General features: G+C 40.7%; 2 protein-coding genes, 1 long non-coding RNA gene and 1 other non-coding gene across 12 annotated transcripts; 3 read left to right on the top strand and 1 right to left on the bottom strand.

Annotated features, from left to right (window-relative positions):
* Window positions 1-20,221: 20,221 nt before the first annotated feature.
* On the top strand, window positions 20,222-159,063 carry STON2 (stonin 2). 5 transcript variants are annotated; one of them, XR_011504721.1, is made up of 9 exons: window positions 20,222-20,391; window positions 50,297-50,579; window positions 52,665-52,913; window positions 72,014-72,211; window positions 102,126-102,296; window positions 142,764-144,602; window positions 150,057-150,259; window positions 151,802-152,322; window positions 157,763-159,063. XR_011504721.1 is itself a non-coding variant. In XM_070514149.1 (8 exons), the coding sequence occupies exons 2-8, from the start codon at window positions 50,492-50,494 to the stop codon at window positions 151,883-151,885; spliced, it is 2,760 nt and encodes a 919-aa protein (XP_070370250.1). In that variant the 5' UTR covers window positions 20,222-20,391; window positions 50,297-50,491; the 3' UTR covers window positions 151,886-159,063. The 5 variants fall into 5 exon arrangements, 3 of the variants coding, with proteins under 3 accessions (XP_070370250.1, XP_044630077.1, XP_044630075.1); XM_070514149.1 differs by lacking the exon at window positions 102,126-102,296 and adding an exon at window positions 129,757-129,855 and having other exon boundaries at window positions 151,802-159,063; XM_044774142.2 differs by having other exon boundaries at window positions 151,802-159,063.
* On the bottom strand, window positions 158,911-185,251 carry LOC106834798 (uncharacterized). 4 transcript variants are annotated; one of them, XR_011504724.1, is made up of 4 exons: window positions 185,068-185,251; window positions 177,527-184,282; window positions 172,287-172,384; window positions 158,911-162,629 (listed from the first exon to the last, which is right to left on the bottom strand). It is a non-coding gene; the product is annotated as an uncharacterized lncRNA (long non-coding RNA). The 4 variants fall into 4 exon arrangements; XR_011504725.1 differs by having other exon boundaries at window positions 184,049-184,282; window positions 185,068-185,239; XR_011504722.1 differs by lacking the exon at window positions 158,911-162,629 and having other exon boundaries at window positions 171,475-172,384.
* A 93-nt stretch (window positions 185,252-185,344) lies between these two features.
* Window positions 185,345-230,724, top strand: GTF2A1 (general transcription factor IIA subunit 1). Of its 2 annotated transcripts, none has more exons than XM_044774139.2 (9): window positions 185,345-185,843; window positions 189,697-189,798; window positions 204,241-204,445; window positions 206,185-206,249; window positions 210,142-210,217; window positions 211,929-212,062; window positions 214,885-215,205; window positions 219,220-219,309; window positions 228,961-230,724. In XM_044774139.2, exons 1-9 carry the CDS (start codon window positions 185,814-185,816, stop codon window positions 229,066-229,068), a joined length of 1,131 nt encoding a protein of 376 aa, XP_044630074.1. In that variant the 5' UTR covers window positions 185,345-185,813; the 3' UTR covers window positions 229,069-230,724. The 2 variants fall into 2 exon arrangements, with proteins under 2 accessions (XP_044630074.1, XP_070370253.1); XM_070514152.1 differs by having other exon boundaries at window positions 185,355-185,843; window positions 210,142-210,181.
* On the top strand, window positions 205,478-205,621 carry LOC123287503 (small nucleolar RNA SNORA79). The gene has a single exon (XR_006530827.1). It is a non-coding gene; the product is annotated as a small nucleolar RNA SNORA79 (small nucleolar RNA).
* Window positions 230,725-241,625: the final 10,901 nt, after the last annotated feature.

Below are 241,625 nucleotides of genomic sequence, written 5' to 3'. Positions count from 1 at the left end.
TGCTCTCTGTCGCAGATTCTTCATCCTCTTCATTTCTGCAGTTCTCACACTGGGTAAGATCTTCCAGTCATATCCGTGGCAGCCTTCATGCCATCTCCCTCCTCTTACATCTCCCCTGTATGCTAGACTAATCTTCCTTAAACAATTTGCAACAAACCTGCATTTCCTCTGCTCAAGAACCCTCCATGGCTCACCATTACAGGCGAATGCCCTCCCCAAAATTGCTGCTCATGATTCTAACAACCTGGCCCTTCCTTCTCTACCTCTTTCCCATCTAGCCAATCCTGTGTTTTCACAGACATTGTCACACTAGAGGTAAAAATATGATCACATTGACAGTAACAAAAAGGCTATTTCTTTGGCTCCAGCTCCACCCTGCCTGTGAGAACCCTTGACCCATCTCAAATTCCTTCCAGTTACTTCTTCGAGTCTCCAAACAGGTTCAGACATAGTCTTAGAATCTCCTGCTACCTAGAGTCGTGTCCCCTGTCTTCTCCAGTGGGTGTTTCTTTTGTGTGATGTGGGCCCCTGCCCCAGCATGCTCTAAGGTACGCCCCATGGAGAACGTGAACCTCAGCCCCAGTCCCTTCAGTGGCTCCAAAGCAGCGTCACCACATGCTCTCACCAGACAGGGATGTTCATGAAGCCGCTCCTTCAGTTTAATTGTGGCCCCTTAGACTCTTGCAGAAAACTGGGACATCGACTGACATCCAGACCCCGGGCTCTACTTAAATTTGTCCCCTTGTCCAACTCTAGCCGGTTATCCTTGGAACACATCTTTATGCTTTGACTGCTAACTCGCAGTGAGTTCTTTTCCGTGAAGACCCTGAGACAAGGTTGGATCCTCAGCAAATACAGCTCAGCTTCTCAAACTGAGACCGCCCCCCCCCCCCCCCCCCCCGCCACCCCCCCAGGCACATCTACATATCTGGCCCTTAAAGGGGCACGCTGAAAATGCTCCCTGACCTTCCAACCCACGGTGATTTTCCCATCCTCCCAATTCATTTATGTATCCTCTGGGCCTCTCTTTGGCATCTTCACTGCTGCCTCTTTGTACCTCTCATGCAGTGTTTTGTTCTGTTTTTTAAAACACTGAGGTAGCGGAGGACAGCAACCCGAGAAGTCATCCTGTCTACCCGGCTGCTAAGTGCGATGACAGGAGAAACAAGGATCCACCCCCATAGGTCCGTCCATAGGCCGCTCCCCCAGACCTCCTTGTCTCCCACCTCCCAGTCTCACTCCTTCCACGCCCCTGAGAAGCTGGGAGGCAGAGAGAGGCAGGCACTTGATGCCGGAAGCTGATGGTGTGCACGGGAAGTGTCTCTCACTGCAGGTAACTCAGATGTGGGCCAGGTGGAAGTCTGCTGTATAAGACGACCCCATTTTCCCAACAGGATCCCCATAGCCGCTCAGTGTGGTCTGAGTTTGCATTTCTTTAATGAGCGAGGTCGATCATCTTCCAGGTACTAGAAGTCACACGCAATTCTTTTTCTGTGACCCATCAATCATGTCATTTTCTCACTTTTCCTGTTAGTTTGTTGATCCTTATTGATTTCCGTGAGCTTTTATGGAATAAGGAAATGAACCTCTTGCAGTAAAATGAATTGCATTTTACAGTTCGATGTTTGCTTTCTGATTCTGCTCACACTGGTTTGGGTCGTGCATACTTTTTTTGTTATGTAGCGGAATTTATCAATCTTTGTGGCTTCTGGGACTTGAGTGGTAATTAGACAACTTTTTTCTTTTTAAATGCATGTTTCCAGCAAACAAAGAAAGGGTATCTTAGAAAATATAACTAATTAGGAGTGGACCAAGACACCGAGGTGCCCTGCGGAGGCTAATGATTGAGATGTTTCAAGCTAATGTTCTTTAAATATTTGTTCAAATTCATTAAGAGAACAGGGTGGAGGATGGAGAAGGTGTTGGGGAGGCAGTGCAGCCTCTCTCCATTATCCTAAGCAGTTCGGCTCTCCCCCTGAACATGCATACCTCACGCAGAACCAACTGTTCTGTGTTAACAGGACCCACTTCTTGGAGGAGAGCTGGCAGCCAGCCCGGGCTCCTGGGCAGGCCCTTGGAGTGGGCGCAGATCCTGGGCTTCCCCCAGACACACCTGAAGCAGCCCTTCCAGTCATGTGGCGACTCTCCATGAGAGGAATTCTCGTAAATGCAGTTTTCTTCATCTGGTTGAACAGTCAGCCCTCCTTATTTGAGGTTCCGCATCTTCTGATTCAACCAACTGCTGATGGAAAGGCCCACGATGGGTGCATCTGTACTGAACATGTACAGACTTTTTTTCTTGTCATTATTATCTAAACAGTACAGTCTAACACTATTCACATAGCATTTACATTGTATTAGGTATTATAAGTAATCTAGAGATGACAAAGTAGATAGAGATGACAAAGTAGAGGATGTGCATGGGTTATATGGAAATACTACACCATTTTGTGTAAGGGACTTGAGCATCCTGGATTTTGGTATCCCTGGGGGTCCTGGACCAATCTCCTGTGGATACAAAGGGACAACTGTATTTCAAGAGTGGTTTTAGTATTTCAGTTGCTTTTTCTTGTTCTTTGTGTCTTGAGGGATCCGCCCAGCTGGCCAACCCTCCAACCTGGCTCTGCTCCTGTTGAGCTGTAGGAAGAAACTGTCTTCTCAAGTCAGACGCAGGAAGCTGGGCCAGCCCCAGGAAGGCTGGGCTAGAGTTGGCAATCGTTTGGGAGGAGGAAAACAAGTCTGATGGACTGCAAGGGGAAGCGGCTGGGTGTGGTGAGGGCAACAGCTTCCTCATCTCTGTGTGAGCTGAAGAAAGGGGTTCCGAAAGGGACAAGGAGCTATGTGTGAGCCTGTATGTCGTCAGGGGATAAAACGCTGCTGTATGTTAATCACCCCTGAACTAGAGAAGGACTCACAATATTTTTTTTAATTTGAGTTTATTTTTAATTTCAGCTTTATTGAGGTATAATTGACATATAAAATTCTAAGATATTTAAAGTGTACATCAGAATGATTTAATATATGTACACTCTGTGAAAGGATTCCCCGTCTAACTAACTAACACATCTATCGCCTCACAGATTTATCTTTCTTTTTTTTTTGGTGAGAACATTTCAATTCTACTCTCTTAGCAGATTCATCATACCTTCATGCCTCTTTTCCTCAGACTGTCAATTGTAATTACATACAAGGGAAGTGAAGAGTTATTTTAAAATATTATTGGTGCCAAATGAGTAAATGGGTGGGGAAGAAGGAATAGTCTTTTACTGAGGGACAACATTTGTGAGGACTTTAAAAAATCTAGAAACTCTAAAATCAAGAGAAAACTGCGTCAATAGTTCAAATGTTTCTGAATAAGTCAAGACAGAGGCAAGATTGTCATTGGAAAGCCAAGTTCACTCATCCATCCTAGGTCCTGTGCCAACATTGAGCAGAGCCTAAGGGAACCTTGCTCGCAGGGTCCCCATGGTCCTGCTAAGATGCCCCCCTGTCCTGGACACCAGTGGTCCCAAGACGACAAACCCTGAGAGATCCCTGACAGTCACCCTCTTCCTTCTGCTACCAGCGTCCCAACTTTGCTCCAACATCAACACGAACAGTTCCAGAGGATGTGCCATCTGGGTCTAAGCCACTCATTGCAATCCTGTATCCTTTTGACATTGGGGATTGGATTAAGGCAGCATTAGGTTATGTCAATCTTTTTTTCATTGTTGACATCCTAAGGAACTATCTTAGCTATTTTTTTCCCTAATCAACCCTCTCTGCCCCATGACATTTTAATACCACAGATATTCTGAATATCTGTTTATGTAGTGTATGGATATTATGGTTTATAAATAAAAAGATTTCTTTGCCCCTGCCAAGAACTTATTTTTACCCCTTTGGGGGTGATATGGTCCCTGCTGAGAATGCCTGGTGTAAGGGATTGCAACACTGTTGATAATAGCAGACTGGAAATCACTTAAATGTCCCTCAGTAAGGACTGGTGAAATAAACTATGCCACACCCGAGGCATATGACACTATGTAGCCACACACACACAAAATGAGGAGTCTCCTATCTACTCATATGGCAAGATTTCCAAAATATATTAAGTAAAAAATGTAAGGAACAGATGTGCCATTCTCGCAAAAACAGGAAGAATGGATATATGTATTTGTATGTGCCCAAATTATCACAGAAAAGATATATGTGGCACTAGTGACACTGGTGACTTAGAGGGAAGACAACTAGGTGACAACAGGATGGAGATGGGAGATAAAACTTTGACTGTCTACACCATGTGATTGTGCTACCTATTAAACATTACATTAAAAGTAAAAAGTCTGAATGTAAAGTTAGCGTTTACACTTTTTGGTGCATCTTCTTAAAACAGTGCTAGCAAAATTATAGTGCCCCACTTTTATATCACCCATCGAAGGATTCTCTTATTAACTGGATGTAAGGACCCAATAGAACAGCAAGTGGCTTTTGCCTGCACTTTCTGTTTCTGCAAGAGTAGAGTAAGGTTTTATGACCGAGGGGTTTTCCATAGCACCCCTATAAATGGAACAAAACTCTGTGGAGCTCGAAAATGGAACTTCCCAGACTCCCCGTTTTCATCTCGCTGTTCAAATACACAGGTAACTCCCACTTAGCCAAATGTGGATTCTTCACATTGTGGTTTATGTAACGACTTTTCACACCTGCCACAGTAACTTCTGTCCTTGGGCAAAGTGCCCCAGCCTGATTTGGTGAACATTCTGTGGCCAGAATTTACCCCAAACATTCCTGCCTTCAGTGACTCATTTTCTTGGCATGGAGAATCCTAAGTCTTTCCGCATTCAATTTGCTGGATCCTTCCCCTTTCTGTCATTAAGGTTGTGACTCAGTTGGAGGAAGCCTCACTTAAGCTCTTGTCTGAATTAGTCATCAGGTTGCTGTCAGCAGGTGTTGAGTGCTAAGTACGATTTCATGGACTCAGTGCTGGTTCCTCTCTTGATGGAACCCTGGCTTGATCCAATGTCATGGCCAGGGCGTTTTGGTGATGATTAACTTGTATAGAATCGTGGACAAAAACCAAGAAACCACAGAGGACCACTGACATTCTTTCCATAGGGTGTGGAAGCACTGTGAATATGTAGCATATTCACAGCTGTCAGTCAACAGTGGCGACATCATTGTGTTGGTATTGTTGTTATTTCCTCTTGAATTCATCAAAATTCAATTTTTAATGCTTGCAAATATGATCTCCAGAATAACTCAGTACTGCCACCTTGGCTTTGGTGGAAGGACCCAGGTCTCCCTCTGGTCAGTGTAGCCCAGCCAAGAGTAGGGACACAATCTGAGGATGATCTGAGGGTGAAGGGCAAGATGTGGCCCCTCTTGTTGAGGTCTTGAGGTTAGTGGGGTGAGGAGCATGGGACTGGTAGTGAGGGAGGGGTCATAGGGAGTGTGTAGGGGCTGCAGGGTTAGAGGGGCAGGTGACCTCTGCGGGTCTCTCTTGCGTGATGGAGGACCCGGTCCCCCAAGTCAGCCTGCCGCAGTCATGGTTAACACCCAACGGGGGTGTGATCTGGGGCTCCAGCACCAGAAAGCTGGGCTACTAGTCCTCCAGCTTGAACAGGCACCACTTTGAAGCCATCCCACTTTCTTCACAAAAGGCCCCTCCATGTCCTCACCTCACAGCTCTTGCTCGTGCCCCAAACCCTTAGACATCGCCAAACTGTAGGATAACATCTTTAAAAGACAAATTTCATCAAGTCAGTTGTTGGTTGTCATTTTGCCCTGGGGAGAAAAGGGCTACCTGTGCACTGAGGACGTCTTCCACTCCTCTGATGCTTAAGAAAACTTGTTCAAATTTTTAAATTAAAGGGGAATTAAATTAAAATGAAATATGCTAGGGGTCAGCCCTGTGGCCCAGTGGTTAAGTTCGCGCGCTCTGCTGCAGCGGCCCAGGGTTTCGCTGGTTCGAATCCTGGGCACGAACACGGCACCGCTCATCAGGCCATGCTGAGGTGGCATCCCATATGCCACAACTAGAAGGACCCACAACTAAGAATATACAACCATGTACCAGGGGGCTTTGGGGAGAAAAAGGAAAAAAGTAAAACATTTTTAAAAAAATGAAATATGCTATATTTTAGATTTATTCTGGAAATAATGAATTAGGCTATGGGGCAGGTCTCAGAAGAAGCAGACAACTCTAAACTCCAAGGATCTAGCTCATTAAAATTGTTAGCCCAGCTGTTGGAGATGAAGCCACACTCCACATCACTCTATCAAGACCCAGATGTCTAGGCCAACCCCTTAGGTGGGGGAGGCAGAGCACTTGATTGACAGCCTCACTAAGGCTGGGGGCAGGGGGAGAGAAAAGGATTCCGAGCAGGCAAAATCAATACATTCCACTAGAAACAGCCTATTTGTTTTGTGCTCGTAACCCATTTTTTTTTTCAGGCAATCAAGGATACTCATTCAAGTGCCCAGAATGTCCAGAGCCTTAAACTAGGGGTTCAAGTCTTTCCCCATGAGGAGCTGACAACATAGCTGGAGTACAGACACACGAACACGCCCGCTAGTAAACTGAGAAACTGAAATATAATCAAGTACAATTAGACACACACACACAAAAAGACATATCTGAAGCAGAACTAGCCTCTCGTCACAGTTTGTGACTGTCCCTCTGAACAGTCTGAGACTGAGGAATCTACTGCAGTGAGTCCAAATTTTTCCCAGTACAAGGAATCAATTTTTTTTCTTAATTTCAAGGACCTCCATGTGAGAGTCATACTTTTGTATATTCGGTTAACGAACTAGGAAAGCCCACGTATGCCACTCGCCAGAGGTTTGCAATAACTGCAACTTCCACGAGGGGGCGCCAGTGCACACGTTTTTTTGTTTTTTTGTTTTTTTTTTTGTTTTGTTTTTTTTGTTTTTTTTTTTTTGGTTTTTTTAACCATGGGTCTACAGAATGGCGCTCCACTTAGATGGACGATGTGACTTCTAACAATTCAGTTAATTTGTTCACAGCTCCCCGTCCATCACTAATGTAAAGACAGACTTAGAATAACTGTCTTGGAGATATCTATGGGATAAAAGACAAGCATAGACCCTCGAACCTGAAAACTTGATTCCAGTTCTGCCTCTGTTTGCTGGCTGTGCGATGTTCACCAATGATGAATGTCAAGGTGAAATAATAGGCATTACCATCACCCACGCCTTGCCTTCTTCATAGAATTGTTCTAAAGAGAAAATGTCTTTAACCTAAAGTATCATTCAGCATAATCCTCTGCAAAAATCTCACCCCTCTCTCCGTCAAGCTTCTCTGTGAGCACTTAAAAATAATGGATAAAGCGCCCCTTTTGGACAAGCAGATTGTAGCTGCTCCACAATTGTTTGTTCCTCGTCCCCTGTAAATATCTCCCAAGTAAAATGAAAGGTCTAGATCTGCGCTGTCCGCTACAATACCATTTGCTCCGTGTGACCATTGAACACTTGAAATGTGGTGAGTCCAAGGGGAAGTGTGCTGCGAACTGTAAAATTCACACCAATTTTCAAAGACTGAACATGAAAAATAGATGTAAAATATTTCATTAATAACTTTCATTTGATTATATATGGAGATGATAATACTTTTGATATATCAGGTTAAATAAAATATATTATTTAAATGAATGTAGCTACTGAAATTTAAAATGATATATGGACTCACATATTTCCGCTGGACAGTTTTGGTCTTGACTGTGCAGGTTTGCAATTCCTCCCTTGCTGTGAGGTTCCATGATGCAAACATGAACATCTTAGAGGGAAAAGAAGCTCCAGGTGAGCCTGGGACTTAGGTCTTCCATCCTTAGGAACTCAGGAAGCACACAAATGGGGCCCTGTACAATGTATGTTTGCAGTATTGTTTATAGCATGAAGAAAGAAGCTGGAAATAACCTAAATGTTCAACAATTGGGAACTGGCTCATATATGATGGTACCCCCTTATATTGGACATGTGCAACCATTAAAAAGGCAAGACATTTCCGTAAGAACCACCTGGGATGCAGTACGCCTACAACTAAGACAATGTAATATGTCAGTTATACCTCAGGTTTTGTGTGTGTGTGTGCGAAGAAGATTGGCCCTGAGCTAACATCCGTTGCCAATCTTCCTCTGTTTTGTATGTGGGATGCCACCACAGCATGCCTTGATGAGCGGTGTGTAGGTCCATGCTGGGGATCTGAACCTGTGCACCCCAGGCTGCTGAAGTGGAGCACCGGAACTTTACCAGTACGCCACTGGGCTGGCCCCAACAAATTTTTTTTAATTTAAAAAAAGAACCACCTGAGAAACTTATTAAAAATGCAAATCCAGAGGCAAGCCTGACAGTGTAGTGGTTAAGTTTGCACTCTACTTCAGCAGCAGGAGTTCATGGGTTTGGATACAGGCTGAGGACCTAGCACCACTCATCAAGCCACGCTGTGGTGACATCTCACATAAAATAGAGGAAGATTGGCACAGATGTTAGCTCAGTGACAATCTTAAGCCAAAAAACCCCCAGGAAGATTGGCAACAGATGTTAGCTCAGCAAAAAAAAAAAAAAAAAAAAAAAAATCTGAAAAAACTCTTAGGCATCTCTCTGAGAAATTCTGATTCAGCAGTTCTGGGGTGAGACCTGTCAATCTCTACATTTAAAAAGTGCCCCCAAGAGAATCTTATTTCCAGACAACTTTGAGACACACTAAAATAATTCATAAGTTGTGTAACTACATGGAAAAGATAGCCAAGATAGTATTTGGAATGTTACATAATAATTTTTGTTTATCAAACAGTATTACACATGCATGTATGTGTGTATAAATATATATACTCATGCATAGGAAGAGGTTTGGACAGATATGAACCTGACTGCGCCCTGTGGTTGCCTCTGGGAGGTGTAAGGTGAAGAGAGAGGACTTTCCATCTCTCCTTACATCCTTCAATGTTTGTTTGTTTATCCATCATTAAAGGGAGGAGGAAGAGGACCGCGTGTGATTTCATCAGTTCCCAAGTGTCGGGAGGGGGAGCAGGGAAGGGCGGCTGTCAGCTGCGCTCACAGCCAGGGCCACGCAGCCGTGGGGGTGGCCCATCGTGCGGTCCCCGGGGTGGAGCCAGGCCCCTCCCAGGAGCCCAGCCCAGCTCGCCTGGCCCTGCCGCTCCCCCTGCGCTCGGGCTCTTCTCCCCTCGCTGCCGCGACGCGCAGGGGAGCCCGAGGCCGACTGGAGTAAGTGACTGGGAAGACGGCTTTCCAGATGGCAGCGTGGCCCGTGGCAGAGCCAGAGCGGTGAGGTCACCCGGCACAGCTGCGAACTATTTCAAGGAAACAGGTGGCGGCCCTGGCCTCTTCCTAGGCTGGGAGTTTGCTGAGAGAGGCCCCTTCCAGAGCGACCTCAAAGCCGGGCCACAGCCACCCCTGCCGTTGGGAAAGGGCGGCGCAGGGTCACCTGGCGTCCTCGGGAGACTTTCAGACGTCGCCTCCCTCCAGAGTGGCAATCTCAGCCCTGGCGGCACATTCACTCACCCGGGAGCTTTCTCTGCGCGGCCCGCACCCCAGATGTACAAAATCCGGATCCCTGGGATGGGGCCGAGGTGTCAGCATGTTGAAAGCTCTCAGATGACTCCAGTGTGCAGCCACGGTCCAGACCACTGAGCTAACCCTTGAACTAATGTCCCGGGACCAGAAGCATGCCCTGGAAGTTTGTTAGAAATGCAGAGTCTCAGGCCCCACCCCAGACCTAGTGAATCAGAATCTGCATTTCCACGAGATCCCAGGAGATTTGTGAGCACTTTAGGGTTTGGAAGTGTTTCTGTAGGCAGGGGTTAGGAGATAAACACGCAGGCTCTGGGGGCTTGAGAAAGGGGTGGAATATAGCAAAGCCCCTGACTCCTGTATGCTCCTGAGGAGCCCCTTAACCTCTCTGAGCCTTTCTCCTCATTAATGTACTGAAGATAAATGCTGCTCTTTGATTGATGTGATGATCAAGCTTGACAACACCTGTAAAGTGGCTGGTCTTTAGCACTCAGTAAACATGAGCTCCTAGTTTGCTAGGAACGTACTGTTTTTAATCCTGAAAAGCAACCTGCTCAGTTGGCCAGCCTGGTATGAGCATGTGCTGGCCGTCCTTCTTGTTCAGCTCATCCCCCATCCTGCCAGCATCCAACGTCTTTTCTCTCCAGGGGCTCAGACACCGAGACCAGAAAGTCCGTGGCTCGATCCAGACAGTCTCCCGTTCCAGAGTTGTTTTTCCTGTTGAAATCATGTGATTGCTCCATCGTTAGGAAAAGAAAAACAATAAAAGGGAGTAGGTTCTCGTAATTGCCATGGAAGCCGCAAATGTGCAGTGTTTTCGGTGCCAGCTGGAGAGGAGAGGGGTTTGGGGAAGGGGCTTGCCAAATCCCCACCTGCCTGGATTTCTGAACTGCAGATTAACCTCGCATTGAGAGTCTGAGAAGCTGAGAGCAGGCCTCCGTGACGATTCGGGGAATGGTACACTGATCATGACAAGGGTTGGACGACACTGAGCAATGCTGTGCTTTCAAGGATGGCACAGCTTCAGCCAACAATGAAGCCGTCTTCATTCACTTAACAAACATTAACTAAGCATTTTCACAGCGCCAGGCATTGCCCTATTATCTCTTTTCATCACCAAACTTACCTCTTGAGGCTGAGATTGCCCTATTTTGATAGGTGAGAAAATAGATGCAGAGATGTTTGGTTCGAAGGCCAAATAGCCATGGAATGACAGAATTGGGATTCAGGCAGAGGCTGTGCTGGGTCCACAGCCCACTCTGGTTCCCTCTACCATTCTACCTCTTCCCCAACCCAGGAGGATGCAGCCGTGGGGGCTGGAGGTCTTTCTAGTTAAAGATTGGGTTGTTTGTTATAATTTGTGCTTTTTCCTCCTGGCGTTGAGAGGCACCATCTCCCTAAGCCCTCCAGCAATCGCTTCATCCCCTGAGAGGGAAGACATTAGTACCACATGAATGATAGTTCTGTATTTGTCTGCAAACTGCAAGAGTATACACTCATCCCCCTTACTTTCTTTCACCTTGCCATTGAAAAAGCGTTCCTTGAGGACGTCAGGAAGTACGCAGATGAGTAAAAAGGAGAGAGGAGTCCTGTTTGAGGGATGGAAGACTGAGAGAACGAACTCTGGCCTCTGCAGGGGTGGAGAACATGTGGTGGTTCTCTGGGTCAAAAAGGAGGGATTTCGGGCAAAGGGAACATCTCGGGTAAGGGCACAAAGACATAGTGTATCTCTGTGCCCTTTTTGTCCTCTCTAATCTCTAAAATGAGGCTCATTGAAATAAAAGCCAAGTGGGATTTTTAAGAACAAATTTTAATTTTAAATGAATTCAAAATAATAATATTGATATAGCCAATAATTCCTAACATTGTGTGCCAGATACTGTCCTAATTGCTTGATGTATGTTAACTCATTCACTCCTCACAAGAACCCATTTTAGAGATGAAGAAACTGAGGCACAGAGAGGCTAAGTAACTTGTAAGGGTCTCACAGCTATTAAGTGGTTGGGCCAGCATTCAAACCCAGGCCTCCTGGCTGCCAAGTCTGTGCTCTTATCCACCTGCTAGATTGTCTGTCAAATGCCAGATACTCTAACACTGCAGCCTCTGACAATCTCACTCTGAAAATATTTTCTTATAACTCATTTCTAGTGCAGAGCAGGGCTGAGACCCAGGAGACCTTTAGCTCTGCTGCGAATATCTATGTAGTAAAATAATAACAATAGTGCCTATTATGTGCCATGCACAGTGCAGAATTCTTTATAGGTGTCTCCTTATTTAATGCTCACTGAAACCTCTGACACAGGTGTATTATTATCTCCACTTTATAAATATGGAACCAGGGCTCAGAAACCCACCCAGGATCACACAGCTAGGAGTTGGCAGAGCCGGGTGTCAACCCCAGGCCATCTGAATTCAGAGTTCTCCCTCCCAACAATACTCCCCTGGTGCCTCTTTATCTTGGGGGGGGAGGGTCATTTAACTTTTCTCTTTTTTAGTTTTCTAATCTGCCAAATGGGGCTAATAAAAATAACTAATATCTGTGTACAACTGTATAGATTACAAAGGATTCTCAGGTGGATAATCTCATTTGAATCTCACAGCAACCTGGTCAGGTAGATCATACATCTTCCACCCAGGTCTTCTCTTAGACGCTCTAGGCTCTGATCCCTGCATGCCTAGAATACGATCTCTTTCGCTGTTGACCGCACCCCTGCCTGCCACACACTGCCACCAGTGAGGAGGACAGGAGGGACGAGAAGGGCAGTCTCGTTCACACAAGGAATGTCCATCCCTCATCTACACAGCTGAAGACTGACCAGGGAGAGCATGAGGTCACCCATTGGTCAGAGGCAAGAGAGGACATCAACCAGAAGGGCCTATTGGCACTGTGGAGCAATGATCTGGAAAGCCCTGGGAGGAAGAAGGTGTGACCACCCTGTGGAGAGATGGGATAAGTGCCCTGGGTGCCAGCACAGAGAGAACTCCTGCCCCCACCCCAGCTGCCCTCAGCTAGACCAGAGGCAGCACTGCAGTTGGAATATGGCTGCTCAAGACCAATGCATGAGCCCAACATGCAGCTCAAGCCAAAATTCGGCAGTGAACTATCAGTAGCCCAGAGCCCTGAATTCATCCCGTGTGCAGTGTGAGTGAGAGTCATCAAAAATCAATGTGCCAGCACCATTCTGGCAGCCCAATCTTCTGTGATCCTGCAAAAGAGATAGTGCACAGGCCAGTGAGGCAATCTACTCTCCAGCTCACCCTCCCGGATGGAGGACCCAGCCACAGGGTACTCAAAAGGTCCCATAGGTATGAATACAAGAGCTCCGGGGGCCTCTGATCAATTCCATGTGCAGCACAGCAGATCCAAGAGTGCCTTGAAGGGGAGAAATGGGAATGGGTGGGGAGAGGTACATTTGGGTCCTGACCCAGGCTGAGGATACCCCACCTAGATGGCACTGTCAGCCCCAGCCAGTCTAAAGCATAAAAGAGGAAAATTATGAGGAAGGCATTCAAAAACAGGCCTCTGAGGCCTGGGGCCTGGGCCAGTGCCCCATTTGCCTGGTCTAACGGCAGTACTGCTAGTAATACTCCTACTTTTCACTGTTAAGTGTGGAAGAGTCATATACTGGACTAGTTTTCCCTGGCTCTCTTGCAGCTAGGAATGGCCATGTGGCTCAGTTCTAGTCACTGAGATCTAAGGGGAAGTTTACCAGATGGGGAGGAGGGGGTGCTTGAGAAAGATTTTCCTCCCTGATATAAAGGAAAGCCTCTTTCCCAGCCTAGTCCACTTTCTTCTTTCCTTGAACATACTTTTCTGAAGATGAGATAGCTGGAGCTACAGCAACCATCTTGCATTCACAAGGCAACAAGCCTAAGATAAAGCCAAAAACCCAAGCCTGGAATAGCAGAAAGAAAGAGTCCAGGTCCTTTTCCCACCACACAGCATCATACCTCGGGACTGCCAGCATCTAGACTTTTCACGTCAGATCACTAAATGTCTTACTGCTTGAGCCACTATAGCTGGTTATTCTGATACTTGCAGCTGGAAAGCATTCCTAACTTAAATTTAGGCTGTGGGCATCAAAGTCCAACTCAAGAGTGGGCTAGATGCGGATGCTCAGCATGCAAAGATTGAAAGAATCTCTTTTGTAAAGGAGCTTCCAGTCTATGAATGAGATAAATACACAAATAGATGTGACCCTGTGATGCTTAGTAACACCCGAAAGGACACATAGTTTCAATCAATTACTTAAAAGAATTCAATCTTATTTAGCCAAGTATGATCAGAGCTGCAAGTTCATGGATGCTGGAAAACATTTCTTAATGGGGTTGCCTTTTAATTCACAAAGGTTCAGTGACAGATGGGACTCCTTTTTTTCTCTGGCCCCTCGCTCCATGTGCACCTCAGTCTTTCCTGCCTGCATCTCCAGCTGCTGCCTCCATCTTGGTGGTTGCTGTTTGTGGGATCAGGGCCACGAACCTCTCCATTTCTGGTTCCATCTTGATTGGAGAGCAAAGGAGGGTTCTTGTAGTTGATAGATTATTAAAGTTCTTCTTAGGATTAAGCTTAGTTTAAAAAAAATTCTTCATAGTGGAGCAGCTGAAACTCAAAGGTTTTGATTGCTAAATATTGACTTCTCTTAGAGTATAATGTGAATACGTTGTTATGTCCTAATGTTCCCTTCCCATTGGGGTGATAAATGAAATAATCAAAGCAGCCAAAGACAGAACACGCTGTTCTTCACACGAAAATGTCAAGGTCTCAAAGATAATGGCTCAAAAGGGGGTCTGGTGTTACAAATGCAGGAAGGCATAAAGGAAGGGATGTCTTTGTCCACTTGGGAGACTCAGGGAAGGTTTCACAAAGGAGTAGCATTTCTGTTAGGAATGTATCAGGACACTCGGTTGCAAGTGACAGAAACTCAAGTCAAACTAGTTTAGGAAAAAGAGATAATTGTAAGGACACTGGAATCTCTCTCGCAAAATACAAGGAAAATGACCTGGAAGAAAAGGAGCAAGGAAAGTGCTGGTCTGCAGCACCAACTTGGGGGAGTCCCTCTGCTTTGCTGCTTCTCTCTGCATCTTAAAATACAGAAAGCGTGACTCCAACTTTCTGCTCCTGGCGGGACCTTCTCAGGAACTTTGAGAAGCTCTGAACTCTGTTCCGTCATCCACATGCAGGCGGATCGGCTGCGATCAGGAGTGTGGAGTCGTGTAAGAATTTGTCAGTCCCCGCCAGAAAGATGTGGCTGAGGCAATGGAGGAAGATCCCCCAGAAGGTGTTTCCAGAAGGAATGCTGTTGTGGTTGGGGGGTGTGTGTGAGTGTGTGTGTGTGTGTGTGTGTGTATGTGTGTGTGGCACTAGGCAGATAAATATAAATGAGCAGAGAAGGGAAATGAATAAATTGGGAGTGGGGTAGTTGAGGAACAGCATGCCAGGTAGAGGGAACGGCATGTTTAAAGGCACAGAGACATGAGGGTACATGGTACATTCCGGAAGTACAAATAGTTCAGCATTGGTGGAATATAAAGTTAAAGAGAAGGATGGCAAAAGTTGAGGATGGAGGTCCAGGAGGATCTTGTATCGCGTGGGAAGGTAACGAAGAATCCTTAGGTGATGAAGAACCGTTGAAAGATTTTGACTAGGAGAGAAATGATAACTTCTCCATGTTCGTTCACACTGATAACTATGAGAGGGATGGATCAGAGCAGTGTTTACAAGTATGCGGTACCCAGGATGAGCTGATTTTAACTTGATGCGGAAGCTGGTTTTAAGTGGTATGCAAAAGGGCATTAAATTTCTTTGGCTCACGGAGTGAGAGAGTTATCCTTTTTTCAATTCTCCTCCAGTCTGTTTGATTTAACCAAAAAGAAATGATCAGTTTGTTGCCTGTGTGTCTTTAATACCCCTCTAAGGCTTGATAATCTTCCTTTGTATCAAAGAAAGAGCAGAACCTCAAACTCAGAACTTTCAGGAGCCAGCAGTATCCAGCTAAGGTTAGATAAGACAGTTTCATTTTCATTGTATTATTTTTGTGGCTAACCTTCTGTTTGTGGCAAGTGATACCAGCTTTTCATTGATGATAATCATATAAAAATTCCTTTTCAATAAAGCTGAGCAAAATGAGAGCCAAGTTAAAGAAACAATTAAGTACATAATAGTGCAGGTGATACACGGATATGGTAAGAATGGTGACGGTGGGACACAAATGACTGAAATTTGGGATGCATTGGAATAGAAAAAAATAAGATAAAATACAGGAGACCTGTAAGAAGGGTATTTAAATAGTACAGTGAGAGATTTGAAACTCCTTGAGATCAGAGAGCCTTATCTTTTTATTCTGTTTTGCTCTCACGAATAAGCCTTGAGGGCAGCAAGAATGACTGTCCAGTTAGTACCCTCATCAGCAATGCCAAATGTTGTCACAGATATTGAGCTGGACCTTGATGTTAATGCAATCTTTCAAACATTGGTCCCCACAACTCCTCCTGACATGCTACCTTAAGTCCAATTTTGGAAGGTGGACAATATAAATGAACTAAATTTTTAAAAATGTTCTAAAAACTCTTACTTGTCCTTCGAGTTCCTTCAAGTCAAATGTCACCTCCTCTGAGAAGCCTTCCCTGATTCCTCTGTGTACAGACAGCTGCTCCTTGCCCTGTGCTTTCAGTGAAACTTCCTACACAACTAAGTCAAACACTATAGACGGGTTCCTTTGTGTGCCTCCTCACCAGTCGTGCAGCTGTCCAGTGACCCTGTCTTTCATTCTTTTCATCCACAGCCCCTAGGACTGTTCTGGTACAAAAATAAGAACGTGTTCAATAAACATTTGTGCAACAAATGAATCTTGCTGTGGGGACACCACGTTACAGAAGAACACTTAGAAAGTCATTACATTCTATTGATTTCAAGTTCAAAGAAAGTTCATAGAAGGGAAAGATCAACACGAACTGAAAGGTGTATTCAGGGAGTTAAGGACGTTGCAAGGCTTTTGTTGGAAACAGGAAATCTAAGTAAAGATTCTTCGCCATCACTTCAGCATCTTAATAGCAAGATTTCCTACCTGGAAGAGTATGTGTATGTGTGAGCAGGGGATGTTGGCGGGAAGGATGGAAGGAGCCAGGTCCTTGCAAGGGATTTCTCTTGTCCTTCTTCCTCTCAGCCCTGTCGAGATCAACGTGTTGGAATTTGGTTGACATTGACTTTGATCTTTTTTCTTCCCAGAAGTCCATAGTGCTTGGTCCATAAATACCTGTGGAATGGAAGTACCTAGCCATAAAGACTGCATTATTGACGGAAGTTCATTAAGAGTTCATAGAAGGGAGAAGGATGGAAGCAGTGAAATCTTATTGAAGGATTTCTAGTGGAAACAGGGTTGAGCTGGGCTGTGTGACATAAAGATATAGACTCTCCTGCTCCCATGCCCTCCAGCATTGCTCCAAACGGCCAGTTAAGATGGCTCTAGTCCTCTAAACCATCAAAAGCTGCCCTGCCAGTATAGTAGCCACTAGCCACATGTAGCTTTTTAAATTTAAATACCATTTAAAATTCAGTTCTTCAGTTGCACTAACCACATTTCAGGTATCCAATAGCCATATGTGCCTAGCGGCTTCCATATTGAATAGCTCAGATAGAGAATATTCCCACCATCATAGAATGTTCAAATGGAGAATGCAGAGCTAAGGAGTAAATCCTCTCCAGGTTGTTGAAGGCGGGAGCATGAAGGGGAGCTAAGCCAACTTTTAATTGCTTTTTACAGGACTTTCTGTTCCTCCACACTTTTACACTTTTAGCCACTTCCTTCATTGATAGTTTCCACACTCTCAGAATGCATGCTGTGGACTTTTTTTTCCCCTAACAATTCAGTGGTTTATAAGATGTTCACAAAGGTGTGCAACCCTAACCACTATCTAATTCCAGAACATTTTCATCACCAAAAGGAATCTCCATATCCGTTAAGCAGTTACTCCCCATTTCTCCTTCCCCTGACCCCTTGGCAACCACTAATTTGCTTTCCATCTCTATAGATTTGCCTATTCTGGATATTTCACCTAAATGGAGTCATTCAATATGTAGCCTTTTGTGTCTGACTTCTTTCACTTAGTGTAACATTTCCAAGGTTCATCCATATTGTAGCGTGTACCAGTATTCATTCCTTTTGGTGGCTGAGTAATACTCCATCATATGGACATACCACATTTTGTTTATCCATCCATCAGTTGATGGACACTTGGGTTGTTTGCACTTCTCAGCTATTACGAATAATGCTGCTATGAACATTCGTGTACAAGTTTTTGTGTGGCATACGTTTTTAATTCTCTTGCGTGTGTACCCAGGAGTGGAATTACTGCATCATATGATAACTCTATGTCTAACTCTTTGAAGAAATTTCAAACTGTTTTCTAAGTCAGCTGCACCATTGCATCTTGTGTACATTTAAGAGAGAATTATTCTTCTCTTTACCTGGCAGTGCCTGACATCCAGAAACTACCGATTCAGTGTTGGATTGGATGAGTGATTACTTTGACCACATGAAATGTCCAACCAGCCTGAAAGTGGAAGATGTCCTGTTGACCAGGATAGGGTTGTGGCCCCAGTCTCCTTAATGCCACCCTATTAGCCTTTCAGAGATTTTAGTCAATCGATTCATGTTTGAGTACCCACTGCCTTCCACTTATAGGCCAGGCATTGGGGATAATTAGTTGGATGGGCGACCATGTAAACTGATCACTAGAAGGCTGTGAGGATATAACACGGGCAGGGGAATCATTACCTTTGCCTGGGAGAGTTAGTGAAGGCCTCGCGGAGGAAAGGATATTTCAGTAGAATCTTAAGTGCTAAGTAACTACCAGAGAAGAAATAGGATGCAGGAGGCAGAACTAAGCAAAGCATTTTGCTGGATGAGACAGGGGACAGATGGAAACATAAACAGTTCCTGTCCACAAGAAGATTCCAGAATGGATGTGGTGGGATCTAGATTCTTCTTTCACTTTTCATCTTTCAAGAGGGCTGAGTTCAGTGTGATGCAACCGGGGTTGACCAATTTAAGAATCTTCTTGGGTCAGCCTAGTTCTCTGGCTGAAATAGCCTTTCTTCTTTGGAGTGATAGTTCCAATTCAAATGGAACTTCTGCTTTGGCAAAAGCTACAGCTATGGCAAGTGAGCAACTAGAACGGTGAGCTGATATCTCCATGTGCTTCTGATGCTTGGCGAGGGATGCTGGTGAAAGAACTTCCTCACACAGTCTGTTGTGCTCTGGTGTGCCTACTGGGTGACGCTTCACCCATGCCCGGTGCATCTTTTCAATATAAAATAAATTGATTGTTTGTCTATTGATATAAACTGGAGAAAACTGAGTTAATTTCCTCCTAGGGTCTTGGGCTCTTCAAACTAAATGACTTTAGGCTCACTCCAGGGCAAAAATCAGGCTGTTCAGAGTGAGTCAAGTGGGTTGTCACCAGGATCTTTACTTCTCTACCACAGTAAATTTCTTACTCAAGGGTTCTGTCAACATAGGAGAATAGAACCAGGGGCAACATACCTGTAGGAAAATGGTTACATACTAGCTTTCAAGACATTAGAGCAACCTAAGTCAAAGGTCCTAAAACATAAACTGTGCTATTTATTTCGACTCATTGTCTATCTGAGGGGAGTCTTTTTATGAGTGGTAGGACAAAGTTCTAGTGGCATCTTGATTTATAGCTGTTGTTTCTATTCTTTAGAAAGGTTCAGTGCAGGTGGAAGAAAATGTTGCGAGGATTAAAGACTATGGGGGAAGAAATGGAGGATGGGAACAATTTTAATTCCTGACAATCCTTCTCCATTCTAACTTGTGCCTCTTTACCGCCGTATGGACTGACTGAGTGTGTCTTCCGGATGAAAATTTCTCCATACGCAGAACTGATGTCACTTGTCCACACGTTTCAAAGGACATATGGACACCCTTATGACAGCTGTTTCTGTATTTCTGAATTAATATATGTAAAGCACTTGGAAAAGTGTTCAGAAAACAACGTGCACCACGGAAATGTTCCGGTTATTATTATTATTATTATTCAACCTCATCTCCCTAGCTAGGCATTAAGTTCTTTGTAAATGAAGATCTTACCATCTTTCTCGTTCTTAATAATTTGTTAAGGTGATTAGGCTCTTGGACAAGTCACTTCTCTTTTGCGAGGTCCGGTTGGACCACATAGAGATTGTGTGTAAAGTCCAATGTGAATCCACAAACACAATTTTGCGCCCACTGTTTACAAGCCACTGCCCTACGTCCTAAACCCTTTATTTATAGCAAAAGTATCAAAATGAACACGAAGTCATAGCTCCATGTAGGCGTGAGGCCGGAGAAGCAACGATTCCCCCACCGGCTAGCCTTGGCGCGGGGTGTGGGAGAACCTCCAAAGCTATCCCCACTCCCCGCCACCCCGTGTTACTCTCAGAGACGCTTTCCGCTCCGCCCCGTGCCCGGACAGCAGGCCGGCCCCACCCGGCGCGGAGGGGCAGGACCCAAGTTTCAGCGTCTGGATCCGGGCCCCGGGGTGCAGCAGGGACGCGAGGCTGCGTCGCCGGGGGCGCGGGGAGCAGGTCCAGGCGGCGCCCGGCCCGTGCCCCCGCCCCGGCTCCCGGCTGCCCAATCAGGGCGCGGCTCGGGCGCGCGCGGCGGCCAATCAGGAGCGGCGGGAGCGGCGCCCGGAGCCGGCGGGCGCAGAGCGAGCCCGGAGTCGGGAGCCGGCGGCGGCGCTGCGGCCCGGAGGGAGCAGGCGAGAGCTGTGCGGCCGGGGGATCCCCGGGCCAGCCCAGCCGGCTCTGCAGCGGCCACCTTCTGGCCGACACTCGGGCCCCTGCAGGCGGCGTCGCAGGTAACCGCGCCCGGTCCCTGTGCGGAAGGGCGAGCGTGCCCCGCCGGAGGGGCCCCGCAGGTGGAGCGGGCGGGGGGCTGGCCGGCCGCGGGGTCCTAGCGCCGCGGGGGCTGCCCCGAGCAGCTCTCGCCTGCCTCGGCGGCAGCCCAGGGGAGGCGCGACATTTCCACCCGCCGCAGGCGTCCAGGAGTGGGAGGGGGAGGTGAGTCCGCCTCGGGTGGGCGGGGCTGGGGTGGGGGAAGACACCTGCGACCCCCGCACCCATGCACAGACGCTGTTTGCCCGCGGGTGTCTTCCCCGAGATCTGGGTCCCCGGGACGTCTTCATTGGCCTCAGTGGGGAGGGGACAACAGGTGTCCCTGGGGACGGTGCCTTTCCCCCCACACCTGAAATCTCTGCTTTGGCGTTCTGCCCCACCTTCGGGGCGTCCGGAGACAGGACCCCAGCCTGGCCTCTCAGGCGCGCTGCCCGCTGGACAGCGCTCAGAGGCGGCCTGGACCGGCCGACCCGGGCTTTGGATGGAGTTTCCTCTGCGCGTTGCCAAGCAATTTGCCAGACACTCGCTTCTCGCTGGGATGGAGAGAGTTGAAGATGAGTGTGAGCGTGAGCGTGTGTGTGTGTGTGTGGTGCAGCGCCTACTGAAAGGAGCTGCCTGAGTGCTGTAAGTGAATCATTAACTGTGGTCTTATGCAGCTCCTGGCCTCTGCCTGTCTCTGTTCCTTAGGCAAGTCCTTCATGCTCTCTGCGCCTCACTCTCCTAATTAGGAAAGTGGGCAGAAGGATTTTACCTGCCTGATAGCGTTGTTTTGAGGATTAAATGAGCCAGTGCCTGAAAAACACGAACACAGTGCTAAGTACGCAATAAATGCTGGCTCTTGTTATTTATTATACGGAGTGGAAGGTCTTTGAAAGAAGTAAATCAGACGTGTCCGAACTAGCCCAACGACTATTTGGAGCTCTGAACAGCTTTCTACACTTGAAGGGGAAAAAATACTATTATTAATGTTACTGATGGTATCATTTAAAGGTAATATATCCTTTGAAAGGTAAAAAACTACTTCCATGAAATAGTGAGAGAGAGATGGATTCCAACTCGTAACTGAGAAAAGCTTTGTAACCCTTGAAAAAATTGGTATGAATGTTGTGTGACAAGAATATCATATACTTTATGAATACTTGTCTTTCACTAGTGTGGCTGATTTGGGGGAAATATTTGAAGATTCTTATACTGTCTACTCCTCCCTTAAACAAACAAGTAAAGTTTTAAAAGAGAGAGAAAAAAGAAAAACAGAAAACCCAACCACACAACAAAATGCCAGCAGCTCATAAAACCTAAAATTGCAGTTCCCGCTTTTGGTGGTTTTCCCTGTGTCTGACCTGGGTGGTCTGGTTCAGTTCTTTGCCACTGTGTCACTTTTCTTGTTTAATCTGAAGAGTCAAATAAACATTTGGCTCCGTTCATTTTTCTTGTTAAAATCTAAAATATCGTTATGTAGCAGACCTGCTGGGAGTTCTGAACCCTTTTCTGCTCGCCTCCTACCCTGTGACAACCCCAAAAGGACCTTCCCGAAGGTTCTCTAGGGCTATGTCAGTGGGAATCTGCCTGTCTTATCACACCACACCACCCCCATAGCTTGGGAGTTGGGGAAAACGCACAGGGAAAATGCCCCAGTTCTCCTAGGGTCTCCAAGTGCATTTGCCAGGAGCCTTCGAATGGAATGCATCCACTTAGAGAAAGTGATTATCTTCTCAGGGGGTCAGAAGCCCACTTCCAGATGCAAATCTTTCAAGTGTCAGATTAATTCGACAGCCTTTTCAGTTGTTGATAAGGAAGCTCACTCTCTCCCCCAGAGTGGGAGGATCTGCAAGCTTGCTGCTGGAGGAGAGAGAAAGGCCTGTGGGGCAGGGGGAAGATCGCTGAGTTCAGAGCCAGACCCGCGCCTGGTGAGAGCTCTGTCTCTGAGGCTGATGGCTGGGAAATGTGGACAGGTTGCTTTGCTTTTCTGAGCCAAAGTCTCTCACTCTGTAAAATGAGGACTCAAAAAAATAGTTTTAGAGGAGTCATTCTAAGGATGGTGCTCATGAATGGAAAGCCCCTAGCACAGTTCCGGGGACATAGTTACAGATCTGTAGCATGGAGAGGAGGTCCAAAAGGTGAGAGTGATCAGTCAGACCTGGGAAAGAAAAAAGATTTGGTTGTGGGGATATCACTTGATCTGAGTGTAGAATAATGAGCAAGTCTCTTGTGCAGACAGGGTTTAGGTGGGGTTGGAAGGAAGGGTAGAGCAGAGGGGAGAAGACATTCCAGACAGAGAGGATATGGGAAATCAGAAGTGCTATAATATTCATCATAGGCAAAATAACAAATAACCCCCAAATCTCAGTGTCCTGCAACCACCCAGGTTTATTTCTCACCTACACCGCGGTTGCTTTTGGTTCTGCTCCTCGTCTGTCTTCATTCTGAGACCCACTAAGACTTGAGAAACAGTCTCTTTCTGGGATAATACTGATCTCGTTTATGGTAAAGGGAAAAAAGAGTACATGACAGAACAAAACTGTGGCACTCAGTGTCTGCTTGGAAGTAGCAGACGTCTCTTCCACTCTCATGCCATTGACCGAGGTAAGTCACCTGGCTAATCTTGATGTCGGTGGTGTGGAGAAGCATGACCCTCCTGCAGACAGTGAGGTATGGCCGTGTAGGAGGGAAAGTGTGGAAGGAAACAAGGCCAGGGAGGTGGCCTGCAGGCAGGTGATGAAAGCCCCGGTCGTGTGCCAGGGAGGTTGGACTTTATCCTAAGGGCGGGGAGCAGCCTCTGAAGGGTTTTAAGCTGAGGTTTGACACGGTCAGGTTTTCAGGTCGGGTACGCATCTCTAGTGGCATTGTGAGGAGATTGAAGTAGATGAAACTAAAGATAAGAGATGATGAGGGCCTGAGCTAACACAGCAGCCGCAAATCTCTCTCTCACTGTCTGCCACAAGACTGGAGATTCCACTACTAGAAAATGACTCACTAGGTGCTTGAGTGACTTATCTTTTTTACAAGTCCTCTCCTAAAATGCACAGGCTCTCTCATCTTAAAGTCATTATTTTTTAATACTGAAAGCAGCGGTTCTTGAACTTTAGTGTGCATCAGAATTACCTGGAGGGCTTGAGGAAACACAGATTTCTGGGCCCCACCCCCAGAGTTTCTGAATCAGTAGGTCTCAGGTGGGCCTGGGAATAGCATTTCTGACAAGTGCTCAGGTGATGCTGATCCTGCCAGCCCAAAGACTACACTTGGAAAACCACTGAACCGAAGGGAGAAATTAAGACATGGTTGAGGGGAAGATGTGAATAGATGGGCCTAATGGAAGGAGGGAAACGTCTGGAAGGTCCCAGCATTCTCCATGTGGCACTTTTGCTGACAGCTGGCTCTGGTCATGAGCAGTGGGGTCTGTAAGAGTGACTGAGTCTCCAGGTTTATATCAAACTGCAGATGCAATTCTCATAGTGAGAAAATGAAAAAAATCCCGGATTCACACAAGTAAGCATACAAGTGCTGCTTATCCCCTCCTGTTGTAATTCTGCCCTGACTCCCCATCCTCTCGTTGAGCACACACCCTTTTGCCTGGCTCCAGACCTCTCCTCAAGCCTGTCAGCATGGTCCAATCCTGATCCGTCACACTTCTTGTCGTCCCAGTTTTAATTTCTTCTGCAGCTGGGTGTGCCCACTGGGTGGACATTTGGCTGAATTTTAAAATAGTCAGACCAAGAAATTTCTCGCCTCACTTGAGGTCACCTTCATGAATAAACATCTGTACCATGTGATCATGCAAATTGTGATCAAGCCCCTCCCCAAGATAAATAACCCCTGAGAACCCAAGATCGCCCGTGGTGTGGCTTATACTCTTGGGTGGAGCAAGTCGCAACAATTCCCTTAGCTGTGACTCACCCCTCCTGTCATGAGAGAGCATTCCAAGAATGGACGGTAAGGAGAAAATATGTTGGCGTGTACTACACGACACAAGAAATCAAACATAGTGAGGGTGTGTTTTCTTTTCACTGTATTTTTCTCAATCCTGGATATGGCAAAAGTTTCAGCTCTATCAGGGTCCAGATAATCAAATGCCTGATTATCTGGCATAATTATATGCCTGTCCAACAGACACCATGCGAATGTGTGACATATTTTCAAGGTCAACATTTTGAGTGCTGGCTAGTGGGTTGCAATATTTCTTTCAAGGTGAGATGAGTGTAAAACAGTCTATTGGAGTGTGGAAGAATATACTAGAAATTCTATATGTATTAAATTTGATAGAATAAGAAGTGTTGTGGTGGCCCAAGCTATAAAATGAAGATCCTTTTTCTACCTGAGATTTGACCAAATCAACCTTAAAGTTGAGTTTTCTGAAATAGGAGAATTCCCTTGGATTCTGCCTACCTTGAGAGGTGGATGAGAAAGCTCAGAACCATAACCGCTTCTAGGAGGCCTCAGGCCAACTCCGTTGGTCAGATCTGTCTGTTTCCTTCTCCAGGTGATTTTGGAAAGCCAGCTGCTTCCCCTCCTCCCATAGCCTTGGCCTTAGTGCCACGTTCCCTTCGTCAACTCTGCAATGAGCTACCACGGTTCCCTCAATTTCAGGTCTCCAGGAAACTTGGTCTAAAGTTTCAAAAGATGCAGCAAACAAAACCCTAGATATGAGTGAGAGCCAGTGAGGGAAGGGACACTTAAACTGACCAGGATGGATTTGAAACGCTGAGCATTCTCATTAGAAAGTGTTACTATTTCCCATTGGATCACATTTATCCAGCAATTTGATATTTAAGAAATGTACATATCAAATCACTAGAAAAATAATATCCTCCCTATATGTTTATACTGAGTAAATGCTGTCATATAAATCATATATATGTATATATTTACATCTCTAGCAATTTCAGGAGGTAGGTTTCTAGTGTTATTGCTGTCTTTCTGAAATGCAATAACTAAGAAGCAGTTGGCCAAAATTCAACAGACAAATGATAGAAGGACAGGATTGAAAACTCAAAGTCCCTTGAATTTTTTGTTCATTGTGTACACCTCTGTCACCCCACCTGGCCCCATACTAAACTAGACTTGTGTCCTGAGGTGGCCTCATTAGCAGGCAAGAGATGGTCCATGTTCTTTGTGGTATTTAGTTAAAATGAGTGTAAAGCTACTTTGCAGATTGCTGATGGCCCAGTAAAATCTTTGGAAGGTGGCTTCATGCGAATGGCACTGAACATCTTCTGGGTGCAAGGCTCTGAGGAAGATACTATAAGGAATTCAGAGAAGTGTAACAGTCTTCTGACACAGCCTCTAATCTGAGAGAGAAATGGCATAATATTTATGCAAAATTAATAATGGTTAAACAACAATGAGGGCAACAGTAGGCAAATAATCAAAGGGGGCATCGAGTGCTGTGAATTCAGAGATGGGGCATCCTTCTGAGGTTGTGCTGGGCTGGGGAGGGTCGTGGAGGCGCAGTTGCACTGGACAGGAGGCGGAAGCAGGATTGAGATGGGAGCATCGGGTTTTAGGGAATGGCGCTAAGTGAACTGAGGTCTCGTGGTCAGCATAGGCTGTTCCAGGTCCGTGACTAGTCTTCCGTATTTGGAGTGAAGGGATCAAGTAGGAGAGGAGAAGGGAAGTCAGAGCTGGATGAATTTGTAGTAAAGTCTTCCTTTCTTAACTGCCGTCTGACCATCTAATCTGAATATTCTGATGGCTTGCATCACCTCCCGACAAATGAAGTCATTCGGTGACTCATTAGCAGATGAGTAACACTGGGCTCTGATTTGACCTTCTTAACATGTTCATTTTATTAATAGGAAAGAACTTTGGAGCTGAGGATATCAAATCTCTTTATAAATAAAATCTAATCCTATCATAAACTCTGTCAAACTGGCAGACAATCGGTCACTCTCCACTTGCAAAATGACCCGGGAAGGTCAAGTGACTTGTTTAAAGTCATCCAGGAGTTCCCTGGTACTTCTGTGTTCCCTGATCCCACTGCCCCTAACATTTGGTGGTCTCCAGCTTAAGTTGCTTCACAGATCTCCATAGGGATGGTGGTACTAAGAACTTAGGGCCCCTGTCATCTAGTTAGGATTTTCTCCCTCTACTATTAGTTGAGGGCCCATGGCGGCGCTCAACTGTAACCCCAAAAGGTCCTCATTAATTTTAATTTGGGAGTGAGATAATTACAGCCTTCTCTTTCAGGCTTAACCCTGGCTCTCATTGAAAGAGAGACCATTTTAGTGCTGTGGGTCTGTGCAAACACACTATCTGAATGAAATGGCCATCTCAGCACTTTTCATGCCAGATGCCAACCAAATGCCAAGGATAGCAGGACCATCAGTGGCTTTCAATCGGCCTGAACTTTGAAGTGAGACGCCAGACCCTCACCAGCTTGATAGAATCACTGCATTGGCTCCCTTTTGAAGTTAGCTAATTGCTTTAAAAGAAAAAGTGAGATGCTTCTAAATGAAAACAGATTTTATTTCTGTTTGCTTAAAAACGGAATATATTTGTCTGTCTTTCCTGACTTAAGTTTTTTTTAAAGATTTGACTTTTCCTTTTTCTCCCAAAGCCCCCCAGTACAGAGTTGTGTATTTTTAGTTGTGGGTCCTAGTTGTGGCATGTGGGACGCCGCCTCAGCATGGCTTGATGAGCAGTGCCATGTCCGCGCCCAGGATTCGAACTGGTGAAACCCTGGGCCGCCGAAGCAGAGTGGGCGAACTTAACCACTCAGCCACGGGGCTGACCCCCATGACTTAAGTTTTTAAAAGAGAAAAATTATAATGCCGTGGTTAAGTGGATAAGTCTGGGGTGATCTATTGACAACAAGCTTATTCAGTTGTACATTGTTTAAATGTTGTCTATTGTGCGAACCCAGAGCTGTCAAAAATACAGTTTTACTTGTATATTTCCCCACCTTTGTGGGAAAACTAATAAAATATTAATAAAATTAATTTTTTTCAACATCACTCCTTGTTCTTACATTTCCCTCCACTTCAGACTCTGAACAGTTGGAGGGTGTGAAAAACTTTTATGGTTGAAATGATAAAAGTCACTATCAATAGCTATCATTCATTGAGTTTTACTCTGTTCCAGGTCCTCTGTTGGCAGTCGATGCCACATTCTCTCAATTTCCACCTCAACTCTGTGAGGTTGGGGAATAGTGGTCCCTCGTTTTACAGATGAGAGAAACAGAGGCTGGGGCTAAGTCATGTGTTAAAGGTTGTGTAGACCTGGGCTTTGAACCCCTCTTCTAGTCTCTTAACTCTAGAAGCTGTGCCCTTAGTCACTGTTGTATCTGGAAACAAAGGGAAAAGCGCTCTAAAGAGTTAACAGGGGCTATCTGGCCACACCCACAGAGATCCTGCTGTCCTTGTTTTTGCCCTGTCAGTTCCCACTATCAGCTGAGCTCTTGAAACACACTTCCTTTTCTTCTTTCCCTTACTTCTTCCTTCTTAATATTTTTGTTGGAAGGTGACATCTAAAAAGCGGATCGATTGGAGGGTGGGGATCTATTTGAGTAAATTCAGCATGTCTCTCAATCACTCCCCATCAGCCTAACTGGCACCGGTGGGTGGCACCCCCTGCAGCAGCATCTCCAGCTGCGCCATCCATCACACTCCAGGCCCTAGAGCTCACATCCTCTGCTGTTGGTTGGTTTTCAGTTCCAGAGCCCTGAGCAGGCCTTGGGGAGTCAGAGTCATTTGCTGTCACATATTAGACTTGGGTGGTCACAGCACAGTGCTCATGGGACCAGGGGCTTTGATCCCCTGTCACTGGGTTGCCTCTTTCCTGTGAAGAGGGTGGAGAATGTGCCGGGCACTTGGCAGAGTGGGTCCCAGCCATAAGAAACCCGGATAAGAATACAGGTTCATTTATGCACTTAGAGGGGAGAAAAGTATGTCTCATGGATGGAGCATGGTGAAGTGGTTAAGAGCATGGACTCTGGAGCCAGACTGTCTGGGTTTGAATTGTGTAGTCTTGCGCATCATCCCTGTGTCTCAGTTTCCTTATCTAAATAAATGGGATAATAATGGTACCTACTTCATAGAGTTCTTATGAGGATTGCATATGAGTTATTTAATTGAGTGAGTTGTAAAGCACTTTGAGATCAATGTCTGGGAGAGAGGAGGGGTTACATAAAGATAGAGTGGTGGGTGAACATCGTCGTATGTAGGTAGACAGTGCTATGAGAGATGAAGCTCACCTAACTGCATTAGTAGGGGTACTCATGATGAGTTACATGCAAATGAAATCTTATTAAATATACTAGAAGAGTTGGCCATTTTAAGGATTGGCACCTGGGCTAACAACTGTTGCCAATCTTTTTTTTTTCCTGCTTTATTTCCCGCCCCCGCCCCGCCAGATATAGTTGTATATCTTAGTTGCTGGTCCTTCTAGTTGTGGGATGTGGGACGCCGCCTCAGCGTGGCCTGACCAATGGTGCCATGTCCGCGCCCAGGATCCGAACCCTGGGCCGCCGCAGCGGAGCGCATGAACTTAACCACTCGGCCACGGAGCCGGCCCCAAGAGTTGGCCATTTTAAAGAATCATATGAGAAATATGTTTGTAAACTGCCTTTTGTGAAATGAACATGAGAAAAACAGTGTAAGAGGAAGAGGGAAGTCCAGGATGATTTGATATTTTGGACAAGGCCTACTGGAAAGATAGAGCTGCCGACATCTTGGGTGGGGAAGTCTTGCAGTGGAGTGGTTTTGGGGGAAGGAGAGCACTTGTTCAATTTTGGATGTGTGAAGTTTGAGAGGCCTGCTGGCCGTTGGAGTGGAGGTACTCAGTGGGTATCAGTGGAGTCAGGTGAGAAGTCAGGGCAGGAAACATCTATGTGGTGGTCTCTGGCTATAGATGGGATCTAAAGAGTTGAGGGAATGAAAGTAACCCAAGAATAGGAGGAGTCCTAGGGCTGAAATAGGGGTCATCCCAGCTCGAGTGGAAAAGTCAAGCTGGCCCTGGTTTTCTAGTTTGTTCTTTTCTTCACTTTGCCAGTGTAAAATAAAATGTGGACCTGTTTGATGCTGGCCTTTTCTTTGATAGTTCATCATTTGGGTTCTGTAATGCTTGGCTTTCAGAGTCCACAGATGAGGGTCAGATACCACATGACCCCTTCCTAGCTTTGAGCCGTTGGGCAAGCCACTTACTCTCAGAGATTCGGTTTCCTTATCTTGAGATGGGCACTCGTAGTAAAATGCCCCTCTCAGAGGTTTGAGGGCTCAGCACATACGGCTGCATTAATGCTGTGAAACTGTTAATCGTTTTATCACAGTAAAATTGTCACTGTTTGTGCCAAAGTGTGAGAAGTGAGGAGTGGTGACAGCTCACACGTTTTTAAAGCCCTTTGAATTTTCCCTGAACTGAAAACCACACTTGAATTTAACCTATACCACTACTATTTCCATTCTTTTATTAAAAATAAAAAAGAGAGGTCAAGGAGATACTGCAATAAATTCTGCGCACGTCAGCCACTTATGCTTCCTCTGTAATTGAAATACTGTGGCCAAAGATCAAGTCTGGCCTGTGTATGTGGCAGTTGGTACAGGAATCACAGATGCACAAGCATTCAGAGACCTGAAAACTGACACGCAGAAAAAATGCTATCCCTGGCAATGACAGTCTTTCAATATTTTATACACTAACCTCGCATGTGCTCTTTACACTGCGAGCCAGCTACGAAATTCTCACTCTTTTCTAGCAAACTGATCCTCCCGACTGTTTTAAATCCAAGTTTTACTCTCGGTTGGAAAATGCATCTAGGACACTTGATTTCTCTCAGCAAATAACGTGATTCTGAATCTGTTTTGTAAAAGTCTCACTCTCAAAGCGAAATAAGAGTCTAAAAATATGGAGAATCAAGTTCTGAAGCCTTGCCTCTCAATTCTCTGATGAGTACGTCTGCTGTGTTTGCATTTGTGGTTTATATGCCTTGAATTTGTGGCTTCTCTGTTTTGTAAGAGTTACTGTCAGTGAGACCTCTTCCAAAAGAAATACTCCTATTAGTGGTGGCGCGACCAAGTCTATGTAACGGTGCGGTTGCTTCCTAAAGCCCTACTAGAATTTTTGAGAAGCCTCCAGATGGAGGTGGGTGGTGTGGGGACTGAAAGAAAACATTAGAAATACCAAAGCAGAAAAATTAATCGGAGAGAGCTTCCAGTGATTAAATTTTTATTTCTGGTCTTTCAGGTTGAGGAAGTAAAGAGAATAGGCATAGACTGTGGGAAATTTCCATCAACTTAGAAAAACAATAGAATAAATAATTCTTAGCCGCGAGGTGAGAGCCCAGGGAGTGACAAGGTCAGAGGATCCTGTCCCATTTGTCTGTGGTGACAGCATCTCCTCCAACAAAAGGAACACCTCACCCTTAAACAATGGAAGTGTCCCTGGGAAGCTGAAAAGGGGCATGCGAAGGGAATTTTTAGAAATCAGATCATTTCAGAAGTACACCAGTGGTTATACTTTTCTATGTTTTCCATATTTTCTTTAGTAAGAGTGTATTTCTTTTATAATATATATATAAAAATTTGAAAAAATGTATATAGGAAATATATATATGTGTAAAATAGAAAAAATATATAAACTAGAAAAATAAATTTAAAAGGAGGAAATACACTAGAAGTGTGGAGATGGGTGAGTTGTCACCATTTAAAGGTGCTGAGTTGCGCGCCTTTTATATCGTGAGGATTATTTCGTCTTACAAATGATAACACTTCCTAATATATCTGCTCTCTAAATTTACAGTCTATGAGAAAGTACAGGGCGTCAACAGTGCGTGTCACCCATCAAAATCCAAAACTCCGCTCTACCAAAGCAGAGCCAGCCCTCAGTCAACAGATATTTATTCAACTGTCACACTGTGCCAAGCCCACCCAGTGTATCCCCGGTCCTCGTGCTGTCCCTGGCAGTTGGGGACACCCACATGCCCCTGCCTTCAGTCAGCAGCCACGAACTTGGGATGTTTTTTGTTTGGGCGAGGCCTGCTTCCCAAGGATACTGTCCTAATCGTCCTGGGGCCCCGCTGCAGCTGCGGCCCGGGAGGCCCACTGCGGCAGCCTGAGCTGTAGTGTTTGGCTGGGTTGTTTTGGTTTTATGCCCGTATGTCTGCTTTGTTGGGGGAAGAGGGAGGGAAGGGATTCTTAGAAAAGGGAAGGAGATATCCTCCGCATTACTGAAAACGGAAATAAGGAATTATCAGTTCAGGGTCAGGAGAAGCCACATTGCCTGGCTTCCTTCTGCTGTGCTCCTCTGGGATGATTTTGTTTTGTTTTGAAAGATCTGAAAGTGACCCGAGCTAGATAAGTTGTTCTAGGGTGGAGCTTGTAATAGGGAGTCCGGAGATCCCAAGGAGATTCTTGGAAGGACTTTGGGAAAGGTGTCTATGAAGCACCTGAAATGATAAATAATGTTGCATGTGTGCATGTTTTCCCAGGGACAGGGGTCTCTGGCTTAAATTATTATCTCAAAGAGATCAAGAGATCCATACCTTTTTTAAAAAAGGTTAAGAACTCCTAGGGGGAGGCGTTCAAGTTCGGGTTGTGTATCTGGGCCTTGGCCCTAACTAGAGAACTCTTCCTGATGGATGACGTGTATGTAGTGGAGGTATGAGTATAAGGGTGTCAAACATCTTAGGTGCACCCACAGAAGCCCATGCGGCAGAAAAGTAAAGAAGGCGTCACTTTTTCAAGTGTTGGAAAGCTGAACTTCCAGAAATGCACAACCCCCACAGTTCTGTCCAGTGCTTCCTGTTCTCGCTCTTGCCCTTGAGCCTATGCAGAGCTCCCTTAACTCTGTATTACCTGAAGATTCACCAGTTGAGTGAACACTAGTATCTCTTTTACCTGATTTTTCTCTGGATTCTAGGTAAAGGAGGTTGATTTTCCCTGCAATGGAAGGTTGAGTTTGGTCCAGGCCTCCAGGATGGTTGCCCGAAGAAGGCATTTATAGTGAACTCCCAAGTGGCTACCCTGTGCCCAGCACATAAGTGTTGACCTTCCCACCCTTGGTTCTTGTTTTTTCTCATGTTATACATTCTCTTTGGGTGACCTAATCCAAACCTGTGGCTACCAATGACTTGTCAATCTAGATTATCAACACTCCTCTCTCTTCTTCTGAGCTCTTGACCTGTCTATTTAACAGGCCCTATAGACATCTCCCATAGGCCCATCAGACTCACTGGGTCTAATTGAACTCTTCATATCCTTACCAGCCATATCCTACCAACACCATTCTTCCCCCTGAAGTCCTTGTCTTGGTGAACGGCGCAAAAATCTATCCAGTTTTCCAAGAATCTTTTTTGTCCATCTACCAACCTAAATGAGCCTCCAACTGACTTTATCCCCACGTCTTAATGATCATACATCTTAAATGGCTCATAAAAAATATCTCTTCTCTTTATCCTTCATCTTGCCATGCCTATCACTTCCCACCCTCCAGTCCACTTTCCTCATTGCTTCCAGAATGATGTTTCTAAAACACAATTGAATCATGTTATTTCCTCACTTAACATTGTTTAATTGATCTCCATTGCCTTTATGGAAAAACCCAACCTTCTTGGTATGGCCTACAAGGCCATGTCTGACCTGACTCCTAATCTTTCCATCCTCCTGTCTTACTACTCTCCCTCTGACTCGTTGCTTTAGTCAAACTGAATTACTACAGTTCAGAAAACACAACATGCTTTCATTCATCTCCTAGACTTTGTGTGAACGTTCTACATTTATTACAGTTGTTTTGAATGGGAGCCTTACAAAAAAATTATTGCACTTCAAGGTTCTAAATCATATACAAAACAGACTTCCTCACTCCAGCTCTACATTACTTCAACCCTGCCTCTTGCCCCATTCCTAACATGAACCCTGAATCTCAGGCCATCCCTAAACTCAAACCTCATTTCTTAGCCCTGTCTTCCACTCACACTGTACCTTACTCTTATCTCCAGATCCCACCCCATCTCTGATACCTGCTCCAGGGTTGGGGTCAGTGATGGAAGATGTTCAGGAATGGGGTTATATAGCGGGGAAGTCTGGGGATGAATATAAGAGTTGGAGATGTCTGTTATACACACTAATTGGTAACAAACAGTGATTTTGTGTGTTAACACAACCATTTAAACATGGCTAAGTAAAATAGCACCCTCTAATTGACCAGATTGTATTGTCCTGTTCTGTTCTTATAGATGTCATACTGCCAGCATGGAATGTCCTTTTTCTCTGTCCCCAGCTAATTTGTGTTCATCTTTTGAGCCCCTGCCCAGGTCTTACCCTCCTTCAGTTATTCTTCACTGACCCAAAAATTAGGCAAGTGCCACTCCTCTGTGTGCATGGCACTGTGGGGTTCTCCGGGGGTAGCCCTGATCACTCTGTGCTGTGATTGTATCCCTGAAGTTTCATTAGAATGTGCCTAGCAATAGGAGATGCTGAATAAATGCTATTGAATGAATGAGGAAATGAATAAATGAAGAGGTGATGTCTTGTGGCAGAATTCTAACAACCTGTAGAAGCTCAATGAGCAGAAACAGCCCAGAGTCCAAAAAGACCTCTTAGACCATCTCTTTTATTTTCTGCATATGTGGGAGTGCATACAAGCATTGATTCCTATCTGTTTAACCTTCCTGTATTGGCTACCTCTTAGGCACCACCTTGTATCTTCTTAACCCCACGTGTCTCTGGGCTGCTGGAGACACCAGCTCTGCTGGGATCTACCGTTCTGCCATCCAAGGCCATGCTGGAGTTCCTCGGAGAAGCGCCATCTGGCTTCCCCAGCCACTGCTAAAGGGGCTAGACGATACCCCAAAAGTATGGGGAAGTTGGGTCACCATGGAGTGAACTTTGACCACTGGGGAAGAAGAAACAGACAGGAGCTGACAGATACATCCCCTCTCCTACCATCACTTCCTCCAATGGAAGCTTTTGAGAAGCTGCAGTTCCTAACAGGCCTCTCTGGGGATGTCCCATATAACTGAGCAAGAAGCTAGGTTTCTTGTGAAGCCATGGCCAGTCCCACTCCATCTTATATTTGCTTTGGCTGTCTCATTTCTTTTCTTCCCTCATTCTAGCTTCCCTAGGATTGCTATAAAGCACTGGCGTAAAAGCTTGGCCTCAGGCTCTGTTATCTAAGGAACCCAGCCTAAGACGCATTCAAACCTATGACCATTTCTCTAGAGAAGCAGGGGCCAGTGAAGGTGGAAGGGGGAGGAGCATCACAGGTCAGGTAGTCTCTCGCGTGTGGATGGCAGGGCTTAGCTGGGAGTCTGAGTCTTCGGTCGGGCATCCCCTGTCCTTCCTTGTCTGTGCAGCATTGGCCACCCTCGTGTAGGGAAACTGATCAGATGGGTCCATTAGTAGAAAAAGACCCATCGTTTGGAACCTGTGATCTGGTCCCTGTGCAGGGTGGCCATCTGTTCCATGATTCCTATTTTTAAAAATCTTTTCTAATTAAAAAAATCAAACATATATCTTTAAATGTCAGTAATGCAATGGAATATTATATAGTCGTGAAAATTGATCCTTGTGAGGATCTGTGGTATATTCTGGGTTTAAATCCTAGCTCCACCACATACTGCTTGTGTGACCTTGAGAAAGTTAGCTGACCCAAGCCTCAGTTTCCTCATCTGGAAAATAGGCATTAACAACAGTACCTTATTTCATGGAGCTATAGATGAGATAATGCATGGAAGGTCCTCAGCACTGTTCCTTACAGAGGAAGCAATCAAAAGATATTTGCAGGGGGCCGGCCTGGTGGCACAGCAGTTAAGTTCACACGTTCTGCTTTGGTGGCCCAGGGTTCACCGGTTTGGATCCCGGGTGTGGGCATGGTACCACTTGGCAAGCCATGCTGTGGTAGGCGTCCCACGTATAAAGTAGAGGAAGATGGGCACTGATGTTAGCTCAGGGCCAGTCTTCCTCAGCAAAAAGAGGAGGATTGGCAGCAGATGTTAGCTTAGGGCTAATCTTCCTCCAAAAAAAAAAAAAAAAGATATTTGCTATAGTTATTATTATTCTCTTTTTAAAGTACAATCTGAGAATGACAGAGTGTTAACCTCTGTATAGAAAACAAATTTAAGGTGAGATTTTGTAGTCCTTAGAGGTTTTATTGGGTTTTCAGGAGGTGTTTTCCTGGTAAATCTCAGGACCAGTTTCAATCTTGCTTAAACAGGTGGGAAGCCATGCTGAAAAGTTACCATGGATGTAGTGTTTACCTGCCAGGTATTTTGTTGGAGAATGTGTGAGAAACACATAGTGTTTGAGACTAGTGAAGTTTGTTTCCCATCTTCCAGGTATTTTTAAGGTCTTTGAAAATAAAATTTTTTTTTTTTTTTTGAGGAAGATTAGCCCTGAGCTAACTGCTGCCAATCTTCCTCTTTTTGCTGAGAGAGTGTTGGCCCTGAGCTAACATCCATGCCTACCTTCCTCTACATTATACGTGGGACACCTACCACAGCATGGCGTGCCAAGCGGTGCCATGTCCGCACCCAGGATTCGAACTGGCAAACCCCGGGGTGCCGAAGCAGAACGTGCGCACTTAACCTCTGTGCCACTGGGCCGGCCCCTGAAAATAAATTTGTATCAATCTCAAATTAATAAATTTGTGGAAACAAACATGGAAGGGTTTTGAAATTTTGCTATGGTCATTCAGAGAATTTGTGGCAGGGAAGATTCCAGAAATAGCCTCTTGCCCCTCACTGCAGGTGAGTTTCAGTTTTTGCCAGGTAAACGGAAAAATGCTTTCTCCATAGACACTTGTAGTTGGGATGAATAATGTGCATGCTGGTAATTTTTTGCCTTTTTTTTTACAAAGCTGTGTTAAGAGTCATTAAACTTTAAACTGCAGTCAGTTTATTATTAACTCCCTGCAGTCGGCTTCCAGTCCACTTGTTTTACTCTATCCACAAATGCTTGTTCCTTTCCTTCTGAGCTTTGGGATTCTGTGAGAAAGGGCGTGGACCACTGTCAGGGAGCTAACAGCCCAGTTAACTTTCTTCAGGGTCAGCAGTGACTCTCCAGGCCCCCGAAATGTCTCTCTACAGCATGTGACACTAGAGAAACCTACCTATTTGAAGATTCCCTCTTGCCTTCATGACCCTGGAGACCTCTGGTTTTTCTCTATTTCTCTGTCTGGCTCTGTCACTTTGGGGCCCCCTTTCTTCCTTCTCGCTTTCCCCCTCCCACTCATGTAGGCATGCTCCAAGAGTCGGCCATCTTCCTTTGTCTATCTTTTTATTTCCTCTTTTGATAACCTATTCATTCCCTTGCCTTCCTATATCGTCTTTTTTTGCATGACTCTAAAATCTAACTTTTTCCCCCTAATTTTTCTCTAGGCCCCAAATCTACATTTTCTGTATCCACCCTCTTTTTCACAATCGTTGAATCCTAACATATCCAAAATTAAAGCTCACTTCCCATCCCCTACTCCCAATTAATTCCACACTCCTAATTTCCTTAGGATATTTACTGGGACCTTTTCTGCCCTCAATTCAGCTACCATTCTGCTAATCATCCCAGCTTAATTGCTGTTTCCTATCTGTTATTTCTTTTAGTGAATGAGGAATAACCCCAGGGATTCCTATGGTGATAGGAATTTACTTTCATCTTCTTTCCCAGTCAGGGTTTTTTCCTGAACATTAACATTTCCTGACTTTTTCTTAAGTGTGGACCATGGACCGTGGGGTGGGAGGGCGTGTGCTGTTTCGGGGCTGCACTGTACAGCTCCAGGGGCAGCATTCAGTTAAGGGGGCACTGTTCCCATTGCATCTGACATGAATGGCGCCTGCCAGAGTTGTGCAGCACACTGCTGTGGGAGTGTCAGGGTGCAGGGGATGGCATGTTGGCCAGGGCTTCTGGGAGGGAGGGATGCTGAAGACTGGAGTGGCAGGGAAAGAGTTAAGGGGAGTTGGCAGTTCAGCCCAGGAGGAAAGTTTCATTTCTATAAAAGAAGGAAGGATGGGGAAATAGTTTTTATGTTTGTCATCTACCTGGGGAATAAAGCTCTGTGTTTTTCTAGACAAATCTGCATTGAGCTAACTTCATCGTAGAGCCATCCACCAAGCTTGAGATCCGTGGCCCAGAGCTCTCTTTTCCTCTGATCTTTGTTATTCTTGGTATAGTCAGCATTGGCAGGAGCCTCTGAAATGAAGGCTCCGTGTTCCTGCGGTTGTTCTCATATACTGGGATTATCCCTGACTCTCTTGTCACAACTTGTCTCCTTCAGATATGGTTTCCGTGTGGCCCAAAGAGGTGGATAACAGCTCTGATCACACTGTTGCCACCTATTTACTGAAACAGCCCAGCTGATTTGGACACAGCAGCAGTGGGACACTTTGGCTGGTGCCTATAAGGAGCAGTGTCTGCTGTTAAGGGACCCTTGGAACACCGGTCCCGACAGGTTGCTGCCTTCAGCAGTACGGGTTGTGCAATACACACTCCATGGACACTGCTCACATAGATGATCTTGCAAACGGAGTCCCAAAGTTGTCCAATGTGGTGTCCTTTCCTCCAGTACCTTCTCTCATTAGGCATTTCCAGGCCAACTAATGCTGTGCATCTAGCTGGCTGAGCCATTTCCTGTGTCAGGCAGAAGCTCACACCACTACTTCCTTTTTTCCCAAATTTCTAAGATCTCCCCCTTCCTTCCACTTTCACTTCCTGAATGCCATGACCACAGGAATGAAATCAGCAAGTTCTTGCCTTGTTTCCTTACCAGGCTAACTCCTACTCATCCTTTATTAGGAGACATAATAGTGGTAATAGATAACATTGATGGCGCACTTGTTGTTCACTGTGCTAAAAGTCTTACATGCAGCATCTTTTTTCATCCTCACAGGAATTTCTGAAACTGTTAGGTTAAATTCAGGTTGACAGAGTTTGACATAGTCCCATGATTACAGTTGACAGTAGGGGCTTGGCCTGCCTGACTGCAAAGCTTGTGCTCTGAATGAGTGTGCTATTCATCTTCCTAGGACGCAGGTTCCATACAGCCTCTTCTGGGAAGCCTTCCTGGGTTCCCCCACCCCACCCCATCCCTGTGACCTTTGATCCTCCTCCATAGTAACCCGTGCTATCGTTCAAGTTCAGGGCCTCTTGGAGGTGGTGGAAAGAGACCTATGTCCCTTCCTTTTTCTGAGGAACCCAGTATATTAAAGATTGAAGAAGTTCCAAGACAGGGTTAGAAAAATATTATGACCTTTTTTGTATATTTGTATTTAACTAAATTAAAACCTTTAATGTGTACCCATATACTTATAAGCCCACAATATAATATTCTACACACAAGATAACTATAGGATTTATAAATTACATTTATTGAACTCTATACAGAGTGATTTGGTAATGGGACGTGAATTTAAGGTTGTAGGTGGCACGTCTTTCAATCCTTTCAGCGATTCCTGTGACTAAATGTAAGCTTTCATTTTTAGTAATATTTGAAGTCTTTCACGAGTGTGAGACCATTGCCTAATTGGCCTTTCTGGATTCTGTAATATTTATTTCTCCATCCCTAACATCTAGCACAGAGTCAGGGCTTGGCTCACTGTCGGCTCTTAATTCGTGTTGGTGGGTTGAATGAATGAGTCAATGAGTTGTCTGAGAACAGTTTCCAAAGTCAGAATGATTTTGGTTGGAAACCCACCACTACCATTTCCAGTCATATGCTGCGTGGTGACGTTTTGGTCAATGATGGACTGCATATATGACGGTGGTCTCGTAAGATTAGTGCCATATAGCTTAGGTGTGTAGTAGGCTATACCATTTAGGTTTGTGTAAGTGCACTCTCTGATGTTTGCACAATGATGGAACTGCATAATATATTTCTCAGAACATATCCCTGTCGTTAAGTGATGCATGACTGTACTAGCTCTCTGACCGTGATCAAGTTACTTAACCTCTCTGGCCTCAGCTTTTGTCATCGCTGAAATGGTGATGTTACTAACAGGACCTACTTCAGAAGTTTGGTGGGAGGGACGGAGGAGATGATGTGCCTCATCTATGGGATCACAAGGTGAGGCCCTCACCTCCTTAGTGCTTGGGGCCAGGGTTGGGAGGTAGGAGATAGGTCTGCGGGCATCATTGTTAATCAAGTGCGAGCCACTCCAGCTGCTTCCGGGCCCTGTGCCTCTGCCTCCCCGACCAGCCATGGAGAGGGATTGGTGGCCGCGGGAGGGTCTCCAGAGCGCCTGACCTATTCTCAAGGCCCTGGCTCCTTTCCACTCTTCTGCTGCTTGATTAGCAACACTGTGCAGACTTACGTTTTGAATAATGCTCTGCAGTCTACAGAGCACGCTCACCCACGTTATCTCATTTAGTAATTATTCAGAATTGTAAAATTTCCTGTGGTTTCAGGAAATTCCTGCCCTTGTTATGACATGCCTAGTACCTGCCCCTCTCCTGCTGACAGAGTTATCACCAAGGATATTTGCTCCTGTGTTTACTGAGTTCTTTAGCAGCATTTTCATTTTTTTTTTTTTCTCCAAGCCTGGGATTCAAGGAATCTCATGGAGAAAAGCCCCATTTCAAACTCTTTTCCTGTTTCCAAATGGCCAGATAAGAGTGGCCTGCTGGTCCTGGACCTCTGCCTTCTGCATGCCTTTGTATTGGAGGGCAGAGCCTGGCAGCACTCCCTACCTTGGCTTGCCTCCTCTTTTCTGTCCATTTGGAGTCACAGGGTCCTAGAACTCGGATGGAGCTTCATAGTTCTGCCTCCACACTGCCCCGGTGGGTGAGAGTATTGCCACTCTCCTCTTGCCACCTGTTTTCTGGAAGTCAGAATGTGGTATAGTGGAAACAGTATAGAATTTAAAGTCAGGAGACTTGTGAGCCTCTCCTAACTCTGTCATGGTTAGCTGTGTGACCTTAGACTAATCAAGCAACCCCTCTGAGCCAGTTCCCTTATCTATCAAGTGAGAGAAATATCTGCTTAACTTATCTCAGGGTTATTATAAAAATGAATTGGAATAATCCATTAACTTCTTTGCATCCTGGAAATATACAATAATTGTAATTTTTGATAAGTATTTGGTATAAAAATAAGAATATAGGGGCCGGCCCGGTGGCGCAGCGGTTAAGTTCACACGTTCCGCTTCTCGGCGGCATGGGGTTCGCTGGTTCGGATCCCGGGTGCGGACATGGCACTGCTTGGCATGCCATGCTGTGGTGGGCATCCCACATATAAAGTAGAGGAAGATGGGCACAGGTGTTAGCTCAGGGCCAGACTTCCTCAGCAAAAAGAGGAGGACTGGCAGTAGTTAGCTGAGGGCTAATCTTCCTCAAAAAAAAAAAAATATATATATTTCATTGATTCTAAGAAATGTATATATACATATTTTTAAATATTTTATAATCTCTGAAATTAGATTCATTTTATAATCTATGGCATCTTAGCATGAATGACATATAATAATAATATTTTGTTAAAGTTCTTGGAAAGTCTTAGGGTTATGCCCAGGAAATATGGCCACTGTTAGGACCCACAAGAGTCCTCTAGTCTCCTAGGAAACTGACAATCTCATGATGGGACATCCAAAGTGATAGACTCATGGCTCTAAAATATAGACAAAAAGAAATCATCCACACCAAGTTTCTGCTTTTGTATAGGCAAAAATATTAGTATCCCTATCCAGATAGAAACTGAAGTAAGCCAGGATGAGTGTACCAAGATGGAGTGAGCCACCGCCTTCTAAAAGTCTGAGCTAATAGAAAGTGTTCTGCAACTTTAAAATGTGACCTCCTACCAAAGTCATTCACCAAATGTGACACACTGTTCAGGTACCTGGGGATGTCATTCAGGGTCACTGCCTCAGGAATGCACCAAAGATTAGAGGCAACCTGTTTTTTAAGCCAAGCGTGACTTAGATCCTTGACTCTAAATGTGGAGTGACAGAGTTCTTGGATAGCACAGCTATCAGGATTATTTATTTTGAACAATATCACACAATGGAAGATTTGTAATTATAACGTTGGGATATACATATATGTGTGCATGTCCATATATATGTGTATATTTACATGCGTATGTATTTATATATATGAGTGCATTTATACACACACACACACATGTAATGTGACTTTAGAGGGGGCAAAAACAGACATCCAGAGACAGGATATTATGGTGTGTGTGATTGATAGAAATGGGGAACGTTAGTAATGGAGAATCATGGATACTGACTATAGTTGAAATATGACATATGTTTCTTTTGGAGTTCTTTCTCATATTTGTTGACTTGAGGCTGGGGTGTTCATTCTTTTTCTTTTTTCTTAAAGATTTTATTTTTTTCCTTTTTCTCCCCAAAGTCCCCCAGTACATAGTTGTATATTCTTAGTTGTGGGTCCTTCTAGCTGTGGCATGTGGAATGCCACCTCACCGTGGCTCGATGAGCGGTGCCATGTCTGCGCCCAGGATTCGAACAATGAAACACTGGGCTGCCTGCAGTGGAGCGCATGAACTTAACCGCTCGGCCACGGGGCCGGCCCCTGGGGTGTTCATTCTATTCACCAACTTCAAATGGAAGAAGAATGATGGGCCTCTTTTTATTTTTAAAGAATGAAATATTTAAATGAAAAAAATGAAAGAAAAAAGAGTGAAAAGATGGGAAGAGCAAACAACCAGGGCCGCTCTACTTTTCCCTTCCAGGAATACCACGGTGCCTGTTAATTAAAATGTGTGCGTGTGTATGTGTGTCTGTTCTCCAGTGAACTCAGGTTCTGTTGCAAAGGAAAAGAATTTGGAAGAAGGAAGAGCAATAATGTTGCAAGACCTTAATCTGATTTAGGATTTTGTTGTAGGGTAATCAGGCCTTCCAGGCTTCTGTTTATTCTGATAATTTAGGAAGCAAGTAGCATGGTTACTTGAACTCCCTGATTAAGCTTTTGTGATTTTCGTAGCCCACTGTGACAGAGGTTCAGAGTATAAAACCAGGTTTGATGTTATTTTGTATCATTGTACAGTGCATAGATCTGAGTGCATAGTACATGCTCGGTAATTCTTTTGATTCTTCTGTTAGAAGAAAGCTCTAAAGAAATATGTAGAATCCATATAGTCTTAATTTTCCCATTCTTCCTTTCTTCCTAGTTTTCCTTTTGCCCTTTAGATGCTTGTCCTTGATCAGGAAAAAGCAGAGGCCTTACTTTGGGGTTTGGAATTGGCACTGGGATCTAGTTTAAGATGTTTCTGCAAAGACCCCAAACAGATGCCCGGATAGCATTTGCCAGTAGCCTCAAACCCCAACAAGTGGATGCAGAGATTTTGAAAGTAGCTGTCTAGTTGAATATGTATGACAAAGAGGTGGAAGATGAAGATGGCTGAATTCTCAGATTCAAATAACCTCTGCTGGATCACTAACCAAGCAAGAATTATGTTATGGCACTGTATAGCATAGCCAACCTAACAAAATAAAACGTTGTTCCAGCTCTGAAGGGATAGAATTAATCCACGTGGTTGTATGGCCTCCTTTCCTTCTCACATGATTTGTAAAAGTTCTGTAAAACTTCTAATTAATATATCCAGGACATCAGTATAAATCACCCTAATTTGGATGATCTGAACTGGTCTCTTTTTCTTTTTGGTGAGGAAGATTGGCCAGTTGGGCTAACATCTGTTACCTGTCCTCCTCTTTTTGCCTCCTGTCCCTGAGCTAACATCTCTGCCAGTCTTCCTCTATTTTGTATGTGGGACACCACCACAGCATGGCTTGACAAGTGGTGTGTAGGTCTGCCCCCGGGATCTGAACCCATGAACTCCAGGCCACCAAAGTGGAGTGCAAACTCAACCACTATGCCACCAGGCCAGCCCTTCTTTTTTCAAAAATGAACACAAGTCAGAAAGGTATGTTTCAGGGGAAGACTTCCAATTCTGGTTTTAACTGGTAACATACTAGTCCTTCTGTAGTAAACAGCCACAGAGCTGGACAAAATGTATCAGGCAATTGTATTCAAGTATTGGTCCCCGGAAAGCACAATATTCAATCCTAAGTGAAGGAAAACTCCTAAGGTGAGCCCGATGATCTCTCTTCCAGGGGAGAGTTTCCTGACTGCAGCATAGTAAGCTGGAGTTTGTGCCAAGCACAGCAGTCCTGCTGAGCTAAGGAAACAGATCAGAGTCTGGGGCAATTGAAGCAGCTGGAATCTGCAAGGCGGGCGGTAGAGAGGAGAGAGTTGCATGGAGAAGGGGAGAACAGCAATGTGTCTGGGTGTACCCAGGGAGTCCTTGGCTGAGCTGGTGTGCATGGGTACAGACTGAGACCATATGAGATTTACCAAAAGTGGCAGCTCCAGGGTTGTGAATGGGACAGAGCTATTAGAGGTCAAGCAATACGGAGGGACACTGGCGGTCTAGCCCAGCCGCTGTAGAAAGACCTTCTTAATGCCTTATTAACATCCCAAGCATCCAGAAAAGACACAGAAAGTCTGTGTCTTAGGGATAAGGTCTGTGCTTTCAAGCAGGGTGGGTATTTTTTTTTTTAATAAAAGGCTAGGTAGTAATTATTTTGGGCCCTGTGAGCCATACAGTATCTGTCACAGCTCCTCAACTCTGTATTATAGAGCAAAAGCAGTCATGGACAATATGTAAATGAATGGGCATGGTTTGTTGCAGTATATCCTTACTTAGAAAAAAAGGCAGAGGGCCAGACCTGGGTCATGGCTGTAGTTTGCCAAGCCCTGCTCTAAAGTATGGCCTACTTTAAACCCACCCTAACAAAGCCTGGAACCAAGTGCTGTCAAGATCTGCAAGGGAGACTGAGTTTGGAAGTTGAGTCCTGGAGTAGTGAGAGGGGCTTGAGAAACATCTTTGGCTTTTCACAAATCCGTCCGACAAAGTGGAAGACCATGCCCATGCAAGATCAAAGTGAGCAGGCAGTTTGACTTCTGGCAAAAATCAACTCTGCAGAGGAAGATCAAATCCAGAGTGTCTTCAGTGTATTGCCAACAATTATTAGGGATGCAAAGAAATAGGAAAATATTACCCACAGTGGAAAAAAAAAATCAACAGAAACTAATTCCCAAATGGCCCAGATATTGGATTTGGCAGATAAAGCCTTTAAAGCAGCTATTATAAAGATGTTCAAAGAACTAAAGGAAAATATTGTCATAACGAGTGAATATATAGGTCATCTCAGCTGAGAAATAGAAACTGTAAAAGAATCTAATAAAAATTTTAGAATGGAAAAGTTGAATAATTGAGATGAAAAATTCACAGGATGAGCTTAACAGGAGAATGAAGATGACAGAACAAATAGTCAATGAGCTTGAATACAGGTCAATAGGAAAAGAGATAGAGAAGGGCTGAAAAACATATTTGAAGAAATAGTGACTGAATTTTTCCAAATTTAATGAAAAAAATTGACATGCAGATTAAGATACTTCACAAACTTCAAGTAGAATGACTTATAAGAAAACCACATTTAGACACGCCATAGTTAATTGCTGAAAACAGAATATAAAATCTTGAAAGCAGTTAGAGAAAAAAGATATTACAGCAAAATATGAATTACAACCAACTCCTCCATCAAAAACAAAAGAGACCAAAAGACAAAATATAGAAGGAAAAAAAAGTTGATGTCATATTTTGTGTCTAGTGAAAAATATCCTTCAAAAACAGGGATGAAATAAAGAATAGACTGTTTTAGAGCAATGCTGTCCAATAGAAATATAATGTAAGCCACAAATGTATTAAGTTTTCTAATTGCTCCTTTAACAATAGTTAAAAGAAACAGGTGAAATTAATTTTAACAATATATTTTATTTAACCCAATATTCCCAAAAGATTATTGTTTCAACATATAATCAATATAAAGATTACTAAATAGATATTTTACAAATTTTTGTACTCTTCGAAATCTAATGTGTATTTTACACTTGAACAACTCAGTTTGGCCTAGCCACATTTCACTAGTTACCTGTGTCTAGTGGCTGCTGTATTGGAATTGGATAGCACAGGTTTAGATCAAAAAGAAAGGGGAGTGAACATGTTGCCCTATATCCAGATTGTCTCTTAAGCTATGTTATATATAGTGTTTAACCTTCCTAAAACATTTACTAGCTCAAAAGACCTGAAGAGGCTACCTTCTGTGTGGTAAACAAGCTAATTTGTTCATTCATTCAACCGTCTACTCAACAAACATTTACGAAATGCCAGACCCTATGCTGAGAGTTGGAGACATCCACAAGGAAAAGATCCAGTCCGTTTCCTCAGGGAGCTCACAGGCTAACTGGCATGATAGACACATTAGTAAATGTGTTCATTATAATGTGAGAAATGAGTATAGATAAGATACTGTCAGCAAACAGAAGATGTGAGGAATAAGGGACAAGTAGGATTAGTGGGAGTCAAAGGAGGGCACCATATATCAGAGTTCTTGGTTGCAAGCAACAGAAACTGACACTGGCTAACGTAGGAGGAAAGGATTTTCTGGCTGTGAGGAGACATCGAGGAGCTTTTGAGCAGAGCTGTGGCATGGGCATTTTTGGGTTTTAGGAAGACTGCTTTGGTACAGTAGATTGGTTAATAGGTTGGGAGGGAAGATGCTAAAGGCGGGGAAACAGCTGGGAGACTATTAATTGTCTGAATGAGAGACAATAAGGGGCTGAATGAAGACGCTGGCAGTGGGAATGGAAAGGGTAGTTTTAAGAGTTCAAACTCATTCTGAAATTTAGAGCTGTCACTGTTCCAACCCCTCCTTTTCCAGCGCATTCAATACTATTCCCACCCTCTTGAGATAAACAGGATACAACTCATTGTCAAGTAGACATGCCATTCCTACTCCCTCTCCCTAAAATGCCTTTGCCTCTCCACTCTTTTGCTCAGAGCCTCCCTTTCAATTTAAGGTGTAACTCATGACCACTTGACTGCCCCCAGCAGTCTTTTAAGGCCCTTACTCTCTGCTGTTATTGTTTTCTGGGATAACCTGTCACAATAGATTAGAGAGCCTATTGTATTATTGTTTTACGTTGCTGTCCTACCTCCCTGCAAATCTATTGTAAATTACTTATGGCCAGTGATGCTGTCTTATTCTTCCTTGTACCCTCAGGCCTTAGAATGGGTCCAGCACAGTGAACCCAGTACATAGTCCTGGTGATGCTGGCTCCTCACTTTGTGGGACACACTCAGGTCCTATTGTGGCCAATAGCTTCGATCACCAGGCTCTTGCTCAGTACAGTCTGAGGAATATTAATCTCCCTTAGGCACACTTCTTGAGTCACTCTCTACTCTTAGACCTTTAACAGCTTCCCATTTCCTACTGAATTCTTCTCCTCAGCTGTTAAGGCCATCAATCCATTCTCCCCACATTTCCTCAGTAGACACCTTAGCTCTCATCAAACTGACCTCTTCACTGGCCCAGAAACAAGCCCCACAAAGGTCTGCTTCTTAATCTTCACTTAGCTGATCCTCTATCCCAAGGATGTCCTTACTCTTCCATTCTGGCAGTCCAGACCCAAGAATGTCCTTCAGATCCAACAAACTTGCCTGGCCCCTAATGGTTCCAGTGCTTGCAGATCTCTCCATGGCTAAAGATTACCAGTGTGTCCTCTAGCAGGCAGTTATTCCCACATTTCTTGTTTCCTATTCTGTGTATCTTCATCTCCCTGGCTGGATTGCAAGCTGCAGGTCACTATCTCCAAGGGTGCCTGGTACATTTCCAGACACATAGGGCTCATGAATGCATATTAGAGGATCAACACAAGACAACTCTCTTTCTATGGCTCCCATCTCATCAGCCAACTGCATTCTCTACTCTCAAATTTTAGTGTGTAAGGGACGCTGAGAAGGAAGCTTCTCTCTGAAATGGCAACTCAGAGACTTCAATGAATTTTTTAGTGTCTCTTGGTCAGTCATGCTGCTGATACTGAGTCACTACTCATTTGTGGTGATTCTAAGTCTCACTTTATGATTCATGTTCTAAAAGTGGGGTGAGGTTTTTACAGAGAAGCCAGTTCCACGGTGAACTTAGCCCCACAATTATTGGGTTCCTCTGTGGTTTCCAGCTGCTAGCACAGCACTCCTCAAGGTCTAGAGTCTCGTGGCTTTTTGGACGTGGCTGTTTCATGGCAAATATCTGGAATCCATTTCACATTTCATTTATGATAGGGGTTTCCTATAATAAATTTGTTCTGCCAAACTTTCTTGGGATTACTCATTATCTGTAACCGGCCCATGTCTGGATCTGGATGGACAAGCTAAGGAAGGGTAGATAAATCTTTGGGGCTCTTCTTTTATACTTTCTGAGTAACAGTCTTCGTTCCTCAGCCAGAATGTACCTGTCTCTGTAAAGACGAGGCTGAGTGCTTGACTCCACTTAACATCTGGGAGAACTGCTCAACAAATGACTGAAAAAGGAAATTCACTAAAATCAGAAGGTATAAATAACAGAAATGGGGTGGTTTCATAAAATTTGCATGCTAGTCCCAAGATTTCCACTAACAAGCTGTGTGACTTCGGGCGAGTCATTTAACAACAGCCGTGATGGCTACTGTGACATTTATAAAGTGTTTGGAAGGGGCTCCGGCACCTAATAAGCCCTCTGTAAGGTCACCTGCTATTATCATCGTCGTTGTGACAGTTTATTACTCCCAGTACTAAGCACTTGGGGTATATTATATCACTTAATCCTTAAAAGTAGGCAGTGAGTTTTGTTATTCTTGCTGTGCAGGAGTTAACTTAGGCTTAAAGACTATACAAGACTCTAATGTGGACAGTCCAACTCTGGGGCCCGTGCTTTCCATCTCTGTTGCTATGCCTGATTTCCTTGGGCCTCAGTTTTCTCATCTGTAAAACTTGAGAGCTGGACTAGTGGTCCTTAAAACCTTTGAGCTCTAAAATTTCTAGGTATTTTCCCCATTCGCCCTTTTCCTTCCCTTCCTCCCCTGTCTCTTCCCTCACCCACACTCATCCATGAATTTTGCTGGATTCATCATCACGGGATCAGCAGGATGTTTTCCCCATTGAGCTGTGACACTGCGTGTGTCAGCACATGGACTTGTATTCTGGCTTTTTTGCTATTGTTGTTGGACCTGGTTTATATGCTGCTGTTGTTGAAAGAGGAGAATCCAACTCTTCAATTTTACTGTCTTCTCTTGGCCTGCAGCCATTACCACAATGAGCGACACTAACACTTGACGAGGCTTGAGAAAGGCTTTATGGGAGAAGCCTGCGGGTATCAGCTCTTTGGGTCTGCGGGCTCCATGTGGTTCTCTGGTGCCATCTGGTTTCTGGGCATTGCACTCTGCAGGCTGTTTGCACACGTCTGGTCCCATTGTTGGTGAGAATCTTAGGAGAGAGACTTGGAAGAGAGATTTCTAGGCGTTGCATTCTCTGTACAGCCTGGATGCCCTGGAGATTTCCACATGGGGAGTTTCACAGATGATTTCATTATGGTTCCATTGTAATTGATGTTTGTGTAGTACATAGTTGGGTGATAGTCTGTATATATTCTCTAGTACTTTTTGTGGCTGTGACCCAAAGTTTAGAGTGTGTTGGCATCGGAAGACCTAGGTTCAAGGGTTATATCTATCACTTCCTAGCTTGGTGCATCTAACACACGTGCTTACTGTGGCCTCTACTTGATCATTCTTTGGGTGGGATCTTATTTTGGAAGAAAAAGAGTCCATTTGTCACTGTCCTGGGATGTGCCAATTCTTCCACTTAGAAGCCTGGAGGAAACATCTTAGGAACCTTAGGGCACCAAACAAGGGCCTGGAAATAAAAAAGTGTTGGATAAGTCACTTAACTTCTCTCAGCCCAGATTTCTTCATCTGTAAAAGAATTATATAAAATCTGTCTTATCCAACTAAAATGGCTATTGAATCAAATGAAGTATGATATGAAAATATGTTTCTGAAAATTATAAATTATATACAAACTGTTGTTTTTAGGAAGTATTGTACAGCAAAACTGATTGTTTTAATTACGAAAAAAGCAAAAGCAATTAAATGTTTCTATTCTGATTTTCCCAAGCAAAGATTATTTACTGCAGATAATAACCTGTAGCAAAATTTCCTCAACATTTTCCTTTTCTTGTGCACCAGTTAGCAGGCTATGAATTAAATTGTTCTAGACTAAAGTGAATATTGTGAGTATTCAGTGAATAAGAACTGGTATTGTGTGAGGTGGATAGTAGCTCTTTTGTGGAAACACATTAATTTTGCATTAATTCAGATTTTATTAATTCAGTATAAGATCAACAGCTAGATTCAAGTTATAAATAGTACAAATAAGATTATAAGTCTATGAAGTATCCTTCTGTATACCTGGAACATAATTGCAATGGGAGTAAAGGCTAGACTTTTATTTACTAATTCAAATTGGCCTACATTGAAAATATCTTTCTTTAACTCACATTTTTCACTAAAGCAAATATTCCCAACCCCCTTACTCCAAATGAACAAGATGACTCCATTTCTACTTTTCCTGATTGGTAAACCATGCTTGGAGATACCATCTGGAGATAGTTGGGTTTCTGCCAAAGATTTAAATCAGGCTTTCGAAGAGCTACCTGCCTAAGGCAAGAAACTGCACTGATTTAATAGGAAAGAACATGCTTTTCTTTCACCATCTGGGAAAAGAAAGTGAAAGTACTTTGCAAAGTTTTAATATTTGCTTTACATTGACGGCATTATATTATAGATAAAAGTATTTCCAAAATACTTGAGGTAATTTGGGAATCTAATTGCTAAAATTTGTGTGATTATTTACACACACAAGGCATATGCAGAAACCTTGATGCTCAAGGCGGATATTTCCATACGAGAAGTGAAGGCAAGACAAGGACAGAAAGAAGTAAGGCGAGTTGGAAACCACTCAGACCTCCTCGTGGGCGGTGTTGAGAGCCCTAGCCCTGTGTGGATTGGGTATAATACAATGGTTATCCTTTTTAATTTTTACTATTTTTTTAAACAGATTTCTGCTTGGCTGATTAACCAAAGGCGGGAAGGGCTGATCTGTCAACATTCTGAGAGCTGCCCTCTGCAAGACCCCCCATAACAGACCCCAGGCCCAAGTCTACCGTACTACTGTACGCTTACCCCACCCCAGGCATTACTCTGGGGTCTGCCTGAGGCCAGCAAGTGTGAAGATGACCAGCGCCTTCTTAGCATGACGACCTTGGACCATGTGATCGCTACCCACCAGTCGGAGTGGGTCTCCTTCAATGAGGAGCCACTCTTTCCTGTCTCTTCTGAGGGTAAGGAGTGCTTTCATTTCCTAAGTGAAGAGATTGGCAGAGAACCACGCCTGCTTGTTATGGCTTCTGCTTGATCATTCTTTGGGTGGGTTCTTAATATGTAAAAGAGAGCCGGTTTCTCACTTTCCTGAAGTGCAGATTCTTCTGCTTAGAAACCTGGACGAAGCATCTTAGGAACCTTAGGGTCCCAAACAAGGACCTGGAAATGCCAAAAGTATTGGCTGCTTTCTTCCAAGGAGCATAGACTTGGTACTTACCAAGTACTTTACACTCAGCCTTTGTAGTTGTTACTCCGACAGCAGTTTCGATTTTCTCCACTTTTAAAGCGTGGTTGTGCAGAGTAAGCAGGCTCTAGAGCTGGATTTCACGGGCTCAGATCCTGGCTCCAGCACAGATGAGTGATGTGCCCTTGGGTAGATGATTTAACTTCTCCGTGCAGTAGTTTATCTGTGCGATAGGGGTAATCGCAGAACCTACCTAACAGTGGTTGTGAGGATTAAATGAATAACAGATGTAAAGTGCTTACAACAGTGACTGGCACATGGAAGGAGCTCAGTAATTGTCATCCGTGATCATGATGAAGATGGCCAAATTGACTTCTAAGGAACTGGTGCTCAGGGATGAAGGTCAAGGTAGGACATGGGAGACAGTTGCTGAGCCATGTCAGCTGGTTCTGCTCTACTGCAGCTGCCTCTGCCAGCCGAAGTCAGCCCAGCTTCATTTACAGCACCTGGAAAGTGTGAGTTGACAGGTGTGCTGTCCAATATGGTAGCCATGTGGCTATTGAGTCCTTGAAATGTGGCTAGTCAGAATTGAGATGAGCTTTAAGTGCAAAATACCCACACTGAATTTCAAAGACCTAGTAAAAGTTAAATATTTCATTAACAATTTTTATATTAATTACATGTTGGAATTGTAAGTTTTCAACATACCGAGTTGAAATACGTATTGTTAAAAGTAGTTTCACCTCTTTCTTTTTATTTTTTTAATGTGACTATTAGAAAAATTACATATGTGACTCCCCTTTTAGTTCTTTTATTTTTTTGAGGAAGATTAGCACTGAGCTAACATCTGCTGCCAGTCCTCCTCTTTTTGCTGAGGAAGACTGGCCCTGAGCTAACATCCGTGCCCATCTTCCTCTACTTTATATGTGGGACACCTGCCACAGCATGGTTTGTCAAGCAGTGCCATGTCCGCACCCGGGATCCGAACCAGTGAACCCTGGGCCACCAAAGTGGAACGTGCGCACTTAACCACTGTGCCATCGGGCCGGCCCCCCCTTTCATTTCTTTTTGCACAGTGCTAGTCCACAGGCTTTGATCACCTGCAGGTAGACCAGTTAGTTTGGCTTGTGATGGGAGAAAGGAGTTTCATATTAGTACTTTGATTTTTTTAAAGTTTTCAAACAGTAAAATTGACAATTTCTGGTGTGCGGTTTATGAATTTTAACACATGTATAGATCTATGTAACTGCCGCCACCATCAGGATATAGTTCTTTTTTATAAAAAAGTTTCTTGAAGGCTGTTAAATGTTCCAGGACCAATAAAATGATGCAAAGCTAGCGAAAGAGTGTGCCATGTTCAGCTGGTCATTAGTGCAGGGTTTGCATGGCGGCCTGCAGATGTGGGTAGTTTGGACTGCACAGAGTTTGAAGTTTGAATTTGAATGTCTTTAGTCTAGACAGAAACTCTCCTGTTCAGCCCCAGTCTCTACCAGTCCCTATTGCCTTTTCCTTGTCTCATTCAACTCAGTTATATTTGTTTCTTGGCTTCTGAAGGCATTTTAGTTTGTGAGCCCCGAGCACTGGCGTAGATGCTGGGATAAGAATAGTGAATAGGACTCCCAGTCTCAGCCTGCCTGGATACTGACTGTGGACATGCTGAGGTTATAGTGTCTACGTATTTTTAGGAAAACACCCGTTTAGTGTAGAGACAGATGGTGATGGCTGTTTCTTTGCCCTCACCTACTGTCTTGGTGAGTCATGTTTCCCGCCTTGCCCATCTTTCATTTTTGCCTCCATGAGACAGTTGAGAAGAGTGGCCTTCCTTGCGTGATGTAATGGTGGTGTCTGGTATCTGTTTCAGGGGCCACTGAAGAGCACCTTCCAGGACTGTCTTCCTCAGATCAGTCCGAGAGCTCCTCTGGGGAGAACCACGTGGTGGATGGAGGCTCTCAGGACTCCTCTGAGAAGATGGGCCTCATCTCTGAAGCAGCCTCCCCTCCTGGGAGTCCTGAGCAGCCCTCGCCAGACCTGGCCTCCGCCATCAGCAACTGGGTTCAATTTGAAGATGACACACCCTGGGCCAGCACGTCACCACCTCATAAAGAAACAGGTGGGACAGGTGGGAGGTTGAGAAGGGTTCGGCTAGGTCTCTGCTCACCAGGGGTGCTTTTCCATGGGAGGTCTGTAGGGCTGCCAGCATTCATCTGACCTGCTCCAGAGCCCTGCTTGGAGCATTAGCTGTGCAGGAGAGAGCAGGCGGAGAGCTCATCTGGATTAATTCTACAACTAGTTTTTGTTAACATAAGCATATGGAAGGATTTATGTGTTCTGGACCATTTCTAGCTCTTGTCCCTGGCTGTTTACCTGTCTTTAAAAGTATGCATATTAATCTATCTATTACGGATTGGAATTATATTTACTCAGCACCTAAATTGTAAGCTCCTTACAAGTGGAAAAGAATCTCTCTCAAAGTGTAGACCACCAAGCATCTCTAATAGAGGCACTGGTTAAACATGGATATTCCTGTGTCCCAGACCTCTTGAATCCACATCTGCAGGGGTGGGACTGTCATTAATGGTGAGTCTCTTACTTGTAGCGGCTAAATGGTCAGAAGCTGCCCTGGGGATCTTAGGGAAGCCAGAGGAGTTGTTAGTCCCCACCCTGGTGACCTGGCTACTTATGTTATTGTGCACTGAAGCATACTTAGGGTGACTGGATAAGCTTTGGGACTGTATTAGTTTTCTAATTAGTTTTTGTTGCTGTGGCAAATTACCACAGACTTAGTGGCTTAAAGAACACAACTTTGTTATCTTATAATTCTGTAGTTCAGAAGTCCGACATGGCTGTCACTGGGCTAAAATCAAGGTGTTGCCAGGGCTGCATTCCTTTCAGGACTCTCTAGAGGAGAATCTGTTTCCTTGCCCTATCCAGCTCCTAGAGGCCACCCACATTCCTTGGCATGTGGCCCCTTCCTCTGCCTCCAAAGCCAGCAATGTTGCATCTATCTGTGCCTTTCTTCTATAATCACATCTTCCTCTGACTGACTTCTTCTGCCCCTGTCTTCCATTTTTGTTTTGTTTTGATTTTTTGCTGAGGAAGATTAGCCCTGGGCTGACATCTGTGCCAGTCTTCCTCTATTTTGTATGTGGGTCAGCGCAACAGCATGGCCACTGACAAGTGGTGTAGGTCCACAGCTGGGAACCAAACCCAGGCCGCTGATGCAGAGTGCACCAAACTTAATCACTAGGCCATGGGCCAGCCCTCCCTCTTCCATTTTTAAGGAAGCTTGTGATTACATTGGGCCCACAAGGATAATCCAGAATAGTTTCCCTGTCTCAAGGTCCTTGACTTAATCACATCTGCAAAGTCTCTTTTGCCACAGAAGGTGACATATTCACAGGTTCTGGGGATTAGAACATGGACATCTTTGCAGGGGCATTATTTTTTCTACCACAGACACCTACTAGCAAAAAGCAAGGTTGATATGTTTTTCTGTTGGTGGGTTAAATGTTTTGCTAGTTTTCTTTTTCTTTTTTTTCCCAAGGAAGATTAGCCCTGAGATAGCATCTGCCAATCTTCCTCTTTTTTTCTGAGGAAGACTGGCCCTGAGCTAACATCTGTGTCCATCTTCCCCTACTTTATATCTAGGACGCTTAGCATGGCTTGATAAGCGGTGCGCACTTAACCGCTGTGCCACCAGGTCGGACCCAGCTAGTTTTCATTTTTAAAAGCAATTCCTTTGTTTTTCAAACGTTTTTAATCAACAGAAAGCTTTAACACCGGGCAGGGGCCCCAGGACCTTGGAACAGCGTAGGGAAGCTCTGTGGTACATTTGCCTTGCTTTTCCTGCTCCTGCTGTGGTTTCCTCCGCTCCCTCATTCCTAGGAGGCACAGGAGGAGGGTGTGGGTAGAGTGGTATTTCTCCGCTTAGTTGCCTAGAGGCCGTGCCTTCAGATTATTGATTATATGCATGGCATGCAGATTCTTTTTACGTCTTTTTCATACCTTGAGCCTCAAAGAATTCCTGATTGCTCAGAACTATTTATATGACGGATGGGTCAATTTGCTTTAACTCTTCACTACTTATATTTGCAAAACTGACTTTGGGGTAGTCGTCATTATATGGCCCCCGTCTGACTGAGGATCTTAGCTTGTTACTGATAATGGTTTTGGCCTTTAGTAGTTTTAACCTTAAGTGGTTAAAACCTTGTCATTTAAGGCAGCAGTTCTCAGAGTGTGGTCTGTAGATCTCTGGGGTTTTCCAGGACCTTCTCAAGGGATCTGTGGGGTCAAAATTATTTTCGTAATAATTCTAAGATGTTTTTTGCCTTTTTTTACTGTATTGGCATTTGCACTGATGGTGCAAAAGTAATGACAAGGAAAACTTCTGGCCACCGTGTACTCCTAGTAAAAAAAAGTCAATTAATAGCCTTGATGAAGTAGTAAAGATTATTAATTTTATTAAATCTTCATTCTTAACTACGTCTTTTTAATTATTCTCTGAGATGAATTGGGAAATAAGTATAAAGCACTTCGGCTCCATACCAAAGTGGAGTGGTTGTCTTAAAGAAAAATGGTAATCTTGAAAAAAAATTGGGTTTAAAATTTTTTTTAATTACGAAAAATCAATTTAAAAATCAAAATTATTGAAGAATTATTTTAAAAAGTCAAAACAATGCAAAAAGTTCTTGAACGAAACATCAGTATTTTAAAGACAAGATCCACCAACACTTGCGTGACTGCCACACTTCCCTGGCCTTATCCTGGTCCTGGTTCCAGTAAGACTTTATTTATAAAAATAGGTGGCTAGCTTATGGGCCATAGTTTGCTGTTTTGTATTTTCTAAATGTTGCATTTAAAATGTTATTTTATTATTATTTTTTAAGATTTTATCTTTTCCTTTTTCTCCCCAAAGCCCCCCAGTACATAGTTGTATATTTTTAGTTGTGGGTCCTTCTAGTTGTGGCATGTGGGACGCTGCCTCAGCATGGCCTGATGAGTGGTGCTATGTCTGACTTCAGGATCTGAACCAGCAAAACCCTGGGCCGCCAAAGTGGAGTGCACAAACTTAACTGCTTGGCCACGGGGCTGGCCCCTAAAATATTATTTAATTACTGAGCTTTTTGGCACCCCCTTAAATTTTGCACCCAAGCTGAGTCCTTACTTGCCTCACCCTAGTTCCAGCCCTGCACTGTACTAAGGATATGGGATTGATTAATGTTCCTAGAGAACAAATCAAGAAATGACAACTTTCAAATGCATGAAAGCATAATTTTGGCTTGAAAACTCCTCAAACATTAATAATTCCATCTGTTTTCGCATATGGAAGTTTAACTCAGCCCTGTGGAGATGGAGCTCTCTGCCTCAGGAGGAGCCTGTGGGCTGGTTCCCAGTGGACGTGAGGTCCAATGTTCAGGCAAGAAGCAGGAGTAAATCATGTATAGGGCCAGCCCCACCTCAGGCAGTGTTTCTAACCCAGGGACCCAAGAACCATGGAGGAGTGTGCAGAGCATCACGGGGGAAAGAAAATGGTAATAAATCCAAGGGCCCTGGCCTTCCTCTCTTGCCAGTACCCAATCTGACCCGTCAATGAACCCACTGAGTAAAGGGCTGCAGGGTACATTCCTGTTACCCGAACTACCTCGCCCACGTAGGCCAACTCCTTCATGAGCGTCCTTGCATGAAGTGTGTTTAGCAATAAGGAATAGGGGTTGTTAGACTTAAGCCAAAGTGATGAGCAGGAGAAACTAGACCTCAGCCCTCTCAACACAGAAAATGCAGACATCCCTCAAATCAGACAGTTGTTCCACTCTGGAAGCTGTTGGGCAGCTCAAATTTTAATTTGAATCCAAAAGGTTTAGCTACACGTGCTGTGTCAATAATATCACATACGTGACTGCAGCATTACAGCAAAATAACAAGATGTGTGCCGCAAGTATACACACAGTGATGGAGACAGGGTGAGGCTTCACCTGTAATCACTGCTGCCTGCTCTATTCTTTTGGTAATACTAGGTTTTCCTAGTGTGGTAGGCCGAATAATGGCCCCCAAAGGCATCAGGTCCTAGTCCCTGGAGCCTGTAAATATCTTATTTGGAGAAAGGGTCTTTGCAGACGTGATTAAGTTAAGGATTTTGAGATAGGAGATAATCCTGGATTATCTGGGTGGGCCCCAAATCCAATCACATGTGTCCTTATAAAAGGGAGGCAGAGAGAGATTTTGCTCACACAGAGAAGACAATGTGAAGATGGAACTGAAAAGGATTTGAAGATACTGGCCTTGAAGATTGGAGTGATGAGCCTATAGCCAAGGAATGCCAGTAGCCACCAAGAAGCTGGATGATGCAAGGAACAGATTCGCCCCTAGAGCCCCTGGAGGGAGCGCTGCCCTGCTGACGTAGCGATTTCAGCCCAGTCATTTTGATTTCAGACTCCTGGCTTCCAGAACTGCGAAGAATAAATTTCTATTGTTTTAAGCCACTAAGTTTGTGGTAATTTGTTACAACAGCCACAGTTAACTAATATACGAAGTTTCCAAAATCTTAAAATGGATCCATTTGTATAAGGCTGAGAATGAGTCCTTCTGGGTTAGGGGAACATCTGGAATAGTGCAGGCCATTTATTAGGGAGATGTTCCCTGCCAGCCACTGTGCTTTACCTCCAAAGTTTATAGCCCTTTATAACCTTTTTTACATTTACGCCACCATGTATACAGGTCGTGAAGGTCAGCCAGAAAGAAGCTTCCATGGAAACTGATTTTTGGCCTCAGCTATCTTCCCAGTCACATCAGTATCACCAGAGCAAACTGACTCTTTCCCATAATGTAGTTAGAATTTCTCAGTTTCTTCCCATTTTATACCCCATGTCCTGTTTGCTTCTCATAAATACCCAACACTTTCTGATCAGATGTCTTTGTGTCAGGAGAAAGAGCAGACTGTGTGTCTTAGACCTGTCTCATGCAGCCTCTCTACGAATATGCTTTTATGAGAGGATCATGATCTTGGCCTAAAAGAAATAGATGAGAGAACAACAAAGAAGGGTGCTTGGGACTGATCAGCGCTGTTTCTAGTCTGGATTTCTGGAAGCAAAACGTGGAGCCTTACTTAGCCAGCTGTTAGACATCTTAACATCCTGGCTTGCAGAGAGAAGTTAGGAAAGAAAGGATAGCATGCACACACACACACTCACAGGCACGTTCGCACACGTGCGCACACGTACATAGGGAGCAGCTAGGTAGAGAAATGTTATCTGGGATACAGCTCTTCCCTCCCCCGTTCCCATTCCTCTACTCTTCACAGTTTTTCTGGCAGAGGAAGAGCGAAAAACAAAAGAATTTATCTTTTAAGCTGTGCCACCTAAGAATAAAGCCAACAGAGCATTGGATTTCAGCCTGGAAGGGGATTGTACTGTTTGCCTTAATTAAAATGCAAGGAGGCTGAAGGCACGGTGGAGTAAGGGACAAAGAGACTGTCATTAGTGGTAAATCTCTTATTTTTGTGGCATGTAAATGCCAGAAGCTGCACTGGGGAGCTTAGAGAAGCCAGGGAGTTGTTAGTCCCCACTCTGGTGACCTGGCTACCTATTTTATTGTTCACTGAAGCATACCAAGGTTGATTGGGTAACCAGGAGCAGCTGCTGGTGGGGAAAGCAGCTCCAGAAATGCTTAAATCCATCAAGGGAACAACTTTCTTTGGGATTTCAACTAGAGCAGGATTTGAAGTGCCTAAGTGCCATCGTGGTTGGTCTGGGAAAAAGGAAATGCGTGATCTCCCTCAGAAAAATATGAATAAAGTCAATTGAGTGACAAAGCCTTTTTATAACCACATGTATAGGAAAGAGAACTGGCATCAGTTCTTTGGACCTGAGGATACTAGGAGTGAGAGGGCATTTAAATCATGCCCCTTGAATCTTTCATAAAAATTGTTTCCTCCATGAAAACCCCTGAAATTTGGTGGAGGTCAAATGTGGAATTCATCTCTCTTTGACTTAAAGACCTTTTTGGCTCAGGACACTTTGATAAATATTCTCTCCAGAAAGATTTTTATTAGAATATTAACTGTCAAATACTTAAACTTAAGACTTAAATTAGCCACAAAATACTATTCACATCTCCGGCCTGAAGATTCCATATAATCGATCTGGGTTATGTGGTGGAAAAAAGGTCAAGAAATTTAACTGAAACTTCTTGGCCGAACCCTGAATGAAATGCATAGATATTCTACTAAACCATGGGCAGAAATAAAGTGTTAAAAAAAAAAAAAGCTTCTGTTCAAATCAAAATTGAATCTTTACATTCTCTTAAAGAAATATTTTTGAAGATGAACCTAAACCCACGTGATGTTTTATTCGCCTTTAGCAATAGTGTTCCTGCATTTCCCTAGTTGCAGAGTTTTCCTAATTTAGGATTTTTGCCTTCTCTGGCTTTAAAATTCTACCAGGCACCAGGAAGAATGTAGCAGTCAGCTTACCTATCACCTAAAATCTTTATAAAGATTCTGTCAGAGTAAAGGCTGATATCGTGTATGTGCATTTTACGTGTGTGTGTGTGTGCAGTGCACTTAGAACATGTTTGCAAATGCATGCAGACAAGTTGCCTGAAAGAGCAAAGTTCATCTCCAGATTAAAAAAAAAATTAAGGCACTATTATTGGCATGAAGCTTCCTGTTCACTTGTCATATTATGCACTGACCTTCCTCAATGGACATGGCAATTTTGCAGCAAGGCCAAGGCTGAATTGGACCCATTATGCAGATACTGCAGGATATGCATAATTACAAACATAAAAAAACTTTCGTTTCCGGAACATTTGTCCCACAGCCCAAGGAAAACACTGGTATTCCCTTGTGCTTCAAATGTCTTCCCTAACAGCTTGGGCTAAGGCCTTCCCATTGTGTCTGGGAAGCTAATTATCTGGGACCAGAGAAAGAGCCACTTGTTTAGGGGAGGACCAGAGATGATGTCAGCCATTTCAGAGGGAGGCGGGGATGACAGCTGAGAGACTTAATCCCAAAGAAGAATAGCCCAGTCGTTAATTTCTGTTATGTTTTTCATCCTGGCTACTGGGAGTGAGTAGTGGGTGGGGGTGGAGTAAGATCCCAACCATTGGGCCAATTTGTGGACAAGGTCTACTGCATTGGGCATGCATATGTATTTCCCTCCTCAACAGAGGCGGTCTTATTTTCTTTTAATACCTTGAGTTGTTCTCTGTTTTTAAATGTAATTAATGACCTTTCTGGAATGTGTCTCAGACGGTGATGTACTCAGGCGTGAAATTCAACAGAGCTCTTCTTCCTTAGGGCCTGATGCCTCTCTACTCCTCTCCACTGGGCTCCACTCTGCTCAGATCGCTGCCTCTCTTGCTGTTCCCGACAAATTGTTTTCTGTTCTTGCTGTTCCCTTGCCTCCTAGAGCTCTCCCCCTACTTTTTCACCCAGAGCACTGCACAAGCATTACCTCTCCAATAGCTTTTTTCTGCTTTAAATATCTTTACAGCCCATGTCTCTACCTGAAGTTAGGTTATATATTTATTAGTTTGTTTCTTGTTTCTCTTCCCCACTAGAGGAAAGGGATGTTGTCTGTCTCGTTTACTCTCTATCCCAGAATATGGTGCGTGGAACTTGGTAGGTGCCCACTTAGTATTTGTTGGGTTAATGAATGAAAAGGTGAAAGATGTGTGTGAGACCTATTGCAGAATGACTGACTCCCATTTATGAGGCTAATGAGCTGTTAGGTAGAACTTGAAAGATGGCTTCTTCAGTGAAGTGCATTTTTTTTAACAAAATAGGCGAAGAAACTAGGTCAACCTCTTCCCCATCATGCCTTTTTCTTATCAGCTGACTATTATCAGTTTTTGACTTCCCATTGTTATACACACAATGTATATACACAGACACATGCATACATATACTACATAGATACACACAGATACAAACACGCATACACACAGACATAACATATATGCTTATGTATACACACATGACATATATGCATAACATATACATTTTTATATATGCACACATAATACATATAGATACATAAATACACATCTATATTTTTAACTGGGGGCTGCCTTAAAAAGCACACTTAAAACTGTGCATTATATTTTTATTGTACTTGAAGCTACCATCATGCCATGCGAGGCTGGGGAGGGGAGCTCTTGAAGATGACTTTCTCCAGTTATCTAAAAGGGACCTTAAAATATATATTTTTTAAAACTCCAATATTCTCTTCTTCCAGAGAGTATGCTAGCTCACCCAGGGGGACCTTGTGGCCTATCTTACCCTCAGTGTGGGACACACAACACAATAAACTGCCCAAGCATGCATTAATTAACTAGTTCATTCATGCAAAAAATATTTTGGTGCTGGGAGTGCAATTATGAGAAAGTTGGCCACAGTCCCTGCTTTCCCCAAGCTGAGGTTCCCTAACGGTTGAGCAATCTGTTACCAATGAAGGCTGCTGGGTGAGCAAGAGCTCCTCTGAACCACTCCTGGGGACAGCCACTTTGTATTGCCAACTATGAAAGAGCAGTGGAGCCAAAAATGAAGAATGGAACTAGATTCCTTTTGTGTTCAAGATGGACACGTCTACTGCATTGGAAAAAACCACACAGCTGTAGTGGGTAGACATTAAAGTATAAATAAAGGACATGACATCAAAACATATATAAGTATTTAAAATCCCAATCTACTCTGGATCCCAGAGAATAAACAGAAAGACAAGTAGTGTATTTGCTGTATTAATTGTTTTAGCTGACAATTTGTAAGTTTATTGTTATTCAGCCAATGGTGCTTTGAGCCCCCACTGTGTGTCAATCACTGTTCAAGACCCTGGGGATTCAGGGGACTATTCCTGCCCCATGGAGCTGGAGGAGCCGTACCAGAAAGACGATAAAGAAGTAGATACAGTGTAAGTGTGTTAGATAATTTGGTAAGTGGGAAGGAGAGAAAAATGAGGCAAAAAAGGGGAGTAGAGTGAGAGAGGATTGAAATTTTACACAAGGTCAGGGAGGGATTCTCTGAGCAGTAACTTTTTTTAACATTTATTTTATTTTTTTTTAAGATTTTATTTTTCCTTTTTCTCCTCAAAGCCTCCTGGTATATAGTTGTATATCTTTTGGTTGTGGGTCCTTCCAGTTGTGGCATGTGGGACATTGCCTCAGCATGGGTTGATGAGCAGTGCCATGTCCGCACCCAGGATCCGAACCGGCGAAACCCTGGGCCGCTGACGTGAAGCACACGAACTTAACCACTCGGCCACTGGGCTGGTCCCGCTGAGCAGTAACTTTTGCGTGAAGACTTGAGGGAAGTGAGGGTGTGAGCTTGCAGAAATTAGGGGAGGAGCCTTCCAGGTGGAAGGAACAAGTAATGAACCTCTGGGGGGCAGCCGTGTTCACGGTGTGTGACGAGTGGAGTGAATTGGGGAGAAGAGCAAGAGACAAGGCAGAGAGATCGTGGGGACTCAGAGCACGTAGGTCCTTGGGGATGGTGAGGCCTTTGACTTTTACTATGGGTGAGATAGGAAACTATTGGCTGGTTTTGAGCAGAGGCCTGGTATGATCCAACTTAAATGTGAACAGGTAATTCTCTTAAAACTGTGTGGCTGCTGTGTTGAGAACAGAAAGATGTAGAAGCAGGGAAACCAGGCAGGAGAGGATGGTGGCTTGGACCCGGGAGATAGCTTGGAGACGGTGGGAAGTGATTGGATTCCAGACATATTTGGAAGGTAGGACTAACAGAAGACGTGATGGACCCAATGTGAGGAGAATCAAGGATGACCGAAAGGTTTCATTCTGAGCACCTGAAAGGCTGAAGGACCTGGTGTGGAGGGGATAACAGGAACTTAGTTCTAATATGTGAAGTTAGAGATCTCAGTGGAGATTTCAAGTAGATTGGATATAAGTGTATGTCTGGAAACAGTAACTGCCACTTGCCCTTTTGAAGGACTTTCTTTGTGCCTGGCACTTTTCCAAGTCTTTTGTCAGTGTTAACCTAGTCCCTTTGTGACTCGGGCACACTTTTTAGCTCCATTTTACAGGTGAAAACCCAGAACAGGTGGATTAGGTGACTTGCCCCAGGCTCCAGGATTAGGGCCAGGATGTGAACCAGGTGGTCTGGATCCAGGGTCCTTGCCATAACCTCCTGGGAAAGGAGGACAGGTGGATTTCTCTCTCTCACTTCATTCCTTGCTGGATGGGTGTGGCTGTGAGGCATCGTGATGACAGCAACCTGCTGCTCTCCGGCCCAGCTGTCAAAGGTCTGGCCCTGGGGGAAGAGGCAGCTCCAGGCTCCATACTTCTCACCCAAACTAATCTCGTGGCCTGAGGACATGCAATGCAGAACCTAAATAAAATGATTCCTCCAAGATTTCTAAGTGGATAAATAAATAAAGTGCATTAGCCCAAATGAGAACAGTTTGTGAGATGTAGGGACATTGCCTCTCCCAGCTGTGTTATTCTTAGTTTCTCTTTCAAAGGAAACATTGGAGTTATAGCTAATAAATATGGAGAGCTAATGTGAAAATGCAAATAATTAAAATGGCTTTCTTTCTGAAAAATTGGAGTCTTTTGATATGTAGTTTTGATAAACTTTATTAACTGTTGAATAAATACAAAGGAACATTTAAAATGTATATTAAATTATAGGGGGCTGACCTCATGGCGTAGTGGTTAAGTTCTGCATGTTCCCCCTCAGTGGCCTAGGTTTGCAGGTTCGGATCCCAGGCGTGGACCTACACCAGTCATTAGCCATGCTGTGGCGGCAACCCACATATAAAGTGGAGGAAGATTGGCACAGATGTTAGCTCAGGGCTAATCTTCCTCAGTAAAAAAAAAAAAAAAAAAAAAGTATATTAAATTATAAAGAACAACAGTACAACCCATTGCCTAGTTTAATAAATAGAATATTGTCATCCCCCAGAAGTGCCCACTGATTACATCTTCCTGCATTCAGACATCTCCTCCCCTCCCTCCTATATCATCACCCTCCTGGGTTCTGTGACAATAACAGCATTCTTTTCTTAATAGCTTTACTACCTACACGTCTATCGAGACTGGTATAGTTTAATTTCACCTGTTTTTAACTTTACATAGATATGATAATAGTGTGTGTGTTATTTTGTGGCTTGCTTCTTTAACACATTATTTGTGGGAATTTTTCATGTCATTACCTGTAGCTGTAGTTCCTTTAGTTTTTATTGCTATGTATTCCATTATAGTAATGTGCCACAATTCATTTATCCATTCTATTATTGGTGGATATTTGAGTTGTTTCTACCTTTTGCCAATTAAGAACGTGCTTCTATAAGCATTCTTTTTGCTTTTTTTTTTTTTTTTGAGGAAGATTAGCCCTGAGCTAACATCTGCTGCCAATCCTCTTTTTGCTGAGGAAGACTGGCCCTGAGTTAACATCTGTGCCCATCTTCCTCTACTTTATACGTGGGACGCCTACCATAGCATGGCTTTCCAAGCAGTGCCATGTCTGCACCCAGGATCCGAACCGGCGAACCCCGGGCCGCCGAAGCAGAACGTGGGCACTTAACTACTGCACCACTGGGCCGGCCTGTCTTTTTGCTTTTTTTATGAGCCATTCTAAACGTAAATGCTGGTGAATATGTGTAAGTGGTTCTCTTTTGTAAGAAAGATAGAGGGGAATTACTGTGCTGTAAGATGTGTTTATCTTCTATTTTGTCAGATAACACCAAGCCATTTTCTAAAGTGGCTTCAATTTACTCTCCTATCAGCCATATGTAAAAGATGCTGTGGCTCCGCTTCCTCATTTGCACTTGGAATTGTCGCATTTTTCTATCTTAGTGTGGGCAGGCAGAGAGAAAGGGAGAAGAGAAGAGTCGTGTCTCATGTGGTTTTAATTTGCATTTCCTAGATTACTAATGAGACTGAGCAATTTTTGCCATTGGGGGGATTTTTTTCTTTCATAAAATGCCTGTTCAACTATATTCTTGTTGGTATCACTCCCTTTTTCTTGCTGATTTCTAGGAGTTCCCTGTGGATATGACGTGTGGCAGATATTAGCTCCTACCCTGTGGGTGAGCTTTCACTCTCTTTATGGGGTCTTTTGGTGGAAAGAAGTTCTTAATTTTAATAATATGAAATTTGTTTATTTTTCTTTTATGCCGCAGTCCCTGCTTTCCCCAAGCTGAGGTTCCCTAATGGTTGAGCAATCTGTTACCAATGATAACTGGTTTAGATAACCAGATATTTAATTGTGTTGTGATCAGTATTCATGGTCCATTGGTGCATTCTGTGTCTTGGTAAAGAAAATCTTGCCTTGCCTTGAAGTCCTGAGATATTTAGCTGCATGTCTTCTAAAATATTTCTTGTGTAGCCTTTTATCCTTTGACATTCAGTCTAGTTAGAACTGATTTTTCTACATGGTGTGAAGTAGGAGTCTAATTTCATTTTTTTCCATACAGGATTTTCCCAGTATTATTTCTATTATTTTATTTATTTTAATGTATATTTACAAATATATTTATATTATTAAAAATTCAATTTCATTCATATCTAAATAGTGTGATTCTGCTTATTAATATGAGGAAGAAACCATGCTAGGATTTTGATTGAGAATGCAATCAATCTGTAAACCAGTTTGGGAAGAATTGACATCTTTATAACGTTAAATCTTTCGGTCCCTGGTATCGAATCTCTCCATTTATGTAGATATTCTCTACAGTGTATTAATAAACTTTAGAAGCAGCTCTTCCGAGGCCTTGCACGTCTTTTCTTAGATTTACTACTATATATGATTCATATTTTTTGTTGCTATTATAAATACTACCTTCTCTTGTTTTATTTTCTAAATATTTCTTGCTGGTTAAAAACTTTTAAAAACTTTTGTTTTGCAAAAGACCCTGTAAGAGGATGAAGAGACACTCATGAGTGCTGGTGGGAATGTAAAATGGGGCAATGACTTTGGAAAACAGTCTGGCAGCTTCTTATAAAACTAAACATGTAATTACCGTATGACCCAGCAATTGCACTCTTGGGCATTTATCCCAGAGAAATGGAAATTTATGTTGCTATAAAAACCTGTACACGAATGTTCATAGCTAGGAACCGGAAACAGCCCAGATGTCCTTCAGCCAGTAGATGGTTAAACTACCGTGCAAGACTGCTCAGCAATAAAAAGGAATGAAGTATTAATGCATTTAGCAACTTCATTGAGTCTCAGAGGCATTCTTCTGAGTAATAAAAGTCAATCCTAAAAGGTTACATACTGCATGATTCCATTTATGTAGTATTCTTGAAATGACAAACTTACAGAAATGAAAAACAAATTAGTGGTTGCCAGGGATTAGGAACAGGGCTTGAGGGAAGAGGTGGGAGTGGATATAAAAGGGCAGCGTGAGGGATCCTTGTGGTGAGGGAACTGTTCTGTGTCTCGACTGTGGTGGAGGATACACAAACCTACACACCAATAACATTATATGGAACTCAAGTCTCACACACACACACAGAGCTGTAAAACTGGAGAAATAGGAATAAGATTGGTGGATTGTATTAATGTCAGTTTCCTAGTGTGATATTCTGCCAGTGTTTGGGGGGGGTTCAAGAAAGGGGGTGATTGGTGAAAAAAAAGTGAAAAACGCTCCTTAGAGGAGCCATAATGAAAAAAAGTTGAGACACGCTGTGTTAACCAACCTTGCAGTCGTTAGAGAAACTCAGTTTAGTCATGATTTATCCTTTTCAAAAATCACTAGATTCTCTTCTATAATGATTTGTTTGAGATTCTTATATCTATGTCTGTGACTGAGATTGGTCCGTCAGTCTCATTTTTGAGAATCTAAGTATAAATGAGATGCACTTTGTCAGGTTTTGAGGTCAGGAAATGCTAATGTCATAGAGTGGGTTGGTGAGTGGTGTTTCTTTTTCTGTAGTCTGGAACAGTCAGTGGAAGATTGAAATATTTTTTTCCTTTAAAGTTTAGTAGAGCTTTTCAGTAAAACTACCTGGGCTGACGTTTTCCTTGGGGGAAGGTTTTAAGGACTGATTCATTTTATTTCATCGTTATTGGATGAATCAGGTTTTTTTGTTTTTTAGTTAAGATTGGCACCTGAGCTAACAACTATTGCCAATCTTCTTCTTCTTTTTCTTTGCTTTTTCTCCCCAAATCGCCCCAGTACATAGTTGTATATTTTTTTTAGTTGTGGGTGCTTCTAGTTGTGGCATGTGGGACGCCGCCTCAGCATGGCCTGATGAACGGTGCCATGTTCGCGCCCAGGTCCTGAACTGGCAGACCCCCAGGCCGCTGAAGCAGAGTGCGTGAACTTAACCACTCGGCCATAGGGCTGGCCCCTGAGTCAGGTTTTTAACTTGTTTTTTGTATCAGTTTTGAAAAGTTATATTTTTCTAGGACCTCTGCAGTTTTATCTATATTTTCAAATGTGTTGGTAGAAAGACATTCATTATTTCCCCTCATTGCCTCCTTAATATATATAGCATTTGTAATTGTGTACCCTTTTTCATTGTTACTGTTCTTTATTTGTGGTGTATTTTTTTCTCGATTTTTCTTCACAGTTTTTCAATTCTATTAGTCTTCTCAAAGAATCGTTTACCTATGTGTATTTTAAAATTTTCAATAATTTTTTTGTGATTATTTCCTCCTCTCTAACATTCTTTGGTTTATTTTGTTGCTCCTTTTCTAACTTGACAAGTTAGAAGCTTATTGTATTAAATTTAAGTTTTTCTTTTCTAATAGAAGCAATACAACTTTCCCTGATAGTACTGCTTATCTGCATTCCTGAAGTTTTCATATACTGTATTTTCGTTATTGTTTGGTTCTGAATATTTTCTAATAGTCGTCAAGATTTCTTCTTTGCCCAATAAATCGTTTAGAAGTATGTTTTTTAATTTCTAAATTTTTCACATTGTCTTGTATCTAGTTTAGATAAATGGATACTGGTTATGTAGATAACTGGTTTAGATAACTAGATATTTAATTGTATTGTGATCAGTATTCACGGTCCATGTGATACCCATTTTTTGAAATTTGTTAAAACTTGCTTCATGTCTTAGCGTGTGGTCATTTGTCATAAAAGTTTTAGGTGTGGCTGTGAAGAATATGCATTCTTCACCTGTTGAGTGCAGTGTTCTGTGTATAACCATTAGATCAGCTTGTTCACTTTGTTGTTGATCTATCTTCTGTTTCCTTGCTGATTTTTTTGCCTGTTTGACCTATACATTAGTGACAGAGGTATATTTTAAAATCTCCCAGTATGGTGATAGACATTTCTTACTTTCTGTAGTTGTGTAAATGTTTGCATTAATAATTTTAAGCTATGTTATTAAATATATACAAATTTATAATTATTATTATTATATATTTCTGATGAATTAAAATTTTTATCATTTTCTTGTAATACTCTCTCTCTAATAATGCTTTTTACTTTAAGTCTATCTACAGTCTATAATATATCAGGTTTCTTTCCATATTTTGTCTTGTATGGCTTTCCCATCCCTTTAGTTTCATGGTCAATGAATCCTTGTATTTTATATGTGTCTTTTGTAAGTGGCATATTTGGTTTCATTTTTTTATTCAGCCTGACAGTCTTTTTCTCTTAACTGGAAATTTAGTCCATTTATATTTATTATTAAGTACTGATACAGGTTTTTTTGTTTTTCTTTTTTTTTGGTGAGGGAGATTGGCCCTGAGCTAACTGTGCCAATCTTTTCTCTATTTTGCATGTGGGTTGCTGCCACAGCATGGCTTGATGAGCAGCATAGGTCCACACCTGGGGTCCAAACCTGCAAACCTGGGCTGCCAAAGTGGAGTGTGCTGAACTCAACCACTATGCCATGGGGCCAGCCCTTGATATAGTTTTATTTCTATCATCTTATGTTTCTTTTCTCACTTTTCTTTCCTTCTTTTAGATCAGTTGTAGTTTTTGTTTGTCTAAATTGTCTTTATTTTACCGTTGTTCTTTGAAGGTCTCTTCACTGAGCAGACAGTCCTATTTGGTAGTTATTTTCTGTCAGCACATTGAAGTGTGCATTGGTTTCTCTTGCTGTTGAGAAGGTGGTAGCAGTCTAATCATCATCCCTTTGGAAGTGATCTTATTTTCTCTTTGGTGGCTTTTAAGATCTTCTCTTTGTCTTTGTCTTTATATAGTTTTGATGTCTGCTGGTGGAGTTATTTTTGGTTACTGTCCTTGAGATACCTCTGGATTTCTAATCTGACAAATAAAATCTTTCATACATTCTGGGAAATTCTCAGCCAACATTTTTTTACATATTGTCTCCCATTCTCTCTCTCTTCTCATTAGGAACTCAGATTAGATACCTATGAGACCTTCTCATTCTGTCCTCCATGCATTTTAATCTCTCTTTCATATTTCATCTCCTTGTCTCTCTATGCTATCCAATCAATTTTGTATTTACAGTATTTTTTCTTCTCCAGATGTTCACTTAGTTCCTTTTCAGTTCTACATGCTGCTTTCTCATATTTTTGATTTCTTTTCTTCTTATTTCGTTAAACAAACTTATATTTTCTGCTTAATAATTCTAGTGTCTGAATTTTTTGCAGGTCTGATTCTGTTTGAATCCTGCTCCCCGTCTTCCCTGCCTCCCCCTGCCCCCACCCCCCACCATACACACCTTGCTGGCTCTCTGGCTCTTGTTCATGATAGCTTGATTTCTTACGTATTTCATGATTTTTTTTTTCTTTTTTACCATGTGCGCATCAACTGAGGAACGTTCTGTCTGGGAAAGCTGGTTTTAAGGTGTCTTTCTCCAGAAAGGATTAGCATTTGCTTTTCTCAGGTGCTGGAGGCCACTACCAACCTGGAAATACTTCAGCTAAGTTCTCATACTGGAAGTTTTTTAGACCACACAAGTAGTTTTGGCTGCAAACCCCTCTGTGGGACAGCTTGTGCTTATAAATTCTCAGGAGATTTTTTTTTTTCCTCTACCTGGCACCCAGGCTTAAGGCAGACCATTTTCTTTCCTATCTTTAGCTTGGGGGTCCGGGTTATTCCTAATTTGCCCCTTAACTGAGCCCTTTGGGGATTCTAGCTTAATGCATCAGATCTTCTGTTAGATTTCTCATCTTGGGTTGGTCCTAGGTTTTTTTCCGCTTTGCCTGCTTCACACGAGATTTAAAAAACTCAAGAGTCTCCCTGGTTTGTTCAAAATACTCAGGATGTGAAAATCGGGTTGTGAGCTCTGCTTACCATTTCACTTGTCCTCTGATAAGTCTTTACTTTCTTGCTCCTCCTGTAATATATTTTAAATAATATTCTTACATTTTATCTAATATTTTAATTTTATTTTCATAGTAGTTCAAAGTTTCTAATCCAGTATACTGTAGGAAATGGCAGTCCTATAATAAGCTTTTGCCAGTACAGCTTTGCTTTTTGGTTTTTTCTTCTTTTTTAGAGTTTCGATTTCCTTTTTGTTTGTGTGGGAGTTTTGTAGGTAAAGGTTTAGTTTAACAGTCTATGTTTAATGTAGACTGTTGTGGAATCATTTGTGGTGCTTCTGTTGACGTGACCGACAAATATTTATTGAGTGCTTACTTGCATCAGACACTATTCTAGGAATGGGGTACAGAAATGCACCAAATGGACAAAAGTCCCTGCCCCACAAGGAGCTTGAATTCTAGCGGAGAAGACACTGGATATGTGATACAGTAGACAGTGATAATGCAAAGGAGAAATAAAACAGAGAAGGTGCTTTGCATCTTTGGAGGGAACAGCTCAGGAATACCTTACTGAAAGGGTGACATTTTTAAATAAAAGGGGATGTGAGCCATGAGGACTCCAGACGGAGAAAACACCTAGATGTCTTATAAATGCCTAAGGGAATATGTAATGAAAATTCTCTATAGTTTCATATTTATACCATGTCACAAATATTGATATTTATTCTTGAGTGTTTTTTTTTTTTAAAGATTGGCACCTGAGCTAACATCTGTTGCCAGTCTTCTTTTTGTTTTCTTCTTCTTCTTCTCCCCAAAGCCCCCCAGTAGGTCGTTGTAGATTCTCGTTGTGAGTGCCGCTGGTTTTGCTATGTGGGATGCCACCCCAGTGTGGCTTGATGAGCTCTGCCATGTCCACGCCCAAGTTCCAAACTGGCAAAAACCTGGGCCACTGAAGCAGAGTGCGCAAACCCAACCACTTGGCTGTGGGGCCAGCCCCGCTGTTTATTCTTTTTTCCCTCTTAAATCTCAATTTTCCCTTCCTATTTCTTAACCCCGCGCTATAATTTTGATTCTCCGTCCTGGAGAACTGCCTCTCCATCTTCTTGGACAAGCTGCTTGACTCTCTGAGTCTGTTTCCCCCTGTGTCAAATAAGACCACTGCCCACCTCTCAGGATTGTTGGATGAAATGAGATAACATTTGTAAAAGTGTCTCACATTTCATGGGTACTCAATAATTGCTAGTTTCTCCCTTTTTTATTTCTTCTTCCCTGTCCATACTCTTTTCAGCACTTGTTTTTAGTACCTGTCAGCAAATTTGCAATGAGGTTCTTATGCAACACCATGGAGAAACCATGTGGTAGGCAATTAACTAAAGACAAATTAGGAACATAACTTGATTTTTAAAAAAGAAACTTTCCAGTGGTTTTGAAAGGCTGAATTTGGTGCTCAGGGTTAAGGAGAGAAAGCCATGCCCTGTGCATTCCCCATTTACAGATATCTTTCATTGTATCGCAGATCAGCAGCCCTAGTAAATCTCAATTTGTATATGTGAAGGTTTGCAGAATCTCCAGCTAGAGTCAGACTCAAAGCAAGGAGAGGCATATTGCATTCATCTGCAGATACATACGTATTCACATATCTTCCCTTTCCCTTAACCCAATCTGGCTTTAATTTTGCAGTGTAAATTGGTGAATTTTCTTGAGATGGTTTGCCTTCTAAAAAAGGGAGGAAATATAAGGGTAAGGATGAAACTGAAATCTAAGTTTAGAAATAAAAGTAGAGCCTAAAATCACTTTTAGTCTTTAGTGAGATTTTGTTTGATTTGCGGGTCATGAGATCTTACTTGTAGTACTGGTTTCCATACTGACTCACCGTGGGCTCTTGGTCAATTAGTTTTCCCTGTCTGTGTCATGAGTGGTACTTCCTATACTTCTTTGACTTGTACAGCTGTTGAGATTTCATAGGATCTGAACAACATCAAAGTAAGACAAACACTAAAGATAAACAAAGTACAACTATTTATATTGCATGCTTTTGTTTTTTGGTCTATCCCCAGCCCTACCTTTGACTATGCCCTGCTGGATGTGCCCTTCCTTCAACTCCTTGGGGAGATGCCCTCTGACCTCCGAGAGCAGCTGGACCACACATTCTGAAGACACCAGTAGTCCCAGTTTTGGCCCCTCATACACGGACCTGCAGCTCATCCATGCTGAGGAGCAGATGAGTGGCAGGGCTTCTGGGGCTGACTCGACTGGTAAGATGGAGCACCAAGCCAGAAGGCTTTGCAAATCACTTTTGATGACCTGTTACCACTCTTAATATCTCTGTAGCCTGCTTTGTTTAAAGAACAAATTCAGGTGTAGTCATCTTGTCAAAAAGCTAGAATCCAGAGTGGTTCAAAATTGCACTGGGCAAAAGCACGTGCACAGATTGGCTGATTGGTTGGCAGATTATTAGTATGGGGAAACCATTTGACAGTATATCTTAATGTGTTATTTTCTTACTGTTCCGTGCAGGTACTGTTCTCTGTCAGTTTATTTCTCCTTGGATAACTGAACTATGTAATATGTACAAGGCTGAATCTTTCATCCTACCACCCACACAGTCTTCCCTCTTCAGCAACAGGGAGGTAGATTTAAGCAGAGAAAAAGCAAATGTTATGTGTCAGTGAGAATCAGGACTCAGCCACTGTGTCCAGACTACAAATTATTTTGCAGTTAATGCTTTTTCTCCTGTGCCTGAATTGAGCTATACCTTGGTCTGTAACATCCTGTGGTCTCATTTATTAAATTTCCCGTAGGTGTAGGATGAAATGCCAGCTGGCTTTGCCATTAGACTATGGGCCTGTCACCAAGCACTGCATCATGGGTTAGGTTTAGGATGGCATTGGAAAGATGTTGTGTGTTCTTGGTGTTTTGGTTATTTCGTCTAAGAGATTGTTTTCCTTTGAAAGTGATGGAGTTACTGGTAGTTTCTCTCTGGATGAAATTACCCAGTGTGTTTAATAATATTTGTTTTTCCTTCTCAAAAATGTTAGGATTTGTCTCTGGATCATTTTTCAAATTTGGGTAACATTTGCCCTCATGCTGTGTGCTACTGGGGGATTCCACAAGTAGAAAGAGAGATCCCTCTTGCAGACTAAAGGGTTCAGACAGGATTTGGTTTGGTATTTGATAATATTGCAAAGAATCCTAGTTTATCACAGTCTCTCTCTTCACAAGTCACAATTCTTTATAGCATTTTGTTTTCACAGATGCTGTCTCAATTCTAGTTGATCCCTGTGGCTGATGATCCCAGTAACTGGCTGAAATATGCCCTCATGACCTCATCTCCTCCGTAAGGAGCATTTCATGGATGGGAAGACACCATCAGAAGCTGAGGCGGTTAGGAAGAGAGGCTGTGCTTGCCTCCCCCTCACCTCTGCTTGCTCTCAACCTCCTTGCCAGGCCTTCCCTTGGAGGACGCAGATAATGTATTGGTTGAGAGCACACAGACTGTGGAGTCAGACTGTTCAGGTTCAAATCCTCGTTCTGCCATTTACCAGCTGCGTGACCCTGGGCAAGATCCTTAATATCTTTATGACTCAGTTTCTTCATCTGCAAAATGAGGATAATGATATTACTTACCTCACCAAATTGATACCATGTCCAAGTGAGACAATTTATGGAGAACAATTTATACAATGCCTGATGGAATAAGTGATCATCGAGGATGCAATTTCTTCCCTCTCCTGCCCCAGGATTCTTATTGCTTTAGAGAGCTTCTTATTGCTTATTCTTCCTTGCTATAGGAAAAGCCAAGATCTCTAGGCTCAGGCTGCTTTTTCAGTGGCCTCTCCACTTAGGTGAAAATTGCTTGAATTCCTTGAGATTCAAATGATGAAAATCAGAGTCCTAGCCTGAACTGGACATTATTAATCTGTCTCCAAAGCTTATGATTATTTTTAGTATCTCCCTTTTCTAACAGTGTTGCAGTTCTCATTGGGAAAGCTTCCTCCCCTGTTGTTTTGGTCAGGGTCCTGGCAGGAAGCAGATGGTACCCTCCAAAGCGTTGATCTGAAGACAGTTTAATGAAAGGACTGCTGACAGAGGCAGCAAGAGCTAGAATCATGGAGGTGGGGCTGCCCCACAGGTGCTGTGGCTGCAGAAAGGACAGAGCCACTGCCAGAGATTTGGCAAAGTGGGGAGAGAGGGGGAATAAATACCAGGATCTTGTGCTGGTGCTGCCCATCGGCAGATCCCAACCGGAAGGCAAAGGGCACAGAGCCCTGTGTGGGGGGAGGGCTGCCCACAGAGGTCAGCCACCAGGCTACAGAGCAGGTGGAGAATGGATTTGGGGTGAGGGGTGGTGGTGAAGCAAATGGAGAATACTTTAGTTCCCACGAGGAACTAAATGGCCTCTGGGCTGGGGTCATTTCAGAGACTCAAATGCAAAACCAGGACTAGAGAATTATGAGTGATGCTCTTAGTTCTCTCCTTCAGCAGGAGGCAGTTTCTATGGCTACAGGGAGGCTAGAGGTACGGCATTTTGGCAGCTGTCCTCTTTTGCCGAAGTAGTAACCATCATAGCCAGCTCTTACCGCATGTGTACCGTAGGCCAGCATCTGATGGGTATTATCTCTGGCCTTCACAACAGTCCTGCCAGGCAGGTGCCATTCACCCCATTTCCCCCTGTGGAAGGTTAAGAACCTTGTCTGAGAGAACACCACTAAGAAATGGGTGAACCTGGGTTTCAATCTGAGTTCCAAAGCCTTTTCCAGTGGTTCCTAAACCTGCTATACCCCTGCGTCATCGTGGTGATTGGTTACTGTGTTACCTTCCAGACTTTCTGTACAGATAGGTACAGAGGATGCATGTAAATATATCTACAAATATTGCCTTGGGGGCTATTTTTGGGGGGTTATTTTTTAACTTAAATAGGATCAAAGGGATTTTAAATGTGTAGTAATCAGAGCTTGAGGATATAGCTCATGTTTCCTTAACAGATGTGAGAGCTTACAGAGAATGGCTATGGGCCCATAGTATTGTATTATGTAAACAGATTTCTGGACACTGCATTTTGAAAAGAAATCTCCTATTTCTTTAGTAATTCGGCAAGTGCCCAGGGTGGCCCAGGTGCGAGGGAATGCCTCCATCTGCTTCCGATGGAACAGTCTTCCTTCGCATCTCACCTCCACCCGCTCTTCTAGGCCAAGAGGTGGCGAGCAGTGTGCCTCCAGGGCCCTGGGAAAATGAGAGACAGTGGGGTGAGTGGCTCAGAGAGCAGGTCCCGAGGCTGTGTGGACAGGGTCTGGATATGGCCCCAGCTGTGGGAACCGCATGAGGCTCTTCTTGATCATCCTGACCTGTGCAGTCAGGGTGAAGTTCTGGCTTTGAAAACCCTTTAACTCATCCTGGATCCCAGGATAGAAGGTGGATAAGGAAAAACAAGGTTTAGGAGAATGACCAAGTGTTTCTGAGCTGCTGGCATTTATCTGTCTACCCCAGCAGTGGGGCATTTATAAATGCTTTCAGTTGAGCTATTGAGAGCTTCTAAGAAATCTCTACACACTGGAAAACCCCCCAGCCAGGTGACTCTCTGTCCTCTGCCTGGCACCTGGCCTGAGGCAGTGGCCAGCCTCTGGGAGAGCCCTCCTTCGAGGCTGGACGACCGCTCAGTCAGTGTAAACTGAATCCCTGTGAGGCTTCAGGGCAGATTCTCATCTGTCTCTGCCTCCTCTGGGCATGTGATCTCCCCAGAGCTTCCCCTTCTCCTCTGTGAAATGGGGCTGAGCGGCCCTGCCCAGGCAGGGTGACAGGGTATGTGTGAAGGTGCTTCGTACAAAGTGCTGTAGGAATAAAAACATTTATTCCTAATTGAATAGCTCCGTGCCTCATTTCCCTTTGATATGGGAAATAAGGATCATTACTGCCTGCTCCTTTATTGCCCCAAAGAGGTCTGTAAACTATATACGTGATGGGATGGGATCCGAGAAGGGCTTTGCAGTTCTCAGCAGCAAGCCACAGGTAAATGCAGAGGCGCTGGGGCAAGTCTCGTGTGATTGGTTTCAGTGCCAAGGGCTTGAGGGTCCTTGGGAGGAACTGAATTGGGGAGACTTTTGTCATTTATCTGCCCCCCCCCATGCCTTTTAGCACTGTGGAGGGAAGTAGGGGTGAAGAGGGTCTGCAGAATTGTGGCCTCCGTCAGGGGCTCCCTCAGCCCAGCCCAGCTGGCCCAGCTCCCCCTGGCAGCGCCGTGTGAGGATGCGGCTGGGGCAGGAGGGCTGTGATTCATCTCCTGTGTGGACAGGATTCTGGTGGCCCAGGCCCAGGCTGTTTGCCTTTGCCCCCTTCTCTGTGCTAGGCCGCAGCAAGCAGCAGCCCCCTCCCTGTCATCAGGGCAGGAGTTCTGCAGGGATTGGGCAGCCCCACAGGGCCATCTCGATTCCCAGCATAATTGTGGAGGGAAAGACGCTATGATCAGCCTACACTTTCTTCTCATTTTCTCACCGAGGGGATGATTAGGAGGAGGAAGGCAACCCATCCCCTCACCTTGGTTAAATCACAGGGTGTGGTGCAGAGCTGGAGAGCAGCGTTGTGTGTGCTCAGCGTTCAGCTCTCCAGTATACGTGGCAGAACTGGGAATAACCAAGATCCCAATAAGACTCACTTCCTCTCTCACTCCTGACCCCCCAGGGCCCCTTTCCCTAGAGATGGGCACACCCTGTCACCTTCACCAGTCAGAGCAGCTCTGTAAGGCCGCTAGTTTTATATGGGTTGAGAAACAGTAAGAGGTTTGGGGGAATAAAAAGAAACCTTCTGCCTTTGAAGTCCTTGCAACCGGGAAGATAAAAAACACAGAAATGTTTGCAGTAGCACAAGCTACCGTTAAGTGGTCGCTTCCATTTTGGTTTTCTTTTAAGCACAGGAAAAGTGTAGATTTAAGTGTGGGATTAGAATGCTCAGGCACATGTGCAAACTGAGGAATGTCAAGACTGGGTGAAGCACATAGCAGGTGTTTAATAATTGACTGTTGAATGGATCCTTGAATGAAAGGAGTGAGATTGCAGGTGGCCAGACATCTGTACCCCATTTGGGTTTAAAAGTCCAGCATTTCTCCCATGTGTGTCCTATGCAGCAGCCCAGGAAAAACCAGGATGCTGGGGGCCAATGTGTTAGGTCTTGACACTCCCCCGCTGTTGGAGATTCATAACATGTATTAGCTTCTTAAAGACTTTGGAAATCCTGAAATTATATATATGTATCTACATATATGTATAATTTATCTTTATATTTTATCTATTGTATTTTATCTTTATATCTTTATATTTTATATCTTTATATTTTTATATCTTAATCTTTATATTTTATCTATTATATTTTAATATATAAATAAGTTTAGTCTTCCATTGACTCATACTGCCTACCTGGTCACCTGGTCAGATCCCAAGGTACGGAAATGCAAACACACATAAATTGGCAAATTTGACTTGGAAGTACATGCCATTGCTAAAGTGTTGGGAAACCAGAGAAACCAGAAAGAAATATTTTGATGAACTTTCCTGAATTTGCAAAGTTAGCCTTACTTCATCTCATGCTCTGCTGTGCCTCTTGGCCTTCCTTCCCACCCCCCAGATTCAGCAAACCCAAGACTACATTTTGCCAAAGTTTCTTTGTATTTAAACCCACATGGGCTTTAAAACAAATGTAGACCAGATGTTCTTGATTCATTGGCATTTAACTGATCAGTGAAATTCTGCCAGAGTAGAAGGATAGCCCCAGTGACTTTGGACTCATTTTTTTCTCAGAAACAAGTGTTTATGTTGGGTACAAAGCTATGGACGTGAGATCTCAGAAAGTTTCTCTTGTCATTCTTGGTTAAGAATGGTATGAGAACATCATGTATATCTCTTTACTAGATGTAACATGTTTCTCTGTTGCCTGTTTTCTCATAATCCTGCTGCAGCTGATAGAGCACTAGACCAAAATCAGGGACCCAAACTCCCAGTAAACAGTAATTATCACTGTGCGTGATGGGGTTACAGGGGATTTTTGTTTTCGTTTTTTTTTTCTTGAGGAAGATTAGCCTTGAGCTAACATCTGCCACCAATCCTCCTCTTTTTTGCTGAGGAAGACTGGCCCTGAGCTAACATCCGTGCCCATCTTCCTCTACTTTATATGTGAGACACCTACACAGCATGGCGTGCCAAGTGGTGCCGCGTCTGCACCTGGGATCCTAACTGGCAAACCCTGGGCTGCCGAAGTGGAATGTGTGCACTTAACCACTGAGCCACTGGGCCGGCCCCTATAGGGGATGTTTATTATTCTTAAGGCACATTTGTATTTTATGATTTTCTTTGGCCTTGAATATATTTTGGTTGGAAGACAAAAATAAGTTTACTTTCAAAAAAAATTCTTTCCCCTAGCTACAAATTTCAGTGATATTCATACTCTTCCTCAACAACAGGCTCCTCAGCCTCCTCAGCAGTCTCCACAGTTGAGGAAGAGTAGGACATAGATTTTTTAAACAAATTACATTTTTTTCCTCTTTCGTTGACAAATATAAATTTGGCCTCATTTCTGTTCTTAGGATGCCCGGGGTCCTTGATATTCTTGTTTCCATTGGTTGGACGCTTTGAATTTTAGTTAGTAAAACAACCCCGAAACTCGAATGATTTCTTTCTTTGAAAGTTTCTCCAGAGAAGTTCAAAGGTTTCTCAGCTATTTGTTTCTCAGTTGAGAGTTTCTCAACTATTTATTGAGTAAAACTGGTATTGTACCATTCGTTGCGAATGTGTAAGTTATATGATATCTGCCTATGAAGAAATGATAATCAGCAAAAAGATTTTTTTTGCCATTCAAAGAATTTTTATGTATAACTTAAAAAATAATTTTTATGTATAGAACATCTGTTGTGTGCCGGGAATGTGTGACACACATACACACGCACACATGCACGTCTCATTTAATCTTCACAATCTTAAATGTAGATATTACTATCCCATTTTATGGATGCAGAAACAATGGCTAAAGAGGTGAAAGGATTTGGCCAAAGCCACACAAGTAAAAAGGCTATGTTGGGATTCAACCTAAGTCTCCTCAGCTCACCCACCTGGTGTTTGGTATCTTGAGGAGCTGATGTTTGGTATCTTGAGGAGCTGGTGTTTGTGAACGCGGTGAGTTGTGGGAAGCTGTCTTAGAGGGCTTTCCGCAGACCCAGTGCTGCCTTGTCTGCATTCCGTGGGAGCTATGTACAAACCTCCCTTATGAGCTTATCTCACTGGATGGCAGTGCCTCTTTAGGAGTCCCCACTAGACTGAGCCCTTCTTGGAAGCAGGAACGACATCATCTTCATTTTATATTCCCAGCACGCTGCCTGGCACATTGAAATTACACAGTGGACCTTTGTGGAATAATTTAACTATTCTGATGTAGGGCTGGAGAACCCTCCTTCCCAATCCTATTCTCCCATTTACCTGGGCTTAGGGGTATTTGCTAACTGAAAGATAACTTCATGATGGGGAAGAATTTAAAAAGTTACAAATAGGTGCAGATAGTGTGGAAATAAGACTCTTTTTCTGTGTTTTCAAATGGTAGCAATTATCCGGCAGTCTCCATTCATTTTGTTTTCCTCTTCTTAAAAAAATTGTTAATGTGTGAGTGCAGCGCTGAGGTGCTCTCTAAGTTTGGGTAGCTCAGAATATCACCCTATACATTCTTTGACCAAAGCAGCCATATTTTCCTTCCCTATTTATTTACCACAGAGAGTGCAAAGAAGGTGAGTTGGAAAAAGCTTTTCTGTGACATTAAGTAGGTTCTTGTGGTTATTGAGCCATTTGCGTGGAGCAAAATCTGAGAAAGAGCAGCAGAGTTTAAGATGTTCTGTTCCAAATGGATAATTTAAACTAGGTATTGTGGAACCACTTAATAAAACCTGTGGCCTCCAACCAGAGATTTTACATTCCTTTTTAGAACTGCTAATGCCCTAGTCCTGAAGAGGAAGTGACAACTAGTATGCCTCTTATTGATTACCTTCTATTGTATTCTTTTTAGTGTTCTGATCCCCCTTTTACAGATGGCAACGCAGTGCCCAGAGTCACACATTAGTTAAGTGACAAAATTAGGATTGCTGCCCAGGCTTGTCAATGCTCTCCAGCTCTGCCCCTCCTGTGGCTGAGCTCTCTGGAAGGACCGCTTCTCCGCACCCAAGGCCATAGGGCAGAATTTAAGATGCTAAGTTTTTCCAGTTCCAAACAGGTGATTAAAATTAGATGTTTGGCACCACTTAGAATCCAGAGGGTCCATGAACTTGGCTGATTGATGTCTTTATTATTGCTAACCTCTAGGGAGGTTAGTGAAATGAGCATTTCCCTCAATTATGGATGGAGGCAACAAACCACAGTAGTATTAGCAGTACCTCCTGCTTAATCATCAGCAGAAATCCCAGGTGTTTCCATAGTACACTGTAGTTGTGACAGATATCTCAGGATATCGTTTATGTCATTGCCACTTGGAAATCATGGTAGTTATTGGCTGTATTAATGGTTGATAAAAAAAGTACAGATTACTATATCAAAAAATTGTGAAGTTGGTTTTTAGTATTTGATAAGTATTTCAATATAGATAGTTTCTAAGTCCTATGTACTTGTTCATGCATTTAATATATTGGCCTGGGGAGACCCTAGGCCTCACTACACTGATAAAGAGTCTATGGCACAAAAATGGTTAAGAACCTCTGGTATGGTGACTCCCTGGCGCTTGCACAATGAAGCACAGACTGCTCCGATTTAACCCCAGTTGATTCATTCATTCAACAAATGAGGACTTACTATGTACCAGCCACTAGGCTAGGACTGACTGTCTCATGGTGAGCAAGATAGACATGGTCTCAGCCTTCAACAGTTTGCATCTAGTAGGGGCTGTACGAATATTTGAGAGGAAGTCAGGGCAGTTAGATGGAGTGAGAGAGGTGCTCCGATAGGGCAGGCCGAGAGCGTTCCAGGGACGCAGCCGAGGGGGGCTGCTCCTAGACCTGTGGTCTAGGGAAGGATCCCCAGAAAGTTGACTTCAGAACCAGGAACTGCTAGCTGAGGTTGAGGGAACATTTTCAAAATCCCAAAAGTCACAGAAAACAGTGGAAGTTCAAATAACTGAAAGCACCTCAATTTGACTAAAAGATATTGTTCATCCTAGGAATGATAAGAGATTTGTCCAGCCAGGGCTGTACAACGGTACTTTCTCTGATGATGGAGGTACTTGCTGTATCTGTGCTGTTCAAGATGGTAGTGCCATTAGCCACACGTAGCTAATGAGCACTTGAAATGTGACTAGTGTGACTGAAGAATTTAATTTTTAAGTTTAATTATTTTCAATGTAAATAGCCACATGTAGCTAGTGACTCCATATTGGAGAGTGCAAGAGCCTGGACTCTAGGAAGGGGCAGAACATACAGGACCTTGGGGGCAAACTCTCTTATGGAGTTTGAAATTAGCAGAGAACCATTAAAGGTTTTAAGCCGGGGAAGGAATGACATGATCAGATGTGGAGTGTGGAGGGGATGGGGCGAGAGAGGCTCACACCAGGTAGAGGGTGAGGCAGTCATCCAGTAACCTCGATGGTGGCCTGGACTAGGTTAGAGGAAACTGAACAGATTCAAAAGACATTTCGTGTTTAGAATGGACAGAATCCCAATCACTCTATTCCGTCCATTATGCTTCAAAATGTTCCATCTCTCTGCCTCTACTGTTGCTTTTTACCCTGAATAACTCCCTTTTTTTCCCACATGACAAAGTTCTACTATTAAGATGAAATTCACGTGATGTTTTCTCACACAAAGTGCTTACTTTGTACGAAGTGTGGTCAGAAAGACTGGGCATTCAGAGTAAGCTGCCTTGAGCAGGTTGTCTCTGGAGTTGAACTCTAGGTCATGGTCCCTGGGCCACCTACTCTTCCTTTGGTAGGAGGGTTGTTTGCATGGAAATCATCTCTCTACTAAAGTCAAGTCCTCCAGGACAACAATGATGTTTTCATATTTGGGTTCTCCCCACAGTCTGGTCTCCAGCAAAATGCCTGGAACTAAGGACGTGTCCAGTGAATGTTTTTAGTTACATCTCCCCTTTTTGTGACATTGCATCAGCATTATGCCCTTGCCGCTCACCTCAGAAAAAAATAAAAGCTTGCCTCAAATTACCTTGGTCTCAAGTCCTCAAGTCTAGAAAAAGAATTGAGAAAAATAGAAATGAGTTCCTCTGGTTGTAATTGTGAATTATTTTACTATTTTAAATATAGGGGGCTTTTAGAATAGTCATCAAATTCCCCTGTGGAGGATAGTGTCTTCCACTTGAAGTGGCTTTCCAAGTGAATGATGAAACACTGCTGATTTAAATAAGATTAGAAATTGCTCACTAAAGCTCTTGCACAAACCATTCAACACCCAGCAAAGTCAGGCCTCAAAGAGAATTATGAGCTATGCTTTTTTTAGATAATAACATGTTAACTCAACCTCAACAAAATATCAGCGGGCATAAAGTGCTCAAACCACAGTAGCTGGCATGTAGCGCCCTCTCAAGTGTTTATTGTCATTAGCCCTGAAGCTTCTGGAAATAGATGTCTTCTTATTTGGTTTAGGATCATAGTGATTGGTCTGGATTCTTGAACTATCACAGACCTTTAAGGTAAGATATTTAAAGATTATTTAGTAGAATTTCTCCTATTTTATGGGTGAGAAAACCAAGGCCTAGAAAGTATTAGCAGCAGAACCAGACCACCCATTCTGTGAGTCATTTCAAAACCTAAGAGATTGGCCAGGAACAACTGCTTATTTTTCATTTCATTCCTCTCTGAATGTTTCATCTGCTCTCTTTCTTTTTTTTTTTTCGCTGAATTAAATAATGGATCCTCTTTCTTGAGGGTTCAGTTCACTCATGAAAAAGTTAAAAGCAGTGGAGCCAATGGAAATGGAAGCCCTCAGATCCAAGAAAACTTTTTTTTCCTTAATAATAAGTTTGACACCTTAATGAGATGTGGGTATAGAAAGTCTCTTAACTTTCAAGCGAATGTATTTTAGATCATACATCTCTTTTCCTGGCCTGAAGTCTGGGTGGAGCCGGGTCTGGGCTCTGTAATTCTCTCTGGGGCTCTTTGGCAGTGAGCTGCAGGCCATCTTCTTAGAGATGTGTTCTCACCCACCTGACTTCACCTCAGGGGTATCTCTTCCTTCCACTCTCAAGTTACGCAGAGCTTAAAAAGCTTCTTTGTTAATGTTACATTAATATAGGCTTTCTTAAAAAATGGGAATTAACTTTTCATGTTTGCTTCAAGAGAGAGAATGAATTCACAACTTAATCTTGGGTAGACTGAAGAAACAGATCATGCTATTGTAACAGGGCCGCTGTCTTTGGTAGAATTCACCTCTGCCATGAGCCTCAAGAACAAATTCATGTTACCATGTTGTGGTTCATGTGGAAACACAGAGAAGTGCTATACACAGGGTTATAAACGTTGACAAGATGTCAGACCTTTTCCAGTGTGAATACCAAGGGTGCTCCTCGGCTCTTTTGCTGTGAAATGAACAACTGACTTTTCCTTAGTCGTATGTGGAGTGCTGTGTGCATTACTTTGTTAGGGCTGCCGTAACAAAGTATCACGGACTGGCTGGCTTAAAGGACAGAAATTTATTTCCTCACAATTCTGGAGGCTGGAAGTTCAGGATCAAGGTTATCAGCAGAGTTGGTTTCTTCTGAAGCCTCTCTCCTGTTTCTTCACATGATCTTGCCTCTGTGGGTGTCTGTGTCCTGATCTCTTCTTATAAGGATGGTCATACTGGATTAGGGCCCACCCTAATGACCTTGTTTTAACTTAACTACCTCTTTAAAGACCCTATCTCCAAATACAGTCACAGACTGAGATCCTGGGGGTTAGCATTTCAACATATGAATTTTGGGGATACACAATTCAGCCTATAACAGTATGCAAACACAATGTAGACGTCTTCTCCCTTGCCTGCTCAAGATAGGCAGATTGACATTATAAACCCGCCCTATATAGTCTTTCTGGAGCCGTCACTAGTAGTGCCACTTGCTATAGAGACTGGATTTTGGATCTGACACAGCCTACTTCCCACAGCTATGGTAAGGAGAAAGGAGTTGTTTGTGCTTAATGAACGCTCACTCAGCCTTTTCACCTGCTGATCTATGGAACGACTGGCTGGTTCACCAAGGGGCTGGTTATCCTGCTGGACTCATTGGTTGACATGCTAATTCAAAAGTAAATAAGTTAGTTCACTAAAGAGGAAATGCAAAGAGTGACGTGAAAAGATGATTAACCCCCATAATCAGGTGTGCAGATTAAACAGTAATGTCCATCAGCTTGGTAAAGTTTAAATGATTGAAAGGATCTTGTGTTGGGAGTGCAGAGTTGCGAATTTGCATACAAGGATGTGGAAGGACCTTTGAGGAGGGCATTCTATCCATGGGTGTCAGTTTAAATGTCACACTCTTTAAAAATTAGTTTATCCCAAGGAAATAACTAAGACATGTGCCTGTGTGTGCAATGCAGCATTGTTTACATTAGCAAAAGCAAACAAAACCCAAATGTCAAATAAAATGGAATACTATACTGCCATGGAAAGTGTCCCAATTATATTGTTAATTGAGAAAGGTAGGTTCTGGAATAGAACGTATAATCATTTTGCCGTATTGGCCTATATATAGTTTTGCTATGTTAGTATATATGTATATTTCTAAATATATAGAAAAAAATTTAATAGCTTATATCCCAAACTGTTACTATTGGTTATCTCAGGGTGGAGGATTTTCATTCCTTACTGTGTTTATGTCTATAGGATCTGAATTATTTATAATAATCATAGATCACCCTAAAAATCAGAAAAAATGAGAATGAAATATTTCCATTTTGAAAATTAAATACATTACTGGAGCTATTTTAAAGTTTCTTTTATGATAGCTGTGTTGGTGTGGGGCTGGTCTGTTTGTTTGGGGGGTGACTGCTGGCCTGTTTGCTTTGGGAGGGGGCTAGTATTTCCAATATTGCTGTCATGTACTTATCTTTAACTTGTTACTGGCATAATGCTAGTGCTTATTCTTTGCAGGAAGCAGATATAGTGTAATGGAAAACCATAGTCCTCTGAGTTTGACCGACCAAACAACAGCTCTGCTGCTCCCCTGCTCTGTGATATTTTGCAAATTATTTAACCTCAGTGACCTTTAGTTTCCTCAACTGTAGAATGGAAATAATAATGGTAATACTGAGATTGTAGGTTTGAGGGGTAAATGAGACCAGGTACACAAAGTTCCTGGAATATAATAAGGAATAGCTATTATGACGATAGCAATATAATGTAGTTTTCAGAATTCCTTTTATTTTAGAGCTAGGACTTACTCTGTGGAAAGAAAATTTTTTGAAGTTGTGGAAAAACAGCTAAATCGAACCCAAAAGAAGTTCTATTTTATGTCCTTGGCTAGTTTTTGTAAACCGCCTTTACAGAAAGGCAGTTTCTTTTCTTCTTTCCATACTCATTGACTGGCAGGTGGGATCACTCAACATGGAACCACGTGTGTCTATGGCATTTTTCTGCAGAATTGGAATTAGGGAGAAAAGCTTTCCTGAGAAGAGGTGGGAGGGAGGGCTGGGTAGGGGGAGGGAGCACTTTCATGAGTTGCCTCCCCCCTCCTCCTCAGGATTGGTTTGTTTGTACAAATTGGTTGCCTCAAGCAACACATTATTAGTTTCAGCCAGAGTGTATCCCAGGAGACTTACTGCTTTCCCTTTGCCAAGTAATTGTCCTTTCCCTGCAGAGGATGCTGGGAATGTGGGGGCATTTTCCACTTTGGCATATTTCAATCGAGTTCCCCCTCTTCACTGAGTGTCTGCTATTTGCAAGGCACCATGTCATTTCACTGCCTTTAGAAAGCAACCAGTTGGGAGCTGTTAGTCTTTATTTTCAACTCCTAGATTTTTCTCCTCCTTCCTAAACCCTCAGTCCTAGTGTCTAAGGAAAGAAGATTATATTACTGGTCAAAACATTCTCTGTTCCTCCCTATGATGAAGGCCCCCCCCTTACAACAGGATGATGTTCTTGCCCCATTGACATCAGGTTTGGCCATGTGACTTGCCTTTTGGCCAGTGAAATGCAGGGAGAAGTGACGCTTCTGGCATAGATTTCCATGTGCTCCCACCACCACTCCTTTTTCCTTTTGTCAGAGTCACCCATACTGCCCTACAGGCCATCCTCAGACCCTGGCTTGGACTCTATTCTGGTGCTCTTCTGGCTTCATTTTTCCCCCTGCCTCACTTCTGAGACCTCGGTGTGTATACTCAGGACTCCAGAATCCTTTGCCTGGACAGCTGCAGGCCCACTTCCTGGCCTCTTCCTGGAGCTGTGCACCAAAGTGCAGCCTGCGCTGCTGTGTGTGTACCCCTAGGCCTGCAGGGGCTGGGAATAGAGCTTGGACATGTGGACAGGGGTAGCCTTCAAAGTGCAGGATGGAGCGGGGTGGAACTCCAAGGAGTCCAAAAAGTTGCGAGTCCATCTTGGCTTTCTGGGTTGTTTGGTCAAGGAGGATAGGACATACTTTATTTAACAGTTTTTGCCTTGGGCTATACATTCTTAAATACTTAGACATGCTATGTGAGCTTGCGCCTAACCTCTTATGGCAGTGCCCTTGAATGCTCTGGATGAGTCTGATATTCTAGAAAGGAGCTGCTCTTCTGGTCTGGGACCTGGAATGAAGACGTGGAACAGAGCTGCAGCGAACTATTGATGGATGCAATGGGGGAAATAAATCTTTGTAATTGTAAGCCACCGAGATTCTCAGGTTATCTGTTACTGTGGCATAATTTAGATTAAGGTGACTACTTCCGAAATGAAGAGGTGACATTCACTGAAGGTGTCTGACTTCAGGCACTTTAAATGTGACATTGGCAGACCCTTTGTTATTGTATGCACAGTAGCGCTACCCAGAAGGGTCTGAAAGAAATCCCGGGAGTGCACTGGAGTTCTGTGAGTGGGGGTGTATGTGTGCCATACACACCCAGTTGCTCTCATTGCTGCTCCTGAATTGCTACCAAATTAACACACTTTGAGGCTCCCTTTCCAGAAGTGATGGGTTATCAATACATCTGTCTGGCTTCACTTCCCTTGTGACTCTCCAGAAATAGAATTCAGGGCCAGACCTTGGAAAAAAGCTTAGAAAATGAGAAAACATAAATGAAGCCCCTAACATGAAGAATAGCTGATAGTACTTTCACTTTAAAAAATGTATCCATTATCTATGAATTTACATGTGAATATATCCACCGAACCATCTCCCATTTAGGCCAAAAGAACTGTCCCAAGGAATGGTTTTCAGATCACGTCAAATATGAGGCAGTTGCTGAAACTAAGAATACGTTCCTTCTGACTCGGAACAAGGAAAAGTCACGTAGTCCTCACTGGAAGTAAAAACGTGAACTTCAACTAAGGAAATCAGATACAGACATTTGTAAGAGCAGTTTTGAAATTATGTTTTAGGTGGAAAACCCACTTGTTTTCAAAAAGCTTTCAAATACATAATTTTATACATGCTTTATTTCAGCTTGTGAGATAAGCAGAAAGATGTTTTCCCTGTTCACAGAGAAGGAAACTAAGACTTACCAAGTTTCAGTGATTTGCCTTCTGTTCTGCTACCAATGTTAATATTGGTGTTAGGCATATTAATATACCAATTAATATATTAATATGTGTTATATAATACATATTAATGATATACTTTAAATTATATATTTAATAAACTTTATATTATATATTGCTATATAAATAATATTTAAATAATTTATATAATGTCGTTGTCTAGGAGGCTAACTACTCTAACAACTCCAAGATTTCAGTGGCTCAACACAGTTCATGTTAATTTCTCATTCACACCACTGTCAGAGCAGGTTGGTGACAGGGCGTGGTCTTCCAGAGTTCAGGGACCCCAGCTACGCTGCGTCCTCAGAGTCTCCTCCTTTCAGGTGCTGGGTGCGACATGGAGGTGCACGTTCTGTTGTCCAGAACTCAGGGCCTGGCCACACCTTACTGCCAGAGAGGCTGGAAAATGTGTTCTAGCTGTGTGCCCAGAGAGCAGGAAACACAAATGTTCATGAACACGAGAAATCTGTGGCACGAAAGTTACAGAGATTTATAGTGCTTATCTCACCTGATCATAGGGGCCGTTTCTGTTTTCCCCCAGCTTTACTGAAGTATAATAGACACAATAAACTGCACATATTTAAAGTGTACAGTTTGATGAGTTCTGACACATGTAGACACCTATGAAGTCATCACGATAATCAAGATGATGAACATATCCACCACTCCCAATGGTTCCTGGTGCCCATTTGTAATCCTCCCATTCTCACTGTCCCCTCCACCTGCCATCCTAGGCACATACTTCTCTGCCTACACAGATTCGTTTGCATTTTCAAGAATTTTGTATGAATGGGAATATGGGGTAGGGTCTCTAATTTGGCTTCTTTCGGTCAGCATAGTTGCTTTGGGATTCATCCACGTTGCATGTATCATTCCTTTCTGTTGATGAGTAGTGTTCCATTGTATTGTTATGTGACAATTTGTTTTGTTTTATTTAAACAAACAAACAAACACATGTAGTAAGCCATTCCTTCTTGATACTTTGCCATACTGTTTGAAAAGGCTAAAAATGCCCAGCCTTGTTTGGGAAGGTCAGAAAGAACAGCTGAGTGTCTCCTGTATAACCCTAGTCACAGAAAAAGGAGGACTGCATTGAGCAGGGTGTCCTTTCCTTGTTTCTGAACTTCAGATTGGGCAGGCTGTCAGTCAGGTACCGGCTGCCTGAGATGGACCTGGCATTGTGCCCCGTGGCCTTGGGAATACGAAAGAAACTAGACAGTTAATCCTGGAAGCCGACAGTCTGAGATGTGCATTATCGTTTGCTTGTCCTACCCCTGGAGCTGTGGTCCACACTGTGTGCCCGGTTCATCCCTGGTGGCATAGCACTGCCTGTGTCCCTCCTGTGCTCACAACCCTTCCATGATTTCCCCTGCCGAAACGCTGACCTCTTTACCCTGACGTCCACGACTCACTCTCGGGTTTAACTTTTCCTAGCCTCGGTTTGTCATCAATAACATGAGGTTGACAATGTGTATTGGGAACTATTTACTAAGTGGTAGTAACTCAATATTTATTTCACTTATTGAAAGAATTGATTATTTATTGAAATAAATGATAACTAAGTGAAATAATGCAAAGTACCTATCCCCATGCCTAGTGAATAGTACATGTTCAAAAATTATGTGCTTCCTTTCTTTCTGCCCTTTCTTCCTCCCTCCACCTTCTGGTCTTAACTTGCTTTTCCTGCCTGATTTTCAACTACTTCCCACTATCAGATGTGCTCTCCATCCAAACCAAACTCTTTGTTCCCCACACACACCCTTTGCTTTCCTCCCATTGGACCTTGGTTTACAGTGTTCCTTTGCCATGGTCCAAATAGTGTCCTTCCAGAAGTCAAGGCCCAGTTCAGACACCAGCACCTCCTGGATGCCTTCCTTGATTCCTCATCATGCTCTCCCCAAATACACTAACACCTCCAAGTGGGAGTAACTTTTCTTTCACAGCAGCTCCTCTGTGTCACTTAGCACTTTCTGCTTTATCATATTCATACAAAACTGGCCCACTTGCCAATCTTTGCCTCAGGGCTCTTTCTCTTGCTATTCCCTCTGTCTGGAAGACTGTTCTTTAAGACTTGCACACATCTTATTCCTTCACTCCATTCAGGTCTCTGCCCATTTGGCACCTCCTCACAGAGGCCTTCCCAGATCACCCTGTATAACATGGGGTTGCCTGTGCCCAAATTACTCTCTGTCTCCACACCCTGCTTTATATTTCTCTATTGCATTTAACCCAACTTGATAATATTTGTCTAATTGATTGTCTGCTGATTGCCCACATGAATTCCATGGGTACAGTGACTTTCTGTCGTCACTGGTGTATCACTACGTGCCTAGCACATAGTAGATACTCAGTAATTATTTGCTGAACAAGTGAATGTTCACCACCAAATTACACCATAGTCTCTATCAGATGTGCCTTGAGGGTAAAAGCAATGTCAATGTCTGATTCATTATTAGATCACCTCAAACATGTTGCAGTGTTTAACAGTATACAGTAAATATTTGGCTGAAAGGCAAAAGTCAATAGTGAGGAGGAAATTTCCCAAGATCCCACATGACTCAACTTCAGTTTCAACCAAAGGTTATGGAACATCTACTATTTGTCAGTCACCATCAGATACTTTTACATGTGTTGTCTCATCTAAAGATCCCAGCAATTTTCACATCCTCACACTAATATTTCAGTTGGAACCTTGGGACTAGATCTAGAAACCTTGGGAAAGTTCCACAACTCCTCCTCACTTTCTTCATCTGGAATGTGACAGTTATGATACCCACTCTACCTAACTACTTCACAGGGTTTATTGAGGAGTAAAGTGAAGTATGCAATGTCAAGTTAACTGATAAACCATGAACATTGTATAGATGTCAGGTATTTTTGGAAATTGCCCTCTAGGCTGTTCTATGGCATGCTAAACTTTGGATCTCATTTCCACCTGGAATTTCTCTCAGGAATCTTCTGGCTTCACTTGCCTTCCAAACCAGCCTGGACTCCAAAGGCAGTTCTTTCTTCAATACTCTACCAACAGCCTCAGGCTTCTTTAAGTCTTTGACCTGCCACCATACTCCTTTGGTTCTCAATCCCGAGTAACCCCTAGCAGATACTCATAACCTCTCTGCTGCTGAGCTCTATAAAAGCAAAAAAGTCATGAATTAATCCTATTGCGTCTTCAAGAACCTTGCTCCTTCAGTACCCTCCCTTGCATGGTATGTGTATCTCTCTCCCCCACCCCCACATTCTCTTTCCCCTAAAGATATTCCATTAATTCTTACTCTTAACATATATTTCTTTGATCTTGCTTCCCCTCATGTTGACATTTTTCAATGACTTTCCTCAATTAGGTTTCAAGTCCTAGTGTATATTTTGGCAGGACTGACTCCATAGTTAATCAAAGAATATTATTTATGAAGCTTGTGGAACCCACAGCCGTGATCTGAAAGCCTGGCCTTCCTCCAATTTAGATCTTTGTCCCTCCCTTCAGTCTCTCCTTTATCTCTCTTATAGATGCAGGATTTTTCATGTGTGATTAGACAGTCCAGCTATGTCCACAGAACCACAAGAAAAAACAGCTCTTGAGAGAGGTCAAGCAGTGGATATTCTTTACGCAGCATCTTCCTCTCCTGTCTCATCCATCTCTGCAGACCATCCCTGCACATCTCGTTGATGGAAACCACAGGAAGTCTTTGGAGTGAGGAGGGACATAGTTGGTCAGTTTTGAGAGGGTCATGATTAGGGCTTGTGCTGACACCTCTTTTTCTTTTCTTTCTTCTAGATCTTTCTCTCTTTTTCTTTTCCTTCCCATAACCACACAGAGTCAGTTCTTGGATAGTATCTTGGAGAGTGTCTCTGGTCAGTCTTCATACAGAGTATGCGTCGCCATTTTTAGTGCCAACTCTTGTAATTAAAATTGGCAGCAAGTCTTTGTTCGAAATGGCACACCAGGCTACTGTAGGGCATCTCTGATCCACCTGCCTTGCTCTTTCTCAGGCTTCCTTCTGCTCTGCTTCTGCCTTCGGCTTGCCACTGGTTCCTTGCATCAGCCTCAGTTGTGTAAGTAACAACAGCTGAAGTGCTTTAGATCCCTAAAAGAAGACACGTCCAGAACTCTTTACTTTCATGTGCCCAGAAAGGGCATGGAGATAGTTGGCAGAGAACTGGAAGTAGAAAAAGAGGAAGATATGAAGAGCTTGCTTGAAGCCTAGAATTCCAGTTGTTGGCCCTCAGAATAATAAAAGGTGGTTGTTGTCACTGTTTTAGAGGTTCTAGAAATTTGGTCAAGATTCCCATTTTAATTATTTCAAGGCTGGATGATGAACTTAGTACATTACCCAATTATTTTGTTTTGAAAGCTCCATAGTGTGTGGTGGGACTTGAATTATGTCCTAATATTTAAGTAAATGAAGAGAAGGAAAAAAGTAGTCAAGGGAGACAAAATGAGCAGTCTTTCAACAAATCAAATATTTCACTTCTCCTTTATAGATGCACTTGCAGCAGAGAGGGAGAGGATAGTGGATTTGGCCCATTATTAATGCCCTGGAGGTGGCACAGAAGGCTGGTTTAATGGAATCGTACCTGGCCTCAAAGTGTTAGGATCATCTCTGCCCTCATTGCCATGCTTGAACCTTGACATCCGTTCTAATTGGGGCTTAAGTGGAGTATGAGCTACGGGCTCTATGTAGCGTCTTTCTCACTTGACAAGCTTGTTAGCTTTAGAACAGAAACTCTGACAAAGATGTATTTTACCATCTGCTTCCAAGAAAAAGAAAGGGAAGCAGTTTTGGAACGAGCGTACACAGCTAAATCTTTTCTTTAGACAGAAATGTGAACATCACCTGTGATGACAAACTGATCCTGTACTTTTTGAATGACATGCTAACTTCATGACAAAGATGAAAAATGTAACTATAGAATCTGTTCAAACCTAGAAAAGAAAATCATGTTGATACTAAGTAGCTCAATACAATGGAATTTAAGAACTGAGCATCACCAGGGGCCAGAGTGGGTAGCTTGCCAATGTCTCACTAGAGCGTCAACACCTCTTATTTTGAAAGATGCGCAGCCGGTTCCATCAGCATGCAGTGTTGCAATGCACTAGGTATCACTTTACCATACCCACTAGTCCTTTGGCAACTATCTGCCTGATTTGAACACTGACTTCCCTACTTATTAGCAGTCTGACTTTGTACAAGACACAACTTTTCTGAGATTCAGTTTCTTCATCTACAAAATTAGAACAGTCATAATAGTTTCATAAGGTTGCTGTGAAGGTAAATGAAAAAATGTATTTAATGCTTTTAGAAAAATGCTTGATATAATAGATGTGGTTAATATCAGCTCCTCCAATAAAATGATAATTATTATTATACTTATTATTATTGTTATTATCACCATGTCTTGGATCCATGAAGAACAAATCTAATCTTTTTTTCCATACAACAACTTCTTCCCTATTTGAAAAGAGCTAGACATCCTCAGTCCCAGAAACAGTCTACTTGTCAGCTTAGTTCTACGACAATGACAAAAGAAGTTCAAGGCACTGAGGTAGGTGTCATATACTCAAGCTCATTTGGAGTGTTCAACAGCAAACTATTTTTAATATCTGAATAATGATGACTTCTTCGCCGGAATTTCTGTCCCTGAAAGAGATTTTACAGAGTATAAATAAAATAAGTCTAACAAGGAAATGGTTTGATTTTCTTTGCTGGATTAAAAAATAGTGTTTGCTCATGATGTACATAAAGTACTTACTTTTATGTGTCATTTGCGTGCTAGAATCTTAGACGTTTTAGAGTGTGAATGTGACTTTTTTCAGAATCATCCCAAATCTGCAAAGAAAGCTGGATTCCTCGTTTGCTAATAGAGGGTATCAGACAAATACTCCCGTAACTTGGAGACCACAGAGGACTTGGCCCACCCAGGGCCATCTGTGACAGCAGTGGCACAGTGAGAGCCATGACTCCCACCAGCCGTCCCCCTACCCAGTGGTGACACTGAGGAGCTTCCTCAAGAGTTTGGAGTTCTCCCGGCCCAGGGACTGGGAGGAATCCAGTTGCCTTCTCTAAGGGGGTTATAACCCCATATACATGTTTGTGATCCATTTTATTGCTGACTTTTGGTTTCAAAGGAGAATCTGCTATGTTGTTTGAGAATAAAAAATCAGTCTTTCTCAGACAGCTAAGGAGTTTGTTCCCTAGGAAGATGACAGGCCAGTCTTCATTAAGCTGCTGAGGAATGAAGGAGGGTGGGGCCCCCTTTTCCCTTCCCACAGTGGCTGGCAGCAGTTAGGCCAGGCTCTGTCAGCTCCTGGGAGCCTTGGTTTGGTTTCTATGACTCTGATGTCAGTTAGCTGCTCTGCATGGAGAGGAGGGAGAATGCAGCTCTTAACCCAGTTCAACGGCTTCAGTGGGGTTCTCTTTTTCTCCTCTGTTCAAGGCTGGAGACGTGTAGAGGCCAGCTTTGTGGAATCATTTGAGGGTCTCCAGTCAATGGTCATTGCTTTTATTGGTGAGCGATGACTGCAGGTATGTGGGAAAAATGGCTAGGGACTCACAGTTTTGCTTGAGACTAGTTCCATCACTCCCCCCCCACACACTCCCAATAGTGTTGAACTGTGGTCAGGCAGAAGTCTATGCTGGAGTCACCATGACATGAGATCCACTCCTGGCTCTGCCCTTTCTAGGCAGTTTCCCAACCACTGAAACAGAGTTAGCACTACATGGTAGAGCCTCTGAGTGGAATAAATAAAAGAGCAGTTATGAAGAACTTAGCACAGTGTCTGGCACATCATGCTGCTATCAATGTTTCCAAAGGTGTATGGGGCCGAATTCTCCTTGTTGCTTCCAGCAAGTATCCAAAGCATCTGTAGCAGTCATGAAGGAACAATAAAATTCTAGAAGTCACTGAGAAAGCCTGGTTTTTTAATCTCTTTGTAAGAAAGGCTTTAATTTGCTTTAGCCTTCAGGTGTTGTACACATGCCAGTGTGCCTGCACACACACGTGCACAAACGCATCTGTTTCCCAGGTGCTGGTGGCTCATGGGTGGATCTCAGTCCCACTTGCATGTTTTGCCCTGCAGTCTTGGTGGTGCCATTTCAGGATGAACCAATACAAAATGATTAAGCAGACCCTACATTTGAGCAGAACTCTTAGTCATAGTCTTTTCTGCCCTAACATAATCACTAGGCAGCTTGTTATGGCTTGTTTTCCAGAAAGGTAGAGAGAAATCTATTGCATAGTCCCGTCTGTAACGCCAGCTAATCCTGGGGCATGGTGGGCTTTTCAGTAGATGCTAACAGATGGTGTGAAAGGAAGTAATTCCTGCCCTGGGGGAGCTAATGTGGGAAAATAAAACTAGCACACCTGAAACAATTAGCACCAATTAAGTGCTGAATCATGGCTACTGAGCCAGTGTTAGATGCAGTGTGGGTGAGGGTAAATTGGAGGGCAGACACTGTCTCTCCAGGTACGTAGTGCTGTGCCTTGCTGAAAGATTAAGCTGAAGTATGTCGTCAAAGAAAAAATGTGTATATATATATATATATATATATATATATATATATATATATGCACATAGCAGCTTTTCTCACATCTTTTTAAAAAATTAGATCAGAGTTTTAATTTTAAGCATTTCATTATAAAACAGTATTATAACATTAAAAGACACATTAAGAAAAAAAAGAAGATGCCATCCCTAATTCCACATCCATAACACAATTTATCAAAGACTGTAGCTCGTTCTTAGTCTCTCCGTTGTCCAACCCAGTGCTTAGCCTGCGAAGGGGGCTCAGGGAATGTTTATGAATGGCCACCACCACTAGTTACTATCACAGATTTGCAGACACTGGCTTTATAATGAGTGCCAGACCAGCACCTCTTGCATGCCTGATTCTTTACCACATTATTGCATTGAGTTCTTGCAGTGCGAGGTGGGTGGTATGCTGAGGCTCAGCAGGGTTAGACAAGTAGGGGAGTGCTTAGGAGCATCTCCATTAGACCATCGAGACTTCCTGAGACAGTAAGGATGGAGAGGTGGGTGCCTACGATAGTATGCTTCCCGCACCATGCCTGGACGGTGTTACGGTGTTAATGTTTCCCCTTTACCCTGTAGAAGAGGATGTTAATGTTTCTCCTCCCACCGCACCTCCCCCCCCCCCCCCGCCCCCCGCCAGATTCCATAAAGAGCATTCTCATTCCCAAGGTGTCAGTGCCAACAAGTTCTGTGGCTTCTGCCTACCTGCTTTTCAGGTAAAGCAGGCTTACCTGCTGGTACTTGCATAGCCTTTGAAGAGTGGATCATGGGCCCAGTTGATGCAAGACCTACGAATTAAAACTGATTCAGGTTCTTCTGTCTAGGACCCCTCCCTCCTCTTTCCTCTCTCTTTCTCATTAAACAGTTTAAGCCACAAGTAGGCTGATTGATGCATATCTTTGGTCTGGGTTCACTGGATATATTCATTTTCTAGGGCTGCCGGAACAAGTTACCACAAACCGGGTGGCCTAAAACAAGGGAAATTTATTCTCTCACAGTTCTGGAGGCTAGAAATCCTAAGTCAGTGTGTCAGTAGGGCCACGCTCCCTCAAAAGGCTGCAGGGAAGATTTTTTCCTTGCCTCTTCTGGCTGCTGGTGGTGACGAGCAATTTTTGGCATTTCTTGGTTTATGGAAGCACAACTCCTATCTGAGTCCGTCTTCCTATGGTCTTCCCTGTGTATCTCTGCGTCTCCCTCTTCCTCCTTCTAATACTCTAGTGATTGGATTTAGAGCCCACCGGAATCCAGTGTGACCTCATCTTAATTAGATTACATTTGCAAAGACTTTTTCCAAATAAGGTCACATTCACAGCTTCTGGGAGTTAAGATTTCAGCCTCACTTTTTGGGGGACACCATTATACTAGGTGAGCCCTCAGTGCACCTCAGGCCAAGTCAAATGTAATAACAGTACTAGTTTATCTTTCTGTTGGAGAAAAATATTTCCATTCCTACATACAATTAAATGTAAATTCTTGATCAGAGACTTTGTTTTGTTCACTTCTGTATTCCCAGCATCTTCGAATGTTAAAGCCATCATCAGCTTGGGACAAAGTAAAGCCAATCACTCCTTTATTTATTCACCTAACATTTATTGAGTGACTACTGTTTGCCAAGCAGTGTGCTCAGTATCGGGGAGACAATGGTGAAACCGGTAGTAACTACAATCTATTGAGCACCTGCTATTTTTTGGACACCAGAACAGGCTCTTTGCATACTTTATCATGAATCCTCACAAAGCCCTAAGGGAGGTATTATTATTTCCATTTTATAGGTGAGAAAACTGGGGGTAAGAATTTTAAAATTTTGATCGAAGTCACAGAGCTCACAAAAGACAAAATGAAGTTTGAATCTGAACGATGTGCTGTGGACCAGTCCTCCTCTCCCCTTTGATTGAAGGTTTCCGAATAGTGTTTCCCAGTTGTTTTCCCCAGAAATCTAATTGAGTAGGGTTTTTTTGTGTGTTAAACTGCATCATCTTTTTAGTATAATAGGTTTTAATGAAATATGTAGATAGAAAGGAATTGATATATCATCTAACATGACACCTCATGGCGAAAAACAGAAGTGGAAACATGTGCTTTCATTTCAGGTAAATATCAGCTTTTAGTAATAATAGTATCCCAGTTAATAAATGAAGATGTAGTAGGAGAAGATCATTTTCCAGTCCATATGAGCTAATACCTAGGCACTGATTCTTAACGGCTGCTAAGCACACAAAAGCAGAGGTCATCAAATATGAGTTGCCTCCTGATAGAAGTACACAAGGCCGCCCATCAACTAACTGTTCTGTCCAAAAATCAAATCTGAATTTGCCCAAGCCTATAACTACAAATTCATAGGAAACACAAGGGGCAGAGGAACATATTAAATCACACCGTCATGAAAATGTGGCTTGTGGGACAATCTGTATAACAGAAGAACCAGGTCAATTAATTTAACAAGGAAATTACAAGGAAGAAATAAAGATAGGAAAGAACTTTTAGATTAAAAAAGGCAAGGTTTATCAATCAATTGCAGGATTGATTTGAATAAAGTGCCCCAAAAAACCCCTTTAAGACATTTGGAGAAATTTTGATACTGACTGGATATTGGATAATATTTAAGTAGTTATAGGTCATTTTTTAGGTGTAATAACATCTTAGTTATGTTCACAAGCAGAATCTTCTAGAGAGACGTGCAGAAGTGTTTATGGATAAAATGATATGATACTGGGAATCCAGAGTGGGTAGGGATATAGGTGAAACAAGGTTTGATAGTTGTTGAAGCTGGTGGTGTATGTGTGGAGGTTTGTTACAGCTTTCTCTCCACTTTTATATGTTTGAAATTTTCCATAACAAAAGGTTTAAAAATAGTTTCATAATTATGCTGAAAGGAAGTAGTTCAGAAGGTCTGATAAAGCAAGAGGAATGGAAGAAAAGGTCTGTGTCCACATGAGACTAATCTGATCCATTTTCCACTAGCGTTGTGCTCACCTGCTAGTTAGTATTCTGATGGACCTACTTTGGGAACAGCAGCTGAGTAGACCGTGCGCTGGAGGATCATGAACAACGGAAACAACTCGGTTCCTCTGTTGAAGCAGTTACCACGCCGCACTGCCAACACATTTAGAGAGCCAGAAGCAGAGATGGTCACTACCTGGTATTTGGGCGGACTCCGCTGATTACAAAATGTTTTACCTACTCGTTTCAGTTAATCTTCAATTCCAACCTTGTGACGTAGATGATATTATCCTCACTGGGGAGACCAGGGAGCTAGAACTCCAACCTGTGACTTGGCTGGAGCCGAAGTAGCAGAGTGGGGACCCAAGTGCCACTGTTCCTTCCCCACTCCTGACTGCTGAGCAGCCAAAGCAAGCGTTTGTATCTTCTTAGTGTGTGCCTGTCAGAGCAGGGCTGCACTGTCTATGTCAGGTGCAGACTTCTTTCTGAATAGATGGACACGGTTGAATGTACTTGAGAATAAGAAACAACACACTGGACATGAAGATTATGCTAAATTAGTGAGTAGCTTGGGGGACAAATAGCCCCCAAAGTGAGTAAGCTCCTACCACCTTCTAGGCACTGTGCCAAAAGTTATAGTCTAGTGTTGGGTGGGCATCAAAGCTGGAGGAGGGAATGAGTTAGGTTCTCTGTTCTTTTGATTTTTTTTAACGCTTAGAGTAAAATGTGTAGTATCCACTTAACTATAACCACACTAAAGGAATGTGAGTCTGTCTCCTTCCTTCCTTCTCTCAGTCTGCCCCTCTGTGACTTCCTTCACCTTCAAAGCTTTCCTTGCTTGGGAAGGTGGATGGGGAGCAAAGAAAAAAGATAAAGAGAAATTGGCTGGAGGATCATGTCAAAGCATGGGCACCCCAAACCAGGCTGAGGCCCTGACTGATGTCTCAAACGATGGAGAAGCTCCTGCAACTGTGTAAGGGGGAAAGAACCCAGTGGATTGATTTTGAAGGCCTCTTGGTCTTTACAGGAAAATATGTTGAGAGAATAAGAAGATATTGATTTACATTATCCCTGGACAGTTTTTCTAAGAGAAATGTCAGTCAAATCATTCCTCAAATGACCTTTTAAATTCTAAGGGGGGCAGGGGAAGCTATTTCTAATTAAATGTTTGATGCTTATTCTAACTTGTATATTAATATTATGTCAGGTCTGTGATATGATATGTTCTGTATGTGCATGTGGAATATGCTGGAGTCCCTTGTGCATCATATGGGGTTCAAATGTATGCACCTTTAGAAATTGTTTCCTGAGACAGGATGACAAGATATGTGCCCTTAGAGAAGACCCACAGGTTTTCTGAATATTATTTCATTTGTCAGTAAAAAAGAGGGGTTGTAGGAGCCAATTTTTATATCTGAGTCAGGAAACATCATTTTGCTATTTAAAATGATTGTGGGATTTGTGGTATCTCTGTTTTACAAGATCTTTGGAATTTATAGAAAGCCAAGGTGAGAGGGAACAGAACCCCCAATTACAACATTATTCCTAAGGGAAAATGGGACCTACTTTACAATGCCACCTTGAGGAATACATAGTAGCAAAGATCAGGGTTGCCGACATCAGTTGACCTCATTGATACAACTTCATAAAAACTTCGGTTTATTATGCACTTGTGTGCTGGGTGTGCACTCTGAGATGGCTCTCTTGATCTGTATAATGGGGCTAATAATAATACCTGCTTCATAGGGTTGTTGAGAATAAGCCTTCGTCAAATTAATACATACAAAGCATTAAGAAAAGTGCCTGGCACAGAGTAAGTGCTCAATAAGTGGTGGCTGAGGTGTCATTGTCGTCATCATCTTTGTTATGCTCCTCACAACAACCTGTGGTGTGATTTAGGTCTTAGGGTCCTCCCCATCCTATACATGACTGTCAAGTTTGGAGGTTACACAGAGCTGGGAAGGGAAGCCAGGTGTTCTGACATTGAGTCACAAAGCATACTGTGACCCATGTGGGGGACCTTTTTATAAAGCAGTAATCCCATATTATAGATCTGTCTTTTACTATTCTTGTCTCTGATTTGTCTGTAGTAATCCTATATGCTGATATGGAAAATCTCAGATACATTATTAAGTTTAAAAAGAAAGTACCAAATAACACATCATGGTTGTACTTTAGTCCTGGTTGTGTTATTTTTAAAAGGATATTCAGATATGCTTTAATGCATAAACATTTCTGAAGCAGATAAGAAATTCCTAACAGTTATTACTTTTGGGGAGTGGGACTGGTTGTTAGAGAGAGTAGGTAGATTTTTACTTTTTATTTTATATCCTTATATACTGTTGGAACTTTTTTGTTATAAATTATTTTTATAAGTTCAAAAAATTTAGAAAAATAAAAGGGCTAGAGGAGATGTAGTGTCTTAGTCCATTCAGTCTGCTGTAATAAAATACCACAGACTAGGTAACTTAGAAACAGAAACTTCTCATGGGTCTGGAGGCTGGACGTCTGAGATCAGGGTCAGCATGGTCAGGTAAGGGTCCTCTTTTGGGCTGCAGACTTCCCTTGTATCCTCACATGGTGGAGGGGGCTAGGCAGCTCTGTGGGGTCTCCTTTATAAGAGCGCTAATCCTATTCATAAGGGCTCCACCTTCATGATCTAATCACCTCCCAAAGGCCCCACTGCCTAACACGATCACATTGGGCATTACGATTCCCACATGTGGATTTGGGGAGGACACAAACATTCAGACTGTAGTAGCGGGGTAGAAAAAACAACAATAACCCATCTCTGTAACAGTGTTTCCCAAACCCAGAGGATCCCCTCCTTCCAAGCAAAAAGCTTTGGGGACAGAAACCTGGCATTCTTTAAGTCCTGGGCCTCAGATCCACATATGTATTAGCATATTAAAGGCTGTGAGAAGCTACAGTAAAGAAAGTTTTATTACACCTGTTAATATCCTGCAGAATTTTCTTTCAAGGCATAGCAGTTTCGGGAATGGTATAAAAATTCTTCAAAAGGTGACTTAGCCTTAGGTCAACTACAAGTGGAAGAAAAGTGAGTATTTCTTCAAGAATGGTGGGAGACATGCCTGGTGGTTTCATGGGGTCTTATATTCAGGCAAACTTGGGTCCAAATCCTGGGTTTTCCATTCATTGGCTGTCTGAGCCTTAACCAGGTTACCTAACATCTGGGTCTCAGTGTACTCACATGTGAAAGAGGAAGACTGATACCTCCCTCATAAGGGCATTTTCAGGATTGAATGAGCTAAGCGCCTGGTCCATAGTTGTACTCAGAAGTGTTGGTTTCCTTCTCCTCACTCTCGGCTCCATCGCTCCGTCTCCTTCTACTGTAATACTGCTGTGCCTATACTGCTGTGCCTTACCCACACTTACCAAAACAGACAAAAAGGATTCCCTCCATTTATGAAAGGCTTCATTTCAGGATTTATCAAAGGCCAGGCTATCCAGTAACAAGTTCTTGCATTTTCAATGTGGATCCATTTCTAAAATCTTGATATTTCCAGATACCTATTTCAAGAATGTGCCTCTTATACAAGGCAAACGATCCTGTTTCTCTAAAACTTAGAGTCTAAAAGATAGAGAAATTCATTGTGTAAATCACCTCCAGGTTTGCTTGCTCCAGGCCATTCCAGGGCCCTGCACCAAGGTTGCCCCTCACTCTCATTTCCTGTGCCAGTGTTAATGCTCAAACAGTGGAAACAAATTTCAAGGTTAAATCTTAAAGTATGTGTGCTAAAAAAGCATTGCCTTTTCAAAGTAACCTTTGCATTAAGCTCTTGGAATCTAATTATCCAAGTGTTATTTGCCTCCCTAAAGTACCCATGCCTGTGCAGACTGAGTTTAAAGTTCAGGAAGTATTAACAAAAGGAATCAGAAGCAAGATCTGGCGCCCAGCCTCTGAAGAATCTCCCTGTCTGCGCCCTGCCTCTCCCTCCTCCTGGGTGTGCCTGCCTGCGAAGGCCAGTGAGTAACCTGCACATTTTTTTTCATCTTGGCCCTTCCCACCCAGACGAGAGGACGGAGTGGCAGACAGGCAGGCAGACGGCGGTGAGTCCTGTTCAAGCATGCACGGAGCATACCTCCACCCGCACCCACATCCCGGACCCCTCGCCACCCTCGCCTCACCCCAGGAGGAGCCAGAGCCCGGGCAAGGGTCTGGAGGGGGCCTCCTCCCCCAATGGTAAGGGCTGCCAGCTGCGGGACTCCATTCATTTTGTTTGCAATGGTGTTGGCTTTTCTTTTCCATTGTGTTTAGATGGGAGAGTTTCTGATAGAGTTGAAGGTGTTTTGTTTGGTTGATTGGTTAGTTCTCGGTGGTCCCAAGACAAAGAAATGTCTTTTCCCAGCAGGGTTTATTAGAACTTGTAACCTGATACCCTAGCCTTCAAACAAAACTTAACATACTAATTACCTCTAGTTAGTGCAACTTACCCTTTCAGCCCTGTAGTAAAAAACCCTACCTTGCTTACCAAATAGGTTTTGAAGAAGGAAAAGTGCTAAGGATTGTGGGCCTTTAATACATGGCACCTCTGACTAACTGAAAAGTCAAGTAATTGTTATCATAGCTTTAAAATAGACTAAGATGACAGTTTGTCTCAAAACAAGCAAACAGAAAACCCTATTTAAAAGATTTCAATGTTGAATGAAAGATGCCAGCAGAGGGGTCTGAGTAAAAGAGTTAATGGATAAGTTGGTCTAATTAAACATATATGAACTTGGAGGTATTGAATTAAATCTGTGGTGCTCTGGGACAGAAAAAGTCAGTTCAATGTGGGATTCATGTGGGACTTCAGGGAGAAAACTGAGATCTTTGTATAGTGTGTGGAGAATTCTTTGAGCCGAGGGTCGGAAGGCAGATGGAGGAGGCTGGGAAGCAGGTTTTCTGCGTGGGGCTGGTGCCAAGAACTTCTCCCTCAATTGCTGTGGGTGAGAGAGTAATTCAGAGTAATCTAGGCGCTGCATTGTTAATAGCCTTCTGAGTTTCAAATATTTATTCTCAACACAAGCCGTTGATTGCACTGGCATGTGAAGGAATAAAGCTGCTGCCTCTGGTTCCTGGCCTAGCCCAAACTTTAATACCTGGGAGATTTCACGAAAAATGCTGTAGGAAAGATCAGGCTATGCGTAATGTTAATTTGATACTACACTCCTACAGTAGATTGAGACGGCCCTCTTTTTTTAACAGCCATGAGAAATTACATTGTGATTATATTAGTGTGTGTTGATGCTGAGCTTAGGTGTTTTGTAGGAGAATGGCATAGGCAAGTGCAATAGAAATTGCCCAAACCAGAGGCGCTCCCATGATACATGTGAAAGTTTAGCCTGTGCCCAGGTGTCTCTGTAAATGCAGCACGTGTTCTTTCTTGGCACCGTGGTGCAGGCAACTTAAGGATGCTCTGTAAGGAACAACCTATACTTAATATAACATAGGTTTTTAGAGCAGCAGTAAACAATAGCCCTAAAAAATAGTGTACCAAGAAGGATGTGAAGTCGCTGTGTGTGCCCGTGCGTGTTGAAGTGGGAGGGGCACAGGTAGGGTGACAGTCCTCTTCTTAGAGTGCATACCTCTAAGCGTCAGGAGAGTACAGTATGTCTTCTGCTGAAAAGAAATCAGTAATTCTCCTTCATTGTCATTATCAATGTTCCTGTGGTGATAATGCCAGTAGTTTGCCTTCTTATAGCTTTGGTTTCCCCTTGGCTAATTAATCAAAAGCGTAGATTGACTCCAGCCCAGTCAGCCAGCTTATTAGAAGATGATCCAAGGATGCCACTTACTTTGTTGCCAAGTGAGCAAGAGACGGAGGTGGGAACCATTACGATGATTTTGGCTGGAGTTGAGACGTTTAAATTTGTGACTCTCTTCAGTTGTGATTGAAAAACAAATGGATGCCACTCCAAGCCACCTGCGGAGTGAAGAGCATTGATAGCCATTCTGGCCCTCAGAAGCATTTGCACTTTGGATAACTATGCATTACGGTATAAAAACATCACCATACCTACCAAAACTTTCTCTCCCAGATCCAGTGCCCAGGAATAGAATACAGTTTAGAAGAGTGTGGGTGTGGCCTGTTCTGCTTGTTTTTGGAACTTCCTAGGGTTTCTTCATAAGCTAAATTGAATGCAATATCTTCTTTAATTTGGCTTTTTTGAGGTGTCTTTATGGTGACTTTTGCGTTTCTTTTTATTTCATTGTGTTTTTCATCCACTCCTGTTGTTTAGTCTGTTAAGTAGTGATCCTGCAAAGCAGACTGAAACTAACCACATAAAATAGGCACTTAGGGGCCAGCCCAGTGGTGCAGCGGTAAAGTTCACACGTTCTGCTTCGGCGGCCTGGGGTTTGCCGGTTCGGATCCCGGGTGTGGACATGGCACCACTTGGCAAGCCATGCTGTGGCAGGTGCCCCACTTATAAAGTAGAAGAAGATGGGCACGGATGTTAGCTCAGGGCCAGCCTTCCTTAGCAAAAAAGAAAGAGGAGGATTGGCAGCAGATGTTAGCTCAGGGCTAATCTTCCTCCAAAAAAAAAAAAAGCACTTAAACCTTGCATTTCAGCTGTGTGTGCTTTCTCCTCCTCTCTGCATCCCCTCCAGAGAGCCTTCAGGCACTCCCCAGCCCTGGCCACTTCTCTGCTATCCTATTTTCTGGTTTCTGGGATTCTGTTCTACCACCTTCTGCTGTCCCAAGTAGATGTTAAGAGAATTTGAGTGGAGCTGACCAGAAGGTCATGGTCATTTTTCTAAAAAACAGAAAACAGCACCTTAGTTGTAATGATGCTGTAATAACTGGTGTACATCCCAACCAGGCTGCTTCCATCTTAGGGCCTGGGTCAGGGGAAATAGTTGTGGATTCAGCCACTGTAGTTTTAGTGCTTTTCCTAAGTGGTCACAGTCGGGGCAAGGGTGTGTGGAGTAGGGAGGTGGAGTGAGGAGGGCATAGCCAGCAGCTGGTGGCTAAAATATAATTAGCCTCAGCCTGTAATCTTCAGTGAGCTCCAGTTTCCTGCTCCTCAGGGCTGTTTTCTGGTCTTGTGTGTTATCTCTTTCCTGTAATATTTCTTACCCGTTGGCGCTCCTCATGTTAATGCTGTGGGGTCAATTGGAGAGTGTAGCCCTAATGATCGTTTGGTTACATTTCATCTGTAGACACGTCCTAAGCCAGGAAGAGACATCACAGAGAGACTTGCTTGGAACAAGTACTCATAAGGATGACGTGTCATCCACATCATTTTTAAAAAACCTCGAGGGGGCCGGCCCCGTGGCCGAGTGGTTAAGTTTGCGCGCTCCGCTTCAGTGGCCCAGGGTTCGGATCCTGGGCGTGGACATGGCACCACTCATTAGGCCATGTTGAGGCAGCATCCCACATGCCACAACTAGAAGGACCCACAACTAAAATACACAACTATGTACTGGGGGGATTTGGGGAGAAAGAAACAGGAAAAAAAAAAAAAGATTGGCAACAGTTGTTAGCTCAGGTGCCAATCTTTAAAAAAAAACCTCGAAGGGTAATATAAAATAGTGCTGAGAGCAAATAGATTTCTTTTGCTTTAGTTTGAGACCAAGATCTTGAGGATTAAGTCAGGTGTGTGTGTGTGTGTGTGTGTGTAGCCAGGAGTAGAAATGAGGAATATCAGGAGAGACGTCAACCTGAAGATGTTAGAACTTTTGAGATTAGGGTGGAAGCTTTGGCCCACACTTAGAAATCACGTGTGTCCGGAGGCGATATTTTTCTATTAGATTATGTAATAGATTGATTGCAGAAATGGCCCCAATTATTCTCCTCTTTGCATTTAGTCTCTTGTGATATCACTTTGTAGCTCCTCTTATCAAGAGTTAGGGTCTGTTTCCCCAGCCCCTGAATCTGGGCTTGGCCTGGTAACTTGCTTTGTCCAGTAGAATGCACAGAAGTAAAGGTGTGCTTGTGTACCGGTCCCCAGCCTAGATCTTAAGAGGCCTTACACACTTCTGCTTGCTCCCTTGGAATCCAGCCCAGTCATCATATGGACACTCCCGGCCTCACTTGCTGTGGCTCTGAAACCTTTATCATCCCAGCTGACAACGATCTTACACCAGGCATGTGAGTGAGGCAATCCTAGACCAGCCAGCTGACCTCAGACACATGAGTGGGCCCAGGAGAGATCAGACAGACAGATCCAGATCCACAGATTCATGAGCAGTAATCAGTGCTTATTGTCTTAAGCTGCTGAGTTTTGGAATGGTTTGTTATGTTAACAGTAACTAACGGATACGTGTGGTCACCTGGAGATGATCCCTCTGTGTTCACTTTTGGGTCTATTAATGTCATCACAAATGCTTAGTGGAACTCAGTGTAAGAGATTCAGTCATTGGATGAGGGGTTGTGTGAGATGGGACGGGGTTCCCCAGTTCTTGTGATGATCAGCATTACTTTGAGACCTTTTTAACGTGTTGCATCTGTGTTAGATGCCTGGGCCTTGTACCAAAGTAGTCAACTAAATGTCTATAGATGGGGTCTAGGAATCTGTAATTTAGAAAGCTCTGGTGATTGGCTGGGATTTAAAACCAATAATCCAATGGTCTTGTCAGTCCATTCCGTTACTGAAAGATGCAGTGATTGCAGATCATCTGTACTTAGGCAAATAACACTCAGGTGGTTCAGAGTTCATTACTGACTTGGTACTTCCGGCTGTGTAAGTAAACTTTATAATCACCTTTGGGCAAAAGTACATTACTGACTTGATCCTAGGTGGGAAAAAATTCACAGGTGCAGATTGATGGCTGGAATTGTGTATTGTTTACCATTGTATTCCCTGGGATTTAGAACATGGTATGGACTCTATGAGTAAATCTTGGGCATTGAGGCTGTGTTAGGACCCTGCTTTGAAGACTTTATAGTCTAATAGGGAAAAAACCTCAGTGATCCATTACTTGTTTCGTATGAAGAAAACAAAACACAGTGTTTTAACGCTTAAACTACAGGTGAATTTTTACTATGGTGGGTATATCAGTTAGTTGTTGCTGCAATAATGCTGTGTTACAAACAACCACAAAATCTCAGTGGCATACAACAATATGCTTTTAGTAACCCCTATGTCTGCAGGTTGGGGTGGGGAGAATCAGCTGTTCTTGGCTGGGCTCAGTTGGGGATGGCTTTACTCCATATGTCCCTCACTCTCCTCCTAGGACCTGCTGTTAGCTTGAGCATGTTCTTCTCATGGCCATGGCAGAGAGACAAGCAAGCTCATTTCAAGCTTCTGCTTATGCCATTAACCTGTTAACATCTTGTTGGTCAAAGCAAGTCACAAGGCCAAGTCCATTGTCAAAGGGCAGGGAAGTAGATATTTGCAGGGAGAAACAGCAAAGTCATGTGGCAAAGGGCATGGATTCTGAGAGGGGTGAAGAAATAGGGCCATTATTGTAAGCTTCTGTAGGGGGGGAAGGGCATGGCACGAAATTGCACTTTGTCCTGCTTAGAAAAGCTGGTGACACCATAGCTGGAGCCCAGAGTAACCAAGAGGCAGAAAGTGTCCATCTTCTGGAAGTAACCTATTCTTTGTAACGTGGAAGTAAGCATCGGACTCTTTGCTATGATCTATACAATGGAATTTTAAAGGGAAAAGAATTCTTGCAAGTACCTCAAACTTGATAGGTACAGAGACATCACTGGAATCCCAACAGAATGCCTCCATTTCTATTCTCACACCATCCTGCAAAATGTGAAGGGTCTGGGTCACTGGGCTTGGTTGTCCACTGTCCACTTCCAGGATGGGCATTAATTGGAGTGGAGTCATTACTTTAGATCATATAACATCCCTTTACTAACATCACTTCTTTCTTAGACAAAAAGAAACCAGTTTCCATCTATTCTGAACATTTGAGACCTTTACGCAAACCCTGGCCCAACACTGCAGAGGTTAAAGGAGATTTGAGTGGACATTCCTCCCTGATGGCCCGTCTTCCCTTGATTTGTTTGGTGAAAGGCTTGTAGCCTGTGCCTCTGGTTGAGATAGGAAACCAGTGTTCTAAAATAGGATTGAGGGGTTGGCCCAGTGGCGCAGCGGTTAAGTGCACACGTTCCGCTTCTCGGCGGCCCGGAGTTCGCCGGTTCAGATCCCAGGTGTGGCCATGGCACCGCTTGGCAAAAACCATGCTGTGGTAGGCATCCCACATATAAAGTAAAGGAAGATGGGCATGGATGTTCGCTCAGGGCCAGTCCTCCTCAGCAAAAAGAGGATTGGCAGTAGTTAGCTCAGGGCTAATCTTCCTCAAAAAAAAAAAAAAGATAAAATAGGATTGAGGTTCTCAAATATTTTCTGGGACAGAAACCGTGTTTTAGAGTGTTACATAGAAAAATAATGGAGTACTTGATTCCAGGCCACTGATTTATAGGCATTGCTATAGATCATTCTGTGCTTTTGAATCTGCATGGCGTATCAAATTTACCTCTGAGGAAACTGAGGTACAAAGGATTATGTAACTTCCCTGAGACCACATCTACTGGCCAAATGAGATTGGCAACCTGTCCTCTTAGTTTTTTAGCTTTTGCTTGGCAAGCTGATCGATGCTGCCTTGTTTCACAAAAAGCCTATGAGGATATCATTACCTACTGAGTTTATCCTCCTGAGAAACCCCACCCTCCTGGTATTTATGCTCCATGGGAAACAAGGAATCTAGCAGGAAGGTGTTCAGTAATATGAGATTTCCACACCACAATGTTAGGGAAAGTAAGCTGGATTGTAGGTCATTTCTAAATTGTATTTCCTTCGTTACCATCTTGACCAGAGAAATACATCGGAGTAGAGATTGTTTAGCAATCTTCCCAGGGTCCTCGTAACTGTGCTTCTTTTGCATATTTTCTGAGCTCTCACCTGCCATTTCTGTTGCTTGGTGACTGTTCAGCAGTTGCCTGCAATCGTTCTCTAACAAGCTGTTTGTATTTTATGTGGAAAAGTGATTTGATTAAACAACTCATTTAAACTAATGCTTTGTAGGAGGCATGATATGATTGGAGCAGGCATTTCTAGTGGTATTTTTGTCAAATTAACACATGTGAACATATAATTACAGTGGTGCCGAATATATAGAGTCTGCCACAATTCATGTATGAGCTGGTTATCTTGGATAGGTGGTCTCCATTCTGGTGATGGCTTTGCTGAAAACCACATGTGTCTCCCATGTAACACTGATGCTGCATAGTACATTGTTATTTGAGCATTGACTTAATATCCTGCCCCTCCTCTTGCTCAATGCCAAGGGCCATGTCTGCATTGTTTACCACTGAAAACCTAGGAGCCAGCATAATGGAATCTAAATAAATAGCTATTGGATGAATGAATGAGTGATTGAATGCTAAGACTATGACGTCCAGCTCCTAAGAAAAATGTAGGCTTCTTCCCAGGTGTTTCTGCCCCTAAGAAAGGGCAGTGAAGGGTTAATGTTCTCTTTGGAAGCTAGAGGGATTTGGATATGGATCAGAGCAGAGCTGCTTGAATCACATTCTTTCTGCTACTATAGCAACAGGTTGAGAATTCTGCCGGCATTGTCGCCTGCCTGCCTGCCTGCCTACGTTGGAAATGCCTGTGTGCAAGCGACTTCATTGTCTGGGGGGACAACTGTTTTTTTCTATGATGTTTCAATGAAGCAGCTTCTTTGCAAAGACAAAGAGGCCAACACAAAGCAAGGGCTAAGAATCATGAAAAGGCAGAGAAAGATCTTGTTTTGATTGGAGGGACATTTCCAATCTTTTGTCCCCTGAAGACGTATGGGGTGGGGAAGGAATTGAAGTTTAATCTGTAGTCAATAGCATCTTTTTCTCCCTTCTTAATGAGGCCTCTCTTCTGAGAGACACCCCCTGGCAACATTTGGAAAACCTTCTCTTACTATCATTGCTTAATGAATAGTGATAATTAAGCCCTTGGATTATTGCCCGTATGCCAGAATGGACCAGAATGTAGGTTTTTCCCTCTGCATTTCCTGGTTCTTCTAATCACCACTGTAGTTGCGTTGTTTACTGAGAAGGAAGGACAAGCTAACTGAGAATGAGAAAAGGAGGTGTTAGTTTTTACTTGGTGTAGCAGTGTCGTAAAGAGAGGAAAGAAAATGGGAAAAATGCTGGGGAAAGTTGCTTAGGCGGTATTAACTTCCCAGAAGGCTTCACAGGCTTTTAAAAAATGCCCAGCCTGGTACTCAAGGCTGCTTCTTGTGTCATCTCAGGTTTGGTGATGATCAGAGCTCAGGGGTCTTGGAGTTCTTGCTGGGCTCCTGGATGAAATCAGTAGACCTTAAATATCACTTTGGGTTGATTTATCACATTGCTAAAGTACTGTTGTCACTTTGACATCTTGTTTTCACTTTGTATGCAGGCGGGGAAATCAGCTTGGCTCACTCTTTGTTCCTGGTTTACAAATACATTTTGGTCAAAAGTACTTGAACATATCGAGCCATTCTTCAGAAGCAGCACTGAATTCTTTTATTAAAAGTTCAATTTTAAAAACCTTTTGTCCCCGACCCACAGCATTCTATTTGAATATGGGATAAGCCCCTGGTCTTTATGTCTCAGAGGCCCATCATCACTGCCTTTAAGTCTGTTGTGGCCACTGAAACTGCCGTTCTGTTGCCGTGTGGTCCAAAGGGCTCTGGGCTAGGAGCCAGGAGCCCGGGGGTCTAGTCCTACTGGAGTGGCCTTGGGCAGCTCATACGGGATTTTAATTCCTTTATATGTAAAATGAAAGATTTGGATGACATTTCTAGGATTTCTTTCACATCTCTCCCACACACACAAAAAGTGGTACTCCAGTTGTTTTAAAAGTAGAAAAGCCTTTGCTTTGTTGAACTTCTTATGATGTGCAACTCTGTTAACTCCTACTCATTCTTCAGATCTCTGCTGCCATGTTGCCTCCTCAGGGAAGCCTACCCTGACCCCCAGGCTGGATCAGGACTCCTGGGCATATGTTGGCTAATAAGTGTGTTCTTTTTCTTCATTACACTTATCACAGTTTGTACTTATCTATTTCTTGGGGGCTTTTTTGGATCAGTTTTCTCTCTCGTCATGACACTGAGGACTCTGTGAGAAAGTACCCAATCTGTTTTGTTTACCATTGATTCTACATGTAGGAGCCACTCAGTAAACATTTGTTGAATGACTGACGGTGCTGCGTTCGGCTTTATGGAGAGTGCAAAGATAATTATATCACAGTCTCTGCCCCGAGGATCTTCAGATTGACATTGCCAATTTCTCTTCTCTACCATCCCACCCTACACCCAACATATGTTGCAAGCAATTGAAGCAAAACAATTTTTTGTTTTGTTGTTTTGTTTTGGGTTTTTGTCATTGATCTGATCATTAGATAGGTTTAAACTTTCCTTGATTGGACTGTTTAGTCTTTTGAGACAGAATCCATGAAATGAAGCAAGGTCCTGGAAGGAGATTGTGGGAGATAGTATATAGAATGGAAGTGGTGGACAAAAAAGAAGGAAGAAAAGAGAAAGAGAGAGGGAGGGAGAAAGAGATGAGAAGGAGTGGGGGGAGACAGAGACAACAAGAAAGACAGTGAAAACATGGGCCTATGTCTTTTTAATTAATTTGCCTGTAAGTGTCCTTTTTTGACTGCCAGGCTTTACAAGCAAAGACATGTTTCTTAAATAGAATTCTTACCTGAAGTGTTGAGTAATGGCACAAAGAGTTTGCTACTAAAGGTGATTATAAACACACAAAAAGTAGACTGGACTCCAGAAATCTCTTTGCTTTAAACACCAGAAAGTTACTGTTTTCAAAAGGATTGGCAGGTTCCTGTAAACCAGGACAGTTACGATGAATACAGGCAAATGCATCATGAAACCAGAGCCAGCCAGTACACATTTAAACAGTGAGGGGCAATTTGATTTTAAACAGCAAGCCTAGTCTAGATGCCGCCAGGAAGAAAGAGCAAGAATTCCTTAGGTTGGAGGTGTGATGGATGTTCATGAGCCAGGTACAGAGGCGTGGGGGGAAGTTGATTGAATTAGAAGATAGAACTCCTTTTGGGCTCACTGAGTTTGCAGTTTGTAGGAGAAGTGACTTAGGGGAGTTTTACTAATTAAATTAAGTTTCAGTAGAAAGCATGAAATCTCTAGCTTCAGAAAGCCAAAGCTCTGAATTTATCTTGAGAACAGGTATAGATACAGAGTATGGGTAGGTGAGATATATAAAGTTTCTCTTCTGACTCTTCTCCCTAGAGAGGTTCAGCTTTAATGGCAAAGGACGGCCTTTCCCTGCATAGTTGTCCCTGCTTCCCTTTCTCACCAATACCCACAGGCACAGAGGGTGTCAGTACCCTGCCTTTGTGCTTGGTCCAGCTAGGAGCTTAAACCCCAGCCAGACGGTATCCCTCGCAAAGCCATTTCAGGAAGAGAAGAATGGCTAACACAATCACATAATCTCTCTTCTTTATGGGGAGGAAAGAATTTTAGCCAAGAATGCAAGGTGTGCCTATAGGCTTTGTGCCTACACTGCACAAATGCTAGACACACACACTCACACACACACGTATGTCCATTCTGCTTGTTTGCTTACTTAGGCTGAGACAGTGTGGTATGCCATGTTGGCCAAAGACTAGGAAATAACTGTTGGGTTGACACGTAGCCAAACCATAAAGCTCTTATGCCTCACTGGGCAATATTAATTGGCTACTCCTTCATTTACAAAAATATACACAACAAAGATAATATGTGGGAATATGGTGCTTTCCTACTTGATGTCCCCTGGCTAGTTAGGTCCAGAGAAGGCCAGCTGTCAGCCGTCTCTTGGTTTCCTAGGGCTTGGCCTCTTTCTAGACCTGTCAGGAATAAATAACACTGTAACAAAATTCTTTACAAAGCAAATCCCTTTGTTTTTAGTGGCAAAGCCTCTCTTAAATCTCAGCTCTTCTATTTCCTAACTGCACAATCTGGGCATGTTATTTAACCTCTTCTGCCTCATTTTCTTCATCTTTATATTATATAGAGTTAATTATAGCTCTCGTAGGGTTTTTGTGAGAAGCAAATAAAATCGTCTAAGAAAAGTTTTTTGCAGGGCCTGGCACAGAGTATGAATTTAAAAATTGTTATTGTTTTTAATCCAATAAAGAAATATTTCCACCTTTTCTTTTTTCCTTTGCCCCTCCTGTTAGAAACACCCCTTGACATTTGGTGCTTCTCAGTATCAGGGTCTGTTTCTGAGTAGGGAGGGGAGAGCAGAGCAGAGATTGTTGGGCAAGAGTTGGGGTGGTGGTGACCTATTGCCATATTCTTCTACTCACTTCTATTCCATTGCTCTTTCCAGTATACCATCCTATTTCGTTACCTGTTGATGACCAGATACAAAACTCGTTGCAATGCAAAAAGGAATACAAATTTCATTCTGCTTTTCAGGAAGTGATCATTTAAGTTCCAGGCTCACATTCCTCTGTTCTCCAAGTCCTTTACATGCACTTGCTGTTCAGCTCAAATCCTCGCTCACACCAACCACGTGAGCTGATGCCTAATACAGCACAAGTGCTCTAGAGATATCAGTGGTACCAGTTGATCTGATCATGGAAGACAGAGGTAGTTGTTGAACCATTTGGCGCTTAGAAGAAGACACTTTTAAAGAGTCAAAAATCTCTGGATAAATACCCAGAAGTGGAATAGCTGGATCATATGGTAGTTCTATTCTTAATCTTTTGAGGAATCTCCATACTTTTTTCCATAGCGGCTGCACTAGTTTACATTCCCACCAGCAGTATGTGAGAGTTCCCTTTTCTCCACATCCTTAATGTGAAAACACAAATGCATAAAGATACATGCACCCCTATGTTCATTGCTGCTTTGTTCACAGTAGCCAAGACTTGGAAACAACCTAAGTGCCCATCAGAGGACAAATGGATAAAGAAGATGTGGCATGTATATACAATGGAATACTACTCAACTGTAAAAAAGACGTAATCTTGCCATTTGCGACAACATGGATGGGCCTTGAGGATATTATACTAAGTGAAGTAAGTCAGGTGCAGAAAGTCATATACTATATGATTTCTCTCATAAGTGGAAGGTAAAAACAACCACAACAAACAAACACATAGCTACAGAGACTAGACTGGTGGTTACCAGAGGGGAAGGATGGAGGGAGACGGGGTGAAAGGGGTGATAGGGCACATGTGTGCAGTGATGGATGGTAATTAGTCTTTGGGTGATGAACATGATGTAGTCTACACAGAAATTGAACTACAATGATGTACACCTGAAATTTATGTAATGTTATAAACCAAAGTCACCTCAATTAAAAAAAAAGTCAAAGAGCAGGTCAAGTATCCAACTTTCTGAGCCATCCAATCTCCCGGGACTTTCAGACTTGAGAGGAAGAGATGTGAATCACAGACCTGGAAGGAAGACACAGGGGAAAGGAAATAGGAGATTTCCTGTCCATCTCTGTCGTGAAAGAGCTGTCAGTACAATTTGGCTGAAGAGCATGGCCAGGATCCTGAGCTTCTGTAACCCTAGTTTCCTGACCCCCAAAATAGGGGTGATAATCAAACATTAAATGACATAATGTATATAAAGCACATGGCTTAAAGGCCTGGCATATAGTAAGTACTCAATAAATGTTAGGCATGATTAGCTCATGAACAATATCTGGATACTCAGCTATTTGGACACCAATTCAACTTCTCAGTCCAGTACAACTTAAACTTCACTGCCTACTGCTGGTGCTGCCCACTGCTCACATGTTGACCACAGTGAGTGGGGAGGAGGTGCCCTATCTGTCTGCAGCTCTTGTTAGTCTTGACAGTTCATAAAGTTGGAATTAAATGACCCAGTTTGAGGGTTCACAGATAATTGTTCTATTATTACCATAGATGGTGAGAGAGAAAGAGCATGTGATAAGCAGGCACATCTACGTGATGAGCATGCAGCTCTCTGGTAATGACTACAGGATGACAATATATATATTTTTATCTTTAACATGAATTCATGTTTTATCATTTCTTTGTGTTTCATCAAAGCAATATCATATTCTTAGTTCATTCTGGTGAAAGTGCAGTAGCTTACATTGTCATCTTTTACAATAAAAAAGTAGAAGAATAGATGTGAATAGGGTTTTAAAGACTGGACGAATTCGGAATCATCTAATTCAACCCCTCATTTTACAGATGTAGAAACTGAGGCCTAAAGGTATCAAATGGATTCTCTGAGTGGCAGAAGGACAGGTCTTCCAGCCCTAATTCAGGCTCTTCCATATGTGATCTCTTGGTTTATTGCTCTTCCAAAGTGACCATGGACATACAACGATTTGAGAACCATTGTTTTGAAATGTCAGGGAAGTCATCTGTGTGGAGGATTCCCAAACAAGATAATGACACCTTTGACCCAGTCTCTTCCTGTCTTTGGCGCATTATCCTTGACTCTGCATAGGAAATACACATTTGTCTATTATGTGAAAGAGGTGATGATGACAGAATGAACAGTTCCTGTTTTTTCCCTCTGAAGGATAACTCCTCCACAAACTCTGTGCCCTTAGATACACAGCCATGATCAAAACAGATTCAGATTCCTGAGCTCCATACATGGTCCAGGGGATTAATTGAAAGACTATTTCATCATGGAACCTCATCCTCTAGCTCTGCAACTCCAAGGAAAGGTCATATCTGGAGAACACAAGACCTGGATATTTATGAATAGATTTTCTCAAGGGTAATTGATTAAGTGATTTTTTATTCTTTTAACTAAGTAAAATTATAGGGTATATGTAGATAAACAAGAAGGTATAAAGTACTTGGAGAAAATGTACATTCAAGATATAATAGCAATTGTTCAAACCAAGATTCAGCAAACTGTGTTATTATCCAGACTAGACTAAATTTTTCTCTCAGTCTATAGACTATCTTCTTAATAGTTCAGATCCAATATTTGGCATCTCCTTCTTTGTTTAAAGCCAATAATAATAACTGTTCTTCATCAAGCAACTGCTATGTAGCCGACAATGTAATGAATGCTTTTCATGAGATCTCATTTAATTTGCATGGTCCTGTAAGGTAGGTGTGATTTGCTTCATTTTATTGATAAGGATGCTGAGGTTCAGGGTCAGAGGTCAAGGTAACCAGATTTTTTTGGTATTTGACGACATATTTCTGTTCCCACAGAAGCAGGACAGAGCAAGGTTTTCGCAAAAACTAAGAAAAGGTGGTTAATCCAGTTGCTGAACCAAATAAAGCTCTTCTATTGAGCAACCAGCCTGTGTTCCCTGCCTAGCACCACCCCAGAAACCAGCCCTTCTGAATTTTGAAAACATAGCCCTTAAGCAACCTTTCTGTCCCTGATCCTCCCACAGGCCCTCAGTGTATTTGTCTATGAGTAAATCATGTCCTCTGGGTGAACCTGGTTTCCCTCGAGAATTTCTCATCAGTTCTTTCATTTTTCCCTTCACCAAAAGCTGCCCTGTCTTCATGGCGCCGTACACCTCCCACGAGTTGTTGGAGATGGATTCAGAAGTAGAGCATGAGTGACTAGGCTTTGTCCAACACCAAGAGCCACACCTGTGAATAAATGCCCCATCTACAGTCCTTGGATTCTGTGATTGTGTGTTGTCTGCTTAGAGTCCTTTTGAAATACTTTCTGAGTCTGAGCTGGATTGTATAAATCCAGAGACAGGGCAAGCCTTGACACTCATTAATGGCGCTGCCTGAAAATTGTGAACTTCTGTTTGGAAAGTCCTTTCAGAACTGATTTACATTCAACAGACAAAGCCATTCTCCTTCTTTAGTCATAATAATAAAAGCTAAAGCTATAATAGCTTCGGATACATTATCTCATTTATCAACCACACCTGTCCGATAGAATATTAGCCCACTCTTACGTATGAGGAAATTGAAACTCAAGTAGGCTGTCTTGTGTTCAAGATCACACACCAGCAAATGTCATTTAGAATCCAGATTTCTCTGACTCTAAAGTCCATGCTCTTAACTGCCATGTTGTATTGTCCTTTTTTTTTTAAAAAAAGGAAGACAACTTATAGAAATTTATTTACCACCTGACTCCAAGTGAGTTTTGACTGTTTTGAGAAATCAAACCCAGTAGACCTTAAGGAATAAAAATTTGCCGCCACTTAGGTCATGCTGAAGAAAATGTCACAAGTTCTGAAAACACTTCCAAAAGATATAATCCAGAAATGCCTGATGTTATAATTGCATCAATGCTCTGTGTGTATGGCTTGCCAGCTTAGACTTATTTGGAGGTATAATTTCTGTTTGTTTTTTTAAAATCTCGCTTGTTAATGTTGGCCTGTGCTCATATTTTGTGAAATGTGAAGGGTCTGAGAGGGCGATTGTTGAGCTGATTTCCCAAACACTCTTCTAGTTATAACAGTGTTTCTGTAGATTGTCACCCCTCCCCCAATCCTGGCTATTCAGGATAAATTTGATTTTTAGAAGTACTCCTTATTTAAATAATATTCCACGCAAAGTATTGTTTGTTCTTCCATTTAAATTATCAGTGCTCATTATTATAGCCTCTAGCTAAAAAAGATAGTAATTATCATTCTTAAGCACAGCTGCAGAGCTGTCTTTGCTTAACAATTGGTTAAGGGGTTAATGCCTTTTTGTACCTTTTTACTGTCTGGTTTATTGGAGAATGTCCAGTTTTAACTAGATTTCCCCTTCTTCATTTCCCTAAGAGCCAAAGAGTTGAAAATGCCATTGTTTCTCCTAACGTGGTGAATGTCAAGCCAGAGCCAGCTCTAGGATGTCAGAAAGCTCATAGTTTTAAAAAATCATACTGCAATCATGAAAGGATGAGGACTGAGTTTCAAGAAGATGAAATTTCTTGTTTGCACAGTGTGACTGATCAAGCTGTACTTTTATGTTTAGTGCCATGTATAAAAGTAGAAAGATAATGTCAATGTAGAGAGAGTGAATGAAGGAATCAGTAGGATTCTTTGATGCAAGCAACAGAAATAGACTCTAGTTAATTAGAAATTTAAAAAGAGAGTTTATTGGAAGGATATGGGGGTGGAGGTGGCTCACAGAATTGAATAGAAAGCTGCAAAATCAAGCTGAAAAGCCAGATTCAGAAAGGACAGGAGCTAGAACAGCATTTGGATCTCTGGCAAGGACTTCCAAATGGTTTCTTCCAGTGCTACCATCATGACGAATGAATGACAACCGTCTTTCATTTCAGTTTCATTTTCCGTAAGAGTCAAATTCCAGGGAAAGAGCCTTTGCTCAGCTTATTAGCTCATGTGGCTACAGGAAGGCAAGGAACCTTGACTAACTGTCCCACCAGTCAATCTCTAATGAGGCAGTCCCTAAAAAATGCATCTTAAACAAGACCCAAAAAGTACTAACTATTAAAGAAAAAAACTGATAAATTAGATTACATCAAAATTAACGCTCTCTGTTAATCAATAGCTACTATTAAGAGAGTTAAAGCCACATCGTAAGAGGAGATATTTGCAGTAAATGCATCTGACAAAGAATTCACATCCAGAATATATAAAGAACTTCTACAAATCCATTTCTGCAAAACACCGGACCATCCAATGGGCAAAAGGCTTGAAAAGATACTTCACAAAAGAGAATAGCTAAATAACCAATAAACATATGAAAAGGTGTACAACTTCATTAGTCATCAGTGAAAGCCCAATTAAAGCCACGATAGACACCACTCCACATCTACCATCATAGCTAAGATGAAAATGACAGGTAATATGAAGTGTTGACAAGGATATAGAGCAACCAGAACTCTCAAACACTGTAGATGGAAGTGTTAATTGGTACAATCGCTTTGCATACCCAAGGACAGAACAATTCCACTCCTGGGTATGTACCCAAGAAAAACGCATGCATGTGTGTACCAAAAGGCACGTATAAGAATGTTCACAGAAGCACTAGCTGTTGTTACCCAAATCTGGAATCTATCAACTGTCCATCAACACTAGAGTGGATAAATCACGTTACATTCACACAACTGAATACAATACAGAAATGAAGTTAACATACCACATGCAACAAAATGAATGAATCTCATGAATATAAGAGGACATACTGTATGATTTCATTTATATAAAGTTCAGAAACAAGTAAACTAATGTATGGTGTTAGGAGGCAGGATGGCAGATACCCTGGGGGGAGCAGGGAGCTGTTAGTGACTAGGACAGGCATGAAGGGGGTCTTCTGGGGTGCTAGCCATGTTCTGTCTCTTGATCTGGGTGTGAGTTAACCTAGGTGTCTTCACTTTGTGAAAACTCATTGAACTTTAAACATGTGATTTATAGCTTTTTTTATACATGTGTTTTATACTTTAATAAAAAGTTGATGAAAAGAGAATAGAATAATGAAAGGCCTCCAATCCATGCATGCCCTGGAGTAACAATGCTGAATTCGAATTCTGACTCCATCCTTCCCTAACTGTCTGACCCTGGGCAAGTTACTTAACTTCTTTGTGCCTCAGTTTTGTCATCTGTAAGAGAGAAATAATAGCGGTACCTACCTCATTGCACTGTTGGAAGGATTAATAAAGATAATCCAGGTAAAATGCTTAAAACAATGTCAGATACACAGAAAGCAGAAGATAACTGTTAGGTACATATATTGTGGAGTCATTACTCCATACTAGATGTGCTAAGGGAATGTAAAGAAGTACAAAACCCTGGCCTCAAGAAGCTTGTAATCATAATTAGAAAGACAAAGATCTTGTCTTTCTAGAGTCTTTAGAAATTCCAAATGGGTAATACGGATATGAAAAACCTAAGAATTCAGTAGAAGGAGAGAGTACGGTAGTTTAGGGTGTTCTGGGTGAAACTCGTAAAGTTGTGAGAAGTCAGAATAGTTGCTACTTGTGGAGGGGGAATTAATGAGATAGGAGTACAAGGGGTCTTGTTTCTTGATCTGCATGCTGGTTACACGGATGTGCTCAGTTTGTGAAAATTTATAGCTATACCCTTATGATATGTGTACCTTTCTGTATGTGTGTTATACTTCAAGTAGATGAAAAGGGCATTGGTTTTGAAACCTGGTTGATAATTGACCTCAGGCAAATTACTTCACCTCTTTGAATTTTATTTTCTTCACCTATAAACTATGAGCAATACCTCCCAAAGGGTCATCATGAGGCTTAATGAAAGCAGTGTATGTAGAACACCTAGTCCAAGGTGGGACAGCAAAATATTTTGTACACTTGATCTGCTCACTAGGGTAGAGGGTGACAAACTGGGCTCCATCTTTCTCAGGTAAAGATTTGGAGCCTCTATGTGGGGTTTATTGCTTTGTTGGAGGAATGACCTCGTGTCATTATTGGTGTTGTGAATGAAACCTGTCACAGTGTGTCAGTGTGATGGTGCAATGACTCAACCGCTAGGACAAAGGGCACTTCTGCTTATCAGAGCCACTGCTTGACAATTGTCCCACACCACTACTACTGGTTTCCTTTTCCTGTTTAGTCACAGCCACACCTGCAAGTGAGAGTTCAGTGCCTGCTCCAAGTGTGCATGCAGTACGTGTTTACTGAGTGCCTGCCGGATGCCAAGCGTTATGTTAAACTGATGGAGCATGTGGTAATGACTAAAAACAGGGTAAAGAGTGAAATAAAGTAAAACATAGGCCTTGCCTTCAGATAACTTAGTCTAGTGACAAGCTATACTTGTTTCTTCTGAAAGCTACTCTTTTTCGTTCCTTCCCCTCTTTCTTTCTTCTGATCTCCTCCACTCAGCTAGCATGGATTCTTATTCTAATTCTCTCTCTCTCTGTCGCACACACACACCCTTCACTGAACTCCACTCCATGTAAGCAGGCTAAAAGCTGTTTAACATGGCCTCTATCCAATAAAAGCAATCAACTCATGCCATATATCTTCTCCTTGGCTCTCCCCAAACTATAGATGACTGTACTTTACATTAATTATAATAATGGGAATGACCATTTATTAGGTGTCTGTTACATGCAAGGCACTATGCCAGGCACTTGCCTATGTATTGTCTGTAGCTCTCACAACCTCCTGCAAGGCATCATTATCCCATTTTATAGGTGAGGGACCTGAGGCTTACGGAGCTTAAATAACTTGCCCAACGTCACCCACAGCCTATCTGTGGCACAGTGCAAGCCTGCTCCCTCTCCATGTGCCATGCTCCTTGTAGAGCTGCTTGCACTGTTTGCCCTGATGATTAAATAATGTAAACACCCTCCTGCATCAGTTCTTCAGTCAACTGTGCACATACAAACCCATGTGGTCAGGAGAGGTTGGCCCCCTGGTGACTCCTCTTGTAATTATTCTAGTTTGACTGGAAATGTCAATAAAGAGCCAGTCAGCCTTGCAAACAACTTCTGAGCTCTTGTTTTGTAAATGCCTCAATATTCAGCAGCACTAACCTGTGCCACCAGAAGGAGTCCTGAGCCTATTTCCTTATCTATATTAAAATCTCAGATGCAGGCTCCACAGAAAGAGCCTCTGCATATTGAGAAAGTTCTGCCATCTAGGTGGTACCTTACTGAACTGTCTCTCTCAGATTAATACTTATTGCTAGCCTCTGTTCTAGAAATTTGTAGACTGATAGGGGTATCTGATTAAAGTGAGCATTGCTGTGAGCTGGACACAGAGGAGGCAGCTCATAAGGTGCACGTTCGGAGTGATCCTGTACCAAGAGGCACAGTACAGAGGGGCTCTTACTCCCACTAGTCTGAATGTTTTGGGGTTCTGGCCCCTAACCTTGTATTGACTGCTCAAACTGAGATAGCCAACTCCACTTAATCCACAGTCTCATGGTGTATCTTGGGGCTCAAGTCCTGTTCAAGTGAGGAGGCAGGTCAAAAGCCAGCAAATCACCGTGGATTTAGGATGTAGTTTTAAGCTTCCCAGCCTCAGAAAATTAGTCATATTCTGGTTTTAAGGGGTGACCCTTTCTGGATATTGACAAATTTACAATAGGAGATATATGCTGGCAATATGACTAATACCAGTTTTCGTTCAAAAACTAAAAGCTACTGGGGCTGGCCCCGTGGCCGAGTGGTTAAGTTCGCGCGCTCCGCTGCAGGCGGCCAGTGTTTCGTTGGTTCGAATCCTGGGCGCGGACATGGCACTGCTCATCAAACCACGCTGAGGCAGCGTCCCACATGCCACAACTAGAAGGACCCACAACAAAGAATATACAACTATGTACCGGGGGGCTTTGGGGAGAAAAAGGAAAAAATAAAATCTTTAAAAAAAAAAAAAAAAAAAACTAAAAGCTACTATAACTTGAGTTTCTTCTGCATGTGCTTAGATCTTTACAGATATTACTTCCAGTTCTCACAACTCTTCAAGTTGTTGGAGAATTACATTTCACAAATGTGAATACTGAGCTGGCATCTCAGCCATGTGTATTTAGTTCCGAATCTTGAATGCTTTCCACTCTTCCTCAGTGCCTGAAGATGCTCTGTCTGCTGTTATATTACCAACTGCTGTTATATTACCCTTTGCCAGTTTGGCTTCCATCAACTCAGGCAGAATTATATCAGTCATTTCCCTTTTTGGGTTCACTCAGCACTCTGTATATGCCAGTAAGAGTACTTGGTATTGTATTGTAATTACTTTTACTGCACTGTAGTTGGTTGTTCATCTACCTTTCTTTTGCTAGACTCTGAACTTCTTAAAGGCAGTGACGGTGTTTTACTCATTTTTTTGTGTTTTTTTTTTCTGGTGAGGAAGATTGTCACTGAGCTAACATCTATGCCAATGTTCCTCTGTTTTTTGTATGTGGGACACTGCCACAGCATGGCTTGATGAATGGTTTGTAGGTCTGCACCTGGGATCCGGGCCTGTGAACCCTGGGCTGCTGAAGTGCAGCATGCAAACTAACCACGGCCGCCAGGCCGGCCCCCTTGCTCATTTCTTTACATTAGACCTATCATAGTACTTGGCAGTGTTGTGTAGTGGCAGGACTGGGTTTAAATCTTGGGCCTAGTTTTGCTAACATTATATCCTCAGCACGTCGTACATTGCCTGTCGGCAAATAGTATATGCTCAGTAAATAATGAATTAATGAATGAATAAATATAACTTGGATATTATTTTTCCTCTGTGAATCTTTTCATTATTAAAACTGAGGGATAATAGTATCTACTTTATAGGGTTGGTATGAGATTAAATGAATGAAGGAAACCAGGGTGAACGATGGTGTGATAGTAACTTTTGAGATTCAGGTAATGGTTTTAAGATTCATCATGTTGCTGCATGTCTAAATATTTCACTTATGCCTATGCTATAGTAGTATTCTGTTATATGAATATGATACAATTTTCTTATCCATTCTTCTACTGATGGATGTTTGGAGTATTTCCAGTTTTTTACTATTATGAATAAAGCTGTTATGAACATTCTTGACCAAGTCTATTTGTGGACGTATTTTTCATTTCTCTTACACACAAGCATAGGAGTATAATTGCTGCGTCATAAGGTAGGTGAATGTTTAAATTTATTAGAGGCTGCCAAGCCATTTTTCAAAGAGATTTTACCATTTTATACTCTTACCAACAATATATGAGAGTTCCAGCTGTTCTCCATGCTGTAACACTTGGTATTAATCATGCTTTCTAATTTTAGCATCCTAGTGGGTGTGTAGTATCTCAACGTAGCTTAATTACACTTCCCTGGTGTCTAATGATGTTGAGCACCTTTTCGTGTGCTTCATGGCCATTTATATAGCTTCTTTTATGAAGGGCCTATTTTTTTTTAATTAAGGTTATGATAGTTAACAACCTTGTGAAATTACAGTTGTACATCATTATTAGTCATGTTGTAGGTATACCACTTCACCCCTAGTGCCCTCCCCCCACCTCCCTTTCCCCTGGTAACCACCGATCAGTTCTCTTTGTCCATATGTTAACTACCACCTATGAGTGGAGTCATATAGAGTTCATCTTTCTCTGTCTGGCTTGTTTCACTCAACATAATACCCTCAAGGTCTATCCATGTTGTTGTGAATGGGACGACTTTGTCCTTTTTATGGCTGAGTAGTATTCCATTGTATACATTTACCATATCTTCTTTATCCAATCATCAGTTGCTGGGCACTTAGGTTGGTTCCATGACTTGGCTATTGTGAATAATGCTGCGATGAACATAGGGGTGCATGGGACTTTTGGAATTGCTGATTTCAGGTTCTTAGGATAGATACCCAGTAGTGGGATGGCTGGGTCATAAGGTATTTCTATTCTTAACTTTTTGAGGAATCTCCATACTATTTTCCATAGTGGCTGCACCAGTTTGCATTCCCACCAACAGTGTATGAGGGTTCCTTTTTCTCCACAGCCTCTCCAACATTTGTCACTCTTGGTTTTGGATATTTTTGCCATTCTCACAGGTGTAAGGTGATATCTTAGTGTAGTTTTGATTTGCATTTCCCTGATGATTAGTGATGATGAGCATCTTTTCATGTGCCTATTGGCCATCCATATATCTTCTTTGGAGAAATGTCTGTTCATGTCCCCTGCCCATTTTGTAATTGGGTTGTTTGATTTTTTATTGTTGAGTTGTGTGAGTTCTTTGTATATTATGGAGATTAACCCTTTGGGGGATAAATAACTTGTAAATATTTTTTCCCAATTAGTGGGCTGTTTTTTTGTTTCAATCCTGTTTTCCCTTGCCTTGAAGAAGCTCTTTAGTCTGATGAAGTCCCATTTGTTTATTCTTTCTATTGTTTCCCTCATGTGCAGGGTTATGGTGTCCGAAAAGATTCTTTTGAAGCTGATGTCAAAGAGTGTACTACCGATATTCTCTTCTAGAAGACTTATTGTTTCAGGCCTAATCTTTAGGTCTTTGATCCATTTTGAGTATATTTTAGTAAATGGTGAAAAAGAATGGTTGATTTTTATTCTTTTACATGTGGCTGTCCAGTTTTCCCAGCACCATTTGTTGAAGAGACTTTCTTTCCTCCACTGTAGGCCCTCAGCTCCTTTGTCAAAGATTAGCTGTCCATAGATGTGTGGTTTTATTTCTGGGCTTTCAATTCTGTTCCATTGATCTGTGCACCTGTTTTTGTACCAGTACCATGCTGTTTTGATTACTGTAGCTTTGTAGTATGTTTTGAAGTCAGGGATTGTGATGCCTCTAGCTTTGTTCTTCTTTCTCAGGATTGCTTTAGCAATTCGGGGTCTTTTGTTTTTTTATTGGGTTATTTATCTTTTTATTATTGATTTGTGAGAATTCTATATGTATTCTGGATATAAGTCTATTATCAGTATCTTGCCTTATAATATTTTAAACAATGTCTTGATGAATTAATTGATCGAGTGCAACTTACAGTATATTTTTCTTTCCTGGTAGTGCTTTTTGTGTCCTAAGAAATTATTGCCTACCCCAAGGTCATGAAGAATATTTTTCTATGTTTTCTCCTAGAAATTTTACCGTTTTGGCTTTCATATAGAGCTATGCCCCCTCTCAGGTTTTAATTTTTATATATCGAGAGAGAGAGAAGAGGTTAAGGTCTGTTTCTTTCCATAGGGTTGTCCAGTTGCTCCAGCACATTTTATTGAAAAGAACTTTCCTTCCCCATTGAATTCCATGGCACCTTTGTCAAAACTCAGGTGACTGTATGTGTGGGTCTACTTCTAGACTATCCTTTCTTCTTTTTGTCTTTCATATTATACTGTCTTAATTACAGTCATGTGCCACGTAACGACGTTTCAGTCATGACGGACCGTGTATACTACGGTGGCCCCATAAGATTAGTACCATATAGCCTAGTTGTGTAGTAGGCTCTACCATCTTAGATTTGTTAAGTACATTCTATGATGTTTGCACAATGTCAAAATCGCCTAACGATGCATTTCTCAGAATGTATCCCCGTCGTTAAGCAGCACATGACTGTACTGAATCTTTCTAGTAAATCTTAAAATTTAGTAATGTAAGCCTTCCACCATTTTTCTTCTTCAAGATTGATTTAGCTATTGACAAACTTTGATAGAAATTGACAGTTTATCAATTTCTACCGGAAAAAAAACGTCTGGAGATTTTGACTGGAATTGTGTTGACTCCATAAATCAATTTCAAAAAAATTTTCTCCTTAACATTTTGAATTTTCAAATCCATGAACAAAAAAATCTTTCGATTATTGAGGCCTTCTTTAATTTTTCTAGCAGTGTTTTGTAGTGTTTAGTGTAGAGGTCTTCACATCTTTTATTAAATTTACTTCTGTGTGTTTGATATTTATATGCTATTGTAAATCATATTTTTTAAAATTTCACCTTCCACTTATTTGTTACTAGTGTGTAGATATGTAATTGATTTTTAAATAATGATTTTATATTCTGAGTCCTTGCTGCTATCACTCATTAGTTCCATAATTTTGTTGATATTTTTGGATTTGCTGAATGCACAATCACGTCACCTGTGAATAAAGAGAGTTTTACCTCTTTCTTTTGCTTTTTATTCCCTTTCTTTGCCTTGTTGCAGTGTCTAAGGATTCTGGTATTGAATAGAGGTAGCGAGGTTGGGGGAAGTATTTGATATTTCACCCTTATGTTATCTGAGTTTTTTTTATACATACCCTTTATCAGATTGAGGAAGTTCTCTTCTACTCCTAGTATGCTGAGAGTTTTTATCACTAATGGGTGTTAAATTTTACCAGATACCTTTTCTTTCTTTATTGAGATGGTCTTACAATATATTCTTGTACAACACATTGTTCTCTGCACGAATGGACAACTTCCATAATCTTCCTGGGAGGTACAGAGGAGTTGCCTAAGAGGACAGAAGCCTGGTCATATATTTTAAAGTGAACACCAGATCCTAGTACCATGCACACTTTAGTGCACATGACCCCCATCTGAGTCCTACAGTTAACTTTTGAAAACTTTTGCCTGTTGTTATTTTCAGTTTCTCCTTCATCAACCTTCATAACAGCACAGATGTCTCTTATTTTGGTGATAAAGGTTGGGGCTTTGGGTGCTTTTTATTATTTCTCTCACTTGTCTGTATTTTCTAACTTTTCTTCGGTGAACATGGATTACCTGTGTTAAAAAAAAAGTTTTTAAACTCCTACGTAATTAATTAGATTACAGATTAGTAGATTTTAGGCACATTTCCATCAAATCCTTCTGAAATTATATCCGAGTCACCTTTGATTGGATTTGGTTGTTTCCTAAATCTCTGAGAGCAATACATTCACAGACCATTTAACGGTGGATACCTAAACTCTTTGTTGATCCTTCTATCAGTTAATTTCCGATAATGCTCATTTTTTCCTCTGTCCCAACTTTGGGTTCCTAGATGAAGTTCTCAGCACAGTTCAGTTCAAAAGGCTTTTAAGTTGCTTCTCTTCTCTAGGAACTTACTGGCCAGAGCAAGAAGATAAACACAGAGATCCTGCGTGTGTGTGCTGGAATAGAGAAATAGATCAGGGACTTCAGGCCTTCTTGAGATTTCGGTGACTCCCAACAGATTGAGTCTGAATCCAGGGTGCCTTTGCTCAGAGGTAACTCTTTCTAACCTTGGCTTTTCAATTCTGGCATTTCTGTCAGTCTGAAACAGTGGAGGCTTTAGAGGCCTCGGGCTGGAAAAGCCTTTTTCAGACTGGACTGAGAATGGAGCTCTAGGATGTGGAATGGGAACTAGGAGATAGGCTGTTATTTCTCGCTGCTGTACTTTGTTTTCTTGGAACAGGAAGTCATTATCTGGAAAGCCTCAAATCCTTGAGAGTTCATTTCTACTTCCAGAAAGGGAAGTGTCACTTGCCTGCCAGCAGCTAGAGCAGACTTTATCACTGGAGTGACAGAGCCTTCCAAGGAGCCATTCCAAGTCACTGTCTTGTCAGAATAACCACTTTTTTTTTTCTTTCTAATCACAAGTTCCGATGCAGGGAATATTTTCTGCTTTTTCTCAGTACTTGCTGTGCCTACCAGTGAATGTAAGTCATTTTCATTGCCTTACGTTGATTATTAAAATTAAACCCTGTATACTAAGCAGAAAAAAAGACAACCCTCAAAATGAAGAAATAAATGCCCTCTTTCTGTTCTTTCATCAGTAATAATGAAAATAATTTGAATTGTGTAGCATGCCATATTTTACAGATGGCATCACATGTCTCATTTGGTCCTCACAACCATATTGTAGTGGATAGACCAGATGATTATTATCCTTTTTATAAGTAAGGAAACTAAGACTCAGAGGAACTTGCTCAAGATTAGAGACTTCTAAGGACATGGAGCTGCAGTCTCCACGCTGCAGTATACCAGAGTGCTTAAGCTGAGGGTTGTGAATTCGCACCTCATGGGTTCAGATCCTAGCTCCACCACTTACTAGTCTGTGACTTTGGCCAAGTCACCTGACCTCTATGCCTCAGTGTCCCCATCGACAAAATAGGGATAACGGTAGGACCTACCTCATATGGGTGTCTCCAGGATCAAACGAGATAGTTTCAGTACAACTCTAGGCAGAGTACCTGGCATTCGATACGTGATTGGTGAGCGTCAGCCTTGCCACTGCTGTTGTCTTGGAGGGGGGAGGCAGGGTTGGGTTGGTATTCCTCTCTCCTTCCAGCCACCTCTGCCCTAAATCCTGAAGTCTACTCCCGAAGTCACCAGCATACTCTAGACACATTCCAAAAGTCACCAAGGGCTCTGTGGGGTTAGAGAATCGAATCCCAAATTAAATACTTTGAAGAAAAACTAACATCATGAAGACCTCTTTTCCTGGCTTAATTTTGCCCTGATTCTGAAGACAGTCTGTGCTTATCTCCTTTTATATACCCTTTGCCCCTCTTAATCTTAACCAGAAATCTTAAGAATTTAGATAGAGTAGTTACATTCTTCCTCTCTAAATATTCTTGGGACTATTTATTCTTTCTTTGCTAACGACCTTTGTCAAATTCATGCAGACTAGTGTATTTGCCACAGTCTCCTCTTGATGATGGGATAGAAATTTTTCTGCTGTACAGTGCATGGTCTCGAAAAGTCTTTAAGCAGGCAAACCTCTGTGTTTTATGCTGTCCAGCTGCCCTGTAATGTAGCTGAAGTTTTTGCTTAGAGATGGGCAGATGATTCCACCTTTATGTCCTTTGCTTGACTTCTCTCATATATGCAAAGAAGAGGCAACAAGTAACCACACGTACCAATCTGCTGTATGTCTAGCTGCAGAGGAGATTCAATTTGACCCCAAGGATATGCCCTCAGTGGAGGACACAAAGGTTACTATTTATCAAGAGGGAAGGCAGCATGTTTGTCAACATTCCACAGTGTTTCACAGCCAGGCAAGAAGCTTTAGATTTGAAAATAGAAGTCCTGATCCCATTACCTCATCCCTGGCTACTGAAGTCCCTGACTTTAAATGACAAAAGGAGTCAAATTTACTTCCTGAAACAAATCATCAGCCTGGATCATCCTTTATCCAGTATCACACTTTCTTATTACTTTTCTTATATCCTTCATGTCCCCACTTGAGGTGGCCAGACATTGCATATGTCTACTAGAATTAATATATTTTCATGCTCTGCCCTCCAATCTCTTTGGGCATACGTAATGCTCATACCAACAGCTTGGTCAGAGCTGCCAACAACTGAACAACTGAACTGCCAACAATTACTGACACTTACTATCTTCCACACTGCCTGTTTTGAATGTTGTCCCATGAAAATTCTCATCTAAGCATATTAAGCAAAAAACAGTAGGCTCTGAAACTGTTATGTGTATGCAGAATAATCCTTACTTTGCAGATAAGTGTGTGTTCACGAATGTGCATGTGCAGAGTGACAGCTGGAAGAAAACACGCCGTGATGGTGACATTGATCGTCTCAGGTGGCAGCGAGATTCAGGTGCTTTTAATTGTATGTTTCTACACCATCCAAATTTTCTAAAATACAACTTCCTTAAAATTATCCGAAAGTTTAATCTTTTTTATATTATAGAAACAAACTGTTATTTATTTTAGGACATGGTGACTGGAACATTTATAAAATTGATCACTTTAAAATGATTCACATGTGAGAGCGTTAAGTTCAGTGGGCCTGTGTCCTGAGTTGTCCCAGCTGAGGCAAAGAACACTCAGCCCTGGTCCTCGGGACAGTTGGGGAAAGAGTCAGTTATGCAGTATCTGTCAGTTCAGGATGTATGGAAGTATGAGAGTGTTCTTGCCCTTCCACTTTCCCCTATTCTGTGGTTACCTGATCTCATTTCCTTTCTGGCAAACACTTAGGGTCTCTGGGAGACATTTGAAAAGGCCATGAACTCCTTGATCTGATCTGTAACCAAGCCTCTCACCACATAAGTTTTGGTTCAATATATCTGTAACTAAGTCTTTATTCCAAGACTGCTTTCTGCATGTTTATGGTCTTCTATATCTAAAATGCAATTAACTGCCAACCTAGGACCCATTCAAAAAGCATGAAGAATTGTAGGACTCAATTGGAACCAAAAATTACCTTACTATCTGAATAGTAACTGTAGGCCTTAGCAAACAGCGATTGAGCACTCTTGAATGTTTTGAAGCATGTTCACATGTGTGATCTCATATTTGCTTGCAAAATAGAACAAGGATTATGATTATCCCATGTTACAGTGGAGAAGTGGCACAAAGACTTGCTCAAGACCACAGTGAGTTTGTGGCAGAGCCAGGACTAGAAATAAAACCTTCTGTTTCATAGCTTTGTCAAAGCCCCCACAATAGCAAATATCTCTTTCCAAGATTTTCCCCAGGGTGTCTGGGCTCTAAGGAATAATCACGATCATGATAATATCAAATACTTCTATAATGTTTGCTATGTAAATTTTATATACACTAACTCAGTCATCACCACAATTTAAGAGGTAAGTACTATTATCTCCATTTTACAGTTGAGGAAATAGAAGTCTGGTGCATTTAAGCAACTTATCCAAGGTCGTAGAGCCAGTAGATGGAGGAGCCAGGATGTGAAGCAGCCTGGAGCCTCAGTCCATGCTCTGGACCACTTGTCAGTGCAATCAGGGCCTGTCTGCTTCCTGCCTGTTTATGCCTAGGGTGGCCCAGGCCAAAAATGGCAGTTCTTCACATAAGAGTGTTAAAATTCCTTCCCTCCAAACTTACGGAGTTTTGAAATATGTGCCCTGTGTTATTTAAGCAATAAGAGTACTGTTCTATTTCCTTGTGAAAAGAGCAGGGGAGAGGTGAGAGGAGCAATAAAACTGAAATATCTTTTCCTCAACAGCCAGACAAGCTTGGAAGGTTCTTGGAATTTATATCTTTCCATGGTTCCTATGAAGATCTTTTCATCTGTCTCCTGCCTGGCTGCCGAGGAGCTTGGATTGCAAGCAACACAAGCCAACTTTATTAACTTTAAGCAAAAGGAATTTATTCTAAGGATATAGTTGTTTATAGAATCAGAACAAAAGCTGAAAACTCAGGCTTTGGGAAGTTGGTGTATCACCTTTCACTGAGTTATAAACTACCCTGAGATTTAGTGGGCCTGCGAAACAACCATTTGTTTAGCTCAGGATTCTGCAAATCAGCCATCTGGGCAAGTTTGAGCAGTTCCCAGTCTTTGCTATGCTGAGCTGATCTCCTTAGGGGCTCATTCACGGGTCTGCAGTCAGTTGCTAGGGTGCCTTGCTTCTCCTCCACGTGGTCACTCATCCTGCTGCAGGGTCACTTACATCATGGTCTCAGGGTTCCAAGAACAGCAAAAGAAGACAAGCCCCAGTGCACGAGCACTTTTCAAGTTTCTGTTTGGCGATGTATCTGATCTTGACTAAAGCAAATCAGAGGCTCTAGCTGAGTCATTGTGGGAGGGGACTGCCCAAGAGCATGGATAGAGAAAGGAAGAATCTGTGGCCATTTTTGCTATGTCCCACAGGTGGTCAGGAACCTTGGCAGCTTTAAGGCTCAAGTCAGTAAGAACTAATGCACAGGCTCTTCACTGTGCCTCCATCTGAGTAGCTCAGCTCCTACATTTTCCTGCACTTGAGTCAGTCCATTCAAGATTTTCAAAGAAAATCTGACTTTGCTTGGGTCATATGCATCATGGGTGGGGTACCTTGATTGGGAATTCACAAAGACTTGGATGAGAGGGGAAATGTTCAGTTGTGAAGTTGTTACCCAAAGTAGGTGAGGGGAGGGATGCAGTGCAGGCAGTACAACATTCCTTCCCTCTGTATTGTTCACTGTGTTGACTTTGTCCTTCCCCTCTGAACTATGTGGGTTGACTCTTCCTCTAGGACTTTATTGAAAGCAAAAGTAACAATCTCAACCTGATACTTGAACAACAGGAGATTTAACTCAAAAGACTCTTGCTGTAAAGCTAGTGATGACACAGGCATGGGTCAAGATCTCAGACATCCCCTCTTCCTGTCATTGCTATGTATTCATTGGACTCCAAGAGTGTAGCCAAGAAAGGAACATGAAAAGACTGGTGCTCTGATAGTGAGGTTGCATAATCCTTGGCCCTGGCAGCAACTCCCAACAGTTATTTGTTTAGGTCAGTTTCATAATTTCTACAGAATTAGAAGGCTAGTTTTAAAACTTTGTACAAAGCAAGGAGGGGTGGTAATGAAGTCATGTTTAGATAGATTCCAGGCAGCAAGGAAAGCCTGAGATAGGTTGTTAGCATTGCCACCAGGGTGCTGGGGCATTTAAGATTGACTTATTGCCCAGATTATAGGAGAGTTTAAGGGGACAATAAATCCCCTTTATTTGCCAAAATACCTTTCTCTTTGGACAGACAACCAAGGCCATTTTTCTGGTTACAGTAGCCCACTCTTACAAACGACAGGGAAGAAGTGATATCTTTATGTGTGTGTGTGTGTGTGTACCCATGCTAAGTATTTGAAACATTTCTAGTGCACTAAACCTGGTGCTGTTTTCTCCAAAGGGTTGATCCTGTTTCTCCAAATGTTTGATCATGAACCTCTAACATATGTATATTTACTTGTAAATATATTATAAAATTATTTATAAATTTCAAACATACTAGGTATTTTAATGTTTTATAACATATAATAAACAAAAACTAGAAATGTTTAAAGGATGAGTGCAAAAGTGAACAAAAATGGAAGTACTTATATTTTCTTTCCATACCCCAGTGGATCATCCTGTATACCTCCTTGGACACACCTCACCCCACCCCCTGCCACCCGCTTTGGGGACTGCTTGTCTGGAATCCTAAGACGTCTTATACCTGCCTGACAATCACGAAAGCAGTTCTTAGTACCAGAGGGATAATAGACAGTTGGATGTTCTGTCTTGACCAAAGTGTACTCATGACTTAGTACTCCCCTAATATGGTAGATTCAAGTGCTGCTTTGTTACAGTCACAATGGCTTTCTGAATGCAGACTCTCATATCCCTTGTAGTCCTTGAGCCTTCAAGGATTTATTTCTGCAATAATTATGGAAAGATTTGAACTTATGGAGTGTAACCTGAGACAGACATATTCTTCTTTCTTTCTCCATCCCCCGTCTCCTTCCTTCCATTCTTCTCCCTCCTTTCCTTCTTCCTCCATCAGATTGATAATAATGTAATTTCAAGGCATTACTTTCTCCTCTCTCTCTTCTTCTGCTTCCTTAAGAGTTCTGAAATAATAATAATATATACATATTTTTTTCCTTATTATGATAACTCTACATTTATTGAGCTCTGGGCAAAATTCACTATCTATCAATGATCTAATTTACCCTTACAACAACTCCATGAAGTGGGTACTCTTATTACTGCCCTTAAGAGTTGAGAACTACTGAAGTTTAGAGAGGGTTAAGTAACGTGCTCAAGCTCTCACAGTTTTCTAGTGGAAGGGCCAGGACCATCTGACTCCAGAGCCCAAGCTTTACCCTCGACTTGCCTGTGGTGGCACAGAACAGACAGTAGAGACCAACATGGGCAGGAACTCTATCCAGCATTAGTAGACGCCACTTTTAAGCCAGGCTTTCCTTTATGGGCCTTGAGTCCACCCAGGAGACACTGGTATATATACGTTGGATGGTGTGGATGCCGTAGCAAGTGAGGGAAAGTACTGAGTGTGTGAATCATCTGGAAATAGCTTTTCCCTCTGTGTTTGCCTGCGGATTACCTACCTCATGACATCTTCTGAAAAACTTGAGACGTTCAGGGATACAAATAGAGCTCCACCTACTAGAATAAATCTATTGTCATGCTGGAAATTAGTTGTTTTCCTATTTTTCTAAGAGATTATTTTAACTTGATATGTTTACAGTTTATAAGTTGCATCTATCGTCACTCTGTAAGAATGTCTCCTTTGATCTTGGTCACTAAAAGGGAGCTGGACAAGCACTGAAATGAAATCAAATTACCAACTCCAAGTTTAAGTGAAAAGAAGTGGCTTCCGGCCTCTATGAGCTGTTTGGTTACTTTCTTGTTGTCATTGCTGGAAAGTCCACATACAGAGCAATGAGCTTTGGGTAACAGAGGTGAAAGGGAATTATTTGAGGGATCCTTCCCTCTTGTAGGAGCTGCCCCTAACCTTTCTATGGGTGATCTTCACCCACTGATGGTGCTCCCTGCCCCCAACAGAGTATTTTAATTTCTCCTGGAAGGCATATTATAGCCTAGTTAACAAATAGAAGTTCAGGTTACATACAGACTTAGTCAGAATGCCTGCTCACCATACACAGATATACAAGCTTGTGTAATAATGTGCAAGAGCCCCCAGCTCTGTTTATTTGCCCTTACCACAAGACCCTGACTACATTTACACACTCACCTTTGGAGAAGTAGCAGTTCCTGTCACTAACGTTCAAAATGATCAGACTTTGAATCTGGTCTGCAGTAGAATGGCTGTAGTATATTACTGTTTCATGACTGTGAAAGGAAAGAAGGCATTGCTGTGTGCTTAAGTATATAAGCCCCTCAGGGTAAGACACTTCCAAGCAGGTGAGACTGCTGAGACTCCCAAGCTCCACTCCTAGAATAAGTGGTCATGGACCACCTGCCCAAGGTGCAGGTCCAGGGCCCTTGCAATAGAAATCAGATTTAGAAGTATTATGTACAAAGAGGATGATAAGTCCCAGCTCTGCGAGGACATATACTGATTGGTAGGACATCAGTACCAGTTAAAGTAGATCCATGTATTGAAGGGAGCAGAGGGGGAGATGACAGAGCCATTGGTGAGAATGAAACCTCTATGTTAATTTCCTTTGGCCACTTTGACATCCTCTCTGAGTCATAGCTTCGTTGTCCGTTACTCACCAACATAACCAGGAAGATAATCAAGCCCATATCCTTGGGTGGTCCCTAATCCTTCATAAATCTGGTCCATTTCTCAGTTTCTAACTATTGCGGTTAAGAGATGGTAAAGGTAGTAGAGTGTGTCTTTACCTTCCTTGGAAGTTCCAGGGTTTGGGGATCATCTTCTAAAGCCTAGAAACCTGATTTTACCTGCTCACTCAAGAGTGATAAAGCTCTTAGAAATTGAGATCTCTGACCAAATGTAATGGCAAGTTTCAGTGCCTTCTAACCCTGCTTTAGGGTGGACTGATTCACCCTAGTCCTTCAGTAAAGTGCAGGACCTTGACTGTTCCCCCACCCCTTAGGGATCCAGGGGGTCGTTGGAGCTTTCAAGTATCCTAGGTTGTTGCTGGGGTGTATCCTCACGTGGTGACCAGGTGAATAGTGAGTAAGGATGTGGAGGCACACACAAGTGAGACTTCCACTATGGCAGTGAGACAGAGAGTCCTGATGAGTCACCTGTCCTGGTCACAGTAAGGATATGGGCACTGTAGGCCTGCCACTGTTTCCTGGAGCTTGCCCAGTGCCCCTCTGGGAAGTCCTTTTCCTGGTTGCCAGCCCTGGCACTTCCTGAGCATAAAAACTATGCTCAAATCAGAGTCAGGATGGAGACCTCTTTTTTCCCCTTGCCCCTACCATACATTCTCCCTGCAGTAACTTCTAGATGCTGCTCCTGCTCTTTTAAGCTCCTGACCCAAAAGAGCCCTTTCCACTTCTTGTCACACCATAAAAGAGTTTTATGCTCCATTAAGCAGAGAGCTTCACAGCCCACCCACAAGGGCTCAGACCCTAGAAACTCCTCTTTATTCACTCCTCTTTGGTGGGCTCAGAAATAGTTGAGGATGGGAGGGAAATACAGGGTTTTTTTTTTCTATGGCAATAAAAAATAAATAAAACACAGGTTAGGTTCTCAGCAGGCCACATTACTAGTTAAGTCTTTGATATACCCTGATATATAAAATGCGAAGAGATTAATTTATAAAATAGAATGCTGATTTTTCAATTTACTGTAGATATTGGAATCCACCCCTGCCTTTGAACTCTGCTGGGGAACTGGAGTTGGCCCCATCAGACAAGAGCAAAAGTGAAACCTGGCTGGGAGGAAGGATAAGGGTTATAGTGGGGTCTCTCCCAGGTGGGAGTTGGAGAATAGAGTCCTCATCTCAGAGAACATGAGGAGGTGATATCAGAAAGGCAAATTGAGCCAGGGATCCAGTAAGCCAGTTGAGTGGAAGTTTAGTGATTAGAGGAAAAAGCCAAAAGCAGGGATCCAAAGATTGAGTATTGGGGAAGTGAGCAATAGTAAAACGGAGGCAAAAGTTTAGAAGCAGAGAGAATAGCTTGATTAGGAACACACAGATATTGGGGATGTTTCTGGGCCACTCCTCAAACTTAAAGTCTGATGCTTGCTTTTCTGAGCAAAGAAAAGAGATGTGTTGGGTCAGCCCATCTTGATAAGCAGGAGGGAGCTGGCAGGGCAGGCTGGATTAGTCATTTGAAGATACTCAGTACTGCTTCATAGATCCTCTTAGCAAATAAAAACCAGAATGTAATGTTGAATGGTGTTGATAGGGATTCTGTCAAATGGTGGTAAGTGGTAGTTTGATGAATTGGCTTCTTTACTTTGGGGATATCTCTCACCAGGTAGCTGTGCCAGCATCAGAGCATCCTCTCTCCAGGACAGTGCTGAGAACAGATGGATAGACTCAGACCCTCTGGCTCTCCTCTTTATCACAGTGTATTGTTATGACTAAGCAGGTCCCAGCTTATTTTATCCAAATGAGAAACTCCCCTGATAAGGGTCAGAACTCCTTTCTCAGGGGATGACATGGCCTGACCTTATGCCCAAAGGCTTCACTGTATAAATAGATGTGAATTCTTGTTTAATTCACTTCTTTTCTGCCACTGAACGATGCTGCTAATATGTTCTGTGTCAGGATAACCCTTGCTAACTCAAGGGTAATGGGAAAAATTAACCAGATTTTAGCTTAATGAACAAGCATTAAAAGAATACCAGAGTTGGGGCCAGCCCACTTGCATAGTGCTTAAGTTTGTGCGCTCTGCTTCAGTGGCCTGGGATTCATGAGTTTGGATCCCGGGTGCGAACCTAGCACTGCTTGTCAAGCCACACTGTGGCAGCAGCCCACATACAATAGAGGAAGGTTGGCACAGATGTTAGCTCAGGGCCAATCTTCCTCACAAACAAAACCCCCCAGAGTTAATGAATATTAAAAGTAGGATGTGACTTTTAATCTCACTTTGGGCAGTTTACTTAAACTCACTGAGCCTCAGTTTTCTCAGCAAAATGAAGGGGTCAAGTTTTATTATTTCTAAAATCTCTTCAAGCCCCCAAATTCTGTGTTCCTTTTTTAACTTTACAGATTACTCCACAAGTATTTAAGTGCCTACTGTGCCTCTGAGGCTGGTTATAGTTTTAAGTATATACTCTTATATAACAGTGACTGCTATCTCATGTTGAGAAACTGCAGTAATCTAAGAATGTTTGTTCTTGCCACTGCTCGTAAATTCCAGTGAACAGCTCTCGGTAAGTTTTTTGCATTTGTCATTACATTAACAAATTAGGTTAACAAATGAGAGAAGGAGATGGCAGAGTATCTGTGTGTTCAAAATATCCCGTAACAAACTGTTAATTTTTTCCCCATAGTTCTTACTTTTTTTTCAGTTTGGTGGCTTTGATTACCATTGTCATCATTTAATTTACTTTTTTGGGAACATAAAATAGATTGTGGCCTAACGTTAACAGAAATCTACCATTTCTCTTGAGTTTGCATCAGTAAAGATACGAGGAAGCTCTTAGGTACTGGAAATTCTCCCTGTGGTGTAGGATGGGAACCTAATCTTTATCCATGTCTTCTGTTTGGCAGCAGCCCAACTCATAGTAAGAGCAATCGGGAGGTGGAAGGAGCAAGTGGAAGAGAGAAGAATTAAAATACTGCTGGATTTTTAGGTTTGGTTTTAGTTTAATACGTCAATAAAATGGAATTGTGGATGATGGTTAATTTTGTTCTGAAGATTCTTAGTTTTTGTCTATTTTTTACTGGAGAAATTTGCCGGCCATTTTTTTTTTCCCCTCATTGTTTCCAGCACCAGCAGCATGAGTCCTGAGTGTCCTAGGAAAGGTTTAATTGCTGCTTTATTGACATGGACTCCAGCTAAGCTGTTTGTTTTCTTTCTCAAAGGTTAATGAGTAGAAGTAATAAAGATATGTTGACCTTTTATTATTTCTTTATTTTGTAAGCAGTATAGCGTTTTTAAAAGAAAGAATACAGATTTAAAAGTTTTAAAATCCCCTCTTATCCCACATGAGACATATGTTTTCACATTAAAACATTATGAAACATATTCCAAAGCTTAATACATATGTACTTTATATCACGAAAATGTATCATTCTAGTAGTAATAATAGCAGCTAACATCTACTGACATTTATTATTTGCCAGGTGCAATTCTACTAACATCTATATTAGATTTTCCCAACAACCCTGTCAGGTAGGATTTAATATTTTCCTGATTTCATAGATAGGAAAACTGAGATGTAGAGAAATTAAACAAGTTGCCCAAAGTCACATAGCTAATAAGTTGCAGATACAGAATTGAAGCCCAGGCAATGTGACTCCAGATTGTAGGCTCCTGTTATTATTTACTCAACAGTGTATATCACGATCAGCTTCCATGTGGATAAGCATGCATCAATAGCATGGTCTTGATGGTGCATGGGATTCCGTTTTAAAGGTATAACAATTGCTATAACCAATCTTCCATTATTGGGCAGTTAGATTGTTTCCAATTTTTCTGTGATACAAACATTGCTCTGATAAACATACCACTGTATACATCATTGCATGCCTGTGTTGTTCTTTCCTTAGAATAAACTCCTGTAAGTAAAATTCTTGGATCATGTTTTTGAGTGTAAATTTTCAAATTTCTCTCCAGAAAGATGTTTTTTAACATTTCCATCAGAGTGTAAATTTCCCCATATCACCAATAATTATTATTATTATTTCTAAATGTTTGTCTCTCTGACACAGGGAGAATTGTATTTATTGTTTTAAAAGCTTAAACTCTTTTTTCCAAATAGTTATTAGACATTTATGTTTCTTCATTAGTGAATCATCTGTTTGCATCTTATTTTGTGTGTGTGTGTGAGTATATCCATTCTTATTAAGGATACACTGTCTTTACATGTTAAGGACATCAAGTTTTTGTCATATATGATGCAAATATTTTCCCCCAGAAATTTTACGTACAGATAAGTTGTTTTTCACATGTGAAAGAACCAAAGGACATCCTTTAATAAAAAGAGGATCAGGAAATACATGACCTAACCTTTGTAAAAACAATTGAAGATGTCTTTCAGTCAATGATAAATGAAGCACAATTAAGAGCTCACAAATAGGAAAGTCAATGTTAATAAGTGATAAGTTTTAAAAGTAGTATTTGGCAGTCCATGAGCTCACCTCAGGAAATGCTTTATTTTCATGTGAACTGTGGACTGCTTTTGCTTTTCATCTGTAAAAGTATCCTTATTAAGATTTTTTTCTTTATAAATGATTTTCTAGAGAAACAAGAAGTTTGACCTATACCCCACTAATGTCCCAAAGGATGGATTTTTTAAAAACAGGTTGTAATCAAGGGAGACCCCATGATTACAACCTGTTTTGAAAATCTCTTTTCTGCTGAAGGAGAGAGAATTTTGTAAAAAAAGTCTTCTGGTACTTTTTAATGGCTATCAAAGAGATTACAGAACCTGTAGAAATTAATTTAATTTCCCTCCAAATTTAAAGACACTTCATTTAAATTGTGTTGTAAGTCTAATGCTTCAAAACTGTCTAGGACTTGGTATGATTTTAAATAACTTGGTTAAAAAGGAATTCATTGTAAGAAAACTATGTTCAGTGGAAAGAAAGGCCTTTTTTTCATTTACTTTTTGGCTTTGGAGAGGAAAATGAGAAATGCTATTTTGGGGACAAGATTCCCAACAGAAGGGAATCCTTTGGCGGCAGGAATAAACAGCTTTGGCAGAAAGCCACCCTCCGAAGGAAAAGGGGTTGGGCATGTTTTAAACCAGGGAGTGGTGATGAGCTCCGAGGCAAAAAGGATATTCCTTATACAGGGGTGGGTCAGAACCAGACTCTTTGGGTGGAAACACTACATTACACAAGCTCCATAGAGGGACTTCATTCGAATTGATGCATTTTGGATACAGCCGTTTCCCAGTTTTCTAGGGAGGATCTGTTACCGTTCCAAGGAAGTGATTATATTTTACTCAGAGCCACATTGTTCCCTTTAGCCTTTATTATAATGATACTAGTAGTAATAAATAAAATATAAATCCCAAAATCTAGGGTTTTCTCCTGACCCTTTTCCCTTCATTTTCCAGAAAATAAATCGCTTATGCATCTACAAAAATAGGTTAATGATTAATTTGAAGAAGGGTGTTGTCTTTAATTTTAAAGTGCTTTGAAATCCTTTTGTGGTGCTGTATATAGAGAAAATACTTTTTGCTCATTCTATTTCTGGGGTGAGTGTGGATATGTACACATGCTCATGTACTTAGCCTGCATTTTCAAACTGACGTTTTCAGGAGAGGGAATCACTATTTGTTTGAATACCTATATTTGGAAAGATGGATGACAAGCCAGCCATCCCATCCACTTGTAATTACATTTGCAATTGTGTGTGACGTTGCTGATTTGGTGTAGTTGGATAGGATATTCACGAAGGTTTAGCAAGATGGTCAGAGGGGCCGGCCCTGTGGCCGAGTGGTTAAGTTCGCCTGCTCCTCTGCGGCGGCCCAGGGTTTCGCTGGTTCGGATCCTGGCGTGGACATGGCACCACTCATCAGGCCACGCTGTGGTGGCGTCCCATGTGCCACAACTAGAAGGCCCACAACTAAAATATACAACTATGTACTGGGGGGATTTGGGGAGAAAAAAGCAGAAAAAAAAAAGCAGAAGAAGATTGGCAACAGTTGTTAGCTCAGGTGCCAATCTTTAAAAAAGATGGTCAGAAAACTCAACTATTTGAGTATCTGTTTCTCTTTGATTCCAAATTACTGTCATTAGAAACAGTGGGTGGAATGGTGGCAGAGATGGCCAAACACAATCCTCCAGGGACAGAGAGAATAGAAGCTGGTCCAAAGCAAAGTTTCTTTTCTCACTCATTCAGTCAACAAACCTTTAATGAGTATTTACTATATGCCAGATACTGATTTGTTTTCTGTGCTGTACCTTCATCAGAATCCACTCCTCGTTGCTAAAGGTTTAATTTTCCCCTTCCTTCCTACAACCCCAGCAGACACCCAGGGTCTTTATGCTACTGAAAAGATTTGGATCTTTGCCACATTGAAACTCAAGTCCTCTGTCTCTTTCCTTGAAGGTCCTGCTGGGGTGGAGTTTTATTAGTAATAACCTCTTTTTTTTTTACCATAAAATAAATAAACCCCAAGATGGAAAAGTATTTTAGAGAACAAAGAAAAGATTATATCGTGAGCATTTTCTCATGTTACTACATACTTGTAAACGTTTGACTGGCTGAGTATTATTCCATTGTGTGGCTCAATTTCTTAACATTCACCCAAAACTTGATTCACAATTTGGATTTATTTCCTTAGGGTAAAGTTACCAAGTTATTGTTTATGAACATTGGTAAGACCCTTACTACAAATTGCCAAATCACTTTCAGAGAATTTGTAGCAACTTACAGACCCATTAAGGGTCTATTAACTGTTCATATGATGGCATCCTTACCCTCATTAAATATGAAAAACTTTTAAGATCTTCACTGAATTTTTCTTCTTTAATTTGCATTTTTATTACTAGTGAGCTTAGATTAGTGAGATTTCACATGCTTATTAGACATTTTTAGTTTCTGTTTCCTGAGTTGTCTGAATATGTCCTTTGCCTGTATTTCTATTGGAGTTTTCATGTTTTTCTTATTCACTTGTATGAACTTATTTCATATTAAAGATGTTAACATTTTGTCTTTAATATTTATTGATCACATTTGCATAAAAGGCTCTCCAATTACATTATTTGCAATCATATTATCACTTAGAGCAGATAACTTGTTTTGTTTAATGAGATCAGCTTTCTATCATTTTATGTAGGAGGTAGTTTTCAATGTTTAAAAATTAATAATACATACTTTAGAGCTAAGTAAACAAAATATCTATTCCAGAAACTTCTATAAAATAAAGGGAGAATGTATAATAAGAGTTAAATTGTAAAGGACTTTGGTCCTACCAGTGCTTCTGTATTGACAGACCCATTTGTATTCTTACTGCATTTAATGTATGGCCCCTCTGATGTGCTTATTACAAAATTATGAGAACTATGCCCAGACTAAGCACTTAAGATAGGTAATGAGGTGCTTTGGAATTTACTGGATTCCAGATAAAATTTTAGTCATCCCTCATTCCCATACTTCAGTCTCCCATACCTCTAGAGACCCTGCACAGCAGCCCCTCATGTGTTCTCCTTTTCCTTTTAGACAATTCTTCCTCACTCCAGGAAGATGAAGAGGTAGAGATGGAGGCCATCAACTGGGAGGCCAGCAGTCCAGCCATGAATGGACACCCTGCCACTCCAGTGACCTCTGCTCGTTTCCCCAGCTGGGTCACATTTGATGACAATGAAGTCAGCTGCCCTTTGCCACCAATCGCCTCTCCTCTGAAGCCGAGTACACCACCCATTGCATCTGTGACCCCAGATGCACCTTATAATTCAACTGGGTCATTTAAGAAGAGGGAACGTCCCAAGAGCACTCTGATGAACCTCTCCAAAGTTCAGAAGCTGGACATTTCCTCCTTAAACCACCCGCCTTCCAGAAGCGAGGCTCCACCTTGGAGGGCAACTAATCCTTTTCTCAATGAGACTCTACAGGATGTGCAGCCCTCACCTATCAACCCTTTCAGCGCTTTCTTTGAAGAGCAGGAGAGGCGCTCCCAAAACAGTTCCATTTCCGGTACCACAGGCAAAAGCCAAAGAGATTCCCTCGTTGTTGTCTACCAGGATGCCATCAGTTTTGATGATTCAAGCAAAAACCAGTCACACTCTGATGCCGTTGAAAAACTCAAAAAACTCCAAATTGATGATCCTGATCGCTTAGGCAATGCAACACTACCTGATGATGACCCAATAGCCTGGATTGAGCTAGATGACCACCTGCCTGGTTCAGCACTGTCCCAGCCCAGAGATGGATGGCCAATGATGCTGAGGATCCCTGAGAAGAAAAACATCATGTCCTCCAGGCACTGGGGACCCATATACATCAAACTGACAGACAGTGGTTACCTGCAGCTGTATTATGAGCAAGGCCTAGAAAAACCATTCCGTGAGTTCAAGCTGGAGATCTGCCATGAGATTTCGGAACCCCGGCTCCAAAACTATGATGAGAATGGCAGGATCCACAGCTTGCGGATAGACCGTGTCACGTACAAGGAGAAGAAGAAATACCAGCCTAAACCTGCTGTGGCCCACATAGCAGAGAGGGAACAAGTGATTAAGCTGGGCACCACCAATTACGATGACTTCCTGAGTTTCATCCGTGCAGTTCAGGACCATCTCATGGATCTGCCAGTGTTGTCAATGGACTTGAGCACAGTTGGCTTGAACTACCTTGAAGAGGAGATTACAGTGGATGTCAGAGATGAATTCTCTGCCATTGTGAGCAAAGGAGACAATCAGATTCTCCAGCACCATGTCTTGACACGGATCCACATTCTGAGTTTCCTCTCTGGGCTTGCTGAGTGCCGCTTGGGCCTCAATGATGTCCTTGTCAAAGGGAATGAAATAGTTTCCCGGCAAGACATCATGCCTACCACCACCGCAAAGTGGATCAAGCTCCATGAGTGCCATTTTCATGGGTGTGTGGATGAGGATGTATTCAACAGCTCACGGGTTATTCTGTTCAACCCTTTGGACGCATGCCGATTCGAGCTAATGCGGTTCAGGACAGTGTTTGCTGAGAAGACCTTGCCTTTCACACTCAGGACGGCAGCAAGCATCAATGGGGCAGAGGTGGAGGTGCAGAGCTGGCTTAGGATGTCAACCGGCTTCTCCTCTAACCGTGACCCTCTCACTCAGGTTCCCTGTGAGAATGTGATGGTTCGTTATCCTGTGCCCAGTGAGTGGGTGAAAAACTTCCGCAGGGAAAGTGTCCTGGGGGAAAAGTCCTTGAAAGCCAAAGTGAACCGGGGGGCAAGTTTTGGCTCAACTAGTGTATCTGGCTCTGAGCCTGTCATGAGAGTAACTCTGGGAACTGCCAAGTATGAGCATGCCTTCAACTCCATTGTGTGGAGGATAAACCGACTGCCTGACAAAAACTCAGGTAGGTAGAGGTTTCTCATCTGTGAAAATCACCACATGGTTGTGAGAGAGCTGGGGTCAAAGTGCCACATTCTATTCCCCTGTGAACTGCTGGGTTTGGTTGTATGTGTGGAATGGTGATGGAGGGGGAGTGGGACCCAGAAAAGCAAAAACATTTGAGCAAGGTAAGTAACAAACATGAACGACACAGTTTACTCCATCTTTTTACGCTCTTAGTATCACAATTCTTCCATAGAACTATGCATTCTTCTCGGCTGAGCTGCTAAGCAGATTCCCAGGGCAGCTTATGAATTTGTATTCTTTTCTGACTCATTAAAGTATTATCAGTGCTGCTGGAAGTTATGCATTTCCAGTTCCTAGAAGGCTTCTGTGTCCTGAAGGGAGAGCTTTCCAACTGTGCCCTGAGTATAGGTAGGAGGACCAGTTTATGGCCAGTCACGGGACCAGTACAGGCTAGGAGTTAGATTTATGATTTCAGCTACCCTCTGCAAGGCCTGTCAGTCATAACAGCTCAAGCTCGAGCTGGGATCTGGGGACAGGGAGGAGGAGAAGTGGCTTCCGATCAGACTGAATATCTAGTCAGGGTATGAAGGTCTAAAAGCCTTGAAATTCTATCAGACAAAAAGTAAAGGAAGGAATGTTCGATTTAAACAAAGAAAGCAAGCTTACCGGCTCTAACCAGCCTGCTCACAACTCTCAGGGGTGCTTTTGCGCTTGAGTGAGCCCAGAAGGCAATGATTTTCCTTATGGATCCAGTGAGATTTAGTATGAAATGACAAAACTAGGGAGTAATCAAACCAGTTCTAATAGCCTTATTTTTTAGAATAAGTCTGGGTGACCCCAGTGGCAGGCAATGAGCGCATGATCCTGTGATCCTTTAAACCACTTCTCGTTTATAATAAACTTGGCCCATCTGTTAACAAAAGTGAATATCCTAGCCGAGCAAAAAGAATAAGGTTTGGAAAAACTCTTGACTGGAATGTCTTTCTCTTCTGCAGCTATTCTTCTTTCCATTCTTACTATTAAATCCTAATGTATTCAGAGCCTTGATTTCCTGTTCTGAGTGTGGAGTGGCTGTGTTGTCATACCCTGAATGTAGCATGATGTGATGGCAAGAGGCAATGCGATCTGGTCAACTCCCTAGGCATTCCAGGCAGTGGACACGCACCAGGGCGTTCTGTATCAGACACTGGGTGTAGCCATGCAAACTGAAGAGACAATTGGACCTCTGTGTTTGAGGCTGGATTTGCCACCCCCTATTTCTAAACTGACAGAATTTTTAAAACAAAGTCTTCCTCTCTGTGCTTGCTTATTCATTTCCCCTGAAATCAGCACTGTATTCTCCTGGTGTTGGAGCTGTGATTTCTACCTCGGCCATGGGGCCCATCTGAACTGACGGAGGAAGAGAGAAACCCTGAATTCTCGTTTGGCACAGAAGCCCTTGGAAAGAGACCCAAGGCGATAGGGAGAAAATTACTGTTTAACCTGCTAGAGACTTGACATCAGAGAAGACAAGGCCTCAGGCTTATGTTTACTGGAATTTTTTAGCTCGTCAGTGTTGTAAGCATGGATTCAGATAACTTCATTATGGAATTATTGGATTTTCAAGCTGGAAGGGACCTTGGGGATAACAGTCAAACCTCTTCATTCTACAGATGAGAAAATTAAGGACTGGGAGTGACATGACTCATCTGAAGTCACAAAGCTACCTCCAGGGGTCTTTTCACAATCCCACAGCTGCCCCTTAGTGGATGACACCAAATAGACACAGCATGAAATAATTTCCACTGTGAGAACAGAGATTTGCGGTTTTCTCAGTGTGTACACACATATCTCATTTGTTTCAAAGTTCTTTCTGTCAAATATTTAGAAGTACTGTATGAGGGGTTTTGGGTTATAAGCAGCAAAGACTGACTGGCTACTGTAAGCAAAAAAAGAAAAGAAAGAGGAAGTTGTTGGAAGGATACAGGTAGCTCAGAATGGAGGGAAAGATTGAACAAGCAGGCTTCGGAAAGGAGAGCTCGTGATAGCAGGGGCTGTGGATGTCTCTGCTGCAGCCACTGGGGCCAATCATCACAAGCCATTTTCTGTCCTTGTGCCACTTGGCTCAAGAGTCAAGGGGAGGAGAGCGCATTTTGACTGACATGACCACCAAGATGCCATGCAGTGCTGGGGAACATTATTTCCCAAAGGAAAAAAAAAGATTGTTGCCACAAGAAGAGGGAATGGATGCAGGACAGGGAAAAAATAGGCCTTCAGCAAACACTTCCTTTAATGCTTCACGGCAGGGTAGTGTTCAGTAGGCTCAAGGCCAAGTAAATGCAGCTTATATATTACATATGTATTTCCAGACCACTGGGACCTTATTTGTGAAAGATGTTTGAAATACAAGATGGCGTAAGGCTATTTGGGAATGCTTCTCACTTAAACGTCCCCCCTCAATTGCTGCTTTTGCTGCATGGTTATATATTTTTAGAAGTGAAACCTCTAAGAAGTGCTTCTTATACCACTTCTGACTGGTGGTATATTTCTGTATCAGTTCAGGAAATTGATAGCACCCTTTCCTGGAAACTTGAGGTATACAGGCCCTGAATTCTTGTCAGACTGCAAGTTCTTACCATTGCTGGTGTTCACTGTGCTCAGCTCCTGCCCTCCCCATCCAGTGCTCCATCCATTGAAACCACACAACTGACGATGATCTGTTAGTAATCGTCCCTTTTCTGAGCTCTTCTCTGTTGGTCTTCAGACAGCCTTGGGAAGGTAGGTGCCTTTTATAGGTTATTTTTCATAATTCTCACACCTCCATTTACGGTGAAGGAAGCCTGAATCTTGGCATATCTGTTCCCACCTGCAGTGGCCCTGCATCCCTGGCCCCCAGCAGGCAGGGCAGTCAGACCGCAGGCAGCATGGGCCCGCAGGTCAGCACCCTGGCTTTGCCAGCATCCCAAGCCTGCAGCCACAGCAGGCTCATCCCAATCCCAACCACCAAACGGCTAACAAGCTGCCATTGGATTCCAATATGGCTCCCTCCAGCAAGGCCCAGCTCAGCCCTGTGTATGTGCAGCCCCCTCTATCTGCGCTCTCTCAGGACCCCTACTGCTCTAATCCCAAGAGTTTTTCTTAATCCTGGAAGGCACCAGAACAATTCCTGCTGCTTTCCCAGATCATCTGCCAACAAACAAAACATTCTGTCCTGCATAGGTAACTTTCCTGGAATTCCAGTTCTCTTTAAACCAGGTAGAGAGAAAACAATCCCAGGATGACCTCCCTTTAATGGAAAAGAGAAATCTGAATTTTCATGTTAAATTTTCTCAACTTCATCAAGAAAGATGACATAATGCGTGGGCTCATTAGTTCATGACCATGCATTAAACTATACTAGCTTTCAGAATTGCACCTCCCTATCCGTCCACCAGCCCTACACATCCATTAGTTGATGCTAGGAATCAGGAAGGAATGTTGCTTTCATCGAGTTTGCTGTGAATATGCTTTGTGGGGTGAGAGGAGGAAATCGGTTTTGCGGAAAGTAATGATTTCTCAATATTCCAACAATATAAATAATTGTAATTAGATAAAACCGTTGCTCAAGTTGCTATTAAATTAAATTAAGAAACTCTTCTATATACTTTGTAGTGCTCTAAACCTGTAACAATATATTGAGAGGAGTTTAGGACATAATTGGGAGTCATTAGAGCAAAGTTTTATTCCCAGTGTTAACAATTTAATGGGTGTGTGTGGCCTCAGGCTATTTACTTAAACCTCTCAGGGCATCTTTTTTCCTCATCTGTAAAATAGCATTATTAATACCTAGCTCATTAAGAATGAAATTAGATAATGCTTTTAAGTGTTTAGCACAGTCTCTGGCCTGTAATAAATCCTCAATAAATGATAGCTCTATAATTACCTCTGTGGTACACAATTTTAAAAAATTGAATGGATTCTTTTTCAAATAATGTGCTTTTTACTATTACATGTATCTTCTTTAAATTCCTTTCCTAAAATCCAGTGCAAATTTTTCAATTAATTTCCCAAAGTATTACTCTTTAAAAATAACCATTGTGCAAGAGAACAAAACAAATACTTCACTCTGTAATGTTTTCCTTGGAGAGCGGGTGTGTATGTCCTCACTCTCTGAGATTTAAAAGTCCTGCCCAGGCCAAGAAAGAAAATTGGAACTGTTTATTTGGGAGAACTCAGATAACTAAGGGCTGTTGCAGTTACATAATGAAGTGAAAGCCGTGTCACATCGTTTATCCATAGCAAGTTGCTACATGGAGGTTCTTCAGCTTACTTCCTCTGCACTCCTGTCCCCCTGCGAACCTGGTCTTGAGGTTTGGGGATCATGAGGTTGTGACTCAGACAAAGTGGTTAGCAACACTTTGGAGTCAGACTGCTGTGTTCAGTTCTTAGCTCTGCCAGTTTCTAGCTATGACCTTGGGCATTCACTTTACCTCCTGATGCCTTGGTTTCCTCATCTGTAGAATGGGATAATTATGACCTCACGGCATTGTTATGAAGATGCGGTGGGAGAATCTGTGTAAAGCTTTAACACAGTACCTGGCACAGAGTGCTCCACAGCCGTTTCCTGCTCCCTCTGACTGATGACGATGACACTGTTTCAATGGTTATAGTCACAGAACTAATTCTTTTCCCTCAAATATCTAATAACAATCCTCAAATGAAAATTAGACCTTAAGTGTGCCATCCAAGTACAGTAAGACTAACGTAGACTTATGGAATTAAAGAGCAGGAAGGGACGCTGCCCGGCATTGGTACGCTACCCTTTCCCACCATCCGCTCCCCCACTCTCCACTTCGAAGATGAGGAATTGAGGCCTGGAGAGAACAAAGAACCTGGGTATGGGGTCTCTGCCACTTAGCAGGAGAGCTGGAAGTCAAACCCAGGGGTCCTGTTAGGCTGTTCTCTCCAGTGTACCATAGGCTTCCCAAAGACACATGTGCTGTTTATAAGGGCTTTGTCATTTCTATATGCCATTCACCCACAAAAACCGCCCAAAGCATTTTTTTTTAAATATGAAATGCTATTAAGAAAATCTAGTTCATATTTCAAAGGAAATCGATGATTTTGCTGCAGGTGGCTGTAACTGATGTTTTATTAGGTACTCAGATCTGATCCCTTTCATTCCTCTCGGCCAGTGTACAGTCCCTGTTTCTTAGTATTTGTGCTGTGTTCACATATCACTCTGACCTAAGTGGGCAGGGTGACCTCGGTTTCTCAGACCCTGGGTTTTATTGCTAGGATACCAGGCTACTGTAACCAGAGAGTCTTATATCAAAGGGTCTGGGGCACACGCAGTGATTTCTGCTGAGGCTAATCCTTTGCGCAGCGCTGGACTTCTGCAAGACTGCCGGGCCTCCCTTGTTATTGAGGTGGCTCTTCTTCCACTTCTTCCCCAAAGAACCTGATCTCTAGATTCTTTGTCTTTCTTTTATAGCTTCTGGTCATCCACACTGTTTCTTCTGCCACCTTGAACTTGGCTCTGACCGGGAAGTGCCTTCCAGATTTGCCAATCACGTGAATGTCGAGTTCAGCATGCCCACAACTTCTGCCTCCAAAGCTGCTGTACGATCCATCTCTGTGGAAGACAAGACCGATGTCAGGAAGTGGGTCAATTATTCCGCACACTACAGCTACAAGGTAGCCTCCGGCGGCATCTGGCTAATGCTACCCGGTCCATTTGCTCACCCTTCTCCCCTCCCCCGCTCATTCCTTGTGGCAGCACTGGCCACGGGTGCAAGGTGTTCTCTTACCACCTTAGGGGGAGGTTCAGCCTGCAGAGCTGTGCGTGAGTCTCCTCTGATTTAAATGAATAATCTCTCTAGAGGGCGAGAGAAAGGTTGGGGAAAAAATAAAGAGGCAGAGAAAAGAATATAATGTCTTTTGGTCATAAACAACGACAAGAGAGTCCTGGGGTAAAGGGATTACTGTTACTCATTCACAGTATAATTTATGTTACAGAGTAGTGAACTTGGAGGTGGAGGGGAGTGTCAGGAAAGTGCTAACACAAAGCAGGTATTTCAGCTACGGGAGTCGAAGTGGATCTGAGTAAAGTTAGGACACAGATGACCTGGTCGCTGGGTTGTAATAGGACACAAGTCAAAAGCCAGACAAGCTTCTGTAATGGTAATGGGTCCAGGGCTGCGGAAGGAGGAAGAATTCTGACTTTATGTGATTATATCCTAAGGAGTTAGAAATTCAGTAGGAGGAGATTAAATGCCAAAGATGGAAAATGGGGTTATTGAAGAAGGATTTTGCAAAGTGGTTTAATAATTTTCTATTCATAATAATATCCTTAGATTTACATGGTTATTAATTGTTCCTTAAATGTTTCCTTAGTTGTGGGATCTAAAACATTTAACTACCAAAAAGAACAAATACTCCATCTTGTGGCCAGAAAAGAAATAGCACTTTCCTCAAACATGACCCTAGTCAGTTGTTCTGTCTTGAATTGTATCCCTCATCATAAATATCCAAAGTGGTGTTAAGAGGATCTTTAATTATTAAACTCCCTAACTCGAAGGATTCTCGGCCTGTCTTATCAAAGGCTTCAGTTGAAGTGTGTCACTTTCAAGGCAAGATTAATTTATTAATCCATTTATAATTACAGCTGCAGTATTTTGTAGAAGATATGGGTAGAGTGGTAAGCAGTATAATACTTGTCAATTTGGAGACCTTTAAAGAGATAAAGTAATGGAGAGTATAAACAGCCAATTGCAAAGGAATTCATTCATTTGATAAATTCTGTGATTGCCTGCTGTATGCCTGCATTACTGGCATACAGGAATGAACAAGGGCCTGCCCCTGTCCTGTGGAGCCTGTGGTATAGTGGTTCTGGGCATGTGTACAAGGTACAGTGGGACTATGCACAATGCACAGGGGAGCACGTAACTCTACCTAATGAGTCGAGAATAGCTTCACAGACGTGCTGACCTGTGAGCAACTGTGCAAGGCAAAGAATGGGAATTTTCCAGGTAGACTGTGAGGGGAAGGGAATTCCAGACCAAGCAAGAAGCATGTGCAAAGAGACATTAATAATATACACAGGGCCAGTAGCTCCAGTGTGCCTAAAATATTAGCAAAAAATTACAGGGAATCTCAAAGAACCTAGAGGTTTATTTATTTGTTGGAATGTTTTTTCTCTTCTTTCTGATATTTCTCTCCAACTTCTATTCTTGGCAGGTGGAAATTGAGCAAAAAAAGAGTTTGAAGCCAGACTTTGAAGGAGATGAAATGGAAAATCCCAAGGAGTGTGGGGTCCAGTGACGAAGCCCTACTGCAGGGGGCCCTGACCCCAGAATCATGAGAGGATGTCTTTCTGAACAGCGGAAGCTCACGTCAGTGCCTACCATGGCTACTCCGTGTTGGGAGCAGTGTGTTAGGCCTTCCTGTTTGTAGTTCCCTGTATTTTAACAGGAAACCCTGAGGTGGTTGCTTTGGAGGCACTGCAATCATGCCCGAAGCACCTGGTTCACCTGACTTTTGGAGCTCATTGGATAATTAAGCCTTCTCTGCACTCTGCTTATCTGACAGCACTTGCGTGTGGTTTGTTGTGACCGTCAGAGTCAGGAAAAGAACCTCCCACATGAGTGTTGGCACAATTTCCTGCTGATGTTATCTGTCACTTACATGATTTTCTGGAAAACACAGTCTTGAGAAGTTAATTAAGTAAGAATCCATCTCTGCCACTCCTTCTAGAGAAGGTACAGAGTTCCTCTTTGGGTCCACTAGGCCTTTTGTAGGTGTCTCCATTCTTTAAACATTAACGCTATGCAACAGAAGTTTTCAACTTCTTCCAGTTCTAGATTGTTTTGATTGAAACACTTTTTCCGTCTCTCTAAGGTTTCAGCCTCAGGGTTCGCCACCCTGAACCACAATAGACAAAGGAAAAAAGGCACAGTAGGATACTTTGGATTCTGCATTAGCCCCACTGTATGCAAAGGGTGACTGTTGAAGGGAAAGCAAAGTTGAGCTTATTTTTCTTCATTCTGGGAAAAGGGACCTTAACTGTGAGATTATATTCAATTCAGGAGACAGCTTCAGTCTTAGTGAATTCCCAAATTCACACTGAAAAATATTGGCCATTTCTGATTCATGAAACAAACTTATTATATATATATATATATATATATATATTATACCTCAGGCATTTGCCAGGGGCATTTGGAAGCTCTTTTTATACCTCCTAGTCAATAGACAGTTGCATGTCTCTCTAACTCAAACTTTACAAGAAATATAAGCTAAAAAGATCATTTTAAAAGCTGTTCCAAAACTAAACTTGTATGAGCTTTTCCCCAAAATTCAGAGTTTGGTAATCATAGTTTTATAATAGATCTAAAAGACAGATGATTCTGGGGTAGGGATGGGAGAAAGCCATATTTTTCTAATATTGGGAACACTGACTCCTGATACCAGGGTTAGGGTCACTCAACCTTCTTTCCCTTCATCGTTCCTGCTCACATTCTGTACCTCTGCTTCTTATTTGTACTTTGGTGTTTTTTGATTTTTTTTTTTTTTTTTTACCATACAAGGAGCTACATTGGCTGTTCCAAAGGGGATACCTGCTCAGCAATTTAAAGGCAGCTTCTATCTGCCTTTCTATTTCTCCCATGAAGAACAGACTAAGGGGACAGAAAGCAAGCTTATCAGATTTATAAATTACACACAAACAGACAGTATATCCAGTCTGTTGACTGGCAGATTCAGGATTAGTTTATTCAATGAGTAATCATTGAATTCTAACCATATACTGACTCTAGGATATAGAAATCATTACAGTTTTTTGAAATACCTGAACATAAGACTGAAACTAAAAGGATGAAATTGCATAGGCATTAATGGGAAACTCTATATTCTGAATTTCTTAAATGCAATCCTCTATGTACAGAGTGAGATACCTGTGTGTGTGTTTGTGGATGTATGTGTTTAGGTGTGTGTGTTGATGGGAAGGGGGTTGGAAAGTCCTGGTTTCACAGCAGTTCATGTGGAAATGTTTTGTTAGGGAAATACGAGTTTGATTTTGAATCAGGAGTCTATTGTGGCTATTCACAAGGCTAATGCATTCAACCTGTGCTAATAGAAGTCCAGGGAGCCCTGCATGCTGCATTGGTCAGTCCACATCTGGATGGAGGATTAGCCTCAACTTTGGGTACCATGTTTTAAGAGAGACATTAATAAATTGTATCCAGAGGCAGGTGGCCAGGATCGTGAAGGATCTCATTATATAAGGAACAGGAGAATAGTTCCCCTGAAGAACAGAAGGTATAGCTGGAAAGGGAGTGTAAAAAAGGAGGGAATGATACAATAGCTTCCTTGGAATTTCTGTTGAGCTATAAAAAGGGAGAAGAATTAGACTTATTCTGTGTAGCTTCAAAGGGCAAAAATAGGAACAAAGAGGAACCTTATAGATGACACATGTTTGCTTCAATATAAGAAAGAATTTTCTGGTAAGAGTTGTTCTAAAGAGGAATAGACTCAAGTGGTAAAATTTTCTTTTACTGTAAATGCCCAAAGGTTCAAATAACCATCCATGCCAGATGCTATGAAAGGGACTCTGACATTGAATTTGGACTGGATGACTACTAAGATTCCCTTCTACGTGTAGGTTTAGTCTCAATAGTAATAGGACTTTCTAACTTTGGTTGTTTTTTTCTTTGCTGAGTGGTTTCTCATGCTCTGAAATTCAGTGGGCTCCCCCAGAGGACTTTGTCAAGTGAGGAAGGCATAGCTCTTCCTCTGTTGCACTGAAGGCACATGAGATTCCTCATGGAGACGTCAAATGGGTTGATGTTGGCGAGGGGAAAGTTATTCTGGCACTTTCCTTACCCAAGGTTAGCACCTGCGCACTCTCTCAAGATCTCTGCCCCACCTGCTAGCACCACATGTGTGTTGCTTGTTGGGCTTCCCCTGCCCCTTCATTAATGTTCATTGCCTTCATGCTTTCAGCTGGACATTTTGTTGTTGCTGTTATAAACCAAGGGCTTGGAAAATCCCTTCCATGCTATCTATGTTCAGCAAGCAAATTATTATTAATGCTTTTCTTTTGTTTTTTTTGAGGAAGATTAACCCTGAGCTAACATCTGCCACCAATCCTCCTCTTTTTGCTGAGGAAGACTGGCCCTGAGCTAACATCCATGCCCATCTTCCTCTACTTTATATGTGGGATACCTGCCACAGCATGGCTTGACAAGTGGTGCGTAGGTCCACACCTGGGATCTAAACTGGCAAACCCTGGGCCGCCAAAGCAGAATGTGCGAACTTAACCACTGCACCACTGGGTGTGCCCAAATTATTATTAATTCTAAAAAACCTACCACCTCTATTTCATCAAATTTGTTTTCTTTCTACTGTTTTTGGAAAACTGATTATGGGTAGCATCTCGGAGTTTGGGGAATTATAATACTGTGTATTTTTAGACTTAGTGTTTTGCTAATAGCCTACATAGAAAACACATTTGGGCAAATTACCTTTTTAATGTGCAGATTCTAAGTTTGTCACCTTGGACCTGGATTTTGTATGTGTGCGGTCACAAATAACCCTTGTCTGTGTTATCAATAATGTGAAAATATGTAAGTGAATTCATTTTACCAATACATAGTATTACTATTAGAACATAAATTAGATGTCACATGATATCAAGAGCTGTGCTTTCTTTTGAGTCTAGCGGCTTGCTTTGTGACTTTCTAGTAAAAGAGGATAAGAAATGTACTCATTATCGTATGTCAAACAAGAGATATCAGGTACTTTGTGGGGGACCATTAACCAGCCCCCCCTTGCCACTCTTGTAAACATAGTACTAGTTATCCCTTATCAAAATTTTGCATTTCACTTATATTAAATGTTGTCTGGACAGTTTTTTTTTTTTTTCTATTTGGCTCTTTTTCTCTTCTCTACCTTCCTGCATTATTGGCAGGGCTCAAAACCCTTGAGAACATTTTTTATGTGAAATATTTCTTGTTTGAAATGAGAATAATTTCTGTTCAAATCCAGTAGGTGCGGGTAGGAGTTGATTTTCCTAGAAATTCACATTCTCAAGAAAAGTGATCCATAAAGGCAAGGAATGTATGTTATTCTTTGTTTCCAGTACCTGGCACAAAGCTTGGAATAGAATTGGTTTCAGTCACTTTATCCTTGTTGATAGGGCAAACATATATTAATGAAATAAAGGGAAATTATTAGGTATTCAATAAATGGCTGCTGAAGGAATACTGAACCTGAGACTCTAAGACTATTTAACCCTTACTTATCATCGAATACTTACATAAAAGCAAGCAAGTATGCTTTTATTTTCTGGAAGACTTAAATAATTTTTCTTTCCTTTTATTCCCGCCTCCACTGTCAACTCATGATAGCTGTCAGCCCTTACACACTTAATGTGCAGGTGAATTTAAACTACAATGTACCTTATACGTATTGAAGAACATTTTTGTGCCCAAAGATTCAGGAGCACAGATGCTGTCATAGTCAAGATGATTCATCCAGTTTTGTTCCCACAAGTCAGACAGACCTGTGAGCCTGAGCCTTGTCCATTTGAATGGGCAGCGGGAGAAGAAAGCATTGCTAGAGCACACGGCCATCCTGCTGTGTTGGGTCTTTGTTTTCCTGAACATTAACCACTGACCAAGGTTACTGTGTATTTATTTTGTCACCATAGTAAGATGGAGGTCTGAGATAGTAAGGCTGAAACTCGTGAAGTGAAATCACAGTTTCAGAGCTCCTTTAAGTCTCATAATAAGTTTAGTGGTGGGAAAGCAGAGAATTATCTGAAATATTTTCTTAAAAGCCTTGCGAATATTAAATTGATTTGAGTAGGAAGCCCTGCTATCTAGCCTACTTTTAGAAATTCTCCCAGTTGGGAATGGTAACTTTAACTCTTCTGTGAATGATGATGGTAAGTTAATTCTAGCATATCGAGAATTTAGGTCATGTTAAGAATGCAGTTTAACAGGAAATTCAAACAGAACTAACAAAAAAATTAAATCCACAACGAATATCATCCAATAAATGCGTCTCTCTGACAGTTCACTACCAAGCCTCCCCCACACCACGACAGCTCTTTATATAAAATTAGTTATGGCATTCTCACCAAGTTCTAGAGACGTTTTCTAAGCATTACCAATGTCCAAGTGCCAATTCCCTACAAATCACCATTTCTTAATTATGCTTTTTGTAAATGAAACTTGCTCTGGGTATTGTGACTCATATTTATGTTTTTAAGGAATTAAAAGAAAACAAGATGTATAAGGCAGTCATAAATGTAGAAAATATGTGTGTGTATCAGTAGTGTTTTCCTATGTATCAACTAAAGCAGGAATACGGAATTTTTGCATTTCTTCTAGTGTGCCTTAGCAAATCTGACTGAGGGTCCTAGCCTCTGTTTTTGTTTTAAGAATTGGAAAAAAAAAATCTTTGGACTTGCAATTCCAGGCCTGTAAAAGGCAGAAACAATATATAGTAATGTGTTTGGTAGTGCCTGGGGAGAGGCAAATAATAATTGTGTGTAATGAAAAGCTGGAAAAGAACAGACTCCAAAGATAGAATTTCAATATGAAAAGATAAAGTATAGCGAGATGACAAATACAGCAAACCTCAAAATACTTGAACTAGAGGCCATCCCTTACAAGTGAGGAGCTTTAGGAAAAAGAAAAGATTGCATAGCAGGGATAAACAACAGAATTAATTCAATTCAACAAATATTTATCAAGCGTCCACTCTGGTCAAGGTGCTGTGCTAGCTGCCAGCTTCCCTAAAGGGAGCTAAGGCCAAACACAAGGACACTGAGGACTGCTGATGTAAAGTCATTGGTGGGAGTGCCCTTTATCAAGGGAAAGTTGGGGTTTCTATGAATCTTTAAAGGACATGGTCATGGAGACAATCACCATGTTGAGTGACTTGCTCTTTTCTCAATTGGGCTTCAGTGACCTCAGCTAAAGAAGTGAGGAAGCTGAACTAATTGTTTCTCAGATCCTTTCCAACTCCAGTTTTATGGGATATTTTACAAAATATCCTTTGGTGCCACTGTCAGTGATACTTCCTGTCAATAGGACTCTTCATATAGTTTTAAGAACCAAGAAATTTAAAATTTGAATACTGGAAAAATCAGCTGGCCCATCTTTTTCCTTTTCATGTCTCTCATCTGCCCAGACAACAGACACACAGAAAACCCTGCAATCCTCTATTGTGTAGTTGCCTTCAAAACGTAGATAAAGATGGAGGATCAGAAGAGTGGTGAAGACCAGTTGGAACACTGCTCTGGAAGTCCCGCTGGCATCACCCAGCACAACAGTGATGTGAGTGTGGAGAGGAACAGGCACATCTCCGAAGTGGATGTTAGCATTTGGGTACTACTTCAAGCGGAAGTAGGTCTAACCCACCAAGGTACTGAGGGGTCACATTAGGATGATCAGTGATTTATAGATGTGTGCTTTTATACAAAAGACTGTAGAAATTGAGAGAGGAAAAAATATTCAGTAAATATTCTGAGGCTATAATTCAGTTATGGCAAAATGAGATGAGCGAAAGGGTCAGTCCTTCTTATCCTGTCTCTTAGTAACATGAAAATGTAGTTTAAAAATTTTTTTTAACATGTACAAGCTACAAAATAGCATCTCTTTTGTGGTATGTGTTAGTATGATTATAGTTTCTTGCACTTGGAGTTGGTCAAATGTACTAGCTCGATTCCAACTGGACAGAGCAAGGAATTCCAGCATCCTCTTCCTGTTCAGTCCTATGCTCTGCCTCAGATCAAATCCTCAATGCTAGTTGTGGACGCCATCTAGCCACACTGTGACTGAAGCCTTAAGAACCATTGTCTTGCCTCCATATGCTTCAGGATCAGCGACCCACCTGGTATCCAATGAGAGCAGTTCTGGGAAAGCAGATGTGCAGTGAGATCCTGAAGCAACCTATTGGACCAAAGGGTGTAAAGGTTTTGAAGTATGGGGGTGACAGAAGGGAAGAATATGAACTCCTCCGACTCTAAGCCCCTAAGCCAGCATTCATTTAACCTTTGTGTCTGCCTGCCAACAGAACCTGGAGAAAACTTTACCGTATTCAAGAAATTAAACAATCAATTTTTTAGGCAAAGAGTGATAAAAGAACACTCCTCTTCACCCTCCATTTTTGTAATGTCCGTAGTGAATTTCAATGTGTCAGCATGGAGGGACCCAAGATCCAGTGAATGATTCAGTTGATCCAAGGCCTGTATTTTCCTTCATTCATCATCCATCCTCATTTGATGTAACTTCTTGTACTATTGTGGTTAATTTTATGTAAAACTAGTTTACTTTAAAAAAGATAATAATATGTGCCTATGTAATAAAGTCTACACACTGGCTAACTCTGTAGAGGCGAGGTTTTGTTTTTAACTATTCTGCTGATTATCATCTGTAATCCCCTTTTTTGAGCTATGAAAATGAGCTATTAATAAAAATTTGTAAACAAAATCTGTCACTATGCAAGATTTAATGAGGTGTCAGGCATAATGAAAATGTTTATTATTAAGAAGGCCCATCACCCAATTAATATGGTTAGTGATCATACGGTGACAAGTTAACAAGTGACCTGTTTTAATTATCCTAGTTAAGTTTATCATGTATATAGTCAATTCAAAGATGTATTTATTGCATTCCTATTTTGTGTCCAATTCTGTGAGAAAACAAAAATGATACAATCCTTAAAGTTTTCTTGGTGCTAAGTACATACACATACATAGTGAGAAATAGAAAAGAGCACATAATCGAAAACATTTGCATTGTGTTCCTGGCATATTGTCAGTGCTCAACAAATAAATGTTCAATCGATTGATGAATCCAAACGACTAATGTCAACATCAAGTCAGACGGGAAAGAAGTCAATATGGACCAGAATACTTACGAAGTTTTCACCGGAAAGATGGCTTTTAAGTGAGACCTGGAGGTGGGGGTAAAATTTAACTCAGTGGCAAGAGGAAGAGAGTTATAGAGTTGGGAAGAAGCAGGTGTAAAAGTGGTACTTTGGGTTAAAAGGAGAAAGCCTGACCTGGGCGAAGGGTTCACGCACATCAAGAGATAAGACTGAGAGGCCAAGCTGTGGTGGAGCTTGTATCTAGCCAACCTAGTCCATCTAGTAAATGCTATGAAGCCATTTCAGAATCTTGCGAATAAAGCATTATTCTAGAAAGACTAATCTCTCTACAGTGTGCTGGGTATTTTGGACTAGGAGAAAAATTAAAGGCAAGGAAAATAATTTAAAGGTTTTTTGGGGTAAACAAGGCAAGAAAAAAAACACCTTTATGTTTTGTTTAGTTCAAATAGACCATGGACATCTTATTGCAAAATATTTATCTACAAGAGGGAGAACTCAGACCAGTGCAGTGGCCCTCTGCCATCAAGAGAACTTTGTCCTCAACAGAACACAAAGAATTTTATAGCCTAGTCAATACAAAATTAACTGATACCTGTACACAAAAGGGTTAAGAGCCAAATAAGAGCATGGAATTTTCTTAAGTTGGAGATTGTGAAGAACATCTACTCCTTCCCATTATTCTTCCATTCCTATCTGCTCAGAGTCCTCTTGAACAAGTTTTGAGACCTATTGTCTAGGTCCCACATTGTCACAAGGTTTTACCCTTCTAAGATTCCCCTTTCCTTTAATATCCGAGTGGAATAACTACTTAAGTAACTGAAGCCAAGCATGCTCCCTAATGTTTCTCAGGATTTAGGGAAGGGAGAGTTGAGAATGAGAGGAAATAAAGATGAGAATTTAAGTGTCCTCAGTGTCATTTGTCAGCTCTTATTCCAAACTCTTCCCAGCTCCCCCTTGATCACCTCCAACTATGTCCTCTTTATTCCCCCATGATGGGCAGCCTTCTGTATTCCCCAGACATCATAATATGAGCTAACATCTGATGAAACCACTTGTACTGAGTATTTCAGATGCATTATCTTATTTAATGAAGGCAGCCCCCTCTCTCCATTCTGCAAGGCATTAATAATTCAAACCTGGCGGTGAAACTGATGTTTATCAAAGGTTAGCAATCAACTGTGAGTATAACACAAAAGAGGAAAGAACTTAAAACTGAATATCAGACATCCCTGCTCCTAAAGTTCATTGCCCATACCACACAGAAGGAATCCTTATTAAACATCTTTCTCCCTTAGCTCTAGCCTGAATAAATGGAGCCAACTCCTCAAGTCCCCAAACTACTGTCTCTCTGACTGCCAAGGGAAAAACTCTTCTTAAAAATCACATCTTAAGTGAAGATTAAGTTCTAAAATCAATACTCTTGAAAATCACTTAAATTGCCCATAAAATAAAGTAAACTAAGTCTTCTTTAATGAAAGTTGCTCCATGACTCAATTAATTTTTCAGTTTCTTCATTGAGGACACTTACAGAGTCATCACCACCCAAAATCCTAGCCACTACAACAATGTGTTCCAGTTCATGGTGAATGTGGGGAAGTCATTAAAATGAGTCACCCAATCATTCCCTGAGTTTCACCAACATGAACTGACTGTTTTGGGCTTGACAGCATCCCTTATCTGCCTCACAGACCCACTTAGTGAAATGGCAGACCAAATAACTTGAATGGAAATATAATGAGTCTCCACTCTACTTCACTTTATTATGCAAAGCAATTTTTAGGTCCACGCTATCACATCCTGTCGCGGACCCATTAAAGTATCTTTCCAAACCAAAGGAGGTCTATCTTAGACCTCCAAAACGAACTTACGTAAACTCACAATTTTCCTTTAGAGGTCTCAAAAGTTACAGATAATATTTTCAAGAGGAGTTAAAGTCAAAACACTTGTACTTTCCTCCCCACAGTACAGTCTAGGTCAACAGAAGGGAACAGGATAAAATCTATTCTCCACCTGTTAAGAGCAAACCCCAGGGTCATGACATTTTTTCTCTTCACTGGGCTCCTTCTCCTCTCCCTCTTGCTCTCCTCCCTTCTCTTCCCCTCTCTTTTCACTAACAGACATAAAGTCCTGAGAGCCTAGACTAACCTGATAGCGGTGGCAGAGGAAGGGACGTATCTCAGAGACTGAAACAGTCTCCAGTTATTTCTTCCCACATTGAGTTCCTTTTGAACTAAACCCCTATTGCACATCTCATCTGCTGCCTTAACACTTGTGTGCTGCCTTTTAATATTTTACATTTATTAGGTTTATCCTCCTCATTAAAAAGCAATAGTTGACTAAGAGAATTGGCTTTCTCAGTATCTGGCAAAAGTACACAAAAAGCAATATGAATCAGCAAGCATAAATCAATGTGCAATTGAATGCAACTGAAATTCACTCTATATTCTAGTAAAACTTTCTTGCGATCCCTTGAAGTCCATCCCTCTTCTACCTCTGAGTCTCTGCAGTCTGGAAAGTTCTCTCTACTATTGCTTTTTTTTCTCTTTGCAACTCAGAGGTTATTGCTGTCAGGAATGCTGCAAGAATGTTTAATTCTCCTGATTTGCCAGGCAGTACAAAATTTATCCCTCTTTACTCTCTTAATACACCTCTAATAAGGGAATGACAATTGGAATGAAAAAGAAAGGCTCAGTGCAAAGAGGAGGATATAAGCATTTGGTGACCAGACTGAATGGTGGGGCAAGGGAGAAAGAATCAACAATTTAGGAATACTGAACCTGGCTATGTTTATCCTTCAAGCCTGCAGGTAGCCTATCAGAAACCCAATGTTTAAAAAAAAAACCTTGCTATTGCTTTTGCTATCAAAATACCAAATAACAAGCTGCATATCAATGTATTCTCTCCCAAGATTTTAAAATTATGAATTTAAAGAGTACCCAAGACATCAGTTTAGTAAGACTCAGTTGGGAAAAGCTTACAAGAAAGTCTAGGGGCCAGCCCAGTGACATACTGGTTAAGTTTGCGTTTTCTGCTTCAGCGGCCCAGGGTTCGTGGGTTCAGATCCCAGGCATGGACCTAGCATCACTCGTCCAGCCACAGTGTGGCAGCATCCCACATAAAATAGAGGAAGATTGGCACAGATGTCAGCTCAGCCACAATCTTCCTCCTAAAAAGAAAAAAGAAAGTCTGTGATTTGTTGAGAAAGACATATAAAAGAAATAAACTGCATAACCAAAGAAAAAATAAGAGCAAAACACTGTGACACCCCACAAAGGTGAGCACTCACTTCTAAATGGATGAATAGACCTGGTTCCTACTCGCGGTCTGAGCTCTTTTAACAAAAATTCCAATGGTGGGATTCCTACGTGCAGGTCGGCAACACTTCTGTTGGGGGAACATTCTCTGTGGCAAGGCAGCATGATCAAGTGGGGACAGGGACTTTGCAGCCAATGTGCTCCTGATTTCTAAAACCCAGAACTAAGTTCTTTGTGCTCTAAGACTTTCTCTTTATAAACCGTTTGGTGCTTCAGTAATGGCAAAGCTAATTCAGCTTCCCAATCCTGCGCTGTCTCTGGAATTCCACCTCCAAGCAGAGAGAAGTAGATCTAGCAGTAACTGAGGTATCCAAAATCCTCCAGACCTTGGCAGTAATATTTTCAAGTATTTGAAAATACTTCTGATTAGAAGTTTTTTTTTTCTTTTTTTGAGGAAGATTAGCCCTGAGCTAACTACTGCCAATCCTCCTCTTTTCACTGAGGAAGACTGGCCCTGAGCTAACATCCATGCCCATCCTGCTCTACTCCATGCGTGGGCCGCCTACCACAGCATGGCTTTTCTAAGTGGTGCCATGTCCGCACCCGGGATCCGAACTGGCACACCCCGGGCCACCAAGAAGCAGAACGCGTGAACTTAACCACTGTGCCACCAGGTCGGCCCCTGATTAGAAGTATTTTTAATGTGCCCTGAGAGATGTGGAGACAGTACCTCCGAAAGTTGGCCCCTTTGAACAGTAAGCATCATCATCCTCCTCCAGTAATTTGTTGACCCTCTTTCTACCCAGTCTCTCTTCTTAACACATTTTATCTCTACTAATTAAAAATAAGACACATGATACATATTTCACACTATAAAACCACTTATCAAATAAATTTCATGTGCTTAACATTTAATTTATAAATTCCTTTGCTAGCTCAATGTGCTTCCTTCTACATTAACCCACAGTAACATCAAAGCCTAGCATTCTGCTATGTGCTTTTATATGTATATGCATTACTTCATTTAATCCTCACAACAACTCTATAAAGAAGATATTATTACCGTCCTCATTTTACAGGTGAGAAAACCAAGGCACAAAGAGGTCATTTAGCTTGCTCAAGATTCATAAAGCTGATAAGTGGTGGAACATGTCTGACTCCAGAGTCCAAGCTCTTATCTATGCTACTCTGCCACCTACAGGAAGGTTGTGAGTGAGTCAACTCACTTCCAGGTGACAGCGATGACTAACAAATCTTCAAAATACTCTACTTCAGGAATAATTGCTAATAAATATAGTAGTCATTGAAGAAATGTTCTGAAGCGCCCACTCAGTGTTCTATTAGGATCAAAGGATACAGACGTAAGTGAGACATGGTCCAGCCATCCAGAAATACCCAGTTCAGAAGATGGTTTTCATAGCAAATGCACCATCAGAGGCAAGGGCAGCACATGGGATACCTTCATTTGAATTACGATAGGGCACCATGCTTTCTGGGCTGATAAAGCCCCACATCAAAACTAGAAAATACTGCAGGTAGATCAAGCCCTGGATTTCGCCTCCACCTTCTCAGAAGAGTCCCTTTATGCAGTGTAAAAACTACACAGTAGTATGTGGCATCCTCAGTCCTATAGTTGGTACCTGAATTATGAATTTATGGAGATCTATTCTCTAAAGAGAGACATGAAAATAGCTGAAGCCTGGAATTTACAAGAACATAAATCCATTTATAAGGAAATATAGGAATAGTAACTGAATGTTTCAATATTTCATTTTAATCTCAGTATCAGTAAAAGTAGGAAAAGAAGTGAGCCTGGCAGGAAACAACAAAGAGGAATAAGAGATTTGAAGGGAAAAAAAGAGGAGCAATAAATGCGAAAACAAAACCAATGAAAAGGGGATGGTTGAAAGACCTACAGAGAACGCACACATCCTTAATCTTGAAACTTTAAGAAAAGGTGATAGGTATACTTTAAACAAGGACAAGCAGAAATGTTCCAAAGAATGGCTTTGAAAGGTTGTGCCACATTTACACATGCTATGTGGCAATGTAGTTGCAACAAGAAATATTTCACACGCACTCAAAAAGTTCTGTTTGTCATGAGTCTACAGAATATTCTTGTCCACTGCCTGATATTATCATCATCAAGAAAAACCATAAACATTTAGAGAAGTCTTAAGATTAGTAAAATAATTGGTTTTAGCTATTAAGTACATTAAAACTTTAAAATATTGTCACTCTTGCCCTCCAAAAGAATTATACATAAGATAGTGTATAATGCAAGGTATATACAAGTGCTAAGTAAGTGGTGCTGAAATGATGGATTTTAGAAAGCCAAGGAGGAAAACAAACGAGCTACTACAATCGGGGGAAGATTTGGAGATGGGATGTGTTTTGAGCCAGCTCTTGAAGGAAAGGGCACCACTTCAAAAGACAAAGTAGGGCATGTTAAGCAGTGCAAGTTCACTCAAACCAAGCAGGGGGGATCAATATCATGTAAGTAAAGTAGGCAGAATTAAATGTAAATGATGGACTGATTGATTGATTGATTGATTTTTTGGTGAGGAAGATTGGCCTTGAGCTAACATCTGTTGTCAATCTTCCTCTTTTTTTTTCTCCCCAAAACCCCAGTACATAGTTGTATATCCTAGTTATAAGTGCTTCTAGTTCTTCTCTTTGGGATGCCACCACAGCGTGGCTTAATGAGCAATGTGTAGGGCTGCGCCCAGGATCCAAACAGGTGAACCTCGGGCTGCCGAAGCAGATGAACTTAACCACTACACCATCAGGCCAGCCCCTAAATTAGACACTGCAATCAGTATATCTATTTGATGAGAATAGTAGAAATAATAAAAATGGCTAACTATGACAGACTGTATTTTCCAAAAATGAATGCAATGAATAGCAACAGCAGTCCCACATGTTCCAGAAACTTCCAGCCCCCATCAAATGGTAGAGTCTATTTCCGCACCTGTTGAGTCTGGGGCTCCTGACTACTTAACCAATAGAGCACAGGAGAAGTGATGCTATATAATTTCCAAAGCTAGGTCAAAAAATGATACAGCTCTGCCTGCTTCTCTCCTAGATCACTCACCCTTGGACCCTGGCTACCATGTTGTGAGGGAGCCTAGGCCACTTGGAGAGACCACATGTAGGTGTTCCAGTTAACAGTCCCAGGATATCTCTGTTGACAGCCATAATCAATCAAGACACATGAGCGCATGAAGATTCAGATGATTCCAGCCCTCAGACTTGGAGTCTTCCAGTTGAGGCACCAGATGTCACAGAGAAGGGACAAGCCATCCTCACCGTACTGTGTCCAAATTCTTAATCCTCATACTCCATGAGCATAATAAATGATTGTTTCAGGCTAATAAGTTTTGAGGTAATTTGTTATATAGCCATAGTAACTGGAACACTAACATTGAGTCATTACCAGGTGCCATGTACTGTGTTTGATCTTATATTTTATATCAGTCAGCTATTTCTGTGTAACAAACCACCCCAAACTTCAGTGGCTTAAAATAGTATTTTTTTATTATTATAGCTCACACATCTGTGAGTCTATTGAGGATAGGCTGACCTAGGCTGGGCTCGCTCATATGTCTACGTGTTGGCTAGGAGCTCTGCCCTCCACTGGGCTTGGCTGGGGCATCTTAGCTAGAACAGATCTGCTCTATGTGTCTCTTATCCTCTTCTTGGACCCAGGAGGCTTGCCTGGATATGTCATTTTCATGGAGAGGCAGCAGTACAAGAAAAGAGCAGGAAAACATAAGGCTTCTTGGGGCCTAAGGTTGGAAATGGCCCACCATCACTTCTACCAAATTCTACTGGCCAAATCAAGTCACATGGCCAGGCCCACATATAAGGGGTAGGAAAATAGACTCCACCTATTTATTGGACTGCAAAGTCACAGATAAAGTGTATGCACATAGGGAAGGGTGAAGAATTGGAGCCATTAATTCAATGCATTAAATATTTAATCTTCATAATTATCAAGTAGGTACCACTGTTATTCCCATTTCATTTATTTCACTGACAAATAAACTGAGGTTCAGAGATTTTAAATAATGTGAGTTAACAGAGTTTCTGGAACTTCTGGTGAGACTGATGCTGTCTCATCACTGCAAACTGTCTAAGAGACTGTAGGGGAGGAAGACATTTCCTCTACCTTCTCTGGGTTCGTCTGGCCGGAGACTGAATTAAATTCACATGAGACAGAATAGCAAGAGAAAATTAAACAAAGCTTTATGAGGACCATGGCCTGGGGCCTTTCTTCCTGAAGGAAGAAAGGGCACCGAAGAAGTGGGGTGCACGAAGTGGTTATATGCCCCCAAACAGGATGTTTCACATATGATTGAAATGTCCCTCCCACAATAGTCACAAGATTGCCCTGTTGGCACAGTGCTTGATGGACACAGCAGGTAGTGGGTCTGCTATCTCGGAGGGCGTAGCAGGAGGCAAGTCTATTGTCTCAAGCTGGGTGGTCACAGGTGAGCGCAGCAAATCAGTTTCTAGCCTAAGGAAAGATGCTTAATCCTTAAGGAAATAAAAATGTTGGGAGGGGGAGGGAAGTTGCACCTTTATCTCAAGGGCCTTTGTTCTTGTCATAGTAAATGTTTTAAAGCAGATATACAATGTGTGCTCAATGGCCACAGTCAGGCCCTTTTGGAAAAAAATAGCAAAGTCAGGCTGAATTAAGTTTACACCAAATGGCTTCCTCACGTACACCAATATATCCTATTGCTTGCCATTTCTATTTGTCAGTGTATACATGGGAGTTGCTCAGGCAAGCTGAGCAACTCGCCAAAATGGCTGAAACCACCACAGCTGAAATATCATATCCAGCTGAAGACAAAGGAGGATGTTGGGGGTGGGGGGAGTCAGTTACAGGAGGTTACCAGACAAGCACAATAAACAAATGCAGATTTAAGTCCTTGCCTTCCCCATTGATTAAGAGTTTCTAGAGATAAGGTCAAAGAGACATATCTTGGGGTAGCCAATTCCAGGCCCCTACAAGACCAAACTTGCTCATCCCTTTAGCTGCCAAACCAGAGTTGGCTGTAAGAGTGCTGGGTTACTCACTCTTCCCATCTTAAACCAATTCCTGACCTTCCTCTAATTGGCTCTCAGGATCACTAGACCAAAATATCTCACATTTCCACTTTCCTCAGGCACCACTAGAAGTCCAAATCCTTTTCACCATACCACCCCAATTCATCCATGAATATAACCGCCTCTCCCTCTCCTCCCTAACTCCCTGAAGCCTTCCTGTGCCCTCTGAGACACATGACCTGTCATCAGTACTATGATATTCTTTCTGAACATTCCTTGCACTTCCATGTCCTGACTGAAACCCACTTATCTCCTCAGGACACAAGACAGTAATTGAAGCTGCATAAAAAAATAAAGATCTCAGTAAAGGTAAATACATGGGCAATTGTAAAAGCTAGTATTACTGTAACAATGGTTTGTGACATGATTTAAGAGATTAATACATTTTTAAAGGAACAATTATTAGTCTAAAATATAGTATTATTGTAACTTTGGTTTGTAACTTCACAGTTTGTTTTCTACATAATTTAAATGACTAATGTATTACAAAGAATTATTAGTTTATGTTTTCAGACACCAGTGCATAAAGATATAATTCTGTGACATCAACAACTCAAACCAGTGGGGCCAGAGCTGTAAAGGAGCAGAGTTTTGTATGTTACTGAAGTTAAGCTAGTATACATTCATATCAAAGTGTTATAACTTCAGTATGTAAAATTTAAACCACAAAGAAAATAGCTATAGAATATACATAAAAGGAAATGAGAAAGGAATTTAAACATTTCACTGTAAAAAAATCAACTAAACACAAAAGAAAACAGTAACGCAAGAAATGAGGGACAAAAAATGCTATAAGGTATATAGAAAATAAATAGTAAAATGACAGAAATCCCCCCATATTAGTAATTACTTTAAAAGTAAATAGATTAAACTCTCCAATAAAAGACAGAGATTGGCAGAATGGATAAAAAACATGATCCAACTATACGCTGTCTATAGGAGACTCACTTTAGATCCTAAAACATAAATAGGTTAAAAGCAAAAGGATGGAAAAAGAAATTCCATGCAAATAGTAACCAATAGAAAGTGGAGTGGCTATACTAATATCTGACAAAATAGGCTTTATCATAAAAGGTTATAAGAGACAAAGAAGGATATTATATATTCATAAAAGGTTCAAAACAGAAAGAAGATATAATGATTATAAACATTTACACATCTAACAATAAACCATCAAAATATTTGAAGCAAAACTGACTGAATTTAAGGGAGACATAGACATTTCACAATGATAGTTGGAGACTTCAATACCTCACTCTCAATGGATAGAACCACCAGACAGAAGATGAGTAAAGAAATATAGGACTTGAACAACACAGTAAACTAACTAAATCTAAAAACATATACAGAACACTCTACCAACAACAGAATAAATATTGTTCTCAAGTACACATGGGACCTTTTCCAGGATAGACCTCACCAAAACAAAACAAAACAAAACAAAACAAACCCAGGTTAAGATGGTAAATTTTATGTTATGTATGTTATGTTAAAATAATCGGGAAAAAATCATTTGACACTATTTCCCTCACCAAATACAATCCCATTTCTGCACTTTCACAACGAAGCTTCTCAAAAAGTTGTCTGTATTCGCTCTCACCATTTTCTTACTCATTTTCTTCTCAGCTCACTCCAATTTATCTCCCATCTCAATCACTACACTATAATGGCTTTTGTCAATGTCCTCCAACTTGACAAATCCAAGATCTTTTCTATCTTTATCTTACATGCTTTTCAGTAGCCTTTGACAGCACTAACTACCCTCTTCTTCCTGAAACATACTCTTCCCTTGGTGTCTGTACTCATCCCCTATTCTTACTCCCATTCTCCTGCTCCTTCCCAGTCTTGTTTTTTGGTCTTTCTCCTTGGTCCATTCTCTAAATATCAGAATGCTTCTACTTTCTCCCCTTACACTGCTCACATGATCTCACATATTCCCATGGCTGTAAATAAATACCTGTATATGCTAAATGATTCCCAAATCTTTAGCTCCAGGTCGGCTTGCTGAGATCTAAACTTGTATTCAACTGTTTATTTTGTGTCTCCACTTGGGTGTTCAACAGACCTCTAAACCTAACCCAAACAGGACTTTTCCCACCCAAATGTGTCTTTCCTTCACTTTTCCCCAACCTTAGTAAAGGGCGCCAATATCCTCCCATTTACTTAACAGAAACCTATGAGGCATCTTTGATTGCTCATTTTTCTCAAATCCCATGTGCAATCCAAAGCAAGCCTTTTGGGATCTCTTTTCAAAATATCTGATGAATCTTTCTATCTCCACTATTCTCACCTGGATTTCTACAATTGCCTAACATATTATATAATATGTTATTTATCTTGTCTATTGTCTGTCTCAACAGCCTCATGAGCTTCATAAATGAAGGGAATTTTGTCTGTTTTGTTCTGTGCTGTACCCATATGGCCTAGAATAGGGCCTGATGTGCCATAAATATTTTTTAAGTGAATGGAGGAAAAGTCTAGTGGGAATCAGACATGCAAAAATATTATAATACATTTTAAAAATGGGAATATGTTCAAAATTTATACAAAATGTAATAAATTTTATACAATTTATACAGGCCTTGGTAATTAGGGATAGCTTTAGTCTTTCTCTTTGTATGGAGGAAAAATAAGTAAAAGAAAAAAGAATATTGTGAAAATGTTTATCTTAATTTTCCCTTTAAAATATATGTTTAAACAAAATACACAAGTAATTACGTCAAATCTTATTACTTTCCAAGTAATTAAAAAATAAAGAGATATAATGTAGGGTGAAATGATGGAAGGAATTAAAGCTTTCAAGAGCTGGATTTCTCCAGAATGGAAGAAAAGATAAAGGTGAGTGGAGAAGGACATTATAAGTGTGTAGTGTGAAAAAAGACACAGAAACAAATTTTAAAAGACCAAGAACTCCTGTTTCTGGAGGAATGGGAAAGGAGGTTGGTCTCAACTTTATAGGACAGCTAGGTGGGACCTTATGAAGTCAGAGAGATCGGGGGACAACCTATTGGGTGGGTAACTTGTGACTATCAATTAGTATTTAACATGTACAAATCCTAAGACCCATTAACGCCATTTCTAAGAATCTATTCTACAAACATAACAAAAGTATATAAAGGGGCATGCACAAGGATATTGTCGCAGCAATGTTTAAAATAGCAAAAAAGGAAACAGCCTAACTGCATCTACAGGGGAATAATTAAATAAATTACTGTATAGCCATACTATGAAATTCCATGTAGCCATTAAAAACACCTGAGACAGCCTGAAATTTACTAGTCTAGAAAGAGGTCTGTGATATACTGAGTCTTTGAAACAAGCAAGTTGTTTATAAAATTTAAGGCATGATTCCATTTTTATAAAAAACAAAATGTACTTGTATTTACCTACATATGTCTATCTAGAAATGTCTTGCAAGGATAGGAAAAACACAGGTGTGATTGAGAGATGTGAGTGGAGAGACAGAAATACAGGTGTTTCATCTTTTATTTTATATTATTTTTATTTGATGGCTTTTGGTAATTTAACTGTTCTTGTTTTTTCGTTTTTTCCCCCAATAAAACAGTTTGGAAATGTCATGATTGGTTAAGGATAAAGGTAAGAGGGCTAAATAAGGAGACTAAGAACATACTGAGATTTTGAAAATGGTCTTTATTTGATAATCATGATCCAAGCACATTTTTAAAAGGACAGAAATTCTGATTTGATTTTTTAAGCCAATATTGGAAGGATGAAAATACATTAAGGTTATTACAAAAAGGTTATGTTTGGTATTCTGTAACTATTGTATTGAAAAGGAAATAAAAGCAAAAAAGAAAGAGAAACAGTGAGAAGAGAGAAGGAAAAAGAGAAGGAAGTTGAGGGAAAAGGAGAGTTAGAAAGGAGTTTGGACTTGATTGTGTTGTTGGTTGCTAAAATTAGAGAGAATTAAGAAGCAAATAAAAATTAAGAAGCTTTGAAAATAAAACCATTGTTAGTGATAAATATCACTAAGGATGCTACAAAATATATGAAGAAGAAAGGAAACACCACTGTAAGGACTGTGGTTTCCTAGTCCTGTGTTCTCTCTGGGCTCAGGTGTAATTTGCCATCTTGTGGCCAGATAATAGTATTGATGTTTATCACACACACTATGATATATCTGAAGGCTGAACATCTATCATTTTAATTTAAGATTTATTGAGGAATGGTAATGCATTCTACATGTGACAAATGAGCAATTATATCTCTTGACAGGAAATTTATATAAAGCGTCTAGTTTTAAACAATCTGAGTCATTTCAGGAAACCAATGTTTTTCATCTGACGTAGCAACAGAGAAATCAGTTATTCAAATGATTTAACCTCAAAGAGACTGGTAAAAAATTTACTAATCTAGAGTGTAGTTTGTGTTTTAACTCCAACTTGGAATTGCTTTCTTTTTAGATTCAAATTTTACAGATGGAAGAAACTTACACATCCAAAATATAGACATGGGTTTGCTTAATTAGTGAACTCAGTTCAGAAGTGTGTTCTGTTTCCTAATGTTGCTCCGCTCCACTGCACAACACGATCTAGACAAAGACAAAATAGAACCCATTTAATTTTCTGCACCATCAATATTATTATTGTTGTTGTTTACTGAGGACCTACTTTGTGCCAATCACTGTGCTGAGGGGCTTGACATGGATTATCTCTTAATTCTCACACAACTCTCCAGAGCAGGTTAATATTACTAACTGCCATTTTACAGATGAGGTAACTTGCCCATGATCAGAGCAAGGAAAAGCATCTTGGTCTATTGACTCCAAAGCTCTCACTCTTGGGTACTTGCTATACTACTACGCCTGTGAATATACACTGCCTCTTCCAATTTATTGTGTGATGACATTGGCACAGGCCCAAGTTAACTTATTTTTCCATCTACATAATGGGAGTGATACTACTGGCCCATTAGGTAAAATAGAAAGAATTCCCCTTTCCAATGTTCTACCACTAAAAATGGCCACCCTTCATTTTCTTGTTTTACAAAAGCATTTAAAATATAATTATAAAGCTAGACAGAAATGTTTTGATTATAGAGAATCTTGCTAGAAAACGACTGTTCTCACCAAATTCAATAATTGAGTAAGTGCTATTTGGAATGAGAAATGGACGATTCTCAACTGATGCAGAAGCAGAGACATCAGTTATTTAAATAATTTAATAAACACTTTTTGATGATGCTTTAATGAAGGCAACTATACTTAATCAGGGCAAAGTCTCAGTTTTAAGTCTCAATTTTGTATACACTATAGAGTTTCTCTTCTTCTCCCAAATGAAATTTAATACATTATATAATTGACATATATTTGACAAACTTAAGGAGCAACATAATTTGATTAAAAACCTTCACATTCTCTGGCTGGCCTGGTGGCGTAGTGGTTAAGTTTGCATTCTCTGCTTCGGTGACTGGGGTTTGCCAGTTTGGATCCCAGGCACGGTCCTATGCACCACTTGTCAAGCCATGCTGTGGCAGGTGTCCCACATATAAAATAGAGGAAGATGGACACAGATGTTAGCTCAGGGCCAGTCTTCCTCAGCAAAAAGAGGAGGATTGATGGCGAATATTAGCTCAGGGCCAATCTTCCTCAAAAAAAAAAAAAAAAAAACAAAAAGAAAAAAATCTTCACATTCTCCAGGATTGATAGCTTCTTCTTTCTAAGACACATGGTAAGAGCCTTGAATTTGTACCTCTAAAATTTCACAAGTAAACAGCAATACGACCTTGGCCAAGTCACTGCTTAACCTGAGTGTCAGTTTCCTATACATAATAAAGGGATAATATTACTTATCTCATTGGACTGTTACAAGCTTTAAAGGAGGTACTGAAAAGTATGACTAAAGCTTTTAAAGTAAATCCAGTATTATTATTATTGCTTCTCAACTTGGCAGAGAACACAAAACAGCAAATTCCTTATCTTTTTTTTAATCTCCATTTTTCCTGTTTAAACATCCATTCTTTTTGCCTACTGGCTATCTCATTACTTTGAAGAACCATCCTTTGAAGAACAAGTGCCTTCTTCTCAAGAAGGTATCTGAACTGCATCCCTTGGTTTCTCACAGAAACCCACGTTAAAAGAAAGACCAGCCCTTGGTATTTAAGCAGACTTCTTAGTTCATTCTGGTTGGAAATCTATAATAATCTTTCTGTGACCTCCCCTTTTATAATCTCTACTACCAGAGGAAGGTAGGTTCTGGAGAAGAACTCAAATTGGCCCATCTAGTTCCAGTGTCAGTAATAATTCTCTAAGATATAGTTTGTAGATTAACTACAGATTTAATTCACCTGTTATGATGTATTTTATTAGAAAGTTGTCTCTGTAGAATTATCTGTCATATCAGAAGCCTCTATCAAGTTGAAGGTACATGGTAAGAAGATAAAGTTCATAGGTAAATCAAAGGTAATTTGGCCACTAGAAGAATATTTTTATAATGTCATCTGAGCAAGCACCTTAATTTTCACCATTTTTAACTGTCCCAAATCATAGCTGTTCAATTTGTGAATCAAGATAAGACATGTAGCTGAGATCCAAGAATCAGAGAAAGAGGAGACCCAGGTAATTAAACATAGTGTTTAATATTAATTACACTTATAACAGTATACCAGACCATCTTGGGAATACCAACTATCTTTCGACTGGAAGACAAGCTGTGAGGATAAAGAACCATTACTGATTATAAAATAAGTCTTCATTGGGCCTATTTTTAATTTTTTCAGTGGAAAACTTCATTTAATTCAATAACTCTTTTAATTCCATCAAGTATTCAGTGAGTCCAAATTTCCAATTATCTTCCCTTTATTAATAATTGTCATCTCTTACAGTTCATTTGAATTAGGACCCAAATGAGTTCCACACATTGTGACTCATACATCCCGTAAGTGCCTTTTAGTCTGCAGGTTCCTCTCTCTCTCCCTGGATTTATTTGTTGAAGAAATTGGATCATTTGTCCTACAGCTTCCCAGGGTTTGGATTTTGCTGATTGTATTACTGATATGTAGCTTAACATGTCTCTGCATCCTCTGTATTTTTTGTAGCTTGTTAGGTGGATCTAGACGTTTGATCACACTCTGGGTTTATATTTTTGGAGGGTGGGGATGGGGGTAAGATTATTTTATAGGTGGCAGCATGTTCTTCATTGGGAAGTACATAATATCTGGTTGTTTGCCTTTTTGTGAATTTGGGAGACCTCAGAGCTAATGCCTCCATCTCTTAATTCGTTAGAGGTTGCAACATGGATAGTCTATCATTCCTTATTCACTTATTAGCTGCAATACTTCTCCTCATCTACTGTATCCAACAACCACAAACTTGGTGGGTTAAAAACAACAGAAACTTATTCTTTCACAATTCTGGAGGCCAGGAGTCCAAAATCAAGGTGTCAGCAGGGCCACACTCTCTCCAGAGGCTTTGGAGAGAATCTGTTCTTTGCCTCTTCCAACTTCCGGTGGCTGCTGGCCTTCCTTGTGGCTGCATTGCTCCAATTTCTACCACTGTGGTTACATTTCCTCTTCCTCTTGTGTCTGTTCACTTCTGTGTGTCCCTTCACTTGTCATTGCATTTAGGGCCTACCAGGGTAATCCAGGATCATCTCACCACAAAATTCTTAATTGAATTACACCCGCAAAGACCCTTTTTCCAAATAAGGTAACATTCACAGTTTCTGGGGTTTAGGACATGGGCATATCTTTTTTGGGGCCACCATTCAACCCACTACATCCACTATTTGGTACTTGATGGTACAGTTCATGTGGGAAAGGCTGGATAAATGTTTATTTATCTTTATTTGCCAATCTTCAAAATGATGAGTTGTTTTCCCAGCATCTTCCAATGGTGACCAATTAGAATTTTCATCTTTTGCTTTTTAGCAGCATTTAAAATTAATGGATTTAATATTTGATGTATTTCAACTTGCTGCAAGTATTATCTTATTGATACTCAAAGTGTCTCATCTTTGGCCAATGGGAACCTCTTCACGTTGGTTCCTAAATTCTCTTGACATGACACTATGGTTTTTGATATTTTCTGTTTTGGGTTGAATTGTGTCCTCCGAAAAAGATATGTTGAAATCCTAACTTCTATACCTCAGAAAGTGACCTTATTTGGAAATAGGGTCTTTACAGAAGCAATCAAGTTAAAATGAGGTCATCAGAGTAAGTCTTAATCCAATACGACTGGTATCCTTATAAAAAGGGGAAATTTGGACATAGAGGCAGACATGCACAAAGGGAAAATAATGTAAAGACATAGGGAAAACGTCATGTAAAGATGGAGGCAGAGATTGGAGTGATGAAACTGCAAGCAAAGGATTGCTGGCCAGCACCAGACGCTGGGAAGAGGCAAGGAAGGATTCTACTCAGAGTGTGAGACAGAGCATGGCCCTGCTGACACCTTGATTTCAGACTTCTAGCTTCCAGAATTGTGAGACAAAAGTTTCTGTTGGTTTAAGTCACCCAGGTTTTTAGTACTTTTTTACAATAGCCCTAGAGAACTAATATACTTTCCTTGCTATCTGTATGAAAAGATATTCTAGACTCATTTTGTATTAGGTTGGGCAATAATCGGCAATTTCACTTGTTTTAAACTAGCATTTTTCTTGGCCCAATCCTAGAGTCAGCAATAGCCCAAAGAGCCCTGAGTCCTTTAAGTGGAAAATGGTATTTTAAGATTACAATCTGGGAGCTAGAGGTGCTCATGGATACTGGGTTGGTCACTCAGTTTAGGCTTTTTCACAGCGATGTATATTTTATGAGCTAAAACATACTGAATTTGAGTTTTTGTCATTTTAAGAGAAAAGACAGGGTTGGCCCTATGGCCTAGTGGTTAAGTTCACATGCTCTGCTTCGGCAGCTCAGGGTTTGCCAGTTATGATCCTGGGCGTGGACCTACACATCACTCATCAAGCCATGCTGTGGTGGCACCCCACGTAGAAGAACTAGAATGACTTACAGCTATGATATACAATTATGTACTGGGGCATTGGGGAGAATAAAAGAAAAAAGAGGAAGATTGGCAACAGATGTTAGCTCAGGGCCAATTTTCCTCACCAAAAAAAAAAAGCATACCTTAAAAAAAAAGAAAAAAGATGTTTCCTGCTCTTGAGCTGGAATCAGAATAAGGCATTTCTCCAAGGAGCATTGGCCTTGAACTACTATAATTTAGGTACTAGGTGTACTTATTGCTACTGGGTTGCTTATTGTTTCTAGGACTTTTCAGAGCCAGGGGGAAAAATTTAAAACAAAATGAATCAAGACACTTCTAATTGAAATTCAGGATTACAGAACTTTTACTTATCCTCTTCTATAAGACATCTTTATTTCCTTTCTCCTATGTTGGTAATCATGCTTCTTAAGAATGACTGAGATGATATGCAGTCATGCATCACTTAACAACGGGGTTGCATTCTGAGAAATCCATCATTAGGAGATTTCATCGCTGTGTGAACATCATAAAATGTACTTACACAAACCTGGATGGTATAGTATACTACACACCCAGGCTATGTGGTATAGCATGTTGCTCCTAGGCTACAAACCTGTATAGCACGTCACTGTACTGAATGTAGGCAATTATAACACAATGGTATATGTGTATCTAAACATATCTAAACATAGAAAAGGACAGTAAAAATACAGTATAAGATTAAAAAATGCTACAGCTGTCTAGGGCACTTACCATGAAGGGAGCTTGCAGGACTGGAAGTTGCTCCAGGTGAGTCAGTGAGTGAGTAGTGACTGAATGTGAAGGCCTAGGATACTACTGTACACTCCTGTAGACTTTATAAATACAGTACACTTAGGCTACATTACATTTATAAGAAAAACTTCTCACTCTTCAATAAAAAATAAATCTTAGCTTACTACAACTTTATTTTATAAATTTTTAAATTTTTTAACAATTTATTGACTCTTTTGTAATAACACATAGCTTAAGGCACAAATGCCCTGTACAGCTGTACAAACATACTTTCTTTCTTTATATCCTTATTCTATAAGCTTTTTCCTATTAAAAAATTTTTTTTTTGCTTTCCAAACTTTTTTGTTAAAAACTAAGACACAAACACACACATTAGTCTACGCCTACAAAGGGTCAGGATCATAAATATCACTGTCTTCCACCTTTATATCTTGTCCCACTGGAAAGTCTTCAGGGGCAATAACACACATGGAGCTGTCATCTCCTATGGTCACAATGCCTTCTTCTGGAATATCTCCTAAAAGACCTGCTGAGGCTACTCTGGAGGAGGTCCCACTCTTTTCAGAAACATGTCCATGGTGGTTTGCTTGGTTTCTTTCTTTTTTCATCACAGATTTCCTTGTAAGCAGATAATGCACCATGAACACCCTTCTGCATTAATGAAAATCCTTTGGTTTGGGGGTCCATGTTTTCAAACTTCTTAAGGAGCTTCTTGAGGTTTGCAAAAGCTTCTGCTAAACTCTTCACTGTGAATTTTCTTGGGGGGGGGGGGTTCCTTCTTTTTCTTCTCTTGTAGTTTCCCTTTCTCTTGCCTTTTCTTCAACTATGCATTCCTGTTCCAGTTCCAACAACTCCTCGTTAGCCAATTCCTCAGGAACCACCTCTAGGAGCTCCTCAACATCATCCTCATTCACACCCAGGTTGAAGCTGTTTGCTATCTCAACCACAGCCTGTTGATTTTTGCAGTCTTCTCATCCTTGTCAAATCCTTTGAAGTCATGAACGAACCTCCTAAGTGTCTTCTTCTGGACGTCATTCATACACTCCTTGGTGACATCACCCCAAGCCTTAGCAAAGTTCTTTTTTTTTTTTTTTTTTAAGATTTTATTTTTTCCCTTTTTCTCCCCAAAGCCCCCCGGTACATAGTTGTATATTCTTTGTTGTGGGTCCTTCTAGTTGTGGCATGTGGGACGCTGCCTCAGCGTGGTCTGATGAGCAGTGCCATGTCCGCGCCCAGGATTCGAACCAATGAAACACTGGGCCGCCTACAGCGGAGCGCACGAACTTAACCACTCGGCCACGGGGCCAGCCCCCTTAGCAAAGTTCTTGATGCAGTCATAGATGTTGTAATCCTTCCAGAATTGCATCAATGTCTTCTTCAGTTGCAGCAATAGCCTTCGCAAAGGTCATCCTCAGGTAGTATGTCTCACCAGCTGCTATAACTCCTTGATCTATTAGTTGGATCAAAGAGGTGGTGTTTGTTTTGCTTCCTTTTGAGATCCTCTTTTGGATCAAAGAGGGAGAAATAACACTCTGATAGTGGGATGAAGAACACCAATAAAGGAGGCTGTCCAGGAGCATTAGAAACGAAAAGCAAAACCTTGAAATGTATGTTATTCTCCAAATAATTCTTCTCCATTTTGCTGGCACAGCAATTCAAGAAGGCATCTTGGAAGAGAAGATGGGTCACCCATGACTTCTTCTTGCTCCTGTAGTCCACTGACAGTGTGTGCTTATCAATATGCTTGAAGGCCCTGGGGTTCTTACTGTGCCAGACCATGAAGAGTTTCAATTTGTAGCCTGCAACATTGTCCCCAAGCAAGACTGTTATCCTGTCCTTACAAGCTTTGGAAACCTGGAATTGACTTAGCCTCCTTTTGGATGAAAGTCCTTTCACGCATCTGTTTCCAGAATAGTGAGGTTTTATCCATATTGAATATTTGCTCTGGCAAGTAATTTTCCTCCACAATCAGCTTATCTAGAGTTTCCAAAAATTCTTCAGCTACTTTCACATCAGCACTCGCAGACTCGCCACTCACTTTCACATTCCGTAATGAATAATGATTCTTGAATCATTTAAACCATCAAGAGCTAGTTGTAAATTCAACGTCATAATTGGGTCTAGCTTTTCTTTCAACATTGCAAACAAACTTTTTGCTTCAGCTGTGATTGTCATGGTGCTCAGAGGGATTCAGTTTTGTGTCTGGTCTTCAATCCAGGTCATTAGAGTTTCTTCATGTCTGATATAGGCCCTTCTTAAATTTTTGTTAGTCTTCTTGCCTTCAATGAAGCAGATCCTTTAACAGCTTCCATCACTTTGTTCTTGTTCTTCAAGATCTAAGTTATGGTGGAATGGGATATGCCTGACTGGTGAGGAACAACCATCACTGATTTTCCACTTTTGTAGTGCTTAATCACTTTTAATTCCGTTTCCAGATCAATTGTTCAACATGGCCTCTTATTGGCAACTTTAGCAGTGCATTTTGTATGCTTAGGGGCCATGACAAAAAAAAACGACACAAGCTTAAATCAAGCACAAGAGAAAATAATGCAATCAAAAGACGTGGTAAACACAAGATGTATGAGGCTGCTCCCAGCATAACACAGCATACTATTTTACAGTAAACTTTTTTTATAAGTAGAAAGAGTACACTCTAAAACAACAGTAAAAAGTATAATAAACACACAAACCAGTAACATAGTCATTTATTATCAAGTATGATGTACCATACAAAATTGTACGTGCTATGCTTTTATATAACTGTCAGAGCAGTAGCTTTGCTTACACCAGTATCACCACAAACATGTAATAAGTAATGTGCTGCAGTATAACATTACGATGGCTATGATGTCACTAGGCAATAGGAATTTTTCAGGCCCATTATCATCTTGCAGGACCACTGTTGTACATAACGTTCATTGTTGACCAAAATGTTATCACGCAGCACATGACTAGATCATATAACTATTCATTTTCTTTATCTCACATTTCACATTAAAAACCCAAAATGCATTAAAAAATTACCACTACCACTACAAATACTAAGAACATTAAATTCTTTTCAAAGTTCTGTCCTATTCTCTAAAGAATATCCCACTACAAATACATACTCAAATTACTGTTTTATAGTCACTTGAAAAAGTTCCTCTCTGTGTGTTATGGAATATATTGATAGGTTGATTTGCTTCACTTTATTTTCAGTTTTGAGATCTCTTTTCAAAAGTTAATTTGGTTTTTAACTTAACAAAAATAAACTTTTTGTTTAAATTTTATTCATTTATTTATTTAAATTACTTTTAGCTTTGAATTTAAAACTCTAAGCTATAAACCTAAAAACGCCTATATTCAAATAAGTCTAGCTTCTATTCCTGTCCTCTTCACCCTATTTTCTCCTTGTCCTTAAAGGTAACCCTCTTTAAAAAAAAATTCATTTACTTTTCTTTTTTTTCATTGTAAGCAAGTGTTTACACATTTTTCTAGTTCCCTTTTCTTAAATGATAGCATACAAAGAACACATTTCACTACTTTGCTTTTTTCACTTAACACTATATTCTGAAGATCATTCCACAGTGGTATATAGATATTCCTCATTCCTTGTTACAGCTGCATTGTACGCCATGTGCGCAAGTGCCGGAATTTATTTAACCAATTTCCTTATAGGCACATGTGGCGGTACTTCCATTCTTTGAGTGTTACTACTTGTAACCCTATTCACTAACCATAATGAATAGTCATGGAAATACACGTTTTCATATTTTTGCCACTATAGTCACGCGCCGCATAAGGACGTTTTGGTCAAGGACAGGCCACACATAGGATAGAGGTCCCATAAGATTAGTACCATATAGCCTAGGTGTGTAGTAGGCTACTCCATCTGGGTTTGTGTAAGCACACCTTATGATGTTCACACAATGACATAATTGCCCAACTACTCATTTCTCAGAATGTATCCTCATTGTTACGCAACACATGACTGTATGTCCATGGGATAAATTCCCAGAACTGGTATTGCCGGGTCAATGGCAAATTCATATGTAATTTTGCCAGATATAATTGAGCACATGTGTAACTAAGCAACTTGATGAATTCCAACCAATAAATCAGCATTCAGCTTAAGGTGTCTGTATCTTATGATAGCATATTATTACTATATTTACATACAAAAAGTGGTAAACTTACCACTTGAGGTATCAAAATTCAGCCAAACTTCTTGTGGATAAACTAATCATCAACCATTAGCATCATTATTAAAATCTAATGGCAGTGTTCTACAAAGTGAGTTAAAAAGACCTTTCCCCTGTTTTGATGTTGATGTAGCTGTTATATGCTTACCCTAAATAATAAAAACATCCACCAAATACTTATTAAAGCACTTTCTAGTACCTTTGATCTTCCCAACAATCATATGCAGTGGTTTTTATTGCATCTTATCAACAGAGAGAGGTTTAGTTACGGCAGAAGGTCTCATAGTAAAGTAACGGCAGAGTTGATCCTGATTCCACAAAGACTGTACTCGGTATACACTTTGTCAATTTGTTTTTGCTAATAAACTGGCTTATATTTTGGTATACAGAAAATAATTGCAAGTTAGTTGGTGTTTTAAGACATGCAGTAGCAATTTCAAACTATAAGTTAGAAGGGAGGAAGAGAATGTTAAACAAAGATTTTTAAAAATCTCTTCCTCACGTTTATAGAAGTAATTTGTATGGTCAGCAATTTCTTCTTACACACTGCACCAAAAATTACTGCACGTGGAAATCAACAGTTTTTTTGTAAAGGCTTAAAAATTAAGTGAAATCTGAATATAGTATAATTTTTTTGTTAGAACTGAAATACATCGGAACTTTCATTATCTTGAATGAATGCTGTTAATTATGCACTATACTTTACAACAGAAACTTTCATTAGTACTAGTAAATTTGAGATATAAGATCTTTCCTCTTTGCTTTTTTATCCTCCAAAAGTATTCATTACTACTGAACATTAAAGGGCCGCATGAGGCCTAAATATGCCAGATAATTAGCTTGATTTATTCATTTATTTGTTTACTATTTAAGAACATGGAGGCTGAAGGGCAGTCATATGAAAGTTTAGTTTATGCCAATTTCCAGAGCAGTCATTTTAGATTTTCTCTCTTCTTGGCACTGTTGCTTAAATAGTTATTTTGACAATAAAACATTTAAACGTTTGGAAATATAATGTTTGGTGTTATCTTGTTTACGGTATATTAAAATTTATCCATTGAATTTTTCCTTTTCTTCTTTTGTTTGGTAGTTATCCAGCGTTTAGGCAGAATATTAATATTAAAAGAAAGAAGTAACTCATCTTCCAACATAAAACATTTTGAAGTAAAAAAAAAAAGATTCATCACAAAGAGAGCACTATTATGTATCTATCTGTCTAAGTATACAGTTGTTACAAAGTATGAGTTTACAAACTGAAAATCCAGTATAAATGTTTCATATATGGTATAAAGAGATGCTAAAATTAGAAAGTTATTTAAGTTTTAGGGCACAAAGAAGAAAAAATTTAGATAAAAACAATTTAAATATGATGCTAAATTCAGTCTTACATGGGAGAAGCTTTCTGTTCACAAATTTTCAGTTTTGTGAATTAAAGATCTGTAGTCTCCAAATTATTCAGACTTAACATTTTGGTGCAAGACGAGAAAATGTCTCTTTCTGAAATGAAACTGATTGGCTGAGATATATTATGACTGAAGGGGTATTACAGCTAAATGGGGGTTGGAAAACAATAAATTTAAATGGAATCCATGATGGTTGGTTAGATGCCAGGCATATTGGGGGAAGGCGGCAAGAAATCTCGGTAAATGTTAATCAACTGTTTAGGCCTTGTTGCAATTTAGCGTGTAAAGAGAAAGTCGGATTCAGAGGAGCCTCCAAGGAGTCCTAAGGTCTTAAGGCGGGCAGGACTGGGTTTGCTGCCTTTTTAATGCAATAACTCTATCTTATTAATTCATAGGTCAGACCCAGTCAGAGCATGTGTGTCATCAATCCCCTTAGGAATAACTGTGTGGAAAGCAAATCTCATGGATTCTTCCCCATGTCCTATACGCAGTGATCTTAAGCTTAACGGATGGCAGAATACTTGATCCTTTAGTTAAGAATACCAAGAGTTAGGGAAGAAAATGGGGCGGAAGGTGAAGGCAAACAGTTTGTAGTATGTACGGAAGGAGGTAACAATAAGTCCTCTTAAGACAACAAGCAGTGAAATTTACCAGGAAAGGTACTGTTCAGTATAACTTTTAGGGCTCATAGTCACTGAATATTAAATGAATTAATAATAATTAAATTATTAAATGTTGATGGAATCATAATTTTACATATCAAGAACAATATGATTTCCTGTGAATTTTTTTTCCTTAAGCACCCCAAAAAGGCATTGGTGCAGGGAACTGAGAAGCAACTGAGTGTTAAGAGGGGAATGGACGATCAGATGATGTTAAAAACAAATCTCAAGGTTAACAGATATTTTCTATACCCATCCACAATCTATCCACAACTTCCCATTTTCCGAGTATTAAAGGCCTCCGCTTTCATTAATCTCTTCCTTTAGGTCCTGGCAGGTTCCATCTTTTCCTCTCTCTGGTAGGATGCCTTTGATATTCTTCAAATCTGGTTTCAGCAGCATAGAACTTTTCACATTTTGTTTTGCTTCCTTTTGAGGCTAAACGATCTCACTTGTTCAGACTATATTCCACATCCCTCGAAATTCCTAAAGACAAGAAAGTTAGGTACTGTGAGTTCTGCCTTCTAAACAAAGCATTCTCTATTCTACGTGAAATGTTAAGATAAAGGCAGATTTGCTCGGGCAGAGCAGGTCAAATGCCTACAGAACTGCACTCCAAGACACGGACATTTTCTGCTCGCAGCGAGAGGCCATGTGAGCTGGTTGGCCAAGGGCAAGTATTTCAGACGTTAGTCACTGCATCCTGGCTTTGAGGAGACAGAATTTTGGCAATATGCTAAAAATCCAGGGAAAGTTATGCTCTCATAACCCTGCGGTCGGTGTTTCCTTTTGCTTTTTTTGGCATTTCCACTACCATCAGGAGTCATTTCATGTATGTGGGCTGCTAAGGGCCGAACCTTTGCGGAACTTCAACACAGAGACTTTGCAGCCGCACTGGTGGAGACAAATAACTCAGCTGGTTTTAGGGGTTATTAATTCTGGAACGTGTTAACAGAGGGCGCAAATCAGCATTCACCCCCTTTAGGAACACGTACACAACTCTGCAAGCGAAACGCCCACCCTCGGCGGAAGGCGCGAAAGCCGTGGAACTCTGGGATGACTCCGCATTTAAAACCCTGCCCTGAGTCCAAGAGCGCCGGGGGCCGGCTGCTGGGCCACGTGACTGATCCTCCTCCGCGGCCATTCCTAGCGAGGCAGCCCACACCGCCCCTTCCCCATTTCCTAGCTCCTCCAGCGCGGGACGGCGCAACAACGCCTGACAAGAGGCGGTCCCAGCAAGCTTTGAACTCGAGTGTCAACAAAACTCACGCCTTTCCGGGAAGGGTCTGCAAGCGCCTCATCCCAAACGAGTTGCCGCAAACTTCCGCCTGGGCGCCAACCACGTGATCACGCGAGACTTGGGGAGGCGGCGGTCCGATTTCGCTACTCTAGTCCCCGGGCTCCGCCTGCCCAGCACCCTCCACGGCGCGTGACGACGCGCCTCGCGGCCGCCACCGCCCCGGCGCGCCTGCGCACGCGGTTCTCGCGGTGTCTCGCGCTCAGCCCCGCCCACCTCTTACCCCGCCCTTTCCGCCCCTCCCTCCCCCTCCGCCCTGTCTCTCGGCGGCAGCGGCGGCGGCGGCGGCTCGCGCAGCTCGTTGGCTCACTATATAAAGGGGAGAAGCGGGCGGACCGGACGGCTGGAGCTGCAGCCGGTGGCGGCAGCGGCGGCGCGGGGAGCGGCGACCGGTGGTGGTTTCCCTCCTGGGCGCGGGGTGGGGAGCGGGCAACGCCCCCCGGACCCCTGAAGGGTCCTGGCTTTTTTTTTTTAAGGGCGATTCTCGAGGTTTTTAGCTCCGGGAGGACTGCCCCCCTCCTCCTCCTTCTCCCCTCCTCCTCCTCTCACCGCTCCCCTGCACTCCTTCAGGATCCGATTTTGTTGAAAAATTTTTCCCCATCTTGCGGTGGCTTGGGTCACCGCCCGGGTGTTTCGGTTTTTGCTTTTGCCTTTTTTTTGGTTTTGTTTTGATCTTGTTTTCTCGGGGTTGCCCCCCTCTTGTTTGTGTTGTGTGTGGAAATGGCGAACTCGGCAAATACAAACACCGTGGTAAGGACGTGGTGCGCTGGCCGGCGGGGGCTTCGTCCGGGCGGCAGCAACGGCCGGACCGGGCGGGGGCGGGGACGGCGGCGATCCCGGCCTCGACTCTCCTCAGCCGCCCGCGCGGCCGCCCCGCCGCCGCCGCTTCCCGCCTCGGGCGGAGCGGGCCGGGGCGCCGGGCGGCGGGCGCGGGGGGGCGCCGAGGGCTCGCGGCGGCGGCGGCGGGGCGGCGGGGGGGCGGGGGCGCCGGCGGGGCCTGGGGCCGCGGAGGCGGTTGGGCCGGGGCGAGCGCGCGGCCCGGCCCCAGACCCCGGCCGCCGGGCGGGAGGGCGGGAGGGGAGCCGCCGCCGCCCCCCGAGGTGGGCCCGGCCGCGCCGGCTCGAGAAGGGCTCCCCGAGCCGCCTCCCGACAAAAACCGCGTCGGGGGAATTGGGTGAATCCCCAAGACCCCCCGTGACCCACTTGGAAGGTTAATGGCTACTTCAGGGGGTCCTTGGGGGTGTTTCTGGCGGTTGTGCTTAGGGAGCCTTCACTGGGGCCATTTTATGTTTTTTTTTAAAAAGGACGAAGGTTGAAAAGCACTTATCTCGGTTCCTTCCGAATCGGTAAAATGGCGAAGGGGAAGCAAAACCCCCATCGTACCTGCGACTAGCAAAAGCACCAAAACAAACAAAAAAAAGCCTACAGTGGTCAAAGTGCCCCCGCTTTCGCCTTGAAATTTGCCTACTTGTCCCCCGTTCGTCCCTTTTTGGTTACTTGCGATCACGTAGGTTTGCAAAAAGCAGTCACATAAATAACCTTTTCAGTCACCAACGCAGTGTGCTCACTAGTCCACCCCACTCTCGTATTTTTTATTTTGACCCTAAAACACCTTTTTGCCCGGTCCCGCATGCCGCAGACCAGCCCGCGGCCGCCCGACTCCGTACCGTTGGCGACTCGGGTCGATCCATCATGGCTGCGGCCGCGTACCCAGCTTTTCAGTCCCTGAGCCTTGTGGTCCTCCTCCCTTTGGCTGCCCTGTTTATATAGAGCCATTGCCGCTCTCTAATATAGACTCTGCCAGGATGGGAAGGTGCTTTTCAGGCCTACGTCACCGCCTCTCCATTTAAACACCAGATCCGGCTTTAAATAGTGAGAGCTGCTGAGAGCGGGGCTGGGAGGTGCGTGCTCCCGAGGCGAGAGGCAGGCGCGTGCAGAGCTCAATTTATTTCTGGGTCCTTTCCTTACACTGTCATGTTCGCGCCCAAGGGGGCTGCCTTCAGAGCCCCAAGTTTTTGTTTTGGTGCCGCAGCTGGGACTTGCCGTCTTTGCTAGGGGAAAAGAGAACTGCTGTCTTTTTTAATTTTCCTGTTCTTTTTGTTTTTAAAGAGAATTTTAGCTCAGATGTCCAGTCGTTCTTGTATTAGAAGATGCGTGCGTTGTCGGGAATGAAAAAAATGGTTTCTACGTTAACTGTTAGCTGCAGAGGACTTGACTTTGGTAGTACTGTGTTCATCAAGTGTTTAGGAGATGTGTTAGAAATATAGCTCTTAATATTTCCTTATGTTTTCCCATAATAAATATCGGAGACACGAAGCTTTTCAAAGAAATAGATGAGTGCCTCGGGCTTCAACGTAGGACCTCTGTCCACAGTACATTTCTGGATAGGGGAAATGTGAGTGATGAGAGTGAGGAGGCTTATAGTGCAAACTGGGTTTTAAAAAATTGGAATTCTAGGTAGACGAGGTTTTTATTGCTTTGGATATTAGTATGATATCCAATATAGAAATTAATCCAGTGTGTTTTCCAGTATCGCTTCGGGGACTAACATTTTGAAGGGAACCTTCTAATGAATCATTAGATAATGCCACTAATGGCCTCTTAATTTACCAGTTTTTGAGTTTGAATGTGTGTTTTTTGAAAAGCAGGACAAACCTCTTAAATTACTTTCTATTTCGTAAAAGGCAAAAACTTTGGCTCAAGGAAAGTTTAGCAGTTTAAATAATAATTTGGAAATTGCGTATTTCAAATAGTGCCTGTGTACCCACTTACTTTTAAAAACATCAGGATTTTGAGCACTTTTCAACTTATGAACAGTTCTGTTAAATTATTCTTTATGTGTATAGTTCATGAAGAATAAACATTTCCCTTCTTTTAACTCTAGTGCTTATGAATCCATTAAGTCATTAAGTTTTGGGTTAATTATGGCACAAAAACAGAATCTTAAAGCAAGGTTGATTCATTAATTAGGGAGTGCCAGAAGAAAGCACATTTGTACCTGCAAATGTCTAGATCTCCAAGCAGAAGATTTTTAGGGGTGATGAAGACACCTAGTTTGCTGCAAAAATAGTTTATATCATCAATTTAAGTTTTATACCACCAATTAAAAATTACAGTGCCTCTTTGTAATCCCTTGAGGAAACATTGGTTTTAAAAACAACACTTTATAAATGTATTTTTGTAATTCAGTAGTTAAATTGCCATAGATAAGGTGATACCCTTAGGCAGATATACTTTCCTTATATATAGAATCAGAATGTTAAAATAAGGAGACAGTGTAGAGATGCACATTTTACGCATGAATAATTTAAAGTTCACAGAAGCAGATTTGGCAAAATAAGACAAGTTAGTGAGTGGAACAGCAAAGGCGAGAACCCAGATACATGAGTTATTTTTCTGGTTGTAATAGAAAAAAGAACAAATAGTTTTTAATGGTTGAGGTAAGTTTTATGGAGGAGGTCATTATTTATATTTTTGACTAGGCAAGGACACATTTTCTTAGTGGGTTCCCTTGTGATAACAGTTTTGGTGATAGAGATGCTATTGAAACATTTATTTCGTTTGAAGTTTGCCAGTGAGAGCAAATCCTTAGTTTTATTGGATAACCTGTAACTTTTACCTTAAGCAAGCTAAAACACAAATAATGACAAAGCATTAAAAGGAAAAGGCTATTAACCTTAACTCTGTGATAATGGATAGGATTTATAATGAGGCAGCTCTAATCATTCTAACATGCAAACTGTGTTTTGTCTAATGTATTAAAAATAGGATGTGGGTTGGGCAAATTGTTCTGTCTCCCACCTTTTGAAAGGTTTTTAAAAAATACTTTATACTTTTGAAGGTGTTTTCATATGTATTCTCATTTTATTCTTCTGGCAACCTTCTAGAAGCAATACCAATAATAATAGTAATAATAATAATTTAAAAAAGAAACGTTGAGGGTGTTCATGATTCTGTTCCATAGCATCATCTGGGCAGTAGTAGTAGAAGGAAAGAAATCCTGGGAAAGAGATCAGTGCGCCTCGTTCCTTTGGGACTCTGAGACCTGTTATTATGGGTATATGAACAGCTTTGTGGTATAGATTAAATGTACAGCCTGGGTAATGAAAACAGAAATTAGATAATTTTTAGATTTGAGTACTCATTAGGTTGCAGATTCCTACCAGACAAATGACTGCAGGACGTAGATTCTCTAAAGTCTAAGACTTAGTGATGAGGTTATGAGATAGAACAGGGGTCAAACCAAGCAAGGAGTAATAGGAACTAGACATAGCAACCCATAAAGCTGTTACTGGATCACATTACAACAAAGGAAATTATAACTGGAAATTGTATGGACCTTGTGTGTGTAAGGACCCTCTGCATATGAATTGCATTAAATAGTCTTAAAACTTCTATTAAAATACGCAGTCATCCAGTAATCCCTTTTAACTAAGGCAAATGTTTATTAGGATGGCCATATTTTTAAAGTTATATCTTCTAAAATAAGTTTTCTATAGTTGGGAAAATGACTGTTACATTTAATATGTTAGGAATTTGTGAAAACATGTTTTTTAATAGGTGAAAAACGATCATCTTCAACAGTCTTATTTTTCCTTTAAAGCCTAAATTATACAGATCTGTGATTGAAGATGTTATTAATGATGTGAGAGACATCTTTTTGGATGATGGAGTCGATGAACAAGTTCTGATGGAACTAAAAACTGTGAGTTTGCCTTTTTTTTAATAGTCATACTTTTTTTTTTTTTTAACATTTTCTTCAGCCAGAGACTAATCTGTAATTTTTCCGTAGTTTGAACATTTGACAGTTCTGCAGGAAGCAATATAGTTAAGTGAAGGGTGCTGGTTTTAAAGCCCAAGTCTACCATCCACTCTTCCTTTGACCTTAGACAAACTACTTAATATTTCAGTGTCCTTATATGTGAGATGGGAATTAGTACTTACCTTATAGGTTTGTTTTGAGGATTAAGTGTAATAACCATGGAAAGTAGTTAGCACAGTGCCTGGCAATAGCATTAGCTATTGTCAATGGACAGTTAACATTTTACATTTATGGTCAGTTACTTGACATATCTGTACTTTTTTTTCTTTTTTCTTTTTTATGGTCTTAATGTATCTGTATTCTAAAATGTGTTTACGTTGTGGAGATTGAATAAGTGCTTGAAAGAATTTCATGTTCTTGAATCCAGTTCTTTATGTGAGCCAGAGGTTGAGTTTATAAACATATTTTACGTTGAGAGCTGGTTTTCTGTCTCTTGGATTTCTGTGGATTTAAGCAGAAATATTTAGATATTTTTATTTAACATTTGTGTTGTAATGACTCATAAAATCATGGAGTATTTTTGCCTTATCGTTCAGAACAGTGGTTCTAAAAGTATGGTCCTTGGACTCCTGGGGTTTCCCTACAGCCTCTTTCAGGAGGTCCATGAGGTTGGCCAAATGCCCAAGTCTGAATAATCATAGTTTGTGTCATATTTCCAGTAAAAGTTGTGTTTTGTGAAAAAACTGACCAGTTAAACTTGCAACTTAAATGCAGAAGTGCTTTTCCTTGAGATAACTGTCATATGCAGCAGAAGTGCTGTATGCATGCTTCGTATTTTGATGCCCTTAATATTGAAAAGATGTTGATTTAAGGGTCAAGATGCAATCAGGGTTGATATTAAGACATGCAATTGTTTGATATTATATGAAGTATATTAGCATTTGGAATATCTGCATAATTCACTGAACTCATATGTTCCAAATGACCAGTGCATGATATGGCAAAATTCCTTCAAAATGAAAGATAAGTTAATGGATTTTAATCTAAGAATATGAAAAGTTCATTGGTGTGTGGTTTCATATTCTGCATTGCAGCTAACTTAAGAAACCGTTACTTAAAATGCTTTTTCCCTTCCTAACTACTCAGCTCCCAGCTCTTCATATACTTCAACCATAACAACCAAGTGAATGCAAAAGCAGATGTGAGAATTCAGCTATTTTCTTTTAAGCCATTTCTCACTAAATTTTATTTGGAAAATATGGATATTTTCATTAAGAATATTTATGTTAACGTGTAATGGATATGTTGTTATTTTTTAATGAATTAGTAAACATTTTTAAAAAGTCTTAGTTATAATTTTAAAAAAGGTCTTTGAGGTCCTTACTAATGTTTTTTTTAGGAAGATTGGCCTTGAGCTAACATCTGTTGCCAATCCTCCTCTTTTTTTTTCCTTCCTCCCCAAAGCCCCAGTACCTGGTTGTATATCCTAGTTGTAAGTCCTTCTAGTTCTTCTTTGTGGGATGCCACCACAGCATGGCTTGATGAGCAGCATGTAGGTCTGTGCCCAGGATCCCAACCAACGAACACTGGGCCACTGAAGTAGAATGCACAAACTTAACCACTACTCACCCAGGCCAGCCCCAGCCCTCAGTAATTTTTGAAAGTGAGAAAGAGTCCTGAGACCAAAAAGTTTTAGAACTGCTGCCTTAGAAATTGGGTTTTTAGCTCCTTTAGAGCTAAGTACCAATAAGTAATCATAGTTAACAAATGCTAGGCAACATTTGTTGTGATCTTATTTATCCATTCAACAGAGGTGGGAGACTGCAACTTAGCAACTTATTATTTTAAATAAAGCAAATCTCACCTTTATTGTGGTGATAAAATATATCTTAGTGTTTAGGCATCTGTGGGCCACTTCTGTAGAGTTTTCAGTAAGAATTTGCCTGTATGAGGAAGGAAAAATACATAGGTTTAAGTGAAATGAGGAAATATTTATTTACCTTGAGAGAAATATAATGATTACTAAAAGTAAAGAGTAGATATCTGAAAATACAAGTGGAAGAATGCCAGCTCTGAGAAATGAGTTGGACGAACAGCAATATAATCTGTTCAAATACCATAAAGTATCTCTGGGAGATAAGTAAAAAGAGAATAAACTTATTTTGATTCCTTAGTGTTAAATGGAGTGAATATTTTACAATGTATGTTACACTTTTATAATGTAATGGTTGTCCTTATAGTTCTGTGACCTTATGTGGAACATACCACATTTTTAGGTATAGAAAATCTGTTCCAGATTTTAATTTACCTTAGGTCAAACTAGTAGTCAATCCAGGTTGTTTATCATCTACTCTTGTTTTTCACAAAGTCTGGGACATTGATTTTTCCTACTGGTCCCAGTAGAATCAAGGTGTTCTCTCTAAAGACAGGTGAGCTGTCTTTGAGACCAGATATCTCCACCTGCGTTTTTAGTACATTTGACTTTTTGAATATATGTATTAGTATAATGTATGTAATAGAACATATAAATTACATGTATGTTTTAGAGGTTATACACCAATTTTTTGTTGAACAGTTTTTTTCATATTAATGTATTTTATTTTTTTGAATTAAAAAAAATTTTTTTTTATTAAGTTAATGATAGGTTACAATCTTGTGTGATTTCAGTTGTACATTAATGTTTGTCATTCGTGTTGTAGGTGAACCATTTCACCCTTTGTGCCCACCCCCCGCCCCACCTTTCCCCTGGTAGCCACTAATCTATTCTCTTTGTCCACATTTTTAAATTCCTCATTTGATTGGAGTCATACACAGATTATCCTTCTCTAACTGGCTTATTTCACTTAACATAATTCCCTCAAGGTCCATCCATGTTGTTGCAAATGGGATAATTTTGTTCTGTTTTGCAGCTGAGTACTATTCCATTGTATATATATACCACAACTTCTTTATCCATTCATCTGTTGATGGGCACTTAGGTTGCTTCCATGTCTTGGCTACTGTAAATAATGCTGCAATGAACATTGGGGTGCATAGGACTGTTGGAATTGCTGACTTCAAGCTCTTTGGATAGATACCCAGTAGTGGAATGGCTGGATCATATGGTAGTTCTATTTTTAATTTTTTGAGGAATCTCCATACTGTTTTCCATAGTGGCTGCACTAGTTTGCATTCCCACCAGCAGTGTATGAGCGTTACATTCTCTCCACAACCTCTCCAACATTTGTTACTATTAGATTTAGATATTTTTGTCATTCTAATGGGTGTAAGGTGATATCTTAGTGTAGTTTTGATTTGCATTTCCCTGATGATCAGCGATGATGAGCATTTTTTCATGTGCCTATTGACCATCCGTATGTCTTCTTTGGAGAAATGTCTGTTCATGTCTCCAGCCCATTTTTGGATCAGGTTGTTTGATTTTTTGTTGTTGAGTTGTGAGAGTTCTTTATATATTATGGATATTAAGCATTTGTCAGATATATGACTTGCAAATATTTTTTCCCAGTTAGTGGGTTGTTTTTTTGTTTCAATCCTGTTTTCATTTGCCTTGAAGAAGCTCTTTAGTCTGATGAAGTCCCATTTGTTTATTCTTTCTATTGTTTCCCTTCTCTGAGAAGACATGGTGTCCGAAAAGGTCCTTTTAATACTGATGTCAGAGAGTGTACTGCCTACGTTTTCTTCTAGAAGCCTTATGGTTTCAGGTCTCACCTTTAGGTCTTTGATCCATTTTGAGTTTATTTTGGTGAATGGTGAAAAAGAATGGTCAATTTTCATTCTTTTACATGTGGCTTTCCAGTTTTCCCAGCACCATTTGTTGAAAAGACTTTGTTTTCTCCATTGTATGCCCTCAGCTCCTTTGTCAAAGATAAGCTTTCCATAGATGTGTGGTTTTATTTCTGGGCTTTCCATTCTGTTCCATTGATCTGTGCACCTGTTTTTGTACCAGTACCATGCTGTTTTGATTACTGTAGCTTTGTAGTAAGTTTTGAAGTCAGGGATTGTGATGCCTCCCGTTTTGTTCTTTTTTCTTAGGATTGCTTTAGAAATTCGGGGTCTTTTGTTGCCCCATATAAATTTTAGGATTCTTTGTTCTAATTCTGTAAAGAATGTCATTGGGATTCTGATTGGGATAGCGTTGAATCTGTAGATTGCTTTAGGTAGAACGGACATTTTAACTATGTTTATTCTTCCAATCCACGTACATGGAATGTCTTTCCATCTCCTTATGTCATCATCCAGTTCTCTCAGAAAGGCCTTGTAATTTTCATTATATAGGTCCTTCACTTCCTTAGTTAAATTTACCCCGAGGTATTTTATTCTTTTTGTTGCGATTGTGAATGGTATTGTGTTCTTGAGTTCTTTTTCTGTTAGCTCGTTGTTAGAATATAGAAATGCTACTGATTTATGCAAATTGATTTTATACCCTGCAATTTTGCTGTAGTTGTTGATTACTTCTAAGAGTTTTCCAATGGATTCTTTGGGCTTTTCTATATATAAGATCATGTCGTTTGCAAACAGCGAGAGTTTCACTTCTTCCCTCCCTATTTGGATTCCCTTTATTCCTTTATCTTGCCTGATTGCTCTGGCCAGGACCTCCAGTACTATGTTAAATAAGAGTGGTGATAGAGGGCATCCTTGTCTCATTCCTGTTTTCAGGGGGATGGCACTCAGTTTTTGCCCATTGAGTATGATCTTGGCTGTGGGCTTGTCATATATGGCCTTTATTATCTTGAGGTAGTTCCCTTCTATGCCCATTTTGTTCAGAGTTTTTATCATAAATGGCTATTGGATCTTGTCAAATGCTTTCTGTGCATCTATTGAGATGATCACGTGGTTTTTATTCCTCAGTTTGTTGATGTGGTGTATCACGTTGATTGATTTGCGGATGTTGAACCATCCCTGTGTCCCTGGTATGAATCCCACTTGATCATGATGTATGATCCTTTTGATGAATTGCTGAATTCTGGTGGCCAAAATTTTGTTTAGAATTTTTGCATCTATGTTCATCAGTGATATTGGCCTGTAGTTCTCTTTTTTTGTGGCGTCCTTGTCTGGCTTTGGTATCAGCGTGATGTTGGCCTCATAGAATGTGTTAGGAAGTGTTCCATCCTCCCTAATTTTTTGGAATAGCTTGAAAAGGATAGGTATTAAATCCTCTCTGAAAGTTTGGTAGAATTTCCCAGGGGAGCCATCTGGTCCTGGGGTTTTATTGTTTGGGATGGTTTTGATTGCTGTTTCAATCTCTTTCCTTGTGATTGGTCTGTTCAATTGTCTGCTGCTTCTTGGGTGAGCTTTGGGAGATTGTAGGAGTCCAAGAATTTATCCATTTCCTCTAGGTTATCCATTCTGTTAGCATAGAGTTTTTCGTAGTATTCTCTTATAATCTGTTGTATTTCTGTGGAGTCTGGTGTTATTTCTCCTCTTTCATTTCTGATTTTGTTTATTTGAGCTCTCTCCCTTTTTTTCCTTGTAAGTCTGGCTAGGGGTTTGTCAGTTTTATTTATCTTCTCAAACAACCAGCTCTTTGTTTCATTGATCCTTTCTACTGCCTTTTTCGTTTCAGTAGTATATTTCTGCTCTGATTTTTATTATTTCTCTCCTGCTGACTTTGGGCTTTATTTGTTCTTCTTTCTCTAGTTCAGTTAGGTGTAGTTTAAGATCGCTTATTTGGGATTTTTCTTGTTTGTTAAGATGTGCCTATATTGCGATGAATTTTCCTCTTAATACAGCTTTTGCTGTATCCCATATGAGTTGGTATGGCATGTTATCAGTTTCATTAGTTTCCAGGTATTTTTTGATTTCTTCTTTAATTTCTTCAATGATCCATTGCTTGTTCAGTAGTGTATTGTTTAGTCTCCACATCTTTGTGCCTTTCTCAGCTTTTTTTTTTGTAATTAATTTCTAGCCCTATACCATTATGATCAGAGAAGATGGTTGTTATTATTTCAATTTTTTAAAATTTGTAGAGGCTTTCCTTGTTTCCCAACATATGGTCTATCTTTGAGAATGTTCCATGTGCACTTGAGAAGAATGTGTATTCAGCTCTTTTAGGGTGAAGTGATCATATATGTCTATTAAGTCCAATTGTTTTAGTTTTTCGTTTAGCTCCACTATTTCTTTGTTGATTTTCTGTCTGGATGATCTGTCCATTGATGTGAATGGGGTGTTGAGGTCCCCTACTATTGTTGTGTTGTTTTTAACATGTTCCTTTAGGTCTGTTAATAGTTGCTTTATGAACCTTGGTGCTCCTATGTTGGGTGCATAGATATTTATAAGCGTTATTTCTTCTTGATGAAGTGTCCCTTTGATCATTATATATTGTCCCTGTGTGTCTCTCTTTACCTGTCTTATTTTGAAATCCACTTTGATATAAGAATTGCAACACCTGCTTTTTTTTTTCCTTGCTATTACCTTGAAGTATTGTCCTCCACCCCTTCACTCTGAGCCTGTGTTTGTCCTTGCGGCTGAGGTGTGTTTCCTGGAGGCAACAAATTGTTGGATCTTGTTCTTTAATCCATTTTGCCACTCTGTGTCTTTTTATTGGAGAGTTCAATCCATTTACGTTGAGAGAGATTATTGATGCATGTGGACTTAAAGCTGTCAATCTGTTGCTCATTATCTGGCTTTCCTGCTTTTCTCTTCCTGTGTGCTTTATCCTACGTATTTGATACTTCAATTTCTTATGCTAGGTTTCTTAGATTTTTGCTTATTTATGTTTTGTGTCTCTGTTCTGTTGTTTAGTTTAGTGTCTACCCTGAAGTTTGTATTTAGAATCTCATGTATAATATAGTCTATTCTCTGGTGGTCTCTTACTTACTTGGCCTAGACTAATTTAGTCCCTTTGCTCTTCCCCTCCTAAATTATTATTTTCATTTCTTGTTCCAACTTGTGTTATGCGTTTGTAGTTAGAGTGATAAGATCGTCTTTGCTTTGGTCTTTACCTTTATCCTAATGCTATAGTTGAATATTTGCTATCCTATTCTGGTTCTATTTATCTGTCTCCCTACTCTGTGGTTTGTGACCCCTTTCTCCCTTTTTTCTTTTTACAGGTATGAGAGCCTTCTTGAGGATTTCTTGTAGTGGAGGACTTTTGGTTACAAATTCCCTTAACTTTTGTTTGTCTGGAAAAGATTTAATATCTCCCTCATATCTGAAGGATACTCTTGCTGGATAGAGTATTCTTGGCTGAAGATTTTTATCTTTTAAAGCTTTGAATATGTCACTCCATTCTCTCCTAGCTTGTAAGGTTTCTGCAGAGAAATCCGCTGAAAGTCTGATAGGGGCTCCTTTGTAGGTAATTCTTTTTTGTCATGCAGCCCCGAGTATTCTTTCTTTGTCATTCCTTTTTGCCATTTTTACTACTATATGCCTTGCAGTAGGTCTTTTTACATTGACAAATCTAGGAGATCTGAAAGCTTCCTCTACACACATTTCTCCCTCAATCCCTAGATTTGGGAAGTTCTCTTCTATAATTTCATTAAGTACACTTTCTGCTCCATTTTCCTTTTCTACATTCTCAGGAATTCCTGTGATCCTTAAATTCTTTCTCCTCATTGAATCTGCTATCTCTCTAATACTTTCCTCATTCCTTTTAATCCTTAGTTCTCTTTCTTCCTCTGTCTGGAGCCATTCCGCCTGTCTATCTTGGATTATGCTAATTTGCTCTTCTATGGAGTTTACCCGGGCATTCAGGGAATCAGTATTCTGTTTTATCTGGTCCATTGTGTTTTTCATCTCTAGTTATTCTGTTTGATTCTTCTTTTTAATTTCAATCTCTTTTGTGAAGTAACTCCAGAACTCGGCTTGTTTCTCTTTCTCTCTACCTCATTGAGTTTTTTGATTATAGCTACTCTGAACTCATTTTCATTTAGTTTACCTAATTCCAAGTCCTCAGGACTTAATTCTATGTTTTTATTGTTTTCCTTCTGGTCTGGAGCTTTTATAAATTGCTGCATGGTAGAGGAGCGGTTTTTTTGCATGGTGGTAGAATTCGGTTGCAGTTACTGCCTGTCGCCACTAGATGGGGGTCGAGAGCCACGTGTTCTGAGCTCTCTGCCTTCGGGCAAGATGTCGGCGCCCAGTGCGTTTTGCTGGGGCAAGGGGTGGTTTCTCTTCCGCGCTGATCTGGATTCGATCAGTTCTGTTCTCTGGTCTCCCAGGGCCCTGCGTTTATGGGGTCCCCACGCACGGAAGCTTTGCCCCCTCAGTGGGTTTCCACTGTACCGGCGGCGGGAGTCCTAGATGATCCCTTGGTCGCGCGGCCCCTCCCCCGCTCCTTCCCGGACCCACGCGCGATCCCGGTTTCTAGGGGATGGAGCGATGTTCTCTCTTACTCCGTTCCAGCTCCTCCGAGGCGGGCAGTAAGTAGGGGCTCCGTCTTCTGTCTTTTGATACTGTAGGTCTTTGAGTCCTGGCATTAGCTTCATTAGCTGAAATTCAGGTTTTGTTTTTGTTTTTTTTTTTTTCAGTCCTTTGTTGTACTTTGGAGGGGAGAGAGTCCTGGGTCAGCTCACTCCGCCATTTTGCTCCCTGAACAGTTTTTAATGACAGAAATTGAGACTTATTCAGCTTTGAATCTCCAGCCTCTACCACGATGCCTGGCATATGTGATTGGCATTAAGTAAATATTTAAATAAAGTGGTTAATAACAAATGTGGCTCTAGAGTCTAACTGAACAAAGTAGTTTAATATTTTCATTGTTTTTTAAATGGAGCATACTCTTCTATTTTGGGTTGTAACTGGATTTAAAAATAAAACTGTTAGACTGAAATGAGTTTACGTTATTTTAATTCTCTGCACTAAATTTCTTCAGAATCTCATTAGAATTTTCATAACGTGCCCTGGTTTTAAGTTTGACAGCAAGCCAGCACTATCCACTAGAGCTTTCTGTGGTGATGAAAATGTTCTGTATCTGTGTTCTCCAGTATGGTAGCCACTAGCCACATGTGGCTGTTAAGCATTTGAAATGTGGTTAGTGGAACTGCAGAACTGACTTTTTATTTAAAATACAATTAATTTCAATTTAAATCACCATGTGTGGTTAGTGACTACTGTATTGGATACCGCAGGTTTAGACATTCTTGCTAATAAAAACTAACATTAACTTCATATTTTATGGTTTATAAAGGACTTTGTCATTAGCTCTTGCCCCTTCCTTTCTCTTTTTTGGCCACTTCTCAAACTTTTATCAAAAGCTTCCATATGACTGTGAAGAATACAGTAGTAAATTAGATTATGAATTAAGATGACTAATGAGAGCGCATGTAATTTGAAGTTTAACCAGACAATGCAGGAAGGGAGATGATTAAAAAAAATTCAGCCCAATTCTTGAGCTTATCTCTTGAAACACTATTGGCCTATTTTAGTGTATGAACTATAGGAGGTTGAGAAAGACACATAAAACATAGTCTTGCTTTTCATTAAATCTATATTTGAATGTAAATTGTCTTTTGGATTGGTGGGTGACTAGGGCATGCCAGTGTAGAAATCCTCTTCAAAGTGAATGATAAAATCATCCTGATTTCTCTGCTGTCAGACCTACTGATATCCAAACAGCAAGTACTATGGGAGATATAAAACATGGCCTCTCTTCTCAATAAAACAAAGTGAGGAGAATTTTCTCCTTTGGAGACAAATCTGAAACTCACTTCATCTGCCTCTTGATCAGCTTTCTCAAACTTAGTGCTACTGACACTTTAGACCTGTTAATTATTTGTTTTAGAGGGCTGTCCTATTCATTTTAGGATGTTAGCAGCATAACTGGCTTCTGCCCACTAGATGCCAGTAGCACCCCTCGGTTCTGACAACCAAAAATGTCTACAGACGTTGTCAAATGTCCCTGGGGGCAAAACCACCCCGTCCCCCTCATTGAGAACCACCGTTCTAAGTATACTCTAGTTACATATAAATACTTGGACCATAAGTTGAATGGTAATCTATTATTCTACTTCATTTGCCCTTTGGGGAAGTTCTGTTCCCCAATATCGTTTCTAAGGAGCCCAGAAATGCAGTCGTCTCATGTTTTATCCAGGAGCTAGATGTTCTGTGAAAGTAGGAGAATCATTTAGATTTTCTAGCCCAGTATACTGCCAGGAAGCAGTAGATCTGATCACATTTTATAGATCCAAAAACAGACTCAGGAGGAATATGCTTTGACGAGTTCATTTAGCAGGTGGTAGAGATTTTGAACCTAAGCCTTTTGTCTCCAGATGATATGTATATAATACTTACCTGTAAAAAAGAAGATACCAGAATTTTGACTAGAACTACTCTGATAGCAGCAGTACAGTTTAGAGATTAGAAATTTGGACCAGAGCTAGGATTAGGGTGAGGCAGGCAAGGTGCCTAGGGTGCAAAATTTAAAGGACATTCACTCTTCACTCTCAGGTTCTAGCCCTGACTGGGAGCATTGGAGTCAGACTGCCTGGATCGTGTCCTGGTCTTGCCTGCTATTAGTTAGTGATATTGGATAAGTTACCTAACTTCTTGTTCCTCGGGTTCTTTTTCTGTAAAAAGGAGATGATAATGTCTGTCTTATAGGATTTTTGTGAAAAATGAGCTTGTACATTTAAAGTACTTATGAAGTGCACAGTACGACTTCATTATTAGTCTAGTAAACGTGATGTTCAGATGCACATCTGAATCATTTGGGGAAAAGAAAATGAATTTTCTCCATGTTTAATTTCAGAAACCTGGCAAAGATTGCTGAAGTAGAACTGCCAGAAATAATAGCTACTGTGTCGGGGAAATAAAGAGTACTATAAAAATGTGGACGGAAAAGAGTTCTTCCTATTTTCTAAGTAAATAGCAATTCAGTATCCTTGGTTGTCTTCAGTAGTAGTAATATGATGGCTGTTGCCAAAACAGTATTACATTGTCCATTTTAAACAGTTGATATTTAAAAAATAAAATATTTTGATAAATAAAAGTATGCAAAAAATGAAATTGGAGAAAAACAGAAAACACTCAACTAATTCGAACTTTACATTATTTGATATTATAAGCTTAATGCTAAATATGTGTACTATTTTTGTACTTTTTATATTACCTAGAATAGTCTTTGGTACTTAGTAAATATGGATTCTCAATGGACCACTGCTCCAATACCCCCTTTCCGTCCTCTCCTCTCACCCCCAAAAGCAGTTGGAAACGTGTGGGCTGTGTTTACCTGTCATAATGACTAGTGGGCACCTTTAACAGTTAGTAAGCTAGAGCTAGGAATGTTGCATCTTATACACTTCTGTGGTGCCACCCTGTGATGTAAAGAATTATCCTGCCTAGAATGTTCGTAGCATTCTTATAGAGAGACACTATGCTAGAAAACAACAGTTTTTCCTTCTCTTCTTTGAAATCAATATTAATTGTCTGGTAAGTTCTTAGTCATTTTGTTAGCTCCTGAATAAGACATTATGTCTGCCCTGAAGGAGTTCATACTTCAGTAGAGAGAGTAGACTTAGTGTGAAAAGTATAATGATAGAAATATCTCTTAAGATATAGAGGCAGTGAGTGATTTATCTGAGGCTGTGTGACTTTGACATTTGCATTGTTTTGGGCATCCTAAGGGAAGACTGCTAGTCATAAGGAGTAGTTTACTGAGGTTCAGATATGAGATATCTTTGCTCTATTCAGAGATCTGCAAGTAGTTTGTCACCTTTAGAAAATGGATTGCAAGTTATAGTTAAAGTTGGAGAGGTAACATATACTGTGTTAAGGAGCTCGGTCTTTAGAGTGAGAAAGATTCCTTGGGGTACTAGTTAAAATGCAGATTTTTGGAGTTCTGCTCCAGAGAGTCTGACTTGATACAGTCTGACATTTTCTTTTTAATTCGATTGCATTTACAAAGAAATCCAGATTGCCTTTTAACAACCCACTAATGGGTTGCAGTCTGCAGTTTGAAAAGCATTGGTTTAGACTTTAAAGCAACAATTCTGGCTTTAGCGTGCTTCAGAATAACCTGGACACATTATTCAAATAGATTCCTGGCTCCACCCCCAGAGTTGCTGATTCAGTAGATCTGGGGTGGGGCCTGAGAATTAGTATGTCTAACAAGTTCCCGGATAGTGCTGATATTGGCCCTGGGACTGCGTTTTGAGGACCACTGATTTATAGAGAATAGGTTGGAAAGACAAGTTTCCACTAGAATGTAGGCTCTGTGAGCACAAGGAATTTTGTCAGATTTGTTCACTGTCTGTTCTCAATGTCTCTAACAATGTCTAGCATATAGGAGATACTCAATAATTATCTGTGGAGTATATGACTTGATGCAGGGAGCTCAGTGAGCTCAGTCATTATACTTTGTAGTAGTACTAGCAGGAGGAAAAGACTTGAACCAGGGCCATAATAGTAGGAATAGATTGGTGCAATGCTTCTGAAGGGAAATTGACAATAATGATGGAGTGTTGGGGTGGATTCTGACTCGTAGGTCATTGACTTGGGAGGCTAGGTGAGTAGTGGTACCCAGCACTTAGCAGCACATAATATATACTCATTAATATTTGCCATTACCAGGGAAGCTTTGTTGAAGTGATGGGTCAGATTGCAGTGGGTAGACCAATTGGAGGTAGTAAAACTAAAGCGTTAAATTTAGGAAATTATAGTTTGAAAGACTGTATCTTAAAGCATTAATTAATTGTATTTTTTTCTTGATTTTTGGCTCACAAGAAGCTGGGTTTTGCTTTGTTTTGGAGCAGAGAAGTATAGAAAGTTTGGGTGATAGCAGACTGTTTTGGGAGCCTTTCTATATAATACGTTAGTCCGAATATGTTTTATTCAACACGTAAGTGCTTATTTTGTACTGTGTGCTATGCTAGGTGCCCACTTTACAGAGATAAACCAGACATCACTTGGGGTCTCAAAAAGTAGTCCTTTGTTACCTTAGGAAGAACCCTAGCTGTTTTTAGTCTGGGATTTGCAGAGACTTAGATTTATTAGCTGGAATTGAGTTTAGAAGTAATGTAAGTCACCTTTTTCCCTCTTTAGATGAGGAGAATGCCCAAGAAAGATAAATGATTTGTCCACAAAGCTGATTAGTGGCCAAACCAGGAGTAACTGGCTTCCCGACTTCTGGTGTAAGGCTCTCTTACACAATTAATACCACCACCATAATAATAACGTTTATTGATCACTGACTTTATGTTAGACTCTGGTAAATGTTTTACATGGATATCTTATTTAGTCTTCAGAACAACCCATGAGGTGGATATTGTTACTGTCTCTGTAAGAATAGTCTTCAGACAGGTCTAAATACTGAGTCTGCTAGAGGAATGGCTGCTGTGGGAAATTGACCTTTAGTTTACTTTTTCAGTAAGCCATTAGAGATGTGCTGGAATTGTTATTAGTATGATGTAGATACAGTACAAATCTAGAATTTCTGGAACAGTTGGAAGTGTCAGGAGATTATAAAAATCCCTGTGAGCAGCTTCTTGAAGGATCTGATAGAAACCTCAAGTGAGTTAGGCAGCATCCCAAGAGTATATCCTAGAGGAAAAAACAAAGTAAATGTAGGTCCTTGTGTACAAAATGACTGAATTAAATTTCACTTGTTTTTTTAAGGAACGGTTTGTTACTTTCTTGGGCAATTTCCTATAAGGTTCAAGCTCTCTAGATTAAACAGTAGAGAGAAAATGTGTTAGGAAGGAGGATGGAAGAGTTGTAAATATTTCCTTTCCTTCTTCCTTTTGCCCACTTCTCCCCCCCCCCCCCCCCCCCCCCCAATCACAGAAGCTGTCTTAGGGTGAGACGAGAAAATAGAAGTGGCTAAGCAGAGAAGGGTTGTCAATCCTTGTCATAATGTAAGAGGGAGGGGAATTTCAAGAAGTATGGAGGGTTGAGAATACCTGTAAAAGCATTAGCCTTGCGGTTTCTTTCTCCTTGGATGGGATAGACAGATGGAGAATTGAGCTTTTCCACCTTGAGGATTGCCTTTATAATGTTCTCAGTGTTCAAATCAGGAAAAGATGAATTTATGTTTTTTATGTTGTTTAAGAGTTAGAAAATATTGTATTAGGGAAAGATTTCCATAAAAATAGTTAATAATGGATTTGATATTAAATAGGATAATCTTTGATTACCAAAAAATTTCTTGTATGAAACTCTGCCTGGTAACTAAGGAATTACTGTAGAAAGTTTGTTGAAAATAGAAAAAGAAGGAAATTCTTCATTACTCTAAGGTAGCAAAAATGAAGTTTGATAATTTAAAATTAGTTTTCATTATTGCATACACTTGGGTAAGAATTAGAGCTTGGTTGATTTTTGTGGTTGTATCAGTTTTGAAAATGGAAGAATTTTATAAACTGACTGGTAAGCAAAATATGTTTTGTCTATATGTCCTGTCATATAGAGTTATCTGTCCTGTCACTTAGAAGTCCTTAATGTTCTTTGCCTTAGTTATGGGAGAATAAACTAATGCAATCTAGGGCAGTAGATGGATTTCATTCAGAAGAGCAGCAGCTTTTATTGCAAGTTCAACAGCAGCATCAACCCCAGCAGCAGCAGCATCACCACCACCACCACCATCAGCAAGCTCAACCACAGCAGACAGTGCCTCAGCAAGCACAGACCCAGCAGGTCCTTATTCCTGCATCACAACAAGGTGAGACTGGATATGTTTTCCTACTTACAACTTGGAAATGAAATTTGTCATTTTCAGAGGAGAAATACTCTGGGTTTCTCTTTTCTCTTGGCTGAGGGGAGTAGGTGTGTGTGTGTTTATATATAAATTTGTATAAAATGTGGATCCTATTTGTATATTAGTGATAAACAAGTCACTAATTGAAAGCCTGAGCTGATAGTCAGATAAGTTTATTAATATAATTGTATTAATTTATTAATATGTGTATTAAAATAAGTGTATTAATTTCTTTTGAGAAGGCAGCATAATGGTGGATTTCCTAAAATAAGTCAGGTCTATAGGTCTATTAACTAAGGGTTTCAGTATTTCATATAGTAAAATTATCTCATTTCTTTATGAAACTGATTTGTTCCTTCAAAGACATATTTGAATTTAGTTTTTATAAATATATCTTAAACGCTAGAGGATTTTTATAATTATGCTTTGGCAATCTGAAGTTTCAGTTCCCTGGTAATTTATTAAATTGACTGAATTAGATTTAAGTGAAGAGTAGATATATAACATATGTTAATTTATATTACTTAAAGGTAAGAAAAATAAGTGTTTATATACTGTGACCATAGTGCTTTGTACCTATGCAAGTCATTTTTTAATTTGGTTTGATTGAGGTCTTACAAAGGCTGTATGAAGTAGCTCTTAGAACATTTCACAGCTGAGGAAGATCTGGGTCCTGAAAAGGCTAAGATGCTTGATCCATTACTTGTAGTTTATTCTGTCATGACAAACATCTATTCAGTTATACAGAATTCCTAGGCATTTGAGTTTTGTAAGTCTTGTTATTGGAGAGGAGAATGAAGGGAAATGAAAAGTTATTTGAAGGTAACTGTTGACCCATTTGCCTCATCTGAAAGTATATGTAAGACTTAAAATTGATAGTGATGCACAGTAGAAATGTCTATTCGGGTTATTTTACTGTTTGTATCAAATAAGACTTTTAATATTTGGTTTTATTCTATACCTTGCATCAAATAATTTTATCCTTTTGGTCTATTTTGATGACTGTTCCTCCTATTGCCTTCAGGCCTGGCACTAGGGTTTTAGGTCATCATAAATTAAAATTTGATTTTCTTCACTCAGAGAATATTAGGATAATGGAATTATCTGTTTATTCTCTGAAACTTGCGGGATCAAACACTTAGTTCCTTTTACACTTAAGTAGCATTGCCATTATTTCTGATTTGTATCTTTTTAAAAGTTGATGGAAGTAACTTAAGATTCTGGCAGTTGTCAATTGAGAGAAAAGGGATACGTAGCTTAAAAAAAAACTAGTTATAACTTGTTTAGCTCACTTTTAATGGGCTAATAACTCATTCCAGCAGTAGCGTTATATCAGTAAAACAATTAATGCTGAGTTAGCAAGACAAGACTAAATTACATTTGAAAATTGCCAGTGTAAGAATGTGCAGAAATGTATATGTTTTTAGGTGTTATGCATCTCACTACTTTATGTTCCTAAGTTCCCTTGTCTGCTTAGTTATTGTTACTCAAATCTCTTTTTTTAATTGATGTTTTCCTGTATAGGGTGGGTATATTATAACTGTTATTTACCATAGAAATTTATAACTTTCTGAGACATCAAATGGTTGAATGCAGAAAATGTGGAAAGTATGAAAAAAGTTTTCCACATTGTATAACTTCCTTATGATTGTGAAATAGCCTTATGGTTCCTTGTTTGTATGTGTGCTTGTGTTTTTTTATAGCTGCAGCACCTCAAGTTATTGTTCCTGATTCGAAGCTGATACAACACATGAATGCATCAAACATGGTGAGGCTCAGAACGTGGCACTTTGGCTCTACTTATTCTAACCGAAATTATGATTGTGCCCAGATATGTTGTATGGTAACAACTTGAAGTTTATTCAAGACTTGAGCAAGTGCCTGTTTTATTTGGTTTCCTAAATATTGGATTTAGCAGCAGGTCTAAAGTTTAGCTTGATACTTATATAAAATTATGCAGTTTTATTTTGAAAATACCAAAAGAATGATGCTTTGTGCGAGCTATTTCACCACTTGGTATTTTTGGAAAACAGGTTTAGAGGACCTACCAAATATGTTAGGCCAAATATAGTTCTGTTTCGGAAGATTTGTTAATTACAAGCAGTCAGGAATGCTAAGAATTAGAAGTTTATTTATTTATTTATTTTGAGGAAGATTAATCCTGCGCTAACTACTGCCAATCCTCCTCTTTTTGCTAAGGAAGACTGGCCCTGAGCTAACATCCATGCCCATCTTCCTCTACTTTTATATATGGGACGCCTACCACAGCATGGCTTTTGCCAAGTGGTGCCATGTCGGCACCTGGGATCCGAACCGGTGAACCCCGGGCTGCCAAGAAGCGGAACGTGTGAACTTAACCGCTGTGCCACTGGGCTGACCCCTAGAACTTTTTAACAATAAAAAAATGAGCTGTTTGGATAGTTGAAGATAACTATTTTGAGGATCAAACATTTAAAAACTTTTGCTCTGATGTAACCATAGCATAGCCTAGTAAATTTTATTACAATAGTAAAATGCTACTTTAAAATGCATTTTAACCAGTTGAATTTATTCTATATTAGACTTGATATTTCTAAGTCCACTGAACTTCCTAAGTCCTTAAATTTTCAAATTTCACTTAGGGCATATGATGTTTCCCATCAAAATAGTATAGTATAACTGTAAAATTGAAAGAACTCCTTCAGGTCCTTAGAAGATCTTTACCTATTTCCTTAAAGGTTTTCTTTTTTATAAAACACTGAAGTCTGATTAGAATGGCTTTTCTTTGTTCTGTTTAAAATATGTAGACTGTTAGTGGTGTCTCAGCTCTGACCATTCTTAAATTCAGCCAAATCTTTGATTTAAAGGAAAGAATCATTATTTTTAAGAAGATCGCTTAGCCTAGTGCTAACAATGATTTCCTTTTCAGATTTAGATTTTTTCTTAATGAAAAGCAGTATTTTAAAAAATCACTTCTGTTTGGTGAGTGATGAGTAATGAACCTCAAAGCTCATTTGTGATTTATAAGCCAGATAGGAAGCAGGGCTGACCTACTAGACAAATGTCTTCTTTATATATACCAGCGTTACAAAATTTGTAACTTGATAAAATTGCAAATTTCTACATGGTAGTAGAATTTGCAATTTTTAAATTCACAAAGTATCAAGGATCTCTGTTTGTACTTAGAGTTGAAGTTACTGGAATTGCTTCTTTTGTGTGAAAATCACAAAATTCCATGCTTATCATTTCTCAGGCAGATTTTTGTATTTTTGTTTTTTTGAGGAAGATTGGCCCTGAGCTAACATCTGTGTCCATCTCCCTCTATTTTATATGTGGGACACCTGCCACAGCATGGCTTGATAAGCTGTGCGTAGGTCTGCACCCGGGATCCAAACTGGGAAGCCCCAGGCCACCTAAGCAGAGAGTAGGTACTTAACTGCTACATCACTGGGCCGGCCCCTCACAAGGACTGTTGTTATTCAAAAAAATTCCATTTCAAGTCTAATGCCCCAAATTTCTTTTTAGGTTCCACCCTTAAAAATATAAAGTCTCACTGTAGAATCCATATTGCAGTTGGTACTTTTGAGACTGTTTCCTAGGGAATAACTTGTGTCATTTTAAAACAGAAAGTTTGGTAGAATAACTTGGAGTAGGGCCATCTAGTTTCGAAGTGTTTTGGGAGAGAATTTTGAGTTAAAAATGTGTTTGAAGAGACTGGCGCAAAATGAATGGCCCATCTTTTACTATTTGTTACATCTTCTTGATTGTAAGGAGCATGTATATTTAAACAGTTCATAGGTCAGAAACTTCAATCAGTAAAATGTACTAGTATTTATTTGTATTTTAGCATTTTACTTGATGTTTTCACTCAGCGTTTGCTCCATGTATTTATACATGTTCTGAAACATACCATCAATGTCGACTCTTTACAAATAAAAGTTTTTTGGGTTTTTGTTTGCTTGCCTTCTTATTGCTGATTCAAAGACAACCATTAAAAACAGTTTTGATCTTTTTAGTAGCTATGTATGCTTTGGAAATGAACATGTTGAAAAATTATGTAATTTCGTAAGAAGGTGGGATACTGATAATATGTTAGGTGGGAGGCTATTTCAGGGCACTTATAAAATGGGACCTTATATCAAACCAGTTTTGCAGGTTTTCTTTATGATTGCTGTAATGCATTATTCATATTAAGGATATTTCATAGAATACAAGAAGAAATTTTCAGTAGTCAGTAATAAAAGATGGGTTGTGTGTGGTACATCACTCAACACGTATTTATTGATAGCAACTTGAATATGCAGAGCTGTGCAGGTGGTTTTTATGTCTTGTATGCTATATTTATATAAACTGCTATGTTAGTTTGCCAGGAGGGAGATCTATTAATCTTTATAAAATATGAATTATAGGCACTTAATATTCCTAAATAATACAGTAAGTAGCTGCCAATATGTTCCCTAAACTGAGCGTAGCTTTCATTTGCCTATACAGACAAGATTTATTTTATATTGAGTACTTAAGTACCCTACTACCAATTTAAAATAAAGAGAACCTAGGGGGCTATAGCTGGATTCTGAGGAATAGTGGGAATTTCAGGCTTAAGATACAGAAATTACTTAGGCCTGTCAAGTGGCAACAACAAAACATCTTTTCTTGGAAAGCTGTACCTAGAGCCTAGACTGGATAGTACTTGTATTTCCTTAACCCACTTGAGTATAATTTTCCAAGTTTCATTGACTTCTCTGGCATTAGGATCTGCAAAACTTAGTTATATTTATCTCTTGATGCTTATTCAAATAGAGGTGCTTCTAAAAATGTATAGGTTAGATTGAGTATATGAAGGCTTGGTACCTTAAAAAACATCGAAGAGGGAGGAGGGGAAAAACTACCTATGTATAGTTACAGTTAGGTACATGGAAATACTTCAAGCACAGGATAAAAAAACAGTAAGAATATGGTATAATTTTTTTTGAGGAAAGAAGTCTTCAGAAACAGTAAATCAAGAATTTATTCTGGACTTAAAGAAATTCAGAGGATAATCTCATGTATATTTTTGTAACTTAAATTTCAGATACTAACTCCATTTTAAAATGTAGAAATTAAAGTTTGTTGAAATTTTTTTGTATTAATAAAACTATGATTAATATATGTTTCACCTAGATATAATGCCAATATTGTCACCTTATGGCATCTTAGAATTGCCAGCAGTACTCCAAGTATAGTCTTCTGATAAAAGGTTTTCTGTAGAGACCTTTTGATTCTAGTATAAATTTAAAATATTAAGATTTCTAAATGAAGATACTTAAACTTTTGCCTCAAGTATATTAATTGACAACAAGGAATTGGGAGTAAGGAAACAGAGTAGAAAAGGAAATAATGGACTGGATATTTCATATATTGTACAGCATTGTTAATGTAGCTGAGATTTCCTTAGAGCACAGTCTCCCAGATGAAAAAACCCAGTTATATTATTCTAATTGCTTGAAATAATTAGGTAGGACATGTAGGCTAGATGATCTTAATTGTACCATTTTATAAAATGAGAGTTAGTCTTACTGTTAGAGCTTTTCATTTTACTATATACTAAATGATAAACTTCAAATACTGTTAAGATATGCCAGAGATAAACTGAAGTTCTGTTATGCACGTATGTGGTTTTGATTTTTTTCTTTGTTTTTCAGAGTGCTGCTGCTACTGCTGCTACCTTGGCACTCCCTGCAGGTGTGACTCCTGTTCAACAGATATTAACAAATTCCGGTAATCAGGAATAATAGAACCACTATTTATATAACTTAGAAAATTGTACCATATAGCATTTGTTTTGTCTTCATTGAAAAATGGAAAATGTTAATATTTCTTTTATCATTTGGCTTAGGTTATTAAAAATAAGATTGAGGACTATAGCACATTAAAATGTAGTCGTTGAGGATGCGTAGAGAAGAATTGCACTTGAGCTTTTGATCTGTGAATGAGAATCCTATTATTGAATGAAGTATGATTATATAGAAATGCTTATTTACTTAGTTTTTTGCTAAATACATTTAACCTGCCAAATAAGTTAAACTGGACTAATTTGAATTAATTTGTGATATTAAAGTAAGTTCTATAGTATCTTAAGAGCAAATTTATTGCTTTCTATTTTACATAGTATCTCTGTGTAGACTGACAAAATTTGCTCGTGATTTTTGGCATATTAATTTTTTTGTTTGTTTTGTTTTTGTTTTTTTTGAGGAAGATTATCCCTGAGCTAACTGCCACCAATCCTCCTCCTTTCGCTGAGGAAGACTGGCCCTGAGCTAACATCCATGCCCATCTTCCTCTGCTTTATATGTGGGACACCTACCACAGCATGGCGTGCCAAGCAATGCCATGTCGGCACCCGGGATCCGAACTGGCGAACCCCGGGCCGCTGACCTGGAATGTGCACACAACCACTGTGCCACTGGGCTGGCCCCAGCATAATAATTTTTGAAGAATTTATTTACATGGATTTTAAGTATTTTCTCTGTTATCTTAATTATGCAATTACTTGTTTTGTTAATTTCTAAATTTGTGAAGAACAAACTTGGGGCTTATCTTGCTACATATTTTAATAAGATATAATTGTGTACTTTTATTCCTTTTTTAGTGAGGAAGACTGGCCCTGAGCTAACATCTGTTGCCAGTCTTCCTCTTTTTTGCTTGAGGAAGATTGTCACTGAGCTGACATGTGCAGTAGTCTTCCTCTATTTTTGTACGTGGGATGCTGCCACAGCATGGCCTGATGAGCAGTGCATAGGTCCACGCCTGGGATCTGAACCTGTGAACCCTGGGCCGCCGAAGCGGAGCACACAAACATAACCACTGTGCAACTAGGCTTGCCCCTATAATTATTTGCTTTTTAATTAATTCAAGATTCATTTAAAACAACATGTTAGAGGAATTCAGTTCTGTGTGTATAAGCCAGTCGTACAGTTAGTGTTATGTGGCAATGATGATTGGTCAGCAAACTTTTGTTGTTTTTAAGCACTTTTGAAGCTAAGTACTGTGGTGCTTTGGTTCAAAATGTTAGCTTTCGGTCAAGATGTTAGTGAACTACTATACTTTCATTTCTTTAAAGCTTTAAAAACGAACAGTCCCTGAAACACTTGATTTTACTTATTGTTCTCTTATGACTCCTAACATGTTAACAATGATAATTTAATCAACTTTCATAATCTCTTGTTAAAACGTGATTAGAAAACAGCTTTATAAAGATGATAAATATGGAAAATAAAACATTTTAGGCAATGTATTTGAACGTGGAAGGAAGTCAGAGAAGGTAAGGATTATACTTTACTATGTATGGATGACGGCCCTTAATAAAATTGTTAGACTTCTTATTTGATAATTTCTAGGGCCTTTGGTGGTTGATGTTCACTGTGAATTCATTTATTTTCACATGGTTGCTGCTAAAATGGTAACTTGGATTACATACATTTTGCTTTAGGCCAGCTTCTTCAAGTGGTCAGAGCAGCCAATGGTGCCCAGTATATCTTTCAGCCTCAGCAGTCAGTGGTTCTGCAACAGCAGGTTATACCACAAATGCAGCCTGGTGGAGTACAAGCTCCTGTTATCCAGCAGGTAAAAGAATCGTGAGTTGTGATCACCATGGGGTTCTTTTTTATTCTTCTATATCAATTCTCTGAGTGGTTCCCTTCCCTTTTCCCATGGCTTTATCTATATAAATTCTTAGACTCTTCTCCAGTACAACACACCCTGTCATTCTGAATGCCTCGTGTATCCCTCGCAGCTTAATTTACATTCAATATGTTTAAGACTAAGTTGTTGTTATCCCTACTCATCCTTCATCATCCCCCTGAATGTGTTTTTCTGTGGTTCGCTGGTTGTACCACTCTCCATCCAGTCTCCTAAGCTAGTTATTTAGCATTCATTCAACAAGCATTTACTGTGTGACTACATATCAGGGTCTTTGCAAGGGACTGGAAATTCAGGAGTGAACAAGGCAGGTGTGAGTCTAGTTTCATGATGCTTATGTATTTTCTAGAAGAGGGTGTGTGGAATTCTCCCTTTCCCTTGCCTTCAGTATCCAAGGTACCATGAAGTCCTCCCAGTTCTTAATAGTTCCTTTTTTTTCAGACTGCACTTTTAACATATTTGCAGTCCTTTCATATGTTTGAGACATACGTTTCATATGTTTTCTTTTCTCAGACTCTCATCACTTCCTTAGTTCATGCTCATGATTTTTTGCTTAAAAACTGTTCTATCCTCTTCATCTATTTCCCTGCCTCCAGTCTTGTGTCCTCCTGACTGCCACTCTATAGTCATTGTTCTAAAAATCTTATAATCTTTTTTTTTAGATTTTATTTTTTCCCTTTTCTTCCCCAAAGCCCCCCAGTACATAGTTGTATATTCTTCGTTGTGGGTCCTTTTAGTTGTGGCATGTGGGATGCCGCCTCAGCGTGGTTTGATGAGCAGTGCCATGTCCGCGCCCAGGACTCGAACCAACGAAACACTGGGCCGCCTGCAGCGGAGCGCGCAAACTTAACCACTCGGCCACGGGACCAGCCCCGAAAAGTCATTAAAATCTTTTAATGACTTCCCATTGTCTACTGGAAAAAGTCTAAACTCCTCAGCATGGTTTATAAGGTCTATTTTGGGATCTTGTTTTTTTCATCTCTCCAGGTTTATTTCATGCCATGCTTCCAGTTGTTATCTGCCTCAGCTGTTGTTTAGATCAAAGTTAACAAATATTTGCACCTACTTGAGTACCAAGTGTTAACCTGTTGTACTGTGAGGACAAAAATGAAAGAGAAATGGTTATTTTCTTGAGGAACTTAGGTACTTTAAAAAGAGAAAGACATATAAACACGTAATGTCAATTTAATAGTACGAATGTAGTGGTAAGATTGGAGGAGGAGCCTTAATCTAGCCTGCTTACAGCTTTCTGGATTTTGTCCTGCTGTTACTTCTAGGTTTTGCTTGATGTTATTTTTCTATTTAGAATGCTGCCTTTGGCCTTCCTTCTAGCAACTTTCAGCACTCCCGCCAAACAAACCAAACAGAAAAGGCTTGGCTAATCTACCAAAGTACAACAGAAACTCAAGTATTACCTCCTAGGAAGACTTCCCTGACCATGCCTTGTCCCCCAAGCTGAATTTATTGCTCTCTCCTGTGTTCTCATATGATATCATACTTCTTTACATTTTCTGTCTTTTTGAGTTGTTATTGCTTTGTCTATTGCCCTGTTAATCTGTAAACCTCTTAAAGGAAATACCATCTTATTATTTTCGCATTTCTTGAACCTAATGGCAGTAATTGCCATTCAGTGCTTATTTATCACAAAGCATTCTCTGCTTTTTATTTGTTAATAACTATAATTATAAATATGTTCACTATAGCAGATATAATTAATATTTGTTAATATGTCCTTTTCGACTTGTGGTTTACTTCAGAATCCTAGAATGCAGAAACTGGAACTTTAGAAATCATCTGATCTGGTGGTTCTCAGCTGTGGTTGCATGATTAGAATCATCTGGGAGCTTTAAATAATGAGAATAGATTTCATCTCACACCAATTAAGTCAGAATATTAGGAGAGGGGCCTAGGTATGTTTAAGCCACCAGGTGGTTGTAACTTGCAGCCAAGATTGAGAACCATTGATCATAGTCTAACAGTGAAGTGACTAAAGCCAAGAGAGGTTAAATGACTTGCCTCTGCTACATCTGTATCTGTCATCTTGAACAAAACTAGAACCCAGGAATTCAGATTTTCAATACAGTGGCTTTCATAAGCAGGCAGTATAGCATAAGAATAAGAGTAGAACCAGAAAGCCTAAGTTCAAAGCTGTGCAGGTTACTAAACTTTTCCATGTTTCAAGAAATAAACTACTCACATATAACTCTTTTTTTTTTTTGAGGAAGATTAGCCCTGAGCTAACTGCTGCCAATCCTCCTCTTTTTGCTGAGGAAGACTGGCTCTGAGCTAACATCCATGCCCATCTTCCTCTACTTTCTATGTGGGACGCCTACCACGGCATGGCTTTTGCCAAGCAGTGCCATGTCTGCACCTGGGATCCAAACTGGCGAACCCCTGGCCACCGAAGTGGAACATGTGCACTTAACCGCTGTGCCACAGGGCCGACCCGTAACATGTAACTCTTGGTCTGGAATCTGGCATGTACATAGAAAGTGCTCAATAAGTGAAGCAGTTATCTTCATAAAGTCTTTTTTCCTTCAGAAATTTGAGTGGTAAAGTGGAAATTTAGTGGATCAGTATACTCAATAATCATTCCTTTTGTGCTTTGGTAATTTTAACTCTGTTTGAGATATGGCCATTTTTGGTGATTCTTCAGCATTTGGACCTATTTCTGTGTACCAAAGTAATGCAACTGAGCTACTTGATCCTCTAACTAGTTCCTAATAAGTGCTTTTCTTTTGTCTTAGGTACTGGCCCCACTTCCGGGAGGAATTTCACCACAGACAGGTGTCATCATCCAGCCTCAGCAAATCTTATTTACAGGAAATAAGACTCAAGTTATACCCACAACGGTGGCGACTCCTACACCAGCGCAAGCACAGATAACTGCAACTGGCCAACAGCAGCCACAGGCCCAGCCTGCTCAACAGCAAGCTCCATTGGTGTTACAAGTTGATGGAACTGGGGATACATCATCTGAAGAAGATGAAGATGAAGAAGAAGACTATGATGATGATGAGGAGGAAGACAAAGAGAAAGATGGAGCTGAAGATGGGCAGGTAGAAGAAGTAAGTTTCTGGTAAAAGACTTGAAATGAGAAGCTACTCAATCATTTCTTTTCCTTGGTACCAAACTGATGAATTATGTTGCATTTTTTCAGAGGTTGTTAGGGTGCTATACAACATAGGATTTTAAGTATAAATTTAGACATTGTTGTAACTTAAGACTTTTAGATTGTTCTGGTTGTATTTATCTTCATAAAATGTTTCATATAGCTAGTAATAAAAAATGAATTTATACCAAATTAAGTTGTATTTATAAAGGTAATGGAGACAGTGAAAGTAATACTATTTCTTTGGCCTATGCATTCATGATGTGGCTTAAACATAAGACATTGGGAGAACAGATAGATGTGTTTAATCTTTTGCATCAGTAATTAAAAAGGTACAGTAACATTTGGGAGGAGAGGAAACTTAAGAAAAAAGGTAAATGTGATTCATTCAAAACCTCCTTTTGGTCCATATTCCATACCAGTTCCCTAGATAACCTTATTTACTCTTAGTGTCTATCTTCAGTTTAACAAACTGTCCTCTCTTATTCATCTTTAGTTATATATTTATAGAAGTATATAAGTATATCTTCGTTTTCCAGCTTAGTTACTTGAATTCAAGATAATATTTGTCTTACTACAATTTTCATTCTTAATTGCCTTCTGTACCCTGACATGTAACTTTTTGTTTATCTTGGTACAAAGTTCTTTTAAATTACCTGAGTAATGTTTTTTTAAATATTATTTTTATTAAATATTGAATAGATATAAATGAATAAAAATTATTTTAAGATATAAACACCCCAGTGTCGACGTAAGTTAAAAGAAAAAAAATCCCATTACTTCATTAAAGTCCCCTGGGTGCCTGTCCCCGATCCCATCCTCTTCTGCCATCAGAGTAACTATGCTCATGAATTTTGTGTTTATCATTAACTTGCCTTTATGTTTTACCATTTGTATTTATATTCCTAAAGCATATTATTTAGTTTTGCATGCCCATTTATAACATAAATGGAATAATTATGTATTCTTCAAGTTTTTTTTCCTGAAGACGGTATTTCTGAGACTCATCTAAGTTGTTGCCATATCCCTATAATTTTTTTCACCATTGAACATACCATAATTTGTTTATCCATATTTCTAATGTGATGGGCATCAGGGGTGTTTCTGCTTGTTTACTGTTACAGACAGTTATAAAATATTCTTGTGTGTGTCTTCTGCAGACACATATGCAAGAGTTTCTCTAATTTCAATACCTAAACATTGAATTGCTGGATCCCAATGTATGCACAGCTTCAACTTTACAAAAAATGCCAAATTGTTTTACTAGTTACATTCCATTCAGTGTATAATTGTGCAGATGTCTCCATGTCTTCACCAATACTTGATATTGTCAGCTTTCTTAATTTTTGCCAGCTCGGTAGGTAGAAAATGGTATTTCATTTTGATTTTAATTTGCATTTCCTTGATTACTGATGAGATTTAGCCTCTTTGATCCTTTCATATTTTCTTTGTAGACAAGTAAAATATGAAAAAAATTTTTCTTGCCTTGTTGGCTAAGCCCTCCAGAACAACATGGACTAGAAATAGTGATAGCAGACACTCTCATCTTTGTCTTTAATCTTAAAAGGAATCCTTTTTCTGTGTTTCGCTATTAAGTATAATGTTTACTGTGGGCTTTTTATGGATACCCTTTATCAGGTTAAGGAAAGTTCTCTTCAGATTAACTAAGCTTTGTTTTGTTTTTTAAACTATAAACAAGTATTGAATTTTATTAAATACTTTTTCTGCAACTATTAGATGATTATGTGATTTCTTTAAATCCTTAATCTCTTATTTATGGTGAGTTGTATTATTAATTGGTTTTCTGTTTGTAAACCAATTTTGTATTCCTGCAATAGCACAACTTGATCATTATGTATTACCCTTTTTATGAATTGCTGAATTCACTTTGCTCAGGGCTTTTGGATGTATATTCATGAGTGATACCATCTGTGATTTTCTGTTCTCACACTCTTCTTACCAGGTTTTCAGGTTATGGTAACCTTATAAAATGGATTTGGGGGAGTGTTCTCTCTACCTTGGGCTGTTTTTTTTTTAGATTATACTTAATTCTTCTGTGAATATACCTCACACCATATACAAAAATCAATTCAAAATGCATCAAAGACCTAAATGTAAGACATAAAACTCTTAGAAGAAAACACAGGGCAAAAGCTCCACAACATTGGATTTGGCAGTTGTTTCTAGATATAACACCAAAAGCACAAGCAATCAAAGAAAAAATAAAGTGGATTTAATAGATTAAAACTTTGGTGCATCAAAGGAAAATATCAAGTAAAAAGACAACCTGCAAAATAAGGAGAAAATATTTACAGATAATATATCTAATAAAGGATTAATATTCAGACTATATAGAGAACTCTCAAAACTCAGTGACAAAAAACAAACAACTCTATTCAAAAATGGGCAAAGGACTTAAATAGACGTTTCTCCAAAGAAGATATGCAGATAGCCAACAAGCACGTGAAAAGATGCTCAACATCATTATTCATTGGAGAAATGCAAATCAAAACCACAAAGATAGACTACTTCACATCTACTAGGATGGCTATGATCAAAGAAGAAATAAAGAGAAAATAACATGTCAGTGAAGATACAGAGAAATTGTAACTCTTGTGCATTGCTGGTGGGAATGTAGAATGGTGTAGCTGCTGTGCAAAATGGTTTGATGGTTCCTCAAAAAGTTGACCATAGAATTACTATATGACCCTGCAGTCCCACCCCCATGTATATGTGTAAGAGAATTGAAAATAGGTGTTCAAACAAAAGCTGGTACATGAATGTTCATAACAGCCCTCTACACAAAACCCAGATGTCCATCAAGTGATGGAGGGACAAATGAAATATGATATATCCATATGATGGACTATTATTTAGCCACGAAAAGGAACTAAGTATTGGTATATACTACAACATGGATGAAGCTCAGACATTATGCTAGGTTAAAGAAGCCAGACCACATATTCTATGTGTATATTGTATGATTCCATTTATACGAGATATCTGGAATAGGTAAATCTATAGAGACAGCAGATTAGTGGTTGCCAGAGGCTGGAGAGAGGCAGAAATGGGGAGTGACTGCTTAATGGTAAAGGTACGAAATTGTTCTGGAATTAATTAGTGGTTGATGGTTGCACACATTATAAATGTACTAAGTGTGACTGAATTGTACACTTGAAAATGGTGAATTTTATGTGAATTTTACCTCAGTTAAGTTTTGTTTTTTGGGTTTTTTTACATTTACATTGGTGATATCTATTTTAACTTAAAGAATATATATACATACTTGTGTGTGAGTAGATATAGGCCTAATATCATCCTGATTATTTTCCATTCCACTTTTATTTTGTCCTATCTTCTCTTTCTTCATTAATTAGGAATCTGATTTATTGCCACAACTGAGGTCAAGTTTAACATAGTTGACCATTTTATGCTCTAGTTAGATCTTGGCCTTTAATTCTCTTTAGGACTGAGACTTTAGTATTGAAATTTGCACCCCCCCCATCCTCTTACTATGAATGACTTAGTTAATTATGTTCTAAGCCTCCACAGTCACCATCACCTCGGTAGACATGCTAATTGGTATTCAGAGTCCTTTCCTTAATGTAAAGATAAGCCAGACTGCTTGCCTCTTTTATAGCCATTTTTCCTCCTCCAGTTTCACCATTATTTTTTCCTTTTCACTGCTGCTGGTGGTGGTACATAGTGCCATTATCTCTTTAACCCTTCATATTTTCCTAGGTCTACTTCTAGGCATCTTAAGCAGTTATTGGAGAGAATTGTCTTCTTGTGCTATTCTGAAAGAATGAGAGAACTAAAGCTAAATATCTTTTCAGACTTACAAGTTATGTGGCTTAACTATTTTCACTGTTGTATTTATTTTCTTTCTGGAATTTCAGTAACACTAGCTAAATCTTAACACAGGCAATAATATGTGAAGTATAAATAAAATCTCCTTTTTTATTTGTAGGAGCCCCTCAATAGTGAAGATGATGTTAGTGATGAAGAAGGACAGGAACTCTTTGATACAGAAAATGTTGTTGTATGCCAGTATGATAAGGTAAGGATTTCATCATCAGATTACTGACAATTTTTTCTGTTGTATTTCTTCCCTAAACCATCCTTTCTGACTTGTTCCAGCATTTGGACAGCCAATTGATGCCTCTTATACTCAGTATAAACAGTGTGAATGGAAACATTGTTATAGTTTAGTAGATTATTTTAATAGAATGAGAAGTTAATTTGTGTAGCTTTACATTTGAAAAATAAGTTATGAATGAAATCCTGAGCAGAGTTATGCTTTTTTCAGTTTAGACTATGCCTCCCAACTTGTTAACTAAGTAAGTAGAGCCACTTTGGGATTGTCCTTGAACATCAATAGAAACTCAATGGGATAACCCTGTATTGACCTTAGCCTCAACTGCCTCAAAACTAAAAGGCTGTAATTGAATCTCTGTAACTTTTTTTTTTTTTTTTTACTAAGGAGAGAACTAGAGCAATAAACAGGACTGATAACTAACAGAGACATTTTTACAAAAAATCATTTAAAAAATTATTTCGCTTTGCTAAATTTTGGTAGCATTAGGAACTTTTAAACTAGGTTCTCTGAGAATTAGCTAATCACTCCTTGTTTTCTTTTTTTTAATTAAAGATTTTATTTTTTCCTTTTTTTTCTCCCCAAAGACCCCCGGTACAGTTGTATATTCTTCGTTGTGGGTCTTTCTAGTTGTGGCATGTGGGACGCTGCCTCAGCGTGGTTTGATGAGCAATGCCATGTCTGCGCCCAGGATTCGAACCAACGAAACACTGGGCTGCCTGCAGCGGAGCGCGTGAACTTAACCACTTGGCCATGGGGCCAGCCCCAACTCCCTGTTTTCTTAATTCTTAAAAAAGGGTTCTACTTTCCAAGTATTTTTGTTTTAGTTACTGGCATTGTTTAGATTTTGTTACTTATCAAAACATTTAATTTGGAATAAGATTTGTTTTCTGATTATAAGCATGAAATTTATAATAAATTCACAAATTATATTGCATTTATAATTTAATTTCAGCAGATTTTTACCAAATGCTAAAAACTCTAACAGAAGCAGTGGGGTTTTGTTTGTAAGCACTACTCATTCACTAAACAAAAATTTCTTAAGTGCCTAAACGTGCCAGGCATTGGAGCTGTAGTCATGATCATGCAAAGTTTGTGCTTTGCATAAATTTTTGTTACATGATGAAAATCCTAAATTTGTGTTGCTCTTATAGAAATGAATGTTATAAATAATAAGTAAGCCATGCTTATTGCAAACAGACCTATAGAGAAAATGTTGACACAATGGATCTTATTGTTTCCTGATGAAAAGGTAAAGTCAAGCTGGTTATATACCTGTCAAGTTAGAGAATAAAGTCAGTGAGGTCATTGATTTAGAGTTATCAGAGCATCCACTTTTGTGCCTTATGACGTCTGTCTGAGTGTTCTTAATACTCTACATCAGACACATTATAATAAATGTAATTTGTTGTTATATTCCTGTAGAGTAAGAATAATACAGGAGATACCAGTAAAGCTTTATTGTCAGGAAATCTCAAGGGAACCTTTGCAACCAAATTTTCTAGAACACAGTTTCATGATAAAAAGACAGATTTATCAGGCAAGAGAGGACCTTTACCTTAGCTTAACTGAAGAATATACTTCCAAGTATTTTCATATTATAAGAGAATGGTTCTATTCTTCTTTGGTATAAATTGTACACGTAATATTTTAAATGTTAAAGTTGGTTTGTTTTGCTCCCAGAGATATTATTTTAGTGTCTTAAACTAAGAAATTAAAAGTAACTTTAAATAGTGTGTTGAATGATAAACAGTTGTAAATTTTGGAGTGATCTAATTTTTAGAATCAAGTGAGTTCTGGAGACAGAGAGTTGGGGGCTTGATGTTTTAGCCAACAGTAAAGAATGGTGTTGTTCAGTCTACGACTGATTAAAATGGGGTTGGATATAGTTTGAGTTAACTTGAATTTTAGGAGTTTATTTTTGAAGCCTAAACTTTAAAATTTTAACAATTTAGAAGCCATCATAGAATAATGAATTTTCTGTTGCCGATCAAATTAGAATCTTAGTTAAACTTAATATGAGGCAGAATTCTCCTTTAAGTATTGGTAGATAAGGATGCATAGGTGTTTGAGGCTTCAGTCTTCTTTATAGGTAATTTTATGTAATATGTTTGTCTTTAAGAAATTTAAGAGGCCTTTCTCCTGGCATTCAGAATACTCCTTCATGAAGGGCTTAGGGGCAGTAATGGATTGTTTTTCAAGTTGCATTTTGTGATTTTATTCAAATAAGAATATTTACCATTCATTATGCAGTGACTTCAGTGCTGAGTACTGGGACTATTATTTGATCCATGAAACTTCTACATTTGCTTTTTGCAAATTGTCTTGCATTAGAATGCAATCAATTTCTTTGTGGAATTCCTTTTAACTAGCTAGTCACCACTTTCTTGGTTATATAATCCCGTGGTCTTTCAGGTTGCAGTCACTTGGTTCATGCTGGAAATAAATTTGTATACCCATTTTTAGGATAATACTTTATCTGTAGAGAGTCAAAGAAAAGAGGAGACAGAGGTCTTTTCATTCAACAAATACTGAGTGTCTATGATGTCCCAGGGCACTAGTGAATGAAACAGAACAATCTCTGCCATTGGGATGCTTACTGTAGTGGAGGGGGACAGATGCTAAAACATAATAATAAATTAACATGATATGTTAGAAGCTGATAATTGGTGTGGAAAAATACAGAGTGGGAAGGGGGACGGGTTACAGTTTTAAATAGGACAATCATCTTACTCCTTTCGAGATGAAATTTGAACAGACTTGAAGAGAGTTAGCCCTGTCATTATCTGGTGGCAGAGCCTGCCTGTTATGTGTAAGGAGTGACAAGGAGGCCACTGTGAGTGGACCTGGCCGGGGGCGGGGTTGGGGAGTATAGTAGTGTGGGACTTTGTGAGGACATGGGCTCTTACTCTGAGTGAACTGGAAGCTATTGGAAGGCTTCAAATAGACAAATGTCATATCATTTGCATTTTAATTTTAAAAGGATTACTTTGCCTTCTTTGTTGAGAGCAGAGTGTGTGGAGGAACCAAAGGTTGAAACAGGGATATTGTAGTAATCCACATGAGAGATGATGGTAACTCAGGCTATGATAGTATTGGAAGTGGTGAGAAGCAGCTGGATCTTAGATATTTTTTCAAGGAAGAGTCAGCAGTGTTTCTTGACTCTTCTTGGATGTATGGTAGAAAAGAAAAAGGAATCAAGAATGCATGAAGAATGGAGATGCCATCAACTCAGATGAGGAAGGCTGCAGATGGAGTGAGTTTGGGAGGGGAGAGTGATCAGTTTTGGACATGTTTAGTTTGGTTATCTGTTAGACATTCAAATAATCCATCTTAAGACGTTAGGTTTAATATCTACATAGTGTACAGATGGTCTCTGACTTGTGATGATTTGACTTAATGATTTTTTGACTTTATGGTGATGCAAAAGCAATATGTATTTAGTAGAAACTATACTTTGAATTTTCAGTTTTGATCTTTTCCTGGGCTAGTAATGTGCAGTATGATACTCTCTCATAGTGCTGGGCAGTGGCAGTGATCCGCAGCTCCCAGTCAGCCAGATAATGAGGGTTAACAGCCAGTACACTTATAACCATTCTGTACCCTTACAACTCTTCTATTTTTCATTTCAGTACAGTATTCAATAAATTACATGAGATATTTAACACTTTATTATAAAAATAGGCTTTGAGTTAGATGATTTTGCCCTACTGTAGGTTAATGTAAGTGTTCTGAGCATGTTTAAGGTAGGCTAGGCTAAGCTATGATGTTCAGTAGGTTTGTTGTATTAAATGCATTTTTGACATGATATTTTCAACTTCCAATATGTTTATTGGGATGCAATCCCTTTGAAAGTTGAGGAAGATCTGTATTCAGACCAGAGATATAAGAGCAGTTAATGCTGTACTCTCTGCCCTGACTACTGTTTTAACTTTATTGTGCTCTATTTTGTTTTAATAAGTAAGAAAAATTTGGTAAATGTTAAATGTGTATATAGCTTAAGTCAGTGATCTAGAGAAGAGCATGAGAATGGTTTGCAAATATATGAAAGGTTGTTTGATTTTTTTTTTAATTAAGTCACAAGAGGCAGAGCTAGGATCAATAAGTGGAAATTTGGAGGAAGCAGATTTCAGTAAGGGATAAAGTATGAAAGACTTTTAAAAGAACTGTCCCAGAAAGGAATACCTTAATGTGCAATTCTTTGCCCCCGACTTCTAATCATACCCAAGCAGACACTGAACAATGATTTGCCAAAAATATGCCATAGAGAAGGTTTGCAAGGGGAGGTTAGACTATGGAATTTTAGGAATGGGATCTCAAAAAATATCTGTACATAGTGAACATTTCTACATTACTGTATGAAACAGCTTGATTTAGTAAAAAAGAGTATTGGGCTGGAACTCAAGAATCATCTTTGTCACTTAATAGCAGTATGCTCTTGGTCAGGTAGTTGAACCTCTCCAGGCTATAATTTCCTCTTTTGAAAATGAAAGCCTAAAACTACTTGATTTTGAGGTCCTTTTCAATCAGAAGAGGGAGAACCATTGGTCCTTCTTTGAAGAAGACATTGAGCTTAAACTGAACATTGAATAATGAGTGGGACTTACTAGGAAAGGGAAGAAAAGTCATTTCAGTTAAGTTTTACAACTCCTTTTTAACCTAAATCCACAGAATTGCAAATAACTAAAAATTATAAATGAAGGCAAAGATGAGAATGGTCAGGGCTTGGCCCAATTTGAACTCTACCCTTCCTTCTTTGGCTTAACTGTGGATGTTATGTAGTTTTTGAAATCTGCTGTAAGTGACTGGATGATCAGCCATCCTTCAGGTGTATTTGTTAAATGCTGCCATGTATAAGGTTCCATGTTAGGTCTTGAGAAAACCATAAGGAGTTTTATTTTGGTAGAAAAAAATCATTCCATAATTGTATATACTTAGAAATAATACTGGAAATATCTTTCGGAATGCCATTGGGAATTAATCAGTAGGAAAGAGTAGTTTTAGCTGATGAGATTAGGGAAGGCTTTGTGGAGGGCACAGTATTTTTGAGATGGATCCTGAAATAGGAATTGAATTTGTAAAAATGGGAGCAAGGGGGATAACTTCTTTTGAGTGAAATATAATCTTTGAGGAATGTGGAGGTAGGAAATAAGCTTGGAAAGGTGAGTTATTACCAGGTCATGTAGAAATAGAAATAGTCAAGCAGAGGTGATTGGTTAGAGTTGTGTTTCTGGCAGTGATATTTATAAGATGATTGGAAGGGAGGAGAGAGTGAAGTCCTGGAAATCAGAAGATTACTGTAATAAGTCAGATGACGAGGTTATTGATGTAGTAAGTAGAAGATTATTGGTGGCCTTTGAGAAAACAGTTGCCAGGTGTCCTGGAGACAACTAGAGTAAAATTAGAGATAAAGTAATTAGAGGTTAGAAATACTAGTATTAGTATGAATACTGGTACTGTGAGGCCACAGTATTAGAAGGGTCAGCAATGTGTAAGTTGTTACCATATGTGAGGAAGAAGAGGAGAATGGTTGTAAACATGATACCAATGAAAAGATAGTGTCCTGATGGTCAGCAGATATGAGGAATGAAGAAAAGCCTGAGGTTAAATGGTGTGAACATAAAAGGAGTTAATAGAGAAAAGGCAAAACAGTGGTCTAGAAGCATCAGGGAGAACAAGGGGTATTCTTGTTTTAAGTATTTGCCAGTATAAAATGTCTTGTGAAAAAAGAAAGTGTATATGGCAAACCTTGTGTTTAGATATAGAGATAAAATATTTTCCAGAAAATATTAACAACTGCGTTAATAAAAACAAATACTAAGAGCTAAAATAATACTAATTATAGATAGATTTTTTTTTAAACCCCATCTAGTGAGTGAATGTGTTTCTTTCTTATTTTTTTTTCATCAAATGAAGCTTCACAAAGAAACCAATTTGTCCAACCACAATGGTATGAAACTAGAAATCAATTACAAGAAGAAAACTGGAAAATTCACAAATATTTCAAGATTAAACAATATGCTACTGAACAAACAGTGGGTCAAAGAAGTCAAAAGTGAAATAAAAAAATACCTTGAGACAAATGAAAATGGAAATAGAACATACCAAAGCTTGTGGTAATGCAGCAAAAGCATTTGTAAGAGGGAAGCTTGCAGAGATAAATGCTTGCATCAAGAAATAAGAAAAATCTCAAATAAGTAACCTAATTTTACACCACAAGGAGCTAGAAAAAGAAGAACAAATGAAGCCCAAAGTTGGTAGAGGAAGGAAATAACAAAGATCAGAGCGGAAACAAATGAAATAGAGACTAAAAAGACAATAGTAAAGATCAGTGAAACTAAGAGCTGGTTCTTTGAAAACATAAACAAAATTGACAGACCTTTAGCTAGACTTACTAAGAATAAAGAGAGAGGACTCAAATAAATAAAATCAGAAGTGAAAGAGGAGGATGTGACCTTTGATACCACAGAAATATGAGGGATAATAAGGGACTGCCATCAACAGTTATACACCAACAAATTGGACAACCTATAAGAAATAGATAAATTCCTAGAAACATGAAACCTTCCAAGACTAAATCATGGAGAAATAAAAAATCTGAACACATTGAATACTAGTAAGGAGATTGAATCAGTAATCAAAAACCTCCCAACAAACAGACGTCTAGGGCCAGATTGCTTCACTGGTGAATTCTAACAAACATTTAAAGAAGAATTAACACCAGTCCTTCTCAGACTCTTCCAAAAAATAGAAGAGGAGGGAGCACTTCCAAACACATTTTACAAGGCCAGCATTACCCTGATACCAAAACCAGACAAGGATACCACAAGAAAGGAAAATTACAGGCCAATATTCCTGATGAACATACATCCAAAAATCCTCAACAAAATATTAGCAAACCCAATTCAACAGTATATTAAAAGGATTATATACCATGACCAAGTGGAATTTATTCCAGGGATGCAAGGATGGTTCACCATCTGCAAATTAATCAGTGGTGAGACACCACATTAACAGAATGAAGGGTAAAAATCATACACAGTCATTTCAATAGATGCTGAAAAAGCATGAGACACAATTCAACATCTCTTTATCACCAAAACTCTCAACGAAGAGGCTGTAGAGGGAAAATACCTCAACATAATAAAGGACATGTATGACAAGTCCACAGGTAGCATCATCCTCAATTGTGAGAAGCTGAAAGCTTTTCCTCTAAGATGAAGAACAAGACAAGGATGCCCATTCTTGCTAGTTTTATTCAACATAGTATTAGAAATTGTAGCCAGAGCAGTTAGGCAAGAAAAAGAAAAGGTATTCAAATTGGAAAGGAAGAAGTAAAACTGTTACTATTTGCAGAGGATATGATATTATATGTATAGAAAACCCTAAGGACTCCACTAAAAAACTGTTAGAACTAATAAACGAATTCAGTAAAGTTTCAGGGAACGAAATCAATATGTAAAAATCTGTTGTATTTCTATACATTCATAACAGACTATCGGAGAAATTAAGAAGACAGTCCCATTTACAGTTGCATCAAAAAGAATAAAATACTTCAGAATAAATTTAACAAGGGAGGTAAAAGACCTGTACTCTGAAAACTGTAAGACATTAATGAAAGAATTTGAGGAAGACACAAATAAATGGAAAGATATTGCATGCTCATGGATTGGAAGAATTAATATTGTTGAAATATCCATACTACCCAGAACAATCTAAATAGATTCAATGCAATCCTTATCAAAATTCCAATGGCATCTTATTACAGAAATAGAAAAAATAATCCTAAAACTTGTATGAAATCGCCAAAGACCCTGAATACTCAAAGCAGTCTTGAGACAGAAGAACAAAGCTTGGAGGTATCATGCTCCCTGATTTCAAACTATATTACAAAGCTATGGTAATCAAAACAGTATGTTATTGGCATAACAACAGACCTGTAGATCAGTGGAACAGAAAAGAGAGCCCAGAAATAAACCCATGCATATGTGGTCAGTTAATTTACAACAAAAGAGCAAAGAATATACTATGAGGAAAGGACAGTTCTCGTCAATAAATGGTGTTTGGAAAACTGTAAAAGATATAAAAGAATATAAATTGGACCACTATTTTAAACCATAACACAACAATCAACTGAAAATGGATGAAAGACTTGAATGTAAGACTGAAAACCATAAAACTACTAGAAGAAAACTTACACAGTAAGCTTCTTGACATCCGTCTTGGCGGTGATTTTTAGGATTTGACACCAGAAGCAAAGGCAACAAAAGCAAAAACAAACAAGTGGGACTATATCATACTAAAAAGCTTCTGCACAGCAAAGGAAACCATCAACAAAATGAAAAGGCAACCTTCTGAAAGGGAGAAAATATCTGCAAATCGTATATCTGATAAGGGGTTAGTATCCAAAATATATACAGAACTTGTGTAACTCAATAGCAAAAAAACAAACAATCCAATTAAATAATGGGCAAAAGATCTGAATAGACATTTTTCCAAAGAAGACGTACAAATGGCCAACAGGTATATGAAAAGATAGTTAATGTCACTAATCATCAGGGAAATGCAAATCAAAACCACAATGAGATAGCACCTCAACCTGTTAGAGTGACTATCATCAAGAAGACAAGAAATAATAAATGTTGGCGAGGATATGGAGAAAAGGGAAACCTTGTGCACTGTTGGTGGGAATGTAAATTGGTGCAGCCACTATGGAAACCAGTATGGAGGTTCCTCAAAAAATTAAAAATAGAACTACCATATGATCCAGCAATTCCACTCCTGGGTATTTATCCAAAGGAAACAAAAACACTTAACTTGAAAAGATATATGTACTCCCATGTTCGTTACAGCATTATTTATAATAGCCAAGACATGGAAGCAATCTAAGTGTCAAATCGTTGGATGACTGGATAAAGAAAATACAGTGTGTGTGTGTGTGTGTGTGTGTGTGTGTGTGTGTATGTATGTATGTATGTATATGTACAATGGAATATTATTCAACCATAAAAAAGAAGGAAATCTTGCCATTTGTGACAACATGGATGGACCTTGAGGGCATTATGCTAAATGAAATCTTAGAGAAAAACAAATATATGATTTTGCTTATATGTGGAATCTAAAACAAACAAAAAAATTGAACTCATTGATATAGAGAACAAATTGGTGATTGCCAGAGGCAAGGGGTAGGGAGTGGATGAAATGAGTTAAAGTGGTTGAAAGTTACAAACTTTCAGTTGTGAAGTCAGTCAGTCATGGGAATATAACTTACAACATGGTGACTGTAGTTAATGATACTGTTTTGTATATTTGAAAGTTGCTAAAAGAGTAGATCTTAAAAGTTGGCATCACAAGACAAAAAAATTTGTAAATGTGGATGATAACTAGACTTATTGTGGCAGTCATTTTGCAATATATACAAATATCAAATCATCATGTTACACCTGAAACTAATATAATGTTATTTGTCAATTACATCTCAATTAAAAAAAAACAAGTTTGCAAATGTAGTAATGTACAAGACAAAGTTTTTTTAGTGTGTGAATGGATTTTTTGTTGTTGGTTTCCTGTCTTTGGATTGTGTCTCTTACATTCTTTTTTTGTTTGTTTATTTAGATACACAGAAGTAAAAACAAATGGAAATTTCATCTCAAGGATGGCATTATGAATCTTAACGGAAGAGATTATATATTTTCCAAAGCCATTGGAGATGCAGAATGGTGAAGAGTTGGTTCTTTTCTTTTATAAATAAAACAAAACAAACTTAAAAAAATTTTAAAGTGGACAGTTTGAAACTTGGGTCATACACCAACCAAAACTTAACTTCTGCATGTCAGAAAAGTGCAGTAGAAGCAAAGCTACCGGAACAAAGAGACCTTGACAACATAGACACTACTTCTAACTGGCAAGCCATGGAACTGTAGCACCTGGGGTTGTTGGGGGTGGGGGGGTTGGGGTTTTGTGTAGGAAAACCATAATTGTCGATTTTAAATACAGGTACCTGCCACCAATAATTAGCATGTAAAGCTATGTCTATATTCCTTCCTCCAACTTGGGTTCAGTCAGAAGATACTTGTTGGAATGAACTGAAGAAACTTCCCTTTTGATAGATTGAACTGAAACTGTTTATTGTATGTGGTTATATTTGGTAAAAATGGCGTGTGAGCTTTTTACAAAAGGGTAAGAATTATGGTGTTGGGATTTTAATTCACTTGTTCAAGGAAACAATTTAGAAACTCTCATAGTAGGTCTTAAATATTTTTACTTACTATTTTCTCTCAGTAATATATACCTCTTCCTTCCCTGCTTTATGAAACATCTATTAAAGAGTTAAAGGAAGTAATCAGTGATCACAGTTTGGAGACAAAATTTGACCCAGGAATCGATATATATTTTAATTAGGTTTCATACTCATTAAATGTAGTTTAAAGACTTGGGTCTCATCTGAGTTGAGCAGAATTAAAATGACAACTTCAGTTTCCTTACAGAAAAACGTATTTGTTTCTTTTAGTCTGACACCTTAAAAAGAAACCTCAAAGTGGCTCCTCAGGAATATGATTTTATTTCACAAAGGTACCATCTAGCAGAAATAATACACATATAGGTAGATACAGATTTTTTTCCTCTTGGGCTGAAGTGTATGCTTATATATGTGTTTAGTTTTTAAGCTAAACAAAAATTCAGTTAACATTCTGTGCATTGATTAGAGCATTGGAGAGGTGGTGAGGACCTGGATTTTTATTAAACAATTTAGTAATTATAAAAATTTCTTGTGTTTACTAGTAAATAATTTAAAAACTATTATTCTAATTGAACACATTTTTTTAAATGCAACTTTGTAATTTGAGGGGAAAACTTTGTTGTTAGAGGGGGGTGGGCCACTAAATACATATTTACCTCTCTTTCATTTGGTGGCCCTTCCAGGCCATTGATAATATAGATGTGGGCTCCAGTTTGCACATCGAGAAGAAAGCATAGAAATTTGATTTGTATATTAAAAATAATAGAAATTTAATATGTATATTAAGAATGCATAGCTCTGTATTCTGTAATGGGCTCTAAAGAACAATATGGCAGTGCTATGTTCAGTGTGAACTAGTTGCCTGGGAAATCTGTAGGAGCACTTCTCTTTATCTTTGTGTTCTTACAACTACTTCTTTTCATGGTTTATCTTGACAAAATTCACATGTGTTTAAGTTACTTGTATATTGAATTTTTTTTGTCTTCCATTTTTGTCTTCCTTTTATTTGCCCTTGTGTGTGTTTCCAGAACTAACATAGAAACACTTTAAAGTACATTGCAAAGAAAAACTGTGAGCTCTTATATGTTGTTTTTTAACACAAATCCTTAAACTTCTCAAAAAGGCTAATCATTTTTTTTTGTTGCCTGCTTGCCACCCTGCATACCAACTTGGTCCCTTTAACTTATGTTCTGAACTTTGGCATAAATGCTGGTTTCTAGCATGCTAGTAGTTAGGTTTTATTTAGATGCCATAACTGGTAATACGGTTTTTATTTTCACTATATTAATTTAGTTTTTTGGAGGGGAGGTTTATTTGTTTACCCTACTACTCTTTAAGCACACAAAGGTTTTTTCGTTTTTGTTAATGAGACTGGGAGAAGAGAAGGGAGGGGGTGAAATCACGGAAGTCCTGTCGTTCAATTGTCCTTCAGTGTAGTTGCAGTAGGTTTATATTTACTCAATGAAGAAGTCAATGACCTGAACTACCTATAAAAGTTTAGCAGTGCTGCAGTGTTGATTGAAACCCTTTGGCTTTCTAGTAGTTCCTGTGCTACTGACTGGATTACTATATGATATTCAGCTCGTGTTTTGGGCCCTCTATGTAGACAAACATTTGTATTCATGGTAGAATTGTATACTAGCCTGTTTTTATAACATTTTTGAACATGAACAACCGTTGCTTTCAGAGTGACTCAACTAGGGTTATTTTGAAGCAGGAAATAACCATTTGTATTTGCACCTGTGAATTGCATATTAATTATGGCATACTTGGCAGATGCTTTTCTTTTACCTGTGAAAATTCTGAAAGCTGGTCCAAACAACACTGCATACCAAATTGTGCTCTTATATGTATTACTGCATCCTGTTCCTTTTTAATCAAATAGCATGTCTTAGTTTTGTTATAGTGGCTTGCTATAAGAATGCCACTTGCTTATCTTTTATTGTACTTGCATTCTTAATCATGTTTTTAACATTGTATTTAGCAAATCATTTCATTAGGTTCTATAAAAATGTCATTCCTTTGAAAAGGCAAGGATTCCCACTTTCAGAATTTTAAAATGAAAATAGCTTGTTTATTCAAAGAGGGAAGAGAGTTCAGACTTGGTATTGTGAAAATAAGTAAAGGTTTCCGGAGAGGAGTTGTTTAGATTTGCACAGATGGTGATGGCACCTTTTATTTTAAAAAAAGATTAACATGTATCAACAGTGCTAAGGAAAATTTACACAAAATGACTAAAGTGTGGAAATGTGTGCCTTTCAGTATATGTACTCTTTTTTTGGTGGTCATTTGGATAATCAGACCATTTGAATGCCTGAGAGCACATTTAATTTCTGTGGAGAGCCACATTTGGCTAAAACAACTCTTTAATGTGCAATTAGTTTCTAGAGTAAAATGTCTGTTATATGAAGGGGATCTTTATATTGGGCTTTTATATTTTTTTAAATGTTCACATTTCTTTTTGTTAATCAAATGCCATCATAATAGCACATTTATATTGTTGCCTCTCTTAAAATCAAAGCCACCTTAATGTTACTCTTCTAGGAATCCATCAAGAGTTGAGCAGCATGTATAGTGATTAAATATGTCCTTGAAGAGCATATTCTAATAGATTCTGGTTTTAGACAGCAAGAACATAAAAACAGCTTTTGTGTAAAGATTTTCTTTTGCTATAGTGAAAATCAAGGATTTGGTTTTCTTATTTTTTCTGGCTTTTATGGAGGAATGAAAAGGGTTGTCTCTAAGAGTAATTTTTGATTATCTTATAGCAATAATATCACCATTCTTTTCAGAAGGTAAATACGCCTTGTACAGGAAACAGATGTAATTTCCTCTTGGGAGTTCCCTTTATGACTTAGCATTTTCTTCCACTTGAGAAAATTCCTATATTTTCAGATTATTTCATCTTGAACTTTTTTGAGCTTTTGTGCAATGTAATATTTTATTAATTCATCTTTGTACATTTTCATTTTATTTCATGTCTGTCTCTCACCTGTCTGAATCAGCTATTTCAGATTTTGAATTCATTGGTTAAAGAATAGTTGCTTTATATATTTCCTCATGAGTTTATGTTAAACAGTTTTGCGTTTTAATCTATTATGCTATGGAAATTATTCTGAAGTTTATATTCCCTTTTTAAGCCTGCCTTAGTCTATCTTCTGTCATTTTTATGGTTTAAGGAAGAACACATCGAATTTAATATTTTTGTTTATTTTGTGGAACAAGAGAGACTTTTTTTTCTTCTCTTTTAAGGGAAGAACTACATTGAGTTAGTAACTACTATTTCAGTCAAGGTTCCTTAAATCAGTCCAGTATGTGTCAGGGCTACAATTCTGGGGGAGAGACTAATCTTTTTTGCTGTTCTGAGCTACTATTGTCAACTGCTGTTGTACATACTGTTATGTGTAAGGGCGTAAATATATTTATTATGTTTGTAAAATTCATTCTGTACAATTGCAGATCAAGGTTGCTCTTCTGTGATATATGGGATATTATGTTTTAAAGACCATCTTGGAATACAATTAGAGAACTTAGTATTTTGATGTACTAAGACCTATTTTAAGTTTAATATTTTACCTTTGCAAAAACTTTAATTAAAGATGTTATTTAAAAAAATGTTGCTTGCTTTGCTTACTAGTGTATAACATTGTTATATAGATAACTGAATAAAACCATGCAGGTTAGCAAGGAAAATGCTTTATATTGTTAATGAGAATAAGTTCCATTTATCAAAAAAAGATACCATTAAATTCTATACTTTAAAATAAGTAGGATGGGATGTCAGTCTGAATTATTAAATTGTGTTACTAATAATAAGACAATAATCAGAAACCATTTTTCCAGCTATCAAATGGCTAGGAAAAAACAATACTCTGTCATGATCAGGGTGTGGGTAAATGGGCCTTATGATAGATTGCTTAGAGGAGTGTAAATTGGTACAAACTTGGTGGACAGAGGGAACAAGAAGCACAAATGCTTTTGAGTGAGGAAAGGAGGACAAGGTACAAAAGTTTATCCGAGAGACTTGAGTGTAGTGAGCATGAGGGAGGATAGATATTTTGGGAAGGAAATAATATTCATATTTTATGATATATTAATTTTGTCGTGCCCATTAGACATCCAAGTTGAGGTATCAAGGTGGCAAGATAGGTATAAGCAAATGGAGCTTAGCAGGGATATCTGAGCTGAATAATGTCTTTGGGATTTATTATCATATGGAGAACATTTAAAGCCATAAAAATGATCCACCCAAGCAAGAACATGAAGAGAGAATCAAGAAAGGGAAAGGGTCCAGGGCCAATCCTAAAGGCAATCCCAAGACAGATTGGGAAAAGGAGTAGTTAACAGGACTGGCTACATGATTTGCAGGACCTAGTGCAAAATGAAAATATGGGGCCCATTCTTCAAAACTTAGTAACAATTTCAAGATGGTGACAACAGAGCATTAAACTAAGATGGACTCTATGTGACTGCACTTGTCACACGCCCTTGAAGCTTGCCCTGGAGGTCAGGGAAAATGAGGAAGCAAGACCAGTGAAGTAGGAAGAAAGGGGAGAGGCTGTCGAAGAGGACAGTATTTTAATAAGGATTGGGCCCTGGTTGGCTTAAGCCATTCTTCCCTGGCCATGGTCATTGATTCAGGGGTAGGAATGTGACCTAAGAAGTCTTATTTGGTGAATTTCAGGACTCTTGCTTGAAGTGCTCAGACAACATATCTCAATCTTGTTAGATTTGAGTGAGGAAGCATGTAGCTCCAATTGCATTAGCAGCTATCCTATGACCTTGAGGAGAACCGAACCTAAAATAAAGATGACAAAGGGAGGCAGAACAGAAGATGGAAAGGAACACAGGGTTCTTAGTGACGTAACTAAGCTGCTTTCAGTAGGTAATTTATTCCGTTCACAGTTATTGTAGATATTGATTTCATATTTTCTGTTTACCATTCTTTTCCTTTATTCCATCCCTCATCTCTGCCTTTTTTTAGTTGTATACAATTTTCTGCATTTTCCCGTGCTGATTTGGTGGCTTGGTTTAGGCCAAGGTTGTGGGACTGTCTTTACTCTTTTGCTTCCCTAGAGCTGCAGGGGCCTTTAAGCACAACCCCTAGACACATAGTAGAAAATACTGTAGGGTGAAATAGCACAAGCTTTGGAACCAGACTGATCTGGGGTTATCTGCCAGGTGTACCTACTCTCTCTCAGCCTCAGATCCCTCATGTAATAGACATAGTAATGGTTATCTTGCATCCTTGTGATAAATAAATGAAAAGCAGTAGGATATATTAGAATATATGAGGAAGCCATTTGGTTTAAAACTAATTTGACCTGACCTTGTTTTTCCAAAAGGGCCTGACATGGCCTATTGAACATGCATTGTACATCTGCTTTAAATATTTACTATATCCAAAAGATAAGAATTATGCCCCTAAAGATAGGGATATAACCCCTCCCATATTGGCATTTCCTTTAGGATAAGCATCTTTCTCTAAACTAAGGATTAATTACTGACTTGTTGTGCTCACCTTGCGACCACTGACGTGCTGTGTTCGCTGATCTGTGCCAGCAAAGTAATCTTGTGACTATTGTAAAAGGGACTGTCATGTGATGTATGCTCTTTGTTCCAAGATGGTATATAACCACTCTGCACCCTACTTCTTTGGTGCCCTTTCTTCCTTGGAGAAGGAAGGCCCCAGGCTAGTCCTCAGATCTGGCTCATAATAAACTCACTCCAATTTTGATTTATAGATTGATTATGGATTATTTTCATCGACACTTGTCTGTGTAAAGTGTAGGGCACATATTAGACTCTGAAAATATTTTATGTTGGCAAAAAGAACCTTAGGACTCTTCTGGTTTGATCTTCATATTCTACAGTTGAGGACTTTAAAACCCAAAGAAGTGATCCAAATGGCCAATGTTGTGCAACGAACAAAGGGTATAGCCAGAAGCTCTCCTGATACCTAGGTAGGCTCCCTTTTCATTTCTTGAGGCAGGCAGCCTATGTGCTGTGATGTTGCCTGGCCATGTTTTGTTGAATTTGTTTTTGGTTTTTTTTGTTGGGCATAAAACTGAGTGTCACAAAGCTTTCTTAATAGTGGTAGTAGTTCTGTGTACACGTAATGTATCATGATCCGGTATCACAATATTGTGCTGTTTATATACACTTTTAGTTTGCATAAATTAGGTGTGTGTGTGCTGCTTCTTGATTTAGGCAAGGCTTTATGAAATTACAGTACCTAATCTGTTATTCCCACTTCTCTGTTATTTCTGTGTCTTTTTAAATATATAATATATATCAAGATTTTCAAATTATCATTTAGAAGCAGATTTCCCTTGTAGAAAAACTCAGTTTTCTGCCTTTTACCAAAAATAAACTCTTGGGGGAAGAAAAGTGGATTAACTTTCAAAATCCTTGACCTTAATGTGTTCAGTGGCTCTTAAGCATTCATTCTTTTTGTGTTTGTTTATTTACTGCTAAATCTCATTATAAGGAAAACTTGCTGAAAATCTTTCCAAACTGTTGAATTTGTTTTAACGGCATATGCCTAGTTGCAACACAAGGATAACACTTCTCCTCTTCCTACACCCAGCCTACTTTACATATTTATGCTAACTGCATGTGTTCTTTGGCACTGAGTCTGTGGTCCCCTGTGACAGCCTGTCAGCCTCTCCTGTTGGTTTTAAGAACAGATACAAAAAGAGTTATGAGATATCCCCTTTAATTTGAAGTCAAGTAGTTACCCTCCTAGACCTTTCTGTTTTCTCCAAGGCTTATCAGTGAGAAGCTGCTGAAAGCCTTGTTACCCTTTCAGAATACAAGGCAATTGTAGTTTGCAACAAGGTGGGCTATTGAGGCAGGAGGGGATGCCTGGGGACCTCCAGAGTGTCTGTCTGCTCAGTCCCATACCCCCTTGTGTGAAATACTCCTAACTGTAATTAGAGAAACAAGACACACCTGGCTCCTTTGTTGTTTTAAATCTCAGGGATCTTGGTTTAAAGAAATGATTTCCATTCCTTAATCATCTGTTTATGAGAGCTCCAAAATGAGAAAAACTTCAAAATCTGAAGACTTTACACATGCAATAGGATGAGAGAAACTTGAGGGGTCATCTGAGTCATTTTTTATTTTTTTAGAAATAGTCATTTGGAAGCCATCAAATTGATTAAAATTTAGGCAATTATTAAAAGCCTTAAGAATATTCCATAGGATTCCTTAGGGGTAAAATTGGGTCACTTGAGTATAAATTCCATTAGGGCTGTGACTGTCTTTCAAATACACAACTATATTCCCAGGACTGAACTCTGTGCCAGGCATATAGAAGTACATATTTGTGGAATGAATAAATGAGTAAATAAAACTGATCTGCTGGTTCATTTGAAGAAAGCCTGGGATCAGTCTCCTTCATTCTGAAAAAAGCCCACTGACTTTTCTGCAGAGCTGACAGAACTTCCACACTAAGATGCCATAGGTTAGGGTGGCAATGCGGGGCAGGATAAGTAGGGCCAGGAAAACCAAGAATTCCACCCAGGTTAGTTTCAAGAGATGATGCGATTAAAGGCTTACTATGGGTGTTTAACTTCAACAGGATAAATGCGGGGGTATTTGTTTAGGCTTCCCAGAATACCCTTCCTATTTTGCTTCATACCGAACAGGATGGGGGACAGGGCTACGCTTCTTTTTACAGAAGTGGAGTGCATCCAGAAACGGGCCAAAATCTCCAGGTGGCCATTCTGATGCTTGCACTCAGGGCTTAAAGGCTTTTTTCCCCCAATTTTTTTATTGTGGTAAAATACACAAACAAAATTTAGCATCTTAAAACCATTTTTAAGTGTACAGTTCATGGCATTAAATACATTTATTATGTGCTACCCTCACCACCATCCATCTCCAGAACCCTTTTCATCTTGTAAAACTGAAACTCTGTACTCCCCGTTCCTCCTTTCCCCCAGCCCCTGACAACCACCATTCTACTTTCTGTCTCTTTGATTTTGACTAAGTACCTTGTGAAATAGAATCATACAGTATTTATCTTTTTGTGACGGGCTTATTTCACTTAGTATAATATCCTCAGGTTAATCTCTGTTGTAGCATGTATCAGAATTTCCTTTTTTAAGGTTGAATAATATTCCATTGTACATATATACCACATTTTGCTTAGCTATTGTGAATAATGCTGCTATGAAAACGGGTGTACAAATATGTCTATGATACTCTGCTTCCAATTGTTTGGGCACGTACCCAGAAGTGGAATTGCCGCATCATATGATAGTTCTATGTTTAATTTTTTGAGGACCCATGGTACTATTTCCACAGCAGCTGTACCATTTTACATTCCTACCAACAGTACACAAGGGTTCCAATTTTTCCACATCCTCACCAACACTTGTTATTTTCTGGGAGTTTTTTGATAGTAGGCATCCTAATGGGTGTGGGGTAGTATCTCATTGTAGTTTTGATTTCATTTCTCTAATGGTTAGTGATGTTGAGCATCTTTTCATGTGCTTGTTGGCCATTTGTGCATCTTCTTTGGAGGAATGTCTATTTAAGTCCTTTGCCCATTTCAGGTTATTTTTTTGTTGTTCGGTTTTAGGAGTTCTCTCTATATTCTGGATATTAATCCCTTATCAGATATAGGATTTGCAAATATATTCTCCCATTTTACATGTTGCCTTTTTGCTCTGTTGATGCACAAAATTTTCTAATTTTCATGTAGTCTAATTTGTCTATTTTTATTTTCTTGCCTGTGCCTTTGGTGTCATATCCAAGAAATGATTGCCAAATCAAAAATGTCATGAAGCTTTTGCCCTATGTTATCTTCTAAGAGTTTTATAGTTTTAGGTATTTAGGTATTTGATTCATTTAGAGTTGATTTTTGTATATGGTGTTAGGGAAGGGTCCAATTTCATTCTTTTCCATGTGGATATCACATGCTGAGAAATGCTGAGAAAACACCATTGTTGAAGAAACTATCCTTTCTCCATTGAATAGTCTTGGCACCTTTGTCAGAAATCATTTGACCATATATCTAAGGGTTTATTTCTGGACTCTTTTTCCATTGGTCTGTACGTTTATCTTTATGCCAGTGCCACACTGTTTTAATTACTGTAGCTTTGTAGTAAGTTTTAAAATCAGAGGACTTTGAATCTTGAGGGCACAAAACAAGTTGCAGAATCAGTCCTAGGTCATATATATGTTCAAGTCCAATGGTGTGACAGCAACTGTCTGGGGCAAGGGTTCCAGTGGCAGCCTCCTAAACAGACTTTGGGGTAAGTCTATAGTTTTGCCTCCCCTTACTTGATTTTTGCTGGAATTTGGTGGTCCAGGCTTCCCATTGATTCTGCAAACTATTCTACCTTTCCAATCAATTAGTTTTCTGCTTAAGTTAGCTAGAGTCTGTTTCTATTGTTCGCAACCAAGAACCCTGATAGGATAGCTTCGTTCATCTGGGAATTAGCCACCTTGAGCACTGAGTTGGCATGAAAAGCTTTATTAATCATGCAAAGCGGTGTCTGTTGCATGGCTCAACAGCATGGTTCATGCTTAGTTACACATCTATACAGATTCAGACACCTCCCCATTTATCTGTTGGTAAACTAAAGGTAACCAAGGGTTCATTCAGCAAAACTGTGGAAACCATGAGGCCTGTCCCACCTTCCTTCCTTTGCAGGGAGTCTCCTACCTTCATATTTAACTCCTGCATATTAGTCATTTAATGACTTATAGTCTTCACTGGATACACAAAATAGCAATGTATTTACATTATGATGATGATGATGATGATCCTTTATTGTTTATCAGTTTCAGTTACAATTGTGGTTGGTTGACTAATTATCCTTGAGCATGAAAGAGCTTTAGTTGCATTTTAGCCCTTTATTTATTATTGTGTCATTCATTTGTTGAGTACCCACTATGTGTACCATGACAGCTAGACCCAAAATCAACCATCAGACCATATCTGCAGTCTTGGTGGAGTGACTGGTTGGGAGCATTGGCAGAGTCAGGTCGAGATGTCTCACCCCTAGCATAGCTGCTCTCTGGAGGCCAAGCTGGAACTTACCTGGATGAGGCCACTGGAGGCTCTTTTGTAGGAGATGAAGGAGCGCACAAGTTCCATGGTCACCAGCATCTCCCTGAATGTGTTCTAGCATAAGTCAGCCTGATTAGGCCCCTCACTCCGAAACTTCCTCTCTTTTCTTGATATGAAGATATACCAGGACCCCGTGCCCTATCATAAGTTGTCACTTAGTTTATATGTTCTACAATGCAACGAGTGTGTGTGTGATGTGTATTTAATGTTATTTTCATGTTCTCAAAACTCTCTTTTTGACAAGTTCCATATATATTCTGGAACCTTCCCATAGAATTCTGCCTCCCACAATAAAAGGAGCTAGAGTGGGGAGTTCTTATTTTCAAATAAGGAAGGCATTAAAGGTGAAAGGAGAAAGACACTGAAAGATTTTGTAGACACAACTGTTAGCGGGGCAGAAAGAAAAGTTTGGACATAGAAGTTTTGATGAAGGGAAAGAAACTAGGAGTGAATATTTCTTGAGTTCCATATGCTTCCTGCTCTTTTATTTCTCACAAAGTCCTGAGGGTGGTTCTTTTTATCTTCATTTTACAGATGGTTAGTTGAGCTTTATGGAGGTTAAGTAATTTGCCTAAGATCACATAGCAAAACAATAGGGAATCTTGGGCCAGTTGGCAGAGTCAGGTCAAGATTGTAGTTAGGACAAGATAGGTCTCACCATCTCCTCAGTTTGCAGGAACAAATGGTTCTCACCTTAGCTAAACCTGTTGACAAGAGGCTGAGGCCCTTGCAGCAGCCTTGTTTCCTGTTTCTGTTCAGAAGAGACATTCTGGGAACACTCCTTGACATTTTGCTATATTTACCACTCTGAAAAGACAGGGAGACAAATAAATACACCACTCGGGGCCATGAGGGTGAAGGCACTCTGGAGAGTTGTTCTGTGCTAACTTGGGAATCTGCAGAGTGGTCAGTTATGATTTTCCCCTCAACTAATAGTGTCAGGTTGAATGAGATAAAGGAAAAGAGAGTGTTTTCAGAAAAAAAAATCAGTATTTTTATTTACCTGAGGAAAGGTTGTCTACACTTAGCTCACACCACTTCTGCAAGTCTGAATGTAACGGAAGTTTATTCCCCAAAAATCTCCCTCTTGCAAAGTGGCCCTAGCTTTTGAGGGTTTTATAGCAGAGTGCAGCAGGAATATAGAAACCGAGAGGCTGATGCCCTGTGGTCATTGAAAAGCCCTAGCTTCATTTTTTAATTTAAGTATGTGAGCATCCCTTATTGCCTGGACTTCCTCCAGCTGAAGCCATCGCATGCGGCCTTCCTGGATATAGCGTGCAGCAGTGGTGCACCCGGGGCGAGGAGTGGTCTGTCCTGGCAGCAGGCAAGAAGGGGGTCAGCTGCTAGCAGAGAATTTAAACATGGTAATAAAGCTGATTAAATTTGGTGCGTTTTTTATTATTACCAAGTACCAGCAATCCTAAACAATGTCAATGATAAAACACCCTTTACAAGAAATAATTTTTGGAATAAGTTCTAATTGGCCTAAATACCACAGTTAATGTTGAGTTTTAATAATAATATATTTGTTAGCTTCATTTGTATTACATATCTTTTTTTAAAACATTTTTACATTTTCTATATTTCACATAAGTGAAATAAGACAATCACAAAAATATGAATACTGTATAATTCCACTGATTAGGGGTATCTAAAGTAGTCCAATTCATGGAAACAGAAAGTATTTGCCAGAGGCTGGAGAGAGGGAGAAACGGGGAGTCATTTAATGGGTGGAGAGTTTCATTTTTGCAAGATGAAAAAGTTCTGGAGATTGATGGTGTAACAATGTGAATTAACACTACTGAACCGTAAGCTTGAAAACGACAAGATAAATTTTACCACAATAAAAAAAAGCATACGTATCTTTTAATAAACATTGTATTCATTATGGAAGTTAATTTGGACAACTACCGGTTACATAGTCAGATGTCAAAGTGTGGGGCACAGCCATAC

This window comes from Equus asinus, chromosome 7 (assembly GCF_041296235.1).
Source record: "Equus asinus isolate D_3611 breed Donkey chromosome 7, EquAss-T2T_v2, whole genome shotgun sequence".
Classification (NCBI taxonomy): domain Eukaryota; kingdom Metazoa; phylum Chordata; class Mammalia; order Perissodactyla; family Equidae; genus Equus; species Equus asinus.
This window is presented reverse-complemented; position numbering and strand designations above follow the sequence as displayed.

What these genes read in the sequence shown, in the direction of transcription:
- STON2 (XM_044774142.2), top strand. Translation starts at nt 50,492, where the DNA reads ATGACGACCTTGGACCATGTGATCGCTACCCACCAGTCGGAGTGGGTC. An exon ending in ACCACCTCATAAAGAAACAG is followed by an intron (nt 52,914 to 72,013) that starts GTGGGACAGGTG and finishes GTCTATCCCCAG; the next exon opens with CCCTACCTTTGACTATGCCC. An exon ending in ACTGCCTGACAAAAACTCAG is followed by an intron (nt 144,603 to 150,056) that starts GTAGGTAGAGGT and finishes TTTCTTTTATAG; the next exon opens with CTTCTGGTCATCCACACTGT.
- GTF2A1 (XM_044774139.2), top strand. Translation starts at nt 185,814, where the DNA reads ATGGCGAACTCGGCAAATACAAACACCGTG. An exon ending in CGGCAAATACAAACACCGTG is followed by an intron (nt 185,844 to 189,696) that starts GTAAGGACGTGG and finishes TTTCCTTTAAAG; the next exon opens with CCTAAATTATACAGATCTGT. An exon ending in ACAGATATTAACAAATTCCG is followed by an intron (nt 210,218 to 211,928) that starts GTAATCAGGAAT and finishes ATTTTGCTTTAG; the next exon opens with GCCAGCTTCTTCAAGTGGTC.